The following is a 286,130-nucleotide window of genomic DNA, read 5'->3' as shown; positions in this document are numbered from 1 at the left end:
GTTAAAAAAAACATTCAAATATTTAACTGTTATTAAATGCCTAAAATCGAGAGCGGCTCCAACAAATGTGGAGGGCGGGGGGAACTACACAGCTTTGTGTTTTGAACAGTCCACCTCCGGGTGCTTCTAAGATGTTTAATTTGCTGCTGTTGTTCAATTATCCAGCCACTGGACTGTTTCATGCTTCAAAAGAACGTCTTCCTGGGATTCACATTTGCAGAGGTGGGGCCGGATTCCGCGCTGTTTCGCTGGCAATGACTAGAGTAATGCATTTGGCTTCAGCAGGGTTACTTTGGGTTGGAACCACTAGAGTAGAGAGCAGAATTTGGCCTATTTGGCCCGCAACTCTGATGGATCAGCGAAGCTTTAAATATTGAACATTTCCCGAGTAAGATGTTTGTCTCCCTTTTCCAGATGGGCGGGTGAATGCCAGCCAGCGTTTATTGTGCTCCTGAGACTCCAGCCCAGCTTCTGCCTCAGGGCGGAGGGGAAGAGGTGAGCAGCCCGCACTGACAGTTCACAACGGAGGCTGGAGAAAGAGACAAGCAAACCCTCCAGATTTCCCCGAACGGCTTCAGGTGGCCTCTGGATGAATTATTGCTGCAGGACGAGGCTGGTCCCTGATCACTGACGGGCTGCTGGCGGAACTAATGGGAAACAGGGAAATGAACGAAAAGGAGTGATCCAAATGAATGGCTTTTCTCAGAGACGCTTTTTACCACCTCTTCAAAAACTCTGGCCAGTGCTCTCTCAATCCCTCACTCCCCAGCCTTATAGCTCAGCCCTGATCCCTGAACATCCGCCCTGCATGCTGTTTTGCAGAGCGTTACAAAAAATATCAAGTGGTGCACAGAGCAATGAGGACCTGCTGTTAGGCCCGGAGAAAATGTTCTTGTTAAGCATGACACTGCTGTGACTGCAGGAGGAAACTCACACGGCTCTCTCCACACTGTCCACTTGCTACAGAAGAAGAGAGCGCAGGGGCTGGGATCCAGGCAGCAGGGGATATATGAGACCCTTCCCAAGACCGGTCAGGAAACATTAAGAACAATAGCAGCAGAAGAGGCTGAACCTCAGGTCGGTCCTGAATCTGCAGGGATTTACCCCTGGCAACGAGGACATAACCGTACTTTGCCCGTATATGGTGCCTTTCTGCCAGAAATCCTAAAGCACCTTAGGCTTGAGGGCCAATATCATTAGGCTCAGTTCACCGATGGGGAGACCGGAGCACAGTCCAGGTTAGGCCAAGATGTTTCACAAGTAGGAGCCTGAACTTCTAGGGCCATATTTAAGCTCCCAAATAAGTGACCTGATTTTGCCAAAGTGCTGAGTTCCCATTGACACCTGTATAACACCTGCGCAAGTGGGATCAGAATCAGGCCCATAGTCTGGATGCCTTCAGCAATCCCAACACAGATGTCCAGACTGGTCACGAAGGGCCAGGGAGAATTCCCCATTACCACCCCCAAAATGAGACCCCTGGGAGCTGCTGGGTGCTGAGCCCTTTGGAAAAATCTGGCCACAGTCATTCAACACCAGGCTGTAAATGAGACCAAGGGGCTGTTTCGAGGAGGCTGCTTGGAACCCCCCCGCCCCGCTTTAAATCCTGAGTTCTCTCCCACTAAGGCACGCAGATTTCAAGTACAACCTGGCCCATTCCGGGGCCGCTGTTGGCCGTATTTATCCTGAGAGCACTTGAATCCTGACACCAAGCCCATCAGCTGCAAGAGCAATAGGACGGGTTCAGCCATCACGGATCAATAATGTAGGACCGTCCCTCTGGCCTGCTGGCAAGGGGAGTCACAGTAAAGGAGCAGCCCTGGAGCTGACCAGGAGTATTCCCTCAGTATTCTTGCCAGCAAGTTAAAGAAGTATGGGCTGGATGAATGGACTATAAGGTGGATAGAAAGCTGGCTAGATTATCGGGCTCAACGGGTAGTGATCAATGGCTCCATGTCTAGTTGGCAGCCGGTATCAAGTGGAGTGCCCCAGGGGTCGGTCCTGGGGCTGGTTTTGTTCAATATCTTCATAAATGATCTGGAGGATGGTGTGGATTGCACCCTCAGCAAGTTTGCAGATGACACTAAACTGGGAGGAGTGGTAGGTATGCTGGAGGGTAGGGATAGGATACAGAGGGACCTAGACAAATTGGAGGATTGGGCCAAAAGAAATCTGATGAGGTTCAACAAGGACAAGTGCAGAGTCCTGCACTTAGGACGGAAGAATCAAATGCACCGCTACAGACTAAGGACTGAATGGCTCGGCAGCAGTTCTGCAGAAAAGGACCTAGGGGTTACAGTGGACAAGAAGTTGGATATGAGTCAACAGTGTGCCCTTGTTGCCAAGAAGGCCAATGGCATTTTGGGATGTATATGTAGGGGCATTGCCAGCAGATCGAGGGATGTGATCATTCCCCTCTATTCGACATTGGTGAGGACTCATCTGGAATACTGTGTCCAGTTTTGGGCCCCACACTACAAGAAGGATGTGGAAAAATTGGAAAGAGTCCAGTGGAGGGCAACAAAAATGATTAGGGGACTGGAACACATGACTTATGAGGAGAGGCTGAGGGAACTGGGATTGTTTAGTCTGCAGAAGAGAAGAATGAGGGGGGATTTGATAGCTGCTTTCAACTACCTGAAAGGGGGTTCCAAAGAGGATGGTTCTAGACTGTTCTCAATGGTAGCAGATGACAGAACGAGGAGTAATGGTCTCACGTTGCAGTGGGGGAGGTTTAGGTTGGATATTAGGAAAACCTTTTTCACGAGGAGGGTGGTGAAGCACTGGAATGCGTTACCTAGGGAGGTGGTAGAATCTCCTTCCTTAGAGGTTTTTAAGGTCAGGCTTGACAAAGCCCTGGCTGGGATGATTTAGTCGGGGATGGGTCCTGCTTTGAGCAGGGGGTGGGACTAGATGACCTCCTGAGGTCCCTTCCGACCCTGAGAGTCTATGATTCTATGATTATGCTGGGGTGGCTTGTGGTGACGGAGGGACTTCAGCCTAGCCGGAGAAGCCATTCCCGTGCTGCACACAGCGGCTTTTGGTGAAACGCAGAGAGGGCTTCAGCTCCAGCGCTTGCATTTACCTGCTTTTGAGGTGACCCATGAGAACAAATGCGCTTTATGGTTCTCGGCAGCGTCGCTGTAGCTGTGTGGGTCCCAGGATAGGAGCCAGACAAGGTGGGTGAGCTAATGCCTTGTTTATACTGGACTCTGGTTACCTTCCCCAGCCCTGGGGAAGAGCACTGTGCCACTCCGCCGCTTGTCCCGGCCACCAACAGACGTTGGTCCAATAACAGCTATTCCCTCACCCGCGTCGTCCCTCTCGCTCTGGTTCGCATCAGACCGTTCCTGGCTGAGCTTGACAAAGCCAGCGGAGAGACTGGGGTGTCTGGCTCCCACTTTGAATTCATGGGGGTTGGGCATTCCAAATGCCCCCCCGCCAGGGACCTTGATCCTGCCCCATACAAGTGCAAACACCTGGCGTTGAGCAGGGCAGGGCATGCGGGAAGGGAGCCCAACCTGTCGCTCATGGGAGCATGTTTGGGCAGCCACCAGGCTGCCCCAGACTAGCAGCAGGAAGGGAGCCTCGGAGCAAGCGGCTTTGTTAGCGTAAGAATCGCACCTGAGACCAAATGTCAGATGTCCCAGCTCTCTTCAGAGCAAGAGAGATCCAAGGGGCCGGAGACGTCCCACCACTCAGCAGAGAAGGCTGCACCCAGCACCTAGCCTCACTTGCACCCGCGGACAGTCTGTTCACCTCTACGCTGGAGCACAATAACTGTGAGTTCCCTTCTGAGCACCGCACGAGGACGTGCAGGAACACGTTCAGAACGAAACCAGGCAGGGTGCAGAGAAGGGCTGGATCTGTCTTGTTTTGTTACTCACCCCTGCCCCCACCAGGTGGAGAGATCAGAGCGACGGGAGCTGCAGGCAATGAGTCCACATGTCCAGGGAAACAGCCCACATCCAAAATGGGGGCAGGGAAGGGGAGTGACCAGGCAGCTGTCTCCACACATTAATCTGAGTTCATTTCCATCTTGGCTCCTAGCACCAGCCTTCTCACGTCCCCAGGCACTCTGGCTGCTGCAGGAAAGGTGGGGGGGCTGGATCAGTGGCTGGGTAGGGATGGGGCCGAGACAGGATCTCAGCCTGATCAGCGCAGGGAGAGACCCAAGAACCACCCTTCTACTTCATTCTGTTCCTTCCTGGTACAAAGGACAATGTCAAACCCACCTGGGAAGGAGAGGCGGGGAAGGGCTGGTCTGACGGCTCCTGAAACAGGGTCCCAGAGCTCAGCCCAGTCCTACCCCAGAGTGCTTGGGCCCAGCCCCATCTCAGACTGCCCCAGAGCTTCCATGGGATGCATATAACTGATGTGGAATAATGGTCACTGGCCCTTTAACGCTCAGTGGGGCAGGGGGAGTGCTGTCTCTCTCTGTATCACAGGAAGCCCTCCCAACCATTCCTTAGGCTCCATGAAGCTTGAAACCGCCTTGCTAAGGCCTCTTACCTCCCTCTACCATCTACCCTCGGCCAGCCCTCTCATCTCAGGGGTTTTGGAGCTCACTGGGAATGAGCTGCTGGGACAGACTGCCCAAGGTTCGGGGGTCACTGTGAACCAGCACTGCTGGGGGACATTACTGCAACCAGAGACTGCTGCAGAGCCATGCCTGGAAGAAGCAAACTCCCCGGACAAATCAAGATGCACCCAGGACAAATGGCTCTGCGGAGCTGTCTCGGTGAGCGCTTCCTCTACCCCATTAATCTTGGGACCTCATTTCCCCGTGGGAGTCACACAGACCAACCCTCCTATACACCTCTGTGCCAACGGCCCCCTGGCTGACATGCCTAGGCAGGGCAGACTAGGTGCTGATTGCTGCTGGAGGTTTATTTAGAGCTGCAATTACACCAGGACACCCTCACTTCCTCAGCCCCAACCATGCTCTGTGCTGAGAGCAAGGAAAGCGTCAGCCAGCACCGGACTCTTAACTGGTGTCAATATAGCTATGCAGAGTTACACCCGCTGAGGATCTGGCCCTAATTGCTTAGGAGACACTGCAGCTCTCGTCAGCAAAACACTTGCTATAAAGCAGATCTTTGGGTCTTTGGTTGATGGCCACATTTTTGCTGAGATAAGCAGCCATCCCACTTTCCCCGACTAGCAATATACCGGTTTTACTTCAGTCAATGTACAGGGGTGCAAGTGGGGCTCTGAATCAGGCCCTCGGTTGCTAAGAACGGTGAAGTCTGTGAGTGCAGCATTTTGCTCTGTTTGCTGCAGAGATGAATTCAGGCTGATTAAAGCCGCATTTTTAAACACAAGGTAAAAATCCTGCTGCTGCCCCATGAACATCATTCAGTGCAGAGACACGCCTGCCAGCCTGGGCTGCATTTCCCTGCATCGGTTCTATTCCCCAGCTCTCCCTTCTTGGGAACATTTGCAGGACAAAAGGATCTTGGCTTTCACAGAGTCAGCTTTGCTGTCTTCTTCTCCCTCTTTTTACTGTAGGATCTCCTAGCAGGGGCATCACAATTTCCACAGCAGCCACCTCACTGCCAGTGGCACAGAGATGGGGTTGTGATTTGGAAGGAGTAGCCAGACAGGACAGCTAGGCAGTTCAAGAGTGAGAGGTGGCCCAGTGGTTCCTGCTATAGCCTAGGACTCATGTTCAGGTCCCTGCTCTGCCTCTCCTATGTGACCTTGGGCAAGTCATTTAAGCCCAGATCCTCATAGCTATTTCGGGTCCTAACTTCCTAGCCTCCCTTTGAGGATCTGGGCCTCAGCCTCGCTGTTCCTCATCTGTAAAATGGGGGATGTAGCACGGCCCTAGCTCACAAGGGAGTGGTGAGGATAAAGCCACTGAAGACTGCGAGGTGCTCAAACACTGTGGGCCCTGTTATGCTCAAGATGGAGACGATCAGTGTCATCTCGAGGTTGTCACCAATAAGGATGGAAAGTTAATGGCTACTGGCTGTTTGGTGGCCCCAGTCCAGTTCCTAGCAGAGAAGCGTCCTGTACAACTGGCACTGGTTGTCCCCCTTGTTGGTGTTCCCAGCTGTGGGACTGGATGATAGAGACTGAGCGCCTCTCTGATCCCTAGAGATAGTCCCAGTGCCCAGACAGCATGCCTGTGCCATCCCTGCTCTGTAGATGTCTCTCCAGGTCAAGAGGTGGCTGGAGCATGTTCACACACTTCCTTAGATTCTCATCAGCCCCCGAACTGCTTTTACCTTCCGCTGGTTTTATCTTTCCATTCTGCTCAAACCACCTGGAGCGTTGCTAGCCCGTGCCGGGGGTCCACACCGCGGCATCTTCACTGCCGATCTTAGCCGGGCAAGCTCGATTAAAGCTAGCACAGGTACGCCTACCCGAGTTGCAGTCACACCTCCAATTGCAAGTGTAGACGTACCCTCAGAGGAGGAACCCAGCTCCAAAAAGGATCAGTGCCCCCTAGTAGTTAAACCCTTAGGAACAGGAGTCATTTGAGACTATCCCAGTCATTTTAACCCGAACCTACCGGATTCCGCCTTTTGTAAACCTGGAAGAAGAATTTCAAACATGCCCTGCTCCAGCTAAGAGGCCCAGAAACTTTTCTTGACTTCATGGATATTCTCTTTGGACCAAGGGTTCCACCTAGTGGTGAACTAGTTGTAACCACTCAGGTTTCTGTGGAGAGATGGTCCCTGCGCTTGTTACTCCAGAGGATGCTATTGGACATCAAATATACCAGCTGTGTCAGTGACTTTTCCTGCTCTCCCCAGTCGCAGGGACGCAGCTTGTTGGCTGTTTCCATTCCTGGTCAGCAGCACTGGTTCACTGTGTAATGGTGGCTTCAAGGGGCAGAAGTTAATAAACTGAGCAATTATTTTTAAAACGTTCCCCTGAATAGGTTAAGTGCAGCAGAAATTCAGAGATGTCCCAGGTCCTCCAGTACCAGCTTCCATTCTGCCCTAGCTTTGCTCGGAATAAACCCAGTTCAGGCCCAGCATAAGCAGACACCCCACTTCTTGGGCATCAGTAGGGTTGCATTCGGCTCCGTTGCCAAAGAACCACGAAACGATGAGGCGTGGAAGTTAAAACTAATTTATTTAAGAAAAAAATCCCGTCAAAAGGAAAAATATATTGATTACAAGCTCTGGAAGCTTTTGTCAGAGCAGCAACAAAGAGATCAGCTTTATACAACAGAGCAAAGGTGGCTAGCTAGACAGGCAGGGCTGGCCCCCAGGTCCCCAACCAAACGTCTTCCCGATCCCCGGCAGTGTGAAGGTGAGATAAGGAGCAATTCCCAGCTAAGTTCCATTCCCGTCAAGGAGATCAACTCACCCCCTCCCTCCACTGTCTGTTAAAGTGCTGCAGAGAAGCCAAGGCGGGAAGGGGACATTGGAAAAGAGTCTATGGCACGTACCCCAGCTGTGCCCAGACTCCCTGGTATAGGGATGCCACCCAATCTGTCGCTGGCTCAACCGAGCTCCATACTGAGCGAGGATCCCCAGTGCTCACTGTGCACCCTGGCTCCCTCCCATCAGTGAGAGTGAGGTGCATACGAGCTCTACAGGCAGGCGAGCCAGAAGGGCCCCTCTCTCAGGTGCCAGGCGGAGCAGAGAGAGACCCCTCCATGCCCAACAGCTCCTTACAAAACCATTGGGAACAGACACAAATATGGCAGGAGGTTTGGCTGCGCGGTGAGGTGGGGAGAGGAAGGAAGGTTTCTGGGTCCACTTGTAAAACATTAGGCCTCGAGCCCCAATTCTGGCTGGCCCCTGGGAAGGGAGCAACCAGCAACTCAGGCTAGCAAGCATCCAGCTCCGACTCTGAGTGGCTGAATATCTCCCAGTCACTGACCCTTCCCACGTTGTGGAGATGCCAGGGCTGCCTGGATTCTCCTCTCCCCTAAGCCATATCGGCCTCCCCCAAGTCCCCTGACACTCCCCAGCAGGCCCCGCCTTCCCCCACGGGAGCTCTTCCTTCTCAGCTGGGTGCACACCAGGTTTGCAGTGGACTCAGACTAGGCAGCAAGCAAGGAGAGTCCCTCCTGCCCCTTGCTCTGCTTCTCCTTGACCCACACCAGAGGACGAGGGACGGGAGGGAGCACCAGGGTCCATCAATAAACCCAGAGACATGAGCAAGTGGAAACACACTGTTTTCTGGGGCAAGACGAATAAGATCCAAAGAATACAGAGCATGGGAGTGCTGGAGAAATACAGAGTCCCTAGACCCCCCCCCCCCCACTCCCTTCCACCAGCCCTCCTGGCCCCTGATAGGCCACCATGTCATTCCTGTCCCAGGCCCCAGCATGCATGTGCATCTCCTCCCACCCTCAAAGCCCAGCATGCCCAGCACACACCATCTCCGTCCCGCGGATAACCAGCACTGGGGATAAAACCCTTCTTAGGCGCCCCCATTTCCCTCCTGGAGTCACATTCGGGGCAAAGCAAGAACCAAGACTTGCCTGAACCCAGAGCTGGGTGCAGTTTCAATCAGCGAATTCCTCTGGGTTTGGAGAAAGAAAGATCTTCTTATCCCCTAGCCAAGGCCTCAGTGTTGAAGTCTCCCTACACCACCCACCCCGAGGGACAACAGAGAGGCAGGGCACCCCTGCCCTACACCCTCAGGAGGCTGGAGGGATACCCCACTCCCAGGAGGCTGTGGGAAACAGCTCACCCTCGCAGACATCCCAGGAAAGCAGCAGGAGGTGGAGCAAAGAGAGGCTGGTCCCCCAGCAAGAGTCCGTTAAAACTACGGAAGTAAAGGAAGAGAAAGCATAAGAGGCTCTGAAGCCCGGTTCCAAACCCTGCAGAGCCAGCCTGTGCCAACCTCAGCCCCTGAGGGGTCCCGTCCTGCCCCTCCCAGCTGCTGCCCCTAACCTCCCACCCTCTCATAATATATTATCACTATGATGTGCAAGTAGGTTTGCTCAGATCCCCCCCACGCTCCCATCCCCACGTCTCAGCCCAAGCCCCGTCTGCACCTCGGACGTTCTTGCCCACCCCACAGCGCCGCTAAGAGCAAAGCATGATGGGTAGTTAGTAGACAGGTAAGACACCCCGCAGCCCCACCCCCTCCCCCGTGCACCACCCCCCGTCCGCACTGCAGGCTGGAAGGACAGTCCTGGAGAGCGTGGGTCACTCCTCGCCGCCCCGCCCCTCCTCGCGGTGGTGGTTGGAGACAGGAGCCTCTTCCGCCTCCTGCTGGTGGTGCGCGTAGTGATGGGGGCTGGGGCCCTCGGCGGGCAGGTTCTCCTCTGCGTTCAGGTAGACGTTGAACAGCGCCCCCTCGTGGCTCGGCTCCTTCCCGCAGGCCTGGCAGCTGCAGTGGAGGATCTTCTCCACCAGCTTGTCGACTCTGGGGATCTCGGCGTTGCCCGGGCACTCCAGCGTCACCTGGATCAGAGGAAGAGGAGGGGAGTGAGCGGGAAATGATCCCCCTCCCCTCCAAAACATACCCCCAGCCCACTGCAGGGCTAGGCGGGGCACGCAGCTCGGAGCCCACTCTGCCCCAGTCCAGCTGGAAGCTCTTATGGGCAGGTTCCGTCATTTCCTAGGAGTCTGCAAAACCCACTGGTCAGTGTCCCATGTTCAGAGAGTGCACGTCTGTTACAGCTCAGCAAGCCTCAAGCTGCAGAGCTGCAGTTTCCAACCTTTTGACACCTAAGATCACTTTTTGAACCAAAGGGCAACTCAGGATCTAACCCGCCCCTTCCCCAAAGCGCCGCCCTGCTCACTCCATCCCTCCCTCTCTCGCTCTTCCCTGCCCTCACTCATTTTCACCGGGCTGAGGCAGGGGGTTGGAGTTCGGGATGTGGTGAGGGGTGCAAGCTCTAGGAGGGAGTCAGGATGCAGGCGGGGGCTCCGGGCTAGGGCAGGGGGTTGGGGTGGACAAGGGGGTTCAGGGTGCTGGCTCTGGGAGGGGGTTCAGCGTGGGGCTTGGGATGCAGAAGGGGGTGTGGAGTGTTGGCTCTGGGAGGGGGCTCAAGGTGGGGCTTGGGGTGCAGGAGGGGGTATGGGACTGGCTCTGGGAGGGGGCTCAGGGTGGGGCTTGGGGTGCAGGAGGGGTTTGGGGTGCTGACTCTGGGAGGGGGCTCAGGGTGGGGCTTGGGGTGCAGGAGGGGGTGTGGGGTGCTAGCTCTGGGAGGGGGCTCAGGGTGGGGCTTGGGGTGCAGGAGGGGTTATGGGGTGCTGACTCTGGGAGGGGGCTCAGGGTGGGGCTTGGGGTGTAGAAGGGGGTGTGAGGTGCTGGCTCTGGGAGAAGGCTCAGGATGGGGCTTGGGGTGCAGGAGGGGGATAGGGTGCTGGCTCTGGGAGGAGTCTCAGGGTGGGGCTTGGGGTTCAGCCTCCCGCTGGGCAGCACTTACGTCCTGTGGCTCCCTGTCGTTGGTGGGTGCAGGAGGCTAAGGCAGGCTCCCTGCCTACCCCGACCCCACACCACTCCTGCACCCCTTCAGCCCCTGGGATAGGGAGGAGGGGGGAACGAGGCTCCATGCGCTGCCCCTCTCTGAAAGCACCGTCCCTGCAGCTCTCCCGGCCAATGGGAGCTGCGGGGGCGGTACTTGCAGGCAGGAGCAGTGCACAGAGGGAGACCCCTGCCCCCACGCCACCCCCCAGCCTGCGAGGCTGAAGTGGCTGCTTCCAGAACCGGTGTGGGGCCAGGGTAGGCAGGGAGTCTGCCTTAGCAGCAGCCACATTGTGCTGCCACCGGAGATCGTGATCGACTGGTTGGTGACCACTACTGTAAAGACTCTCAGCTCTGGAGGCCCCAGTTCAATCCCTGATGTTGGCCAAGGGGGAGGAATTGCATTTGTACAGCACCTGGCACAGCGAGTCCCCAGCCAGGCACCACTGCAATAGAAATATCAAATAATAAGAAACTTGGCCGGCCCTTGCAAATGCCCCCATTAGCTGGGCATCCAGAATCAGACGTGGCTTTGGAAAGTTTTGCCCTAATTCACCTGCCCCAAAGGCGCCCAGCGAGTCAACAGCAGAGCTCAGAACAGACCCTAGTTCTCCTGACTCCTAGGACCAGCTGGCTTTAGAGCCCCACGTATGCATTTAGTGATTCACATGCACTGGGGGCATCCCTGAACCAGCACCAAAGGCAGGGTCCCAGGCTCACTCGGATTAATGGGGCGATGCCTGGGGCGTGCGAGGGCACAGAGACGTTGCTGGCGAGGAGATTGGTGGGTGACTGGCAGATGAGATGTGGGAGACTGTTTCAGGCATGGAAGAAGGCACAAAGCCATGAGTGGGAGACGGAGACAAAGGGAGGGATCAGACGAGAGGGCATGTGGGCGTGACAGCAGAAATGAATAATGCATGGAGTCACGGGGCGGAGGGATGGCTCAGCAAGCGTTTATGTATTTATTATTATTCATAACAATAGACTTGCCTGGACTAGCACTTTCCATCTAAGGATCACAGGGCACTTGAGAGACGTCAACAAATCACCCCATGCCCATGGCACCAGTGGGGAAACTGAGGCACAGAGCAGGCAGGACTAAAATCCGGATCTCTCAATTCCCAGGCCTGCACCCAAACTGCAAAGCCAGCCATCCCCAGGTACTCAGAGGGCCTTAGAACAGGAGGTGTTACTCACGATTTCCCACATGGACTGCGCGGGCATGCAGGAGTCACAGTGCACCAGGGACTCCGTAGACTGAGGGAAGGTGTTGGGGACGCTGTAGCTGAAGCACTGTCCCAAGCAGGCCCTGTGAAGAAAAGGCAGGAGTAAAGCCCATGTAGCAGAGCATTAGATGGGACTGGGAGCTTGATGCAAACCAGGCACGAGACGCTCCCTGCCTAGGGCTCTGGTAGCAGGCAGTGCTTGCCGGAGGCGAGGGAGGTAGCAAGATCATGGTCTTCTACCGGGACAGGCTGGAGATAGGTGGCTAGAGAGCTGTCACAATGGGAAAAGAGCCAGGGCTTCTCTCTGCAGCCGCTCAGCCCCACAACCAGAGCTGCTCCAGCAGTGATGAAGCAGGTAGCGTCTCAATGCAGCACCCTTCTCCTCCGCCCTATGAAAAGCTCCCCGTATGCCCTACAGCGAGCCAGCATCCGATGGGCCAGAGAAGCAGAGGTGGGACTGAAGGACTTGGACGGAAGTGGTGGGGAGAGGAAGGAGGAGTCCTTGCCTTGGCTTTCCTATGCTGGGACACATACGGCCTGCATGTGTGACCCCTGGGCTCAAGGAGTGACTCAAAGCGTGACCCAGTTGAACAAGATAAAGCTGCATTGCCATAAACACTGTGCACACCCCACAGCCACTTGGGATGTTGGGGGGGGAGAACTCAGATTCTCATACATCAAGAGCCCAGCTTGCCACTTGGGAAAAACCAATTGCACTACAGGGTCTATGACACAGCTGAGCAGTTCCGAGTCCATCCAGTAGAGGGCAGTGGTGTGCACACATGAACGCCAGCTCGTTACGGTATCCTGCTGTCAGTGACCAGAGCAGAACCCAGGGGCTGTGGCATTGTTCCTGGACTCTTCCAGGAGAGGACATCATCAGGGTCACTGCAGCTTGAAGTCACTTGCAAGAGAGTCACACTGCGCTTTAAGTCTCTTAAGAGGGAAATGAGGGCTTGAGTGCACATTTCCGTCAGTGTCTCCCAGCTTGGAGAGTGGTAACAACCTGTTCTAGGAACCTCCTCCTAGTTCTGGCTCTGCCACCCAACCAATCGACTCCCTACTACAGCCCCGTGTTGCTAAATCCAGATGGTGCCAACTAGGGCTCTGGTCCTGAAATCGACTCAAAATCTTCTCCCTTAGCAGGGAGTCTGCATCAGGCAAAGTAACCTGAAGAGTAAAGGAAGCAAGTTGCATCTTGAGAAGCCCTGGGCTGCATTTCAGCCTGCTCCCCCCGTACCTGTTCTGGATGGACTTCGACTCACAGCCGCTGTGCCCCACTATCTGGGTGATGTTCTTCGCCTCACACCACGCACTCTTGTCTGGGAAAAGGGCCAGTTTGTTAATGGGAGGTGGCGCAGCCAGGATCACAGCTGGGAAGAGGGCAGCCACCAGGAACCGTAACATCATGGCCAGCTCCGCCGAAACCCTAGAACTAGAATCCAAAGAGCAAAGCTTGAGCAGGTGAGAAAGTGAGCTCCATCCCCTCCCTCAGATCTCAAAGCGCCTTAGGATCCTTCCTGCACTAAGCCCCACAAGCCCCCTGGGAGGAAGGAGCGAGGTAATACCCATTTGCCTAGGTTCCTGTGGGCCCTTCCTCAGACTGGGGACCAGACAGTGAGCACTCGCCCATCCCACCCAGATGTGCCCTATAAATCAGGCCCTATATGATGCTGTAAGTGCTGGAGTCTGGTCCATCCTTCCTCTGCAGTACTGGCCTCTCTGCGAGCCAGGCATTTATCCATCACAAGCCAGGTTAGAGGGACGGGAGCAAACGGCAGGGCAGAAGCTGGGGGTTGCTCCTGATGGGAGGAGGCCTGGGTGAATCATTTCCTTGGGCTTTATGGGGAACCAAACCCAGGTGCCGCAATGTGTGGTGGGGGATAGGATGGATCACAGCAATGGAAGCCGAGCACCACTCCCATCACCTACTGTCCTGAAAAGGCACTCGCCCCGCTCCAGCGCGGTCTGCTCCACAGATAGACCTGCTAGCGGAGAGGCCAAACCCCCTTCCAACAATCTCTCCCTCCCCCTGGCACCTGGTGCATCCTCACCGAGGGGCATGTGGTATCTGGCACAGCCCTAGCATCGTCCTGCTATGGAGACTGCAGCAGAGCCCGGCGCCCAGGGGGTTGGTGACGGCGCCCCCAGGGCCACGGACACAGTATAAAGTGTCATGTATGCCTCAGTATGACAACGGATCATTTCTCGAGCATGGCAGATAAGGCCCAGGGCTGCTCTGCCCTGAGGAACTTACAAGCCACACAGAAAATAGCAACAAGGGACCGAGATTTGCCCCATTATTTCCTGTTTCCTTGCTCCTGCATCCGCCCCCACCTTCCCCCGCCCCGAGCTTTTAATGCTCTCCATCATTATTCTCCTGCTGTGGGCACAGGGACTTGTTACGCACTGCGCAGCGTGGACCTGGGTGGCACGGAAGGGGTTGGGATGACAGGATGCCCCTTCTCTCAGCAGCTGGCAGTCTGGGAGGAGGCCAGAAACACCTTGGTAGACTCTGGCGAGCTGAGTAGGGAAGGCAGAGATTCAACCATCTCCTAGGGAAGGTTGGGGTTTGTATCTAGTGCATCACCTCTCTGCTGCATACACGCTCCACACATTGCCATGAGAACTGGCCGAGCAACCAGCGCCAGCAGGCACGGCCCCTCACGCAGTGGAGAGATCTGAGCACTTGCAGACCTGGCCCTGTTTGCACACCAGAGCCGCTGTCACCCCTAACCAGATGGAGCAGAAATGGGTGCAGGAGGGAGCTCAACACATCAGAGCTAAGACATCCTGCAGGAACAGAACCTCCCACCAAGTTTCTCCTGGGGGACTGGGGGAAGGGACTGAGGTCAGTTATCACCTGAACCCTACACTGAAGGCATTGGGCCAAACCACAGCTTTCTGGAAGGGCTTGAATTCACAGTCACTGGTCCCTGGTTACATGTGTTACCTTGCACCACGCGCTTTTATCCAGAAAAAGAAGTCACCTACACCCCAGAGGGAGCACAGCCCACTGGTGAGAGCAAACATCTTAGAGTTAGGAGACCACAGATCTGTTCCCAGCTCTGCCACCAACATGCTGTGGGGTAACCAATTCACTGGGCACTATGCCTCAGTTTACACACAGAGTAAAAGGGAGATAAGAACACCTCACCATAGTCTTTGGAGGGCTTATTCATTTGGGTTACAAAACTGCCTTGAAATCCAGGTGGAAGGAACCAGAGAAAAGCCCAGTAGGTACAGATGGGCCTGAACCATCAAGTCCAGATCCAAATGGGCCCACAGCTTTCAGGGCTGAGTCCGTCTCTTGGCAGCACTGACAGCAGCAGAGCTGGGGAGATGAGCGTCTCTCCTGTAAACCACTGAGCAGGGCGCCCTGTGCCCCGAGAACCCTTCACTTTTGGGTTGAGAAAGGGACCTGCAGGAGAGGCCTATTTCATTGCCTCATCCCACCATAACCCTCTGCCCGTTCAATCGCAGACTGACTCAGGGCCAGCAGCTGATGCCTACCTGTGCCAGCAGCGATCTTAATCCTTCCATCGCTGCTCACAATGTTCCCGAATAATAATAAGAAAAAGCATCACAGGAAGAGGTTGAGCTGCTGTCTGGGGCTTGGTCTAGAGTCTAAGCACTTGCATTACAAACCTCCCTCCCACCCCAGCCTTCTTCCTAGTTAATATTCATGACAACATCCCTTCGCCGCTCTCTGTGGTCTCCAGCTGCCGGGCAATATTAAATTATCCCGTGACTGTTTCACTCCCCTCCCTCTGGGGCTAGCCAGGCCACTTCTCTGACCCCTCCTGCAGCTCTCGGTTAGGGTAAGTGTGCAGTGCATCATTCTGTGTGTTTTATATTCAGGGCCAACGAGGAAATCACCCATGGTCATTCGTTGCCAGGGAGCAGAGAGCTCAGAAGTTAGAAGTGAAGAAACCGCTCTGACTTCTGGTGCTAAAAGCAGCCCTGCAGGAGGTTGGCAGCACCTAAGAAGCAGGCCAGAGCTTAGTGTAACTGTCCTTCAGAGCTGCGAATGCTTCTTATTACGGCCTAGGGCCACAAACACCAACAGCACAGGCCTCTGATAGCAGCAGCATCAGGACCAGGAATTCATCCTCTTTAGATCAGAAAGCACAGTGAATTATTGCCTAGGTGTAGCTGTGTGCCACTTACAGACAGCGGCCTTTCACTGAGGAGCAAAGGGATCTTTCGCTATCTAGAGCTGCCTTCCATATACAATCGGGTTTCCTTGCATGCAGGCTAAGAAACTCCAGGCGTTTCCATTCCCAGAGGTTCTTCCCAGTTGCCCCATCAGGGGAGCAGAGTTTGTCTCCTTCCCACTCCAGAGGGGTTGAAAGTTGTAAAATGTGTATTTAGACTGGAGAGGTGCAGGGAGAGAGAACTGTCCCCAGTTCCTGCTACCTCCATTAAAAGACAAACCACAGTCACCATTAACAAACCCTCTTTCCATGGCTTCTTCCATTAGCTCAGAATGAAGATGCAACCAGTTTACTCGACGGAAAGAACTAAAGGCACAAGCTAGGGACTCCGAAATCACACTCTTGAACCTCCTCCATATAAGCTCCAGGTTTCCTTAGCAGTCAGAGAACTAGACAGCTTCATTTCCAGACGTCTCCAGCAGGTGTCGCTGCAGGGCAACACCAGGTAGTGGGGTCAGGAAACCTCAGGCTGCATGCAAGGAAGCCAGGGAAATGCCCAATCTATATAATTTGCTTTTATGGACCCATTCAAATTTAGTGACAAGTGGGGTGAGGTTTTCGATTTGCATTAACCACAAGGACTGGGACTCAGTCTGTGGATTGGAGGATTTCTTGAGAGTGGAGGTATAAAATTACCCTGCTACGCTGATCAGCGTCAAATATTACTTGCCACCAGACATATGTTTCCTTCTAGGCCAGAAACACAGAATCTATGGAGAGAGAGGCCTGGACCAAAGTGCCAGCTATTAATACCCTGATCACTGGCGAAAAGCAGGCTCCATGGAAATAAGAGATTTTTTTTTCCTTCAGAGGGTTTGGATGGAGTTGTGGCTGGAGTCAGACATTTGGACTACTTAAAATACTAGTTAAAAGCATTTGATTTGTTATTTCCGTCTATTTATTTATCCAGTGCCTGATCCAAAACCCACATAGAAGCCAATGGAAAGAATCCCACTGATTTACATGGATCCAGCCCTAAAAGGTTTGCTGGAAGCATATTTGCTGGAAACACACAAAAAATTACAGCCCAGTGTCAGAGGAGGCTCTGGATAAGAGAGTCCCAACCCTCTGCCCCTCCTCTTGTCATTCAGATAATCTGTATGCAACTCTGCAGGGTGAAATGTACCAGATTAGAGAGTCCCCAGATGTTTTCTGTAAAATAGGATAGTCTTATTTAGCAGCTCCTGTGACTCACGGATTCATACATTCATATACTTCATGCATCCGATGAAGTGAGCTGTAGCTCATGAAAGCTTATGCTCAAATAAATTTTTTAGTCTCTAAGGTGCCAAAAGTACTCCTTTTCTTTTTGCAAATACAGACTAACATGACTGCTACTCTGAAACCATACATTTTAAGGGACCCTTAGATCATCTGATCTGGCCTCCTGTATAACATAAGCCGTAGGCTTTCACCCAGTTACTGCTGCACTGAGCCCAATAACTTGACTCAAGTTTATCTCCCAGAAAGGCACCCAGTCTTGATCCAAAGACATCAAGCGGTAGGCAGTCTGAATGCTGTCATCTCTCAGCTCCTCTGAAGGGGTGCTCAGCACCTAGGGCAACCAGCCCTTAGGCTGAAATTTATGAAGAGTTTCATTTATTTACTAGCCATGATGTAAGAAAAAATCATCTTTTTCTTATTGCGCTGATACGTGATGCTTACAAAGCTTGTCTCTACAAGCCTCACTCACACCAGTAGCCTTCATTGACATGCATTATTCCAGAGTTGTCAATGGAGCTCCTCACGTGAGTAAGAGTTTGCAGGCTCCAGGTGAGCTGCGTCGGGGATCTAGCCTTTTCAAAGCTTCCACTGAAATTTAAGAAGAGTTGGGTGGCTAAATCCCTTCACCGGCTCAACCTCGGGTTCTACATTTCTCCCAAACTGAATCGTGGGGGGCCGATCCTGCTCCCATTAAAGTCAATGGGAACTTTGCCAGCTCCTTGAAAGAGTGCACAATTAGGCCACAAATAATTGCGTTTAAAAAACAATGCGAATTGCACAGCAGCATCGTTAACCTTTAAGATATTTATCGGTTGTGGGGAGGAGTTCTACACAGGCTTACAGACCTGCCTGTGCAGATCTGATTGCAGAATCAGGGCTCCTGGAGACCCAAAGAGCAGCACGGAGTTCCCTGAGGGGGCGTTAATATTTCCTCTGGGGTTGGCGTGGCACTTGTTTAGATATTCCAAAGAGAAAAGCGATTCCTTCTTTCCACAGAAGGCTTCTCAGGCTTCTCTGCACCCAGAGGCCAGTCCCAGCCTGCCCTGTGGTGAGGCAGCGAGCTCTGTCAGCACTTGAGGCCTGGGGAAGGGCAGGGTTCCGTGAAATGATACTTCTGCTGTCCGTCATCACAGCTCCATCACCAGGGGTGCCCAGGATAATTCCACAGCACCTAGGCTCCGGCCTCACTCAGGGACTGTGTAAAAGACGAGCAGTACTCCTGCTGAGCCAGTGCACAGCCCCCCCCCCAGCCCACACTCAGGGAAGCACTTTAGCATGTGTTGAAGTCCGGTCCTTCCCTGTACAGGGAGGGATGCATTCTCCAGCCGGGGCCCCTAACAGCGCAGCAAACGGTCTCATTTGGAAAGGCCTACTCAGCCAGCAGGGGGATTCTCTACAGGAGATTTCCTTGCCCAGATCAAGGGCCCAATTCTGCATGGTGCAAAGCACCCTCAGATCCCATTGATTCACTGACGAGAGCATCAAACCCTTAGCCCTTTAACGGGCCATGTTCACATGGTGTTTTAATTTGCTAGGCATGCAGTTGAGGCCCCCGTCCCAAGCTTCTAGGGAGCACTGGGGCTGACTCAAATGGGTAGGAAAATATCCTACTTGCGGGAGTTAGGGACTAGAGCTGGGGCTGAAAACCAGCCCAACATGTAATTGTGGCATGTCTGCATCTGGTATAGCTCAAGCCAGTCATGCGAACAGAGCTGCCGCTAAACCTTCTCATCCGACGGCAGCCACCGGCTGGGAGACAAAAGCGCCGTGTTCCTTCTTACCCTGGGCCTGGAGGGGTGGAGAGGAAGGAAGATGAGGCACCACGGCAGGTTAACAATCTTCTTATTAAATAAAGACATTGACCGCATTCCTCCGTGACAAGCTAAATTACACGTTCCAGCCCCTGAAGAAACAAGCGTGTTCCTAGCAGCGCTGACCCCCGGTCTGCCAGAGAGCGAGACGGCGCACACAGGGATTCTTTCTCCTCTCCACACAGGGCCACATTTTTTCCTCCGAGGCAAACCTTTTTCAAGCAGAAAGTTCAGCTCGGTTCCAGCAAAGCTCTCAGGGATTATGAAGGTTCCCGCTCCTCCCTCACTTCAGGGCACCACAATCTCCACTTCCCCCATGGACCGTTCTCCGTCCTTTGCAGTCGTTACGGCAATGCAGACCCCCAAATCCAGCACATTTCTTTTCCTTTTGGGGCCAAACTCTGACCTCACTCATTCGGTTGCAAATGAGCGACTCCACCAAAATCCATAGGGGCAGGCCACTCCCTGCGGGATCAGATGCGAGCCCGTAATGGAGAAGAATGCCAAGGAGTGTCTTTCAAGCAGGCAGATGCTGTATTAAGCAATACATCTGGTATCCACTGTATTTTACCCCCAATCTACCAAACAGGACGGAAGCCAGGGTCAGTTAACCTGGCACCGTGTGCTGAAATCAGATAAAACCACATTTACTCAATTACAGCCCAACTCCCTAATCCTTTCCCAGAAAGTCACAGGGGAAAGAGCAATCCAACAAGCAGGCGTCTGATCCCAGCGCATCCTGGCCTAAAGAGTCCAGCAGCCGCTCGGCACAATCGCAGCTGCGTTCTCATGATGAAAGGACCAAAAGCAGCTTTCGCTCCTGATTGTCCCGTAACGACATTGCCACTTTTCGTCCAGCAGCCCAACCCCAACTGTCTGAACTGAGCACTTTGTATGGCTCAAGAGACCCTTTGTGTGAGGCTAGTTAGATCAATAAAACTTCCAGGGCCATTTCAATCAGCACAGAGTGAGAACGGCACCGATACAGAGACCAAAGGGGAGCACATCTGGGAAAGAACCAGGTGGCCAAAGGGAAGAATGGCACGACAGGCGAGTCACTGCTGTTATTATCCCATAGACTCATGGGGAATTTGAGTCCCAGCTGTAATGCGGTCGCACATGTGGGGTGTTCCTACCTCCAAATTCCCGATCAGAATTTACAGGGGTTAGGGAGAGTGTATCTCTGACCCTCCAGCCCTTCCTGCACCCATGCGGCTGAACCGAGATCACTCACACTTTCCAGCTGACAAAGATAGGATCAAACCACCTCAGAGATGAAGCACCTTAAAGATCAGCCCAAAGGCAAGGAGAGTGGCAAAGTTATATCCAAACAAATCTGAATGGAGGTAGGAGCTAGAAATAGAGCAAACTTTTCTTGGAATTTTTGTCTATTAACTTTCTGTCCTCATGTTTGCTTCCCTTTTGTGTCTGACAATGGCGAGTGTTTGTTCACCGGTGTTTCCCTTCCCCACAAGAAGATACAGAAGGTGAATCTGAAGCTTGCACATTTGAATTCTTCATGGCAAACAGAGATCATTTCAGTGAAGATTCCTAAACATGCATTTAATATATTTTATGGAGAATGACTCTGAGGCAATAAAACACTAGCTGATTACAGATGGGTTGAGGGTGAGTGAGTGGGAAATTTTCAGAGGTGATTTTGGATGCCAATCTTGAGCCCAATTACCAGAGTTGCTGAGCACCCATCACTCCAGTTGAAGTCAATGGGAAATGCAGGGACTTGGCATCTCTGAAAATCGGGCTCCAGGTGTCTCAAACTGGCATCCAAAACCAATGCACCTAAAGTCTACGGCCTTTTTTCAAAATGTTGGCTGGAGCACCTTTATAAGACAAAGACATTTTACTAGATCTCAGTGAACAATAGTATTACAGCAGCTTTCATTGGAGGAGCTCATAAGTTACACTGGTTAGCCCAGTCTCACAATCCCCATGAAATTCATTATACAGATGGGGAAACTGAGGCAGAAAGCCATACGGTCAACGTTTTTGGAAGTGTGCATGAACTGCTGGGCACATGCAAATGTGGAGATCTGTGCATGTACACTCTTGCACTAACACTTTTAAGGCCTAACAGATATACCCAAAAGCTGGGCCAATGGCAGAACTGGAAAAAGGACCCAGAATTCCTGACTCCTGGTTTCCTGCTCTAGCCACTAACTCATCCCTACCATCCTAAATTCAGCATTTAACATTCACATGGGGTGTGCAATATTCAACTGCTGGCAGTGAACCGAGGGCACCTCCTTCTGTATTTCAGGGATCACGTCGGGACTCAATTGCCCAAGTGCTCACCTTGGCATCTAAGAGCAGTTCTGAACGCTCAGGTTTGAAAACTGGCCTCTCAGTCAGTGGGTTAATGCAGTTTAGGTCCCATCTACAGACACATCCACATCAAGGGAGCATGTTACAGCACATTCGCCCTCTGAGCCAGCTGAAGCACGATCCCATTTTGCAGCATGCTGTAGATGGGACTCGGCATGCCTGCAGATGGGTGCTGAAGCCTTGGGCGTGCTCTGGAGAGCGGGTTGGGTACATGAGTCCACCGGGGCTAGACACTCGCATCACACCAGCATACCCAGAAAGCAAGAGCTGCATTACTCAGGCAAGTCTGCCTGGATAAGACAATCTGGGAGGATCCTAGTCTGGTCTGGGCCCAAAGCTCTGCATGGAGCTGAGAGAAGCAGGACCTGTCTTCTGCTCCCCAGGCTAGCATGAGCTGCACACGCTGCAGAGACAAAGCCCTGGGCGCAGGGAATGTTTCACATCCAAACCTCTCTGGCAGATATGGACACCATGTTATCCGGCTCCTGAGGGAGTCGCAGCCAGGTGGTAGCCATAACAATGTGGGACCACCCCACCCACAGCTCCATGCTGCTCCTCTGACCTCCCTGGCAGCACCCTCAGGAGCCAGGCTGGCAACTTCCAAGCACCCTGCCCCTTTGCAGAATTCCCCTCGCTGAAGGGTTATGGGCATGGAGCTCAAACTAACTATGCTTCAAGCACCAGTAACTTAAGCCCAGATACTCAGTGCCTCAGAGAGCATCTCCTCCCATCCCATCCTAAATCCCTGAGATCCCTGCAGGGCCCTCAAGAAAGCAGGGGGGCAGTGCCAAGGAGGCAATTCTCCCCTCCCCCAGCAGCATCCTCTCCACCCATGGAAGCATATGAGACAACGAGGGCCCTAACATCAGCTGAGGGGTGACTAGTGGAATGACCGCCGAGGCTGCATTCCCACCTCCCAGCCTGCAGCTGTTCCAAGCCATCTGGAAATCAAACACTTGTGGAAAATGAAAAGATCTTGTAAGATTTTACCCCCTTTTTCCAAAGGGAATTTTACACCAAAATATCAGACAACCTAGCAGGTGGGCGGAGGTACCATTTGCAGAACAGTTTACAATAAAAATCTATTTATATCTGTTTACCTTATTCAGACTCTTGTGATTTTGCCAAATATATAAAAACAGGGACACAGACAAGTTGTGAATAAGGCCACACACGGACACGGACACACACATGGCATCCTGGGGTTCTGGGTGCCTAACCAACACCCGGGCTTTATAAACATTACTTAATGAAGACTCTGTCCATGGGGAGATCCAATCATGCCAGGGGCTGAGTGCCCTCAGTTCCCGCTGCCTTCAGTGAGAGTCAAGTCTGCTCCGCAGCTCAGAGCACCATAAAGGACCCGGTCCCATGGCTGGCAACAGCTTAAATGTATTCTTTAGCAAGCACATGTTAAAATCTAAGGGGCCCGATCCTGCAAACCCTTAGTCACCCAAACATCTGCATTCACATTGATTTGAATGGGATTATTCTCATGAGTCCTTTTAACCAATCAGCCCAAGTCCTGAGCTGATTATCCCCGGTTATAGGAAGAACTTTCTAGCAAGGGCACTATTTTAAAAAAAATTCTGTTCTGTTCCCGCAATTGATTAGCCATTCCAGGTCACTGACCCACTATATTCTTCAGTCATTTTTATATATAAGAAAAGTTACCCACACTCTCCTCCTAGGGAGGGATCTTTCCAAGGAGCCTAGTACCAGATTTACAAGTGCTCAGGACCCAGCAGATTGCATTGAGTCCCCTTGTGACATTTATGGCCAGATTTGTGAAAGAGCTCCAAATCCAATACACTGAGCTGTTTGAAAATCTGATCACTTACTTCGGTACCTAAACAGAAGCAAGCTTCTTTGAAAATCTAGCCCGTTAACAACTGGAAGAAACACATATATGCTTCAGAAAGCTCAAGAGTATCGCTCCTCTTAAATAAGGAACTTTATTCAGGCAGAGCTTCTTGGTGATTACAGAGAGCTGGACTTTAAAAAATCCCAAGTCAAATAATATTCATTTACTTACCCAGACAAAACAAGGGGAAGTTTCACATCATTCTGAGCAAACAACATTTTTAAATGAAAGCTGACAAAACTGAAAAGTTTTCTAATACTTTAAACAAAAATTAAAACCAGTGGAATTTACTTGAAAATTTTCATTTTTTAATTTAAAAGAATCTGCTTTTCACTAAAACATAGTTAATTTTTTTCTTTTTGAACTCCGTCGCAGAAAAATGCAAACTACAAAAGTTTTTAAGAGACCAATTCTTTCCGATCCCACACTTGTTTTTGCAAGCCCCCAATTAACTTGATAAATGTCACAATGAAATAGACAGGGGAGGGGGTTATACATGAAATGTCTTGAAATAACTCGTAGGGGTAGCAAGACAGACAAGTGCTTAACCCAGCACAGAAATCCAATTTGAGCTGGGAGCTTTGGTCTTGCTCTACTGAGCTGCAGAAGATTGGAAGGAAATGCAAAAAAAATATCTAACTTGAGGAAGGTCTATTTCTTTTAAAAAAATGAACCCAAAAAAATAATCTTTGAAACAGGATGGGTGTTGTGTCGTTTCTCACTTTGGGGCTGGTTGGTTGCATCCTTTGGAACCCAGAAGAGTCTAAGTGTTATCCCTCTGCAAGTTTCCTTGACATATTCATTCCCACTCACATGAGCTTGGGAAGTTCATAGCAATAAAACAGATATGGAGGAAAATGGTGTATTCTAGGTAGAATTTGAAGAAAAGCTTAGCACTCACAATTTGGCCAGATTTTCAGAAGAGTTCAATACATTGAGTGGCTCTTTTGAAAACCTGGCCCTGCATTGCATCCGCTGAGCACTTGATAAACTAGCTTCATGCATCTGCAAAACCAGCTCCGAAGCCCACTGAAGTCATTGGAAAAACTTCCATTGACCTGGATAGGCTTTGGATCAGACTCCAATAGGCAGATGGTGGAAAAAGCACAAGTAACTGCTTACCAGAGTGTGAGGTGTGCCATATACAATTGGTGGTTAACACAAACCATTCATAATTCACCTTAATTTTTAATTTTCTTTCAAACTAAATATGATCAAAGTCAGTAAATTGTATCAACCTGTGACAGAAAAATATTTTCTTTTCTCCCCTCCCATCTCTGAGATTTTTTCTTCTCCTGACACCTGTTCCATTAAGAGAGCTCGGTTGTCCTACCTAACTATTGTGGTAATCTTGCTACCACTGACTTCAGTGGAAGTGAGGAGAGACCCTATGTTTGAAACATAGGAAATGTACTCGTTACTGCCTCAAACATCATGCTAGCAACAGCGGAGGTTGGGAGCCAGGTTTGGTAGCATCAGGGTGCACTAATGATGCGGGCAGGGATGCATGAAATGCATGCTACAGAGCCTTTATAGAGGGGTTTAGTCTGTAGCATGGTGCAAAACCCTAAACCTCTTTATGTAGCTTTATAGGTTTCTGCACTGGGAAGCAACAGGCATTTTTAAACACAGCTGCTAGCATCGTTTCAGCTGTAGCGTGGCAAAGGCCTAGCTCACACGTATAGACCCAAATCAGGGCTAACTTCCTCTTGTGTTTTTACCTTGATCAGAGGGACTCATTTTCCCAAGGAACAATTCAAACCCTCACTGCTGCAATGTGAAGAATGAAGCCGGCACTACATTTTGAGGTTGGCTGGGATTGTCAAAGGAGCACATGGGAATTAGATGCCCAAATCACAAAGCACTTTGCAAAGGAGGGTAAGTATTATTATCCACCATATTCCAGAGCTGCAACTCCACTGACCACTCCAAGCAAATTCCTTTCCCCCTGAATCCTTAATCCAGGGCTTGCTCACTAACAATACATCAATTACCCTATTGTGTCTCCACAAAGCACCTGGCTCAGCGGGAAGCTCACAGAGTTGCACCCTGTGGTAGCATTTCTCATCATGCCGTCCCTACTGAAGTTACAGCCCCCTCTCATCTGTGCCACGCTGACAGCCACTTTCAAGAGAGTTGAGAGTACAATCCAAACCACCTTCAGGAATGCTCTTGAAATTAAGTTGCTTTCACACTAGAGCTTGATTTATAACGGGACATCAGAGACATCCATCTAGCTAACAGTTGGGATTTTCACTCCTCACACAGCCCAGTTCTACTCTTGCTTACAACCTCGGAAATCTGGAGTGAGTTACTCCAGATTTGCACTGGTGTAACAGACTGGACTCTGGCACAGCGTATTCATGCTCAAAACAAGCACAACTGGAATTTGATCACACCCATTTTTTAAAATAAATAACTGCACTGGGATTTTTTTTTTAATTGAAAATAGACACAGTTGAAAGCCATTTTCAAGCCAGAGACAGACGTTGTCTCTGATGCAGAGTACAGATGCCTTTAGCTGGGTCAGTCATTTATTACAGCACTTATATAAAGGACTGATTCAACTCGACTCTGAACACCTGGTGCTCACTCATGGTGGGTTCTCTCAGGATCAGCTCCGAGCTGCAGGGAGGAGGAGACGGGGTTGACACAGGAAGGAATTTGGGGCTAAAGGTCTGGACCTTTCAAAGAAGCCTCAGGATCATTCATCCCTTCCCAACAACCAGGGTAATATCCTGACTCCACCAAAGTGAACAGCAAAACTCCCATTGACTTCAGTGGGGTCAAGATTTCACCCTCTGACTTTGTTTACTTGCCTTTTCAGCTGTGGGAAATGCCAGTGGCACTGAAACAGCAGCATTAGCGTTAGGTACAATGATCTGGTATTCATTGTAATATCACCAGTACTGATTATAAAAACCCCTTGGCATTAGTATCAAGGCCTGGGGATTTCTATAGGGTTCCCAGAGTCACTTAGCAGCCCCAGCATCTCAGCTCAAGCAGCATTTTCAAGCATTACCAAAAAGGCCTTGGAGCCTGACCCCAGAGCAAAACTCTCCCCACCTCCCTATCTGCCAGATTGGGCCTGTTGGCTTCAGTGAGATCAGGAGCAAACCAAAACATAAACCGTTTCCAAGCTGAGCAAGTCGTCTTACTGCCACAGCCATTGGAGTGGGAGGTTTCTCCTCACACGTGATGAGAAGACTAAAGACGCATGTTAGAACGCACCCCAATCAAGGGCCCAATCCCACAGTCTTTCCCAAGGCCAAATTCCAAATGACCTCAAGGGGAATTTTGCTCCAGCAAGATCAGGCCCATGGTCTGCAGCTGGTGTAAATCAGTGGAGCTCTTTTGAAGTCAATGGAGCTGATTTACACCACCAGAGGGTCTGTCCCAGACTAAATTCTAACACTAACAGCCAATCTCCCCTTAGCTGGTAAGGTAGAGAAACAAAAGTCTGAGGAAGATGGCAAACAGCAATTAGCAGCAGTGCTAATGGAAAGCCCAGAAAGACTAGCTCCTAGTCCCAGCTGCTGTGTGTAAATCCCACTAGACTCAACCCCCAGAAGAATAACTATCCTATATTCACTTGTTAGGTTAAGAGCCCAATCCTGCAGTGACTTCACTGGGAACTGGGAGTACTCAGAACCTCATGGGAGGTGCTCAACACCTTGCAGAATTGGACTCCTGGACCTTGGGGTTGAGAGACTTTAGGGGCCTGATGCTGCCCACACTGAAATCACTGGAAGCTCTGTAAACTGACTTCAAAAGGAGCAGGAATAGGGCCTAGTAATATGCAAGTTTCAGGGTCTGATTTAAAAGGACTATGGTTCTGGGCCCAATCCTGCATTCCTTACGCTCCCAAAACTTTCATCGACTTCAGTAGGGACTTTGGTTGCACACGGGATACAGAATTGGGCCCTCAAGAAGCATAACTAACCCACCCGAGCCCCCCGCAACACCACAAATGACCAAACTGGACTCCACGACACAAGGTGAAGCCCCGATCCTTGCCCTTCCTTGGGGGTATTTGCAAACATGAGAGTCTCTACATTTAAGCTGAATTCCATTTCCTGGCCTGAAGTTTTAAGATTTGGGGCAAACCTCTCGTCCAGATGGGAAACTGCACTGCAAAAAGGTTAGATTGCACGCAATTTATTTTGAGTTGGTCGGAAAATTCCATATAATACATAGCTCTTTGTCTAAATATATAGGGTGAAATGCTGGCCCCAGTGAAGTTTGTGGGAGCTTTGCAATTGACTTCAATGGGGCCAAGATTTCACGCATGGCATCTATATTGTAAAGATATACTGCGTGTGTAATGTTCTTTCACATGAAATAATTCCACTGAAGTCGATGAGAGTACTCATATAAGCAAAATTTACACATATGACCATGCATTTACAGGATCAGGATCTATATGTATGTAAGAGGATGATATTCTGGTAAGATAAATGCTAACAAACATGTTAAAGTGTAAGGAGTTGTCCAGGTCAACTTTTATATGACATGAAAATAGAGCACAGCAAATTCTGTCCTTGAAATATATCACTAATATCACAACTGAACTATCCTTATATATGGAAGATGTGGAAATTATGTCTGTAACAAATTAATAGCATTATAAATATTTACAATGCACCTATCAAATATGAAATTTATTTTTATTATTATTATTAAGCTATGATTACCATGCAAAATAGATATAGGTATAACATATACATTCATTTGTCAATGCTTGCATAATATTTCAATGGTTTAAAAAGAAATATTTACTGTATTTGTCAGGTGTGTGTATATATGTAAAAGCAGTACAATATACGTAATACATTTGTAATACAGAAATACGTTTGTAGGTAAGTTTACAATATGATCGTTTTCTTTCCAGTAGGAACATTTCCTTTCATTATTTTGCCCAAACTATTACATTTTTCTGATACTCCGGTTAATCAATGCACTTTAAGGATTTTGATTAAATATCCCTCCCCCACCCTTTCTTATCTGCATCCAAAAAATTCATGAAAATTGATCAGAAAATCTGCACACCAAAAATTTGCAAATGATACAAAATTAAATTGCTTCTAATGGGTGGGGGTTGTTATGTTTTTTCTTTACTTTCGGGGGGCAGGAAGGACTAGGGTGCAGGAAGGACTAGGGTGTTGGTGGAAATATTTTAATGATTTCAAAGCATATCTCCTGAAGTCTTCCTCATCTGTATCTGATTTCTGTTTGTGGCAATTTCTCATCCTTCAAGCCATGAATCAGTTTGGGGGGAAAAGGGGTGGGGAGAAGAAGCAAAAATCTGGTCTTGATAAATCAGGAAGAAAATGCAGCAGGTTTATTTTTTATTTAATTCAGAGAAGAAGAAAAGTTTTGCAATTGCAACAATGCCTAGCAGTTTGCAACTTTATGTGGATGAAAAGTGCTTTGGAGGGTGTGTGCGGGGGGTTACTTACCATGAAGTCGACTGAAGGAAAATCCCATAAGGTCCTTGGCTAGAAGCTCCAAGGGAAGCCAGCAGATCGATACAGATCACTCTCCGAGGACAGAAATTTCAGATTGCCCCAGCAAATCAGCTACTAAAAAGAACTGGGATCTTCCCTCAATCTCCTCAGAGGAGAAACAAAAAAACAAAAAAACAAGGAGCAAGCCAAACTCAACACCTCAGATCTGTATCCTCTCCAAATAGGGAAATGGGGGGGGGGAGAGAAAATATATCTGCCCCCTCTAGAAGTTTATAACATCCTCATCCCCAGCAGCAACAGCATCCTGGAGTGCAGGGAATCCAGAGGGACTGAGAAGGTCAAAATCCTCGCAAACCCAGAAGTGCAGAAACTTCCTCCGCCACAAGCCAACAGGTAGGAAAGGAGCAAAAATAATTATGAATAATAACAAGTGGCTGAGAGCCTGGGTGAGAGCCTCAGTCAGGCAACAGAATCCAAAAGGTGCAGAAGGTTCAAGCCCATCCAAACAGAATTTCACAATCAACTGGGGAGGGGCGAAGTTGGACAGGAGGAAAAAAACTTTCCAGAAAAAAAAATCAGAGGAGCCCCAGTTCACTCCAGTTCGCTAGCGTGAAAGGCAAGAGCTGGGCTGGAAAGGCTGCAGAAACCCCCAGCCAAAACCAAACCCCAGTCGAGAAAGGTAATGGGGCTTGGGAAGCTCAACCCGGTACTGGAAATATCCAGCCCCTCCAAGGCATCTGCTTCCAAAGATTCCCTGCCCACGGAGAAATGCCAGAGAGGCAAGGAAGCCCACAGCAAATGGCAAACTCCACTCTAGTGCAGAGAGCTCTCTGTCCCCTCCTGGCTAGGCTCAGAATGGAGACAGCAGCACTGCACAGGAAAATCACAATCAGTCTGTCTCTCTCTCTCACACAAGCAGAGCAATTCCAGGCTGCCTTCAGTAAGGAAAGGGGCTTGACTCTGAGAGGATCTGATTATATTGTACTAGACAGGAATGAGCAAGCAGGGACAGGAAAGATTTAAAGTGCCCTCAGCCCAATTTCTTAGAGGTTTACGCTTCTCTCTCTCCTCTGCAGCTCACCCTGGAGAGGGGCCAGCTGCAGCTAAGCTACAGGGCCAGAGATCATCTGAACACTCCAAAAAACACTGAGAGGGTGTGTTGTTGTTAGTGGTTTTAATTTGACCTCAGACTATTTGTTTTTAATTTGTAGAGATCCCCAGCCACCTCCTCTGTCGTCCCCCCTCCTTTTCCGAACATGCTCTTCCCTGACCTCCAACCAGAGATTACTAACTCCAATCCAGTCCTTTATTCGTGCTCCTCTCCCTAGCCACCACTCAGACTCGCTAGCTCCAGCAACAAGAAGAGACCCCTCTAAGGAGGAGGGTGGTGTAGATTATTGATGAGTCCAGTTTTTCAATGTGTCTGGGATGTTAGAGATCCAGTTGACTTGATCCAGTTGTTAATTAGTAAGGATTTAAAAATAAAAGTTTGGAAGGAGTATAAACTGCCCTACTTTGAGGCATAAACTGTCCTCTCTACTTGGTGGGGGTGAGGAAGAAGCTTCCCTTATAGAGGTAGGTCATTCTATAGCTGCCTATTCTACCTCCCTTGGAGGCATCTGGTTTTGACCACTGTCAGAGATAGGATATTGGACTAGATGGACTGCTGACCTGATCCACTTTGGCGATTCCTACGGTCCTAATTCTCTGGGAGCATCATCATAAGGGATCCCTGCCAGTGAGATCGTGAGAGCCTCCTCATGGACCTCTTTGAACTTGGCACCATTTTATGGTTTAGCTGATGAGATGGCCTTGGCTTCTTATGGTACAATCAAGAGTAGGCTCAGTTTAATACCTGTTATGTCCTTTCTCTGCGCACTGTTTCTTGCCAATGCAGGCCTGAGCTCCACCTAAAACTTAGGTCGACTTTGCTACATTGCTCACACCCTAAGACAGGGGTGGGCAATCTGTGGCTCCAGACCCACGTGCGGCTCTTCAGAAGTTAATGTGCGGCTCCTTGTCTAGGCTTCAACTCTGGGGCTGGAGCTACAGACGCCAACTTTCCAGGGTGCGGGGGGGGGGGGTCCTCAATGCTCAACCCCTGGCTCTGCCCCCCCCCCCCAGAGCCTCCGGCATGCCATGAAACAGCTGATCAGGAGGTGCTGGGAGCGGGGTGGGGGGGCTGATGGGCGGCTGCTGACATATTACTGTGGCTCTTTGGCACACATTGGTAAATTCTAGTTCCTTCGCAGGCTCAAGTTGGCCACCCCTGCCCTAAAAGATGTAGTTAAGCTGACCTAAGCCCCCATGTAGACACTGCTAGGTCGACAAAAGAATTCTTCTGGTGACTAGTTACTGCCTCTCGGGGGGGGGGGTGGATTTATTACAGTGATGGAGAAACCCCTCCCATGACCACAGCGGGTGTCTACACAGCAGTGTTACAGTGGCCTAGCTGCAGCTGTGCTGTTCTAGCACTTGTATAGACGGACCCTCAGTGATCTGAAAAGGTGTTTTCTCTGTCTAATGTGTATGATTCCCTTCGTTTAGGCAACACCCTCATGATTTAATGACAATACTCTTTCTTTGTGTGGCACCTTTCCCTGGGGGATCTGCAAATGCTTTGCACACATCAATTAGTGAAGTCTCACAAACTGGGGGCTCTTGTTATCATTATTCTTATCATTTATAGGGAGAAAAGGAGGTATACAGAGAACATAAGAACATAGGACTGGCCATACTGGGTCAGGCCAAAGGTCCATCCAGCCCAGTATCCTTTCTGCCAACAGCGGCCAATGCCAGGTGCCCCAGAGGGAGTGAACCTAACAGGTAACAATCAGATGATCTCTCTCCTGCCATCCATCTCCACCCTCTGACAAACAGAGGCTAGGGACACCATTCCTTACCCATCCTGGCTAATAGCCATTAATGGACTTAACCTCCATGAATTTATCCAGTTCTCTTTTAAACCCTGTTATAGTCCTAGCCTTCACAACCTCCTCAGGCAAGGAGTTCCACAGGTTGACTGTGCGCTGCATGAAGAAGAACGTCCTTTTGTTTTAAACCTGCTGCCCAATAATTTCATTTGGTGGCCCCCAATTCTTATATTATGGGAACAAGTAAATAACTTTTCCTTACTCCCTTTCTCCACACCACTCACGATTTTATAGACCTCTATCATATCCCCCCTGAGTCTCCTCTAAGTGACTTGCCTAAAATAACCCAGCAAGTAGGTAGCAGAGATGGTAATATAAGTCAGCCACTGCAACTATACCTGCTGGGAAATAACCTTAGGAAGCATCCTTTTGTTTTTGCCTACACACAGCTTTGATGGACTCGGTCTGACCATCAGTTTTCAATGTTAGTTTTAGATGTCAGTAAATTTTACTGAGACTTTGCAACCTATTTAGGGTTGCCAATTCCAGCTGGATGAAGTCCTGGAGGTTTCCTTGCATGACATAATCTTTGATTAAAGAATCCTCTTTAATTCCTGGAGACTCCAGGACAACCCTGGAGCGTTGGCAACCTAAACCTAGTAAGAGCAGTATTTCTATGGTCTTATTATTCTCTTATCTTTGTGCTTACACCATGCCCATCACTGTGGTACCTGATTTGTGGTAGGCATGTAGGATCACGGTTAGCTGTACAGGGGTATTAGGAACTCTCCATAGGAAAACTATGGTTGCGAGGAGGCCTGTTGCTGGCTTCCTGCCCATTCATGGTCTTCGCTTTGTTTTATCACTAACCCTGTAACCGGAGTTCAGACTTGAGGTGAACACAGGGGAAGGGGAGGCAGGAGTTCTGGATGCTGTTGCCAGCTCCGCTAGTGGTATCTACTTGCTTGGTTATTTTAGGCAAGTCACTTACGCTCCATATACACCTCCTCCAAATGCACCCAGACGACATGGAGTTGGTTTTGGTTTGCTCTGTTAGATTACAAAGCATTAGAATAGTTCACTCTGTTGTTTGCAGTGTTTGAAAAGCAGGGGATAGTACCCCGCTGGGACAAGAGTGCTAGCCGTTCAAATAAAGGTAATACGAAGAATCTCAAGAACAACAGATCAAGATACCAATAGTCAATGCTAGAAGAGATTGTCACAAAAATGCTGCTGATAAAAAGAACTGATTTAGTAGCCAAAGGGAATACAGTAAATTTGGGGAAAGCCATTCAGCACAGTGTATCAATGTACAATGTTGGCTAGATCCCAAATCGATAAGAATACTATAGCACTGATGTAAAATTATCCGAGGGAAAGATTATGAAGAGGCATTAATAGTTAGAACCTCAAATAGAAGGACTGTAGTAACTAGGGTCCCAATAGGGCACCATACTGTGACCCATGCAATTTAATCTTTTCATCATGAATTCTTATAGGGGAGATTTTCAAAAGCTCCCAAGTGCACTAAATCCTTTAGAGGCTTTTGAAAATCTCCTTCTAAATCAGCACTGACCAAACACGAACATGCCAGCATAACCAAATTCAGTGGGGTAGCAAATACACAAAACAATAGCCCTTACATTCCAAAATACTCTGAAAAGATTGAAACTGCAAGCAACATGATGAGATGTAATACCAATTCAAAGATACCAAAAAACTTTTATTAAAACAATTAAGGCTCCTAAAGACAAATAATACCCAAATCAGTCCCATGAAAACCAGAGTAAAGTCATCCAATTACAGGCCTCATCTCCTCACACGCACACTGTCACCCTCTCCCAAACACAACTCATCCACACTGCAAGCAAATCAACAGTTACCAACTGCTGTCACCACAGTGACACGCTGACAACCTTAACTCTGCTCCTCTGTGGACAGAGTCTGTATTTACTAGTCTGTGTGATTTTGGCCTGGGCATTATTTGTGCTTTGGAACTTCACATGTTTTTAAGGAGGTTTTTAATTTTTGTACTATGATACATGTGAACTATACTGTGTTGTTATTGGCAAGGTGTGTGGATGTGTTGTGTGGTTTGCAGAGTAATTGTAGCGGTTAGAAAAGGGAGAAATACAGCAAATTTGTAGATTTGTGCACAGCATACCACAGAAGATGGAGTTAAAGCTGTCTAGGTCGGAAAAAAACTACAAGAGGGTTTGCATGGGAGCACAAGATGGCTGCCTGCCTTAGCTCATGGAACATGCCTCGGTCACCGTTTTCCTTTCCTCTTGGCAGTTCAATACTGAAGCTGGAAACAGAAGATAGTCACATGGGGCCTGATCCAGCGCCTGTAAAAGGCAGCAGGATTCTGCCCTGATTTTAGTCAGACATTGGATCAGACCCATTGACTTGACTAGTATTAATGAATGTGCCTCCTTCAACTCGGCAGCCCTTCACTCACCACTTCCCCATTCCCCTTATGCTCATGTGGCCTAAATGTTCCATTGACAGACCATGCTGATTATTTTGAAAGCTGAGCAGCAAAATACACTGATTCCTAAGATCCAGCAGTTGATTCTCACACCCACACGTGAGGTCACATTCGTTAGGCCTCTTGTTTTTCCCCCATGGACACTCCTGGTTCATGCAGGATTGTTCAAATGTGTACATATCCCCGCACAGCATAGAATATTAGGGTTGGAAGAGACCCCCTAGTCCAATCCCCTGCTCAAAGCAGGACCAACACCAACTAAATAATCCGAGCCAGGGGTTTGTCAAGCCGGGCCTTAAAAACCTCTAAGGATGGAGATTCCACAGCGTCCCTAGGTAACCCATTCCAGTGCTTCACCACCCTCCTAGTGAAAAAGTTTTTCCTAATATCCAACCTAAACCTCCCCCATTGCAACTTGAGACCATTGCTCCTCGTTCTGTCATCCGCCACTACTGAGAACAGCTGAGCTCCATCCTCTTTGGAACCCCCCTTCAGGTAACTGAAGGCTGCTATCAAATCCCCCCTCACTCTTCTCTTCTGTAGACTAAATAACCCCAGTTCCCTCAGCCTCTCCTCATAAATCATGTGCCTAATCATTTTCGTTGCCCTCCGCTGGACTCTCTCCAATTTGTCCACATCCCTTCTGTAGTGGGGGGACCAAAACTGGACGCAGTACTCCAGGTGTGGCCTCACCAGTGCCAAATAGAGGGGAATAATCACTTCCCTCGATCTGCTGGCAATGCTCCTACTAATACAGCCCAATGTGCCATTGGCCTTCTTGGCAACAAGGGCACACTGCTGATTCATATCCAGCTTCTCATCCACTGTAATTCCCAGGTCCTTTTCTGCAGAACTGCTGCTTAGCCAGTCGATTCCTATCTAGTTAGTCCTTTGCACTGCTGCAGGGCCACTGCCTTGTAAAATGCATGCTTAGGCATTACAGCCGGGCAACGGAAACCTACCAGGAACACATGCTTATATTCTTCTGGAAGCTTCACTCTCTTACCCACTGCTGCTGTTCCAGGCCCGCGGACGTGCACCCACAGTGCCAGGGACTCCCAGCTTGTCAGGACAGGACTACGAGCTGTGGGTGTGAGAGTTAAAAGAGTTTATTAAAAGTTAAAAATAAAACTGTTTCTTTTATTTCTGTTTTAATGCCAATTCTATGGCTCCCTGCCCATGGTTGGGACTCTGGAAAACACCTGCTGGGAAAAGCAGCTGGGAACAGGGAGAATCCAGGGCAGCAGGGCATGGCAAGGAGAAGAAGAATTGTTCTCTTAGATGTCTCAGCAGCTGGGGTTGTGCTCTCTTTCTCCCTCCACTAACCCCCATGTTGCTCACTACCTCACAGACATGTTCTAAGGGGCACCTGACCTTCATGAGGTGGAGATACAAGATATTTGGCCAGTCCAAGAGAGGGCACAGAAGGAAGGATGGGCTTATGGTTAATCCACTGGTCTGGGATTCAGCCTATCTGGGCACAAATCCTGGCTCTGCTACAGACATCCTGCATGACCTTGGGCAAGTCACTTCATCTCACTGGGCCTCTATTCCCCATCTGTAAAATGAAGATAATAGCAGATTTCCTTTTTCACACCCGCTATCTGTTGAGAACGTAGGTTCTCTGGTACAGGGACTATTATCTGCTGAAGCAAGATGCAACTTCCTTTTGCAGCCAAAAACCCCCAACATCAGCAGCAAGAGGCTCCACGTACTGAAATACATAGCACATGTGCAGCCAGCCTTATCTTCCAGCAGCTGCTAGCTTCCTTCAGGAGTCAAATAGCTAGTAATTCTCTCCCAGTGGAGTGAGGAGCTCACTAAAATCAGTGGAGTTGCACCAACTTAGGTTCAGAATAAACCCCTGAGATCGCTCCAACATATTAGCACAGGACGCTTAATCTGAGACCTATGAGGGGAAAGGATTCACGGTGGAAGACGCAGGCAGCGATTTAATGGAGCAACAAAGGAGACAGATCACATGGTCCAGGATTTCCTATTCCGAGTTCAGGTGGATGAAAGGAGGGAGAAGAACGAGGGTATAAGGAGGGAGCCCTCACCATACCATGCTGGAGTGTGTGGCTATCGAGTCACATAGTCACACATCCAGGAGCTGAGAACTGTGTGTGTATCACACACTCTTATGGATCTTAGCACTAGTAAAACCCCTCTTACACTGTCATGTTCTAGCTGAGCCCCAAGCTATGTGGGTCAGGACGTGGTGTTACACAGCTCAGACCATTCTCTGTGCATTCAGAAGACTGGCTTGACAATGCACCTGGCCAGGGGCACCATCCCAGCCCACCTCCACACCCCCTGCCCCTTTTTACTAGCCATAAGGGTGAGCAACAGGGAGGTGATGGAGCGGCGTGAGCAGGCGGCCGGGGTTTTGAGGGAAGAGGTGGGATGGTGGAGGGGTCTTGGGGAGAAGGGGCGGTGTGGGGATAGGACCATGGTTCAGGTGCCCGTGGGCCCCCCCCTTTTAGGGTGCTTCGGCCACTCCTGCACCTGACTGAATGAGCTGTGCAGAGATTATATTGGGAAAGAGGATAGAGGGGAGGCCTCAGGCAATTGGGGCATTTGAGCTACTTGGCCTCATGCAGTGCTCAGCTTTCGGCCCCGAGGAAGAGCTCTGTGTAAGCTCGAAAGCTTGTCTCTTTTACCAACAGAAGCTGGTCTCATAAAAAATATTACCTCACCCATCTTGTGAGCTTTAGAACAGAGAGACACAAGCCTTTAGCTGAATCTTTGTTAACAGACAGACCTGACTTGGGGCCTGAGCTGTACAGGCCAACTTGGCCAATGGGGTGGCTCAGTATAAGTGGTATGGGTAGACCCAGCTGGCAAGGCCTGAGCTGACAAGGCAAACTGACTGTCAGGGCTCAAGCTGTAGGGAGGGACCTGGTTAGTATGGGGGCAGGGGCTGACTTAGGGGCACAGAGCCAGCTGGCAGGGCCTGAGTTCCATAAACAGACTGCCTGGCAGGGGTTATTGGGCCCAGCATATAGGGCAAACCTAGCCCGTGGGGCCTGAGCTTAGGGAGAGACCCACTTGGCAGGAGCAGGGATGCAGGACAGACCCAGCTGTAGGGACTGACCAATAGGGAGAGACCTGGCTGGTGAGGTGTAGTGTCTGACCTATACGGAGAGAGCCCTGTGGCAGGGCTGAACTTGGTTCTGATTAAAAGGATTTATCACAGAACTCATTAGAAAACATCTGGGCTTGGCAAATGATCTGGAATGTGCCTCAGCAGTGGGGAGCTCCTCTCTTCCTGAGTCTTGAGAATGTGAGCTCCCGCAGGGTAAGACTCGAGCCAGCTGTTTCCTCTAATCCCATCAGCCTTTCCTTCGACAGGGGTCCAAAAACTCAGAGAGAGAGAGAGAGAGAGAAAGCCCGGTTCCCACCCCTTAGTGGCTGGGATTAGTGGTTTCTCTGTGCTGCAGTGCTAATACATTTTGGGGCCCTGGGGCAGTACTTAAAAAAAAAAAAAAAGCTCCCCTCCCATCTCTGAGCAAGTCCAAGTGTGTTTAATCACTTCATTTTCCACCTTGCCCAATTGCTCTTGCCTCCAGGCATCCAGGGCCCCTTCCTCCCTCCCTTCTTCCTGCTGCTGGTAACTCAGGTCACACAGAATCTGTCTTCTATTAAATCCATGGCTGCAGGGACACTTTTGATCAGAGGGTCTGGGAATAGGGTGTTGGCATTAATTCACAGGTGCCCTCTTGCCTTGCCTTGGAGCTCAACTCTTTTTCGTCTACTTTAAAAATATGTTCTCTTTTACTCAGTTAGAAAAGGCTAAATCCCTTCTGATAATGATCTTACTTTTCCTACAGGGCTTTCCTCCCAAATCTCTCTCAAAACATTTTTTTATTACAGTAATTTTTTATATTACACAAATGCCTACAGGCCCCAGCCAGGATCAGGGCCCCCTCATGCTGGACACCATTCACACAGTAAGATGATGTTCTTGCACCAAAGAGCTTACAAAATATTTGCAGACTGTACAAACTAATATGTACCTAGACACAGGGAACACTTCGTCCACTACTAGAATGCAGCCAGCACTGGATTGACCCGGTGACTTGGCCCAAGGAATACCACATTATAGAGGAAGTTAAGAAGACTACTGTAAATTCACATGATTTTATGGTGAGTCACACAAAGTTGGGTGCTCTTCTTAAAAACCTATCTTCTGGAGTCCTGCTACTACATGAGAATCTCAGCTTTCATTTTTTTCTTTCAAAAAGTATGCTTCTAGCCATCATAGTTAGTGAGAAAAACCTGAAAAGGGTGACCTGTAAAGGCTCAAACAACAGAAAGCAAATTTAAACTTTTTAAAAAATAATAATAATAATGATTTTTAAGCCAATCTCATGAATTGTGACTTTTGAATTCTTAGGGTTGGCAATACTAGTGTAACCAATTGGAAAATTAATAGTTTTAGAGTAGCAGCCGTGTTTGTCTGTATCCGCAAAAAGAAAAGGAGGACTTGTGGCACCTGAGAGGCTAACAAATTTATTTGACCATAAGCTTTCATGTGCTAGAACTCACTTCATCAGATGCATGCAGTGGAAAATACAGTGGGGAGATTTATATACACAGAGAACATGAAACAAATCTCCCCACTGTATTTTCCACTGCATGCATCCGATGAAGTGAGCTGTAGCACACGAAAGCTTATGCTCAAATAAATTTGTTAGCCTCTAAGGTGCCACAAGTGATTTGGCCAGGAGACTTATCTTAATACCTCTTCATCTGCAAGAAGTGTCACTGGATGGGTAACAACCATGGGATTGTCTTCACTAGAAGATACATTGAGGTTTGGTACCTCCATGTAAATCTCCACCTTTTCTCTCATGTATACACAAGTTAACATTTCCGACCTCAAGACAGCTGGTCTACCTAGGATAGACCTGGACCAACTACATAGATGTAGAAGACATGAACTTGCACCAACACTAGAATAATGGTTGAGGCGTAAGTTAAGGTAGCTAACCCACATGTATTTCCCTAGCGTATATGCTCCCTGTGATGAGTCATGTCTCAAGCAGGTTTTGGTAAAACAGCTAACATCTTCAAAGGGGTGGGGCTTGAGAGACTACTTCCTGCCCCATGTTGCCTTGTTCTACCTCACTCTGAGCCCCTTCCACTTGTGGCTGTGTCTCAAACCTGTCCAAATGGAATTAAGGCAGTTCCCAGTCCAGACAAAACAAATCATTAAAAACCAGAGCCACTGCTGAAACAATTGCTGCAGGACAAGAATTAACATTCCAAATTATTTCATGGACTACTTTAAGAAAGCCTCTGTTACATATTATCATAGGTTCTTCCTGTGCTTATAGAAGTCACAGTGACCTTTTCTCTATCTGCCAGTCTACCTCTCCTTATGCCAAGTATGGCTATAAAATTCACATTTTAGCAGATAGTGAACGGGATCCTCCCCCAGCCCTCCTGACACTAACATGTTTCCCAGGATTTAGGAGTGTTATTCCTTCTGCCTGAAACAACAGCAAATTCCATATTCTGCACATGGTCTTATGTGGTGCAGGGAAAGGCACTGTGCAAACTTTCCCACACAGGCCTTGAAATTCACCTCCAGTCCTGACCTGCAAACCTACCTAACTCTGCCAGCCCTCACTCTCCAACTGCCCCTTGTTCACTGATGCATTTATTGACATAGGAAATACTCCATCTTGAGGCAGATTATCTAGGATACCACACGATCTTCAGAGAGAATTAAAAACTGGGCCTTATGCCCGGAAAACAAAACAAAAACACCATCAACATTCCCTCAAATTAAAACAGGCAAGAGAACATAGTACAAAAGGGAAGAACTGGTAACATTCATGAGGACAAAGCAATACGGATCTGAATAGAAATAGCTTACACTATGCCTCAAAGGGGGCCACAGACATATCCAGTGTGTGAGTCCCACAAATCGGATTCCTGAACTGAGAGGGCCCTGCCTCCCGTTCAGTTCAGATGAAACCATGGGATGGAGACCAAGGAAAATTCAGTCACCTCTAATGGCCTTGGGGGAAGATTGATGAGTGTTTAAGTCCAGAAGAGACCATTAGAATATTCAGTCATCTAGTCTGACCTCCTGAATATCACAGGACTTTAAATTTCACCCAGTTACCCCTGGATGGAGCCCAATAATTTGGCTCTAGTCCAATATTTAGCTAGCACATATCTTCCAGAAAGGTATGCAATCTTAATCGAAAGACATCAAGAGATGCAGAATCCATCACTGCCCTTGGTAGTTTGTTCCAAGTAGTTTGTGATTAACCATCAGTGTTAAAAATGTGCACCTAATTTCCAATTTGAACTTGTCTGGCTTCAGCTTCCAGCCATTGGTTCCTGTGATACCTTTCTCCACTAGGATCAAAAGCTTTTTAATACCCAGTGTTTTCTCCCCATGAAGGTACTTGTACACTGTAATCAAGCCACCTTGCAATCTTCTTTCTGAAGATAAACTGATGGAGCTCTTCACATTTTTCACTGTAAGCCCTCAAATATTTTTTTGTGGCTCTTCTCTACACCCTCTCCAATTTTTCCACATCTGTTTTCAAATGTGGACCCCAGAACCAGATGCAGTATTCCGGTCTCATCAATGCCATATACAGGAGGTAAAAATCACATCCCTACTCTTACTCGGTACGCCCCTGGTTATACATCCAAGAGACTGCAGTGGCCCTTTTTGCCACAGCATCACATGGGGAACTCATGTTAAAATTCTTTTCCTGTGGCCACAGCCAGTATTGCATCTCGGGGAGGAGGGCTTCAAAGACAAGAGGCTATTTTGCTAACCCATTGTGTCATTTAACTCACCTGCTTAGAGCATTCCATTTCTCCCTCCCCCATGCCCCAGGAGCTCCACCCTCTCCCACCCCCACACCATTCTTCCTTATTGCTCTGCGGCAACTTTGCCTTGCAGAAAAAGTGCGTGAATGGGGTAGGAAAGTGCAATATTCCTCACCTGCCATCAGGGGCTAAGTAGTTTCCCATCACAGGACTCGCACCTCCAGCTGGCTGAGGAAGCATGAGACCAGATAACAGACCCCCTGCGCGTAAGCACATTGCATTGCTTCTGTACCACTGGGTCACAAAATAGTATGGTTCTGCTGTTTAAGCAATACCCTCCAAACTTCTGCCCTCCCCCATCCCCAGTGACACGCGTCTTCCTGTGTAATTTGTAACGGACACCATTCTAATAAGCAGCATTAGTATCTGCACTCTATAAAAGTGACATGGGAGAGGAGACCAATATCCCTATTCCTGCTGGCAGGATAATGAATTATTACACCAATGCTCTTATTATCCAGGAGCTCTGGGTGTCAAGCATAGTGTTGGAAAATGGTTATAAAGTGTGACTCAAAAAATCACACATGGTACTTGCATAATAGTTTGTTCTTCTATAGCACCTTCCATCGGGAGAGCTCAAAGCACTTTATAAACATTAGGGTGAAATTCAACCCTGTGCAGATGGCTAACACTCAAAATAGGATTTAAGTGGTTCATAGACTTTATGCTGGCTCACTGCACAAAGCTGAATTTTACCCATGAATGAACTAGACCTCAATGCCATTGCAAGGTGGGTAGGTACCATTAGGCTCATTTTAAGGGGGAGGGAGAGAGAGATTAAGGGAGTCTGTATTGGAGCCAGGAATAGAGCACAGACCGCAAACATTTAGACACCACAGTGAGAGGTGCTCTACAGATGCCTGAACACAAAGTAACCCAGGTTTCCATAATAATCACCCATCAGTTTATGTTCCTGGGAGGTAGAACTGATAGTATCTCCATTTTACAGATAGGGAAATGAAGGCACAGAGCAATTAAGTGACTCATGCAAGGCCAAACAATGAGTCAGTGGGAGAGCTGGGATTAGGCTCAAGAGATAGGTGCCTGCTTTGGGTCACTAAGCGGTTTATCTCTAGTTCAAATCCAACCCTGAATTGGTCGTAGAGAAAATCTATGAAAAAAACAAAGTGGTGATTGTTTTTGCCCCAATTTTCTAACTTCCTTGAGTCAGCACCGACAATACTGTTAGTATCTGATGGCCGTTTGGTGGCTTCTCTGCAATAATGTGGTGGATTTGGTCTAGTTTCCCCGTGGACAGTCATCCACTTCCATGCTTGGCACCTCTTTTGGCAGATTCAACAGAAAGGGCAAAGACTGAAAGGGGTTTACAGATACTTAGCCGACGAATCTAAAGTCCCACTTATGCTCCAGAAAAATTGCATGGTGGGAGACCTGGTTACACACTGGACAGTGGTAGCAGTAACTGGGCCACCCGATTTACACTTTCACATGGTTGTACCTACAGATTAGGGAGGGTCTATGATCACGTATACCGCAATATTTTTTCTCATCAGGTGATCCTGAGTGTGTCCCTCATCATGGATGTCCCCTATCCTTGTTAAAACACAGTTCCATCCTGTAGAATAGATGGAACCTAATCGTCCAGCCTTGGACAGCAGCTTTGCTCTGGAATACATTTACAGACTGAACAAAGTTTTAGAGAATAATCTTTTGCAGGCAGCTCTACACAAAGATGGATTTGAGCCCCCTCAGCTTTGCTCAGATCTGCATCTGAATTGTGTGTTTGTCCCTTACCTCCATAATGAGCCAAAACAAGCCCTAGGATCCAAACATCACAGTTCAGGCTTTTCTCTAACTTTAAATTGATGGCTGTTATCCAAATGGGAGCACTCTAAAGCTATTGAATAAACAATCATTCCCCATTATGTGGAAGGGAAAAAGATTTACAAAATGGAATCTGAATTGGTTTGCGCATGACCATCTCTAGGAATTGGCAAGTACTCCTAGTCCTGATCTGAGAGCCTCTGCAACCAATTCTGCTGTTTGGAGAGATTTTAGGTGGAGTGCTATTATCTACCAACTTTCTCAGCATCTTTACAATCTACAGAAGAGGACACGGTTCGCTGCCATGAGGAACATACAGATCTAAATAGCTGCCTGTGTTGGGCTGTACACCGCTAGCCAGCAGTCATAGTAGAGACAACAGGAATCCACAGCTGAATTTCCATAAACTGTTTTCCCATTTAGTTTTGATCTGACTCAAGTTGCACATTTCACTGTGGGTGGCCCGAAGGCAGGGCTCTCAGAGTACTTGGATACAGTCAGCATTGCATTGTATTCTCCTGCCTGCTGGAACTTGAGTCCATTTGCCAAATTCAGTACCAGTCCCTTCATCAGTTTACAGGAAATAGGGGCAAGTTCATTTGTTTGTTTTATTTCCCTACCACCAGGTGGATCAAGCTACTGATCCAGAATAAGAGAAAGGATTGGATCCCATTTGAATTCTTGTTCTCTGGAGTGGGCAGGAACTCATGGACGGAAGTGTAGTAGTCACGGAGCGATAGGAGGAGGCCCTTGTGTTGATGGAGACCCATAGGACATTGTTTATAGCATTCAGGGCCAGTGATAAATAGTAATCCTCTCCTAGACTAGGTACCTGCATGCCAATTTTCTGCTAGGAACAGATTTACAGAGGCCCAATGGGGCAGAGGCAGGATGGGCTGGTAAGGATCCTGCTCCACTGCTGTGAAGAATATGAGAATTATGTTACATTTGTAAGAATATTAGGTAGCTGTAGGCTTCAGGGTAATGGTGTTGCTGGCTAAAGGGTAAATAAGGTTTAAAATCAATCTTTGCTTGCTTTGATCTGCAGGAACCAAAAGGCAACAGCTGCAGACAGCAGCTATGGCCAGAACTCAAGGAACAGTGGAGGTGATCATTTCTTTGAGGCTTACCTCCACTAGTCTGGACTTGGGGGGCAGAAGGAAGGAGAAGAAGAAGAAGAGTGATCCTAGCTTGCAACCTTGAAACTGCAGGGGCATTCGGGTAGGAATTCTCACACAGTTTGAAAACAGTTACAAGCTGCTTTTGAGGAAACAAGTCCGCAGGCTGCATCTTGATCTTCAAGAAGAGAAGGGGGCAACAGCTAGGAACACAAAGGCTAACTAGGTCATATGAACCAGCTTAAGGGAAATGCTAGGCTTAGGTAAGATAATAAGCATTGACACGTCTATTGTTTTAACCTTTTTCTCCCAGCATATATCTGTACAGACAAATATTTTGTTTTGAACAAGGTGGCTGGTGTCCCTGCTGTCATTAGAAGTCCAAAGTCAGTCAGACCAGCTAGAGGTAACACTGCTTGAAACAGGGAGTGCTGTAGCATGATGATGTAATTTAAAAGTGGGGTGAAATTGTGCGATTGCATTTCAGACCAGTGCAGGTGTGCCTAAATACAGGGGCAGGCCACAGTTAAAGCTTAACCCCTGAGCCATAACACCTGTATGGAGCCACTCTCCTAGATAAGCAAAGAAAATGCACACCTAAAGTCACAAATGACCTCTTGCTAGCCCAACTTAGAAGCAGTACTCCATTCTCATGCGCCAATTTTCTTGCAATCCTGTCCTCTCCTGGCTTCCATGACTCTGTCCTCTCCTGGTGGTATTCTCTCTCTAATCATGCCTTCAGTGAGTCCTTCAGAAAATCTTCCTCATCTTCTTCTCCTCCCTCCAGCTGGGGGTTCCACAATGCTCCGTCCACCATCCCCTTCTCTGCCCACACCTTATCTCTAGGTAAACACACAAATGCAATGGCCATCTATACCTGAGGCACACAGTGTTTCACAAACACAGCCTTCATGGGAGGGAGTAGTTATTCCTATTTGACAAGAGAAACAGAAACACAAAATGGTTAGAAGTCTTACTCCAAGGTCACACAGAGTCAGTGGGTGGAGAACCGAGACTAGCATATAGAAATCCTGATCCCCTCAACCCCTAAGACTAGTCAGTGTCAGTCAGCTATCTCCCTTTACTATGATAAATCGGGGAGCATGAGGTCTGCTGACTGAAAGGGCTGTAGCATAACTCCACTTTGATGACTCCCAAACTACAAAGAGTAAGCAGCCTTTCTGGAGAGTCTCTGACAATAAATCAAAATTGAAGGATGGTTAAAGCAACTAATTAAGTCCTGGGTTCAGTTCCCAGCTCTGTCACATTGTGTATGAGACTTTGGGCAAGATAATTTATAGTTTCCACCTCAGATCCCCATCCGTAAAGTGGGGCTAAGCGTACCACTCTCTGCTTTTATTAATATTAAAAACTCTCCTGCACACGGACTGTTTTTTACATCACCAAGCTCCCTGGGTCCCTAGGCACCACTGAAATACAAGGAAAAGACAGTATCTTGATCAACACACTAAGAACCAAGATCAACAATATCAAGCTGCATTTGTATTTTTTTCCCCTCCAGCAGTCTCTGCTTTTCTGGGACTTGTTTATTCATTTCAAAGCCTCGGACGACATCTAATCAAGCTGTTAAGGAGTCTCAGATTTGTGGCTGGTCTGGCACTTAGGGAGCTGTTAAGCAGTCAAAAACAGTTCTAGTCAGCAATTTAAAAGAAAAAGAAAAAAGATGGAAACATGGTTTCTTTATTCTTCACTTCCCACCCTCTATTTTCCTATTATGTTGAAATTGCACCAGGGATGACATAAGTAGTTCTCTTAGTGGAGAAGTTACTAAGTTCTCAGTGGGAATACCTGCCTGTTTTCGGCCTATATTGTGTGCACTCTGATAGTGATCCAAATTATGCTACAGAGTCTGAGGGGAAGCAATGATTTCAGCAGGCTTAAGGAAGGAGGAAAAATGTGATAGCTTCCAGATGAGCATATTATACTAAATTTAACATTCCTTTTGGTACTTAGAATTTCCACTTTTTCCCCTTCCATTTATGTAATTAGAAATCAAGCAGCAGGAAGCCATTCCTAGTCCAACCTCAGTTAGGAACATTACAGTCTTACTCCATAGAGTGAGACAGGAGACCTGCCCTCACATGGAGCCATTTTGCATAATTTATTTGGACAGGTTCAAGACCTATTTTTGAACCAATACAATTTAAATTAAGCCAAACAAAACCCAATTACGGGTTAGTTAAAAAAACAAAAACAAAAAACCAACAAACCCAGAACGGAGAGGTCTTGGAAAAAAAGAGAACATTCAATCTAAATTGCTAGCTATCCCTTTCCAGTCCTTACCTCTTTTTAAAAGTCACAGTTTCTTTCTGCAAATTGAAAGAGGTCAGCACTGCAGTACGTACAATGGTGAATTTTACAGTAATGCTTAAAAGGGCAATATTCTCCAGAGCACACAGACAATACATGCTGTTTTGTGAAAGGAAGTTAACTTCATGACCCTTGCAAAAGCAGGTCACCTAAACTAGTTCAATTTCTCTCTCAAGGCCAAGCCGCACAATCAGCTAGCGCTTTTCATACACAAGTGTTGGCAGAGAATATTTTTTTAGGGCACCACAGCTTTAAGATTCTTTTGTCGTTTACCCAGAGATGCTCTCCTCTCTGGCTAAACCCATTAGCTTCCCAGGCTATTAGCGCTGCAGCACACAGAGAACTTAAACAAAAAAACCTCTCCAAGCCACAGAGGAGCCGTGGCTCCAAAGTACACAGCTCAAATTAAAAATTGGGGCCAGATAAAATGATTCAAAATTGGAAAGAAAAAAGTTACTGTTTCCAATAAACTGTTTTAATGACTAATTAATGCTGCCCAACAAGGGAGAGGAGGTGGAAAAAACAAGGACATGCTCTAGCAATGGTGCTGGATGGTATCACGGTTTGGTAGAGTCCAATCCTGCTCTGGCACTGAAACCGTTTTATCCAATGAATCTGTTGCTCACTCTGGGTACAGCCTGGCATGTTTCTTTGGCAAGTGAGATTTGTACTCAAACCCCTCAAAGGGATGTGGGGGTGGATGATTACTGTAATGCCCATACCAACTCCAGTTACTGTTGCCCAGTAATATTAGGAAGGAGTTTCTCAAGCCTTTTCTGATCTCTAAGCACCTCCTTAAAGTCCACCCCCCTCCTTTTTTGGCGAGGATTTTAAAAGCATTGTGCAATTTTTATTTTCCAGTGTGTGTTCTTTTTGGAGAGAAAGTTATTCTTTCCTCTGCCTGGCTCACCATGGAGCAGAATAAATTTTCAAAAAGGAAATATAATCAACACAGGCCTTTAATGTTAGTGTTAAAGTTACCAGTGCAGGAACAAGCCAGGATTATAAAATAAGCCCTATATAAATTTTCCCTTTATCATACAGGATGCCTTGGTGGAGTGGACATACAACATGTGATAGATCACATACACTAAGAGAGGAGCAGGAAGCTCTCCAGTAACAATTATTCTCATCTTGTGCTACAAAAGGATAAAGTTTGCGGCAAATGCCTCAACAAGAAGAGGAGAATAGATCCGAGTTCAGTGAAAGCAAAAAAAAGTCCACAGGAGTAGAAGTTACCAGCTGGTACCTCTTGTGGGTGGAGACAATGCAAAAGAGACCCTTCCACCAGAGGTCAGCTAGGAGAGAGCAAACTGAGAACAAATAGCGTACTTTTTTTTTTTTTAAAGTGTTTAAGAAAAAAAGGGGGGGGGAGGGGGCATTTAAACAGTTATTTACCTTAAACTACATGTTAAGCTCCAGAGAGAAGCTGGCACAATTAATTGCCAAAGCATAAAGAGCTGTAAGTACCATCTTTGTCCCATTCCAGATATAAAACCTTAGACTTAATACAGAAAAGAAAGAGATTGGGGGCTGGGGATGTGAAGGTAAAGCTCTCAGTCAGATAGCACATGCATCTGTTTAATTAGGTCACTATGCAGGGAACAGTTTCAAAGCCTAGCTCACTTCAAGACTCTTTAAAGTTTCAAGAAGCAGCATCAGTTAGGTAAGCCAGTAAAACAGTCAGATTTGCACTCTCCTATGCTTGGAGAGGACAGAACTTAAGTCTTAACAGCAATTGTTGTAGGGACAGAACACTGGAATTTGTGTGCCTCCTAAAACCAGCCCAGGCAGCTGGGTGTCCAGCAAGTGATGTGAGGTGGGGATATTTCTGTGAACTGCATGTTTGGTGCAGGCTGCCTGTTAGAATGGGAAGGAACACACAACAGCTGCCATTTCACAAGGACTTGAACAGTGGCTTTAACCAGGTGGTCCCAGCTGCTACCATTACAATAGGAGTCCTCTCCTTCCACTCACACGCAAAGAAGCCAAAACACCAGGGGGGTCCACTTTTGTTTTATTTATTTTTCAGAAGAGTTCCTCCTGGCACTTTCTGGAGAGAAAATACAAAACAAGATGCAGAACTTTGTTCCATGTACATAAACAGCTTGTTGGAGTATAAAGAGCAACTGATAAGTGTTTCAGAAGAACGTTGGCTTACTCCAGGGGCACTTCAATATTCCTGAGGAATAACCATGATTTCTCCTTTCGTCCCACTGGGATGTTCTTAAGTCATTAGTCACTGTTCCTGTAAAGCAAGAAGACTCCCATAACATTTTGTATCCTATAGCACCTTCTACCTGAGAAGCTCAAAGCAAGCAGTTTAGCCTATAGCACCCACATGAGGCAGGTCAGAATTTTGATCCTTATTTGATAGATGGAAAAGCTGAAGCATGGAGAGGTTAAGCAACCACATTCACACAGGAAGTGTAGAAACAGAACCTAGATCACGCACTTCCTGGTCTCATGCTTTATGCCACAATTAGTAGAACTTCACTGAATACATTTGGGGATACTTTGGGGGGCAGTGTCTAGATTTAAGGGTAGTCTCCTGTGCAGGTGTTATTGCACTCCCCATTCACTTTGATAACCCACAGAATGGATTCAAATGTTGTATAAGAAAGTTAAAAATCAAGTTCTAACATCATTTTCTAGGAAAACAGATGAGTGTGATAATGCAACAATATTTTCCACACTGCTAACTACCAGAAGTGAAATAATTCCACTTTAATAACCCTGGAGCTTTTACTCATGACCAGACATTTTGGAGAGAATTAATGATATTAACCATTAGATAGCTTCATCTCTCCCTTCCCTCTCTCCAACATGTCAGACTCTTTGTGCCAGGGAAAGCCAGCAGAGACCGTGCTGGAAACTTTGTCCTCAGCTCTAGAGCCACGCAGGCAGCTGTGCTTCTTCTGTGCAGTGTCCCTCTGATGACCTCATTTTCAGAGAGACCACCCTTGTTACAGAGTTGAGATTATTCCTTAAGACAAATATAAACCCTTGCCAGGCTAGACTCAAGTCAGCCTTCTATTTCTCAATGTTCTCAGGCAGTTATTTTGCCATAACAAGCATCTTCCAAAGGACAGAGTGTTTCCTAGAGTTTCTGGATTGGGTGTTCACACACCCAGAGTCCAAACTGGAGAAATTTCATTCCAATTTATTTCTGACTGAAGTCCACAAAAATAAGACAACACCCCACAATGGTTTTATGTTAAACTCTCACACACTTCTGTGGCAAACACTCCTAGACGGATCTAGAACATTACGGGGTTACATTTGTTTCACTCATATAAGATGCCAGCTACTCCATGTTTTTATCCAATAGAAAAGTTTCTTTAATGTAAAGGGTTGGCACACAGTCAATGGCAGAGCACATTTCCAGTACAATATTCTGAACCAGGTGGATTTGCTAGGACTGTAAAAGCCTGTTGAAGGCTAATCATTCAATAAATCCAGGGATGATTCGACTTCATATTCTTGAGGTAAAAAACGGGCAGAAAAACCCTTCTTTATCCATCATGAAGGAGCAAAAAAAGGCATAGGACCATTCCAGGTGGTGCCAGAGAGAAGGCTTTGGATTCTTTGACCATGGGATGGTGTTCCATGAAGGAGGAGTGCTGGGCAGAGACGGGCTCCATCTTACGAAGAGAGGGAAGAGCATCTTTGCCAGCAGGCTGGCTAACCTATTGAGGAGGGCCAAAGCCCTGAGGTAAGTGGGAAAGCAGGATACCGTGAGGAAGCACAGGCAGGAATGTCTGTGAGGGGAGGGCTCCTGCCTCATATTGGGAATGAGGGGCAATCAACAGGTTATCTCAAGTGCTTATATACAAATGCACAAAGCCTTGGTAACAAGCAGGGAGAACTGGAGGTCCTGGTGATGTCAAAGAACTATGACGTGATTGGAATAACAGAGACTTGGTGGGATAACTCACATGACTGGAGTACTGTCATGGATGGTTATAAACTGTTCAGGAAGGACAGGCAGGGCAGAAAAGGTGGGGGAGTAGCTCTGTATGTAAGGGAGCAGTATGACTGCTCAGAGCTCCGGTACGAAACTGTAGAAAAACCTGAGTGTCTCTGGATTAAGTTTAGAAGTGTGAGCAACAAGAGTGATGTAGTGGTGGGAGTCTGCTATAGACCACAGGACCAGGGGGATGAGGTAGATGAGGCTTTCTTCCAGCAGCTCACGGAAGCTACTAGATCGCATGCCCTGATTCTCATGGGTGACTTTAATTTTCCTGATATCTGCTGGGAGAGCAATACAGCGGTGCATAGACAATCCAGGAAGTTTTTGGAAAGCGTAGGGGACAATTTCCTGGCGCAAGTGCTAGAGGAGCCAACTGGGGGGGCGCTTTTCTTGACCTGCTGCTCACAAACCGGGTAGAATTAGTGGGGGAAGCAAAAGTGGATGGGAATCTGGGAGGCAGTGACCATGAGTTGGTTGAGTTCAGGATCCTGACGCAGGGAAGAAAAGTAAGCAGCAGGATACGGACCCTGGACTTCAGGAAAGCAGACTTTGACTCCCTCAGGGAACGGATGGGCAGGATCCCCTGGGGGACTAACTTGAAGGGGAAAGGAGTCCAGGAGAGCTGGCTGTATTTTAAGGAATCCCTGTTGAGGTTACAGGGACAAACCATCCCGATGAGTCGAAAGAATAGTAAATATGGCAGGCGACCAGCTTGGCTTACTGGTGAAATCCTAGCGGATCTTAAACATAAAAAAGAAGCTTACAAGAAGTGGAAGGTTGGACATATGACCAGGGAAGAGTATAAAAATATTGCTCGGGCATGTAGGAATGATATCAGGAGGGCCAAATCACACCTGGAGCTGCAGCTAGCAAGAGATGTCAAGAGTAACAAGAAGGGTTTCTTCAGGTATGTTGGCAACAAGAAGAAAGCCAAGGAAAGTGTGGGCCCCTTACTGAATGAGGGAGGCAACCTAGTGACAGAGGATGTGGAAAAAGCTAATGTACTCAATGCTTTTTTTGCCTCTGTTTTCACTAACAAGGTCAGCTCCCAGACTGCTGCGCTGGGCATCACAAAATGGGGAAGAGATGGCCAGCCCTCTGTGGAGATAGAAGTGGTTAGGGACTATTTAGAAAAGCTGGACGTGCACAAGTCCATGGGGCCGGACGAGTTGCATCCGAGAGTGCTGAAGGAATTGGCGGCTGTGATTGCAGAGCCATTGGCCATTATCTTTGGAAACTCGTGGCGAACGGGGGAAGTCCCGGATGACTGGAAAAAGGCTAATGTAGTGCCAATCTTTAAAAAAGGGAAGGAGGAGGATCCAGGGAACTACAGGCCAGTCAGCCTCATCTCAGTCCCTGGAAAAATCATGGAGCAGGTCCTCAAAGAATCAATCCTGAAGCACTTGCATGAGAGGAAAGTGATCAGGAACAGCCAGCATGGATTCACCAAGGGAAGGTCATGCCTGACTAATCTAATTGCCTTTTATGATGAGATTACTGGTTCTGTGGATGAAGGGAAAGCAGTGGATGTATTGTTTCTTGACTTTAGCAAAGCTTTTGACACGGTCTCCCACAGTATTCTTGTCAGCAAGTTAAGGAAGTATGGGCTGGATGAATGCACTATAAGGTGGGTAGAAAGCTGGCTAGATTGTCGGGCTCAACGGGTAGTGATCAATGGCTCCATGTCTAGTTGGCAGCCGGTATCAAGTGGAGTGCCCCAGGGGTCGGTCCTGGGGCCGGTTTTATTCAATATCTTCATAAATGATCTGGAGGATGGTGTGGATTGCACTCTCAGCAAATTTGCGGATGATACTAAACTGGGAGGAGTGGTAGATACGCTGGAGGGGAGGGATAGGATACAGAAGGACCTAGACAAATTGGAGGATTGGGCCAAAAGGAATCTGATGAGGTTCAATAAGGATAAGTGCAGGGTCCTGCACTTAGGACGGAAGAACCCAATGCACAGCTACAGACTAGGGACCGAATGGCTAGGCAGCAGTTCTGCAGAAAAGGACCTAGGGGTGACAGTGGACAAGAAGCTGGATATGAGTCAGCAGTGTGCCCTTGTTGCCAAGAAGGCCAATGGCATTTTGGGATGTATAAGTAGGGGCATAGCGAGCAGATCGAGGGACGTGATCGTTCCCCTCTATTCGACATTGGTGAGGCCTCATCTGGAGTACTGTGTCCAGTTTTGGGCCCCACACTTCAAGAAGGATGTGGATAAATTGGAGAGAGTCCAGCGAAGGGCAACAAAAATGATTAGGGGACTGGAACACATGAGTTATGAGGAGAGGCTGAGGGAGCTGGGATTGTTTAGCCTGCAGAAGAGAAGAATGAGGGGGGATTTGATAGCTGCTTTCAACTACCTGAAAGGGGGTTCCAAAGAGGATGGCTCTAGACTGTTCTCAATGGTAGCAGATGACAGAACGAGGAGTAATGGTCTCAAGTTGCAGTGGGGGAGGTTTAGATTGGATATTAGGAAACACTTTTTCACTAAGAGGGTGGTGAAACACTGGAATGCGTTACCTAGGGAGGTGGTAGAATCTCCTTCCTTAGAGGTTTTTAAGGTCAGGCTTGACAAAGCCCTGGCTGGGATGATTTAACTGGGAATTGGTCCTGCTTCAAGCAGGGGGTTGGACTAGATGACCTTCAGGGGTCCCTTCCAACCCTGATATTCTATGATTCCCTCCCCCAGCCCCCTTTTGAAAGGTCACTTCTAAGTTTTCTGGCAGAAGGTTTTAAGTGAGCACTTTGATGTTTTATAATGTAACTTTACACATGCTCAGGAGCATGCCTCTGCTACTGTGTCATCTCAGTGCTTTCAATGATGCATCCCTTCACAATATTTTCTGTGCATTCCACAGAAATAATCCCTATTTTATGTTTAATTTTTATGTGAGGGAGTGGGGGATTTTTACCACCAATGCAAAGATCATTCTAAGGTGGTCACTTTGTGTGACCATAATCATGCCTAACATCATAAAACTAGATTAAATTGTACCAGCCGCTTGGCTAGTATCAGTATTCCCCCAAGCCACTTACAACACAACCCTCTTTAGAGAGGGTGGACCCAAAGTCACCTTTTTAAATTGTGCCATGTCTAGATTCTAATGATTCCAAATTCATATGATCAAACAGTCTATGGTTCATTAACATCCTTGAGGACAAAGGAGACTTTATTAGTTTGAGTCATGAAAACACTAAGGCCCTGATCCTTCAATCAGATCCACCAGTACAGAACCCTGTGCAGAGCCCCACTGAAGTCAAAAGAGCTACCTACAGGCAATTAAATCCTCCCCTCATAGTTCCGATTGCAAGACTGGGGCCATGTCGTTTATGGTAAGATTAATTTTCCCATATTTCTTACACACTTGTACATTGTGGAAAAACCACCTGCAGCATCTAAACTGATCCTGTGGAGATTCCAATGCCCTCAAAGAGAGATGGTATGTAGCATAAGTAAAAAAAAAAAAAAAAAAATACACTGAATATTTGAAAGGATCTGAAAAGTTTGACAAAAAAAGATGCCACACACAGGAGCTCTCCTCCAACTAGTGGCAACGTATTACTTCTACACTTGTTTTAGACAAGAATATTTAAGCACTGAATGATGCCTACACACATTTTACTCAAATACTTACTTTTACAAACTTGCCATGGAGAAGATATGGAGACTGGAAATCATGCTGACAATTAGAATAAGCCATTCCTAACCCCATCCCTGACCCAAATGCAATAGGCCATGTCTTTCCTGTGTGGAAGAGAAGCAGAGAAACAAGAGATATTGAACATAAAAATGAGAAACACTGCATTAATTTCAAGCTATAATGACAACTTCTTATCAAACATAATGGCAATAAGTGGTAGATTACTGGAAAACATGCAGTGTGCATTTTCAGGTTCTATGTATTCTGAAGTCTCCTAAAAAAAAAATCTTAGAAAGTTGCATTAGAGAGCAACAAATGTAATTTAGAGTCTAATGGGAATAAATCCATGGTACAGTATTTAAAGAAGTCACATTAAACTAGCAATTTCAATCTGTGGATCTCAGAAGTACTCTACAAGTATTGATAAGCCCACAGTGCCAGATCCTCAGCTGGTGTCAACTGGCATAGCTCCACTGACTTCAAAACAATTATGCCAATTTACACCAGCTGAGGATCTGGTCCATTATATCTTAGTGCCTTCCAGATCAAATCTGCTCATCTTAAAAATAAGAGGATTTTTCTTTCATGATGAGTTTGACCCAGAATCTTGAAAGTCTGTATGTGGTTGGGTTTTTTTCTTTTTTTTCCTTTTAAAAAACACATGCAAGCATCACCAGTAATAAAAGGATCCTGCAACTGGAATTCAGTTAGCAGAATAGAATCCAGCCTTGTATTGGCTCTGCAGCATTAACAGAAGTTGTAAAAGTTACTGTTAACTCTTTGGGGCAGACACGGTTGTAAGCATTTATACAGAGCCTAGCAGGGGCCAAAACTCTGACTGGGTCCTTTCACCTCTACCAGAATGACAAACAATACACACAAACAGCAGGTTTACTGAGTAGAAAAGCAGTTATTTTTCTGACAATAACTGCATTTTGAAGAATATTTCATAACTTAGATCATACCATTAAACAAAAACAAAATAAAAAAAAACACTGTTAACAGAGCAAACAGAACCTGCCAGTCTGCCACAGTTTGCATTTTGAAGTCATTCGGCTCTGTGCCTAGGAAGAATCTAGAGTCAGGAACAACATGTGCTCTGTTACCTGTGCTAGAGTTGAAGATTATTCTAGTATCAAGAAAGTAATTTAAAAAAAGTAAATGAAGAGAGCGGAGACTATCTAGAAAGTATTAAAACCCCCGCAGGACGGGTTAGGGCTGATGTCTAGACATGTGGCTAATTAGTATTTTGATGCAGGGTCTCTCATAATTCCAGAGCTTTGTAATCAGAAGCCTGACTCCATGCCCAGCCTGAGTTCGGAGATGTTTCATATATAGTGACCTTGTTTGACCACAGTTCGAAGTCTAGCTAATTTCACTTCAACTAATCTATTTGGACAAGTAATGGACACGTTGGAATAACATACTAATTAACATTTACACGCTTCAAAGAATTCTGTTTAAGAGGCGTACCCAAACAATCTAATATCATGACAACAAACAGCTGAGCACATAGGGATACTTACTTTTAAAGAAGATAACTGAGAAAACAATTCCTAATCCAAAACCAGCACCTGCAAAGAGAAAATTGCAATAAAAGGAGGAAGTCAGACAATATGTACAAATGGAAATCAATTCCATTCTTTTCATTAATTACTTGTTCTGGCTCAGGAATGCCATCCCAATCTTTTAGGTTTCTCCACACCTAAAGAACAGGTAGGTTATAGGCTTGGCAATATTTCTTTTTAAAAAATGCTTTAAAAGTTAGATTTAAGCAAATATAGACACATACCTAAGAAACCTACCATACAAATACAAGAGATCATCCCATGACATATCCCCCATTTCTTATTATTAGAGAGTGAATCCTGGTCCCAGCAAAATCTATGGAAATTTTGTCACTGACTTCAATTGAATCAGAATTTGCTTCATTGTCAGAAGAGAAAGCTCAAGGACACACAGTTACACCTTCACTGCAAAACCAAATTAGTTCCCTTTTAGGTTTGCAGATTAATATCTTATTGTACTGTAAGTACTTCTAACTACTTCAATGTGCGTCCTCAGGGCAATAAACTTATGATGCTTCCCACTATTCTATATCTTACAAAAGAAAGCTCTGGGCTGCTTTCTTTTACATCCACAGCATTCATTAGCCAGTGTAGTTAAACAGATTGGGAAGGAATACTTTTCACATCCTAGACAGATTTAAAATTTTTATTAAAGCTAATGTTTAAAATCAAATTTACACAAGTTAAGAGGGAAGGTACTGTACCTCTGGGGTCAGGCTTAAGTTATAAGTATTGGTTGCAAGGTTCACAACATACATACATACCACATAACCAGCAAAGACCCAGATTGGGGTGCAGGAGTTTTTAAAGTGTCAGTGAAAAAGTGGTCTTGCCACCCATAGAATGTATTTAGAGTCCAAGTCAGTGTTGTTGTAGCAAATAGGTACATGGGTGGGGTGCGTCCCCTTGGTTCATCAGGGGAGGAAGGGGGTTATTTTCCCTGACCAGTGGTCTCGTTTACTTGTCCTAGTACTGACGGTGGCCCATGATGTGCTCCGTGTAGATGTCTCTGGACCGCTTGATGTGCTCCGTGTAGATGTCTCTGGACTGCTTGATCGGACACCATGAGCTGTCTCATGAGAAAGGTGTAGCGCCGACCGACTCCACTCACTCTCAGCTCGTTGTGGGGGTCCCATGCGCCCAAGGCTCCCACAACCAGGGCGTGGATCTGGACTTACACTGATTGAGTTGTAACAGCTCAGAATTTCTCCATCACCACTTGGGAAATTATTTAGCGTGTTTCAGAAAAACGCTTCTGTAACTCAAAGAAAATTCTTTTCCCTGGAAGATGAATATTCCGAATTTCGTGAAGAGCTGGGGAAGTTGTCAGTAGATTTTTGTTATTTCAAGAACCATTAAACAAAATAGCTAAAAATTCTAGTTCAATGGGAAAGTTCTGCCTTCAATTACCTGGGCAAGGCCACTGACTTTAGAGGGGACTGCAAAGGTAGAATAGCAAAATTCAGCCACATATGCACTTATTTAGCCAATGAACAAAAGTTTCAAACACACTTAGAAGTAAAAAAGAAAGTGTCTGGGCTTGAATTAGTTTTTTTTTTTTTTTTTAAGCAAAAACCCCACCATTCTTAAAGTTATTAGATCTCATCATTTACTGTCTGCACCTAGAAGGATTATATTGTACTAAAGAATGGTTCCTACTACATGCATCACTGAATAAGGGCCACCTTATATTCTCACTGCAGGTTGGGACTTAAAACAGCTAAGCAAAATGGCCCCAGGACCTAGAGTGGACAACCCCCAAAAATTGCATACATCTACAGCCACTTCTGTGTGGGCTGAGTCCCCTTTTTAGTTTGTTCCACTCCCCAGGCCAACTTACACAGCCTGCAAAGAAAAAATAAGTAATGACAGCTCCCACTCTTTCATCATTCTTTGCTCCAATAAGCAGCTCTGCACTTCGCTGCCTTAGCGAATAATCTGTGAAGCATCACAAGTGCTTTTATTATAGAAAAACACTGCATTTTAGGAGGTGAGATAATGACTTGGTCTGAACAGAGACAACTGACCTTTGCTCTCAGAAAACCTAAGTTATCCTGTTAGAACGAGAGCTAGAAACAAGACTGGTTTCTGAAAGCTCTCTTCACTCTACTACAGCGTTTCAACAGAACCAATTATCGCAGAGGTAACTACTTTACCAAGGCATTATGGTTATTACAGGGCAGGATTTCAAAACATGCAACTTCAAGGGAAGAGGTTTGATGACAGCTTGCCAAGTGGTCCTGACATCAAACCCCCAGACATCTTCGCAATTGAACATTTCACAGAAGGACAGATTTTCATTCTCCTCAACCATGTGCAGTTTGCATAGCTTAAAAAAATAACCTGAACTCCTCAGAGCTCTTTAGACGCCTGGTCAGACTTTCATGCATTTTCTGAATTGGGGACACTATCAAACACAATACTTACTAGAATCTTGTGTAAACAACTCTAACCATTCAGACTGTATATAAAAACTCTGGTCAGTGATGTACAATCTGGGAGATAAATAGTGGGTCGCCATTAGCAATGGCTCAGTTATGCCTTTTCCCCAACTGGAGCTTCTCTTCAGTACCTTTGCAACAGCACAGCTGGTGTTGGCTCCAACAGACAGTAATTATCCTTAATAGCATAAACAATCTACGAGTATTCATCAAACGGACAAACTGTTTGGCTTCCTGATCCCGGGCGCCTTCTGACGATCCTTTCCTACCATATGGGGCTATGCTGTCTTTTTGTTTTGGTTTGATTGCTGGACTATAAAATCTGAATCTGAACTGAAAGCGATTACTTCAAGAAATTGGACAGACAGCACTAGGCGTTGTTTGAACTGTCCAGCTGAGAAGGGTGGTCATGCAGCGATACTGCTTTATACTTCCTGTCCAAGAGGAATTCTCTCTGCCAATCCAAACAGTTAGGTAATCAATGAGAAATTATTTGCAGAATGACAAATTCTACATCAGCCACACGCAATGCCCAAGTAGTTGCTAGTGTCACCACATTTCCATGCTGTCGGTCAAACCCATATTCCTCTTTGCCACAGCTGTGGCAAAGGGGTAAGTTTTGAAGGGTGTGACAAGAATTATATACTTGGCAGGCAGGGGAGAAATAAACCCAAAATAATATCAGACATGTCCCCTCACCTTTAGGAGTCTTCCATCTTTGTTGGAACCACTAAGATTCCCCTCAGTTTTTCCCCCACTCAATCACTGGCCTAAACAGAAACCCATCAATGCTGTTTCTTAGCTGGCTGGTAGGGAAACTATAGAATGAACATGCAAAGGCACTGCCTGTACAAGTAGAGAGCAATACAGGGCCAGGAACGGAACCCACATCTTTCCACACTACGCAGCCAGGCGAAGCCATGTTAGACATTTTAATACAGAAAGGAAAATATATTCTGCTAGGGACAGGAACATATTCCTACTGAGCTCACTGCTTTGGTGGGAGTGCAGCAGACTAAATAGGTGACCTGGGTTAGGAAGAAAGCTAGAAGCTCTCATTATCTGGGCTGCTGAAATTCAAACACGTCACAGTGGTGACAAGCCTGGGTTTCAGGGAAGGGACAGGAGATCTGGTTTAGGCCTGCCTCCTGTGGAACGACATGATGTTCATCTTTGAGGATGCTTACTCCATCCTATTTCATCTGGAAGATGAGTAAAATGGCAGATCCGTACTAGAAAATGGAGTAAGAGGTTTGGATTAGCTGGTAGATCTAGGGAGTGAGAGAGGTAGGTGAAGGCAGAAGTCTGTTACTGTTAATGCTTTTTATCATCTACAGGAGGAGGAAGTTTCACAAATATGAAGCTAAAGAGGGAGAATCTGAGTTTCGTTGATCACTGCTCCCAATCCAAAAGGCTGTCAAGCTTCACTCTGCTCCCTACTGGGGAATGGGCTAGAAACAATGCTGAACTCTCAACTGGTGGGAAATGTTGTGATCAGGAACAGTAAGAAGTGTTCAGATTTTCTCCCCACCCACAGAAACCACTATTTATGGTGAGTCTGCTTTTTCCTGGCTGGTTTTTGCCTGTAAATATTGGTTTTAAAACTTAAACAGAAGCCTAAGCTACATTTAAGTTTTTATCCTGCCGGGTTAAGAAACTGTTACTGTGGATAATTTGTCACTCATCATCATCCCACTAGGAAGTAGTTGTGGTTATGTGGTCATTTCCTATGCGTCTCCAAAAAAAGAGGAGGGGTGCCCTAAGTCATTCTTTCTTGGAAACAAAAGGAAAAAAAAGTGTGTTTCACTTTAATTCTATATAGAGTTACACTACAGAGAAACAATGGGAGAGCCTGCTGATGCATTTTACAGGTTCAAGTTCTCACATGCTCAATTTCCTTTTAAAAAAGCAACATGTTGCTTCAAAGAGCCTCCCACCTGATCAGCGACACTAACTCTACAGCTGTTTCCACTAAAGATGGGCACCTCTGGGCCAGGCTTTAACTTCATAACAATAAAACATGAAGGGTTTATCTTACAATAAAAACAAAACGAACATGGAAAAAGCTAAGGGCTTGATCTGTGCTGGGTTGCTTCTCTCACCTCCCCCACCCCCACCCCGCCACCTTCTTGCTCAACAGAGCCTCTTTGGAAGAAAAGGCCACCGGAAAGTGTAAAGAACATTTTTCATCTTCTCTGACAGCTTTAAATGTTTAACTAGAAAAACAGCCTCTTCAGCCCTTTGTCGTTTCAGTTTGAACCCATTTATAGTCAATACAGACAGCAAACATTAAGATTCTATGCATATCTTCTTATCCTATTCCTGCCTAACAGTAAAGGCTGTTTATGTACAAGCAGATACAGAACTGGAATTAGGCCTCTAAGCCTGGGCTCTGTGCCCTTTTTTTTTTTAAATACACTTTGGCTCATGTACTTTCAGAGAGAGAGATCATTATACCCAAAATCAATCTAATATACACAAGAGCATGTGCCTCATACCCAAGAGGATATCATAAGAGGATCGCAGATAAGCAAATCTTTGAGACAGACTTATGTCTCAATAGTACATCTGGGAAAAGATTCTTCTATAAAGTTTATCAATGCTCCCTTCAACGCACGTAGTTACCATGAGTTTTAATAGTATGCCCAAGCAACAGTGGGCTTAAGCAATTATAAAAACCTAACAGTCACACTTAGATACGGTTTTCTTCTTAAAAAGACAGTGAGACTGAAGGTGAAAGGTTTAAATATGCTCAGTGACAACTGCTGTTACTATGTCCCATAGAGGTTTTCCAGTTTCTTAATGCAATTTTCTTTTGTAGTTCATTAGACAACTACATACACAAAAATAGCAAACTGCATCTCCCTCCCTTCAGGTTTTGTTCTTTTACATAAAGAGCTACGGTATTAAACAAAATGCAGACTAAGCTGCTGGTAGATAGCTACTTAGTTGTAAGAAAGTAGTAACTAGTCTGTACAGGTTAAGCTTTCTGGAACTGAAGAGCTAGCGTCATCCTTTTGGGATCCAGACCTGGATAGGACTAGTTAGAAAAAGGACAATGATCTTTCATAAAGCCAACTTGACTGGAACAATGGCCACCATTAAAGTCTGGAAATTTCAGCAAACCATGAGTCAATTTCACTGTTGAAGTGGTGGTAGCAGCAGCTTTGGGGCAAAATGGCAGCTGTCAGCCTTCAATTAAAAAGCTATTGAAAAGGATTAAAAATTCAGTGTGATAAGTTCTGAGTAAATATCAATGCAGTAGCTAGGTAAGGTATTAGAACTTCTACTTTGTAACTTACAAAAACTGTATTTAACAACACTTTTTGCATAAATATTTACAAGCAATATTCTTTCATCAGAATTATGACAGGGTGCTCCCCATCGTCTTTCCTTCCTTATCATGCCCCAAATGAAGAAGTTAAGTTTGGCAAGACCTATATACAAATAACAGTTGTACAAAAATGCCTTTGTAGATTAGGACAGGGCAGTTCAGCAGGAATTACATTTCTAAGAACTAGTTTTCATTTATTAGAGGTGCTTAGGGTCCAACAAAGTCATTTAAGCAGACTCCAAACTATATTGCTCAATCTTTTTGAGGCAGGAATCAGATTTTCCCAAGTGCCAATGCTCAATGTCGTCTTAAACACAAAAAACAAACCACCAACCACTTTTCCTCTACTTTGTTGATGTTGTTCACACAGCAAACAGGGAAAACTGAAGGATAACACAGGGGAAAACAGTGAAACTGATTATATACACAGCGTCTTGTCAAATACACAAAGTACTCTAAAAATATACAGCAAAATGCATTTTTACTTGGTTGTTATACTGATTTGAAGTACTTGAAATAGGTTTAAAAATTCCAGATGTAGTTGTGATTAAGTCATCCCCTTAAGAGAAAAATCAACAAAAAATCCAAACATGGATTTCCAGGCACCCCCAATCCTACTGCTGTTTGTCTGGTATCCAAAGGCTGGCATTAGATATACAAAGGCTCTTCCAGCTTCTATTCAATACTTCCACAATGGAACAAAAAGATGCTACCCACACGCTTTCCAGACATCCTGGATAAAAACCTATACAATCGTATAGGCAGATAGCTCCAGCAGGAATTAGTTCATTTCACATCCAATGGTGAAAGGCTGGTGGGGCAGAGGGAGAACATCCCCCTGCTTCTGCTAAAGAGGGTGGGGGGAGGAAACAAGAGTGGAGGCCTATGTGTAACTCAGGCCAGCACAGCATCTTGTCAATACTACACCAAGGCTTTTGTCCAGATTAAACATGTATGGATAATTTAGAGGGAAAAATGTTACAGTGGTGTCTCACTCACTAAAGGAAATGCCATGGAAAGAAGCCTAAATCCTCCTCAAATCTCCAGTGAGGAATTTATCATTTACAAGGACAAGTGCCAGTAGTCCTTAAGTTGCTCAGGATTTCTTACAAAAATAAGTTTTATATATCAAGGAATTAAGAGCCAGGAAACATTCCCACCTACTGGCATCGTGTCGCAGGGATAAAATAAATGAGTGGATGGTTTAGGACACCAGTTGGCTGAAGTCCCTTTCCACTGGCTGATTGGACTTTTTGGCAACATCACAGCTATGTACCAACTCCCCAAGAATGCACAGCTGGGGCCTCATCACTGTACAAATATAGCGGACCAGGAAGTCAGTATATTTGGCTTAACTTCCATCATAGCAGACCTTCTCCTTCTGTCCAGGCTTTTGAACAGGCTACACAATCATAGGAATCCAGACTCAGAACTACCCCCCCAATTTCTCTTCTCTCCTCGAAAAAAAGAAAGTCCCACCCTGCAGCTGTGGAGGTTGAAGTGAAGGCCAAAAAGAACTTCAGTTCTCTTCCTGCACACAACTTCAGGTCGTTAGCGGACCAGATGGAGCTAGGAAGGAGGGAAGCATCTTCAGAGCTGCTTCCAGACACCTATAGTTGGCCAAACAACTGAACACAAGCTGATCGCCAATTCAGGCAGCTTTTCTCCTTCCCCAACTCCCTCCCCAGAATTGCACAAGTTAATGTGAGGAGCCAAGTTCTGAAAATACAACTTCAACTCCAACCTCCAATGGCTGAATGGAGATGGAAGAGAGTCCTGGCTCAGCATTGAGTCCTTGCCCTGGTGTAAAGCAGCATGAGAAGTAAGCCAGAAGATATTCCCCTAACTTCAAACTGCCAGGGAAGCTAAGTCCTCCATTAGCTGCAGCATGTGGAAGGAGAGACAGCACAAATAAAGACAGCAGCAGAGAGCAACACATAGGAGCAATGGAGAGTTCAAAGGAACAAAAAATTCCCCGCAAGATAGGACCCCAAAAAAAGATTACAAAGAAGGGAAAAAATAAAAGTCACTTAGTTTTAGGGTGGGACTTGTTTTTGAAGTTCAGCTACCACCTTTCAGATTGGGTCTAAAATGTGCCCCCCAACTAAAATCTGAATTTCCAGTTTGAAAGGGTAAACACCCCTTTAAGTAAAGTACTGAAATAAGCCATCTGTCTAAGAGACATATCTTTTCTAGGATCATTTTGTACCCCTAGGATCATTTTGTACCCATCCGTAATTTACTTAGTGCTTTTTCCTCAGAACTGGCTTCATGGGCACACATTCTATATTATACTGAGAAGTGATCTCCCCTCTTAAAGTTCTAACTTGTTCTCTCTCCTCTCCGTGAAACAGGCTTCCAAAACAAAAGGGACAAAAAAGGTGTCCCACTTAGAATCATAGAATATCAGGGTTGGAAGGGACCCCTGAAGGTCATCTAGTCCAACCCCCTGCTCAAAGCAGGACCAATTCCCAGTTAAATCATCCCAGCCAGGGCTTTGTCAAGCCTGACCTTAAAAACCTCTAAGGAAGGAGATTCTACCACCTCCCTAGGTAACGCATTCCAGTGTTTCACCACCCTCTTAGTGAAAAAGTGTTTCCTAATATCCAATCTAAACCTCCCCCACTGCAACTTGAGACCATTACTCCTCGTTCTGTCATCTGCTACCATTGAGAACAGTCTAGAGCCATCCTCTTTGGAACCCCCTTTCAGGTAGTTGAAAGCAGCTATCAAATCCCCCCTCATTCTTCTCTTCTGCAGGCTAAACAATCCCAGCTCCCTCAGCCTCTCCTCATAACTCATGTGTTCCAGTCCCCTAATCATTTTTGTTGCCCTTCGCTGGACTCTCTCCAATTTATCCACATCCTTCTTGAAGTGTGGGGCCCAAAACTGGACACAGTACTCCAGATGAGGCCTCACCAATGTCGAATAGAGGGGAACGATCACGTCCCTCGATCTGCTCGCTATGCCCCTACTTATACATCCCAAAATGCCATTGGCCTTCTTGGCAACAAGGGCACACTGCTGACTCATATCCAGCTTCTCGTCCACTGTCACCCCTAGGTCCTTTTCCGCAGAACTGCTGCCTAGCCATTCGGTCCCTAGTCTGTAGCGGTGCATTGGATTCTTCCGTCCTAAGTGCAGGACCCTGCACTTATCCTTATTGAACCTCATCAGATTCCTTTTGGCCCAATCTTCCAATTGGTCTAGGTCCTTCTGTATCCTATCCCTCCCCTCCAGCGTATCTACCACTCCTCCCAGTTTAGTATCATCCGCAAATTTGCTGAGAGTGCAATCCACACCATCCTCCAGATCATTTATGAAGATATTGAATAAAACCGGCCCCAGGACCGACCCTTGGGGCACTCCACTTGATACCGGCTGCCAACTAGACATGGAGCCATTGATCACTACCCGTTGAGCCCGACAATCTAGCCAGCTTTCTACCCACCTTATAGTGCTTCTCCTCAAACAAGTTATTTATGCTCTAACGGCTGCAAGTTTTGTACTTGAGTTACACCAGGATGTGGATTGCTTCTCTATTAGTGTACATGTCGATAAATGGAATCAGTATACCTTAGAAATGCCCCTGTTGTGACTTAGTGAGGATGTAAAAGCTGCCAAGTGAATTGTCAAGCTACACTGAAAATTGAGTTCAACCCAGATGGTTGGTTGGGGGGGGGGGGGGAGTCAGCACAGAAATATGGAGTGACTAAGATTTCACTAACTGTGTAGGTCACTTTTTACAAGATAAATTTGACCCTTTACACCCTAAGGACAATACCACATAGCAGTAGTTTATAGGTAAATGTCAAATATTTCTAGCCTCTAAACAAGAACATACCTAAAAAGGTTAAGGAGTACTTGTAGCACCTTAGAGACTAACAAATTTATTTGAGCACAAGCTTTTGTGGGCTACAGCTCACTTCATTGGATGCATTCAGTGCCACTGAAGTGAGCTGTAGCCCAAGAAAACTTATGCTTAAATAAATTTGTTAGTCTCTAAGGTGCCACAAGTACTCCTTAACCTTTTTGCGGATACAGACTAACACGGTTGCTATTCTGAAACCTAAAAAGGTTGTTACACACATGCAACTCTATTTAAGGCAATAAGGTTATAGGCGTGCCCATGTGTAACTAAGGACAGAGTTTTGTCCACGAAGGGTAACGAAAGCAGTATTTGATACTAGTCTTTATCTGTGCCTTTGCCAAGGACTCTGATGACTTACACATATGAGGAAACTAGAGACAGACATAAGGAAATATGCAGTACTCTAAAAAGTTTCTAATTAGCTGATTTTTTAAATTATTATTACATTGTCTAAATTTTGATTATGAAGACATTACAAAGGAAGCAGCTTAGTCAGCTTGTTGTATATCAGGACAGGAAAATCTGAGCTGGGGGAAAAACAGGAATTTTCTACATTTGAGTTTGATTATTTTTCCAGGGATTTTTGGTTTAGGGCCCAATCCTAATCCCACTGATGTTCCCATTGACTTTGATGGAAGACAGATTAGGCCCTTATTGTATATATATATATTCATATACTACACCTCTGTCAGAGCAGTATCCTGTGGATCAAGAGTGTGAAACCTGTCTCTGATCTTTCTATCCTGAAGGATATCAAGTTGCACTTCCTGTTGCTATTATTAAAATGGCAGCCCCGAGAGATTACACAACTGCCCCGCTCATATCAACAGGCAGTTTAAACGTTCAAGTACTTTCCAATGAGGTTTTGAAATTTGATTAAAGTAATTTTTCTGTAGTTATCCAAGGCAGTAGTAAAAATCATTGCTGATTTCCTTAAAATAAAATTTAAAAGGGGGGGGGGAGGAAAACATGTTAGAGTCCTTGCACAAGACAAGGCGGCAATACAAGAAATCCAGATACAGCTAAAGACAGTTTTTACAAGGCTTTTACTCCAAATGATAGCTAACATGCAAGATGACATTTGAAATCAAGCAGCAAAAAATAAATTAAAAAAAATTGAAAAGGCAAGTTAGCACTTTTTATTTAAAGAAGTTGCGCAAGCCCTTTACGTTTATACGGCACAATGGGAGACGCTGGCATGAAAACAGTGAGCTCTCAAACCTACAGTACACCATTCTGTATACAGCTAACAGATTCTCCATAGGACAGTGTTCTAACATTTATATTTCAGAAGGATCTTTAGTTTACCTTCCAAGTTTGCATTCAATTTCATAAACTAAAATTCTAGAGAATTATGCAACAATAATTATAAGGGCAGAGCTAACAGGTTTTCAAATCTACCAAAACTATATCCACTTGGCGAAACATGTTTCTGGACAGTATTTAGAAGAACCATTCAGTGGAATAAAAATTGAACAGGGTCTTTATCCTAAAGCCGTACTTTGTGTGCTTTAAAGCTGTAAACTATTACATATTACATATGTGCACTACATAAAAAGTTGTGTAACAAGTCCAGTTTTCAGAAAGGTCAATAAAGTTTTTACAAGTAAATACACAGAATCAACCCCATTCATGACCATAGGAAGGATTACCAATAATAGCTGACACTGCAATACAGACAATTAATCTTACTGAACATCATTCAGACTACAGAATAGGCTGACACTAGAACCAGTTTGAGATTTTACCCTCAATATACAAAAACAGACAAGATGATGCGAGCCAAGAGAAATCACATTTCAGCTGCTGCAGAAGCTAAAGTGCCTTTTTTCTCTCATAAAACATTATGAAATGAAGATTAGAGGCATTTCATGCTCAGATGTCGAAACAAACAGAGGATTAGAAGGAAATTAATATTACCACTATAGTCAGGGTGGGTTATTTATGAGTTTTTAGGCCACAGCTTGGTCATGTACAGGCATATGTTGAAATAGTACAATATCCTCCAAATAATGGATTTCAACAGAGTCATCTGAAATAGAAGCCAAGAAACCAGCAGCTTTCCCAGGGTTACTTCTTAGTGACAAATGGATTATAGCGTTTAAATCATTTACCTCACTTAATCATTTGAAAATCCTTTATACTACAGTTTCAAAGAGGGACCTTTGCTGTTTTAAATGTTCCTGAGAACATCAACAATAAGAAACAGTTGTTCAAACTAGTACCCTTTTGTCAAAGTGAAGAAAATCTGCCAATCTTTCAGCAATTATTGTCATTCAGAATAAATACACATTACCTAGAAGTCTTTGATATAGAGTTTAATCAACAGTACAAAAGAAGCAAAAGACACTGTATTTACCTCCCCATCCTTAGTCACAGTAATAGTTCATGACATAACTTGGATGAAAAAGTTCACATGTCCTTTTAAAAACCCCTGTAATATAGTTTCAAGCAAGAGCTTTTGCCATATGTGTTGACATTCTAACTGCATGACTAAATATTACCATTTATACATTCCACAATTCTCTAATTTCATATTGGAAGTAGCTATGGCATTTTCAGCCTATTAATTAATAAAAATTAATTGATTAAGTGATGTTTCTCATATAATCTTAAATGCATAAATTCAGGTTAACAATCATTTAGAACAGTTTTAAATGTCACTTAAAACTCCTTATATTTAAAGTAAAAGAATAAAGATCTAGTTCTCTTCTCACAATTCACTCAGTTTGGAAAATAAACGTTGACAATATAAAGAAATGAAACTGACAAATGTATTTCTTTTTGGTTTCATTTTGCAACTGTCATACATAAGTAACATACTGCAATGGTTTGAATTCAAACTACCTAAGTTCTTCTCCCTTTAAAGAGGCCAGACAATCTTGGTAAAGCCAGAAGTTAACATATTAGAAACAGCAGGTGCAATCCTGATCCACTGAAATCAGTGGCAAAGCTCCCATTTACTTCAATGGGCCAGGATTTCACCAAGCATGTTCTACTGACGTCTTCTTTGTTTTTAAGTATTTATGTTTCAAACACATCGCACACAAGTGCGCAACTGATTCAAGGCAACACAGATCATGTGGCACATCTTAATTTCACACACCATTAGAGTATTTCCCCATTCTGATGGGGAAAAGACGGAGCATTCTTATACCTTCCCTCAAGGCACATTTCTGTTGCTGAAAGTCAAGAGTAATGAAAGAATTTATTGGGATGACTAATGGGGTCAAAAGGGGGAATATAAAGACTTGCAAACTGGGAGGAAAAGCATTAGGAGGAAGAGACTGGAGCATGTGTGTATTAAAAATACTGGTGGCAGGAAAATATAGTGTCTAAACAAAAAACATAAGTGGGATCATGCAAACTTATTAAGATTCGTAACAGGTATTAGCATTCAAGTCTCTGAAGACAGTAGCAGTTCAGGTCAACCAGCTCAAATGCAGAGAGGCTGCCAAAGCAGCCAAGAGGAATCTCAATATGATAGTGCACAGGAGTCATGAAGTCAACAAAATGGCCTCCATTTTCAGTTTTGCTGATTTTATAAAGGCAGTTTGGTTTGGGAAAAAACTGACATTTTATATTTCTATGGTTACACCAGTATCAAAGTTGAGTTAAAAAAACAAGCAAATATGATGTTAGGCTTGTCAATGCACCTTGTATTGCAAGGAACTATTTGGTTAAATACTTTTTTCAACCACTGGCAATTTAATTTGAAAAATGAGTGAAAGCCCCGACATACATTTTCCTCTGATACAGTCAGTTCTGTCTAAAAGAAACCTGCTTCAGGGTTTTGAACTGATTTAATTAATTATACTGAACAGTCATGATATAGCTTTCAAAGTACCAAGCATGACTGGCAGGTTACATTTAAATTAGGTCCATTAAAATGTTAGACACTTGGATTTGAGGTCTATTTTCGCAGTACATCACTGAACACAGACAAAGGGCAACACTGTTTTTGGTTCATACCTTAGGTGAATTATTTGCTTATTGCAAGTTCTCTTCATTGTAACTTCTCAAATACTCCAACAGAGAAGGCTTTAAATGTATCAGTTATGAAGTCTCCCTCCTCTGCCTGCAAAAAGTTTACCGCTATTTTACTCTACGTAGAACCTGAAGGTGCTAGTGTCTTTCTGTGCATAATCCGGTTGCCCATAAATTCAACCACTTAAAATTTTAATTTGGCGTCTTCTTTAAAGTTGTGCTTTTGCATTTTAAAAGTAAGACCTGCAAAATCTTATTTCCCTCTTCTCCCCTCCATACACTAACACATTTGAAAGATATTTTTCTCTTGATAAGCAGGAAAATCCCTTCCCCCCATAATAAGTGTAGGCAAGCAGAATGTGTGCGTGGGCTGGTAAATATTCTTGACATTCTGCAGGCTGGGGTGAATTGATTTAGGCAACCCAGATTATAACACGGTTTGGCTTGCCACAGTAAATCAGACTTAACTTGAGCTGTAACTAGATTTAAAGGTGGGGGAGGGAGAGAAGTGTCCTAGTCTAGATCTCTACCTTGGCCTATCCCCAGTGTCTGTCAAAAATGTGTTGCAATCAATTTCAGTCACAATTGAGTTTAAATCACACTCAGTCATGGTTTTAAAGCCCTGTGCAGATATACCTAAAGTTTTACAACACTCTTTGCTCTTTCAAATAAACCATTGTCTAAACTGAAAATGAAAATATGTTCTAATGTGATGGAAAAAAAACAAAGTCTAAACAAGCAGAAATAACAGTAAATTATGAAATGCAGACAGAGTAGCAACCCAAAAGTCAAAAATAAAGTACTGAAGTACAAGAGGAAATGTATAAATATATATTTTGGACAGTTTACTTGGAATCATTCCAGGAAGTTAATCTCCAAGTAAAACAATACAGTATAATTACAAATAAGCTGTCTCAAAACAACTGTAGAGGAAAGCATGACAAACTACACAAGACAGAGGACTGGCTGTGCAAACCCCCAGCCATAAGTCAAAAGTTTACCTTTACTAATCAAGACACGTCAACATTTGCTGTTGGCTTCCTCCCCACTCCAACTTATGAAAATTGCATCCTATGTTCAGTACACCACTGTTCAAAGACTGACATTTGCGGCTTCCTGTGACAACAGAACCTGGAAAACTCTCCAACAACCAGGACTTCAGAAGATTCATTTTCTTTCATTTGAATTAGGTAAAATGGGAAAATTGTACAGAGCTACCCAAAATATTTGTTTTTCCCCTAACCATCACTTAGAAAAATATCTCTGGCAATAAAACAAAATATTTTTATAGATTCCACAATTAATGGACACTAACCTTATCCTGAGCATGCATTTCCAATCTAAATTTGGATCATCATATTAAATACTGTGAAATCTGAAGCCATTGGCTACCAAAAGGAAACTAGAGAAACTTTGGGTAGCCCACCATTAATTGATGGTATCCCATATATTTTATCAAAATTATCTGATCTTCAAATGAGAATTATTCATTTGATTTCTCGATTTTGTTTTTCTTAATTAAAAAAAGCTACTCACGCAGCATTTTTTAAATAAGTGAATTTAGTGAACAGAGAAGTACCAGGAGGGAAAAAGTTTACCAGCTGACAGCCCTGGAGGTTGAAATCTTCCATTGACAGAGTATGGGTAGCCACAATGCAATGTCAGTTAGTCCCCATGTCCATCCAGTCCTTGGTAGCTCTGCAGGGACTTCTAACAAGTATGTCACTTTTGGTGATAGTTTGTGAATTCAGCACCTGGGCATCAGGCACTGGACTAAGGCCACCAATTCATTTTACACTGAACATCCATCACTACTTTCAGTAGTTATCAATTAAGCATCAGTAAGCTAGATGGCTCATGTACTATGCCTATGCTTTCTCAGTGCATATTGCATCATTAATATTTAACATTACATTTTAATACTGTATTACTAACATAGCAACTTTAATGCAAAAAAAAAAAAAAAAAAAATCTCAGAGTGGTTTTAAGCACCTCAACCCCCTCATTCCCAGATGGGTGCAATGCATATTTTGGCACTATAAATGGGCAAAATTTTCCACCCTCAGCATCAAGGCTTTACATTTCATTTCTCCTCCACAAACTTTCAGATAAAATATCTTCCTATAATACTGTCAGTTTCTTTTGACCACCCATCCAAATGGCAGCAACAAGTATAATCATTAGTCGAGAAAAACATATCCTAAACTTACACATTTAGCTTTTGTTTTTCCTCTCTCTGGTCTCCTTGCCACACTAGAATTTTTTTTTTTAATTGGTTTTAAAGGACCTATTTATTTAATCTTGGGATTTGTTAAGTCATTCATTTTATGTACCCTGCCTAACAGTAAGCTACAAGCTGCTCCCCTACCCCTCAGATGGCAGCAATAGCTAAAGAGCAGAATGGAAGTGGAGACATTTCTGCTAAACAGACTCCAGCAGGCCCATTTTCCACAAGTTGAATTTTGATAACTAGAGTGAAGTTAATGTGATTTGTAAGAAAGCTACATAATGAAATGATTGTGAAGTAATCATTTTATTATATATTCAGTGTATAAATACTATACTGCTTATTGAAGATTATTCACTTTTTAAGACGTGACACATACTATTCTAGATATCAATTTTCATGAAAGATGTCCTCTTTAGGATTTTTACACTAAGTCTGCTACAATTCATAGCTCTGATGGACTAATGAGTTTGATATCAATTCTAGTCAAAGTTCTCTCAGTGATACCATGTAATTTTTCTACAGCTTACTGCAGATTTTATTTACATTACACACAAGATAAACATTTGTCAAACATTCTTTGGATTGCAGAAATACATTTAATCCCTGAAATAATGTATATCCAGTAAAAAACCAACACTGATTAAAATAAGTGAAAACCCTACCAAGACAAAGACTATTTGTTAATTTTATTCTCATACACAGATGAAGACCAAGAACGTATCAATCCTGAAATGTAATACTTCTAGCTCCCGTTAAATTTCCGGCAATAAGGTTTTGGCACCATGTCACAAACACATGCACCAAGGCACAATCTAACAGAGCCAAGATTACACTTAATTTGTTCAGACACAAAAAAAGCATCCTCCCATTTTATATTTTTTGGTCTATGCTGAGCACTCTTGTTACAACTACTTAGCTATCAAGATGTATTGACAGCAATTTGGACAATGGTTGAAACAAAAGACATAATAAGAGTCCCAGGAAATAAACTGCGGAATCAGCAACTGTCCAAAAAGCAGACAACACTGTATAAAAATAGGCTTCAAATATTTTATCATATACAGTATAAAGGCTAAATACTGATTATATCATAACAAAAAACCCTGCACATTAATCTGGTTTTTAACTATTATCTCAAGAGGCACCTTGGTCTACTGAACTTACTATAGGTCTGGAACTCCCCACTTATATTTCCAGAGCTGTCACTGCTTCGCTGTAGCACCTGGGGCAACATTTTCTGTGCAGTTCCCTTTCTGCCTCTAATCTATAAAATGAACATAATACTTACCCCCCTGAGAAGCTGTGTTTTAAGGGACAGGACCCAATCTTGCAAGATGCAGAGTACTCTCCACACACTACTTCTCTTGAAATTGTAGGCGCTTAGCAACTTGCAGAATCAGAGCTTAATGTGCTTACATGGCTTTGAAAATGCAAAGTGTTTAGCTTTACGCATGAGAGTAGTCACATCCACTGTAATGACAGCACTCACACATGCTTAAAGCTAACACCACATGTTTGGAGGATCAGGGCTTCAAAGACTCAACAATGATGAAGTGAGCTTATGCTCAAATAAATGTGTTAGTCTCTAAGGTGCCACAAGTACTCCTTTTCTTTTTAACAAACTAAGCGTTTATCAAGACAATTCCTGATTGGTTATCAAACTAATCAGATAATCCTTCTAAAAGGAGAAAGTTATAACTGAGGAGTCATGACCAGACAAAATTAATGAGGTAGGAAGAATGGGGGAACTGGGAAAAGGCTGTTTCACAGACCTTTTCAGGATTTTTTTTGCAGCACTCTGACAACAGTACTATTAAGTGCCACCAAAATGAGCAAAATAACTGCTTCCAAACAATAGAAAAGAGAGAGAGAGAGAGAGAGAAAGTAAATAAAAATTGGCTAAATAAAACTCCATAAGTCCCCAGTTCAGCAAGATTTATTTACACATGTACCTACCTAACTTTAAGCACCAGTTCTAGTCATGCCTGAAAGTATAGGCCCACCTGGTATAAAATCCGGTCCCTGATAAAGTCAAGGCAAAACTCCTGTTGCCTTTGGTGGGACCAGAATTTCACCTCAGCTGGAAAGTCAATGATGTGTGCATCCATGGTGGTGTTTGACTTAGGCTTTGTCTACACTACAGGGAAAAGTTGATCTAAGCTACGCAATTTGAGTTACGTGAATAGCATAATTCAAGTCGATGTAGCTTAGATCTACTTACCATGGGGCCCATACAACGCAGCGTCAACGGGAGACTCTATCCCATCGATTCCCCTTACTTTTCTCGATCTGGTGGACTACAGGAGTCGACAGGAGAGCGATCTGTGGTCAATTTAGTGGGTCAAAGACCTGCTAAATCGACCACCGATGCATCAATCGCTGCACATCAATCCCCATGTAAGTGCAGACAAGCCCTAAGGTAATGAGTACAAAACAGGTCATCTTGGAAACTTAACATTTTGAATCAGTAAGTTTTCGTATCAATTCAATCTCTTTCAAAATACTTATTCAAAATAGTATCTCAATTAAAAGTGGAATCAACATTTACTTTAAAATAATCTTCCTCACTTATTTATTGAAGACTCTCCTGTATTTATGATCTATCTGTTATAATAATCCAGCCCTCTCTGTCCGTAGGTTTACTTAGAAGTCTTCTCTCTGGATTCCATGAGACACAGATTTCTTCTCTACTAATCTTATATTGACAATTAGATTTAATCAAAAGATATATCCCTGTGAAGTAAATTCGTATGGGTCTTCACAAAATGATTGGCAGGAAGTGGAATATCTGTTGTATTGTATTCTTGTATTTATCACTAACTGTAGTCTCATGTGCAAAGGAATTATTATAGGAGCTAGTAGTGAGCTCTATTTAGGTTGCCTAATACCTTCCATTATAAAAGATTTTTTCAGTCTTTCTTTGAGGAAACTGAAACTATGCTGGGAACCTTGGAAATAGGCAGCCTCTCCAGGAGGTTGGGAGAGAACAGAACCAGGCTTCCCTACAACAGAACACATAGCTCCAGTGGCCCATCCCTCCCCTCTACCTCTAGGGCCACCAAATGCAGAAGTTCCCTATACCTCCTGAAAGCAGGGGGGGGGCGGTTGGGGGGCGGAGAGAGAGGGAAGAGCTGGATCAGGTTCCCCCTTGGTCACACTCTAGACCAGTGGTTCTCACCCTTTCCAGACTACTGTACCCCTTTCAAGAGTGTGATTTGTCTTGTATACCCCAAGTTTCACCTCACTTAAAAAGTGCTTGCTTACAAAATCAGACATAAAAATACAAAAAAAGTGTGACAGCACACTCTTACTGAAAAATTGCTTACTTTCTCATTTTTGCCATAAAATTATAAAATAAATCAACTGGAGTATAAATAGCGTACTTACATTTCAGTGTGATACTTGAGCCTGTTTTTCACTTATGAGCCTTATCTGAAGCCAAAGCCCTGCCACCCGGGGCTGAAGCATGTAACTTAGCTTTACAGGGCCCCAGGCAATTGCCCTCCTTGCCACCCCCCAAAGCCATTCCGTGACCCCCAGGTTGAGAAACACTCATCTAGACGAGTTGAGTACCCCATGGAAGATCTCTGAGTACCCACAGAGGTACATATACCCCTGGCTGAGAACCACTGCTCTAGACCCAGCACGTGGCCCCAGAGACCCATTTCCCTCACCTGGTATAACAGCCCTCTGCTGCAGCCAGTTAATGTAGTTAGTCCTGTAGTTCAAGCTATGCTGAAGGCTCACAGTTCAAACCCTACCCCTGATGCATGGGGAAAGGAGTGGTTGTTATAATTGCCCAGAAAATGTTTTTATTTTTTTTTCCCTTTCTATAAAAGAGAAAGTAGGAAATTACATGGGGGGAGGTGCGCAACACCCTACTGTTCTCAACTTTGCAACCTAAATAATACTTTAATGTATTTTTATATGTAATTATATTAACACCTCTAGAAGACGTATTAACAGTATCTGGACCAAAAAAGGCTTTTGAGTTGGAATCTAAAAACTGAAATAATTCACCATCTAGATGTAAAGTGCTACTAGTAGATATGAGATCCTAATTGAGGTATTTCATTACTTTGATTTCTTTGTTTCAGAATAATACTTGCGACTTTGTGTAGCAAGATCCAGACATTAGACAAAGCTATTCATAGAATGTACACTACAGAATATACAGTCCTGTACCATGTACATTGCTGGTTCAAAACTAACAGCATATAAGATAGTATCAAAACTTTTGTTTAAAAAAGTTACGTTTTATGTATGTGTTGACAGAAGTCTGTTAACAGATTTTTAAAACTGTTTCCCCATCCTGAGTGAAATGAGCAAACACAGGATTTATGGCAAAGCAGGGCCTCATGGAGCCTCAGTAGAATCAGCCTACTATTTGGGGGTCTTGTACTCAATAGGAATGGAGATCTTCATGTCTTTCACAGACAAGCCAATCTTAAAAAGGAAGTCACCAGGAGGTCAAAAGCCAGTATGAGTGAATCAACAGGGAAAGAGTATGAAATAAAGAGAGAGGCACAAGCAGGCATACAGCTGGCACAGAAAGAACCATTCTGCACTGGGGATCCACATGGAAAACCTTGCAGCTTTCAGGCACAGCTCTCTTGCTTGTCATCACAATCTCACCAAGGTCACCTTTCAAACTCACATTTTGCACTGGCGCTTGTGATACGGTGATAAAAGTATCAACTAAAGGAACACCTGGGAGGAAGGCGGTGCAGAAGAATACTGTGGCTACCTAGCCGTACTTCAGAAAATGAGCACCAGCCACTGGCAGCGCCCTGCACTGCTGCTGTTTCATGCCCTGCAGTTCTTACCCAGGCCCTAGGCTGCGTGTCACCATCCGAGCAGGAAACTGGGGCTCAATCTCCTGAAGTGACACAGATCCTAGATCTACCCGGCCTGTGTAAGTCACACTCCCTCCACGGACCCACCCAGGGTCCCGGGTCCCCCTCCCCACTCCACTGACCGCCCAGGGTCCGGCTCGGCCTCCACAAACCCACCCACCTCCCAGGTTCCGCCCCCCGGCCTAACTCAGGCCCCACGGCCGGGGTACCTGGGCCGCCGCCGCCTACCCCGTGACTGACCCAGCTGCCGTGCCCCCGCTTCTCCCCGGCGCCCCAACCCCCCCTTACCCAGCTTGACGACCGAGTCGGCCAGACACCGATCCCACTTCCTGCCCAACTCGCCCTCCGACGCCATCTTGTTCCCTCCCCCCCGCAGAAGCAGCGGCACTCGCGGGTCACACTCAACTCCCCTCCCCGCTTTGGGGCCCGGCTAGCATCGCGAGAGCTGCTACAGGTCGTTCCGCAAATCTCGCGAGCACATGGCGCTCTCGCCGGCCCCCGCTGGGGTTGCCAAGGTTACCGCTGCTAGGCAAGCCCTGGCTCCGATGTGGGATTGACCTTGGGACCAGGCCTGGGGTGGAGATGCTGTCCTTGCAGTCCCCGCGCCTTTCCCCAGCTCCCCATCCCATAATAAGGAGGAAACTGGTCTCCACGCCCCCACCCAGCCCATGGGGCCTGCTCTCTCCAGCTACCTCCACCCTAGGGGTGGAGGGTCCAGCCTGTCCCCTTTCCTCTGTAGGGTCAGATACGTCCTGAAGGACCCCCCACCCTGTTAGAGGGCTCAGTCTTTCCTACAAGACACCTGTCTCCTCATAGGGCCCAGTCTGTCCCTTGGGACTGCCTTCTCCTGGCAGGACCCGGTACCTCCTGCAGGACAATCACCCCCATGTGGCCTTCCCATCCCATGACACAGACATGCAGGTAAAGGCTGTTGCCTACCCCGGTCCCGCAGATTACATTGTGGGGGGGCCATCCTGGTTTGATCAGCATGGAGGAGATCTTGCATCCCACTCACAGGACCCAAAACGAGAGGTGGGGAGTGGGAGTGTCTGAGGATGGGGTAAACCCTGGGGGAGAGAATCTGTGATTCCTAAAACGAGGTCAAGCGCGGGGACATCATATGACAGTGCAGAATTGTTGGGGGTAAGGGGGAAAATGTCACTGGAGCTCTTCACTGACACAGGGTTGCCAACTTTCTGATTGCAGAAAACTGAACACCCCGGCCTACCCCTTCTCCGAGGGCCAATCCCCACTCACTCCATCCCCGTTCCCTCCGTCGCTTGCTCTCGCCCACCCTTGCTCACTCACTCATTTTCATTGGGCTGAAGCAGCAGGTTGGGGTGCAGGAAAGGATGAGGGCTCTGGCTGCGGGCTCCAAGGTGGGGCCAGAAATGTGGAGTTTGGAATGTGGGAGGGGGCTCCGGGCTGAGGCAGGGGGTTGGGGTGCAGGAGGGAGTGAGGGTTCCGGCTGGGGGTGCAGGTGTAACACATACACCTCCTGGGTGTGGTGTTCTGTCCCATCTATTGGCACTGAGACCACTTAGAGAGAGAGTTAAATGAGTCTGCTGTACAGCCTTAGCTAGCAGCCAGTTCAATTTTAGTTCATGCAGTAGAGGCTCATGCACTAAGCTCTAGAGTTCCCCAGTTCAATCCCGCTCGCTGACAACCAGGGTCTGTCGCTGTTACACAGGCTCCAGGGTGGGGCCAGAAATGAGGGGATTCTGGGCTGGAGCAGGAGGTTGTGGGGGTACAGGCTCCAGGCAGCTCTTACCTCAAGCAGCTCCTGGAAGCGGCCAGCATGTCCCTGTTGCCCCTCGGCAGAGGCATAGCCAGGCAGCTCTGCATGCTGCCCACGTCCACAGGCGCCACCCCCATAGCTCCCATTGGCTGTGGTTCCTGGCCAATAGGAGCTGTAGAGCCAGCACTTGGGCCGGAGGCAGTGCACAGAGCCTCCCTGGCTGTCCCTCTACCTAGGGGCTACAGGGACATGCTGGCCACGTCCGAGAGCAGCGCAGAGCCAAGGCAGGCAAGGAGCCTGTCTTAGCCCTGGGCCCCTGCCAACCAGACTTTTAATGGGCCAGTCAGCGGTGCTGATCAGAGCCACCAGGGTCCTTTTTTGAAGAGGTGTTCCGGTCAAAAACCGAATGCCTGGCAACCCTGCTGAACACAGCAGTCTGCCCCTATGAATCGCAGGATCTGGGGCATAAGCACAAAAGAAACTCATGCATAGTTACAGGTTTCAGAGTAGTAGCCGTGTTAGTCTGTAGTCGCAAAAAGAAAAGGAGTACTTGTGACACCTTAGAGACTAACCAATTTATTTGAGCATAAGCTTTCGTGAGTGAGCTGTAGCTCACGAAAGCTTATGCTCAAATAAATTGGTTAGTCTCTAAGGTGCCACAAGTACTCCTTTTCTTCATGCATAGTTGTTCCTATAGCAAGTTTTTAATGTGAACAGGGATTTTTTTCCAGAGAATTATCCTAGACAAGCCTTACTATAGTTTATAGTACAAATTTCAGGGGATAAAATCCCTTGTTCACACTCATTAAGGAAACTCTTAGCAGCAACTGTGTTTGTGACAAGTTCAAATCCTTTCACAGTCTACTGTAGCAGAGACACAGGACTTTTGACTAAAGACTGGTGATGTCACAGGGTGACCGGCTCCTTTAAGAGATAATGGGCCCAGCCAATCTGTGACTCACTTTCAGCTCTCCTCCCTAGGTAGGAAAAGCTACTAGGGTTAAATCCAGAGGTGAAAGTAAGCCGGTCCAGTCCAGTCCAGCGTACCAGCAAGAGCCAGTACGCCGTGCCGGACCGGACTGGCTTCCCCGGTGGTGATTTAAAAGGCCCAGTGCTCCTGCCACTGCGGGGAGCCCCAGCCCCTTTAAAGCGCCACTGGAGCTCTGGCAGCAGGGCTCGGGCGGGGGCTCCCCGCAGTGGCCGGAGCACCAGGCCCTTTAAATCCCCGCCTGAGCCCGGCTGCCGGTGCCCCGGGGCTCTGGCAGCCGGGCTCCAGCAGGGATTTAAAATGCCCGGAGCTCTGCGGCGGCTGGAGCCCCGGGCCCTTTAATTCAACCCTGAGCCCCGGGGCTCCCAGCCACCTCTGCAGCTGGTAGCTCCAGGGTGATTTAAAGACCCCAGGGCTCCCAGCCAGAGCCCCAGGACCTTTAAATCGCCTCTTCCGGTTGAGACCATGCCCCCACTCAGGACTCGGGCGTACTGGTAAGTCCTTTAAGTTACTTTCACCCTTGGTTAAATCAATAATAATCAGTAATAAAAGAAAAGCTTCCAGAGAGCCAAGGGAGGAGAGAAGGAGACGGGGAGGGGAGAATACCTGCTTGATGCTGTGGTGTTCTTCACACTCCCCATGATGACTGTGGGCCCCCTGAATTAAGTGAAAGAGGGGCTCTGTGAAGCAGGTCTGGAACATAGCTACTGTTGGGCTGGGGGAAGATGGTGTTAATCACAGAGCAGAGGGCTGTGGGATTCCTGAACCAAGGAGAAGGGTTTGGGACTGAGAAGCCAAACAACATAATCTGAAAAGAGTTAGGTCCTGATCCACAAAGATACTTTGGTGTGTAAATCTTGGGTTCAGGTACCTAAATCATAGTTTTAGGCTCCACTGTGATCCACAAAACTCCTACTGAAACCAGTAGGCACCTAAACTCATTTGGCACCTCAGTTTTCAGGGTAAAAGTTCGCTTGGCACGTAAGGGTATGTCTACACTACAAGTGCTACAGCAGCACAGCGGCAGCTACACCCCGCTAGTGCATTGCAGACAGTTGCTGCAGTGACAGAAAGGGTTTTTCCATTGCTGTAGTAAATCCACCCTTTTGAGAGGTGACAGCTTGGTTGATGGAAGAATTCTTCCATTGACCTAGTGGTGTTGGCTTATCTACGTCTCAGGTGTGAATTTTTCACGCCACTGAGTGGTGTAGGTAGGTCAACCTAAATTTTAGAAGCTGAAATTAAAGACTTATCTACACCTGAGTATGCACACTGCTGCCTCTAGCCAGGTGTCTGAACACCTATCACCTGCCTAAGACCCAGATCATTTCGCAAACAGGCATTTGTCTGTCATGCACAGAGCCTGATCTGGTATTTGGTCCACTCTGGAAAAATACTTAAATATTCATTGGACCAGAGAGAGAAAGGGAGAATGACTGAAGTCCAGTGGTTAGGGCCCCCCCCGCAAGAAGTGGGAGTCCCAGGGTCTAGTCCCCCTGGTCCAATCACTTTTTAATTATTTATCCACTGTGGAACAGTTTCAACAGGAGCGACTGAGGAAGCCCACATCAGATTATCCCATACCTCAGTGGTTAAAGTACTCTCGTGAAAGATGGAAAACCACTGTTGAAATCCTGACTCCACCTCTGACAGGGAGGGAGGAAGGAATTGAACCTGGGTCTCCCACATACCAGGTGCATGCTCTACTATCATGCATCCACAGGATTGGTGCTATGTCCTCAGCTTCGGAACAGTCTCTTGGAGGACCCCCTTCAATGTGCCAGAGCCCTCAAGAGTTCTCACCATTCCTTCAAGGTAGGCCACATGACCTCACTGCCTCCTAAGACTGCATCTCTGGGGTTTCATCACTCCTGCTTCATACCATGAGCTCTGTTCAGTGAATCCAACTGAGATAGACCCTTGGTAGAGACTTGTAAGACGTGTAAAAGGCACCCTAGAATAGAGAATTAAGGGGACACAGCTGTTCAACAGTGCAGATTGTATCCTGGGGAACGTCACAACACCTACCTACCTGACTCCATGAGACAGGTTCCCATTCATGGATCTCTAGGTGCCTCTGTGGAGCCCAGACTTAGGTGCTTATCTGGGTGGCATTATCACCTCCCCCCCCCCATCAGCATATCCCATTGGCTATCTTAGGAGGCTCCCCGCCTAGCATGCCGACTTTTGTGGCCTGCATTGTAAGACACCTGTCTTTCCCCATTCATTGTATAGTGAGCCTAGCTGCCTAACTCAGGCTTTGTGGATCACAGTGTTCTTCCTGTGACTTTCTAGGCACTGTAAAGTTAGGTGCCATGATACTGAGCGTTGCAACACTAAAGTCACTTAGTGGATCCAGGCCTTATCTTACTTGAATTATTCTGGTCTCTAAGTGAGTTATTGCAAAAACCACAAGGTTGCTGAGGGTGGAGCACCTGCAGGACCATGCTGTACTTAAAGGGGATGTCCTCTAGGACAGCACTCTGCTACAGGCTTCTTTTTCTGGGTCACCAAATCTAGTTTTTAGTCATCAAATTTTTTATTTCTGAACTGGATCCAGGAAGATGGACCTTCTAGAAATTAAATCAGATAAATAAAACAAAAGAACAAGGCCATGACTAGAACTCAAAAATATCCCTGCTGGGTTTGCCAAAATTTTCCAGAGGTTTCTGTTGTTGTTTTTGAAATTGTCCTTGTGCCATAAAAGTTTTTGATCTAAAACAAGAATGGAAGATTTCACTATATTTAGTTTATTCAACACCCTCTCTCCCAGAAATTGCTTAACCAGCCCTGTTAGCAGTGATGTTTATCTCATAAATATTATAAGCACATTTTTTGCCATTGAAATGCATTAGATTGCACCAAATAGCAGTCAGTTTAAAAAAACTTTTCCTGGAGGAGGGTATCCCAGTCCCCCTATAAGGGAATATTTTCTTCCCTTGCTGCAAATTTATTCAAAATCAAACAACATTGCCTTATCCTTATTATACAAAATAGCGGTGTGTACCAAGTTACTTGTGAAAATACCAGTAGGATCTGGCAGTTCTTTCCCCACCCAAATAAATAAGTGTTTTCTAAAACCACAGATCCAATGGTACATCCCAATGTGCCAACTCCACCCTCCATTGCTGAGCACCATCAGCTCTGGGAAGCATCACGAGAAGATGCCTGGCGCCTCCAAATGCCTTTTTTCCCCAAAAATCAAATTCCAGAAATCAATATTTTAAAATAACCACAAAATGCAGTCTTCTTCTTGGCAAAAATAAATGCTTGACACAGGCCAATGTGCAGTCTCACTTCACACTTACTCATTTTCAGATGTTGTAGGCTCACTGTAAAGCTCTGTTTCTTTGAGGGTGGAGGAACAGGGGTTGAGCATTTGGATTCTGAGTGAGGTGCACTTTATTAAGGCTCAGATTGCTGTATAATGGATCTCAATGTATATGACAGCCTTGTATCAGGAACCTGATGTACAAAACTTTTTTTTAGGACATGGTTCTAAATTGTTCAGTGTAATACTTTCCAACATCCAGCTTCCCTTTGAGAATTCCGTCTGCTTCTTTTGAATACTGGAGTTGCTGAGTGATCAGAGAGGGCACTGGAAAACATTATCCATTAACAATCTAGAATCCATTCCACCTCCTGGGAGAAATTAATGTAGACTGGAATATGTCCAAAGGCAGAGTTTTCTCTCCATTGCCACAGTTACTTGGCAATTAGATCCTTTCAATGCAATATTGACTGTTTATTATCATATGAATTTAGGGTGATGTTTAGAATATGCTGTTTGAAAAACATCTTTTTGCATTTCACAGTCTAATATGCACTGTGTCCTTTTCCCCACCTTTTAGCCTGTTTTGTGAGCAGAATACAGTATATATCTGTAAAAGAACAGAGGAGGTTTGAGAGCAGGCAAGTCAGAAATCCTTTCAAAATCCATGTTTGCCTTTAAGTTAGCACTTACCCCCAAAGGGCCAAATTCTGACAGAGTCAGGCATCAATTCAGAAATGTACTTAAGCATGTGCTTAACTTTAATCATGTGTTAAATCAATGGGACATCTCATATGCTTAAAGTTAGGCATGTGTTTAAGTACCTGCTGATTAGGTCCCTCAGTGCAGTGGTTCTCAACTAGGGGTCCAGGGCCCCCTGGGGGGCCTCAAGTACATTTCAGGGTGGCCTCCAAGCAGGGCCAGCAGCATTAGACTCGCTGAGGCCCAGGGCAGAAAGCCGAAGCCTCACCACGTGGGGCTGAAACCCAGGTCCCCGAGCCCCGTCTCCCAGGGCTGAAGCCTGAGCAATGTAACTTCATAGGGGGCCCCTGTGGCCTGGGGCCCAGGCAATTGCCCTGCTTGCTACCCCCTAACGCCGGCCCCAGCTTTTATATGCAGAAAACCAGTTATTGTGGCACAGGTGGGCCGTGGAGTTTTTATAGCTCGTTGGGGGGGCCTCAGAAAGAAAAAGGTGGAGAACCACTGCCTCAGTGCATAAGTGCCCACCCGACAACTCAAAGCCAGTGGGTACAATGTATCTACAGTGATTCTTCAATAAATAGAGCCCTGTGCGGAGACAAAATTTGTATCTGCATTTGACCCACGATCAACAAAAATGATCCATGGATATCCATATCTGCGGATTTGCAGGGCTCTATCTATAAGGCCATTCTGCTGACCCTCTATGACAAGAGTCATTCACAGTTGATATTGGGCAGGTCCAGTTTTGGGGACTTGGCCCCCCATACATTTACCTGCATATGTCCTTTATCTCAGTAATGGTCCCTTATGCACAGCCTCTCCCCACCCCCACCCCATTATTCCTGTAAGGGATGGGATGAGGAGTTATTAAAAGGACTATTCACAGCCAAAATATAGGTACTGTTTTATCAGCTCTTACTTGGGGGATTGTTACACCAGCATTTCCCTCACACTAGCCAGAATTTAGGATACATTCTCCCTCCTCTTAAAATACAGGTCTATGTTTTTAAACTATTTACACGGTCTCCTACTTTTGCTGCATTGGTGGTTTATTCCAATACTTTCTGGTTAAGAAATTCCAAGCAAATTTCCTTAATATCTGACTCTTCCATAGGATGAGTACATGGCCCCTTATTTTTGTATTTGGCACTGTTTCAGAGTCCTGTAGCATCTCTCCTATCTATTCCCTTTAGCATTGTATTGACCATTACCTACTCTGCTACAGATTTAATTTCTCTGATATTTCATGAATCCCCTCCTATGCACAGATTATTTTTTCCAAGAGCAGCAGTAATCTGCGTAGGACAGGAGTGTAGGAGGCATCTGCTTCACATGGTTCACACAGCCTCAGCACTAGACCCCATCCCACTGGGTCTCCATTCACAAAAAAGAACAATCTCTGCATGAGTTTAAGGAGAATCAGATTGGGGCAAAACAATTCTATTCCACGCTCCCCACCCTCGTTGAAATTTTTCACACATGCTTCATGTGCAGCCAGAAGCCAGTAAAATATTATTCAATTTTTGTCATTATCTTCATGGCAATGGGCAAGTAGATTTTATGCCTGGGCAAATACATTTTTCACAACAATTTTGCAAGGCTGATGTAATCTTCATCAGTAAGCTGTATTAATAGTTACAGTTCTCAGGTAAGGCTGAATGAAGTGGAACTTTGGAAAATGGAATAACTTCTACCACAGCTGGTTGCTCATTCTGTTTCAAGTTGTTTGTGCTATGATTGTGAAGTTTGCCCCCAAACACTCAGTTGGAAATTGCATGCATGTGGAAAGACTGATCTGAGTGTTTGCAAACTCATATGTTCAAAGATAGGTTTCAGAGTAACAGCCGTGTTAGTCTGTATTTGCAAAAAGAAAAGGAGTACTTGTGGCACCTTAGAGACTAACCAATTTATCTGAGCATAAACTTTCATGAGCTACAGCTCACTTGCTCAAATAAATTGGTTAGTCTCTAAGATGTTCAAAGATACCGCTTTTTCTCTCTCTCTGGTATCTAAGCACCAGTATGATGCTTCTGACTTTATTTGAGCTGTACTGTGCTGTGATAGCTTTTGTGGTTTGTTTTGTAGTAAAAAGAAGACCATATTGATAGAGCTTTCCTAACAAGACTGCAAATGGACACAAATTTTTCAGTTCTATAAATTAATCTTTTCCATTGTTCCACATCAGTGGCTAATTCCATACACATTCTGACCAGTGAACCATGACTCCGCTGTTAAAAAAGAATCTAGGCTCCTGTGATTCTGTTGACTACTATACTGGTAAGTTCCAAAGGAAGTACAATGTGTCAAGGAAAAAGTGAGGGAATGGAAAGTTTTGTTTCTATCTGGTGCATTTAATCAGCCTCTCCTTGATTCTTTTTTAATGACAAGGTATACTCAGTGAGCAAGTCTGAGAGAAGTTCTTCTGAGAACTAACCTCACTTTGGCTGTTTCTGAAATGCCTGGCCTCTTAAGCAAGCAAGTGATTTGTAAGTACAGACTAATATATTAGGTAGCCATCTAGGACAATACTTCTAAAAAGAGCCATTAGTCCCAAAATGCACTTCTCTGGCTGTAGTTTCTAATTGTGTGGCAGTCCACCACTGACTGGGTATCCCTGTTTCTCCTTAGTCATGATGGGGAGATCACAAATGTGCCTCAGAATCGTTCACCTATCTGCTCCAGCACTTCATGTGAAGCACCACTGCAGGATACCGTCCAGGGGCTTGGCTACTCTTGCGAGTTACAGGGCAATAAGGGAGCCCCAGCCACACTAGCTCACTCCCCGTCCACACTGGCAAGGCACGTAGAGCGTTCTGTCTCCGCAGCTATAGCTCTGCTGGTCTCCACCTCGGCACGTGGAATAACGTTTGCTGCACCACTACTGGAGCGCCACGGCACCAGGGTGGATGCCCTGGTCTGTTATTGCGCTGTGGTTGGCCTCCAGAAGTATCCCACAATGCCTGTGCTAGCCACTCTGGTCATCACTTTGAACTCTACTGCCCTGCCCTCAGGTGACCAACCATCAGACCCCTCACCCTTTAAATTCTCTGTGAATCTTGAAAATCCCCTTCCTGTTTGCTCAGCCAGGCGTGGAGTGCTCTCAGCAAATCTTTCCAGGTGACCACGCCTCCACGCACCAGGCGAGCCCCAGTATGGAGCAATAGCGAGGTGCTGGACCTCATCAGTGTTTGGGGGAGGAAGCTGTCCAGTCCCAGCTGCGCTCCAGCCACAGGAATTACGATATCTTCGGGCAGATATCAAGGGCCATGATGGAAAGGGGCCATGACCAGGATGCAGTGCAGTGCAGGGTTAAAGTGAAGGAGCTGCAGAATGCCTACTACAAAGCCCACGAGGAAAACAGCCGCTCCGGTGCTGCCCTTGCGACCTGCCATTTCTACAAAGAGCTGGATGCGATACTTGGGGGCGACCCCACCTCCATGCTGAATACCACCATGGACACTTCAGAGGCCAGTTCAACAAGGCAAGAGGAGGAGGAGCAGCAAAGCAGGAGCGAGGGTGCTCCGGCAGAGGAAGACACCCCGGAATCCCTAGATGCATGCAGCCAGGAGCTGTTCTCAAGCCAGGAGGAAGGTAGCCAGTTGTGGTGGCCGGTGCCTGGGGAAGGACAAACACCAGAGGAGGTTCCCAGTAAGTGGCTTTTATTTTGGGAAGGAAGTTATTCAGTGCGGGCTCTTGGGGCGAGGAGGGTTAGGGCTGCATGCATGCCTAGATGCGGAATAGGGCGTTGATGTGCTCTCTCACATAGCAGTAATTGGCCTCAGTGATCTCTTCAAAGGTCTCAGCCAGAACACTTGTGCAGGTTTTTCAGGAGAGCCACTGTTGTCCTCATCCCAGTAAGGCTAACTTGTCCACGCCTCTGTGCCGTGAGGGGCGGGGGGACCATTGCTGTACACAGACAAGCATGTGGACCAGGGCGGAAGCCGCATTGCAGTAGAAGACCCTCCTTTGCTTCCCTGGTCACCCTCAGCAGCGAGATATCTTCCAGGACAAACTCCTGCTGAAAATGTGGGGACAGTGTTCAGTATAGGGGCCCCCTGCTGCTGTTGGCTCTCCCAAAGGCTCAGAAACCCAGAGGACAGTACAGCTGTGAAACAATCAGTCACGCTTGACCCTGTGCTTACTCACCATTTTGGGGCTCCCATGGGTTATGTGCGCTCGCTTTGGGACAGGCAAATTATGCTATTGTGCAGACTGTGCTTGCCCTTGAGTACGGGGGAATCATTGCTCTGTCTGCTGTGAACAATGCTGCCTCTGTTAAGTGTTGCATTTTGCCTTTACAGATGCAACCTTGAGATCTCAGCCATCCATGTTGTCAACGGCTGAGAGGCTGCAAAGAATCAGGAAGAGGCCACGTAGAAGCCATGAAGTCATGCAGCATTCAACTAATGAAAATAAAAAAGAGCAGGAGTGGCGGGATAGTGAAAGGAGGGTCCGCCAGCAGAATGCGGCTCGCCAGCACCAAAGCACAGAGCGGCTGATAAGCATCATGGAGAGCCACGTGGACTTGATCCAGGCGCTCGTAGCCATGCAGGCGGAGCACTACCGCGCCCGCACTCCCCTGCAGCCCTTGAACCAAAACTCTTTCCCTTGTGCCACCATGTCACCTCCAAACCACTTTCCCCAACACCCAGGTTCTTACCGCCACCCGCTGCCTCCAACACCTGTAGCTTCACCACCCAGCCCTGAAAACTACGACCCTTACCCACTGCCCTCAACCCCCATCACCATGCAGTATAGCCATCCTGAAGTGCAGCATGCATTGCACAACACTCCAGACAGGACATACACAAATCTGTGATTATACCGTTCCCCACCCCACCCCCTTGCCCTTTGTGTTTCCCAAGCAATTGTGTTGTGTTTCTTTTCAATAAATTGATTTTTTGGCTTTGAAAACATTCTTTATTATTGCAGAATGTAAAAGAAACCTTAGCCCAGGAAAGCAACAGGCACTGCAAGTCAGTGTATCATATGTAGCAAACAGAGATTCCTACCGGACTTCACTCCCATGCAGGGCACCACACCAGATATTACTGTTGGCTTTCAGCCTCAAATTGCTCCCTCAAGGCATCCCTAATCCTTGCAGTCCTGTGCTGGGCCCCTGTAATAGCCCTGCTCTCTGGCTATTCAAATTCAGCCTCCAGGTGTTGAACCTCCGAGTTCCATGCCTGAGTGAATCTTTCACCATTCCCTTCTCAAATGTTATTGAGGGTACAGCACGCGGATATAACCGCGGGGATGCTGTTATCGGCCAGGTCCAGCTTCCCATACAGAGAGCGCCAGCGACCCTTTAAACGGCCAAAAGCACACTCCATAGTCATTCTGCACCGGTTCAGCCTGTTGTTGAACCACTCCTTGCTGCTGTCAAGGCTCCCTGTGTAGGATTTCATGAGCCATGGCATCCAAGGGTAAGCGGGATCTCCAAGGATCACAATGGGCACTTCGACTTCCCCTACGGTGACCTTCTGGTCTGGGAAAAAAGTCCCGGCTTGCAGCTTCCCAAACAGGCCGGTGTTACGAAAGACATGTGCGTCATACACCTTTCCGGGCCAGCCTGCATTAATGTCAATGAAACACCCACGGTGATCCACAAGCGCCTGGAGAACCATAGAGAAATAGCCCTTCCGATTAACGTACTCAGAGGCTAGGTGGGCTGGTGCCAGAATTGGAATATGCGTCCCATCTATTGCCCCTCCGCAGTTAGGGAAACCCATTTGTGCAAAGCCAGCCACAATGTCATGCTTGTTACCTGGAGTCACGGTTCTTCTGAGCAGGATGTGATTAATGGCCCTGCAAACTTGCATCAACATGATTCCAACACTCGACTTCCCCACTCCAAACTGGTTAGCGACCGATCGGTAGCTGTCTGGAGTTGCCAGCTTCCAGACTGCAACAGCCATCCGCTTCTCCACCATCAGGGCAGCTCTCAATCTCGTGTCCTTGCGCCACAGGGTGGGGGCGAGCTCCCCACACAGTCCCATGAAAGTGGCTTTTCTCATCCGAAAGTTCTGCAGCCACTGCTCGTCATCCCAGACTTGCATGACAATGTGATCCCACCACTCAGTGCTTGTTTCCCGAGCCCAAAAGCAGCATTCCACGGTGGCAAGCGTGTCTGTGAATGCCCCAAGCAAACTCGTGTGGTTTGCGTTACTCAAGTCGATATCGTCGGAATCCTCGCTGTCACTTTGGATCTTGAGGAATAACTTGACTGCCAAATGTGACATGCTGGGAAGACTCATCAGCATATTCCTCAGCAGTTTGGGCTCCATTCCTGCAGATGGAAAGGGAAGATAGAGTGCGCAGTACAAAAACCGTTGAAAGGTGGTGCCAAATTTGGATGGCAGCAAAGGGAATGCTGGGATGCGAACCGATGCATTATGGGGCGTTGGGACAGGACCCAGAATGCCCCGCACTCCCCGCCCCCTTCCCACAAGCCACAGCGCCAGACTGGGGAAGGTGCTCTGTGGGATAGCTGCCCACAATGCACTGCTCCCAATGCCGCTGCAAGTGCCGCAAATGCGGCCATGCCAGTATGCTTGCAGCTGTCAGGGTGGACAGACTGCAGCACTTTCCCTACAGTGCTGTACGAAGGCGGGTTTAACTCTCAGCGCTCTACATCTGCAAGTGTAGCCATGCCCCAGGGCACATTTGCAAAGGATTCCAAGGCATGTCTGGGAACAACAGGGGCTCCTAATATGTGACTGACCACTGCTGGGGTGAAATAAAGCAACTCTTTGACAGTGCACAGGAACACTACATAATGCCAAAAGGAAGATAAGTTGTGTGGTTAAGGCAATGGATTGGATCTCACGGTTCTATTCCTCCATCTCAGATTCTCTCTGTGTAACATTAGGAAAGTCACTGAGCCTGTTTCTCTATCTGTAAAATGGGGATTATGATATTTATTTTATTTCCACTCATTCCTTGTCTTATCTATTTAGATTGCAAGTTCTTCAGGGTAGAGACTATCTCTTGTCAGGGGTGGCCAACCTGTGGCTCCGGAGCCACGTGCGGCTCTTCAGACGTTAACATGCGGCTCCTTGTCTAGGCACCGACTCCCGGGCTGGAGCTACAGGCGCCAACTTTCCAATGTGCCGGGGATGCTCACTGCTCAACCTCTGGCTCAGCCCCAGGCCCTCCCGCCATTCCACCCCTTCCTTCCCCCATCCCCTGAGCCTGTTGTGCCCTCGCTCCTCCCTCTTCCCCCCCCTCCCCCAGAGCTTCCTGCATGCCACAAAACAGCTGATCAGGAGGTGCGGGGCAGGAGGGGGAGGTGCAGATTGGTGGGGCTGCCGGTGGGCGGGAGGTGCTGGAGCAGGGCAGGGGAGGAGGGGAGCTGATGGGGCGCCGCTGACATATTACTGTGGCTCTTTGGCGATGTACATTGGTAAATTCTGGCTCCTTCTCAGGCTCAGATTGGCCACCCCTGTCTTATGTGTTTGTACAGTGGAGCTCTGATCTCAATTGGGCCTCTAGGTACTACTGTAATAAATAAAAATCATAATGTTTATTATCTTCTCTTACTTTAACCACATTTAACATTTTTATTAATGACCTGGAGGAAAACATAAAATCACAGATCAAGTTTGCAGGTGTCACATAATTTTAAGGAGTGGAAAATAATGAAGAGGACAAGTTACTGATTCAGAGTGATCTGGATCGATTGGTAAACTGGGTGCAAGCAAACAATATGTATTTTAATGTATTTTATTATGGCTAATCATAAATATATACACCTAGGAACAAAGAATGTAGGCCATACTTACAGGATGGGGGATTCTATCCTGAGAACCAGTGACTCCGAAAAAAATTTTGGGGTCATGGTAGATAATCAGCTGAACTTGAGCTCCCAATGTGATGCTGTGGCCAAAAGAGCTAATGCAATCCTGGAATGCATAAATGGGGGAATTGCAAATAGGAACAGAGAGGTTACTTTACCTCTATATTTGGCATTGGTGCGACTGCTGCTAGAATACTCTATCTGTGGGGTTGAGTGTGGAATTCAAAACCATTGGGTAGCTTTGTGAGTATCTTTGAAACACCATTTTCACTCTTTATATTTCCAAGAAGCACTGATGTTCTCAGCCTCAAGCCAGCCAGTGTCACTGGTTTACAAATTCTGAGCAATCAAAACCACAGAACTGTCCCTTTACCATGGCTAGAAATGGAGGCTCTTTCAGCGGTAAATTGAATTTCAGAATACAGTGGGTTTATGAGAAGTCCTCATGAAAGCTCATATGCTTTTAAATTGCTACAAGCTTAAAACAAATAAATAGCTGATGTGGGAAGCTGAACCTCAAAAACCTAGTTTTATTTCTTTACATAGGAAGAAAAATGAAAATTCAATTAACTCAAAAAAGTTTTCTGTAGGACCTCTGTCACAAAGCCAATAAACTCTTCCATGCAGCTTCCCTGACCCATGCTAAGCACTGGAATAGAGACCACAGAAAGCATTTCACCATGCATTCCATACATGCAGGAGGATGAAATTAAAAGCATGTCATGTCAGACCACAAATGCTTTACAAAGTTCTGGCTTAATGTGAAAAGCACTTCATAATGCTAATAAAAAAGTATTTATCCTTTTGCTTCCTTAAATACAGTCAAGTTTACAGGGAAAGCACGTGGATTTTATAGTCGCTGGTTGCAAGATCAAAAGCCCCGTTATTAATTGCACATGAATCTGACCTTGCAGAACTATTAAGCTGTCAACTGACATCATTGTTTGTCTCCTTTGTTTATATTCCTCTAATTTTTAAGACACTCTGTGCCTGACCCTAAGCCCCTCGGAGCGCATTCAGTTTTTCTTGTGGTGGATGATCCTATATCATCATGTGAAGGAGATGTATGCAGTATACTAAACCTTGATCCAATGGAACTGAGCAAGGTGCTGTCTCTGGAGGTGGTGAAACAGCTAATCCACCATTGTTTTCCTCTCTCTTCAGTCCGGTGCTACCGATATCTCCCTCTTCCCCCAGCCCAAAGATTTCTGCTGCAACTGAACCTGGTGACAAAAGCCAGAGCTTGAATGTCTTGTTTTCTTGTGGTTGTAATCAATGTACAGCTGTGTTGAGACATCCATATGCCACTGGATCTTAATTAATCTTTAGCATCAACTTCTTACCTGTTGATGTTGAAATAAAATAATAATAATAAAAAATAATATCTTACATTCATGTAGCACCTTTTCCATTCAAAGATCTCAAAATATCTTTTAGATGTAAGTAGCATCTCCGCTTAGCAGATGCAGGAACTGAGTTACAGAGAGGTTGAGTTGGTTGCCCAAGCTCACACAGCAAGTAAGTAGCACGGCTGGAAACAGAATTCATCTCTCTGGGCTCTGAGCTTCTTCCCGCTAACTGAAGTCTTGCTGGTCAACTTGTCTCCCCGGTAGACTCCTGCAACTCTAAAGATCTGATTCTCTGTTGCTGTGCACACGGTGCAGGCATTTACACCAGTGCAAAGGGGATATCAGATGTTACCATTCCAATGTAGTAGCATAGAAGCCGACTTCATGGGTGCTCTGGGGCTGAAGCACCCATGAGGAAAAATTGGTGGGTGCAGTAGCTCCCTGCCGCAGCTCACCTCTGCCTCCGCTCTGCCTCCTCCCCTGAGTGCGCCGCGTCCCCGCTTCTCCCCCTAGTTGCCAGCGCTTGCCCCTACAAAACAGCTGTTTCACGGTGGCAAGCTCTGGGAGGGTTGTGGGAGGAGCAGGAATGTGGTGTGGTGCGGAAGAGGCGGGGCCAGGGCAGGGATTTGGGGAAGGAGTCCAAGAGGGGCAGGGAGGGGGCGGAGACTTTGGGGAAGGGGTTGGAATGGGGGCGGGGCAGAGGTGGAGTTGGGGCGGGGGAGGTTGAGCACCCACAGCACACAGTGTAAAAGTGCACAGCAATAGAAATCTGGTTCCTACCTATAACTCACTTTCCAATCTCACAAATCCCTGCTGCTAATAACATTTATCCATCTTGCCCTCTGTCCTCCTCATTTCCTCATCCTGCCTTATGGGTCCCAGAAAGATGGCTTCCTTAGCTGCCTGTTGAGGTGCATCCTTTACATGTGACCATAGCCTGAAGTCTCTTCTCTTGGGTAATGTTTAAACCTTGATTCCATCCTGTGCTTCCCTTTGCTTTCTTCAGTTTTCACTCTTTTTTAGTACAGCACCATGTCAGTGTCAGGAATTTCCCTGAACAGAGACTCCCATTTCCTTTCCTCTTTATTCCAGCTGTCTATCTGTTGCCTTTACATTAGTGTGCTACACAACAGAACTGGGAAAACTCATCACAGTCTTTGTTGTCAACAACACCACAGCATTCCCAACTGAATTTGTTTCTGTTAGTTAAGAGAAAACCAGTCACTGGTAAAGGTGATACTAATTACTGCCTCACACACATATATTGCCTTTCATCTCTATACTTTCAAAATCAATACACAAATTATATATTGATTATTATTATTACCAGGGAAACATAAATATGCATGGCTCTTTTCAGACAAATCAAAAATAATACAGAGACAAATGTAACAAGATCACTTCACCCAGCCCTGAAATGTATACACCTCTGAGGAAGAACACAAGAGCTGTTTTAACAGAGCAAAGGAATTACTTTGCAACAATGTAGGATAGAGGAAAAAATCCTGTAACCAACTGAAAACTGCAAAAGGAATTTAGGGAAGGACTGTGTAACTACCCAAGTGTGAATTGCCCCAAGACGTTAGGGTTAACTAGCATCACATACTCTCCGCAAATAAGTACTATGAGATGTTTAATGGCTCCAAGTGAGAAGTGCTCCCCCACTTTTTTCAGGTCTCATAATAAAGATGGCACTTTCAGTAACACAGTACCCCTTACATCAGGGGTTGGTAAACTATGGCCTGCGGGCCGTGTCTGGCCCATCAGACCTTTTAATGTGGCCCTTGAGCTCCCGCGAGGGAGCGGAGTCGGGGGCTTGCCCTGCTCCACTCTTGCTATGGCTCTGCAGGGCTCCCAGAAGCAGTGGCATGTCCCCCCTTCAGGCTCCTATGCATAGGGGCAACTAGGGGGCTCCGCATGCTGCCCCTACCCCATGCACCAGCTCTGCAGCTCCCATTGGCCAGGAACCACAGCAATGGGAGCTGCAGGGGCGGTGCCTGCAGACGGGGCTCTGTACAGAGCTGCCTGGCTGTGCCTCCAGTAGGAGCCGGAGGGGGGCCATGCCACTGCTTCCAGGAGCTGCTTGAGGTAAGCGCTGCCTGGAGCCTGCACCCCTGACCTCCTCCCGTGCCCCAATCCCCTTACCTCGGCCCTGATCCCCCTCCTGCCCTCCGAACTCCTCGGTCCCAGCCTGGAGCACCTTCCTGCACCCTGAACTCATTTCTGGCCCCACTCCAGAGCCTGCCCCCTCAGCCAGAACCCTCACTGCCTTCTGCACCCCAACCCCCAATGTCATGAGCATTCATGACCCGCCATGCAGTTTCCATACCGAGATGCGGCCCTCAGGCCAAAAAGTTTGCCTACCCCTGCCTTACTTGGATGCAATATGAACTCCTGAAATCACTATCACCACCTCCACCAATGCTTACACATTTTTGGAGGTCTCCCATTCACAAACTGATCCAGCCAAGCCTTACTTAACTGATAGGATCTCAGCAAATCACAGCAGAGGGTGGGATGGTGGCAACTATAGTTACATGCACAAAACTCTCTCCTTATTAAGCTATTGGGGGAAGGGGTAGCTCAGTAGTTTGAGCATTGGCCTGCTAAACCCAGGGTTGTGAGTTCAATCCTTGAGGGGGCCATTTGGGATCTGGGGCAAAAATTGGGGATTGGTCCTGCTCTGAGCAGAGGGTGGGACTAGATGACCTCCTGAGGTCCCTTCCAACCCTGGTATTCTATGAGTCTATGATATCACCCAGATTGCAAATTACAGTTTACCAGAAAGACTCTGGTCCCACATCTTAATAAACAAACACAAAAAGTCCTTCAAGCATGTCATGCCATAAACAAGCAGAGCAAGCAGCTGGTCCTCATTTAAAGAGATGTTCCATCAATTTGAGCAAGAATTTGCAGATTATCTTAATGCAAATATTTCTGGGAAAACAGAAAGCAGCTGTTTATTCTTCTTTATACCTTCTAGCAGGAAAATAAAGTCCAGGATGCTTGTATTTCTGCCACAAAGAAAAACATCCTCTTGGCCTCAAAGTTCACTTGGACTTTGGAAATTGTTTAAAATAAACCAGGCTGCAATTTCCCTCTCCTGCTGTATGTTCCTTCACTAAACAGCAAGGTGCAATTACAGCCTATAAGCAAGGAGGCTGGGCCTGGGCTCAACTAAATATACAGCTTGATAGTGCTGGCCTACCTATGGTGTTTTGAGGCAAAAGTCATAGGTTCAGTCATCATCTGGTGTAAATGGACATACTACTACTCTCCTCAATGAAGCTATATTTATTTACACTAGCTGAGGATCTGGTCCATGGAACATAGCGCTAGAAAAATGATATTAGGTCCATAACCCACCTACAAGATAGTGCAAGATTGTTCCCTACTGTACATGTGAAAATGTTTTGCCCTGTCTTGTTTTAAATGCCCCAAGTGATACCCCTTCTAGCATTTCCCCAATGATACAGCCTAATAACTCTCCACTTTCCAGGGGGCCCCTGTCACTGAGCTAAAAGGAACATTATTTTCAAATTAGCAGCACAGAAACACATGGGGTGAGGGGGAGACCAAAAGGGCACAAGTTGACTTAGAAAAAAGGTAGTATCAGATTGTCAGGCAAATTCAAAATGTGCGCAACTGCATATCTAACTTGCATGTGCAGTGACAGATGATATATGTGCAATTTGGGTAACTTTTCATGAAAAGTCACCTATTTATCACATTGTAGGTACTATTACCCAGTTCACCTAGTAGCTGTGGTAAGTGTGCACTAAAATTTGTCTGAAAACCTATCCATTTTCAAAACTGAAATTTGCAGCTGCTTAGTTTGTGCTATGTCACATTAAATACAAATGAACAACGGCAGAGCTCTTTCCCTTTGGAAAAATACTGTAACATATCTGATATATTTAATGACATTTAGGTTCAAGCAATGGACAATGGTGTTAACCTAGTAGAGTCAAATCAGAGCTGTTCCCTCATCATCTCCAGCCAGAAGGGTATACAGGCATGATATTATGTCCATGGAAAATTTGAAGTAATTCCCCAAAGAATGCAGAGTTTCTGTTACAATCTTAATGCAAGTGTTGCACTCCCACAACATATCAGAGAATTTCATACCAGCTCCAGTGACATTACATCAGAAGAGGAAGCATTCTGTGACTCCTCGTCAGCATTTCCAGTTTCCACAGCAAGCACCTCCAGGCTGAGAAAAGTAAATGGAGCGACAAAAGGGTTTTTGGTTTATGCTAGAGTCAAGTCTGCAATTCGGATGCCAAAAAGCACTAACAGAGGGTTCTCCGGAACCTGGCACTCCAACTCTTGTGAAACACGGGCCAAACACTTGTTCCAAAAAAGCTATACAGAAAAGTGCTGCCATGCAATGGGCCAGTTTCTCCCTTGGTGTTACTCTCCTGACATCAGTGGAGTTATATTTGCTGTACAGTTGAACTGGGGTTTGAGTTGCAGAAGTACTGAGCGCTCACAGCTACAACTGAAGTCAATAGAAGCTGTGCTTTGAACACAAGAACTTCTTTGTAATACTCAGTATTCTAAAAAATCACGACTTAAAGCACCTCAAACTGGGCACCCAAAAATAGTAAACACTTCTGACTTTTATATCTCTGTCTCAGTTTTCCATCTGTAAAATGGAAATAACACCACTCCTTCGCTTCACAGAAGTGTTGTGGAATTAAATTCATTAATGTTTTTGAAGTGCTCAGCTATATGGGGATATGCCCCACAGAAAAGCCCATGTGGAAATTAATATTTCTGTTTTCAGAGGAGGTTTTGAATAGTGTTAACTAAATAAAGCCTGGGGCCACACATTAAATCATAAGGCTAAAACAAAATACTGAATATCTGCTTACTCAATGACCACCATCCATCCCATGCATTGACTGAGCCAGAGGTCCTGTGGAAAAATAGTGTGTAATAATGTAATTAAAGACAGTATCATAATGCATATGCACAAAGGGACCAAATCCCAGCTGCATGAGCAACCTTTATTCTCCCACTTCCTCAGTTTTGAAGGCACATTGTTTTAACATTTTTTCAGCTTATATCTACACCTCGCCCTTACTGCTGGGAAAAGCCTTCCAAACCTGACCCCAAGTTTAAACACATGCAGTGACGTCGGTCTGAGCCTGCAGCCAGCCTGAAACAGCAGCTGCGAGAGAGGGGACTGGCCGCCTGTTTACGTCAAAGGAACAAGATTACTCTGAAGCCCAAGGGGTAACATTTTACACAGGTTTCAGAGTAGCAGCCGTGTTAGTCTGTATTCGCAAAAAGAAAAGGAGGACTTGTGGCACCTTAGAGACTAACCAATTTATTAGAGCATAAGCTTTCGTGAGCTACAGCTCACTTCCTCAGATGCATATCGTGGAAACTGCAGCAGGCTTTATATATACACAGAGAATATGAAACAATACCTATTCCCACCCCACTGTCCTGCTGGTAATAGCTTATCTAAAGTGATTTCCAGCACAAATCCAGGTTTTCTCACCCTCCACCCCCCCACACAAATTCACTCTCCTGCAGCAGGAGAGTGAATTTGTGTGGGGGGGTGGAGGGTGAGAAAACCTGGATTTGTGCTGGAAATCACTTTAGATAAGCTATTACCAGCAGGACAGTGGGGTGGGAATAGGTATTGTTTCATATTCTCTGTGTATATATAAAGCCTGCTGCAGTTTCCACGATATGCATCTGAGGAAGTGAGCTGTAGCTCACGAAAGCTTATGCTCTAATAAATTGGTTAGTCTCTAAGGTGCCACAAGTCCTCCTTTTCATTTTACACAGGGACACGCCCCACACCTTTCTGCCAGCACACCCCTTTGCCTGTGGGTTGGGTCTCAGCCTTGCTTCCCCATTGGCCTCTCCTCCTCCCTGCCCTGATTGGTCACTCCCTTTGCGCTCTCCTCCCTTCTGGCTCCCCCACTCTCCATGCAGTTGGTTGCTCCCTGCCGCCCCCTCTGTGTCCCCCCCACCCCTGAGCTCTCTCCTCTACGTTTGTTCCCCTCCCCACCTCAACCCCCCCCTCCCTCGGGTTTGCCTCTCCCTTCCCCCTCATTCTGTCTTGGTTGAGCTCTTCTTTCCCCCCAGGGGAGAGAATGGTCTCTCCCGCTCCTAGCTCCTCCCTTCCCCCTGCAGGGCCCGTGCTGCGCTCCATACTTGGCGATGGCCAGCGAACCGCGTTCTGATTGGTTACACGCGGCGATGGGCGGGGCCGAACGGTAGTGACCCGGATGTGCACTCCTAGGCAACGGGCACGGCGGAAGTGGCAGGGCCGCGGCCTGGCTCAGAGAGAGACCGGACGGGACCGGGAGCCGCTGCCGTTGCTAGAGCCCAGCCCAGCGGAGCCATCATGGTAAGAGCGGCTCGGAGCTGAGGGCCGCCGGAGCGGGGCTGCTCCCACGCTTGCCCTGGGGCCCAGCTCCCCGTGACCCCTTCCCCTGGGGACCCGGTGGCTGTCGCCCCTCGCTCGGTCCTGTCCCCTGGCGGAATCCCCCCCCCGTTTGTCGCATGGTCCCCCTCGCTCCAGTCACATCCTTCCCCCATGCAGCCTGGCCCGCAATGGGTGACCTGGGCGAGGAGGCCCCCTTCCTAAGGCGGGGCCCGTTGTGCTTCCTGCTCCCGGGCGGAGCGGGCATGGCTTCCCTGGGGCTCTGAGCAAGTTCTTGGCAGGTGGTGCTGGGAAGTGAGGGCGGATTTCGTGGGTGGAGAGTAGTGTGGGAAGGGCTGTGACCGGGTTGGGTGGTGGTTTGGGCAGGGTCTGGGAAGAGGTGGCTCCAGGGTCTACATGATGTTTGGGGCGGGGGGGGGGGGGAGATTAGGTAGGGTAGGGGTCCTCTGCTAGTGTGATTTGGCGTTGAGGGATAGATGCGTTAGCAGGTGCCTCGAGGGCTGCATGGTGTTGCACGGGGAGAGGCTTGGAGGAGGAAGAAAAGGCTCCACGAGCTGAATGGTGCTTGGGACTCTGCACTCGTGGTGGTGTGTGGTTCCTGACATAGTGACTTATTCTTCTCTTTAAATCTTGACCTCAGGAGGTTAGAAGGGTGATGTCAGCTACAATGGTGAGAATGAGAGTCTTGTTGATGTTTGTAATGGACAAGGTACTGAAGTTGTGAACTACTGCAAAGCTTAATTTCTGAATGCCAAGATTTCAGGAGTCAACAGGGCATGTGTTAAGATGTTTAGTTAGCTTGTTTTACAGTTCACTGTCCATTTCTGTTATCACATTATCAAATGAACATATACCGTTTAGTCCTTTACAGATTTTCAGGACTGGTACTCTAATCCTGTGTTTTAAATGGAAGTGTGATTTGTGTATTTTTACTGAAGAACAAATGTAACTCTGCAGCTATAGCTTTTAAAATTAGCTATTGTGATTATATAGTAGCAATCCTTAACAAAGATGCCGGGCTAAATTGTTACTGCTACTTACTTATAAAACACGAATTGTCATTATAAGGCTTGGGGTTCTCAGCAAAACATGCAGACTTCTTTATTAAAGTGGACTGAAAATGTAGTAAATAATTTTAATACCTGATATTAGGAAAACATCTTGAAGGATAAGCTGATCTTTCCTCCTAGGAAAGTCTGTACTTAGCTCTAAGAATGTGCAAAATTCAGCTCACGTGCAAGACCATATCATGACTGTGAATTTTATTTTCTTATATGGATACATAGGTTTGATCAGTCTTGTATAAGGAGATCTGAGGCCTGTTTAGTGAATGGAATAACCGGTTTCCTCTGAAACCTGTTTCCTCAATATCTTCCCATTATTTTAAACTTTTTGTTTAAAATGGACAGCAATTTTTACTCTTCATAGATTCCATTAGGTACTTCAGATATAAACAAGTACAAGACTGGCAACAGTGACCAAGGATCTGATGTAGTAGTCGGATTTGCCTGGACAGACTCTCATTTCTGTGTAGAGCCCCACTTAAGGTAATGCAGCTTCATGTGTGAAGGATGTCCCTGCATTCAGCAGATAGCAAGACTGAGGCCCCAGAGTGGTGGTAGAATAGTTTGAATCTTACAGTTGAAGGTGTAAAGGGAATTAATATAGCTGTATGAAGACTGGTTGAGAAGACACTACTGATATTGTAGAATAATACTTTGTTTTGGGGACTACACCTATGCAGTATCAGTATCTGAAACCTTCACGGATGCTTTTAAGAACTTTAAGGCACAGTCCTTTATTTTTCTTCAAATCAGCTGGTAATAAAGAGTTTGCACTTGCTGTACAATTTAAATGTTTATGTTGTGTATTACAGTAGTTTCTAGAGGGCCCCAACCAAGACTCAGACCCCATTGTAAGTCATCAGTGGATGGAATTCAGTCATGGCTTGCATAATTAAAAGCTTCCTTGCCAGACTACGTAAACTCCAATGGTAGCTTGTTCAAGATAGTTGATACATTTTTCTAATTGTGCTCACAAACATCCAGTTTTTTGTTATTGCTACCTCGTGCAAAGATGTGTAAACAAAATATGAGTAACCCCCCCTCCCCCAAATTAAATATCAATTTAAATTGTCTAATGAATCATTGCCTGCACTTCATTTGTTAAAATTTGTGAGGTAGCTAAAAAGCACTGAAGCATGGCTAGTGATGCATGGGTATAATGCTGATACCAGGGTAAGTGTTTTTGGTGCGCTATTTAAGCAGTTTAAAAGATTTTTCAGGGAAAGGGCTGTTGTGCAGGCACATTGGTGCTTGACAAATAAATAAGTCTCGTTTATGGAGCCGCTAGCAAACCAGTGTTATTAGATGGTTTAGTTTTTCTTTTCTCACTTAAGACACTGTTTCCCAAATTTTTGAAAGCTGTTTCCCAACCCCTGTAAGAAAATCAAACCAAATGCACCCCTCTTTCAACCCCATCCTGTTAAGGTTGAAGCCCTACTGTCGTAGGTTATGTCTTCCATGCCCACTGGTTAGTCCTTTGTACCCCGTCCTTTGGGAAATATTGACTTATGATTTGAACAGCACATGAGATCATAGAATATCAGGGTTGGAAGGGACCGCAGGAGGTCATCTAGTCCAACCCCCTGCTCAAAGCAGGACCAATCCCCAACTAAATCATCCCAGCCAGGGCTTTGTCAAGCCTGACCTTAAAAACCTCTAAGGAAGGAGATTCCACCACCTCCCTAGGTAACGCATTCCAGTGCTTCACCACCCTCCTCGTGAAAGTGTTTCCTAATATCCAACCTAATCTTAGTATTCAAATGAAGTGTGTAAATGAACTTATCTTAAACTTGTTGAAAACTTGCTTTTGATCAGATTGAGACATTCAGTTTGAAAATCAACTTTAGTGTTAAACCCAATGATATGTCCTCTTACACAATGCTGCCTTCTTTAGCTTGTTCTGCTGTACTGATCTGTAGAATAATTCATTCCCTAAACTAGGGTAATTCAGACATAACTTCCTCATATTTGGTATAGATGTCCTGTGGCATTACGCTATTCAGCATCCAGATGTAAAAGTAAATATACAGTGTAATATTGAGTTTAGGCTCTATTTTTAGAGCGTTTAATACTGTACTTGCACAGAGAAATGCCTCCTTTTGGAGGAGGGAGGCATTGCTGCCCTATTAAATTTCTACTTGTACTTTTGTCAACTATGCTCTCTGTCAGTCTGCTTTGCTCTGCAATGGACAGCTGGTGAGAGATGTGAGGACACAGAACTACTATAGTGACATCTGGATCTGTTACAAGATTTGACCGTGCAACATACCAGTCCAATTCAGGTTTGACTGGATAGATGCTTGCTTCTGAATATGGTCTGTGCATCTGCGTCTATATTCTCCTTTTACTCTAGCACTGTTCTGTGTACACAAACTGTAAAACAAAAATAACCCCCTACTCTCCCTTGAATTAGGTTCCATGGGGACCTGAATTTCTCTACCATAGTTACATATGATGATTAGATCATATACACTGATTTAAAAGTTATGTGAGTGGGGTTTGATGGTTTTTTTTAGATCTCACTTTCTAGAGAATCAGTACTTTTAGTGGACATCTACCATTGTATAGTATTTTTATAGCATTAATTGTGGGATGCTTAGGCAAAGGTCTTGTGGAGTTATGAAAGGTGTTTGTATTTACCTCCTGGTTAAGGTGGGCTTCAGACTTCTGTGCTAAGCTCTGTTTTCACCTCAATGATGCTTATTCAAATTAGGTTTCAGAGTAGCAGCTGTGTTAGTCTGTATCTGCAAAAAGAAAAGGAGGACTTATTGCACCTTAGAGACTAACAAATTTAGGTATACATCTATTTTTTTTTTTTCAGATAATTTGGAGCAATAGAATTAAAGATGTGTATATGCAACTTAAGCAAAAGTTGCCTGTCACTTCTCCTATCATCTCATGGTTTTGTGATGTGCGTGTATGTGCTCAACTGTGGTAGTTTATCAAACCCAAATATCATATTATACTTGCAGGAATGGGTAAGTTTTAAACCATGGAGCACTCTGATGGGAGAAATATTTAGGACTCCTCATCGACTGGAGTTAGACAGTAGACAAGCAAGTGTATTAGAAATCTTCTATGTTGAAAGAGGAGAACTGGAGGAGGAATGTGATGTGAAGACTCGAGGGGAACTTGGCCTCATCAAGTAGTGTGGTGAGGAGGAAGTGTCTAGGAGTGAAAAAGCGGCTTCCTTTTCCCATGTCTCCCTGCCAGGGATTCTGGGGAGTGAAAAACTCTGTATTGCTCCATTGTGCATAGGGTCCAGAAAGCACAAACATTTCTAGGCAAAAAGTTTAGTTATGATGAAGTTTGAGTGCACACAATTACACAAATGTTGCATAATTTTTAAAAACAAATGTTAAAAACCTAGAATTTTAATTTTATAAACATCTAAATGTTTGAAAACACAAATGCAGTTAATATACCCAAACAACCTAGCTTCTGCCCCAGTCATGTAGGCAGACTTTTCAAGTTTAACTCCAGCTCAGAGTTGACTGCCTGGAAATTCTCTTGGGAATCATTAAACTGAATCCCCTCTATAATTAAACTAAAAATGAAGAATCCGTACTACTGAACTTCCAAAGGTATGATGAAGTCTGAACTATACTTGGGTTCTCTTTTAATGTTGGTAACTGTGGCAGGTGAAATATAAATGGTAACAGTTAGTGCTGCTGCTTGTAATTTGGGTATTGTGTCAAATCTCAGTTGTAGACTTGGGTTGCTATTTCATTGAAATGTTTCAGAGCGGAGGCGTTCCAATGCTTGATGTAAGTATTTTTAAAGCCTTTCTTTAGATTTAGAGAGACTCTGGACCTGGCACAGCTCCCTGCTCAGCTTAGGCAATCTGGGGCCCTAGTCCAGTGAAGTGTGGGCACCGTGACTTTTGTGGGGGCATAAGAAATTTTGTTACAAACTTTTAAAAAAATTAATAATTGTAACTTAGTAAATATTCTTTACATTGAAAAGATTTATTGTATTTACATAACACTTCCAAATAACCATGTTACTAGACTGTTGCTAGTATAGTATTTTTGACTGTCAAAATTGTGGCCAGAACAAAAATTCATTTGGTGGTGTGCCCAATTCTCATATAAGGGTTCCTATGGCCATGCCCTGTTTCTGTGGCTCTAGCCAGCCATGGACCTGTCTCCAATTTGAACGAGTAGTGGCAAGTGCCACAAACATGATCTCACTTCTGGACTTGTGGAGGGGAGTGAGGGGCCTGCCACTATTCCTTTTTGGATCAGTTGGGGCCTCCCTCTTCATGTGCAGTCTGTACCAAAGGAATAAGGTCTCTGACTTCACCCATCCAAGCAGAAGATGCTATGTGGGCAACACTACTTCAGGAAGGGCCCTTCCAACTCAGATCTCTCGAGGGGTTGTGTCTGTGTGTCTTCACTGCAAAGTGGACTGGTTACCAGCTTGTGAGAAAGCAAACTACACCTCTTGCTATGCTTGCTAATCCTGGTTGAAAGCATCACTTACGTGAAAGACTTTTGTATGAGGACAAGAAGGGGTTGGGGCAACACCTGAGTAAGAGCCAAGGTTAACTCTGCAGTGCAAATATACCGTTAGTAATCCAGAGCCCACTATTAATTTTGTTCTTCTGTAAGAAGATGATCTTTTTGGTTGTTTAACTGGTACTTGGCCGTCTTTCCAGCTGACGGAGGTACTCAGTTTGAAACTGATATCCTGCTACCTGATTTCCCTGGTTATTTTTGTATTGGTGCATACTTGAATTAAAAGTGGCTTGTCGTTACTTCAGATGACTCGTGGCTGCAGTTTGCTACTCTCCTCTTGCTGTGTTTGTGGCACAGGCAATAAAAATATTATCTAGACTCTGGCTCTCAACCTTTCCAGACTACTGGATGATCCGAGGAATGGAAAACCTGTCTTATGAAAGGAGACTCAAAGAGCTTGGCTTGTTTAGCCTAACCAAAAGAAGTCTGAGAGGAGATACGATTGCTCTCTATAAATATATCAGAGGGATAAATACCACCGAAGGAGAAGAATTATTTAAGCTCCGTACCAATGTGGACACAAGAACAAATGGATATAAACTGGCCGTCGGGAAGCTTAGACTTGAAATTAGATGAAGGTTTCTAACCATCAGAGGAGTGAAGTTCTGAAACAGCCTTCCAAGGGAAGCAGTTTGAATTGCAAACCCAAGTTGACCTTTGTTTCTACAGCTTGCAATGGAAAACAGGTTCCAAATATGAAATGCAGATGAGATCATTGTCATTCTATTTCTTGTAAAAGCACTAGATTGACCCTATTCTGTCAGATCGCTTAGCACAGACTTTTGTAGCAATGGACGCTCTCTCATGGTTCATTAGTGTCAAATAACAAGGCCTAAAACTGAATGATTTTAATGAGAAGCTCCAAGCAGGTATAAAGTTGTGTGCTCTCTCTGGGTATGTCCGCCCTGCAGTCAGACTCCCCTGGCTGGCCTGTGGCAGCTGACTTGGGCTCTCACAGCTTGGGCTGCAGGTTGCAGTGTATACTTTTGGGCTCAGGCTGGAGCCTGGGCTTTAAGACTCTGAGTTTGGAGGGTCCCAGAGCTTGGGCTGCAGCCTGAGCCTGGAAGCCTATGCTGCAATTAAACAGCCCTATGTCCTGCAAGCCTCAGTTAGCTGGCATGGGCCAGCCTTGGGATTTTAATTGTGGTGTAGACGTACCCTAAAAGGTCTCATGTCTTCTCAAAGTGCTGTCACTCAGTGTCTAGAGGCACATGCCTTGTATTCAAGCTTCTTGCAAACTGAGTTGCAGAATTGTCCAAGTGTGAACTTACAAGTTTTTTATCTCTTGCATTGAGAGAAGAAAAAGCATAAGCTTTTTTTCATACACTTAAGCTTTAGGATCAATATCCTGCACTGTTGCAGTAAGATTAAGTTACCTAAAAATCCCAGAATACCTTTCATTTAGAAAGCATTTACTTCTAAAGGCTTTTTCTTCACTGCGAAAGGTGAAAGCCAACTCAAGTCAGAAACCATATCCAGAGAGACATCATCTTAAAACCTAATCAGCTTGAAATTTGTGAAAAGTACTTTTGGTGCTTTATGTGCACATGAATTCCCCTGACAATTCTTTTGGTTTTACAATCACTTTATGTAGAAGTTTCCCTCCCTTGCTGCTGTGTGAATGACCGTCCCCAAAACAGGAAATGAACTAAACAGGGTGGATGGTGAAGTGTTATTAAATGCACAGGGTACACTTCCTCTAATCTTGTTTGTAACACTAGCAGTTGACCAACTTTCACACAAGTGACTGAATACTTACCAAAATATCTTGCAGGATGACTGTTCAAAACCAGTGTAGTTAAGGGCAGTCCTTCTAGGTCAAGTCCTGGAGTTGTTTATAAGGGCATTGCAGAGATCAAACTGTACATCAAGTAGCTGTTTGAAAATTAGTTGAAAATCTGTTTAACTAGGAGGGATTAAGTCTTTAATTTAACTTGCCAAAAGATGAAATTATGCAAAAAAAACTTCTAGTGTTAAGCATATGGCAAAATAACGTCTGAAAAATAATTCATGAGTAAGGTTAAGATTTTGTCATGATTATTTTTAGTAAAAGTCACAGACAGGTTGCAGGCAATAAACAAAAATTGACAAAAGCCTGTGACCTGTCTAGGGGGCTGGCTGACAGCCTGGAACCCCCCACCACCCATGGGAGAGGGGCAGGCTGACAGCCCAGAGCTCCATGATGAAATCATATCCTTACTCATGAACAGTTTTGCAGAGTAAATGCTGGTCCTTCCAGTAGTGCACCTCAGATCTGTTCTTAATGATAGTTTTGAACAAGAACCTGTTTTGCTTTTAGAGTATGGGGTAGGAGAAAGCTTGTACTCTGTCTACAATAGCTGGGCCAAACTAGATAATATAAGCTAATGTCTTCAGAGCCGTGAATAAGTTTAAAGGTATTTTCAAGATTAGGAATATGATGCCTTTTTTGTTTTCAGTTTTTGTTTAAAACTTTGTGGGGACTTCAGTGTTTGTAACCCTTTTTAAAATTTTTGTAACAGGTGCAAAATAACTGCAGTTTTCTATGTAAGTGTTGAAGTAAATCACTCCTGTCTTGTAAACTTTCAAAAAACAAACCCCAAACCCTTATGTTCTGAAAGGTAGCTGGATGGCATGTTTCATTTTCAACCCATTTTAGCAAGAAAGTAGCTCACTGGTGGGGTGTCTTTTTGTTTTTTGTTTTGTCAAATGCTGATAGCATGGATAGTTATCTTTTTAAAGCTGATAACGTGTATGTGGGCATAGGATTGACAAACAGTATGAACACTAGTGCTGAAGCCATTCTGATACTTCTGAGCTGACGCCCTGCTCTGGAAGAGATAATGGCTTGGTAACCAGGACCAACTTGGTTATCAAGGTGCCAGATCTCCTTTCAGAGTGTAGCTGGAACCATGGGTGGCGCCCGGCACCGCCCCCCCCCCCCCCCCCCGAGTCCAGATTAGTTTCCCATTCTGAAAGGAGCGATGACGGTTACTGAGCTGCCACCTCTCTTTCTGGATGCTAGAGTTGGGAGTGCCAGAACTCCCAGGACCCAAAATTCAGATGAAAATCAGTAAAAACCAAATAATGGCTTTTATAAAATCTCAGAATTTTTTGGTAAAAACTTGAATAGTTAGAAGTATTGTAGAAGTCATAAATCTGATAAGTATTTTTTTACTAAGTCAAAACCAAGCAGTTGGAGAGATTACTTTCCTTTATCGGGAGATTGAAGGAAGTAGTGGGAGGAATCCATGTCTTTGCAATTTATTAAACTCTCCCATTACTTCTCAGGTCGGTTCTTACATTTCCATTGCTTTAAGTTCAGCCTGGTAAGATTTTTGTGACACCACTTTAATTTTAAAAGTTTTTGTGTATTTGTAGTCCACCACATCATTGGGTTTTCTAAACTGTTACAATGAGTGGCAGTAAACTGATATCTAGTGATGCTTTGTGAGCCAGGACTTCTTTAATAGGGGAGAAGAAAAGAGAAATTCAGTACAATGTACGACTAGAGAGCTATTTGTTAGAGTGCTTCTAATTTGGCAGATAACTTCTAGAGCTAATGGGGGAAAAACATTCTTATTAGCTCTCAGTTACTCTCACTCCTTGTTTGCAGTGTTCATGTAGCCATGTTGGTGGGAGACAAAGTGGGAGGAGCAATTTCTGTTGGTTAAGGAGACAAGTTTTTGAGCTACACAGAGCTCTTCACATAAGGTCTCAGCTGGAGCTCTAACAGTTAGAGATTAGCTTAAACCCTGAAACAAGAGGTTTAATATCGCTTCCAGAATTTAGCATTTGCTCTTATAACTCTGGGTGTCCAGCCATATAAATGTCCAGACTCTCTTTGAATTTTGAAGACAAGCTTACCAATGACTTCCTGTGGCAATGAGTTCCACAGTCTAATTACCCATAAGTGTCCTTATCTGTGCTGAATTTGCTACCTTTTAGTTTCATTGTCCCCTTGTTCCTGTGTTATGAGACAGGGAAAACAGATGCTCCTGTTCTCCCCCCCCCCCCCCCACATTCATTTTACATCTTTGTGTTTTGTTTTGTTTACTTTAGCAAGAACACTATCCCAATCTTTTCAGTCTCTTCATGTGAGGTTTTTTCCAGACCATTCTCTGAGCCCCATTTAGTTCTGCAATATCCCTTTTTAAGATGGAGTGACTAGTACTGTATGCTGTATTCCAGATGAGGTTACACTGTGGATTTATATAACGGCATTATAGTTTTCCATCTTCTTGATCCCATTCTTTCTGCATCCTTAACATGTTTGCTTTTTTGACTGAAGAGATATTCACTGAGCTGTCTATAATGACTCCCAAGTCACAAAGCGATCTCTTAACACACACCCCCCCAAAAGTACATATGTTGAAAGTTTGAAAATCACTGATCTAGATTACACCTTTTCACAACTGTCTTAGGATATTTCAGGTTTTGAGCTAATGCTCTTGCTGGTCAGCCATTCTGTACAAAGGCAATGACACAAATCTGATCCTGGGGGAGAGAGAGAGAGAAGGGCTAGGGCATGTCTATATTAGAAATGCTACAGCGCTTCAGTGTAGATGCTGTTTATGCTGATCGGAGTGGTTCTCCCATTGGCTTAGGTAATCCACCTCCCTGATAAGTGGTTGTGATGGGTTCCCCCCGGGGTGCCACCTGGAACTGGGCTACCACTGAACCCCCTGACCCACCAGCCTGGGCTCCCGCTCCCGCTGTATTGCTGTGACAAGCTGCAAAGCCCTCCAAGCTTGCACTTTCACCAGCATTCACAGAGGTAGGGACACAGAGGGCCCGCATGTAACTGCAACTGGGTAACTGCTAGCCTTCCAGCCTAGGACCCCAGGGCAGTACTATCCTGCCCTGATCAAATCTGGCCAGTATGTGGGTTTAACACTTGGTCTGCCTCTCCATCAATGTGAAGAGGACTGTGCACACTTGTGCTTACGAAGCTGAGATTTCCCCTCAGCTCATTAGTGCAGCAAGCCTGGGAGGGGGGAGAAGTGGAGCTGCAGCGAACTCGTGGGAGGAGGCAGAGCAGAGATGAGCTGGGGTGGGAGGGCCGCAGCAAGTGGCGGGGCGGGCACAGAAGAACCATTCCCCAACTCAGGTCACCTCCGTCTCCTCCCCTGAGCGTGCTGCCGCCACTCCACCATTATATCAGGGTAGAGGTGTACAAACAACCTGGGAAGCCCAAGTTGAGAAGTAAAGGTATTCATACACAGGCTAGAAATCCCTTTAGCCTGGGACTATCACTTCCACCAGTTAAGTCTTTGTTCCTCAGGTGTTTCCAGGTGTGTTGTTGCAGGGAGAGTGAGGTGACGACATGATGTCCTTTCCCATTTTATATCTTCTTCTCAGTTGCTGGAAAGCTCTCTTGCTTTGACCTGGGTCCAACAGTTCCCATTGTGTAGTGCTATCTCTGAGAAGTTTCTGTTGTACACAGTTCCTGGGGTAATCCTTGTGCTTGTGTGCATTTCCTCAATAAGCCATTCACGTTGTTTGGCCTTTTTACTGTTGTACCTGAAAGGCTGCTTGTGGGTGTTTTCAACCTCGCCACATGTTTCAGTAACACACACAGCCAAACTTCATAACTTCACATATGATGATAGCACATACAATCCAATGAGATCTAATGTCTAGCAGATCAAGACTTTTTAGAATACCTCTCAAGGCATACTTTCTACAAAACATATAGACTCATAGACTATCAGAGTTGGAAGGGACCTCAAGAGATCTAGTCCAACGCCCTGCTCAAAGCAGGACCAAGCCCCAGCTTTATTTTATTTTATTTTTTTTGCCCCAGATCCCTAAATGGCCCCCTCAAGGATTGAACTCACAACCCTGGGTTTAGCAGGCCAATGCTCAAACCACTGAGCTATCCCCCCCCCCAATATCCTAATGACATGACCACGTTGAATCGGGGGTGCCAGGGTGTCAGTGATAGCTAGGTAGACGGAAGAATTCTGTCAACATAGCTCTGACTACAGTGTGGGTTAGATTGGCTTAATTAAGTCATTCAGAAGTGTGAAAGGTCACAGGTTGAGTGACATAATGTAGCTGGGTTGATCTAACATTTAGTGTAGACCAGGCCTTAGAAAGAATGGAGAGAAATACAATAGAGAGGTGTAATATGAAAATACTATGTTAAGATACTGTTAGGCTTGCAAATTCAAACCCTCAAGTTAAGAAATGCAAAAATTAAGGTTGCCTGAATTTAACATGGGTGAACAAGGTCACCCGAATTTAATATGGGTGAAACATATTTTTCTCTAATAGCTGAACTACTCTGGCTATAACTTTCATAAAAAAATTTAGCCTGAGGCAGGCAACCACTATGCAAAACTTCAGCCCAACTGGTTAGTTTGGCAAAGTTTTTATAAGCAACTGAAAACAGGGTCTTATAATGGAAAAGTGTCAGGCAGCCTTAATACTGGTGGTGCTGACAGCTGTGGCTATAATACACTTAATGCATCTGACAAGTGTTAACAATTGTGGTTCCTAGAAGGCAACACTCTGAAAGATAGCTTTGTTCTCAGGAGACTTCCTAAAGCCCACTCTCTTGCAGCCTTTGGTTTCTTTTTATAGATGACAGCTGTTCCTTACCAAAATACTCCTAACTAAAACAACTTGTTCTTTTGATAGATACACACCTCATCAGATCTCTGCTAGCTCATATCAAAGCCTAACAAATATATGAAGCATTTGCAGGTGTTCTAAATACCGTTTTTCAAAAAGAATGGTCTCAAGATGGCATTCTGGTCTATCTTTGCCTTAAGTTCAGTGTGGCTAATATGTCAGATTTGCAGAACAGATATCCTTTAGCAGTTAGCAAAATGTTCCATGTTCTGTGTAGAAGATGACCATTTGTTCTCTAGTTGACTCGGAGAAACAGATTTAATTTCCAGGGTCTATTGTCCTGGACCACTGTGAAGGTCTAACGGATGCTGGTAGAGTGCTGCACAGTGGAGTAACGTTGAAGGTGTGCAAATGGAGTTCTGGCAAACATATCCAATATTTATATCGTGCTGCATTGGTTAAAATGTGTAGCCAGTTGATTGGTATTAATGTTCAAGAGACTAAATAACCAAGCTCACCCAAATTTTCTTTCCTGTACTGTTTTGTCTTCAGACAAGTTAATACAGTTAACCCATCCCAGGAAGCAGATTCTCACAGCATGTTCAGTTTTTATCTTACACGGAAGTTGTGCTCCCGGGGTTATACCCCTAAAACCACTTACATATGGGGTGCCTGTTTTCAAGTTAAGTATCACTTTTTACACCATGCAAGATTATTTCCCAGTTGCCTCATTTTTCTGGTACCTGATGTACACCTTCTATCTCTTGTTTTCAAACATGTTTACAAACTGGAAGGCACTTCACACACATAGCAGGGTAAAGCATTAATGAATTTTGTCTTACAGATTTCCTATCCACCTAGGCCAAATACTGAGTTGTACTGTCACAAAGTATTGTGGGATGCTTCGCATAAATGAGCAAGAGTAAGAATAATACAATTTAGCATGTTTACTCAATACTCCATTCATATCATGCACATAATACCTATGAATTCGGTGTGTGAGACCTAGATGCACTGGCTAACGGCAATACATTTTAATTGTTTGCAGTGTTGTTGTAACCATGTTGTCCCAGGATATTAGAAGTTGGTCCAGTGTAAGATACGACCTCACCCACCTTGTTTCTTAAATTTTCGTGGCAGTTTAGATGTGTTCCCTACCCAAAGAGCTTACATCTGATAATACATAGGGCAACAGTTAAGTGAGAGTGCGAAGGATTCCTAGAAGAAGTGGGTTTTAATCAGAGATTTGAAGGGATGAGGATGAGTGCTTGATGGACAAGAAATGAGCAATTGTTCAATGCACATGGGGCAGTATGAAAAGCAAAAAAGAGTGGTCAAGAGGATGAGGTATAGTGTCCTGTTTACCTTAAAATCCGCCCCCACCCCTACAGATCTACTCCTATAGAGTGAGATTAAGTCTGAAAATTTGTTGACTTAATCTCAAAAGTCAATGGGACCGCTTATATGAATACAGGTTTCAGAGTAGAAGCTGTGTTAGTCTGTATTCACAAAAAGAAAAGGAGTACTAGTGGCACCTTAGAGACTAACCAATTTATTTGAGCATAAGTTTCCGTGAGCTACAGCTCACTTCATCGGATGCATTCAGTGGAAAATACAGTGAGGAGATTTATATACACACAGAACAGGAAAAAATGGGTGTTATCATACATGCTGTAAGGAGAGAGATCACTTAAGATGAGCTATTACCAGCAGGAAAGCGGGGTGGGGGGGAGAAAATCAAGGTGGGCCATTTCCAGCACTTAACAGGAATGTCTGGGGGGGGGGGGGGGAGGGGATGATAAACACGGGGAAATAGTTTTACTTTGTGCAATGACCCATCCACTCCTAGTCTCTATTCAAGCCTAAGTTAATTGTATCCAGTTTGCAAATTAATTCCAATTTAGCAGTCTCTCGTTGGAGTCTGTTTTCTGAAGTCTTTTTGTTCTAATATTGCGACCTTTAGGTCTGAGGTCGAGTGACCAGAGAGATTGGAGTGTTCTCCGACTGGTTTTTGAATGTTATAATTCTTGACATCTGATTTGTGTCCATTTATTCTTTTATGTAGAGACTGTCTGGTTTGGCCAATGTACATGGCAGAGGGGCATTGCTGGCACATGATGGCATATATCACATTGGTAGATGTGCAGGTGAACGAGCCTCTGATAGTGTGGCTGATGTGATTAGGCCCTGTGATGGTGTCCCCTGAATAGATATGTGGACACAGTTGGCAACGGGCTTTGTTGCAAGGATAGGTTCCTGGGTTAGTGGTTCTGTTGTGTGGTTGCTGGTGAGTATTTGCTCAGGTTGGGGGGCTGTCGGTAGGCAAGGACTGGCCTGAATATAGTTGTTTATCTGGTTAAATGTTTGGATTAGGGCCTTAACTTTTTTTAGTCTTTAGCTATAGCACTCTTACAAAATTCATGACTTTGAACTAGTAGAAGCATCTAACAAAATGAGCACTTTGTTGCAACTTTAGATTAAAATGTATTAGTATAATTTTTCAAATTTAGTTTTAAAAAGCTTTGGCCTGATTTTAAATCAGTGCATTTAAAAAAACCCATAACTTAAATTGTGCTTTAAAATCAGTGATTCACATTGCTCCATCCTGGATGAAATCAACACTTAACCAGTTTATTAAAAGTTCTTAATTTACCTCTTTTTGAAAATTGCTGGAACTGTTTGAAAAGGTGTCAGGCTGAAGTGCAAGTACCTAAAAGAATAAAATGGGAAAAGTGGCAATGGAGGGAAGTCGGGGAGAGGACAGGTGGCCAGCCATTTCTCAATGTAATGCTTGTATGCAATCAATTAAATCTTAATGCTGTATTTATTGGGCAGTGATTACTTTTTGCAGAAACTTTCCTGTTTATAGGACTCTTCTTGGCACCAGATGACAGCAATTAAATTACATTGTCATGTTTAATGGCAAGTTTTATAAATAAACATCCCTTCTAGTATTCCAAAGATAAACATTGGTGCAGAAATCGTAGTGATTATGACAAGGTCAAGAAAAATAACTTTTTTTTCCAAAACATACTCCCAGTGCATGTGTGACTGCACTGTAGGAATTTAGCTTTGCTTTTCTCCTCTTTCTTTCTGTGTGCTCCTCAGCTCTGACTGGACAGGCAATTGAGAAACTCCTGTTGAACTTGTATAAATTTTAAAATATTGGCAGATTGAAGTATTCCCACTATGAAGTTCATTCCTTAAAGTAGTAGTAAAGAGGCACCAAACACATAATATACAGTAGATATTGACAGGTTTCAGAGTAGCAGCCATGTTAGTCTGTATCCGCAAAAAGAAAAGGAGTACTTGTGGCACCTTAGAGACTAACCAATTTTATTTGCGCATAAGCTTTTGTTAGCTACAGCTCACTTCATCAGATGCATGATGAAGCTCATGAAAGCTTATGCTCAAATAAATTGGTTAGTCTCTAAGGTGCCACAAGTACTCCTTTTCTTTTTAGTAGATGTTGAATACGTGCATCTCTAGGCCTGCTAATAATACTGCTTAAATAGGCAATGTGTCAAGTTAAATAAATCCCACTAAAACAACCACACACACAGATTTAACCCCTTGGTTCTTAACCCACCTCAAAAAAAGCCTTGGATTCTTCGTGTCCAGGGAATTCCAGAGTCAAATGCGCTCACTTTCTAATCTAGGGATTCAGTTTATCCCCAATGAGCTGCACTACAAGGAGAGTGGTATCTCCAGATATGTGACTCAAACCACTTATTAAACCAATACAAACAGCTTGAATTTCACCAGGAAATTAAGTGGAAGCTGATGCTGTTTCCAAGCTTGAGACTCCACCAACTGTCTTAGCTACATTTTACAAGTGGCTGCTGCATATAAAGTGCATTGCAGTAATCCAATCTGAAATTAACAAGGTCTGAATAACTGGCAGGAGCTACATGTCTTAAAGACTAATCCCTACCAAGCAAAGATGGAGATTTGCATACTGCACTTAGCCATGAAGAAACCATCAGGGATCCAGTAGACCCCCTAGATAGCAAACTCCAATGTACCACTGTGAGGGCAGGTGGTCAGCCATTTCTCAGTGTTAGTTGATTGTATACAAACGTTAATCTTAATGCTGTATTTATTGGGCAATGATTACTTTTTGCAATGATTACTTTTTCCTGTTTATAGGACTCTTCTTGGCACCAGATGACAGCAATTAAATCACAGCTCTTACTGAGCTTAAATGAAGGAGTGGTTATCTTTGGTTGCCGCATTAGACACTACCATCCTTACCTCTGTTTCACCTGGATTGAACTAGGTCAGATAGCACTGACATTCAACATGCTCAGCATTTCAGATTGACATCAGTACACTGATGGCAGTGAAATCTGAACCACTTCCTCTCCTCTTAACAGGAGGGTTGGCAGATTAGTTTCCCACAGGAGGGCCCTTGGAGCCAGCATGTAATTTACCAATCCTATTCCCTATAGCTCCTCTCAGAAGAATAGAGCTACTTGAGCACCTGGCTTCTCAATGTTAATATCAACCTATGTGTTGCATTGTATGGTCTGTGTGGAATCAAAAGCCCCGAACCTCCTAAAAATACCACGAACACTTGATCTTTGTTTAACACATTGTGCAAGTCTTGTTAGCCAATCTCTTCACCATATCTAGGCCTATATCCCAATGAAATGGCTGAAGGCAATCTCAGTGCTCCAAGTAATGTCAAACTACTTTTCCATAATCCTATCTTCCTTGAGCGATCGGAGCAGAACAATAATGGAGATGGCTTCTTTAGCAGAGGCCCTTCTAAAGAGAAACATTGACAATCTATCAATAATGGATTGTTTCTCCCAACAAGAGTATCGGCCAAGTGGGACACTCTCTGGACAGCAGTATGACTTGGACCCAGTGCCCCAAAGTATCTCCTTTTATTCTGGATTCCACTGAATCAAGGATAAAAATCATACAGCAGTTCCACACTTACTTGAAAACAAGTTTCTGCTTAAACTTGGAGTCCAACAATTTTTCTTTTTCATCTGAGATCCTTCAAGTGGACATCCAACACTTGCTCTTTCATCTAGGTTGAAGTCCCACCTACAATATCAATATAACAGCATATTGCTCTAAACACATACGTTGAGTATGATCCCAAGTGTCAGAGCTGATAATGAAAACCACCTGGGCTATTTTTCTCAAGTTGTACGACACGTAGATGAAAGAAGTCAAGGGCCAGCAGTCTGGTCTGGAGTACTTTCAACTTAGCTTGCCATTTTTCACCTTCCTATCTAATAAGCCTGAAAACAATCAGCAACCAAGAGTATCCTGAACCCTCATTACTTAATTGTACTGCCAATCCAGAATATACAAGAAAATGTAGCGAGGTGGACTGGTGAGAGGGGTTGGGAAATGGATAGCACACTTGTAAGTGGTCGTTAAAAATGACCCTTGATAGTATCTGGCAGAATACTTGAATGGATGCCATGGAGAAATTATATTAGAGGTAGGGAATAGACTACTGGGGATATGGTAAAGTTAATGGAATTTTTATGTAGTACTCTGATTGAGCACCTTCCCTCCCTACTTGCCTGAAAAGCTAACCTCCATGGCATCTTGTTGCCATAGAGGGAATGGAAGGAGGTGGAGGAATTGGGAGTTCTACAGTTTAACAGAAACCACTGAATATTACTTATTGTACAGAGATGGCAGTAAACATTCCTTTGGCTGAAATTCTCTTAACAGTAGTTCTTCTCCTATACGTCATTTTCAAAAGGGAGCAGCAAATGTCTTTTACCTGTGAGCCCTGAGAGTTGGCTAGGATTAAAAAGACAGGCTAGTTGAGAAGTAGAGTGTATCATTTAACTTAAAAACACAAAACCTTTGGTGTTGGCACAACAAAGCTGGAAAATAGTAATCCAGAGCTCAAATGGGGTGAACAGACTTGAAATCACTTGACTTGCAACCTAGAGAACAGGTCTGCAACTTTTAAAATAAATAAACCACCTGTTGGTTGAGTATTCCTGGTCCTTGAAGATAAGTAGAGTTTTCTAACACCTTGCCTTTTTCAGAAATGTTGCTTTGGAAACTGATTTAGAATCATAGAATCATAGAATATCAGGGTTGGAAGGGACCCCAGAAGGTCATCTAGTCCAACCCCCTGCTCAAAGCAGGACCAATTCCCAGTTAAATCATCCCAGCCAGGGCTTTGTCAAGCCTGACCTTAAAAACCTCTAAGGAAGGAGATTCTACCACCTCCCTAGGTAACGCATTCCAGTGTTTCACCACCCTCTTAGTGAAAAAGTTTTTCCTAATATCCAATCTAAACCTCCCCCACTGCAACTTGAGACCATTACTCCTCGTTCTGTCATCTGCTACCATTGAGAACAGTCTAGAGCCATCCTCTTTGGAACCCCCTTTCAGGTAGTTGAAAGCAGCTATCAAATCCCCCCTCATTCTTCTCTTCTGCAGGCTAAACAATCCCAGCTCCCTCAGCCTCTCCTCATAACTCATGTGTTCCAGTCCCCTAATCATTTTTGTTGCCCTTCGCTGGACTCTCTCCAATTTATCCACATCCTTCTTGAAGTGTGGGGCCCAAAACTGGACACAGTACTCCAGATGAGGCCTCACCAATGTCGAATAGAGGGGAACGATCACGTCCCTCGATCTGCTCGCTATGCCCCTACTTATACATCCCAAAATGCCATTGGCCTTCTTGGCAACAAGGGCACACTGCTGACTCATATCCAGCTTCTTGTCCACTGTCACCCCTAGGTCCTTTTCTGCAGAACTGCTGCCTAGCCATTCGGTCCCTAGTCTGTAGCTGTGCATTGGGTTCTTCCGTCCTAAGTGCAGGACCCTGCACTTATCCTTATTGAACCTCATCAGATTCCTTTTGGCCCAATCCTCCAATTTGTCTAGGTCCTTCTGTATCCTATCCCTCCCCTCCAGCGTATCTACCACTCCTCCCAGTTTAGTATCATCCGCAAATTTGCTGAGAGTGCAATCCACACCATCCTCCAGATCATTTATGAAGATATTGAATAAAACCGGCCCCAGGACCGACCCCTGGGGCACTCCACTTGATACCGGCTGCCAACTAGACATGGAGCCATTGATCACTACCCGTTGAGCCCGACAATTTAGCCAGCTTTCTACCCACCTTATAGTGCATTCATCCAGCCCATACTTCCTTAACTTGCTGACAAGAATACTATGGGATTTATCTACATTGGGGATTAAATGGTGTTGGCATTTAAAATTGCCTAGGCTGTGTTAGACAAGTCTATGTGGAGAGAACACAATAGTTCTTAAAATGATCTTCTGGGCTACTCTTAAAACCTAGTTTGGATAGATCTAGGCTCAGTCCACAATGGAGGATTAAAATGCCAGTATGCATTAGGGATGTAAAAGGTGAACCGGTAAGTATTAATCTTACTGGTTAACCCGCCTTAACCATTAACCATGCGCTGGATGGCTGGCCCCAGCAGCCCCACGCCAGCCAGTCCCTTAATGGGCTAACCATTTAAATGACATATTTTTAATAGTTTAAACAGTTAACTTTTTAAATGATATTTACATCCCTAGTATACACATACTATCATAGGGGGATTGGGGAAAGGAGCTTTGCAGCGTAAATGGAGCTGAAATGTGTTAGGAACTGGGCTAGTTCTGTACTCCACACGTATTGCAGTGTGTCACAGAAACATGGTTTGGTCCCAATCAAATTGTACTTGAATATGATGGGACTAGTGGCTTAACTAGACTGAAACATTATTATAGTTCTTTGTGAGGTATTTGTGGCACACATGTAAGAATATTCCTAGAAACTCTCTAGAATGAATCATTGCGTTTGAAGACTTAAATTTTCTCAATATGACTGTCAAAATGACAGTATTGCTGGATAAAGTGTGGTCACTTGGGGTGTCTCATGGACATGTATGACCAAACCAACTTTCTGCCTGGTGTCTCTGTGCAACCAGCAACTTCTATATTTAATTTTGAATGAGGTGCAATTTGTATCTTAGGTTCCTGTAAATATTTAAAATTTGGCTTCTAATAAAACCAAACCATTTTAAGGCCTTCTTGCTGTTAAGAACTTCATTAATCTTGCTTCTGTATTGCAATTATGAATACTTGCTTGGTATCTAGGCACCTTGAGCAAAATTGTGAATGGTGAATTGATATTCCAGTGAAACCAATTTACTGACCTACCAGGTGTATCCAGCTGGAGGGGGACTGTGCAGCCAAATAATTAACCAGTTTCATTACAGGATGCAGCTGAGTCTGAGTGAAATCCAAGCTATTTCTGTCACTTTCAGATCACCCAAAGATCTCCTAAAGCAGTATTGCTCTGCCCTGCCCCTCAGTTGCTGATATGCCTATACTAGGAGTGTCCTATCATAGGCTCTGTAGTCTAATTTAGAAAATTAGTGCAGTGTAAAAGGCCTGTTTACCGGAAGGGATTAAATTAGGGAAAGCCTACTACTTAGCACTGACATAGGTAGCCCAAATAATTGCTTCTCTGGTAGCTAGATTGGAGGCTTTTTACAATAGAGGACTGAAACTAACTCTAGTTTTATTTTTGTTTGAATAGACTAATTCTGTTCATGCTCAGCAATAATGTAGCCTAACTGGCAGGAGGCATGAAAGCAGAGTTAAGCGAACAACCAGTGCTGTGCAGCCTGTGGAGGTACTGTAGGTATCTTTTGCCTCCCCACAGGTGGCATGTCCGTGTCTACAGACCTTAAACCTTTCAGATTTCTCAGAAGCCCTTAGGTTCTTAAATAAAAGATTAGTCTGTCAAAGGGACAGAACTCAGTGCGTCTGTAAACCTACTTTCTGAATCTGAAGAGGCACAGACCAAAGCTCAACTAATCTGACTTGCAGTGGGCTGGTCTCCAAATCTTGTGAATGCACCTTTTGACTTTCTGTACATGCAGGTAATGGCATTTACTTGTGGAAGATATAGTAGAACCTCAGAGTTACAAACACCTGAGTTATGAACTGAGTGGTCAACCACACACCTCATTTGGAACCAGAAGTATGCAATCAGGCAGCAGCAGGAACCCCTCACCCCCCTTCCCCCCAAAAAGAGGGGGGGCAAATAAGTACAGAACTGTTAAACATAAACTACTAAAGAGGAAAGTTTAAAAAAAAAAAAGTTGACAAGGTAAATGAAACAAGCACAGAAAGAGTTCCTTTAAATTAAGATGGTTAAAAGCAGCATTGTTCTTCTGCATAATAAAGTTTCAAAGCTGTATTAAGCCAATGTCCAGTTTAAACTTTTGAAAGAACAGCCATAACATTTTGTTCGGAGTTACAAACACCTGAGGAATGGAAGTTGTTTGTAACTCTGAGGTTCTACTGTAGCCATTTGTGCAATTTTCCTTGAAAACATTTGAACAGTCTTTCATTTCTTCATGGAGCAAACTGAAGTCCTACATTCCATACTGAGTGACCACCTAAAAACTAAATCAGACAATTCATTAAGCTGATTTCTGAGAAGTGTTAACAGTTTTGCCATTGATGCTTTGAGGTCTGCAAGTGCATGTCTTGGCTCTACAAATACCCGCATTTGTCTCTGATTTAAAACTGTATGTAAATTATAATACAAATTAGGTATAGTGCTCATGCTTGGGAGGCTGCCAATGCACATCTTGCTGCAAAGCCTGAACAGCTGCATTAGAGCTGGAGTTTACTGATGCAGGGTTGTTTGTTCTTAAGTAACTCTTGCTGATTCTAGGATACTAGCAACTTACTGTATCCTTGCCAAATATTAACTGGTGTTGGTCAAATTGCTGTTGAGGGTAAAATCTCTTTGAAAAGAATCAGGGAAACCATAATGCTTTTTGTGCAATGTGATCTGTGCAATCTGTATCCTCACTTATGACTGCAGTGAGACTCCTTTTTCTGACCCTGTTTTTGTATACATGGGGTCCTAATGGTAGCATAAATACCAGTAAAGACAGGGTGAATGGTATTTCTGAAAATAGCAGTAGGATTTAGCAGGCATTACATTTTTGATAGTTACTTCATTGCAACTTCAATTAATGTGAGTCTTGGCAGAGGGCTTCTATTCTGGAAATAAGCAGGGTGACAGGGGAAGACTGAAAAGAATACCAGATACAGAAGGAAACTAAACAAACATTAACTACTTCTATAGACTTACCTTAAATTTATTATTGGCATTCTCTTCTGTAAGACAGCACTTAAAACAGATTCTCAGGAGAAGATCCTAGATAGCAAAACATCTTTACAGGAAACTTATTAAAGGAGCTTTAATCTAACCTAATGTTCTCAATAATGTCTTTGAGGTTCCTATGATTGCTAAATCCTTCAGTGATTTGAGTTGTAATAAAACTTCATTTAGAATTTTCCTCAGCACCCCCTCCTCCTCCACAGGAGTCATTACTTGACATGAGGCAGTCTTCTACTATTTGTACTTCATCCAGGAAATACTAAACTCATTAAGTCCTGCAACCTCAAAGAGCTTGACTCAATTTGCAGCCCCCACTGGGGGGGGAGGGCGAAGAGATAGTGACTAATCACCACTCAGTGAGTATTGAGTAGGAGTTTATGTACCTCCCTGTATCTAAAGATGAGGTCTCTAGATTTCTAGACAATCTTTAAGATGCGATTCCTGTTAATGTCTAACTTTATTTTCTCCTTAAGTGAAAATGGAAATCCAGGGAAGATGGACAGTATGGAAATAAGCTTATTTAGATTTCCTAAACTCTGCCCCTGGTCAAATATAGAATAATCAGATTGACACCACATATTGATAGTCCCCAGAGAACTCCTTTCTCCTCTTCATACAGAGGTTGTGAAGATTTTCCACTTTCATGGTGTCCATGAGCAGCCCTTGGAGTCTCACTTGCCAATTCACTAATGTAAAAAAGGATAATAAAAGCAACTTTCCTCACCATCTGAAGGGTACATGTGCCGTCACCACCACCATTTATAGCATCATTAAACACAGTTCGTGCACCTGTGTAGGCAGACATCACAGGCAGTCTGCTTGCTTCCCTGTGCACTTTAACTGGAGTGGAATTCTGAAACAAAGTGGTGGCTCTACAAAACCTGCCTAGTTCAATGCACCTCTTAATTCTGACAGACATAAGCAGGGTTTTTTAACAGCAGATCAGCAACATCTGCAAAATGGTACCAGAGCATTTTGATATCCATTTCAAAAGTGTCGTATTTTGAGGTTCAATCTTAGTGCTTTTTTGATATTATCTGTGGCCAAAATGTAATGGACAAGGCAAATTTTAAGAGGCGATATGACATGATGAAGACTTGGATCAGAAACCTTAATTAACATAAAACGAGGAGTACTTGTGGCACCTTAGAGACTAACAAATTTATTTGGGCATAAACTTTCGTGGGCTAAACATGAAACCTTTCTCTCCACCTGTACCCTTCATGTCCGTCTTGTTTGAAAAGCCTTTTTCTTCATACTTCAAAAGGATCAAAGATTTTTTGTGACCGAAATGCTATTTCTCCATAGGAATGTGCGTAAATGTAAGACACTTAGACAGCAGGATGTCAATATGTGTAACTGACTCAGAAACCTTTTGTTTCTAAAGTGGTGACATTAAGGAAGGCCAAGCCATTTTCTCTGTGCCGAAGAGGGGAAATGCCATGACAGCATAGAAAACACTGAAAGAAACAAAGAACGAGGAGTACTTGTGACACCTTAGTCTAAACAAATTTATTTGAGCATAAGCTTTCGTGGGCTAAAACCCACTTCATCGGGTGCATGCAGTGGAAAATACAGTAGGAAGATATAGATATATACACAGAGAACATGAAAAAATGGGTGTTGCCATACCAACTATAATGAGAGTAATCAGTTAAGGTGAGCTATTATCAGCAGGAGGGGGGGAAAAAACCTTTTGTAGTGATGGTCAGGATGGCCCATTTCCAACAGTTGACAAGAAGGTGTGAGTAACGGTGGGGGGGGGGGGGAATAAGCATGGGGAAATAGTTTTACTGTGTATAATGACCCATCCACTCCCAGTCTTTATTCAAGCCTAATTTAATGGTATCCAGTTTGCAAATTAATTCCAATTCAGCAGTCTCTCGTTGGAGTCTGTTTTTGAAGTTTGTTGTATTGCGACTTTTATGTCTAATCAAGTGACCAGGGAGATTGAAGTTTTCTCTGACTGGTTTTTGAATGTTATAATTCGTGACGTCTGATTTGTGTCCATTTATTCTTTTATGTAGAGACTGTCTAGTTTGGCCAGTGTACATGTCAGAGGGGCATTGCTGGCATATGATGGCATAAATCACACTGGTAGATGTACAGGTGAATGAGCCTCTGAAAGTGTGGCTGATGTGAGTGATGAAAAACATTTGTAACAAGCCTGTAATATTTACAAAGTCTGCTGGCAAAGCATCTAAACTTAAGAGGGAATGAGAATTAAATCAGGGGTCTGAACCTCAGTTTACCTTAGGGCCAGTGCCAGTCTTCAAGTCCTCCCAGCGGGCCAATGATGTCACTCATGCCACCTAGAACCCACTCCCCAAAACTTCCCCCCCCCCACCTGCCTAAGGCTCTGGGAGTGAGTTTGGGTGGGGTAGAGGATTGGGGTGCAGGCTCTGGGAGGGAGTTTGGGGGCAGGAGGGGGTGTGTGGGTGCAGGCTCTGGGAGGGGGTCAGGGGGCACAGTGCTTACCTGGGGCTCCAAGGTGGGGCAGGGTGGGGGCTTCCACCCCCCAGCTTCCCATTGGCCGCAGGGGTGCTTGGGGCGCGGGCAGAGCGTGGAGGCACAGTTCATCCCTGTCCTGGGGCCAGAGGGAGGGGCCAGCAGCCAGTGGAGCAAGCAGGCAGATGCCACTCAGCTCCGCTGCACTCCCTGGGCCATGGTAAATCACTTGGGGTGGGGGAGCGCCTGGGGGTGGCAGGTGGGGCCAAGGGAGAGACCTGGCCCCAAAACTGCTGGAGCCCCATGGGCCACATTGGGGAGGTTCGCGGGCTGCAGATGGCACAGGGGCCGCAAGTTTGAGACCCCTGTCTTAAATGGTGCATTTTTGGAGATAGATACAGGTGGACCCACTACAATAGTATTCCTTAACTGCCTTGCTGGGTTACTTTCACTCTTTAATCTGGAAAATCAGATCTGTCGACTGAATGCACTGTATTCTAATATTCTGCACTGGATAATTGATACCATTGTGCCTTTACCCATAACCATTTTTGCTAGTCTGCACATGTGCGTGCTGTCTCTCCCTTGAGAAGCCCTGCGCTAAATAAACAACTTGCGCGTGTCTGTTACAACACATCTTCATTACAATTCATTGCTATCAAACAGATGGGTCCATACCCTTAATCCACAAATTGCAGACAGTATGGACGTTACTTTACTCAATATACTTATTCCAAAATCCAGTCACATGGTAAAACGCTTACTTTAGGAGTCACTTCTTTAGTGATGTTATTTAGTGTGGCCTCTCCCTAGTTTTCTAGCTGCCTATTAAACAATTCCAGCTGGCAGAGCAGGAACAAGCACTTCTTTAAGCATTCCCACGATCCTTAAGTGAGGAGCATGACCTTGCAACCATGTGCCACTTTTCCTCCCTTGACATGAGAGAGTGGGAGGTAAAGACAATACTTGGTTAGAAGGATCCCCTGCCTGGGGTTGGCTGCTGGAGCTGGGCATTCATAGGCCATCTAAACAGTATCTTCCTCTAGGGATTGAGAGGTTAGGAGGGGAAAGCAAATTGATTTCTTTAAATGTGAAGAATGGAAGAGAACCAAACCAGACAACTCTCAACTTGTCAGCTATAGTAGATTCCACTGTTGAGTTGAGAAGTTGGACCCATTTGTTAAATGTCAATTTAAACTAGAGAAAAGGTGTCCTTTAGCTCAGGGGTTCCCAAACTGTGGGCCACATCCCAAAGGTGGGCTGTGACTGTCCTGGGTGGGCCACTATATGCAGAGTTGGGGGGGCATTGCTGCCCCCCTGCCCCCAAACCGTATACGTGGGCAGAGTGGCAGCCAGTGATGCGGGGGGGGCCCGCCCAGGACTGGAGGAACCTAGCATCCCTGGCGGGCAGCAGAGGGTGAATCACCTTCATCAGGCAGTAGGCGGAGGGAAAGGACAAGGGGCCAGCCCTGAGAGGTGGCAGCTCCCAGGGTCGCTGAAGAGTTCGTGGCTGTTCCTGCTCAAAGCAACTTCACTCTGCAATCTGGGGCTGTCAGGCCAGCTGGAGTATCAGCCCCATGGCCCAACCAGGCCTTGACATTGTTGTGATTGGGACCATCAAGGTAATGTCTGGGCTGGCCCGAGCACCTGTCTCTGCCCGGCAGTGGTGGTCCCCAAACCCTTCCTTTGTTCCTGGGCAGGGGGAGCTTGTGAGGTGTTCCAGGGTGGCTGAGTGGGTGACTGGGGGAGGGCTGCCACGTGATGAGCTCAAGGCATTCAGCGGATTGTCGAGGTTGAGGGTGTCAGTGGGGGCTAGCTGTGGCATCTGCTTGGCTGATTTGCTCTCTTGCTGGCCTTGGTCCCTGCTGAGGCAAGGGGCTGCACATGTCCTGTGGGGCCCCTCTCCATGATGGACTCATGTTAGTTGTGGGCCACAGCGTCTATTGCAACTATACAGGTGGGTTTCATGGAAAAAAAATTGGGAACCTCTTAGCAAGCTAGATGCTTAAGATCAGCAACTTGGTGAAAGAGTGTATTCCTCTTTCTGAATGGTAAAAGGAATGAAATGAATTCTAGGGCTGTAATGTCATAGCAAGACACCCATTTAACAGTATTTGGAATGGATGTCCCTTCCTATTGTGACAGGTTTCAGAGTGGTAGCCATGGGAGTGGATGGGTCATTACACAAAGGAAAAACTATTTCCCCATGCTAATTTTTCCCCTACTGTTACTCACACCTTCTTGTCAACTGTTTGAAATGGGCAACCCTGATTATCACTACAAAAATCTTTTTTTTCTCCTGCTGATAATAGCCCACCTTAATTGATTTGTCTCATTACAGTTGGTATATCAACACCCATTTTTTCAGGTTCTCTGTGTATGTATCTATATCTTCCTACTGTATTTTCCACTGCATGCATCTGATGGAGTGGGTTTTAGCCTATGAAAGCCCATGCCCAAATAAATTTGTTAGTCTGTAAGGTGCCACTTTCTATTGTATATCTTTTTAGGTTTTGTAATCTGTGTAACTGTAGAGAAGAGAATTTCATACCATTCTTCTCAAGACTTTCCTCTGTCTATGGCCTGGATATGCTTGCATAATGGAGATGTGAAAAGTATATTGTTTCAGTTTCTCTGATTCCTTGCTGGAAGGCACTGTTAGAGGTTTATCTACTTAGACAAATGAAGCTCTCGTGTAGTCTTGGGAAAAACATCTTGTACCTGTGGTGAAGCAGTGACATGTGTGATTGTTGGTTTTTCTTCCTCATATGTAAAGTGTGGATCTATAAACCATAAAGCCAAAAAACTTTTCCTGCAAAGCAGCAAGAAGACATACTGGACCGTTCAACCTTTTGTTTTTCTTCATTGAAAGATAGTGGGCTGCTCTAGATTACTGGGTTTTTCTTGCTATGTTTGCCATCTGAAGAGCAAGGGCTTGTTCCTTAATACTGAAGGGATGGGAAGTGATCACTGTCCATGTGCTTCCCTTCTGTGTGATGCGAGTTCCTTGTTCTGTGAACAAATCCTCTTGAAACAGACCAGCATAGTGACTGGAGTTCACAATAAATATCTGACTATGTCTATTACTTGCATAATTTACAAGCATACCTAGTATCAATAACATTTAATGTTCTAGCATTCCAGTCTAGTTACCATATTCTCATTATTCAAGGCGGAAATCAGGCTTTCTGTAGGAAGTCCATGTGTTCAACTCAAATCCCAGAGTTGCTACTTAAAACAAGTGATTTAACTGATGGCAGGGCCACATTTGCAATTTGTAGACCTAGAGCTGGATACTGTAACTTAAATAATGGCAGGTGAAATCTGCTCCATTTTCTCTGTAACACAGGTGGAAACTACATCTCCCAGTATGCAGTGTTTCATCGTGATTGACTTATAGACCCTACTATTTTGAAAGAACAAGTATGAAGTGGCCAAATAGATTCCCCTTGTGTATATTTTTCTCAATCCCATTTTGTTGCATTAGTGCAACCTGTTTATAAATGGTAATAAAGTATTATTCCATTAACAGAACACCCTTCTCTTCTCTTAGAGGGGAAACATTTAAAATGTAATCCCATATTCCTTTTAGTTATATCAGTTTGCTCTCAGTGAAGGTAGAGGTTGGGATTTCTAGAAGAGCCTAAGGGATTTAAATGCCTAAATCCCATTTATTTTAATTGTAATTGGATGCCTAACTCAAGATCCTCTGAAAATCCCAACAATAAGAAATAGGAGCATCCTGGGGTCTTTTGTGAGTTTCTGAATCCTTGTCTGGCAATCTGATTTGTCCAGTTAACCCCATAGCCAGCCTAGTTTAACTAGATTTGTAGTGCCCTAGCCTTGATTGTCTGAAGACTTAAGTTCATAATGAAAAGCAAATCTGTTTTATTAGTCTCCCACTTGTCAAGTAAGATGGCATAATTCCTCTAATTGGTTAGCTTGGAAACATTCCCTCTTCTCGCAAACTACTCGCCATTGGCTTTTAGTGGAACTTAGGCACACATCAATCGCTTTTGAAAATGGGACTTAGATTTTTAGGGTAAAATTTTCAAAAGCACTAACACTGATATGGTGAAATGCTCTTTGGAAGCTGAATTTGTACCTCACAGAGCAATCTCTAATCAGCTTTAACTTCAGCTAAAGAACAGTCATATGCAGCAGGATTGTTGGAGGTTTATAAAAACAGCATAAAATAGCTAGCGCTTCTTTTGATAGTGAACGCTATGGATAGAGGGGTGGATTTTTTTATTTTTATTTATTTGCAGAGCATAGTAACTGTCTGCTAAATTTGGAGCTCCGTTCCTTCCTAATTGCTAGGGTGCTGCTGTAGCAGAAAGGAAACGCTTCCTGGTTCCCTCCTAAGGTATTGCGGGTCCTCTAGTACTGTTAACTCAGTTACTTAAATAGTCAAGACACTCTTGGAGAATGGGAACTCTGTGGGTTTGGGGACAGCAATAGAGAGAGAAAACTAAGAGCAATGTAAGGTGAGGCTGGAAATGCTTGATAAAAATGAAAACCAGCCTATTCTACAGTTCAGTGGAATTATGACCTGCTGAACCAAAATATGAGCAAAAGTGGTGTTGAGATTACCTCTGATGCCACTGGATATAGCTTGTACAGTGCTGCATCTTCTACTGATGCGTGCCTACTAGTAAGAAGTATATGTTTGAGGATATGGCAGGAACAGGGTACAGCTGGTGAACCTACTGTTGCAGAAATGTTCTGAAATAAAGGGCACACTTGAGTGTGGCTGCAGATAAACTTTATTCATCACAAATTAATATCTATGGCATTAGTTAAATAGAGGAATTGGATAAATTGGAAGGGTCATTTTAATGATGTGGTATTTCGTCGCTTTTGCATTGCAATGGAAAAGGATGACTCTAACCGCTAAAAAGCATTAGAAGTTTCTGGTTTCTTGTAATGAATTGTGCCTCCGCTTACTGTACTGTGAAGTGTTTCCTCTCTGCCCCCCCCCCCCCCCCCTTGGAGATTAATCCTGAAAACACATACACTAAAGAGTAAACACGGCAGAGACCTCTGATTTCTGCAACTCTTGTATCTCCGTATCCAATCCTAAACCCTATGCATGGCTTGCATTTGTCTGGCACAAGTGATGAAATGCTGATTCTACTTAAGGCCTAAATTAGGACATGGTTTGTTTTTCTATGTAACTGATGTGTAAAGTGCCAATAAATACAACTAGGTAATATGGAGAAAAATCACTGTAGAAGACAGGGATGTTTTGAGAACAAGAGGGGTGTTTTTGTGCTGCTGTCTGACAAAGAATGCCTGGTTGCATCTAGTCTCATTCTACCTTTTGGATAAGGAGCAGCCTATGTATTTCTTGCTGTATTTCTTATTTAGATATTTTGTGCGTCCACAGTTTAAATAGTGTATACTATGGTGTTACCCGATAAACCACACAAAGCCGTGTTGGAACACACAATGGCTAACCAATCTACTGAAGGAGATCCACAACTCTGTCAGGGTTTTCTCTCAGGCCAGTTAAATTGCAGACTCCATAAAAAGGATGCATGTGTATCTGGACTGATGAACACCTATATTTTCATTAGTAAAGGAGGGTAATGAAGGGTTCTAACAGGGCTTTAATCTATTACCTCAAGATGCAGAGGTGTCATAGTATGTTGGCTTAATCTGTGTAATGTCTTCTGTATTGTCATGCACAGGGGTCAAGGCAAGGCCAACTATTTCCACAGATATCTATATCTATGATCTGGGCAAATTTTAGGCTGTTTGGCCTATTTTGACTTAGAATAATATCAAGCAGGCCTTCTTACCTTTTCTGCTTCACCTTCTTGGTCAGTTTCGGTACATTAGTGTCTTCTAAAAAAAATGAAAAGAACTGGTGTACTAGATTTATTGATGGAGCCCTGATAAGTGTCTACTGCACTTGGATAGGAAGCAGTTAGTGAATGGTAGTCAGCTGTGGTTAGCGTGGAACTTGAACTTGTCCCTGATAAGCATTTTAAGCCCTAACCTAATGTGGTGGCTGAAGTCTTGTTAGCTTGCAGTAGCATTAGCTGCCACTTGGAGGAAACCCATGATTCTAAAGATCTGAACAGGAAGACTCAAAAGTAGGCTCCTTTGCATCTGCTTTTTTTAATGCCATATTTAGTAATGCAGAAGTAAGTCCTTGTACTGTAGGAAACTCATGCAGTATAATATGAATGAAGTTAGTTGTCTGGTATCACCAGAGGTTACTAAATTCTATTTTAAATATATATACATAGTTAAAAGGTGACACACTCTTTGCAACTGGAGCCAAATCCTCTAGCCATATGTAGAACAGTATTGTGATGGAAAGCAACTGAAGCGCTTCTCTTTTTTTTGTTTAGCTGTGATACATTGTCTGCATTCATAGACTGAACACACACTACTTTTCTGCACTAGTTGCAAGTGACCAATTTTTCTTCTTTCCCCAGAGTGACCAGCAGCTGGATTGTGCCTTGGATTTAATGAGGCGTCTGCCTCCCCAGCAGATAGAGAAAAACCTCAGTGACCTGATTGATTTGGTAAGTGGCATTAATGGGCTAAAACAATACTGAGCATCCATAGGTGGGGCAGGAGAGAGATGGTTTATTATGTGACCATTCAGAGGTGTGGTGGCTTTGTTTGTAGTTCCGTCTCTGAAATCAACTGAACAGATAGCTTTGACAGTGCATCAGAGGTAGGTCCCTGACCTTGTTGGGAAAGCCACTTCTCTCTCTCAGGTCACTTGGCTTTCCTTAATTTCTTATCGGAAGTGGGTGTTCCTCCTTGATGGGTTTTTTTTTAAAAAAATCATTAGAGAACCTTCTGAAAAGGCCACTAATGTATGCATGCATGTTTTAAGTCTGGGCGAGTAGGCATTAGTAACACTCGGAATGTAGGGTCATCCCAATTTTAAAGACCATACTCAACAATGTAACTTCTTCGCTGTAGTTCATCAAAACTTTGTATGATGCACTTCCCATCACTACTTACCAGGATATTTGTATAATGGATGCTACTTCTCAGACTGCCTTTGTGCTAGTCCCAAATCCATTTTGGGCTGCCACAATTTGCAGTCTGACACAAGTGCCTCTTCTGAAGTTAAAGCAACGATTCTCAAACTTTTGTACTGGTGACCCCTTTCACACAGGAAGCCTCTGTGTGTGACTCTCTCTCTCTCTCTTCCCCCCTGCCCCCCATTAAAAATACAGTTTTTATATTAAACACTATTATAAATGCTGGAGGCGAAGTGGAGTTTGGGGGTGGAGGCTGACTGCTCTTGCCCCCCGTGTAATAATCTCATGCCCCCCTGAGGGGTGTCAACCCCCAGTTTGAGAACCCCTGCGTTAGAGTGATGTCAGATATTCAAATGCCGATGAATTAATTGGATTCCTGTAGGCTGGGTATTCAGCATATGTTGCTATGAGGACCCCATTTTTAAACTTGAGAAGAGCAGCCCACTCTAGGTGGTCTATTTCTGCTGCTGACAAATGCATGCTCAAATGGCTTGAGGATGAATGTGAATACTTAGTGGGACTATTCTTCTGACAAACTTGGATGGGTGTTGGGAAGCTTAACTTTTTTCTCTAGAAAGACCTTTGGTCTACATATGTGTTAGAACTGTAAGTTATTGATGTGCTGGTATGGTGCACGCTCCAAGGGAATTGCTATAATGCTAGTATATGAAGACTCGGAAACCTGGGATTTCTGAAGAGTATCAGATACTTCAAAGAGAAAATGACTCCACACTATGCGGTCTGCAGTCCAGTGAACGTTTTTAAACTAGTTTAAACTTTGTGTAAGTGGTCAGATTTCCCTTCTTCCCCCAAAGTATGTTTCGCTTTCCTGGTGAATTACAGTGGGTGGAAACAAATCCCTTGTGAGGGGAGAAAAAAGCATAGTTAGATCTCTGCCAGACTGTACAGTTACTTGTCCGGTCACTTTCTCTTAGCATGAAGTATTAAATCTCCCTTAAAACTCTGGATTTGTGCCACATACACAATCTCATTTATGGAGAAACACAGCAGATGCAGATTACCAGAATATGGATATATTGCACACACCCTATTTTACTATGATAGCTGGCAAAACTGATTCTGTTCTCTTGAAATACGTACAACGATCCAAAGAGGCTTCCTTTGAGTTTGATATTTTGACCTAGGCTTGCTTGTACTGCAAGCTTTGTGGGGGGCAGGGTTGTGTAACTCAAAGAGCATCTTGCAGACCAGGGCTTTGTTAGTGTAATATAACATTAAATTTAAAAGAGGGGGAGGCTTAACATAATCCATGGGCAAGAAGAGTCCAGTCTTAGTACGTGTTGACACTGGCACACCCTAAGCCCTGCACTAGGGAGTTCACTTCTCGAAGCTAACATTTCTGCAGGTAGTCACGACTTGACTTAATATTTAGAGCAAGAAACACTAGTTTAAGTGTCCGAGCTGCTTTTCGTGTTTTATATACAGAATAGTTGCTGCTTAGGTAATGGGTTCAATTGACTTTGTCTGGAGGGCTGCTCTTATGTAGCTGGACAGGTCTGCTATAAAGTATTACCAGGACTGGCCCCCAGGCCCTTCTGGATAAGGTAGTATGTCACAGGAACTGTTCAGATTTGTAGTGTCTAAGCAAGTCTTGCAAATCAGTGCAGTTGTATGTGTTTGGGAACTAGGGGTGGTGCAGAAAGGGAAAAGACCTTGCAACTTGACCAGGATTTTGGTATTTGATCTAGTATGTTCTCAGCATATTCCTCCTTCAGCAACTGGAGGTGCCCTCCAGAAATAGAAACTGCAAAAGGGGCTGCAAGCTGTTGAAATGTGTATGCTGATCTGGGTCAGACCGACAACTAGATTGCATGTGCAGGTTATGTGAAAAGGTTCAAGGAAACTGCTGCTAATACCATGCTGTGACTTAAGTTGGTTCTCTAGTGTTGCACTGGCTTAATGAATTTATGGAGGCAGGAAGAGAAGATAAAGAAAACAGAACTATCCTAAAGGAAATAGCCACCACACACTTTGGAGGCATCTCATTCGAACATGGTTTAATCTGAAATGTTATAATACTTCTATTGCTGACTGGGAGTCATTCATTCAACTTCAAAGAAAAATGTAAGATACCAAACTGGTAATAAATCTAACATGTAGCCATTATCCCATTATTAACCTTTTATTACAGTGACTATCAGGCCCCATCAAGATCACCCCTGTTGTCCTAGGTGTTGTACAAACTTACAGGAGACAGTCTGCACCAAAGGGCTTAGTGTAATTTAAAACAAGTGGGTGATCAGAGGGGGCTGGGGATGAAGGCAGAGGTTTATAATGTTCGGAACATCTGGTCATAGACAAGCTGTGTGCAGAACTAGCAGATTCAAGGCTATTTTTAAATATTAAATCTGTCCGAACTGATCACCATCTTAGCCATTATCAGTTGGCAATTTTCTACCATGAAGCCAATAGTAGGTTTTAATGTGGAGAAGTGTTCACTCTAAGGAGCTAAATGGAAGAAGGCTCTTGTGAGAGAAACAACTCAGCAGATGAAGGCTGACCCAGGAGATAGGAGAGCAGATAGGAAAAGGTCGGAGTGCAATGTGAAAAGTTCAGTGGGGCTCATCTAATGTAAATTGCTAGGAATAGCTGTAGTGGAGGCTGCAGAAGTTGGAGGAAAGTTGTGTGTTTGTGGCCTAGACGAGATCACACAATGGATGTGAAAGTAAAGGACAGATCTCAAAACGATGGAAGAAGAAATGGCAATATTTGGATAGGACCTAGATGTGTACTGCCAGACTGTGGCACTGAGCTATTGAGAGGTGATATTGGGAGGGTGGTAAGGGAGTGGGGAGGAAGAGAGAAGACTTTTTGGAAGGGAAGTTTGGTAGCTCAGTTTTGGTCAAGTTGATGGCAAAGGTCCTTGAGCCAGCTGTCAAAGAGACATGGAACAGGATGGACGGAAACAGCTCAAGAATAGAAGTGCTGACTTGAGTCATTGGGATTAAAATTGTGGACACAGTCATTTAGTGATGGAGACATCATGGCCTGATCTCTGTAGGATCCTTACCAAAAGTGGAAAAGCAGAGGAGGACCCATCAAATGAGAACAGAAGGATTGAAGATCGGAGGTAGGAGACCCAGAAGGTGGTGTCCAGATGTGGCTGGCAGCACTTCAAGATTTTAAGAGGAGACGGTATATTAATTGGTATCAAAGTATAGGGAGATGCAGGAGGAGGCCCTTGCTGTGAGGGAGTCTTGTCTGCCTGCTGCAGATCACCTCCCTGACTCCACCAGCCTGTGACAATGCAAGCATGCAGGCCTCACTCTGTATAAGTTAGCGATAGGCACACAGCAACCCACAAGTCTTCCAAGTGTCCCTCTGGAATACCTAGTCCCTGTTTCGCTGAACTATGTTCTTTTACTCCCAAAGGAATAGTACACACAAGTTATACAATATTCAATTCAGGATCACCACTCGGCATAACGTATGAATCTAAATATATTTATTGTTTTAAAAAAAAAAACAACCCACATATTCTACTGATAGTAAGTAAGAATATTGGAAACAAATGGTTACACATAAAACAATCATAATATGCTTTGTAGAACCTAAACTTAACTCAAGACATTCCCCTGTTTCCTACAGGATAGTTTACCCCAAATACTTTTTCAGCACTTTCAGCCAGCATGGCTGAGATTCCCCCTTTCCTAAGATCAAGCCTGCTGGCAGCTTGTTCTCACAGAGTGAAGGATGCCAAAGCATCTCTCTACACCCCTTATGTATGATAACAGACTTCTGATCTTCACCTGAAAACAGCTGCCCCCTCTTTACCTCCTCCTTTTAAATTTCCTTCTGAAGTCTCCAAAAGCTCTTCATTAGCATTAGACTCCATATGCTAACACTTCCGTTGTAAGATACACAATGGTCCACCAGGAAGCTAAACATCTCCCACATCCTGTCTGGAGAAGTTTGTCTTGGGAAACGCTACCTGTGAGTGACCTGCCTTTAACTACAGGGCTTAGGCAACATAACTTTCAACATATAGAACTGCTTACATATTTTCCATGCATCTTGCAATGATTATGGTGACCACTGTGACACGTGCTTTCAGTAGAGACCTTACATGACCCCCTTTAGTGAATCCAGGGGATCCCTGTACCACTATGATCCTCTGTTCCTTCTGCCAGTTGGCATTAAAAGCTTCCTGGGACAAAAGTAAAGATCCTTAAAGTCAAATTAAGTTCTTAAGCAGCATTTTTCTTTCTTTGCCTATCTATAAGTTTGTTGTTCATGGAAATATTTTGTCGTTTTATGTGTGTACAGTGAAATTAATGTTAACCAGTACGTACAGATAAAAATCTAAACCTTCCAAGCGTTGCTATAAGATTTTAAGAGCAGTTTCAGCAGAGAAGATTCTTGTGACCTCCAAGATGCTGCTTTCCAGAAGTTTCTTAAAGTTAAAGCTGAAATGCCGAGTCAAAACTTGAAGCACTGTCTAAGTAATTCTTGCTCTTGCTGCTGCTGCCTCAGACTCCGTATGTTGAATCTAAAGTATAATTGTGTGCTTAGTCTCATTTTAATCTCCCAATGAGCAACAGGTCACTAATAGCTGGTAAAATCAGGAAAAAATAGACTCTGCCTTCACTTAGGGTTTCCTGAACCTGTGGAATTCACAGGCACATGAATTCACTCATATAGCATGGCTGGCTTTAAGAAAAGCTGGGTAAATTTCCTGATGGTGGTTAAATAAGCTAAGGTCAAGGTAATCCACATTGCGTGCCAGGATGTAAGCTATTCATTGCAAGGGTCAGGAAGGAATTTTTTCCCGGCCCACTCGCAGGTAAAGCCCTTTGTAACTGGCTAGACTTTTATAACCTGGGTTTTTGGTAATCTCCTGAAGTCGCTTGTCCCTGCTGGAGCCAAAGGTAGGATACAGACTTATTGGTCTCCATGATCTGACTACGGCAAATCTTGCTTCTTGTGAAGCTTTGAAGAATAAACAATTATTAAAACTTGAGCCAGTACAAAAAATATCCAGAACAAGTTGTCTAGGAAACTTCATGGGAAGTCTTGATTTAAATAATTGGTTTGAATCTTCTAATAGCGCTGAAAATTGTTGGTTACTTCTAAATGTTTGAATTACTTTTTGGAAGGTGCTTATTAGTGCTCTGCATGCTTTCCATCAGCAACACTCTCTATAGGCTTCTTGTTCATATTGAAAGGGTAATATGAAACAGACCAGTTTGGACCATTCCCGTTAGAATACAAGCCCATATGATATGGTATTTCCCCCACTAGTGACAGTGCAGTCTCTGCTGGAGACTGAACATGAAGCTGTCTCTGAGATTCATTAGAACACCTCCTCGTCTGCACTGTCAGATTGCCATAGGGTAAGGGTACACAACCCTTGCAACACGGTGTCTCATGGTCACCACTCCAAGAGCCAGAGGTCTGCACTGAAAGTGGATAAAAATCAGTTACTCCTTTTAAAAATAATTCTGTTAATACCTATTTTCTTAAAAAAATAAAAAAAAAATAAAAAAAAATCCTCACATTTTATTTGAAAGTATACTTAAGACGTTAGTTTATTATGATGTACTAATTTAAATAGGCTGCATCATTGTGCCTTCAAATTTCAGTGGGTTAAAAGATGCTGTTTAACTAGATACCGAATCGAAGGAAAACATCTTTAACTTTTGAGATCTGTTCAAGTTCTATAATTCAGTAAATGACATTGTGACATTTAATATCTATTTTCATTCTTTACAGTGGAGTGAGTGCTGGTATTTACATTTTTCCAAATGTAAGCACTTTCAGCTTTTCTTCAGAAAAGATTTTGCCTTAAATACTGTTCTTCAGTTTAGTTAGTAGGTGCAGAGAGTATTTTCTCGACGACTAGTTGGTTCAAATTTCAGAAATTGAATAGGAATTGGAAAAGCAGGAAAGCTTGTTTTTCCTCTTCCTATCTATCAATAAAAAACAGGTGGGAGAGGATAAGTGCCTTTGAAGCCAGGTTGAAGTCAAGGGAGGTGGAAGTCAAGGGACTGAAACAATCAATTCACTAACTACAGTTAGTGCGTTCTTTAATCATTTTTAAATGCAAAACCCATCTTGATGTTTTTAATGTGTCCAACATATTTAAGGTAATTTTGTTTATTAATTAAACAAAGTGCTATTTGTGCATTTAATTGAATTCCAGTTTCCACCTAAATGCAGCCTGCCACAAATCACAGTGTAAAAACAAAAACGTTCCTCCCTCCTGAGTTTTCTAACATAAAAAAAAAAAAAATGTAAAAACGGAGTATCTGAATAAATATATGTTGGCCTTTATAACTGCTTAAATATAGATAGTGTTGCCTTACCATTATGTTTGGTACTTTTTGCTAGCCAGGAGGCAATATTTAGTTGCCAATCAACATGCTTTAATGTTTGTACCAACCAATTTGAATCTTTCTTTAGGAAAATAGATTGAGTACAAATGCAAAACCAGATTAAAATTGATTTTAAATCAAGGTTTCCTGCTTGCTGATTTTAAACCAGATTTTAATCCCCCCACACCTCCGCCTGCACTTAATTTTGATTTATTTCCATATATTTACATTAATTTTGTCCATTTGTACTCCCATGATGTACTTAATCCCATACTTCTGGGGAGAAGCACATTTTGGTATTAACAGTGCTACACATTCCAAAATCTTGAGTCGGGACCCCCCCAAATTGAGACTGTTAGTCTCAACTAATGTTGGAGGGTTTGTTTTTTTTTTTTTGGCTGCTTTGTTTTGATCCTTTAGAGTTCATGTCTTCAACTCTTTCACTGTAACATTGTAGGGATAGGAACTTCATTTTGTTTTAAATGAAAGCTCAGATTCTCAATCCCATGACTCCAGGAGCTGGAGCTTTAAAAAAATTAAACTTGTGATAACATGTCAGCAGCGGCATCTCTTGCCATGTAATCTTATAGCTGTCTCCTTCTGTTTCTATCACTTTTCCCATGTTCCCTGCTAAAACCACTTCTGTCCTTCCTGTTCCTACCCAAACTTTTTTTCCGGTCTGTCTTCAGCTCTTTGCCAGTTAATCAAGAGGTACCTTCCCCTTCCCAGGCTACTCACAACCTGCTTCCTTTCCCTCTTCAAGGTCCTGACAATAATGCAGCTGTGCTCCCTTTTAGCTCAGCTGGTATTTACTACTTAGTTCTGTTAGCAACTCTTAGACACCTGCCTGAACAGACAAGTCACTTCCAGTGATTAACAATGGTTATGACCAACATTTCTTTCTTCTACCTTCTACCTTCTGAATTCTGGCGGTGACTAAGAATTGTGGATAAATATATTTGCCATGGACTATGTGCTTGTATTAGGGTGACCAGACAGCAAGTGTGAAAAATCGGGATGGGGTGGGGGGTAATAGGAGCCTATATAAGAAAAAGACCCCAAAATCAGGACTGTCCCTATAAAATTGGGACATCTAGTCACCCTAGCTTGTATTAATTGTGGATTTTTTTTAAATTGAAAGAGTGCAAACACAAAACATTTACTGTGTTTATGAAATTGATACTGCATTTTGAAAAAGCTTGCTCACAACCCACCTTCTCCTGTGATGCATATGGAAAATTTTCAAAAGGGCCTAAATGATTTTTATCCTCCCATTTCCCAAAGCATTCTGAAAAATTTACCCATGATCCTGTGTGCCATCTTTCAGTTGGGTTTTGTACAGATCACGGTCATAACCAACATATTGCTGACAACATTACAAGATTAAACAGGGAAGATGGTCTGGGTCTTACATGCATGCAAAAGTTTCAATAACTAATGTGGCAAAAACTGACATCTGTAGGTTTATGCTTTGTCAAATTGTTCAGAAGTACACCAGTATTAAATTCCCTCATTTAAAATTCTTCTCTCTGTCAAGGTGGTATCCGTTTGCTGCTCATTAAGTATATTAATAAAAATTCAACAACTCATTGCCAACATGAACTTGTGCAGCCCCTTAAAACTAACTGTATATTACTGCCATCAAGTGTTGTTGACTGGGGAAAAGGGTCAGACTTGAACATGAAATAATAAGGTAGGAAGAAGACTGAAACTTTTTTGGGTCACTGGCCCTCATCAGACCAAACACTTTTCATTCATTAGCACAACTGTTTGTGGTTTACCCTTTTGCCACATCTGTTGTTGCTTTCTCCCACTGCAGAGCCTGCAATTAGAGTTCATTAGAGACCTTGTCAATCATGAGACTCCAGAAGTCCCGCCTGAAAGAACCTGTGCATGGTGCTGGTAATGTGCCTTGGCATGGAACGCTCTGCTTCGAATTTAATTAGTAATTATTTGTAAACAGACTACTCACAGGCTGTCGGAATGCACAAGATAACTTTAAAATCACTTCGAAAAAAGACTTTAGGGTAGGAAGCTGCTACTTTTTAAGGATCATTAGCTTAAACTAGAACAGTGTTTTTAAGCAGGAAGTTAGTGTAACTGAAGCCTTGAAATGGGTACCTGACAGCAGTCCATGGGGTATGTTGGTGTTTAATAGAAGGTACTGTATTTGTCCATTAAACTGTTCAGTGTTCACTTAAACTGAATTGCCATGATGATGGACCAAGTGGAATGACCCAAAAACATGGATACAAGTCTTGTAACAGTACCTGCTATGTATTTACTTTAACTCATAGCCTATATTGCCTCAATTATTTATTCCCTTAGGTTGGTGTTTTCATTGTTTGAGAAAATAACTTGTGCTGTCAACAATTCTCCACCTTTTTAATAATAATTTTAAAAAAAACCTTCAAGCATGCATCTACTTTCTTCTCTCACACCAAATTGGCAGGCAGATTTCTCTAGAAAAGGAAGGTAGTGAATGAAACCCCTTCTGGATGATAGTTGATTCGTAGTAGGAGTATGGTGGATCAAATTATTTCACCTAGAACAGGGTGTCAGATTTGGGTGGGGAAGGGGAAAGAAGCTGGTGGTCTTCATGTTAGGTACAGTTTTAGAGTAGCTGGATGGTTATCTTAACATGCTCAGAGTAATAGCTAAAAATATGACAAGGAAGCCTTATGAGGACTGTCTAAAAGTTGATGATGCCTATTGAAATGAAAAGGAGTAGTTTGTCACCCTATGAAACATTTTCTGAATCTGTGCGCTTGTGGCAGGAGAACATTCCACGGATGCAAACTTGTTTTAAAGTTTCTATCCTTGCAGGCTGACTATCTGCAGAAGCTTAGTTTCTGCAGACCACTCATCAGAAGAGTGCTGACGTGGTATACTACTTAGTACAGAGTTAATGTAGTCTTCCCATAAGGAGGGCAACATGATAAAATGAAAAATGAGGATCAAGAAGCAGCTCAAATCCTTCATGTGTGGTTCTAAGATATTTAAAAGATGAAGTGCACCCTGGAATAGTTGAAGCAATTCCAGTGTTTTACAATGAATGCATGGCTACTTCCATTCTTCAGATATTGGGAGAACGTGCTCTTGAGGACCCACGTGATAACTGCAGTGTAAAAAGGGGAATCGGATGGAAATGAGGTGCCCCTCTTTAGTCTGGGAGGATTGTTTTTTGACTCTGGTACTTCAGCTCTGCAGATGTTCCAGTCTCTACCAGTTTAAAAGACCTCAGAAATGGTTATTAATGTGGATTTCCCCCTTAGCACTGTTACTAGGTTTTCCCCTTTTGTTTTAGCGGGGTGACTGACTAGACTATCTTCCTGACAAAGCAAGTCCCCAAAAGAGCATTAACCTTCACTACTCAGCATGCTGTCTAATCAGGCTTTCCACTAGTGCCCCTGTGCCTGAAGGATTTTCCTACTGAATACTTAATCTGGATGTTAACCTGGCTGAGTTCTTTAATCTAAATTGTACATGTATAGACTGAGAGAATTTAGATCTAGGGGGAAAAAGGATAATACTTGCCCTGTAAAATAGAGGATTTTAATTAAAAGCAATACACTTCTTGGCTGCAGTGGACATGCAGATTGGCCAAGGGAAGTAGTTGTGCTTACAGCCACAACTTTTTCATCAATCTTCAAGGTATGATTACTTTATCAGTGATCTACCAAAATGAAAAAAATGGTGCTTAAGTCCTTCTTTGCTTTGGTTTATAAGAAGGCTTTGAAAGCTGTTTAGACTTTTACAGTAGAAAATAGGTTTTTTTCCCCCTGCTGTAGAAGAACCTTTTAAAATGATGATGAAGGAAATGACCAGGGTGGATTTAAAAATCAGTGTGTTTCTTTTTAAAAATAAAATCCAATTTTTTAATTTAAATCCGATTTTAATAGGTTTCCCCCTCAAAAAGCATTTTATCTAAAGACTGTTTTTTAATTAAGATACATTATAGCTCAAAGATTAGATTATAAATTCTAATTCTATAGTATGAGACAATATATTCATGTAATGTTTAAGAAACATTTTGTAAAGGAGTTCCAATAGTTCATGGATTGGAGACCTAATATTATGGGGTTCCAAGGGCTTTTGTATATATTATTTAGGTTAATTTTATCTACCCAATGGGACTCGGTGCTCAGTCTAGAAGATACCATCAGAGATTTGAAACCATCATTAGTTTTGCAATTCTCAAACTGCAGATTTGTCTCTCTATAGATAACATGCCTGTTAACAGCAAAAATGGTTTAAAATAAATAATACAGATGTAAGAGGTGAGAAATCACAGACCTCAACCCTATTGTCCCTCTGCAAATTTGTGTACACAGTCAATCTCTTACCTCTCTAAAAGTGCAAAGTTTCAAAAAGTTCAATGAATAGAAGATTGTTGGGGGAGAAATACTTCTGGGCAAGGAGAAGAAGTCTAGAGATAAATGTGAGAAGGGAGGGACAGGCAGTGTAAACAAAAGTGAAACAGTTTTTGAGCAGCATATTCCAGAAGTCTTGAGGTCTTTCTGAGTGTAGCCTTCATTGATTTGAGATCTACCATACCATTCTCTCATTAGAAAGGGAAACCTTTAATGGCAGCATGCTGTAAAAGAGACCCAGTTTGGGAATAAGAGCCATTCAAGAAATGTTTGCTGCTGATGTTTTAAAGACAGTCTCACCTGTGAACTGGTGGAAGTCATTTAAGCACTTGGATTCAGAGACTGGAAGTGATGATCTCACTTTTAACAGCAATAGCTTCTTCTGCCAGTGTAGAAAGAATATTTTCTTCCTTTGGACTACTTCATTACAAATTGATAAATTTGTTTGGGACCTGAAAAAGCAGGAAAGCTTGTTTTTCTCTTCCAGATTATGAACAAACAGGAAAATGAAGGTGAAGACGACTGAGTTAGCTGCAGAAGCCAATACTTTAAGTTTCTCATGTTGACCTGGCTGATGCAGTCAATTTTAATTTTTGTTTTGCTTTTTTTAAATATTTCATTAACTATTTTAGTTGAAAACAATTTTAACTAACCAACCTGATTTTAAAAAACTTGAATGTTTAACTAAATTAAATTCTTATGCATGTTTTGTTAAAATATTGTTTGCTGTTGAAGAAAAAAACCTAGACTACATAACGTTGTTGTTGTTTGTTTTTAGTTAAATAAACAATTTAAATGGCTGGCTGATTGTGATCTCCTCTTAATACAGCATGACAAGAAAATCCTCCAAATATTAATGGTTTAACCTGTTGAATTGGAGATAGTTCACCTCCCAATGACTTCATAAATTTGTGCTTCAATTACCTTTGGTAAATGAAATAACCAATCATTCATTTTCTGATATAGCTGTAAAACTAATGTGAAAAGTTTTTTTTCAAAAATCTAGAGTGTACCTTCTAGAAATGAAACCTACATCTATCTCTGAGTTGTGAAGAATATGTATTAAGATTATAACAACCAACAAGAATGCACTCTTATGTAGAAATCAGTGATTGAATAGAGTCTTCCTGACTAGTGATTTAAATCAAATCCACCCTGGAAATGACCTCAACAATGAAAGTTGAGCCTCTGAAGGCTTGTCTAAGTGGCGGTGGGGAGCAGTATACCAGTATATACCACTACAATTATATCTCTCTGGACTCTCCAAGTGTACATGGGGAGTTACAGGAATATGGTTATGCTGCTAAAGTCCCCATTCAGACAAGCCTTCAGATGAGTATGAAAGTTTAGTCAATTTAAAACTGTTTTTAAACACCTATAACATCAATTCTTTTCCTTTTTAGAGAAGGAGGATCTTTGTTCATCTTCCATCCTTTCAATTAAGGTATTGAAAATAACAATAAAGATGCTCTGAAATTTTAGTGGATCAGTTTGTGGAAGTGCAAGACCAGAGTTGATATTTCTAATATTTCAAGGTGGAAAACAAGCAAACTTAACAATTTTGGGTCTTTAATGTATAAAGTAAAAAGGTACAAGCTCAACTTTTTTTTTTTAATTACACAAACTAGCTTACTATAAAGGAGGAAGGGTTACAGTCTTTGCCTTGATTGGAGGTAATTGAGGTACCTGCATGGTGGAACACCATTTGAACAGATGCATCAGAGACGTGTTTGAGTAGATGGTCCTGCTTGGTTTTAACCAGTCACCTTATAAAGTTAAAGGCTTGATATCAAGTAGAGGGCATTACCCAACCTCTACATATAGCCTGAAGTACTGTGCATGCTTTCTCTTATCCTTAAACATAAGCCCTGGTATGCTGTTGCTGCCTCTCAGCCATTCATGTTCTAACCTGCAGTGCAGCAACAAATGCAACTATACATGCTTACCTCATATTAGAATAGGGCAGTGGTGGGCACCAGGATGCATTGATGTTAAGGTACTTTTTAAAAATACACTGAGCCTCGGGGCTGGTCTACACTAGAATTGGTACCTCAGCACATCTGTGGCACTAGTGCATCTGGTGAAGATACTCGATGCCGACGATGGGGGAGCGCTCTCCCATCAGCATAATTACTCCACCTCTGCGAGAGGCAGAAGCTACATAGAGCCGGTGTGGACAGTGCTTAGGTTGTTGTAACTTGCGTCACTCCCGGGGGTGTCTCTTTCAGACCCCTGAGTGATGCAATTTAGATCAACTTAAGCAGTAGTATAAACCTGCCTATATGGCCTGTGGCTCTGTTCTGATTCTTCAGAGATGGCTGGGGAAGCCAAATGGATTTTTGACAATAGTGTCCACAGAAACTAGAGCATATTTAAACCACTTATTCAAGCGTTCCCTCACCCCAGAAAGGAAGGGGCGATTAGACTGCTCCATAGGCTCTGCATGCAGTTCCCTAAATTAAAGGGCCCCTGAAAAGTGTTCAGTGCTTCCATCACAAATCTTTTTGTTCTTTTCCAGGGGTTTACCACTTAGCAAGTCTTCTAATAGACTGAAAGCCGTCTCTGTCTGTACAGAGTATCGGGTAGTGTCCAAGGAAGTGGTTTGTAGTCAGAACACTGACAAATATTTGGGCTTGTATTCAACTTCAGTGTGAGCCTTCCTCCAACTGTGAGTGATTCTTTCAGTTTCCAGATTGATTTGTATTTGGCAAGGACAAATAATTGTCGTATTTATGTTGGAATTCTCTGCATCACACATGAAGGTTTTATGGATGCCGAAAGTCTCAATAAAACATATTTTGGATAGAGATTGAGATTTTTCATTTATGCTACAAGATGGATAAGAATTTGAAAAATCGCCTGGACAGAGCCCTACTTATTAAACAAGTCTATGGACAGTTGGTAAATGTTAATGGTTGTAGGGCAAATTGATCTTAACGCGCTAAATTAGTACATACAATCCAGGCTTCAGTTACTTTGAATTAAAATATTTTTCTTTTTGTCTATGGGTGACTTGCTTAGAATAATTTACTTTAAGTGGATATTTCTTCTATATATATACAAAATTAAGTTCTGACATTATTCTGTGAAACTTCTTCTGCAGTGTACAATTTGAAGTATATTTAATGGCAGTATTGTGGGGTTGTAACCCCAGAGCCTGTCTTACACACACAGATGTAAAAATTAATATTGTAATTCCTCTTAAAGTAATACTTTTTAAGAACCGTTAAATAGAATAGAATTCTCCAAAATTGCATTTTGTGAGATGACTAGTCTGTGTTGAGCCCTAAAACTAAAAGCTTGTCTGTGCAAGAAGCTTTGCAGCTTTCAGTGTCATCATAGCTAAAGTGGCAAACCGCCTAATAGGGATGGCAGTGGAGGTGCTTTGACTGGTGTAGCTTATTTTGGTTCCCATGCCAGTGTAAACACACTTACACCAGTGTAACTACACCTATTCTAGGGCTCTTACTAGCATAATTGTCAGCAAAAAACATACAAACAAACACCATACCTTTTCCTGATACTGTTCTGCTGGTAAAATTTAAGTATAGACCAACCCTAACTCTCTTGGAAAGATGGTTTTCCAAAAAATTCTTCCAGCTGTTAATAATCCAGACAGAGGAAAACGTACTGCTAGCCATTACATTGGTTCACTCGGAAACAACTTAAGTTAAACTCCAATTTAATGTGTACCTAGTCATGAGTATTATTTGGCTCAACACCACTTACCTGGGATGCTCTTGAATCAGCTTATCAAAACTTAATTGAACTTCAAAATGCCTCTCTACCGTAAAGGGGTTTTTAAGATCCACTTAATAGGTAAACTGAGTCACAAATTAAAATGAGAGACAGTGCACCAAGATAGTAGCTGGAAAGACAGTCTTGTGCTTTAGCCTCTATACTCTCTCCTGTCTCTGGCATATCTTTTTAAAGATGTTCAGCCCTGATCTGCTAAATAACTGAAAACAAAACAGTCACTGTGCACACCACCAGTTCCTTTGTCTTCATAAAGATAGTCAAAGGTACAATGCTCAATCTTCACAAGTACACTTTTTATTTTATTTTGACTTTTTGGCCAGCTGCACAGAAATAAACATCAATTCTAGGAGGAGTATGAGTCGTTCTCCACTTCATATTACAGCAGAAGAGTGAGGAGTTTTAATTTTGGGTAGGACTTGCATAAACCAGGAAAGCAAATTAAAAGGTACTAATTATGATCCAAAAGAAAAATGCAGAAAAAGGAACAAGCACTTACACTAAAATATTTTTTCATGAGCATTAAGTTAGACTTGCCAACAGTATGTATCAAAAAGTGTAGAATATCAATCAGTGACTTAGTTGGATGTCTCTGGGCTAAAGATTTGGAAATGGATGTAATTTCTACTCTCTCCCATATTTTCATCCCAGGAAAGCTGTTTTTTTAAAAAAAGTCTCTTTTAAAAGAGAAGCGGTAGTATTCCTGGAGATAACCCAGGGTTGTAAGGCATCTCCCTGCCATCAGCCCTGAGTGAGATGAAGCCTTGTCTGGGCCTACTGTGGATCAGTTCCCTAAATCCACCAGCCTCTAGCAACACAAGCACTGCCTTCCAGGCCTCTGCAGGCCCTGTTCTTTCTTTTCAGGTAATTTAAAAAACAAACAAACAAAAAAAACTTTTATTGGAGGTGAAGGAGGAAGCTCTGGTCCGTCAGCCAATTCCCAGCTGCTGAGTGGAGGGGAGTGGATCCGTACACTATAAATACAGCAATAGGTGCAGGGAGCAGGTCTGGCCAGGGTGCAGCTCAATTGCTTCCCCACTGGAGCCCAGACACGCCGCGTGAGGGATGGATTTGTATTTCAGCTCACAAAGCACACTCCAAGCCCCGAGCACTCCAAGTGTCCCCTTGCGGTGTCCAGCCATTGTTTCACTGGATGTTCACAGAATTCTGATGCGCTACTCCCAAAGGAATAGTACATGCTAATTTACCGGTTACACTGCAGGATTACTACTCTGCTCAACACACAGCATGTAAAGAAATGTCTTGTTTTTACCATAAACATATCTAACAGATTTGAGAAGAAGCAGGTAGAATTAATGGAAACAATTGGTTATATGCAAAATAAAATCGTAACATGCTTTCTAGACCTTAAACTTAAGTAACAAGACATTTCCCTATTTCATGAAGGTTAGCTCTCCAAAAACTTCTCTCCCAGTGTCAAACAGCCAAACTGGCTTAGATCCTCCATTCATAAGACAAGCCAGGTGGCAGCTTGTCCTATTGGTGAAGGATGCAGAATCTGTCCCTGTCCCTACAGTTAGGGTTTTTTTTTTTTTTTTTTACTTTATTCACTTACAAACAGTACCCTCTTGTTTTTTCTTCCAGTAAATTTCCCTCCTTGAAGACTTCACAATCCCTTCATTAGCATCCAGCTCAGACTGTAAATAGGCATTCATTCTGAAATATACAACTCAGTCTATATGTAGCAAGACGGGTAGGCAACCATCTCCTGGCTGAAATAAACATGTTTATCACCTTCTGGTCACTATCCCTAACCCAGACCTTAAGGACATACATGTCAGTATATAAATGATTCCTTATGTATTACACATACATATACTTCATGATTCTGATGCTCAGTGTGACACAACCTTTCAGTAGAGAATTCACATGATGCCTGTTGGTGAACTAGTATGGAGAGACCAGACCCAGTGGATCCCTATAAGCCTTGTGCACCCCTGTGGTCTCTGCTAATTAGCACCCAGACGGCCCAGCTCATAGAAGCCCAATACATTAAATCACTCTTCTTTTTATGTATAAAAAGTCTCTAACTGATCGATAAAAACATAACCATTAAATTTGCAAGTTCAGATATTTGGAAGATCACACCAATGTTGATATAGAACCAGCTTGATGATGCAGCTAAAAAAAAGTGCACTCAGACAAATGAAGCACCTCATCGCTGCTTGTGCTTTTGATGCTTTTTTTTAGTGGTATAAAAAAACATAAATCACCTATAGAGGACTCCTGTTTCCTAGGCTGCACAGGTTGCAAAGAATATGAGGCCATAGGTGAAGCCTTTTGAGACTCATTTTAGAAGCTTGGAGTCCTGAAGACTAGATAACATGAAACATAATTCAGACAAGCGAGTGAATAGATGGTTACCTGACTGTCTGGAGAGGGCAGAATGTTAAACATTCTGAGACACCTGATGAACCCTTTGAAAAACAGAACTGCATTGCTGACCGAGTGGATTCAAAAGTGAGATCTCTAATGTGGTGCTCCTTCAGAAACTGTTGGCTAGTATGATCAGCAGTGGGCAGTCAACAGCTAGATGTTTAAGTATTTGCTGAGGTTCTAAACTGAGTGTTTTTGCCTAAAATAAGGGGCTTAGGCACACTGAATAAAATTCTCAGTGACAGCCAGTTTTCCTTTCAAGTGGCTGTAAATGGAAATTCATCTAGTTAGGAAAGATTACCTTGATGGTAATTCAATCCTGATTTAATATATGTAAATGGTTAAAGGGACACTTCTTAAATTATATTGTAACTTTTTGTTTGCTAACAATCTTAAGTTGTCATTTTAATCTAATTTTCTTCATTTCATTTTCTGTTCTCTGTATTAAGCTTGGATAAAAATTAAATCACTTTCTCTTAGTACTGCAGTGCTTGGGTTGCAAATACTTGGAGGAATATTTATTTATTTATTTTTAAATAACCTTCTGTGGAACTTTAAAGAAATCCATACCTTTTATTGAGTTCCCTTTTTGAAAACTGGAATAGCTGGGGAATAGGTACATCGCTATAATGCACTTCATATTAGTGTTCAGAGTAGCAGCCATGTTAGTCTGTATTCGCAAAAAGAAAAGGAGTACTTGTGGCACCTTAGAGACTAACCAATTTATTTGAGCATAAGCTTTCGATGCATCCGATGAAGTGAGCTGTAGCTCACGAAAGCTTATGCTCAAATAAATTGGTTAGTCTCTAAGGTGCCACAAGTACTCATTTTCTTTTTTCTTATTAGTGTGCTTCTCTAAATTATAGTTGTTTTTGTTACTGGTGACATCTGCTGGATTCGTGACGCAAGTAGTTAAGACCTCCTGGGATTCATAGATTCTGAGGCCAGAAGGGATACACCATTGTGGTGATCTAGTCTGACCTCCTGTCTACAGTAGGCCATAGAATTTCCCTGAAATAATTTCTAGAGCATAACTTTTTAGAAAAACATCCAATCTTGATTTAAAAATGGTCAGCAATGGACAATCGACCATGATCGTTGGCAAGATGTTCCAAGTAATTACGCTCACTGTTAAAAATTCACGCCTTATTTTCGCTCCTAATTTGTCTACCTTCAACTGCCAGCCATTGGGTAGATAGTGTTACACCTTTGTCTGCTATATTGAAGAGCCCATTATTAAATATTTGTTTCCCATGAAGATACTTATAGCTTGTAATAGTCACCCCTTACCCTTGTCTTTGTCAGACTCAAGCTAAATACACAGAGTTCCTTATCACTATAAGGCATGCTATTAAATCCTTCTTAGGGCCCTACCAAATTCCCCGTCATGAAAAACACATCACAGACCGTGAAATCTGTTCTTTTGTGTGCTTTTACCCTATGCTATACAGATTTCACAGGGGAAGAACAGCATTTCTCAAATTAGGGGTCCTGACCCAAAATATAGAGGTAAAATACCCTCTACTTTTACTTGAGGTTCCCTTATTTGTTCATCCAAGGCATTGCATTAGCCCTTTTGGCCTCGGCAAGTGAATAGGTGGTTACCTGAATATCTGGAGAGGGCGGAATGTTAAACATTCTGTGACACCTGATGAGCCCTTTGAAAAACAGAACTGCATTGCTGATGGCAGAGTGGATTCAAAAGTGAGATCTCACTTCCAGTGCCTCAGCCTCTCATTGGAAGCTCTTGTTCAGCTGATCATCCACCATGACCCGCAAAACTTGGTGTCACTTGCTTCCCAGGATAGTCTCCCATTGTATCCATATGGCCTACATATTTTCTTCCTATATGTGTATATTTACTTTTAGCTACATTAAAACACATTGTTTGCTTGTGCCCTGCTTACTAAGTGACCCAGGTTACTATACCAGTGGCCTGTCCTCCATCCTTATTTACTCCTCACCCAATTTTTGTGTCCTCTGCGAACTTTCAGTGACTTTTTTTCCCCTGCTCATTAACAGAAATTTTAAATAGCATAGGGCAAGAGTAGATTCCTGTGGGATTGCAGCAGAAACACTCATTCAGTGATTCCCTGCTTACTTACATTTTGGAACCTATCAGTTAGCTGGCTTTTAATGTATTTAACGTTTGCTATGTTAATTTTATCTTTCTAGTTTTTAATCAAAATGCCATGTGGCACCAAGTCAAATGCCTTACAGAAGACAACATTAGATCAATACTATTGCCCTTATCAACCAAATTTGTAATGTAATAAAAATCAAGCTGTTACACTGTGATTGCTCGTCGGATGTGTAACTGGTATAAAGGCCTTCACCTGTAGGCTATTGGTCAAAATCTAGGGCCGGTTGGGGCCTGCCAGATGGCAACTTTCAGCTATTCAGTGGGTTACGTGGAATGAGGTGGTGCTTCAACAACTATCACTATGTTGCCAGTCACAGGAAAAAGGCCAAGGATTTTATGGGTATGAAGAGTAACCTACCATAACGCGTTAAATGTGGACCCTAGAGATTAGAATTGAGGTCTATTTTCAGTGCTCTGCAAATAACCTAAGTGTCACACTGCCTATGATGTACCTCTTATGCACTGAGCAACTTTTAATCAGGTCTGCGGAGTTGTCAGACTAGCACCTTTCTGTGGTAGTAAATTCATTTTTATATATATAGCAGTTTTAAATTTAACATAGACCCTTCCAACCCACCTCATATGTATAAAGGTGTGCTGTTGCAAATATAATTTACATCTGAGTCTTGAGCCTCAAAGTCCATTTGAGTCTCACTTAATAAACAAAGCTTGTGTCGAATTTGTGAGCATGGACATATGATGGATCAAGTTAAGGTTGAGCAGCATATGTGGATTTGGGGGAGTGACTTTAGTGGTGGTTTGTAAGCACAATATGAGTGGAGCCAGGCTTCCTTTTTAAGTTTCCGCAACATCCGTTAAGCTATGTCTGTGTTCTGCTGGAACAGGAAATTCTAAGGCTGCAGAATGACTCAGTAGAATTATAATGAAATTTTATTAGATGCTGGCCCAAAATGGAAGGAATGCAGTCTGAACTGGGTGGCATGCCAAAATGATCACTGTTATGAAAGTGCTGGCTAAGTGTTGGCTGTTTTTTGTATTCAAGTGGTTTTCTGATTGACGTTGACAATCTTTTTTTCACTTCCATACAGTGACATAAGTCTTATAAGAATTCAAATAAAAATAACAGCCTTAAAGACTTAAATATAATTAAAATGTTTTGTTTTTAAATTTGGGGATGTTTGCTTTTTATTTAAAAAGCTGCATGCATCTTACGTCTCTGCAGACACCTGTATGTTGTAGAGTCTAATGCAAAGGGCAGACAGGTCCAAGTGCATAGTCTACTGTTTTTCTGAAACTCGGTCAAGCTGGAGCTATGCGTACTTTAATGAGCCTTCCTTTCCAGCTCTCGTCCTTGGGCAAAATTCATCGGACCTTAAACATCACCAAATTTTGTACATACTTTCCAAAATGAGGTTACTGGAGGGCTGGTGCACATTGTAATTTGTTCTTTAAGTATGGACAGGCATGCTATTTATATGCAAATTAACATCGCATAGCATTAGGACAAAATTAAGCTCTAGTAGCAACCTAGCCCCACCGAGATTGCAAACTTAATATTTCAGATGAATATCTGTGTTGCTGAATACATCCTTAGTACATAAGGGGGAGAATTCTACTGTCATGCACATCCAACTCCACTAGAAATTGCCTGGGTATATCACAGGACAAACTTGGGGCCTATATATATAATGTCAGAGTTTAACTCTTGTATTCCATCAATACACAAGCATGCTCGCGCTCTCTCTCTCTCTCCTTTTGTTTTTGTTTTTAAAGTTAGATCGTATCTAGATATAAAATCTGCTCTTGACCTTTTAATTCTTGATTATGCAGGTGATTCTGTTGGTCAAGCAGTGTATCAGAAAGAACAATTATTAGGCTGACTGGCTGCTATAGAAGGTATACAATTTCAGCCTGGACACAGGTGATCACTTGTACTGCTGATATGAAAATGGTTAACTTAATTAAAACTCTGTCCAAATACCTGGCTCACTAACTCAATGAAGAATACTGTTACACAGAAGACAATAGAATCCTTGTTCAACCAACATGCACTATAATGTGGTGGTCTCATTTTCATTCAGTTTCTTTCCTTTATACTACTCATTCATTGTATATCTACTTTAAAAAAAAAAAAAAAAGTACCACCACTTCATTCCATGGTACATGCTTGTGAATAGCCATGCCATTTAAGCCCCATTTGAACAACTGAATTTGGGCCCTGGAGACTTGCCTTTTCGTGTTTTTTTTTAAATTTACTTTGGGGGTGGTCTCATACACCAACATGTGAAGGAGCAGTCATACCTATTTGAATGCCTATCTGCAGAAGTGAAGACATCTTGGGAGCCTCAAACAGTGCAGAGGAAGCCAAACTTAAATTTTAATTGTGATCATTGGGCCCAGGGTAGGAAGATAGGATTACATACTCAACTCAGTCCTTGGCAGAACTTCTTTGGTTATAAATGGGGAAGTTTGCAAAAGATAAAGGGTACAGTATGACCTGTATGTAGAAACTAAATTTAGTTTGTCTCCCTTCAGCGTCACTAATTGTGGAAAATAAGATCACCTTTTGGTATCAGCCACTATTTTTGCCTTTTGATTCTCTGCCTTTCCCCTTTCTCTTGGTCTTTACCTCTTCCTTGTGAGCGTCCCACTTTCTTCTCCATCTCCTTCCTTGTAACAACAATACCAGTTCCCTCCGCTTGAGTTTTGATCCCACCTACTTTCCCCGACCGTCTGCTGAAATGATACTTAGTATCATCGGGTTTTCCAGTTAATAACCCAGTAAAATGAATAAAGGGTATAGGTAAGGGGGTTCTCATAGCACAGAACCAGTGATTCAGGTTGTCTGTAAATTCCTGATGACAGACTGGTTAACCTTCCAGTGCAAGTTGTTTCTTTGCAATCATGAGGCTTGGAAACTTTCTATTTAACTGAAAACTTATTCCACGCAATCTCAATATGCACTGTCATATAAGTGCATGGCGCGGGCCGGGCTGGGTATTTGACAGTCTTAAAGTGGGAGCGGAGGAGGAAGAGATTTAATGAAAGGTGCTTTTTTTGGTATAAAATACTAACCCAAAGATTAAATTATTGCTGTATTTATTTAGTGTCTGTCCTTGGTGTGTTACATTTAGCATCTTATATTGTTAAAGGTACTGCTAGTCTGAACTCTGCAGAAGACTCACGCCTATTGGAATACTCCATTCCTAGTACACGTGTTGCTGAAGCATTTAAAGCTACAAATAACTTGTACAGACAGCTTTGAAACACCACTTTCACAATATAAGCAGCTCCACAACATGGACTGTGAAGGCCAATGTGTTAAGTATGCCTGGAACCCTTTCTGAGAAAAATAGCGTAGCAGTTGTTACATAGTTGATGTAATAAATACTTTAAAACGCCCCGTTGGGTGTCTGGGCCACACTTAAGAGTCTTGTTAATTGAACAAGAATAATACATTGCCCTTGTGTAACCCCTTCAGCGAGGTATCTCAGATCTTTTATAAACATCACTGCATTAAATCTCTCAACTTTCTTCTGGAGTAGAAAAGTGTCATTTTATTCCTAGGGAAATTGAGGCATAAATTTCCCTGCCTAAGTCACTTTGGAAGTCTGTGCCAGAAAAAGGGACAGAATCCAGTAAGTGCATCATTGCAATTGATTACCCATTACAGCTTGCAGAATAATTCCTACCACAGTACATCTAAGGAAGATGAAAAGATTGCAATTCTTATCAACACTTAAGCTATTGTGATTATCTGTAGATGACATACGCTTGAGTCAGACAATGCAACCTCACGGAAGTCCAGAAATGGTTTGATTTCAACCAGAAAGATGGGAAATGCTGACTAAAAATTGAGCCTGCCTGTCCAGTTGTGCAGGTAGTATTGCAAATAATCTCCAAGTGTGGATGACGCTGCCCATGTAGCTCTTAAGGGAAATACTGTCCGTAACACTTGACTACTGAATTTTTCTGCCTTTTTCAGGATTTAAATTAGCTTCTTAATACTGCTTTTAAGACTTTTGTGAGATGTGAATTTATTATAAACTTTTTTTAATCGCCCTCAAAGGGCTTTAGGCACTAAAGTAAACCTCACAGCACGATTGTGAGGTCATCATTATCCTATTTGACAGGTGGGTAAACTGGGGGACTTAAAGGAATGCCATCTTTAATCAAAAAGAACAGGAGGACTTGTGGTACCTTAGAGACTAACCAATTTATTTGAGCAAAAGCTTTCGTGAGCGACAGCTCACTTCATCGGATGCATGCTGTGGTGAGCTGTAGCTCACGAAAGCTTATACTCAAATAAATTGGTTAGTCTCTAAGGTGCCACAAGTCTTCCTTTTCTTTTTGCGGATACAGACTAACACGGCTGCTACTCTGAAACCCATCTTTAATCAGTTTCTTTGGAGTTAAGTCGTTGATTGTCCTGCAATTGTCCCTGAAAGCGCTGCGTTGTATTTTTTTTTTTTTTTTTTAAATAGTTAATAGTTGCCATAGTATCTGAGCGCCAACTGAGTGCTTTAGGTGATATGACTAATATCTGTCATGTGGTGGTTTGTTCTTTCGTCTTCTCTTTGAAGGGAGAAGGGTGTACAGTGGAGCATCTTGTTTTGGTGGGGGTTTTATTTGTATACTAATTGCTATGTATCTATTAGAGAAAGCAATGTCAAAGGAATGCACCTTGCACTTCGGAGTGAAGGTGGTGTGGTTTGTGATGGCCCATAATTTCTGGGGAAGTTCTTTTCCCTTCTCGGTCTGGTCCCAGAGAAAGTTCTGTCTCCTGTACAGATGAGCTCTAGATGCTTATTGTGGGGTAGTGGTCACCAACCCATTGATTGTGATCAACTGGTCGATCCTGGGGACTCTCTCCTGGTTGATCGCAATCTTCGGGGGTGTAGCGTGGCTGCTGCTAAGGCAGGCTCCTTGCCTGCCATGGCCCCACACCGCTCCCGGAAGCGGCCAGCACGCCCCTAGGGAAGGGGTCTCTGCGTGCTGCTCCTGCCTGCAAGCACTGTCCCCACAGCTCCCATTGGGAATGGGGAACTGTGGCCAAAGGGAGCTTTGGGGGCAGTGCCTGCAGAGAGGGGCAGTGCGCAGAGCCACATGCGCCCCACACGCCTCCCAGGGGCCGCAGAGTTGGTTGGCCTCTTCCCGGAGTGGCGTAGGGCTGGGGCAGGCAGGAAGCCTGCCTTAGCCTTGCTGTGCCACTGACCGGGAGCTGCCCATGGTAAGTGCCGCCCAGTAGGAGGCTGCACCCCAAGTCCCTGCCCACAGCCTCCTCCCAGAGCCAGCACCCAATGGGCAAGTGACCGCAGTAAGTGCTGCCTGGTGGGAGGCCGCACTCCAAGCCCCCTCCTGCACCCTGAATTGCCTCCTGCACCCCAAGCCCCTGCCCTGAGCCCCCTCCCAGAGCCAGCACCCCATACCCCCTCCTGCATCCCCAGCCCGGAGCCCCTTCCTGCGCCCCACCAGCCTTACACAGCTTGTAACTGTCACCCCCTTCTGCACCCCTGCCCCAGGCTCAGCTGGGAGCCTCCTCCTACACTGTGAACTCCTTGGTCCCAGCCCAGAGCCCGCCCGCCCTCCCTCACGAACCCCAGCCCCTTGCCCCAGCCTGGTGAAAGTTGCGGGGGGGAAGAGAGCAGGGGATGGAGTGGGCAGGGCCTTGGGGAAGAGGTGGGGTAGATCCTTGGTTGCCCTCACGTTTAAAAAGTGATCTTGAGCTTAAAAAGGTTGGGGACCGCTATCGTAGAGCGTTCCGTTGAGCCAGAGGAGAAAAGTTTTTGACCATTGTATTGATCCCAGAGCTCTAGGCAGCCTTTTCGTTAAGGTTGTGCCCTTATGTGGATACAGTCTCACTGCTGTATTTGTGTTCTTGTTTTCTGGCAGAGGTAAGCCAGGTTGCCTAAACCATCTCATGAATACAGCGAAATTGCCATCACATCTTCTCTTATGCTGATTTTGCAAGGGGAATCCAGGTGGCTACGTAGCAACTTTTTTGCAGTGGAATTGACTCAATCTGCTGTGTCCTTTTTAAAACAAAGTTCAGTTTTGCCTGATGAAGAATAGTAAAGAGACCTCTGCTGGTCTTCTACTGCACTTGCATTGTAGGGCTTTTTCCAAACAAAAGTGATAGGAACAGAAGTGGATTGGAATTGGAGTCTGGGAAGAGCGCCACTCTTCTCCCAATCATGTTTTCATCGTTATTACTCATCTAAATGGGCAACAAAATGAACAGCGTGTTTCTAGATTCTCATCTCTCTGGGATGGGCACTTGGCCATAAAGCAGATCAGAAGATGGAATGTATTCAGCTGGCCAGTTTTAGGAGGTAGAGGGAGTATAGTTCCTGAAGACAAAGGCATTTTGGATCGTATTGTACATGTGTCTGAAATTGCTGCGTATTTTGCTGAAGAGTTCATCTCAAGTTGCTCTCTGCCTGAATAACGATTGTAAAACTAATAGCTAATGGAAAAGAGGAGGAAGAGACAAAGTAGAACCAGATGGGCGAATGTACACAAATACATCATTTCACGTAGTTTGTGGTATGACACTTCTGATTTGTATCTCCTTTGTATGATCAACTCAGAGTACTGGATTTGTCCAATTTTGGAAAAAGGAAAGTTTCTTCTAGAAAATGCTCACTACTTTTTTACTTCTGTGTTTAAACACACGCTCTTTAACTTGCAATTTTGAGCCCCTTGTCCCCTAGAAGTAGCTGAGTCTCCTAGCTTGAACCTTTGTATATCCCATATCGCAGAACTTGACCAAGGCACATGACTGCTGGGATTAAATACTCTGCCTGCTTATGGGGAGAGGTGATACAGTCCCATTGAGAGCATGGCAATTTCATAACCTCTAGGTAATTTGTACATGGTGCCCAGTAGAGCTTGTTGGATTTACTTCGTCCCCTGAATTTCTACAGGAAATTTATTTAAAAAGAAAAATGGAATCCATTTTGTGTTTAACTTGGCAAGCTACATAGATAAATCACCTAACTAAGGCCCCTACACCAAGCGGGCTTACAGCTGATCTTCTGTCTCCTACAGTAGCGAGCAGCTGCTGACACTCAGATCTAAAATTTAAGGAAATATCCTATAAGCCATTTAAATTCATTGGGAAACATTCTCTAATATAATGCTGCTATTTGAACCCTTGACTCAAATATCAAAAGCTAATAGGCAATAATATAGCTAAATAGCTCCCACAACTTCCATACGTTAGCTATGTCAAACCACAGATCCTTCGCAGTAGGAAAACAGGTGTTTGCTACAGCTGGGATTTTCAAAGCAGCTAGGTTCCCAACTCCCTTGGTTTCCTTTAAAAATCCCAGCCTACTTCTTTTAGGTGCATCTTTCAAAACTTTTTGAATCCTATGGGTAGCAGTTTGAAAGACACTTAGGTCAGCTAACTTTTAATGAAGTTTGAGCTAACTGTAAAATTCTAATACCTCTACAAATGGAAAAGCCAAGATGATTTCACATTATACGGGCAATATAGCATGATACTGCTAGAGCAAGTCATTCTTCTGTTACTTTATTTGCTTGCACTGCTGTTCTGTTATTCTTAAGGGCATGGGAAGCGTGTACTAACCCAACATGAATGTCATTATTTTCCTGTCAGTGCAGCAGCCGCAATGACACTTCCATTTACCATTTCATTGTCTATAGATGTCAACATAAGGTATTTTAAGACTTGCTGATGTCTTCCCTTCTAATGATTATAATACAGTACTATCAGAGCATACTAAAACATTGCAATCTTGGTTTAAAACCACTTCATGAATTTAATGTAGGTGCACCTAACTCCCCTCTCCACATATTGATACATGTTTTATATGACAGCCAAGACGGGTCTGATTTTTAACCTGTATAATCTCCTGTTGCTAATGTGCCTGTCAGCTTTTTTTTTTTTTTTTTTAAAGCCATTTGTTTGATCAATGTTTTAAATTTATCCTGTCTGGGATACTATCAGAAGATTACATGTAATTATCAGTTTACATAGTGATTTCATGCCAGCATGAAATTGCATATTTATATTTTAGCATTAATGTTCATTTAAGTGTGTACATAAGGGAGAAGAAATAATAGCAGAATCTTAAAACAAACACGCACCTCAGATCTCTCCAAACAACCAAAATCTTGTCTATTTTAATTATATGTGTGACACCAAACAGTATTTACATCTAAATGTTATCTTTTTGTCTGTCTTTTAAATTCTAGAACTCCCTCTTTTCCCCCCTGGTGAAATGAAAAATACACCAGTTGTGTTTAATAGTGGCTCTAGGAAGTGTTTTGATAGTTAGCCACCAGACTGAATATGGCACACTCTAGCGTGACAAATAGCTATTCTAAACTGTGTACAGGGGAGATGGAGTTGGTGTACTGAGGAAACTACTCGAGTGGGCAGATGCTATTCTAAATTTGGAAAAGCCTGCAGCAGAGGGAAGGTTGATATTGCTTGTGTGGCTCATGTCAGCTTTTGTGCTAGAGACCAGGGGAGAGAACTTGCTCGCTTACTTGTGCTGAGGCTTACACCAGCTTTGTGCTGCAAAATGTCATTACATCTTCCCTGCAGTATGTCAAAAATTCTTTGCCATGTTCTATTTAGATGTTGATTTGTTCATTTCTCCAGATAAAGCACAGGGTGGCAGCTGGGATTATGGATCCATTTAAAAGCTACCTGTGTAGCAGATATATTTTGATATTTTTTTATTAGCCAGCATACTAATGTTTGGCAGGCTGCCTGGAAAATATGCTAAACTCAACCCAGAGCAGGAGCCTCTGAAAAATAAGTCCTAGTGCATGGACAGCTTATTCTCTTAGCAGCTCTCTGGTTTCCACTCCATTATAAATATTTACCTTTATTCATCAGTTCTCAACAATCTCTTCACTGGTCTTTGTTGGCAAGAAACTAACACTGAGAATGTATGTATTTAAATTTAGTAGACCATACTAGTGGCTGGATAATGAAGTCTGAAATTATTTGAGGGGGGGGGGGGCAGAAAAGGGAGAAATAGGGTAGAAAAAATCATAAGTGCAACTTCTTGGGGGCAAGTTCAGAATAAATAGATTTTAGAAAACAATTTAGGCTTTTTTTTTAAACAGTGTGGAGGTGGGATATTAAGTGGTAAAGTTTAAAAGTTTGTCCACAAATCACACAACCTGTATTTAGTAGAGAAACCGACCCCTTTTAATCTTAATGTTTGCCCCCCTCATCTTCTTTTATTATTAGGTCCCAAGCCTCTGTGAAGATCTCCTGTCTTCTGTTGACCAGCCGTTGAAGATTGCTCGAGATAAAGTGGTGGGAAAGGACTATCTATTGTGTGACTACAACAGAGATGGAGACTCGTATAGGTGAGCTCATATCCCAGGAATGCAGCTGATCTCACGGAAGGATCGCAGTGCAAATCATTACTAAAAGACAGCATCACTTTCCCTTCCTCCTCTTGTTTTTGAGCAAAGCTGAGCTGAGATTGACCTCAACTTGCTAATGAAGAGCTTGATTCTGCCACCTTTGTTAGACAATACCTTACTATATAAGTAGTCCCAATAGAACCAGTGGAACCATGTAAGGTGTTGTCCAACACGAGTAAGAGTGTCAGAATCAATCCCTAACATCTCCTGCCCCTCTACTCAGCACTAGAAGACCACTGAGTTAATCTTCCAAGAACCTGGCAATATTGCCATTAGTCTGATATCTTTTGTGGGGGAGTGGGAGAGCCACTACATACTGTGTGGTAGGAATGAGACCCATTTTAGCACAGATGATGCACTAGGTTGGTTGCTTCTGAGTCACTGGAATCTATACTGTGGCCTTAGTTGATTCACTGAAGTTCGTGGGGCTGGTCACATGTTCAAGAATCTTGCTGAATTGGGATGGATGCGAAGGGGATTCCTCTGGGCTCTGTACTTTTTTATCATCCAGTTCTGTTTTAGAGGATTAACACCAGAGCTGGCCATCTAAGGGGACTCTACTTATGCTGTCTGTAGGTGATACATTGTGGTCTCCAGGATGGAAAATCTCTGGAGTAGAGGACCGTGGGAGAAATTGATGATGGCACTCAAAACAAAATAGTCTATTCTTACAGCTCTAGGTGAGCCTCCATCCTAGAAAGGAAACTTTGAATGGCATTTTCAAAGGGGACAAATGTTATTTGGGCACCTAACATTAATAGCTCACTTTGAAAATCCCACCCTAAGTTTTCAGTAGAGGAATACTGCTAAAAATATCTATTCCCCATAGCTAATGTGCATTGTGGACTAACTACTTAGATATTCCGTAATATGCAGAGGAGAGATTTGTGCAGAATGATTGTGCAGAAAACTCTCTTGTTTAGGAGGGTTTGTGATTATGACTTATACCCAGATCTGTGTACCCATACTGATCCAGGTTCTCCCCTCATTCATTTTGGGTTTTATTTTAATCTTTTTACAATTGTTCTTTAAATTTTGGTTTTAATGCTTTCAGATGAAGATCCTCTGCTCTAAATTTCAACCAGGAGTAAATGGTGCCAGCAGTACAAACCGGTGACTGGAGGGTCACAATGGAAATATTTGCAGAGCCTTAAATTGAAATTGTTTCCTTTCATCCAATACCTACTTCCTTCTAATGGTTGTAATAATAGTGGCATAGTCCCAAAGATTTTATTAAGAGACTCAACCTGTGCTCCAGAAAGTTTTGTGAATGTTAAATTGCCTACTGTTTACTCTTCTCTTACATGGGAGTACTAAACTACTACGTAATGGCCATAATTAATCTTTCTGTCCCAGGTTAGCAAAACAAAGCCCTTTTACCTCTGTCACTGAGTATGTATATATTCTGGGTTGTGATGAGAAAGGGTTCCATTCCAAGGTTCTGGCTTCCATTGTTACTTTAAAGTAACAGCTCACATTCTTTAGTGGTGACAACTGAAAATGTTTCGCAGTAGTTCAGGCATGCCTTGCTTAAAAAGTAACACGAAGAGGTGGCTTCCACTTACTTGCTTAGAATGGTCCAAGAATTCCATTCCAAGATGAACTTTCAGAAAACAGCCTTTTTTGGGGGGGAGCGGGGCGGGGATTGACTTTTCCCAAGAATGGACAGTGTATCTAGTGGTAGTAAGAGACTTGGAATCACAGGTTTTCTTCCAGTTTTGAGATTGACCTACTTTGAACAAATTAATTTTTGTGTCTGTTTATCCATTTATATGGAATTATAATCAGAGCCGTCCCTGGGGTACGGCGAATCGGGTCGACTGCTCCAGGCCCTGCTCTTTGGGGGGCCCGGCCAGCCAGTGTGATTGGCCGGTGCGGTTGGTCCTGGAAGTGATGGGTGGGTCCTGAAAGTGATGGATTTGTCACTTCTACCCCAGGCCCCCCTACGGAGGTCCCTGATTATAATACTAGGTCTTTCATAAGCACTTCAAGATCCATGTAAAGATGTGACATATATGCAAAGTATTATCCTAACTACAGATGATGGATGTGGAGAATATATTGAGGCCCTTTTATTTTGGGGGTTGAGGGGTGGAAGGGAGGTTGGGAAATTGCAGATTAGATGCGAAGTTGTGTAAGTAGCCTTGTCTGAATTGCAGAGGTTGCATAAATTGTAGTGAATTGTTTAGATGTTCTCTATGACAGGAAGCCAAGAAAGAAAGAACCTTCTAAGATGAAGTGTTCATTGGAGTTCCATGAGATATTGCTGCAACAGAGATGATATGCTCAGGCCAACAAAGAGGGTCTGGAAACTTTTGAAAAACTCCAGGATGTTAATTGGTTTCTGTATCCAAGTTGGTCAGTACCCAAAGTATGTTTGCATTTCCTTTGCCCAACTGGTACCCTAAGGAAGCTGGCTGAGGTCAGTATGGGCAGGGGGAGAACTAAAAGCCATGAGAGGAGGTTAGAGAAGCATTTCATTTCTAGATTGCTGACTGGAAGTGGTTACGTTCTGATGTTTGGCCTAAGTAAAGCAAGCTTGTAGTCTCTCCTCACTTCCAGAAGGAGACATTCCTATCCATTCAGGGCAACTGCACCTGTATTCCCCCTTTGTGGTTCACCAAGGACACCCACGGTAGACTCACAAATCCTTAACTGTCTCCTCTCTTGGCAGAGCCCTGTGTGTGTCTTCCTCCTGACCAGAGCTTTTCCAGGCTGTGTTTTATTCCCAGTAACTCAGGCTACCCAAACAGGCCAGTATCTGCACTTTGCTTTCTCTTAGAAGGCTATAAAACAACATGATTGCCAGTCATCATAAGTTACCACATAACCATAAACAAGCACGTTTCTTCTTAAGGTAAAGGCATTACAGAGAAATCCTATAAAAACAATAAGTTCCTATACACATGCCAAAAACTTACAAGAGGTCATCAGTCAGTCTTATGGGGCCTCAGTAGGCCAGAGTCTGTCCAACCATTCCCAGGAAGGATTGCTCATGCCCCCGCACTCATCCTTGGACAGAAGGTTCTGTCCATTTGCTGGATCAGAAAGAAGGCCCTGAGTCAGTTTAAACTTCAGCTATTTATCCAAAAGTCCTTTCTTTGTCTGTTGGTCTCTGGAGAATCCAGTTTGAACTAATGTATGTGAGCCAGTGGTGGTATATCTGTGGAGGTGTTAAAACCTAAGTGAATTTGCTTAATCACCTCCCACTGTTCTTTGCATCTGGAGGAGCTGTGGTCAACCTCCCCATGGAATTACATGCAATCTCTGGCCCACAGTGGTGTATAAAAATAGTACAGTAAAATCTCGCAAAGATGTTGCAGGAAATTGCTATATCTGTCATATGCCACACTGGCATCTTCTCTGGCAGCCTCAAAATAAAAGGGGATTAGATCATGGAGACTGCACTTCCCTATTCCCTCCAAGAGGTCCTTCCTCATCAGAGTTGATGCATGTTAGCAGGGCATATGGAAAGCTGGCAATGCTTGTTGTGCTGCATCTGTGCCATGGGTAGAGAACTTCAGTCTTCAAGATGCAGCCAAGCATCTTTCACTATCCCTAAAATTAAATGGGCACTGTTCACTTGAAAATGACACTTGTGTGACAATATTGTACCTGCTCCAATTACTTGAAAGACCTGAGATTTTGGTAACTGAAAGGCACTAGAGAAAAACATTTTTCTCCCCGTTATTTTGTGTGTGTTTAATTTGTGCATTTGGCAGTCCTTTCTACAAGGTCAACTTCATTATTTTCTCTGTATAATTACTCAGATTATCTCCCTTGCTGAAAAGATCCCTTTATAAATAACTAAAGTGGAGTAGAAAAAGAATTACAGTTTTTCTAAATGGATTTTTAGAAAAAACTTGAGACTTTAAAAAGTAATTTTAACTAATCGATATTCCATGTGACTAAAATTTTAATTAAATATGAAGAGGGAAATTAAAGTATCTTCTCCTTTTGGTGGTGATAGGGTTAGTGATTGGCTTTTTGTTTTGCTTATCCTATTGTGCTTCTGCTCTGGTAGCAGCTGCACATTCATATAGGCTTGTAGGCACTGATTTGCATTCTCCTGCAATGACAAAGGTGTCTGGGGGATATCAACTGGCACTGGAATCCAGAGCGTGAAGGCAGAGCTTTTTTGATATAAAACTTCAAGGTCTCTGACTTTCTCCACACACTTCCATCCTAAGTATGTTTGATCGTTTGCTTAAATGGAATCCTTATGGGGAGGCTGGTGCCAACAGCACAGTTTGAAACCTGTTAGCTGAAACAAAAAGCATTCTCTCTCAAGGAAATTAAAAGCCTGATTTTTGAAATCTAAGTGCTTTTGTCCATCTGTCTTTCTTCAAATAGTCTCCATTTAAGCTTTTAAATGTGTTCTGAGTGCTCTTCCACCAAAAACATTTTGGGTAGGGTTATGAATTTTTTTAGATAAAATTACTGCTGGCTCCAGCTGTAATAGGTTGAAAATGCCACGATCTACTAGCCAGAAAAAATGTAAGTTATAGGCTTCTCTTAAAAATTCCATTCCTGCAGTCTGCAAAAGAGATCTAATACTTGCAATTAAATCATACCCACCTGAAGGAAAATTGGAACACTTGCACAGAGATTGCCTGCTTCAGAGGCAAAATGAAGAGAATGTTGAAAGGCAGAAAATTAATTTTGTCCTGTCTTTTTAAATTTAAATGAAGCAGAGATACATGCTGCTTTTTCTTGCTCATATTTATTTGTGAAGTGTGTAAGTCCTAGGATATCTTTATGTAGTCATTTTATTTTTTTCATCTGGGAAGGTGAGTGAAATGAATAACTACCACTGCTACTTAGTGATGGTTACTGTTTTGCACGGGGCTCTGGTCACACACACATCCTCATTGGGCTGTGTGGCACAGGGGTCTGAAAAGGTGAAGCCTCTTTTGAAGAGTGGGGCCTTAATATTTATGAAGAATAAACAGAATATTTAGGAATCGGGAAGGAAGGGTTAATGGCCATGAAATAGCTAATCCATTATGTACAAGATTTCATGTTACAGGCTAACATCTGGAGAAAGAAGGCACAATTGATCTATAATAGATTGGGGTGCTTCTCCGTTCTAGGGCTGTATTTTATGATCAAGTATAAAGGTGAATGCAGGACAGTCTTCATTCTGTGGAATGTGTTGGTCTGGTTTAGTCCTTAGGCTGAGAGTCTAAGTGAACAATGTTACATAGAAATTCCAGGTGCCAAAAACTGGTTTTGCATCACAGATCTACAAATGTAGGATAAACACTTTTTTGCTGTCAGTGAAAATGTTATCAGTTTCACACTCACTAGTATCTTTGGTGTTACCCAACAAACAGCTGGGATGAAATGCATTGGGGAGTTTGCCATTCCTACAAAACAATCTTCAACCTTGACCCAGAAATGTGGATTACAATGGGCTATTCTGACCCAGTGATGCTAGGTGAGTTACAATTTGGACAGTTAGTTCTGATCAGATTTTGTTTGCAGGGAAATAGTCTATGGGCAAATTAATACTGCAGCATAGGAATCTATTGAATATAGACCTTTTGGATGATAGCAAGTCAGCCTCTAATATTTCTGTGCTGGTGCCTTTTCTTCCTGTTTGTTCCTATTTTTACAGTCTCTCTCGTGTCCATAAGCTTATGTAACATTTGGAAATAAAATGCTTTAGGACTTCTTGTTTATTGGCACTGCTTCTGTTTCTTGGATGAGATGAAAGCGCAGGCACTGGCCTTAGTCAAATTTTTAATTAGGAGTGTAGATAAAATTGTGTCTTATATATTGAAGGGGATAAAGAAGTTGAAACATCCATTCAGAGTTACAATTCCTTTATGGGCAAAGGTTTTGAAACATTTTCTTTTATTGGATGACATTGAACAAATCTTGTAGTAGGCGTGGGAGTAAACAATTCTTTAAATTTAGGACCTTTCTGACCCTCAGCTCTGCAAGAGAAGAGTTAAGTTCAGATTATTTTTAGCAATATTGGGTAACTCGTGTTTTAGGCAGGTTAAATAACTCTAACTGGAGGAATTGTATCTTGTTTAATCATTTGCCATGCTAATGCTTGTAGGTAGAGCCGAAGTGTTACTATTCCCATATCACAACATAATTAGGTTCAAAGGGAGCAGGTAACAAAAGCCCACCTGTAAGTATGAAAAAGGTGACCTTAAAAGAGAGTTAGATGTTTGGAAGGATGGAGAGAAACATGGAAAATTACTAACGGATCATAGGAGCAGCAAGGGGGGAATCTGCTCAACATTGTAGATATCTATGCTCAAGTACCAGGTGTATGGGGAATAAGCAGAAAGAACTGGAAGTATTAGTACATAATATCATGACTTAATTGGCATGGCAGAGACTTGGTGGGATAAGTCTCATGGCTGGAATATTGGTATAAAGGAGCATAGCTTGTTCAGGAAGGACAGGCAGGGTAAAAGGAGAGGAGGTGTTTGTACCTCAAAAGTATACATTTGTTCTGAGGTTGAGAAGGAGATGGGAGGCAGACAAGTTGAGTCTCTAAGTAAGGATAATGGGGGTAAGAAATAGGGATGATATCTATAGTAGACTGCTACCATCACCACCAAATTGGAAGTAGAGTTGGATGAGGCATTTCTAGAATAAATAACAGAAATATCCAAAACACAAGACCTGGTAGTAAAGGGGGACTTTACTTTACTTTTTTCTAACAGCTGTCTGGCTAGTTAATAATATGTCAAAACATAAAATTTCCAATAAGTTCTTGGAATGTATTAGGGACAACTTTTTTGGAATAGGTAACCAGGGGGACAGCCATTTTAGACTTGACTCTGACCAACAGGAAGGGCCTGGGAAGTAATTGTCCCACCCTACTCAGTATGGGTGAGGCCTCAACTGGAGTACTGTGTCCAGTTCTGACCACCAAACTTTAAGAAAAATGTAGACAAATTGGAGAGAATCCAGGGGAGAGCAACAAAATGATAAAAGGTTTAGAAAACCTGACCTATAAGGAAAGATTTAAAAAACTAGGCATGTTTAGTCTTGAGAAAAGACTACTGAGCAGGGGGATCTGATAAGTCTTTAAGTATGTTAAGGGCTGTTATAGAGGATGGTGATCAGATGTTCTCCATGTCCGATGAAGATGGGGCAAGAAACAGTGAGCTTAATCTGCAGCAAGGGAGCTCTTGGATTAAGGAAAGACTTTCTAACTTTAAGGATAGTTAAACTCTGGAATAGGCTTCCAAGGGAGGGTGTGGATGGAGGTTGTCAGTGGATGTTTTAAAAAACAGGTTGGACAAACACTTGCCAAGGATGTTTTAGGTTTACTTGGTTCTGACGCGCCACAGAGTGCTAGACTTGATGGCTTCTCAAGGTCCCTTCCAGCCCTAAATTTCTATGATTCTATGCTGCATAGCTTCTATTTGGACGAGCAAGACCCCTTACTTCCTTGGATAATTATAACTTAGTAAGGTTAATCCTATGTTGTTTCTTTCGCCACAAAAATTGTTTGATAACTTGATCCAGGAATTTTTATAATGGGGAAGGTTTGTAAGTAGCAGTCTTGCTGATAAGTTCATTTTAACTAAATGAACACTGCCCCATAATGAAGGCTGGAGACGCTGGTTGTTTATCAGGTCAGTCTGAATTTTGTTGAGTAGTGGTGGAGTGTTTAAAGATATTGTTTAGATTTACTGATATTACTCCTCGACATAAAAACTCTATAGGTGCCCATCATAACTGAAAATATTTTATTAGTGTCTGATTTTGTAAGGGTGCAGTTTTCAGTTAATTTTAAGACCACCCAGCTTCCCAAAAGAAAGGAGTTAGATCTCTTTTCCAGGGTGGAGAGGTTGAGTATGTTAGCAAGTTGTCCAGCAAAAGTAAAACTTCATGTTTCCAATTTTGACTCCTGCAATAGATTAGGTGATGGAAATGGGGATAGCCATGGGTTCAGAGGCCAATGTTTATAATAGGGGATAGGCAGCCTTGTGTGTTTCCTCGTGCCAGCTTAAAGGGCTCTGAATATATTAGACAATGTGGTTGCAGTTGGCATTTGATTGATTCATGCACAAAATTTGGATCCCAAACTGAGCACTTCTAAGATTACAACGAAAAAGACCAAGAAAATGCTGTCATGTGCCATCTGAAGCAAGAGTTGGAATGGGTGCATCACTTTTGGCATTGTATATTGTTGCTATATTAAAACTAGATTAATCAGTATGTTTAATAAATGTTGGGAAAAGAGAAGTCAAAATGCTGGGAGACACCATAGTAAGAACGTTCTGTATGTGAATGAAGGAGATGGTAAGGTAAGTGCATAGTTCCAGGTTTTGTTGCCTGAAGAGTAGATGGTTGGGTTTTTGTTTGGAATAACTGTACATTTTGTGTAAATAGTTGGTGTGGTAAGAAAACTTCCTATAAAAACTGAAGGAGTAGCCATATGAACCTGCTTGGATAGGTTAATTGCATATTAGATTTTGTTCAGAGCACTGCTGTCTTTTACACTTGGATACTTTCTGCTGATTTGAGGAATGTTTCACTTCAGTTGGAACTTTTGGATGTCAGAACTATGCTTCTCTTCAGAAGTATATAGCAGACAAACTCAGAAATGCTATCTTGTTTAGTAGTTTTACCCAGTATATTTGAGTTTTTAGCAGTTTCTTAAGAATGCCCACCTACTTCTTTGGATGCCTTTGATAATCCTTTATAAATAAAGACCCATCAGTTATCCCAGATCAAATCAAATAACCCAGTGATAACCCAAGAAAAATTGATCAACCTCCCCACAAAGTCACCAACCTTCACTAACCTTCCTTGACTGAGTCTATAAATTTGTTAGGTTTCAGATTATAAGTCAGACAGCATTTTACCATGTTCACTTCTGCAGTAGCTGCTTTCTACATGTTCCTAGGGCTCTGAGGACCTAATTCTCACAGCTGGTCCTAGTAAAACATTTGTCCACCTCACAGGTGATCGCCTGACCTCTTTTCACCCAATAAACAATTGTTTGGAAACTGGAATATTTGATCCAGTCTGTTATGAAGGGCAAAACAACTGTTGATGGGAAAAGGTGTTCAGTGTCCATGTTAAGTAATGCATAATTGATTGTTGGAGAGGAGGGGGCTGCAGGGACATGTCTCGTCAACACTGGTTTCCTGATCACTGGTTCCCTTTCACCTGGGGGAGTAGCAAAATGTCATCTGGAACTGCAGAAAGACAACTTACTTTTCAGGACTTAGGTGCTTTGAAAAAAAGATGGGTGGGGGCAGCGTTTAGGAACAGAGGCTGCAACTATGAACAAACAGCATATATATATTATATGAATGCTGCAGACTGTATGGGATACTTGCAGGTTGCACTGGGTGCAGGTTCTATTTTATTCATTCCTCCAGAGGGTGCATGATAGAGGCTGATGTCCTGATTGAAACTCTCTGATGCTGTCTGGTTTGAGATTTTAGATCTATATTTGTACTGTCTTACGTGTGCGTTTGTTTCACTTATGAATGCCACAAGGCCTGTGCTTTTGGGGGTGGGGAATGCTTGTTTTGTGTATTTAATCTTTCTGACTTGACAGAATTATCTGGTAAACAAGTAATACAGTCTTGTAACATTCACTAAAGCAGCTAAGTTTTCTTTTTTTTTAAATGGGAAATTGCTGCCTGAAAAGTCTTTCTGTGGCTGGATGTGACACAATGACTTGACTCTTCCTAGTGTCTCACCTGTTGAGCCAAATCCAGCAGAGAGGAGTAGGAGGGGAGTGAAATGTGGTGGAAGCAGAGGCCAGAGGGGAACAGACTATTCTTTGTGCTTTGCGTTAAACAGATGTCAAGCTAGACACCTCTTAGAGAAATTAATAACAAATGGCAGTTACTGAAGGAAAAGGCCCTTGCATATGGACTACAATAAATCTGATGTGTGTTAGCAGGCTGGAGCATTTTTAAAAAGCACCTTTGCAAAGGCTAGGGATACCTTTTTAAACTAGCAATGGTTATACGCAGCTTGATTGTTCACAGGGGAAATGCAAAGGAGAATGTGGGCTTATAAAATGGGAATTCTAAAATTCTCAGAGGCAGGCACAAGGCTCCATCAACCCTTTAATACCAAGCATTTCACTGAGAGCACGCAATCTCTGCCACCTGCAGAAATTCATTAAAAAACCTGCAGTTTTACAAATCCTGTTAATTCTTGCTTAACGTTTAAATGTTTTCCTGATGGTTGCACAAAAATAGTAGTGTGTTTTATAAAACCAGTTAGTGGAAGAGAACGTGAATCTTATTTGTAGGCTATAATATTGACTCAAATCCTGACAAATCTCATGGTGTTCAAAAACTCCCAAATAAACACACAACACTTCCAAAGAGCCACTACTGAAAATTACTCAGACTTGAAAAAACACACCAAGCCCCAAACATGACTGCACATATACTGGTAACAAAAGACAAGAGGTGATCCATAGGAAAAGTTAGAAGCTATTTAGAAGATTTAGGAATCTGGGTCCCCTTTCTATCAGTGTTCAGAAATGGCTGTTTATGATCCAGTTCTGACAGATTAATGGTTCTTGTTGCAAGTTCAAACATCTGTGGTTTGAGCCTACACTTCTCAAAGCCTTTCAGAGTTGACTTAATTATCTAAGTTTCTTTTTTTTTCTTCCCCTCTTTGCCTCCCCACAGATCACCATGGAGTAACAAATACGATCCTCCTCTAGAAGACGGTGCCATGCCATCCGCTCGCCTGCGCAAGCTGGAGGTGGAAGCCAACAATGCCTTTGACCAGTACAGAGACTTGTAGGTCAATTCTACCATGTAGAAACCTCTGCTTTCTTTGCTTCCATCATTTACATATCTTGAATCTAGGAAATACGTTCACTAGCAGCCTTTGAGAGTGTGTATTGAAGGTAGAAGGGCACACAAAGGCTTATTGACTGTCGATATATTTTATCCATTTGTAACATTAGTAGAGTAAGGAGTGATCAAACATTTCAACTATTACTGAAGCCAAGCTCTGAAGGGGATACCGGGGCAGAATTCTTTCCTGGCACACCTGCATTTCTTTTTCTAACTGCAGTCCTACCCTGGAATGACCTGTGTTCTTATTTGTCTTGATCAGGTTCAGTCTTAAGCCATCTGCTCTTCCTCTTTCTCCCAGCCCTCCAAAACTGAGTCCTCTGGAAAAAAAACCAATCCCAACAGCAGAGAGTAAATTTTAAAGAGACTTGAAGTGACTTGTACATCCATTTGTAAAACAATATTTGCAGGCATACTGAAATATATTCAGTTGTGTGGGTTTTTTTTTTTAAACTTTGCTGTTTGTGCAAGGATCATTCAGAAAGACTTGTATCCAAACGGTCAGGTGCTCCTTTTTCGCATCAGTAGAGACAGAATTCCATTAAAAACTTTGAAACAAAGTAGAATACCCTGTTTTCTGGACTCCAGCAGGCTAGACTGGCTAATTCTCCATTACTTTCCATTCCACGTGCCTGGAAAGTGGGAATTACCAGATCATATGTAGAAAAACTATTGTCGGGGGACAGTTTAGCAGTAGTAAATTGACAGTCTCTCTAAGGTTTTAGTGGCAACATTTCTAAATCGCTTTTCTTACTGAATAACTTTTTTGAAAGCTGAGGCTGGACTGGGTTTTAACTCCCCTTTCATCATAGGGCCTGATTTATTATCAGATTTAGCAAGGGGTTTGTATAGTCCATGGTCTCTTAGTCACTGCTGGGATGTAAATAGTAATTCTATTAATTTCACCGTGCACGCATAGATAGTAGACTGAAATATAAATGCTATATTATTGGAGATTTCTAACTACTATAAAAAGTATGTGAGCAAATGTCAATGACTTATGGACGTGTTACCAGAAGCCAGTGATAAAAACACAGCCTTAGTTACTTACCATGGTTAATATTTAGACTATTCAGGCACTAACAAATACAGGCAAAAAGTAAAGATTTTTAGTTCTTGACCACTTCCTTTCTTTTGTTCATCTGACCTGCTATCAATGTTTCTCTGGCAAAATATTGAATCTTGGTGCTTTTAAAAAAGGGTAGCCTTCTGTAGAATACCACTGAGATTCTCAAATCTGTGTTTTGACTTCATGTTCTGTAACACTTTTATATTACACACACACATATCAAAAGAATGTTATAGTTACAAAGTTAAGCACTCAAAAGTTAGGAAATGCCAGAATTAAGGTTGACCGTGCAACTTAAATTCAGTCCACTTGTGCGTTATGATACAATCTTTAATTACGTGATCACAAACTATTTTCCTCTCCCCGTGTCCTTGTCTGATCTCTGTTGCCCCTTCCCCACATTGGCCAGTTTCCCCTCACTCTTTGCCCAGCCAGTCCTAGTCTACATCCCTGTCTCCTAAACTCCTGGTCCTAGTCTACTCCCTCTATTGCTGCCCCACCCTGCTCAAATTCTTGTCCCCTCTGCATTCCAGTCTGCCTGGGTGGCAGTAGGGGAAGCATTGAGAGCACGCTCATTGCTCTCATTTCTATTACCCCAGCACCACAGCGATCCTCAGTAGTTGAGAGCAACAGTTGCAGCAAAAGTCCGGCTCTCAGCCCCTCCAGCGAGCTTGGAGGATATCTTCAGAGAATTTAGCTGCCAAACTTCTTAACAAGTCTTTGCTGAGCATGTGCAAACTGAAAATTTTCTGAGGCTTATCATCTGTGCAAGTTGGGGCCTTTTTCTAGAGGGATAACAAAGGGCACATCCCTGACATACAGGCAAACCCCTTCCAAATTTCAAGTTCCTGCTCTAAAGTATTGTAGTGCTAGTTTCTCAAACATAATGGTTGCAAAAAAATTTTTTTAATGTGGGTAAAGCCATGTATTTTTCCCTAATTTTGTTCTTGGAAATGGCTAAACCATTTTTTTCTGAAACTTAAAATAAACACTATCTGCTTGAGACAAACCACTTTGCATGTGAAACTTCAGCCAGAAAGGTTAGTTTGGTAAGTTATTAGCAAGTGAAAGTAGGGTCTTATAATGGGAAGTATTGGGAAGCCTTAACTAGAGATGTTGCTATCTGTGCTTCCTGTAATGCACTATGTAGGCCATGACTGTACTCAGTTAAAATGAAAGATCATAAAGTCTGCACTTATTATGCTGTATCTGTGTATACAGTGCTATTTAGGTAAGTGTGACCTATCAAACTCTTTATTCATCAAGAGGACTCTGAGAGCATAACCATGAAGAACACTACAGTAATTTGTGATACCAAAGTCTTTGAATTAATTGTCCATTGGAACGACATTGCACGGAAAATGTATCTCTGCCCCCTGTAGTTTAAGTCTGAAGGGAGGAGAATGTTTTTAGTTACTTTAAACATAGATTATCAAGTCTGAACAGCTCTCATTATTGGATGCTTGGGATTATCCCCACTGATTCAACCAATCATTTTAGTTAGCTAGTTCCATTGCATATTGCAGTGCTGCAGGTTAAATGCAATGATACTCAATCATAGTCACTCTCGGGAAATAACACGATGTAACACAGCTGTTACAGTTTGACTAGCTAGTATTGGATTTAAGTACACATCACGAAGTGTCATGCCCATCATTCATATGGGGAAACTGAGGCCAATCATGCTCTTTTACAGGGAGTATTCAGTATGCGCATGAAATTGGAAATAACTAACCACATTTCTCTTCATGTATATTTAATTAAAAAAAAACAGCTTCAAGAATTTTACTGCTTGAGTTGAAGGTACTTCAGCCATGCATCCCAGCAGCCAAGATTAAAACTGTAACTGCATCCATAGTTTTATTACTACACTTAACTTGATATGAAAGCAAGTTGTGACTTAACATTGTTGAAAATAGATGCTGTTAATTACTTACTAAAATATTTAAGGACTCTAGTAATCCACTGATCATGTTTTTCCAGCAAAGAGAAGTCTCTAGTCGCTGACCAGATCCTAAAAAGATGAAAATGAATTGGTCTGTGGAACTAAGGTGGTCCTAATTGTACCCTTGTCTCATCAGATGGATTTACTACCTTTCAAAACAAGTTTAATCTGCAGGAAGCAACACACAACACAGATTTCTTTAATATTTAGGTGAACCGTCCTGCAACAGGTTTGGAGTGTGGTACAACATAATCTACAGAAGTAAAAAAATTGATGAAAGGAAATTGCATTCAAAGTTAATCTTTCAGTTTGGCAGGCCAACTTTTAGAGAGGCTTCGTTATTAGAGGGGATGTGTGAGGCATTCCTTACGCAGACTTCTTTCTTATGTCATCAGTCAGAAACGACTGAGACACTACACACTGACATGCAGAGCAGTCAGAGTAAATAAGAGTGGCTGTGAAGGCAGGACTCTTTTTGGAACTTTATGATCATCTCAGAAGTGCACTGATGGAAGAAAAGTATGGCTTCTATTTTCCTGAATTATGCAAAAATTCCTTTATGCCTAGGGAGAATTTTCAAACAGGGACCGGGAAACGTGACCATTGTAAATGTTCATTATGCCTGAAATTGGAATTGTTTTTTTTAGCTGAAGCAGGCATGGAGAGATGTCAACAGCATAGGTAGTTTGTTACAGTAGTCCTTGAGTCTGAATTTTCCTTAAACACACAGCTGGGTTTGGCTGTTAGCAATCCACGATTGCTCTGACTTTAAAAAATGCATAACTAAAAATTAATATTTCTGATCAGCGTTCACAGATCCTGCTGGCCACCAAACAGGTCCTGCCAACATGTTCCTAGTCATGGCAGATTGACTGGAGCTTTTTAAAAAACAGCCTCTTGTCTGTCTTCAGTTGCATATGACTTTAGCAGCTGATGTGAACAATACATACTACTGGAAAACTCGGGATTTCAAGCTTTCAGATAGAATAAATACTGCTTCTGACTCCAGCAGTTACCACTGTAACAGCTGCTGAAATCATGGGAATTTAAGTGTGGGGAGAGCTGAAAGGGGAAAGCAATATGATAGGACGCGGTGATGCAGTTCTGATGGTCTGGTATAGTTGGGGAAAAAAATGCTGCACACGTATGAGAAAACCAGAAGTAGCTCTGATTCTTGAAGTACCTGACTGAAGGTGTCACTGGTCCCTCTGGTTTGGCAGTGCTTTTTTGTGGCATTGGTCAAGTCCTGAATGGTGCAGCAGTTCCAATACACTGGGCGAGTGTGATTATACATTCCCAGTAAAAGGCAGACCCCTCCCAACGCTGTAAAATGTCTCAAACCAGGTTTGGAATTATTGTGTGTTAATCTAGAAACCTGAATAGGTTGCTGACTGTCTTAGTGCTGTCTTATATTGAAGTGACACAGCCTCTCTTGCGTGTGGGGAAAAAAAAAGGGGGGGGGAAATTCATGTTCTAAAGGAACCACACCTTAGTAATACTTTTCAAGTTGCAGGAAATATACAAAAATGCTTTGAATGATGCTCTAGAAACTCATTTTCACCACTTCAGAATGTCTGTTACATTGAACAGACAGGTTCTCTGTTCAAGTGATACAACTTTTAGCCACGCTTTGTGTGGCAAACTTAAAAACAAAAAACAAAAACCACACTTGTGAAGGTATCTTGCGTTGCTTGCACTGTTATGCTTGTCTTCTGCATTGCAGATGATGAGAAGGGAACCCCAGAACTTCCTTGATGACAGCAATGCCTCTGGGATTGTTAGAGCAGATGCTGAGTGTATTGCAACAGTCATTCAACAGGCAAGGGTAAACATCTCCCTCTTCCTCCAGTTTAGAGGATATTTTATATGCAGTACTTGAAAGTGCAGCCTGAAACAGTTGTGCTGTTATGTTTATGCCAGAGGGGTAACAGACATGTTACCAACAGCTAATATAAAATTTAAACATCAAGTATAATTTCTGAACTTAAAAAAAAAAAAAAATTGAGAGAAGAATTTTAATGAGAACTCCAGGCTCTAGTATATATTTCCCCAGGCAGTTAAGGTCTTCCATAGTGAGGGTTCATCTTGGGGTTTGCACAAGCACTTTGGGACTTCGTTGCTTTATCTTAACTCCAGCACTTTCCTTTGATGATTAGTTTTAGGTACCTCTTGCTCACAGTTCTCAAGGTAACGTAAGTTGTTTGGTCATTTGTCATAGCCCTCAATGACAGTAAGATGCTGCAATGCACTTGTTCATCATGGCAACATAGATCAATTGTGTAGATGACTTAAAACAGCAAAACTACTTATATTGCAAATCCCACCAGAGATGCTGCTAGCATACCAGGAAGCACAGATTAGAAGACTCTTGTAGAGCTCTCTCTCTGATGTTGAATGATAATTTAAAATTGGGAACCATATTGTCTTCTCCTAGTGCTTTCTGAATTTGAATTCTGGGTTAGATCTGTCATCTTCGAATAATCTGAGTTTTGAAGTTGTATCATTAGTAAGCAGTTGTCTGGAATTATTGCTGTCAGACAATGTAGTAGGCTTGACTGCACGCCAGTCAGTCTGGGAGATTGCAGGCAAGAATAATAGGTTGGATGAAAGCAAAGCTCTTCTTGACCAGGCCCAAAGTAATGCTAAGACCTCGGTTCTCAGAGTTCGTTCCATATGGCATATGCTTTATTTCCTGGTTTTAAAAGATTTCGGACAGATTGTTCCAATGTCATTTCTCAGGGTGGAAGAGAAATATATGCATCTCTTGAAGAATTGAGTGCTTTTGTGAGCAGGTTCTTTTTCAAATACAGGCAATAGGATGTAGAGTTCAGACTCTCCCCTTTCCTGAGGTTTGGTTTTTATTAATTTAAATTAACAATAATACTGCATGAAGTTCAGCTCAGACTTTGTTTAAAGAATTGGCTGCTCTTAAGGTTCTCGGCAGACTGCTCAGCCTACACCTTAGATCCTCTAGAATACTGTTCTAACCCTTTATATGCAGGTGCGGAACAAGTCACCTACATGAATGAACCATCAGAACCGATGTAGCAAGTGGTGATACTATTTGGGAAGTGCTTCAGGAAAACAGTGTTAGGGCTTTATATAAATAATCTGTTAGATAATCTGTTCTTATTTGTTCACTAATGTCAGAGTCTTAAATTTTGGTCTTCCATAGACTAATTATTGGCAATTCATTTGATGTCAGCAGTTTAATCTGAAAACATGTTGGATAAAGCTTGTATTACAAAATCATATAGAATTGCTTAGAATAGTAGAATCTTGAGCATTAAGATACTACGAGGTTGCAGAATATTCAGTCTATGTAGCCACTGCAGAATTGTTCATTACCATGTATACCTGGTGCCCTGTCCAATCTTTTTTAAATAATTCCATGGATTGCCCCATATCCCTTGTTGTGAAACAGTCTCCCAGTTTTTCTGTCAGTAAGCCTTCTTATTCCTGTTTAATCCTTCATAACTGCATATCATTACTTCATTCAGCCGTGCTAAACTCCTCTCTCCTTGCCAGTTATGACCTTACCCCGTTCCATTTGATTTTAATTTAAATTCTCACAGGACTCTTCAGACAGTTGTTGGTGCATGTTAATTTCACAAATCTATAAAATCCGGGAGAAACCAAGGGGGGAAAAGAGAACACTTTGCCAGGCAGGTAGGGTTGGGTTAACACTTGTGGAAACCAGAAGTGAATTCAACTTGAGTCTGAAGAAGTAAACTTGGTATTAATTCAATCCCTAGCAGATACATACCATACAATTAATAATCTTAAAACCATATATTTCACAGAAACGCAGATCTTTTGCTGAAATGGTAACTTTAGTTTTGATCTCTTGCTGCCAGATTTAACACTTATACTGCCTAAAGCTAATGCCCTAATATCCTTTTGTTCATTAGTTTATTACTCCCATATGCAGTCTAGCATCTCACCCAATTCGGTTAAATCCTTGACTCTCCACTTCCCAAACTGAGAAGAATATTCCTTCAAACATGTGGTTGTAATTTATTGCCTTTAACGGGCATATGTGTAATTGATTGAAATCAAAGCATAATGAGGACCAGTGAGTCTGGATACATGTACTGTAACTATTTTACATTCCACGTTCCTTTGTTTAGGGTTGGAGATAATCAATGCTTTAAGTAATCTAATCATCCCTTATTGTTAGGAAGAAGAGGCTTCTGAAGTGAATTAAAATAACTTCCCTGTGGAAAGATGCCTCTTGTCTGGCTTTTTTTAGAAAATGATTTCAGGAAGATGAGTCTTGGCAGCCTTTGGCTAGTTCAGTAACATGGGAGAAGTTTAAACGTTGACGTTCCATTTTAGGGAACCTCTTTGGTCGGTCTTGGGTTAAATAGGATCTATTAAGTCCTTGTTTGTGACAACTTGAAGATCACAAAGTGTTCTCATAGTCTTAATCATCTCATTTCTGAAAATGCACTGGCTGAGTAACACTTCATAGCGCCCGCTATCCTGTTGAATTGCAGGCTTGGTTAGTGTCCAAAATGGAGTAACTTATTCAAGCATTCAGTTTGTATTAACTGTGCTGCTGCCGATACTGCTGCCATAGAGATCTTAGATCATGGATTTACAGAGGCGCCCTCAGTATAGTAGACGTGGCCCAAGTGAAGTGCCCACTACTCTTGTCCTTCCAGCTTGAGGAAGAAGTGTTACAACCAAGTTCCCCTATACATATGATTTTACATAGATATAAAACTCCTAGTAGGTGGATTGAGGTGATTGTTGGTCAGAAACAGCAATGAAATTCCATTGACCTAGGTAAGCTGATATCGTACCGTTCTTTTTAGAGTCAACAGTGCAGCCTCTTTTTGCCTGTCGTTTTAATCACTTTGTATTGTACAGACTTCATTTGCTGAAGTCAAATAATAGTTCTCCTTGTTGTTTGACCGTGTGCATCAGCTCCTCTCTCTAAATCTCTACACTGGCTTTATACAAGTTTCTTGTAAACATCCTCAAAACTCTTCCCATTGCTTCTCATACACATTTATGTTATCCCGCTTTTCTACACCCACTTTGTTCTATTGATGATGCCAGCCCTAAGTTCCCTCTAAGCTGCACGGCTGCATAGCTGCGCAGCAGGCTATGAAGGGCTGCGCAGGCAGGGAGAGGCGCCTTTGTCCCTGTCAAAGCCCCAGGGCAGCCTGCACCCCAAATCCCTCATCCCTGGCTCCACCCCAGAGCCCTCAGCCAGAGGCCTCACCCTCCCTCACCTCTACCCGAGCCCCCTCCCGCACCCCAAACTCCTCATCCCCAGCCCCCCCACCCTTTGCCCCAGCCCTGAGCCCCCTCCCACATTCCGAACCCCTTGGTCACACACCACCTCCATATTGGTGCACATAATAAAATTGATTCTGCACATGGATATAAAAAATTAGAGGGAATATTGCCAGCCCTTGTGAACCTACTTGGTCAGCTTTTCACACATACATGGCTGTGCCTTTTTCCATGTTACCCCTATATGAGCTCATTTGCAGTGCTGCTACTAAGTTAGTGCCTCCTAAAGGCACTGCTCTGTTGTAAAGCCTATTGGGAAACTTGTTGAATGAAAATACTTAATGCATTCTGGGTGCTACCAGAAAGAAATACTAATATGCCACCACTTGCAACATTTTTACATGTGTGCTTAACCAGCTGAGTTTCCTGTATGAGGAGCAATCCTGATTCCACTAAGGAAATAGAGTATACCATGTGTTGGAGACATAATTAGTATTTAGTTTTTACATCAACCACCAGTACCGTGCACTGGAGGTGGGGGGGTACAATCACTGAAGCTCAGATTTCTCCAGCCTGCAGTGTAATTTTCAGCTCTTGAAGTGATTAGGCAGCTGTGAGCTCTTTATGTAAGAGTTCTGTCTGTGTTTAGATGTAAACCTAGTTTTCCCAAACTAAAAACCATGGAAAGCTTTGAAGTAACTTTATTACCATTAGCTCACTGTTCCTCATTAATGCTTACTAGCCCTTTGTGATGGCTTTCTCTTCAGGCATGATAGTTACTGTGGCTTTCACAGTGAGGGCTCTGCAGATTGAATCCAGATGTGTTTGTTATGCATCCCAGCACTAAGGAAACCTGAGATTTTCTATCCCACTGCTGGCTGGGGCTTTGCACAATAGGGTGTGACATCAGGATTATGTCACCCATGAGTCTTGCCTCTGGGTCCGACTGATAAGTACAAGATGACATCTCGTAAGACCAGCTTAAATCACCAAAATGCTAGTCACTTTAATGTTCAGATGCTTACAGAATTAAAAACAGGACAGTTATGCCAGCAAACTCTTCAGAGAGCATGCAGTTAGGGCCGAATCAGGGTCCCTTCCTTAACTTGCTTTTAGCCAGCTCAAAGCCTAATAAGAGACAGCTTTGCACTAGTCTGTGTAATTATGCAGGCTGGGATGAGTTTTTAAAAGGGGTGAGAGAGGAAAGCAAGATGAGCATACTGGGAAACATCATTCAGTTGCTGTTGACCTGATTCTTTTGCAGTGCTTCATTTTTGGTGCATCTATATGCAGAATTTCTTCTAAAGCACCTTTGAGCATTCTGACCATGCTCATCAGAGTTGTTCTCTCCCTTGGGTTCCCTTGCTGCACTATCCTTAGTGTCTTAAAATCTGAACACAAGAATTGGAGAAGTCCTGTTAGGTCATCCCTGCTGATGCAGCATTGGCCTCAGAGCACATGTTGCTAGCGTAGGTTTCAGTGTCCCAAGCAATGAAAGTTCTGCTACTTCCTTAAGAAACCATTTTATAGTGTCCTTCTTCACTATCAGGAAGTCTTTTGTAATATTCACACTAAATTTTCTATTTAACTTTCTCCAGTTCTTACTGGCTACCTCATTATCACACTGAAATCCTTTCTCTGGTATTTCAATCTTCAGTTATTTATGGGTTATTTTATATCCTCTTCCCCTCATGCCCCACCAGTCACCCTCTTAATCAAGATGTGTGCATTTACTTTTGATTTTTTTTCCCCTAAGCAAATGTATGCTTCCAGCCTCTCATCACTGTTAGAATTCAGAGAAAGAACCCATCAGTTTCTCTAACAATAGGCTTATTTCTGGTTGGTGTTCTGAGCTCCTCTCTCTTCAGCAGAATCTGTGTACATATTAATGTGCTAATCATTAATAAGACACTAACACTACCTAAGAAGTGACCTAATACCAGTCTGTGCATATGCCATTAGATACTTTCTTAAATCACGGTTATCTGTATTGTATGTGCTCTTTGCCAATTCTTGAGCCACATGTTCCTGTCCAAACCAATCTGAAATGATTTTTGAAGTAAGAATTTATAGCGCAAAATCAAATGTTTTACTGAACTCCACCTGAAATGGCACTTACTTTTTCTAATTTTGTGATAGTTACAAAAATTTTGATTCCTTAAGACAAACTTAATTTGCAAAAGACCATGCTGCCTGTTGAACATTACAGCTTTACCGTCTGTGTGGCTGGGATTTTAAAAAGAGCCTCAGGGAGTTGGATGCCTGATGTCCATCAGAATTCCAGACTCCCCTAGGCTCTTTTGAAAACCCAAGCTTAGATGTTTAGTGACTCTCACCCCTTAATACTGCTAGGTCCCTGTTCTTGAGCCACTTTAGAGTGCTTATCGCCATACATTTGTAGGTGCAGCTGGTCGTTTGATAATTCCAAAGCTCTTGACACCCCCTTCAAGACAATGTTTGGCCAGACAGATGCATCAGAACAAGATAGTGAGACTGATTAATGATAAACTTTCTGGCTCATATAGCTGTTTGTCTTATTGCTGAACATCTGCATCTGGGTTAGAGAATATACATGTATGCTCAGAATAGAGCAGTTTATTCTTAAAAGTACAAGGGGAGATTTTCAAAGGCACAGATTACGGTTCCTAACTCCATTTGAAAGTCAAGGTACACTGAGCTACAGGTCTGTACACAGTAAAAAGGAACTAGATCTGAAACTGGCCTTTGGACTATCTGATGGTTATGATCCAGACTGGGGAGCCTGGAGAGTGGTGGAGGCAGGAACCTAGAAAGTGGTGGAGGATACTTTCAGTTTAGGTTGAGTACTACACTGCCATTTGCACCTCTGAAAGCTCTCCCACAGCGTTTTAAAAGTATGCTGTGTTTTTAATGAATAAGTTGGTATCAGACTGTGAAGTAGGGTTTCCAGGTGCCTGGTTTTCAACCAGAAAGTCTGGTCAAAAAGGGGACCCCTAGCATGACCTGACACCAAAAGTTCAGTTACTCCGGGGGGGGGGGGGGAGGGAGGAGCCAGGGGCAGGGGGAGGAAGTGGCACAAAGCCATCAACCCATGTCAGCCCCTACTCAGCTAGGGCGGTCTCCTATCTGCATCTCGTGGGCAGGCAGGCTTGGTGTCAGGCTGCAGCTTTGGAGCAGAGGGAGCGGGGGTGGGAGGGTGAGCGATGGGGGAAGGGCGTGGGGGAGAGGGGAGTTTGGTTTTTAGCAATTAGAAAGTTGGCAACCCTACTTAAAAGGCTAACTCATCAGTGAATAATAGTCCTTCTTGTAACCTGACTGGCTAGAGTAAACTTGATGTATGAATTAATATGCCATACAATATCTGTGCCAAGCATGATTTCAGTACATTTAATGCCTCATGCACAAGAAATAGTTTATTTTAGGCCTCCCATCTTTTCTGCCAAATATATTTTAATATTCAGTTTTATGCTTCAAATAAAAATAACATGTTCCCAAGTGGTAAGTTGAAATACAGAGATTGTTCTGTGTAGATCAGTAAAGGTGAATGACTGGTGAATTTAAGGAGGCTTAACTCTAGGTTTATTGCATCTTTCCTTAAAGCAGCAGGGTGACTTGTCCTGCACTTCCTAGATTCACACCCAAATAGCAGGTGGAGTAGCCAGTAGTGCTTCAGAGTTCTCCAGCCTAGTTTGTAAAGGTGTAAATCGTTTGAGAGCCTTCAAGATCTAATTCCTATCAACGTATTGCAGACCTGTTACTCAGCGTATCTTGCTGTAGTTTGTCACAAGACTGCTATCTGAAGCTGTTTACCCCTGTACTGTATTTGTGATAATTTCCCAGAAGAAAGGGAAGGAAGGCACTTACCTGTATTTAGATTTTGGGACCTACACACAGAGCTGTAATTAGGCATTTTAGTGCCTAAGGCGAACAAGCATGTTTGTGTTCCCGAACTGTTTTTCCATCCTCCCAGCTTTGCACCCAGACAGCTGCCCCACTCACCCCGTCCTGATTATGGCACTGCCTCCACTAGGACCCTTTCTGTAACTATGTACGTCTAAAGAAAAGGAGTACTTGTGGCACCTTAGAGACTAACCAGTTTATTAGAGCATAAGCTTTCGTGAGCTACAGCTCACTTCATGTGGCACCTTAAAGACTAACGAATTTATTAGAGCATAAGCTTTCGTGAGCTACAGCTCACTTCATCGGATTCATCCAATGAAGTGAGCTGTAGCTCACGAAAGCTTATGCTCTAATAAATTGGTTAGTCTCTAAGGTGCCACAAGTCCTCCTTTTCTTTTTGCGGATACAGACTAACATGGCTGCGACTCTGAAACCTATCATTATGTACGTCTAGGTGCTGAACTACTTGTTTAAATGAGTCTAGGACTCCTTTGTGTACCTCTGCAGTTTGCCTCTTAAGAGACTGACATTCTAGTTTATTTTGGAACAGCATGTGTGAGCAATTGTAGTTTGCATAATGTAAAACTTGTCTGCGACTTCATTAAATATGCAGCGGGCTCTCTACAGAATGGCCTGCTGTTGGTCACACTGAGTATAGGTGAAAGGCTTGCAAGCAGGTCTCTGCCACCTGTGGTTTAATGAGCTTTTTCTGTAACTGGAGATAGACCATGGTGTTACAAGGTGACTTAGTCTTTTGTGTTGGAGGCTAATGGTAGTTTGCTGGTGACTTCTCAAAGAGGTTTTGGTCATGACATTTCAATCACTAAGTACAGTTGAATGTTTGGGAAAATTCCACTACATGCATCCGACGAAGTGGGTATTCACGAAAGCTTATGCTCTGATACGTCTGTTAGTTTATAAGGTGCCCCAGGACTCTTTGCCTCTTTTAAATGGGGAATGTCACTTTTGACAATGGTAGTGTATTGAAAGCCACAAACGTCAGGATTCTAAGCCACTTCTGACTTTTAGCTGCTCCATTGTTTTGAACACTGTTGTCCTAACATGCAGCGTTATTAGTCTTCATAGCTCTCCTTGCAGTTTGTCATCCAGCCGCAGTCCAGATGTGCAGTTAAGTGTAACTGGCATTGAAGTTACACATACCTAATTTTATTGGTATGCTTGCTCATAGGACTGTTGCACCTGTGTGTGCTGGAAATAATTTCTGTAAAATACCTGTACAGAATCCGCAGGCATATTTTGGGACGTGTTCATTAAACTGGACTGAGGACACACACATCTTATTTTTTCTTGTATTCAGGGAACGTCCTTAAAGAACTTCATATGGCCACGTTCCTGATTGTGTGTGAGATGAGGGGAAAGGAATAAAAGAATTTTGAATCGTCTCTAATTGAGCCAGTAAAAAGCATTATATCCTGCTCATTTTTCCCATCTCAAACTGTCCTGTGCATTCTCATGCCTTTTGTTTTATTGTTGAACAGTATTCTGTATTTTCTTGCTGCCGTAAATCTGGGATCGTGAGAAGGTCAACGGTGAAATTACCTGATGACAAAACTGAGCTCTTTCTGTAGCCTTAAAATCTTTTTCCATCCATGAGCTAGTAATATGTAGTCAGTTTGAATAATGGACTTGCTGAAACTGGCCATTTTCTTTATACTTAAAAAGCAAAAATGCAAGTGAACATTTGGTTTTGGGTGGGGGAGGTACATGATGAAAATTGTGCTGTCATGTGTCCTACCAGCCAGTTAAACTTCTGCCTTCAAATAGGCTCCTCCCTGTGGTATTCAGTCACCCATTAGAACTGCCAGAAAACAGCAGCCCTTTTGGTGGTGATTTTAATGCTTGTAGATGAATGCTCAAAAGCATTTTTGGGAGACAATAGGACTCTTTCCTCTATCTATATCAAGAGACTTAGACTCACTTCTAGGTGCTGACCAGCTGTTCCTGTTACACTCTGCAATTGCAAGAAGCATCTATATAAATATCTAGAAAAAATCAAAGTGAACAGTGTCACTTTACCAAATCCAGTCTAAAGCACCACTTAACATTTTAAAATGGTTTTCATAAACAAATGGTATTGGTACTTGGCATTGGGTTTTGTGGCTTAATGTTGTGCTGCAAAAGTCGTGAGCCAGATACAAAAACCCACCCGCTGTCTTTGGCACTAGATTACCCACTGGAAAATGCCCAAGTGTTTTTATGGATGTGACTTGGTTCTAGTGAAATTGAGAGCTATAGCTTGTTTTCATTGCAGTGTGATGGAAACTCACTTTACCAGTGCCTAGTCCAAAATTCATACCAAGTGTTGTGAAAGAGCTTTCCAATGCCACCAAACAACATCATTAATAATCTGGTCTTTAATGGTAAAAGAAAGTGATCAATCTGTCCCCTTTTTTTTTAGGGTGTGTTATTGGGGAGAAGGGAAACTTCCTCCCCAACCTAACTCTCTTGAAGTTATAGCTTTGTTCTGCCAAGCTTTTACTCTCTAGAGTTCCTTAAACAAGTTTCCATCCTATGTGTCCACCCACACAAACTTCAAACACTTCATAAAGCTTTGGATTTCTCAACTTAAATATTTTTTTATTCTCACATTCATAAAGTAGGTCATTTTAAAAAAAAAAAGTAATTTTTTTTTTAAGTGTGACATTTTTTGTGTAAAAAGACTTTTTTTCCAGGAATTCTGTGGTTGAAGAGTAATGGACATAAAATCTGTGTACCTGACCACGACATTCAAACTATAAAGGGGTTCCAATGAAAAATGGCATGCTACTCTGAACTTTAGATGGCGAGAGTTATTGATATATTGGATCTAGTGCCTTTTCAGTAACTCCAGGGATCTACCTCTTGTGCACAGTAAATATTTCCTGAAACAAAACTTTAAGTCTCTGAAACAGTTTCAGCATTCTTTATTGAAGGTTGGTTACCCCTTAAAGCCTCCATAATATAGGAGTGTGTCAACCAGCAGTGCGGCCTTCTGATTTCTAATAAAGGCGATGGCTGGCTAGTACAACCAACATGCTTTTTTTTTTTTAAGTAGTCTCTTACTGCAAAATCTTGCCCCCTCCTCCAAGCCAAAGAATAATCCGGAGATATCCAGTCCTTAAACTGAAGAAGTCTTGAGTTCCTAGCTATTCTTATTAGCTTTGGAAAAATGTATTCACATTTGGGAAGCCTTGCAAAGCACCAGAAGTTGCACGGAAACATAGGAATTGCCATATTGAATCGGACCTGTAGTTCATCTAATCAGTATCCTCTCTCTGACAGTGAGTAGCAACCAGATGCTTCTGAGGAAGATGTACAATAATCTGCCCAACACTGCAGTTACAGGTACAACAATCTAGAAAGCTCAGAGGGGCATACATCAAGAGTAGTGATTCATGTAGACTGTCACCTCAAAGAAGAAGGTTCTAGCAGTTCTAGGAGCCCCTTGGTAGATTCCAGTTCTTCACTGTGTTTAGTTCCCTTGACCTGGTCCTGCTTTCCGGTTCACTCATGCATTTCCTTTCTTCGTTATAGAAGGCATCAGTTTATGTCATACAGCAGAATTTTCCAAGTCAGTTGCCTACCTTTCTGCTTAGTTTTTTATTAAGTTCCTCTGTCTTATCTGTGGCTGACAAAGCTTTCTTGGATTTAGTCCAGTCTTTGTGCAGCAAATCCATGCTTACAAATATAGATTTCAAATCCTGCCAGTCTCTGTCCAATTTTCTGTTACGTAGTAGCCAATTAACCTGTAGCATCATCTTTATTTTTCCTGGAGAAAGTAAGCTTAAAGAAATGTTCTCTAAGCATGTTGTTCTGGGTTTCTGTATTTATCAGACATGTCCCACATCAGTATGGGTTATAAAAACGGATTAGGGAGGAATAGAACCTGAAACCTAAAATTTAGTCTCCATGTGACTTGGGCTGAAATCTAGAGCTTCTGATCAGTGATATACACTTTCTTCTCAGGAAAACCAGTGAATTTTTGGAATAATCAAATATTGGTGAAGCACACAGCTAACATTTATCCGTTAAACACGACTGCATTCAATTGATTGCATTATCGTTTGGGTCTCAAGATACTGAAGCTGGCTGTGGCAAAGTTAACTTTATTGAAATAGCATGTTAGTATTTAAAACAATATTAATACTATATTTGATTCATTAAATATACAAAGACTAGTTAAAGTGTTTCCATGTGTGTGCTGTTAGTTCTGGCGGGAGGTTCTTCAGATGGTTTTATGTGGTTTCAAACAACATTTTAGCACATTCTTAAAATACCCACAAAAGCCTTTATGTAAAATCTCATAAATGTGAGCCACATAAAAATTATTTTTTCCTGTTTCATGTCATTGAGATCAAAGTACAGTAGGTAAGAATAAATTTCCAAAAAACCTTGTTGTAGTCCTTCTCTTAATTAATGTTTCGGGCTCATAGCAAGCTCATAAAATGTATAATGGGGAAACTGTCTGTATACCCTTAAGTAATCTCACTGACTGTCAGTTCACCCTCAATGATTTTTAGCACACTTGCTATGGAGGCAGATGTAGGTTCTATTCTCTAGCCTTTCAGCCTTTCTGCTCTCTTCTCCAAGGACGCATCGGTCAGGCTGGAACTTCAGGTTTCTGAGGAACTGCAAGGCACACTGATCAATGCAGAAGTTACAATCCATTCCCAGATGCTTCAGGAGAGTGTGAGGGTTTTTTTTGTAACCCAACAGAATTCTGGCTTCGCATGTCTGCTCAGTTGAAAGGTGTTCCCTTTTTAATAGGGGTAATGTCTCTGGATAACAATACTTCATAAGACAGTACTATATGCTTCTTTGTTACTAAATGCCAAATCTGAGCTTGCTGATCCATAGTGAAGGTCCCTCACTGGACACTAACTGCTGTGGTATTGAATTAACTGTTTATACCTGTCTCCCAGTCTTCAGCATTCTTTGGTATGATGGTAGATATGTGCCATAAGGAAGAATTTGGGCAGCACAGGGGTCTCTTTGTGTGTGTGTGTGGGTTTTTTTAAGCTTTGATTTGTGTCCTACAGATGCAGAGAGAATATTTGAGCAGAGTAGGCCATATTCCTTTACAATAATCTTTCTATCTGTTCACACTATTCTGTGGGCACTGGGTGGGGAGGACACATTTTACTTCTGGAACTGTCTGTAATATATCCGGAGATCTAAAATGAACAGCACATGGAATCAAACTTTGAATGCAGTTAATAAAAAGATTTTTGTCATGTTAATAATGGAGTGGGGTTTTCCTTTCTTGCTGAAGGGAAACATGAAATCACTTGTAAATTTAAATGAACATGCTCCTCAAAAGGCAGTTAAAGTTAGGGCTGCAAAACTGTTTAACCTGGATGACTTTTTCCTTCCCTTGGCTATGAGCCTCTATTCCAATGTGGGGGCTACCGCTCAAGCAGCCTTCTCAGATGCTTGCATGATCTGCTCTTGCATTCCTCAAAACATGGATTCTCTGATATTGTGTACACCCATAAATGTACATGGTGAGCATATGAATAAAGAGCACTCATAAAATGAACTAGATGTCAATAGCTATATGAGCACTTGTCTCTTGGCTTTTTCAGCTTCCTATACTTGCACCAGACTGAGTGAACAGCAGACAGTGCATTAGAACCACACTATTATGAACAGTCAGCTTGGTAGTATACACATTAGGTCCTGTCATGACTAATAGCTAGCAGTATGAGAGACTAGTTAAACAGTAAAGCAGAAACAAAAGCCAAATTAAAATCATGCTATTAAATGGTGTGACAAATCTTAAGCCTTATGATATGAGTGTTGAACTCTTATAGCTGTGTGAGTCATGGAAAAACCTATAAGTACAAAGTTAAGAGAAGCAGGGACTGAAATTCTTTGCGTAGTAGTTAAATTACTAAAATCTCAGTTTTCTGCATGCTGTGGGAGAATATTCATGCTTTACATCTCTTGCATAAGGAGAGCTTGAGATTCACTGTTGACACTTGCTAAGTTGGGTTGAAGGAATTGTAGTAATTGTGCTAAAATGCTATAGGATTACAGTCTAGCAGTCTGCTAAAAGCAAAAAGTAAACCGTATGCTCCCCAATCCCTACTATATCTGTTTACTTTACAGTAGATGTTTCATCCACCACATGTATAATGTGGTACAAAAGGTGTAAAGCAGTTAGATCAGCAGGAGAGCAGGTGTGGGGTTTTACAGAGTTCATAGTTCTCACAGTTTTGCAAGAATGTACTTTTTGGCCACTAAAAAAAAGGAATTCAATGTTTCTGGGTTTATTCCCTGGTTTATACCTGCTCCCAAGCAGGATGCCAGGTGGATTAATATTTAAACCTAGCCAGTGGCCCTCAGTACCTTCTCGGACAACATGAAAAGTGCCTGCCTGGAGTGGTATACATACTGCTATATTACATGTCCACCAATGGAACAGTTAGCTTCAGAGGGTCATGTAAGGAACCTTGGCTTTCTGAAAAGGTCTCTGATATATTAGCGAGAAAGGCAGAAGCACACAAGCAAGATGTCCAAGTACATGGCTGAAAGACATTTTCTGGGCCACGACAAAACGTGACCGTGGGATCTACATCAACTCTCTGGGAGATAGAAGAGGCCAGCTTGAAGTACGACAATCTGCATCAGCCTGTGGAGCCATAAACAGCCTTCTAACATTCCCATCACGAAATCAGATGGCTCTCCCTTTTCATCAGTGGACAAGGTCCAGACAGAAGGAAAACAACGCCACATTATGAAAATGTGCTGAACCAGGCATTTCCGATGACTGACTGTCTGGAGCTATGAGACCTGGCAAAGCACGTGGCTGCTGATCCATGGACAAACACTGATCCTTCATCACTCAAAATGTAAAACACCCATCCAAAAGTTATGGCATGGGTGTGCTGCGGGACCTGATGGTATTCCACCTGAGCTGCTCCAAGGTGACTTGGAACCCCGGTGATCATTGGCCTACATCAGCCGTTAAGTGTGGGCATCAGACAAAGTACCAGCCTCCTGCATGAAATCCATGTCTGTGTTGCTGTATGGGTCAGAAACCTCTTACAAGGAGACTTGGAGTGGCTAGACACATTCTATATGCGTGGTCAGTCCCAAATCCTGTACATAAACTGGTTTGACTTTGTGTAAAATGTCATCTCCTAGAGATCTGGCCTTCCTTCAATCACTTATCATATTCAAAAGCAGAGGTGCATTCTTTTCAGCCATGTTGCTGGGATGGACAAAAACATTCCAGCACACCATACACTCACTGTCCATGGACACTAGGCACAGCCTGCAGGGCCGCCCCAGAGATTTGTGTATTCAGAGGATTGAGCCAGATCTGGAAACTTCACTACACCATGCCTGGTGTGGCACCATCAATGGTGGTCACTCTGGCTGGCCCAACAGTCCTCTGTAGACTGTTTGACTGGCCCTTCGTTTCTAAAAACTTTGGTTTCAGTCTAACTCTGATGGCAATAAATCAAAATTGTCAGCTTTCTTTACACAAACTTCAGACTGTAGCATAAAGCCACCTGTTGGTTCCCTTTTGTCTTAATTAGCAGACTTTACTATAAAGAACTCCCAAACACACTCAGTAGTGAGAAGGAAAAACTACACTATAAAATACAGCCCTTACTTTCAGCTGATTTGTAGCTTGCTCTGTAACAGCTGTTGCAGTTAATTGGAATCGGAGGAGTTGTTTGCTCAAGTTGGATAGACATCCATAAATAGCTATTTCTCACTAACCAATGTAAGCTTTTTATTTTCCTTAAGAGAAAAGTACCATCATTTTTATTAAAATGAATGCTGTAAAATTATGTAAACTGAAGTTCTTGGGTATCTATTAGGCTCTCAACAGCAGTTTAAAAAAAACGTTCTGGAATCTGGGATCTTGCTTATCTGGGATCTTTATTGGCTCTCTTCCTGCAGGTATTTTGAAGGTGGAGTCTCCTCGGTCTACCTCTGGGATCTGGATCATGGCTTTGCTGGTGTGATCCTTATTAAGAAAGCTGGAGACGGATCAAAGAAGATTAAGGGATGCTGGGATTCCATTCATGTGGTGGAAGTTCAGGTACATCCTGTGAGGCAGCTGATATTCCTAAATGAAAACAAAAGCCAGTTAATTCCAGACAATAAAGGCATACAGGTGCTCAGCTGAACAATGCAGTGTTGTGCTGGGGCTGTGTAAACCTTTCCTCTGTTAATTTTTGAAGTCCCGTAAGCAATTTGGATGAAGATAAGTCAGGGCTGTAATCAAAAGGATCCCAGAAAGACTGAAAATATGCTGTTTTCTGTGCATGTAACCATGCACTATTTTAATGTAAAGGTCTGCAGATAAACATCACTAATTAAGTAATAAAAATGGGGCATTAGGGAGTAAATTGCTTGAACTAGATTTGCCTTTAGGAAAGTAAGTGTGTGTGTGTGTGAGAGAGAGCATTTTTAAAATATAAAACATTGGCTTCAGTCTGGCCATTCAGCTATGCTTTGCAATCCTGTGGCTGCTATGTGACTCCCCCATGCTTTGCCATCTTTTAGGTTTTATGTTTTAAGTTGTCTCTCCATCTTCTTTCTCTCCTCTTCCCCTTCAGGAAAAGTCCAGTGGTCGCACTGCCCATTACAAGTTGACCTCCACGGTGATGTTATGGCTGCAAACTAACAAAACTGGTTCCGGTACCATGAACCTCGGAGGAAGCCTTACCAGACAGGTACTACAATATACGAGCATTAGAGGACATGTCTACGAAGGGATAAAAGACCCACAGCTGACTCAGGCTCATGGGGCTTGGGTTGAAGGGCTAGAAATCGCTGTTAGACTGTCAAACTCGGGCTGGAGCCTGAGCTCTGGGATTCTTCACCCTCACAGGGTCCCCAGCCCAAGCCCAGTTGTCTGTACAGCTATCTTCCTTCAGCCCTGGAACCCGAGCCTGGTGAGCAGAGTCAACTGACCCAGGCCAGCTACAGGTTTGCTTTTCTTCTTTTTTGTAATCCCTCTGTAGATGTACCCAGAGCCTTACAAACTCAAGGCATGTCCTTTGTTGTTTGTATTGCAATAGCATCCAAAACCCCCCATCAGGATTAGAGGCCCCATTGTACTAGGTGCTGTATACGCTGGGGTTCCCTGCAATCACAATTCATTAAGACAAGTACACTTTTCAATGGTTATCCTGTTACCATATGAAGTTTCTCTTGGTGGTAGTAATGTTGTTAACAAAAAGAATAAATTCAGTAGGAATTTGGGTTTCCTTGTCAGTCTTTTAATGCTGTGTTTGAAGTGGGCTTGCTGAATTTTCACAGCTTCTACTTTTACATGCTTTCCTGATTAATATCCTTTAAGTTAGATCTTACATAATTACAGATGGACTTGTTCATTTTGCTCCTGCCTGCCCTTACAAGATCAGGCTGAATTATAAAAATGTCTCTATCTAAAGCCAACCTGGCCTATGAGATTAATCCTGTATTCTGTAGGATTATTTCATTTGTTGATTATAATAACTTTCTTTGCATTTTTCCTAAGACTTCAAACATACAGTACTTATAGAAGTGTTTGGCTGCTACTGTACCTGACTGTTGTAAAACAAATCCTATTGATCCTTCCCTTTAATTCTTGGTTCTTCACACCAGCATTTTAATTGCATTGCCTTTGCAGAAAAAGATCAACCTTTTGAAAGCAGGGTGTCCAATTTGTCTAAATAGTCATAAGTGTTGCTGTCAAAGGCACATTTTATGGGCAGTAGCGGTTAATGGAAATACTGGTGGTGGCCAGCAATTCAGCTCCACAATGAGAATCTCCAAAACACACAGTGCCTGTGATAAGGCAGACAATGCATACTCTGAAATGAATAGAACAGTTCATATTGCTTTGTCTGTGCCAGGTGTGAAGGGGGAAAGGGACATGTATCCACATTGCAGAACTGAAGCACTGTGTTGCTATTGGAAGCACCAAAAATTTGCCATAGACCTGCATGAATTTTCTATGTTGATGTTACAGAAGAAACTGATGGGAAAGCAAAAATATGCATCTGGAGACAGTTGTGCATTACGTACTGTTTAAAATCTTTATAGTAATTATGCCTTGATTATGCTCACTGGGACAAATAATTATCGCTAGGCCTTCCTAATACTTTCAATCTTAGCTGTGAAATGGAGACCAAGGATTTGGCCGTGGCCGTGGCCTTGCACTGCATGACAGCTCGTGCCAAGGAAAACAATAGCCTGTTGAGAGTGATTGTCCTCAGTACACCTTGGCCTGCACTACTAGGCTTTGTTTGGTTTGACTTTCACTCTCTGAGCTTTAATGAGGAAATTCATGCTTCTGTCGTCATTTTAACAGCAGACCATGTAATTCATATGTGATGCATTAAAGCAGAGGCCTGCGTCCAATGTAAGTAACTATAAAAAAGCCACTAGGGAAATGATGCACTACCTCTATACAAACAATGGAAAACTCTGAAACTCAAGTTAGCTTCAGGTCTCAGACTTTTTGCTCTGAAAATGCCATAGTAGGTTTATTTATGTAAAATAGCTTTGTCAGAATCCAGTGCAAATGAATAATCAGCAAATATTTAGGCTCTTCTGAAGAGCTAGCATGCTGTGTGTGCAGGAGTTCTGAGGTAGTTGTATGTCTGTCTAGGGTATCGTGCGTAAGCAGTTTGCTTTAAGGTGGCTGGAGTTGTCAGCTAGAGTACTTTTCTCTTCATGCTTTAAACCCTGTGTATCCCATCACCTAAAGGGGTATCTTATGCCTAGGAACAGCACTATATATTTTCCTTGGTAGGCTTTTTGCAGTCTACCATAAAGTTCAACATGTAAAATCATGTTTTTAATTTAATCAGGTCCTTAATTGGATCTTTTCACTGACATTTTCAAGACACTATATTTTAGGCTCACCAGTATAGTTTTGAAATAACTTTGGCTATTTAATTGTTTTGGTTAACTCTCCATTTAAATTAGTACTGTATTGACCAACTTGAGGCCTGAAACAAGAATAGCAGATGTGTCCTTGTTTCACTGCAACCTTTTAAGTGTTCACTAGCTCCAGAATACTCTGTCTTGTGATTTGATGGCAGAGAAGTTTTTGATGCCTCAAAAGGGAATTCTACCGAGAGTCATAGCTTGAAACCAATTTGGTCTCCTTGTCACAAATTGTGTACTTTCCACCAATGACTAACTCGGTGGAGGAAGCGGGTGCAAAGGAACAGCTAATGTAATGCATCCAAATTTACCCGCTCTGGCAGCTACAAATAGCTGGGCAGGTCTCACATTGAAATGTTATGGTGCTGTGCTATGGGAACCATGTGCAGTTTGGAATGGAAACGCTTGCTCCTCACTAATTCCCATTCCTGTTGTCTGTACTGTGCCTGAGGTTACTCTTGATGTGGCCAATTCATCATTACTGTTACATGCCTGGACAATGGGGTCAGGGAGTTTTCTTTCTCCATTCTCACGTGTACCTCTCTTCTGCAGTCATTTCCCATTGGCGGAGTACTGTTGCCCAGCAAAAGAACCATATAAGTCCTGTACCGGATTTCTTCCTTGCTTTTTTTTTTTTTTTTTTTTTTTTGGCCTTCATCTGGACTCTTTTGTGTTTTCTTTAGAAGAGTGGTTCTCTGCGTTTCTGCTATAGAATCCTGTTGCTGTCCAAACTGCTTATCTATGTGAAGGGTCACAGTTAGGTTATTCCTGAAAAATGTATACAGCAGACCCTCGCTAGAGCGCGCATTGCTATAGCGCGGATTCGCATATAGCACCGTCGCGGTGATGGATCCCAAATTTAAGTATTTAAATTGGGATCCATGGTAACGCAGCCCCTGCTATAACGCGGTCCCGTGCATGGATCCTGAGCCTTGCGTTCTAGTGAGGGTCTGGTGTATTCTAGTTTGAGAATAACTGTTTATTTTCCAAATCAGACACGCCCTCTGATTCGTTGCAGAACTAGACTTCTGTTGGACTGAAAGGAGAAAAGATAGACTTTTATCACCAGAGTCCTCCCCCAAAAGGCATGAAGTGTCAGCATGAAAACTTTATTTTTGCAGTTGCCTAAACCAGGATGCAGTCCCAGGCACTGTATGTTCTGAAGACAAGCTTGGACGCAGTTCAAGAGAACTCCAAATTGAGGCAGTGCAGGCCAGGATGGAGGAAGTAACTTCCAGCTTCACATCCAACATTGGCAGGCTTCAGTAAATATGAGGGCTGAGGTTGCAACTCAGGAAGGGACAGAGTGAATCGGTCACTTATATGCAGTCTGCATTGACTGGGAACAACCGAAGGAAGTAGTGCACAGCTGAAAGTGAAACAGGCCATCTTTAACTTACAGATAAAGGTCCAGCTCCTACAGGGAACAGAAAAAATACCAGTTGTATTCAGGTCAAATGCTGTCCTCCAGTGGATACAAGTAAACCCCAGACATGTTCAAGTCTGAATCTGGGCAGATGCTGTGTGTTGTATCAGTTTCTGACAGACATGATGGCTTTGCCTTTTTTTACACATTGGAAATGCTTGAGTAGTGTGACGGGCAATGTTTTTTTTGGGGTGGGGGGAACTGAGGTGTGATTTCAGCAGTCTGCACTTTTATTCAAGATAAGAGCAGCCTGCTCAATCCTGCTCCAGTTTAAGTAAAATAGATGTAGCCTTCAGGCTCCTGGCAAATAGTCAAAATAGCCTTTGGTTGGGCAAAGCTTTGATGCTCCCAGTTTAGAGGTAAGACTAACAGGTGCCTTTTGGAGACTTTTATTATGCACAAAGAACCTGTGTGTTTTTTGTTAAGTGAGGTTGTACGTCGCAAGGAAGTGCTAGTTTGCTGAGAAGGAAGCTGGCTCACAAGCTATAGTTTATCCACATCTGGAGGTGTGGGAAGGGAAGAATATAAATCTGGGGGGGAAACTTAGCCTGGGATTTCAGATTAAAGCACTGCAGATGTGTGTGTTGATATTCAGATTTGAAATACATAAATAGTGAAGGTGGAACACTTGCACTGCTGGATGAAGGCTGGTCTGTTGCAAGCTGAGCTTTCCCTGTGTTCAGGAAGAAGTACTCTGTGATATATCGCTGTGCAGTAAAACACCAGTACAGACATTCTGCCATTTATCATAATAGGAAAATCCTCCCAAGCTTGGGCTTTGCAATTAGGCAAGCCATATATTTTAATCAAATAGAGCTTTCATGTAAAGGCCTATCCCACTGATTTCCAGATGTTGTAGAACTAAGTGAGAAGTAGGGGAATATATTTCCACCAGAGGGCTCTTAAAACTTGTGGTAGTCACAAACTTTGTGCTCCCCCTTAGCAGATGCCCGGTTTCCTAAATGTGCTGTCTCTGGGGCAGGGAATCGAACTGGTAATTACTTTGGTTCAGTTCAGGTTTGAGTTCAGTTGCATTCTGTGTATTTGGGTTTAATTTCAATTCAAGCCACCCAAAAAACCAATTCAGTTACCGGTTTGAACTGGTTCAAATCATATTTCAGTCTTATTGGAAGTAAATTTAAAAAAGAGAGAGAGTTGAAACTTACAGTTGAAATTATTTTGATTTTTGGCCATTTGTTTGTTTTTATCTTTAACTTTACATGAGTTTTCCTAATATTTTTCTGTTGTCAAATAAACATGATTATTTTCCGATTAGGTATTTATTTGAGTGAACTAAACCTCTTCCAGTATTTGCTCTTTCATATTGGACGTTTGCAGTGAATGGATAAATGTGAGTTTGGGGAATGGGCCATGCCTCAAGTGGAGCATCTGGAGGGAGAAACTGCTGGGGATGGGTGGGAGGAGGGCCTGTCCTAAGGGGGAGAAGGGTTGGGGAGCCATTACCTTGGGCTTGGAGTGGTATTCTGGGACCAGGGAGCATTCTCTCCCCCGGGGGGAGCCTCAGGGGGTTCTTCTATCCAGCAATAAAAGACCTAAAGCACAAAGTTTCAGAGCCCAGGTCAGCTGGCTCAGGCTTGCGAGGCTAAAAATAGCCATGTAGACATGCAGGCTCCACTGGAACATCCCACCACCTCTGGTTTCAGAGCCCAGGCTCCAGCCTGGACCCAAAGTCTACATTTTTAGCTCTGCAGGCCGAGCCCCCTGAGCCAACTGACTTGGGCTCTGGGACCTGCTGTGGGTTTTTCATTGCTGTGTGGATATACCCAGAGATGACGGTTCAACCTCTGTGCCCTCTGGCTGCCTCATGTGGTGTGCAGGCAGCTCCTAAGCTTACCCTCTCCCTATCCATGGGCTGGCCTCCTTCTCTTCTTCTTTGAGTGCTTGTTCATGTTGGTTCCAATCAGGTGTGCGCACATGCACGGGAGCCGGAAGATTTTTCCCATAGCAGCATCCATCGGGTCAGTCCGGGCATCCGCTGGAGTCGTGCCTTCGTGGGGCTCAATATAAAGCCCTGCCGACCCGCCACCCCCTCCGTTCCTCTTTACGCTGACGGTAGGCTGGAACTTCCCGGAGCCCTTGCTTTAGCAAGCGCATTCAACTCCAGCTGTTTGTACATAGTTAGCTTCTCTTAGTATTTAGTAGTTAGTAATTAGAGTTGTTGGGGGTTTCTTTCCCCCCCTTCCGACTCCCCAGAGCCATGGTATGCCTCGGTCCCTGGGGTTTAACAACGATGTGATCTACATGAAGCGCATGCCAAAAAGTGATCCACACTCCTCGTAAGTAGAGGCAGCAGCGACTTAAAGTGACGCTCATGGAGGCAGCTCTATGCCCCCATTCGTACCCAGGTTGAGGGGATCTGGCTCCTAGCACTTGCTCGTCGACGCGAAGTGCCCCGGCGCTGTCACCAAGTTCAGTGCCGAGACAGGACTCGTCCTCGGACGCTCAGCACCGGCGCAGCACCTTCCAAGGCCTAGCACAGAGCAGGCACCGCTCTCACTCGCCATTGCCTCGGAAGAAAAAGAAGCTGGGCAGTCGGTCACCCCTGGCTAAATCTAAGGAAGTGAGACCCCAGGCAGGCCACAGCTCGAGATCCCCCGTTAAGGTCACGTTGACTCCTGCCCAGGCGAAGCAGTTGGGTCCCGGGCCCCCACGTTCACCGGTCCCTCCGGGCCAGCAGCTGCCACTTCTTTCGATGCTGGAAGCTTTTGAAGCTGCTCGGGATCTGCTGTACCTTATGGCGCCCCCTAAGAGGGAGGAACCTCCGGTGCTGGCGGTCCCACCCCAGCCGCTGTCAGAGGGGAAGCCGGCAGTGATGTCCAGGCATTCGCCCTCTCCACGTCTTTCGGCACCGGCCCACTCGGACAGAGAGCTTAGTTGCTCCCCAAACTCTTGACACTCGATGCACCGAAGCTCAGCTCCTCCGTGGTCTTCAGTCTTGGAGACCTCGGAGTCAGAGTCTGACTCCTACTGCTCTTGAAGGAGTAGGAGCCGATGATCGAGGTCAAGGTGTGAGCTCCAGGCGTGGCCACCTCGGTGGCAGAATCCACTACAGTGGCCATTCTGGACCCCATGGGCCTTTCATGAAAGCGAGGGAGGGATCCCAGGGGACTGCTCTGCAGCATCTTCGGTGACCTCAGCCACATTAGTACCGCCATCAACCACGCAGCCAGCCTCGGCGCCTACCCGCACGCCAGCGCCATCGGCTGCGGCACCATTGTCAGCACAGGCCTCAGCACCAATGACTCTCTGTTGATCTCAGCACTGACAGCAGTCTCAGTCATGATGGACAATACAACAGCAATGCTCTACTTAAACAAACGGGGGTGTAGACTTCTCTCCCCTGTGCCAGGAAGCCCTCATGCTGTGGGACTTCTGTGGAGAGCATTCTGTACACCTGCAAGCGTCAGGGTACAGAACGAGCTGGTGGACCACCTCAGCAGGTCGTTTCACAGCCACAAGTGGTATCTTCTCCCGGATGTGGTGGTTTCAATCGTCCAGAGGTGGGGCTTTCCCCAGATGGACCTGTTCACCACATGACACAACAGAAAGTGCTAGCAGTTCTGCTCCTTCCACAATCACAGCCCAGGCTCCAGCGTAGATGTGTTCCTCCTCCCATGGGGAGGTTGTCTTCTATATGCCTTTCCGCCCATACTGCTCGTTCACAAGGTACTTCTCAAGATCCGGAGAGAACAGTCATATTGATAGTAGCAGCCTGGCCCCATCAGCACTGGTTCACATCTCTCCTAGACATGGAAGTCCCAATTACCCTGCCGCTCTTCCCGGACCTTCTGGCACAAGATCATGGTCATCTTGAACATCCGAACAGGGAGTTGCTTCACTTCATGGCATGGAAGCTCCATGGCTGAACCCGATGGCGCTTTCCTGTTCAGACCAGGTTAGACAGGTTCTCCTTGGCAGAAGAAAACCCTCTACGAGAGCCATATACCTTGCCAAGTGGAAGAGATTTTCAGTCTGGTTGGCGCAGCGCCATTTGTCCCCAACGCTAGCCTCTGCCATTTATTCTGAACTATCTCCTCCACCTGAAGCAGCATGGGCTTTCGTTGTCCTCAATAAGAGTACACTTAGTCGCCATTTCGGCCTTCCACCCGGGCGCGGAGGGCCGCTCTGTGTTTGCTAACTCTATGGTCAGCTGTTTCTTAAAAGGGCTCGACAGGCTATACCCTCACATCCATCAGCCTGTTCCTGCTTGGGACCTCAACCTGGTCCTTTCTAGGCTCATGGGACCCCCCTTTTGAGCTATTAGCGACATGATCCCTGCTCTACCTCTCTTACAAGGTAGCATTCTGCAAACCTCTCAGCCAGGAGGGTGTCTGAGCTCAGGGCCCTAACATCAGACCCTCCCTATACTGTGTTCTATAAGGACAAAGTTCAGCTCAGACATCAACCTGCTTTCCTCCCAAAGGTCGTGTTGCAGTTTCACATCAACCAGGACATCTTTCTCCCAGTCTTCTATTCTAAACCGCATTCCAGCAGCAGGAAGCAGAGGCTCCACTCTCTGGATGTCCACAGGGCACTAGCCTTTTACATCGAGAGAACGAAACCATTCAGAAAATCAGTCCAGTTATTCATGTCATTGGTGGACAGAATGAAAGGTCTCCCTGTGTTGTCACACCGTATCTCGTCATGGATAGTGTCCTGTATTTGTGAGTGCTACAACGTGGCAGGTGTTCCTGCACTTCCAATCACTGCACACTCCACCATGGCGCAGGCTTCATCAACAGCTTTCCTGGCTAAGGAAATCTGCAAGGCGGTGACGTGGTCCTCCATCCATACTTTCGCCCCGCACTATGCGATTACCCAGCAGGCCAGAGATGATGCAGCCTTCGGACGAGCAGTGCTCCAATCAGTGGAAGACTCTGACCCCACCTCCTGAGCTTGGGCTTGAGAGTCACCTGATTGGAATAGACACGAACAAGCACTTGAAGAAAAAACGGTTACTCGCCTTCTCATAACTTGTTCTTCGAGATGTGTTGTTCATGTCCATTCCAATACCCACCCTCCTTCCCCTCTGTAGGAGTAGACGGCAAGAAGGAACTGAAGTGGTGGCGGGTCGGCAGGGATCTATATTGAGCACCATGAAGGCGCGACTCCGGGGGGCGTCCGGACCGACCCGACGGATGCTGCTAGGGGAAAAATCTTCTGGCTGCCGTGCACATGCGCGCACGCACAGCTGATTGGAAAGGACGTGAACACCACATAACAGTTATGAGAAGGCGAATACCTTTTTTTTCATTCTACAGAGGCAGGCCTTGCTGATAGCAATCACATGCCTATGTGATCTTATTTTCATTATAAAACAACAGTAGTGTGTGGGATTTTTTGGTTTTTTTTTGTTTTAAATATTCAGCTTAAAAAATGCTGAACCTTTATTCTAACCAGTAATACCCTTTTTTTTCCTGTTCTGTTCCAGTTCAGGCTCAGTATGTAGTACAAAATGTATGGTTCAAGTTCAGATCCAGTTCAAGTAAAAATATTAGTTTGAACTAAGAAAAGGAGTACTTTCTTTTTGCGAATACAGACTAACACGGCTGGTACTCTGAAACTAGTTTGAACTAATTGTCCCTGCTCTGGGGTTGGCCTGTTTGCTACATGCGTAACATTTTTGGGTACAATAGAATGGATGAGATTCACTGGTAATTGCACAAGGAATTCCTTCTGCTTCTTCATGTGAACTTGTCAGACTTTCCAGTTGTCCAGTCACATAATAGCTGGTTTTACAATGGGAGCGGGAGGGAGGGAAGAGCATGCATAGACCAGCAGGGTGCAGAACTGGTTTACCATCACAAGATGGGTAGTTTAAGGCTTTGAATATACAATTCGGGGAAAGAGGAAGGGCATACTTAGGCTTGAGTAGGTGCATTTGAAGGCCGTGCACAAACAGAAATCTTCAGTGGAGTTCTGCAAAACTGGCAGTATTGAGATATGTGGAGTTTACACCCTCAATTTTACTTGGAGGCATCTGCTTTGAATTTAGAATGAAACTTAGTGGAAACTGCCAAGTTTTGCCTCACTTGGTGTCCAAACATTTTGACATTTTTCCCACCTCAATCCCATGCTCAGCCTGCTGGCCTTGGCTTGTGGACCTTTGGGCAAAACTGGTCATTTTAAATTCCCTTAGAGAAGTTTGCATTGCTCCATTCCACAACAGCTGTATACATTGATTGGGGTTCTTCAGGGTGACATGGATGAATTTTCTTCTTATCTTTTCTACTATTCTCAGGGACACTCATGATGGACCAAAATACTTATCCAACTTACATTTCTCTTTCATCTTGTCTTGTTTTCTTGCAAATAACCTTGCAAAAAGTCCAGACAGCAGCACAGAGCTGCTGTATTCTGCATGTGAGACATCCCAAGTCTTCAACTAGCTATCCAGAGCTTAATATACCCAGAAGAGCGAACTTCCCTCAGAGCTGGACTTGCAGCAGATGGCTCGGGAAATGAGGCAAGGAAGCCAGCTCGTGTGCATCTCAGATGGGAGAGGAGTGACTGAGACATGTAGATGGGACTTGGCTCATTCTGGAGTGTTAGCTTTTTTTGACTGAGCTCATTGGCAGATGGGGAGTGACAGTGGGAAGATGAGCTGCTTGTTAACATCAACTTACAGAATGGAATTTCCCCTCCAAAGTAAATTAACCCCCTTTTATAGCAGCTGCAGGCTTTCTGCTTGAAATCTTACGTTAACAGCCCACTGAAGGAGCCTTTAAAAGAAGAAAAAGCTGCTGTTTGTATAACATGGCTGCGGACTGACTCCGAACTCCCTTAAAACAGTCTCTCATAACATCTGGGCTTCTACAGCACATAAAAATGTTTTCCTTCTGGCAGCAGATTTTATGGAGACGTAATAAAATACGTTTTACAAAAATAATTCTATTTTCAGATTGTGTTTTGCCAGTGAGCGGGGCCTGACCAGGTGTGGAGGAGATTCAGTGGGGAGCCTGTGGAAGTAAAGCAACCATTGCCAATGCCCCAGTGTCCCACATTTGGTCAATATACTGATGGCCCCCCAACCTCACCATAATGTGTGCTTGTTATAGCTCAGATTTATGTTCATCCTCTCCGCGGTCAGATTCTTTTTCTAGGCAACATGTCTCCGTTGTATGTAAACAATCTGACTAAGGGGAAAATTAAACTTTCTTCTTCCCCCTCTCTCCCATCACCTCCCAGGTTATTTTTTGTCTTCAAGGCTCCAACTTAATTAAATGCGCCTCCAGGCTTGATAGACACTTAACTTAAAAGGAGAAACCTGTAGCTGCACTAGATTTCCAGACTAGACCTCGAGGGAGGGACAGGAACAGATGGATAAGAGAATTCAGTGGATTACTGAAACTCTCTGAAGAATCCCCTGTCTACAACATCTTTTTCCCTTCTTCATTTTTATGCCTTCTCAGCACATCTGTATCGGTTGCCTGTCCTAGGATTGATATTCACTGGTTGGCAGCATATCTACATTTAGCAAGAAGAATTTTCACCTAAGGCAGCAGAGGAGCCAATCTCTTCACTAGCACCACAGGTTTACAGATTACACGGGGCTGGCTGCGGTCTCCAGATGAATGCTGCCTTAGGTTGCTCTAAGTAGAGGCAGAATTTGTAAAGGGAACATGGTATTCTAGTGTCAGCTCTAACTTACTCTCAGTGGGGAAAGGGGTTCTAAGTCTCAGTTGGCTCATTGGCTGTCCCCTGTTCAGACTTCCCTAAGCAAGTGTTCTGCAGTGCATAACTGGGGATTTTACTCATTAAAACAATAGCATCAATAGTGGGGCTAAGCTTTGTCTTGGTTGCAGAAACTTCATGTTAAAAGTTTGGCGTTTTAATTATATGTGCCTTGCAAAGTAGAACCCTCTGTGCCAAGTACTTAGTGTCTAGAACACCTTCGCTCTCGCTAATAAGAGATGAATTTTGGTGGAACTTCCTATTTCTGTGTGCCTGCAGTTTGGTAGCAGCTGAAGGTGGGCAGTAACCGGGCAGTAACCTAAATTATCACTAACGTTAGCAGGCTGCTGTGGTCTTGCCTTCCCAAACCACAGCAGCTTGGGACATCCACTGTCTTGCTCCCACTTCCGTTGGAAGATAAATAATTTCCAAAGTGCAGATAACTGGGAAGATCTGAAAATACCGAATTTGCTCCCATATGCGATTACAAATAGTGCTAAGATGAAGAATAAAAAACAGCTGTTTTACAGGGACAGACCCCAGATTTTAGACTGACAGCTCCATGCAATGTGCACCTCATCAATAGCTCCAGTGGCTATGAATCCAGACAGCTTGTGTGTCCCCCTTCTTTCTGTCCCCATCAAAGAATAATTGCATGCATTGTGTATCTACTGCAGCCACATAATGGACAGTGCATGGACAACTCTGCAGTATACACGTATCCCCTTTAGAGATGATAGGCGAGTGCTGGTGCAAACAGAAAGGGTCTCTCATGGTACTGTGGGGTTACTGCAGGTGAAATGGGATTACTGAGAAATGTTTGAAGGACGCACCAACATGACTCTGTCTCCAGTCTGAGGACGACTTGCCCTTCATGCGAGATGGTTGCTTGAGTTAGCTGGTGTACTGCTCACTAATGAGATTTGTACTTTTGGGGTTTCCCATTTGGCTAACAAACCATATGCATTTTATATCTGACCTTATTCTGAAAAAGGCTGCGTTTACTCTACAACACTGGCATTTACCCACGTTCTCCCATCCCTGCTGTTAGTATGTGGAATTATCATGTATCCCTTCCCACCTTGTTTCTCCATTACAACTGATTCTATTTCTTTTCTCTCCAGATGGAGAAAGATGAAACTGTGAGTGATTCCTCTCCACACATAGCCAATATTGGACGCTTGGTAGAGGTAAGTACACTGGGACCATCGTAGCTCTAGTAACTTACGTTGTACCGAGGCTATATTTCCCAGCCATCTTTGCTGTCTAATGAGTTAAGACCCTTTGTGTGCTTCACAATAGTTCTTAGCTGTGAAAAGTCCTTCCTGCACAATTCTAGTCACTCCTTCCTTACCTCTCTCCCCCACTCAATACAGTAATAACCTTCCTGGAAATGAAATGGCCGTGTCCTTAGTATTAGTAAACACTTTCCCACCCGGAGTCACTTACAGAGTCATTGTTTTTGACAGAATTACTGAAAGCCATGCCATAGTATACAGAGCTGCCCTTTCAGCTGACATGTCAGCGTGTAGGAAGTGCTCATTAAGTGCTCTGCAGTTGCTTTTCACAGAACTTGACTTCATTGCAATTGTCAGTCTTATCCTCGGTGTACTAAGAGTCAAGGCTAAGATTGCATTAGTTGCTGGAAAAGGGGTGTGGAGCAACACTTGGTTGGCTGCTGTTTTAGCACACCGTATTTTTGAAAGCAGCTCTTATCCTCATCGATTTCAGACTTCATAGTCACTGTGGAAGGAGGGGAGAAAATTCGTAGTTAAATGAGTGTGTGCACATAATACTGTTGCTAGAGACCACCAGACACTCAAAGCATCCAGGATAAAACACACTTGCTTTTGTTCCTTTTGTCAGAGGAGGGGTGGCCAGTGATTCAGGCGAGACTGAAGTTGCTGGGGGAGAAAGTATCACTTCCAAACATATTGCAGTTGTGCCATTAGCCACCAACTCAGAGAATTCAACTTCGTTCTATGGAACCCGTAACTTCTTGGGTTCCTTAAATGGCTGACTCAGAACCTGGGAGTTCGTTCTGTTAGGGATTGGAACTAAGAGGGGGCGAATGGGCTGTCCTGTTTGCAGTGGGATACGAGTTGGATCCCTGAACAGAAACTGCCCTCTTGTGGTTCTGGACAGGTATTTAGTGTATATAGCCTTCCACAGTAACCAGGAGCAAAGTGAATCCTCAGACACTAATGTGAGCTGAATCTGCAGCTGTTAGGAGAAGTGGGGCACACAGTCTGACATGAAAACTTAAATAACAGGATACAGTGGGCCAAATCATGCTGTGGAAAGCATTGCATCTCAATACAGTCAACTGAGCCGGTGAAGGGGTACTCACAAGAGACTGTAGTAACTTTTAATAACCATAGAAACAACTGCAATGATTAATAGGCTGGCTTCTCCCTTTCTTCTAGGACATGGAAAACAAAATCAGAAGTACGCTGAATGAGATTTATTTTGGAAAAACAAAGGACATCGTTAATGGGCTGAGGTAATGGACCATCCACAGCTGGCTCTTAGAACTCACTTAGCCCCTCTCCCTCTCCCAGCAGCACCTGCAGTATTGTCCCACAGTCAAACAGTGACTGGCATTCCATTGCTAGAACTTCCCCTTTCCATATCTCCAATTAGTCACCTCACTGGGTTTTGGAAACATTCACCAGTAGTGGTGTATTTAGAGAACATTTCTCTTACACCTTTCAACTACAGGAATTTGCAGCACTTTAACCCCTTGTTCCCTGTTCAAGAAGAGCATAGCACAATAAGGTACTGTAGCTTGATGAGATTATTTTTTAATGGGCAGCTTAATTATTCAGACTGAAGGTTTTGTGTGCTGGGTAATTAAATTTTGACTCATAGACCTAAACTTATTCTTACAAATAATTCTCAAATGCCAAACAATCATAAGGAACTGGCGATTCTATGAAAACAGAGTTTATAGTTTTTTTTTAAAATGCACCACTTCTTTTCTTCCCCACTCCCTCAGGCTGGAATGTAGCTTACCAGAGCAGACCAAGTGAATGAGCCGAGCCTGCTGTGTATTTCTGCAGGGAAGTTGTGTGAGGCTTTGGACCTTGATCATGTCCAATCAGGAACTTTGCATAGCAAGTTCTGGGTTGGTGTGTTTTAACTCTTGGGGGGGAAAGTGCAGAACTGAGAGGTGTTTGATGCTAAGTAAACTCTTCCACCCTGTAAATTGGACTCCCCAGCATAGTTCAATAATGCAGAAAACACAATAGACAAATATGCAGATTCTGCAGTTTCCATGTATACTGATGTATGAAAGCATCAGCAGGTCTGCCCTGCAATGGTAGAATTATGGTGCTACTTCTGCTGCCTTCCTAATGGCCGTTTGGCTGGAGTGGGTCCTAGTACTTGACAGACCTATTTAATGAAGTGCTAGTTGAAAATTGTCCCTCATTTTCATTGTGGTATGTGGGGAATTGGCCAGGCAGCTGCCATTAACATCACATGGAAATATGTAACTGATTATTTTTTTCCTGTGTGAACCTTGCTGAAAATCCCTGTAGTTGAATCTATGCAATATATTCTCCAATACCTCAGTCTAAAAGAGCTACTATTTTGTGCGTTAATGAGGTAATCTGTTATCACCCAGAGTATCTGGGTCTGGCTTTTCCATCTCACCTTTTCTGTTTCCTCTGACTCGTGTATTTACACTTGTTCTTCCTGAACTCGTTCCTAGTGGCTTCCAGGATGCCAGCTGTCTGTTACTGGGTTCTTCTGACTGTTCTTTTCCCTATTCTACTTCACTCATTTCTGAACTACTCTCTGTAGATCTATTGATGCTATCCCCGACAACCAAAAGTATAAGCAGTTGCAGAGGGAGCTTTCTCAAGTGTTGACCCAGCGTCAGATCTACATCCAGCCTGATAACTAAACCAATCCAGGTACCCCTGCCTGTGAGGTGTGACAATCAGCATTAAACTAGGACTCACCCTGCCAAGAACAGGCTGTCTTACCTATGCATGACAACTGAAACCAGAACTAACCCATCACTCCTGCAAACTGATGACCAACTTTTAATTTATTTCACCTGCATAGAACCAATGAATGCCTTGATCTTTATTCCCACTGTAGGGAGTTCTGTGCACTGAAACGTGGGGGGATTTGCCAGTTTTGTTTTGCACTCTGTCTTGGGGGGCAATTATACAGTAGATGGCCACGTACCCAAAGTGGTGGTAGCTCATAGTCACTGTTTTGACCCAAAACCCTAGGGCTCCATTACAATTGCACCGTCACTTTTTTTTTTTTTCCAGCAGCTATACAGATCTTATAGACTACTCATTCCTTGTAATTTTACAGTACTCCTTTCCCTCTGAATAGAAGGAAGGTTTTGGAAGTAAATAGCTGTCCTTTCCATTGTAAATGATGAAATACAAAGGGCCCTTTGGTCTTGGTACTTCCAAGGCCAATAGCAACCAATGCTGATTTCCCCCTTCCCTCCAAATCCTCTTTTTGCCTTGTATATCTGAGTCTTTCTTGGAGCTTGAAAATGCAGCTCCACTCACGCTACTGAAATGTTTCTAGCCTCCATTTCCCTGTGCTGTGCACAGCCAGTTATAAAGGGGTTTGCTCATATACTGTAGGTTGCTCTTGGAGCTTTGATTGCTTAGGATGCATGGCAGTGACTAACCCTGGGCCAGTTTAACCTTCCACTCCAATTCCTAATGAGTTACAGATGCCTTCTTAAACATGCTAAGCTGACGGAGGGGAAAATGAGCACTGTTTGTTGATGATGGCTCAGAACCATTACTTTAACCTGTGACAAATGCAAATATAAAATGTATATATTTATGTTAAATCAACTGAATTCTCCAGAGACGAGAGGATGGAAATACTTTCTAAGAACATTAGAAAAATAACTCTGATACAAAAAATGGACTTGCTGTTCAGAAACGAGCACCCAGGAATAACGTAGCCCTGACCATAGGAGAGAATGTAAAATATAGAATATATGGAGAGGAGTCTACTAAATTGGATGCTAATAGCTTCCCTGAGGTGTTAGCATCTCTTTAAAAGGCCAATGCCATTGTTCTGTTATCTGATCAGTTATAAAATCCCTTTTTTAACTAGGGATCTTTATTGTACCTTGCTGTAACAGCTGAAAGATTCTTTAGCCGTGTCCATGAAAGTATTAATAAGCAAAATCAAGGTGATTCTTTAAATGTGTGGCTTTTTTCTAAAACCATTTACTAAGAAAGCCAGGGTCTATTTTGTCTGCAATACCATTATCACATCTATTCTACTTCACTTGCTTTGGTTGCAGTTGATGACTGTAGATAAAGAATAAACTGGAGATGCAAATAAATGCCTGAACAGAAATCTCTGGACATTCTGTACCCCTAGTAAAGAACTGGGATAAAGGAATAGTATGTGTAAAGCAGAATTGTCTCATCATATGACTTTCTCAAGAACTGCCAGCAGATATCGGAAATATCTCATCTGTTATAGATCTATAGCTTCAGCTCAAAAATAAAGATTTTTAAAAGTTAAACTGCTCTAATATCAGTGGCTCTCAACCTCTCCCATACAGCGACCCCTTGAGATCTGCTCACCATCCTCTTGGAGTTTGCAATCCCATGTTGACAATTGCTCTAGTGGTCTGCTTTGTTGCAGTTGCTAACTCCTTAAGAAGGAAAATACTCTCCCCCGATCCCCAGAGCAGCAGCAGAGATGCCACTGAACACTTCCTGCTTAGGGTACCAGTGACAGCATAAGCCCCAAGAGTTCCTTGTTGGAATTTTTTTTATATGATGCGATCTGCTAGAAGCCCATGATGGGGTTTGTAGCTAGTGGGCCTCCATTCCATAATGAAAGAGTACTTTCCTTCCAACAGCTACATCGTAGCTCATAGGAAAATACAAAGACTAGCTTCTTAAAAATCTCTAGCTTTCTAATGTACATTTTTATCTGTTTAAACTTAAACCAATAGCTGCCCGAATGCCTAGGTGAACCTAATGCTTTGTGTCTCGAAGCACATGGACAGACAGGAGAGATTCATTATCTTGGTAATTTATTCCATAAAGCAGCTTTCACAAGCCAGAGTTAAAACAACTCTCATTTGGACTCTGCCCTAAGAAGAGAGAAACTTCTTAGTCTTTCTGTAAAGCAGCTTCTGCTCTTCCCATGAGTAAATGCATTGGAAGGGATGGTATGACGCATGGCTGCCACATACTGAGATATTCATTACCTGGACTATTTGTTAGGTCCTGCAAACAGGTCCATTGCAGAGTTGCCACAGAATAACTGCTGGATTATCTACCTTAACGTCATGATCACTTTGAGATTGATCCCCTCTAACACACAGTCTGAGGGACAACTAGATGTTCCCAAGATCTAATGTAAAGGATTGGGATTCTCCCCCCAAGAATTGGAGGTAGTGGAACTTCAGAGGAAGTATATCTGTGGTGACTCCCTGTTAGAGTGAATTTTGCTATACTTGCGGAAAAGTGTTCACTTTACCTTTTGTCCTCCGTATTTGCAACAGGCAAATAGAGGTTGTTTCCTCTAAGCCTGCTATTGCCTCAAATCCCAGAAGAATACCTGTTAAAAATCACTGCTTTCAAATGTCCCACTTTAATTTGTTTCCTTCCTCCCAACAGGTCTGTGCAGACTTTTGCAGACAAATCAAAACAAGATGCTCTTAAAAATGACCTGGTGGAGGCTTTGAAGAAAAAGCAGCAAAGTTAAAATACTCTTCATGCTAACAAGACATGCCATGCACTCATTAGATTCCTTTCTTAGAAAATTCATTTTCTCCCCAGACCCCCCTTTTTGGTTACATCACAATTTGCATCCACTACTATCCATATGCCGCCATCTCCCCATGAATAAAGCTGTACAAACTTTTTCAGTCTCTGAAGCTTACTTTGCACCACATTTTACTATCGAGACCTTAGAATATATTTCTGTAGAAATCATGCGTTTTTCCCCCTCTTCTCCCATTTATATGCATAAACACCATTCATTCTGTTTCTTTTCCTCCCCTCCCCCCCGCCTTTTGTTACATTGGTGTAAAAAATGTAAAACAAAATTTATTAAATACTGTGGTGTGTGAAAGAGGAAAAACTGGAAAAACGTATTCCACGTATGTGTGGGGACTGGGCATGGGGGACGGCTGGTGGGAGGGAGGGAAGAGAGGGTGTTCCTCAGTGTTGTACTATACTGACTAAACCAGACTTGCAAGGAAGCATTGATTTGGGGACCCACTGAAAGTTCTGCTCTTCTATAGCCTGTTCCAAGGCACCTTTCTGTCAATTTTTATGGAATGCAAAAGGGGTTTTTGTTTTGATTTTTGTTTTTTGTAAAGCTTAAATTGAATCTACATCTTATACTTGAGCCTCCATACTAAAAACAAAAAAACCCACAAAATAAAAATTATAAAATCCTGGGAAGCAATGTGCATCCAGTGTCCTTTTTATTTCTTCTTCCTTCCTGTCTCATTGCTTAGCGTTTATGCTCATGATGCACTCTTTTATGGGAGTAGGGAGCAGCTGCCCTGTCTATATACAGACGTTTGTAATTTAAACTACTATACAGTATGGCCACAGAAAGCAAGTGAGTTCTTCTTGTCTCACACCAAGATCAGCTGAAACTTATTTGGTTGAAGGGAGACTATTTGATTTACTTTGCTAGTCACAGAAGGGGTGCATCTCGCCAGCTTTATGTGGCTGTGTTTTTCATTAGCTTGCCATACTTTCAAGATGTTGGCATGAGGATGTTGGCACCCTGCTGCATTCTGGGATTGGAGCTTCAGGCATATAGCAAATGTGGAACAGATGTATTCTGAGAATAATTAGAATATCTGGCATCATTGCGTATGTTGAACATAGTTGAGGTAAAACCTGTTTGTTAAAGCACTCGGGGAGAAGAGAGGCTTTGCCAAGTGTTGGTTATGTTAAATGTGGCCAATTCTAAGCAATGGCACTAGTGAAAAGCTGTTCGGCCACTTCATTTCCACCTAGACACCTTTTTAACTTACGTAAGTGAATTTAGTGCTTGTGGAAGGAGCAAGACATGTAGCTCTGTGGTCAGAAATCTACTTATTCACACCAAGAATGTCTTTTAAGTGGCAGTTGGAAGGCCTTTCTCTTGGAAGAACCATGTCCATAAGACCATCAGCTTCCATGTCCCTTCAGTCCATGGCCTGTCTCCTGAGAGAACCAGCAGGGGTGCATAGTGGACAGACAGCCTCACACTACACCACAAAACGACTGAGCCCACCATGTCTCATCTCTGGTTTTTGACAGTATTTACTTGCTACTGGGTTGAAGGAGGGACATGAAAGGCCAGGATGTAAGATGGCGGGTGGTTTGGTAGGAATAGGAAAGTGCATCTCACCCTCAGGGTCAGGTCAGGCTTTGACTAACTGTCATTTGGGAAATCTAATCCAGGGGGCTGCTCATGGAAGAAAGTAAAAGGCTTTAATTTTTTGTAAAGAGTGACATTTGTCCCATGGTTCAGTCTTCCCCCAGCAAGCAGCACTCCTAGGAAGATGGGGGCGTAACTCCCCTTCATAACTCAACTCCTCATAGCTATCAACAGAAGCTGGGAGTGGATAAGAAGAGGTGGATCACTTTGATTGCCTGTTCTGTTCATTCCCTCTGAAGCATCTTGCATTGACCACTGTTGGAAGGCAGGATAGTGGGCTCGATGGACCCTTGGTCTGACCCAGTATGGCTGTTCTTATGTTAACATACTTACTTCGAGTAGCTTAAGTTAATGCTGTAAGGGAGTTGCCAATGTTTCCCTTTATTAAGTTGATTATGAACATCTTAGAAATTTGTTCAACTGGCTGCCAAGGAAGTGAGAGAAATGTTAGGAGACTTCATCTGACTCACCCCAGAACTGAGAACAATCTGGCCTGACCTGCATATACTTTCTTTATCCTCAGCTGGCAACAGCTTTCACTGGTGACCCATGATGCTGGGTAACATCTGCCAATCCCTTGCCGTATCATCTGTTCACCCTTGCTCTGGGCTAGATTAGCTAACCTATCTCCTTTACCTTCCTTTCTTCCTGCAGTGCCAGTATTATACTGGAGAGCACCTTTTACTTTAATACTGACCTCAGTCCAAATTTGCAGTTGCACTGTATGGTTTGAGGAAGAATGGTTTTGTGCTTGACCTTGGATTAGGACAGCTGGATTCAGTTGTCAGCTCTGCCATGGATTCCATGTGTGATCTTGGGCAAGTCACTTGATCTTTGCCTCTTGTTCCCCACCTGTAAAGCAAGGATACTTCTCTACCTCACCTGGGATGGTGTAAGGAGAAACTCATTTATGTGTGGGAGGTGCTCAGATACACCAGTAGTGGGAGAGATTTGAAGTCATTACAAGTAGCCAATAATCTGTCCAACTCTTTCCTTTGCTCATTAATTTACAGAGATGACCTATTATTGGGAAACTGTCTTCTCACAGTCTTTTTGGTTCAGAGGAATATCACAGAACTGAAGCATCTGGCTAGCCGTAGTCAGTCTTCAGTTTAAGCTTTAGCCCAACTATGGTGAAGTGGTAGAGGTTAGTCAAGCTTTCCCATCAGTCTGAGTTGCAAATGGGGCCTGATATGGGTTTTAGTAAGTCTATGGAGACACATTTTAAGCAGCTTTGAACATACTATCTGGTCTTGTGCTTACTTTTTGTTTATAGTGGGTGTTGATTAATTCCCATAAAATACAATGAGAGGGAGAAGGGAGCAAATGCCTGATGAGCTGTCAGCATCTGGCCTACAGAATTATCCTCTGGATGACCCTCTGTGAATGTGAAATGAAAATGTAGGCATAAATATTGATAGAGTAAAAAAAGTACTTCCAATTATGCTGTTCCAATGTGACCTATTTAACATTCAGACATCTGCATGTGATTAAAGCCCCATGCCTGAGTTTTTACCCATGGGACCTCTGGTGTCTCTAATTCAGGTCATGTGAAAGGACTGGAGCTAAGGAGTAAATGTACATCCTCCCTCCTTAAAAGTCTGCAACCTCAAGGGTAACATTTGAGTTTGTGGTGTTGCCATTTGGTTCTGTAATGTGGAACTTCTGAAGTTAGAGCAAAATTTGTAATAACTCCTGAAGTTTGAAAATAGTATGTCAACTTAGGCTGGGGAGCAGCATGTTCCTCCCTGCTGTTTCTAATTCTACCTGTTACCTGTTCTAAAGCTTCTTTCTCACAAGCTCCTCCTACCCATTTAACTACAGGTGAGACTAATATTATACGTTAGAGGGATTATACTGCTAGCAATACGAGCCTGGTCTACACCTAGACTTAAGTAACAGAACTATGCTAGTGAGGGATATAACTTTTAAAATCAGCCATTAGTGATACATCACCTACTGTGAATGTAGTTAGTGGTATAGCTTATTCCCCTACAGGAAAATAATCTGTAGCCTTATAAGCACTTTTTGTACTGCCATCAGTGTATCCACACTAGGGTGGTTGCACTGCTTTAACTATACCTGTGTAGTTAGTCTACAATAGTAGGATTTATGTAAGGCATTGTCTACATACAGTCAAATGAGAGATTCATGCTACCTATCCAGAAGCAGCATTGTCTGATGGGGAATGTGGTGGACTCGAGACCTAAGTTCCATTCCTAACTCTGTCTCTGACTTGTGTAACCATGAGGGAAGTCACTTCTCTGTTCCACTCCCACCTTTTGGCTAGGTAAGGCTCTTACATAGTATCTAAGACAATGGGATCCTAATCTCCATTTGTCCTTAGATACAATTTTCTAGTTCTCAAAGTACACCAGGAACAGCTCTGGCTTCCGAAGTACCATCAGCTAGGCCCAAGACAGGTGTCCCTCTAATACCTTGTCAACATAACTCTTCCCTGCTGCTGCCCAAGGTATCTCCCTCTTGCTGACTAATATAGTTAGCAAGTGATAGGGTCTAGCTCTGATAAGACTTTCAGCCTCTGACTGGAGAAAATGTGTGGCTCTAAATAAGAGGTTCTCATGCATCTTTAAAACATGGACCACACTTTAATCAAGTATACTACATCCCACCTCCCTGCCTATTTGCAAGTGCTTACCTGGAAAAGTAATTTAGCATCATGTAGCCGGACCAGAGGAATGGTGAGCCCCTCATCAACACCTGTAAGTGGCCAGAGCCCATAGTTCTAAAACCTCATTTAATGTAAAGCCAGATCCTGCAGTGATGAGCACTGCTATAGCTGTGTGTAAAGGGCCCTGATTTAGCAAAATATTTTTGAACATGCTTAAAGTTAAGTATATTGAAGCACTCTGCTGAATTGAGGCTTCAGTCCAGAAATCTGAGTCAAACTTTGCTAATCACCGTTTGAAACTGTTACTTTGTTTCCATTTTCCTGAAAGAAAAGATTTGCCAACAATAGATAGCTGTCTAGGTATGACAGCACAAGCAGCTCTAACCCAGAGCTGGTGGTTTTTTTTATATATATATATATATATATATATATATATATATATATATATATATATATATATATATATATATATATATAATGTGTGTATGTCTATGCTTCAAATATTGCTATGGCAGGGAATTTAGTTATGAAGCATTGTTGCCTAACCTGGTTACAAATAGGGGTCCAGCTCCTTAACTGCAGTGAATTGGCATTGCTCCCTTGAATTTCAATATGCTGTTTTACACCTGCTAATCTGTTTTGTAGTTCCTGTTAGAACTAAAACATGGACTTCAATGGAAGAGTTTCTTAAACTGGCAGGATTTTTAGAGGAAGTGAGCATGGGAAAGTTCAGGAGCTATTCCTGACAGTCAATCTAAGTCCATCCTCTTGTAAAAGGCACAAAAGAAGAGGGAATTATGAAACTCATGAATTAGTAATTATTAGGGTGAAAATCTTAATCTTTCTCCTCAGGAAAGTTAGTGGGAGAACTCCTGGAAAAATCAGTTTGGTAGAAGCCAGTACAGAATCAAGCAGTGGAGAGTGTAATTAACTAATCTCTCAAAAATATTCCCACTAGGGCAATTTCCTTAAATTGGGCCTTTGTAAGACATGTAATTTCTTTCTATCAGAGCCCTGGCCAAAGTTCAATAATCATGCCATACAATTAAGTTGTCCTCCTGGCCTCTTCCTTATTTTAAGATCAGCAGTGAAACAATGCAGAAGGGATTAGTATGTAGGTACAGGCTGTGTTCTTTCCCTAGATTAGAGAGAACTCTTTTGTGAGCTGCTCCACCTCATGTGAGGGGAAGGTTTGTAGCAGCTGTGGAATCCTGATTACCGAGAGCTACCTGGTGACTAGATGAGGGAGGTTGTGTGGGGTTATACAGCCCCCTCATGGCTGAACCAGTGCTCCTGATTATGCAGAGCAATGCCACCAACTACAAAGCTAGATGGGGGAAAGCTTCACATATCCTGCCCCTAAGCACCTGTTCATTTAAAAAAAAAAAAGCTTTCCTCCCTTTAGTAGCAAAGGACTAATAATTTAGTGCTACTGTGAGCCAGGTATATTAATTCCTTGGTATACTTTATAATGAAAAGTACAGGACTGTGAACCAGGCTTTTAAGTCAAGGATGATGAAAACAACCTGAAGTCTTGTGTTCACCTGCTTGCCAGAGCCTGTGCTTGAGCTGTACTGCGAACAGAATTGCTACAGGCTGACTTCCTGCTCTAGGAACTGTACCTACTGTGCACCATCCAGCTGTTTAAAAAAAACCGTTCCCTTTCCCCCCCTCTTCCTACAAAAGTTATGAGTTGAAGATTAATCCCCTCACCACCTCTGGAAGGGAAGCTTTAAAGGCAGGTGCTCCCTTTCCTCTTCTTCCTTCAAAAAAAAATATATATAGTGTACATATTGTGCACATCCCCTGGGCCAGCTGCATCTGGATAACAGTGTCGCTGGCTTCTTGAACGATGAATGCAAGCACATGCTTATTGTGTAGCACTAGTGAACAGCCTCTCTCCTTCTCTGCTTTACAACAGATACGGACAATATAAGCTGTGACCGGTCAGCCTCTTACCTCCTGCCACTGGGCCAGTACTGACTGCCCCTCAAGGCCAAGTGTGCATCAGCAGCCACCAACTGGCCCATTGTTGCACCCATGTGGGGTGCAGTGCCCTAGGCTTGTTTGAAGTAATAGGGATCTAAGGTACATCTACACTGCAGCTGGAGCGTACCTCCTAGTCTGGGTAAACAGATACATGCTAACCGTGGTCAAGCTAGCACACCAGAGAGAACATGGACATTGGGGCAAGGGCTAGCCCCCCAAGCTTGGACCCACAGTGCAGAGGAGGCAGCTCATAGCACAATGTCCCCCCTGCTTTTTTTTTAAATTAAAACCTTGCTGAAGGGGCAGCGGTGCCACTCGAGCAAGGCTGGGAGACACTCCCACCTCTAATGCAAGTAGCCACAACAGCTCTGTTTGACTCGGTAGAAGACGCTTCTGCACTGTATTGTGATATGGAATTGGGGTTCAAGCTCTTCAGCTCACGAGCCCAGACCAGCTACTTTGACACAGATGTAGTGCCAGGTTGGGATGTTCTGCCTGGATTTTGCCCACTCCTGCCTGTAGTAAAGCTCTTATCTCTAAGCCATAGAAAAGTCCAGGATAAGTAAATACTTTTCACATTTTACAAATGTGTAAGCCTAAGACCCAAAGAAGGTAATTTGCAAGGTCATAGTAAGAGCTAGGAATAGAATACAAGAGGCCTAGCTCCCACCCTCTTGTGCTTGCCCTACCTCTGCCAGTCAGTACTGCCAGGTTAATAGTGGCTATAGATTCCCCCATTCACACACTGCTGTGCTGTACTGGTTCTGTCAGCTAGTTGACCTGTTTCTTCTGAAGGCTCTGTTGTAGAACACTTGTTTCTGCAGCCCGGGAAGGGCCCCGCTACTACTGAGCTGGTGTCAGACTCCACTGCAAAGTGAGTGCTTCATTTAGCTTTTATGGAATTACAACAGCTTTTTACCTCCCCTCTCCAAATCAGTTTTTCCATGGGAGAGGAGTGCTCTTTGCAACTCAGGAACTGTAAAACCCAGTGAAGGATTATTACAGCAGCACTGCCCGTGTCTGGCCTCATACCCAGAATAGTTGCAAGTTCTATCACTAACAATTCTACTTTCAAGGGATTGTGAAATGAAAAGGGGTGGTTAGTGTCTGGTTTAAACCAAAGTATGAGGTTAAGTCTCTCTCTGTCACCGAACACCCTAGAATGGGGGAAGACTAGCTTCCTCCCAGAGATCAAGTTTGAGAATCACCTCTGACTTAGTCATTACCTAGAGAGCTGCCACAGCCTCCTCAGCTACATGATGGCTCAGGGGGAATGTAGTCTAGGCCAGGAGCTTTCACAACATGTTTTTGGGTGGCCTCACAGTATGGTCACTAACTCTTGCTAGTGGCTGCGCTGACCATTTTTCCTAAAATAACTAACTTTAGGAAAAACAAAATGTACCAACTTGTCCATCGTTATAATTTATTTATGCAATGGGTTTTCAGACTCAGTAATAAGTGTACAATTGTCTATTCTTTACTGGACCTAAACAAAATAGAAAGACATAAGGCACTTTGTTGGCTTTTTAAAAAAAGATTTTCTAGCCATAAGTCTGCTGCTGTGAAAAGTGATATTTGTTAATATCACTTTTCACAGCAGACTTATTCAGCCCCAGCAAGCCCTGGGACAAATTAAGCCCTGGATGGGGGGGGAGATGGGCAGGGAGGCAGCGGGGCCTGGGGTTGGAGCCTGGAATCAGAGCCTGCCACTGCATGGAGTCTGAAGCTTGCCCCCCTACGTCCCTGGGAAAGTGGGGAATTGACCAGCTGCCTGCCCCTCTAGTGTTTTTCCTTCAAAGGGGGCAGGACCCAACCCCTCCTGGCAGCCCTGGGAAACAAGCCACAGTTTTGCCCCCTTCTCCCCTACACCAATCACAGTGCAGGAGGCTGTGGCCACAAGAAAAGCCTCTGGTGGCCACACGTGAGAAATGCTGGTCTAGGCCCATCCTGCATCTGCTGTCTGGAGCAGTTATCTCCCAGCAACCTCAGCGGACAGCTAATACTTAAAACATGGGTAAGGTGGGGCTGTGAGTGTGGATATACTGCCCATCTTACATGGCAGACAGCTATGGTAGTCTCTGCCAGCATATCTGCTTTAGAAATTAAGGAAAAAGCTTACCTCTAGGGAAAGAATGGATGTGAAAAACTCTCAGCGAGGACCAAATGAAAGTTCACAAGGAGAAAGTGAATGGCCACGGGTAGGGGGTAGTCACCCCACAAGCCATTTTAAAGACTAATTGTACAAGTGGAAGAGAATGGAGACAAGCCAAAACTGAAGTGTCCTTTGGAATCAAAATAAAAACTAAGGGAGGCATGTTAGACAAAGATTTATTTTTCTAGAAAGTTGGCTGCCAAAATATTTCAATAAAATTACACACACACGTATTAAAACTCCTCTCTCCAACCCCATCACTGGCCTCACTCCCTGCCTTAACTGCCAGAAGAAGAATGTGCAACATTATTCAGATAGGCAAAGGGAGCCACTGAGCCACTGTGCATAAACCCTTAAAGGTGAAGTTAAATGGCAGCCACTCTCAGCATCTGTGTTCATTTGCTTAAAACAGGAAGGTAGACAGCCTCATCTTTCCTCCATCCCCTAGAGATTTTTCATTCTTGCTAGTAATGTCTGATGCAGAGCTGGCTCAGGGCAGCCTTCTGGAAGGGAGGGAGGAAAGTGGAATCAAATTCAGCTAGTTTTTAAAAGTGACTATGATCCAGGTACAGAAATGTCACAATATTTAATCCCTTTTGAGTCATCACTACAAGCAGGTGATATCTACCAGGAAAGTCCTCTGACAGATGGCCAAGCACTTTCTGCAGGAAGCATCACACCGCACACTGGCTGACATCTTCTTCTGTTAACAGGAGTCACCCAAAAACAGGTCTAGGAACCAGATGGCAACTCGCTATGGCTTAGTTTGAAGCCAGAGTTCTCACCAGTATCCATTCTTGCTTGGGGACAGTTCCTTTGTCAGCTGTCAAGGGGTTCATCTTGCTTGCCAAGCAGGGCCTCTCTCTCAGAAGTGCGAGGTCTTCCCTTCCGATAGGCAAGGAATTGGAAGGAGATCTGAGGAGGTGTTAAGCCTTATTTCTGTTACATAAGGTCTAGATAGGAGAAATTAGGAAGCTCTGTCTAGGGAGGAAGCCTTTAGTTCTGGGGGGAACTAGAGGTTGGTTGGTTCTTTCTATGCCAAGAGGTGCATGGTTACCATTGTAAGATGGGGATAATCATGGTTATCTCCTTTGTAAAGCACTCTGAGATCTACAAATAAGGACTATTTCATTGTATTAGGGTAGTGACCAGAGGTCCCAAAGAGGATCAGGGACCCTTCATGCTAGGAACTATAATAAGCATGTATTGTTCCAACATTATTGTAAGAGATCACTGTAACACGGAGGGGAAAGACTTCAGCTGCAAAGCATGGGTTGGCTGTGTAATAGCATCAACAAAAATTTGCCTCTGAACAGCCCTGCCCACTCACCATCCCAGAAGAGACCAGCTTTTTAATGGTTATTTGTGCAGAGCATTAGAAATAACGAGCTGGCAACACCACAGAAACTTGGGGCAGGGAGCATTACCAGAAGAGGATACAATCACATCAAGAGACAGGACCCCCAGGCTGCCAATCAGCCAGGGGAGGTGATGAATGATGTAGTTGCCTTCGTCTTGCCCTCGGTCTGGGTTCTTCAGAAGCACACTTATTCCATACAGCGAGTTCCCCAGCATCACCAAAGCAAAAAGACAGTATGAGACACCTTTGGTAGATTTCCTCTTGAACTGGAAGAGGAAGCCATATTAGAAGGGGCTGGAGAATAAAAAGACTTCCTTGATAGCGGAAATACTCTAGATATACCAGGCATGGATTCCCAGGTGATATGCAAAGGGAGGAGGATCTAGATGATGACTAAGCTTATTGAGTGCTGGTATCCACTCTTTGAAGGACAAGCTTCTTAGACAGTGTTGGCATGCTTAGGGTCACTTGATCATGCTCTGCTGTGACCATAGTAGATACTCCAAGAAGAGCAGAGAAAATTAAAAATGGGAATTGTATCCTAGAGAATTGGCCAGCATCTGTATCCCTTGTTCATCTCGCTCTTTTCCCCCCTCCCACTCCCCAAAGATATCCACCATAACAGAATCCTAAATGATGGGGTGGGCTCAATAGCAATAGTCTTTCAGCTCCAGTTGTAAAATATTAAGCAAAATTAGCGTCCCACCTTTACAATGGGGAGAAACAGCTGCTGCATGGAAGTCAAGAGGTTAAATCAATCAGGACCCAGTGTGAAAATACAGAGAGATGGCCCTTGGGAAGGTTCTGGAAACACAGCTGGTTATTGGCCTGGAGCCCTCTGCCTCTTGCATCAGCAGCCCTTAGGGATAAAGGAAACTCCTCTACTCCCAGCTCTGGAATCTCAGCAGAAAGGGAACTCCTTTCACCTTCCCCAAGGAAAGATAACCCCAGCAGCGGGTTGGATCCCATCCCCACCTCCAGTGGGTCACTTACATTAGTGTAGATCTGGGGCACTCGGGAGAAGAGATATAACAAGGAGGCGATCGAGCCAACAGTGAAGCCAATGATTTCCTTCTTGGTGAAAGGCTGCAGGGCAAGACATAAAACACCAAACTGTTATGCATTGTACAAGGCACATGCAGAACTGTATCCTTGGATTTACAGGCATCTGGTGGCAGAGGTGAGGTCACATGACCGGGTTTAGCCGATCGCCATATTTGGGTTCGGGAAGGAATTTTCCTCCAGGGCCGATTGGCAGAGGCCCTGGAGGTTTTTCACCTTCCTCTGCAGCGTGGGGCACGGGTCACTTGCTGGAGGATTCTCTGCATCTTGAAATCTTTAAGCCACAAGTTGAGGACTTCAGTAGCTCAGGCATAGTTTAGGGGTTTGTTACAGGAGTGGGTGGGTGAGATTCTGTGGCCTGCGTTGCGCAGGTGGTCAGACTAGATGATCATAATTGTCCCTTCTGACCTTAAAGTCCATGACTGACCAAACCCAGGTATGCACTGTTGTCTTTCCACCTGGTCAATAGTTCTTTTGAGTTGCCTGGCTAGCTATTGGCTGAAACTGTCACATGACAAGATTGCCAGCTCTCCCTCTCTGTGGGACATTCCCATTTCAAACTGATTATTCATCTTTCCCACAAATCCTCAGCCTCCTCCCTGCCCCCATATATCAAGAGGGGCTCACCTCGCATCCAGCCACATCCACTGTGGCAGACAGAAGAGTTCTCCCTTTAAATGTCACCGTTTCAACTGTGGAGCCAGCTCTGCCCAGCAAGGATGTGGCTGACACCGTTCCCAAAAAAACGAAGGCAAAGGCTGCATTAATAGGAGCAGAGACTGGGAAGAGAAAGCAGAGGTGAGTTACAAAGTGCCACCAACGAGACGGAGTGAGTGGGTCCATGCACTACACGAAGCAACCTGGATTCCAGTTAAATCTGCATCCCATCACCTCCAGAAAAACCAGGGCCAGTGTCATCCTACAGAAGAGGGAGGCATCAGTTCCGCAGTGGCAGGTTCAGATTTCTCTTGAAGGCAGGCCTTCCATAACCAAGTTCCATTCCTCACATGGTGGTACTGGGGAAGGGCTATGCAATGCATGCGGCAGTCATTTAAACACATCACAGGTTAGCAGCACCTGCCTTCAGTGCAGATATTTGATTACTCAAAAGTTAAAGAGTAAAGGTCCCTCCTTTTGCCATTACAAGACCTCCTAGTGAAGAAAGGAAAAACTGTAGAATAAAAGGAAGTCTAAAAATCTACATTCAGTTTCATTGTGGGTAGGTCTGCACTGAAGCCGGAAGGCGTAGCTTCCGGCTTGACGAGAGAGACCCTCACACTAGCTTGATTGAGCCAGCATGCTAGAAACTAAAGTGCAGTCGTGGCTGCAGAACAGGCTGGCCACCCCAACTATGATCCTGTCTGAAACCCTAGGCAAACAGTGCATAGCCCCTCCTGCACTTGGAGTGTGGAGTATGCCAATGTGGATACTCTGTCTAAGCAGGAAGTCACGCCTCCAGCTCCACTCTAGGCACACTCTGTTTCAAGCCTGTGGTCGTATAGTTAGTACCAAGTAACTTCAGAGAGATTAAAAAACCACATTTGCTATCTCATGATAAGGCCAATTCATCCACTATGAAAAAGGAAATCATTCTGAGCTTAACATTCTTAAAAGGAACACTGCCAAGGCTAAAAAAAATCCTTTAAGGTTTTTCTGTCTTAATAATACTCAACAGCACATACTTAAGGCCCCGATTCTGGTGTAATTCATTTTGTGCCGTAGCCTCTCTGATTTTTCTCCCTACATGCTTGTGCTATTTTTTTGTACTCATCTTTAGCAATTTGTCTATGTTTCCACTTTTTGTGGATTCCTTTTATATATTCAGGTTACTAAAAATGTCCCGATGGAGCCATATTGCTTCTCTTTTCCAGTGCCCCCTCCTATCTAAGGGGGGGGGGGAATCTTCTTGAACTTTGAAGTGACATTTCTGTTACTGCCCTTTTCAACAGTTTCAGGCCCGGACTGCATACCTGGTAAGGAAAAGCATCTACCAAACCCTATATCTATTCTTAACTCTGCCACAGATTCCCTGTGACACCTCAGGCAAGCCATGTCATCTCTCCAACCTCCCTCTCACCGCCCCCCAATCTGTAAAATGGAGATAATAGCACTCACTCCCTTCCTCCTGCCCTTCATCCATTTGTCGATTTAGACTGTGAATTCTTTGGAGGCCAAGGTTATTTCTTGTTATGTGCATGTGCTTTCTCTCTAGGCATTACTGCAATAACAGCTAAGCTGCAAATCACCAGGCTGGTTTTAACCCCTCACCCTTTTAAAGATATTTCTTAGTTTGTTTCCTCCTCTTAGTGTTTCTTCTATGGCTTAATTAATTTTCATACCGTAGTAAATGACAACGCTAGAACATAGCTGGGAAAGAGGCACTATATAGGTCTAACTCTACTATAAACCAGTCCTATGGAGGAGTTCTACTTAGGCTCAAACACAGAATATTTATCAAAACACAGGGTAGCGTCTGGGGATTAGCAGAGGACCCAAAGCACAGCTGACTGCCATTAATACTGCAGGAAATGCTCTAGGTCAGTGGTTCTCAAGTCAGGGACAGGGGCCCCCTGCGGGGGCTGCCAGCACATTTCAGGGGGTCTGCCAAGCAGGGCCAGCATTTGACTCGCTGGGTCCCAGGGCAGAAAGCTGAAGCTCCGCTGCGTGGGGCTAAAGCCTGGGGCCCTGCCACCCATGACGGAAGCCGAAGCCAGAGCAACGTAGCTTTGCTGGGGCCCCTGTGGAATGGGGCCACGGGTAGTTGCCCAGCTTGGTACCCCTGGCTTTCATATGCAGAAAAACAGTTGAGACACAGGTGGGCCGTGGAGTTTTTATAGCATGTTGGGGGCAGCGGTGGGCGGTGCCTCAGAAAGAAAAGGGTTGAGAACCTCTGCCCTAGACCAGGGGTTCTCAACCTATTTACCACTGTGGGTCGCATAGGCAGCTCTCTGTATGTTACGTGGGCTGCATCCACACACATTTTATGATATTATACATACACAACCTGTATGGCCCTGATGGTGTCACATGGGCCACAGCTGTGTGCTGATTGGGCTGAAGTGGCCTGCGGGCAGCAGCTTGAGAACCACTGCCCTAGGCCAGTATAGCTTTGGTTTACGCTTAGAGGCAGATTACAGAAGCTCCAGGATGCCAAGAGATCAGACTCTTTGCCAGGAGAAGCAGCAGCTCAGAAATAGCTGGAGCTCCTGCTCCGCAGCTATTTCCATGTTTATAGACTAAGTTGCAAGCCTTGAACCCAGTAAGTGATTTCACTTGCTAGTCTAGTTGCCAGTCATTTTTTACTAGTTTACAGCTAACTGGTATTTACAGTATTTCTCTCTCAATGCATTAGTGTTTAGGGGATTTTAAGCTGGCTCTAGCCTGGAGCCCTTTGGGAATTTTTTGGCTTCTTAATCTCACGAGAGAAATCAGATGCTCGCCCCTGTGTGAAAGAGGGCCCTCCTATTGCTAACAGTTCTAATAGTGTAAATTCATGGTACTGCTACCCTGAGGTGTCCTTTGGTCACCATATCCCTGCTGTGCTCTCCTGGCTGAACAGGAAAAATGTTTAAACCCAGCAGGCTGCTGCTTGAGCTCCTCCCAGAGCCATCAACATTAGTGCCACTGCAGGAGGAAGCAGCTTTCAAAGTTGCATTTGCAAAATGTAAGTGTTGCCGGATTGCATTAGTAACTATCAACTCACAGCCTCTGCTCTGGTTCTTGACTTTGTAGTAGAGGTAGAGAGACAACATGACCAAGTCTGCCAGCACGTAGTAAATGGCAGTGTAAACCTGCAGGAGGAAACACAGGTCAGTCAGTCATATGGCAGAACTGCCTTCCTCAGCTCATCCACAGATGGACTCCCAGACTCTGCTCAGCCTAGCAGCTTTCCTCAGTCTGATTATAGAGGATCAGCTAATGGCAGCTACAAGGCCCAGCCAGGAAACTCTCCCTTGGTCCAGCCAGAGGCATTGCACACTGGCTCTTATGATCTCCACAGGCCACATCCAGAATGAGGGACACTACAATGTAGTAGTTATAATCCCCATCTCTTACACAGTGCTTGTCATCAGTAGAGCTCAAAGCATTTTATAAAGGAGGTCAGTATCACTATCCCTATCTGTAAAATGGGGATAATGTAGAACTCTGGGGCTCCACTTTCACCACCCTGATCTAGCAGGAGAAAAGATGCTCTGCCCTGGATTTTCACCAACTAGCCTTCCCTCCTGTAAGAAAATGAATCAGAGAGAGACAGACTATGCATGACATTGGAACATCTCTTGGTCTTACAGAGTGAAACCTCCTTCCCTCAGGCCACAACCATGACCTAGACAACCTCCAGAAACTCAGGGGCTTCTCTTTAGTTCAGTGCATCCTTCAGAAAATCCACAGGGCAAGAGACGTTTCTTGCCCATGTGCTCAAGAAATTAATTTGCAAGTAAGTCAGCTGATCTTAGCTGCCTGTAATGCTGGATAGAGCAAGACGCTGGCAGAGCCTAGACCCAGAGTCTCAGACCACACACCAGCCTCTATCCTGGGTCATATCTCCTCTGTCAATCAGAAGGTGATCTTTACTGATCAGACAGTGAGAAGGGTCTGAAGCAAAAGCCCTGAGCCAGACACGCCTGCATATTGGAGAGTTTTGGCTCCAGATCCCAACTGCATGGCTCAGGCCCATCTCTAGTTATTGTAACAATCTTGCCCTATAAAAAAAGAACAGCAAGCACAATCATGGTCATTCTTTTAATAAGTGTCCTAACTCCACTCACTCCCCCACCACACACGTGCACACGCGCAGCACTGGCTAGGGAGTCCCTGTCATACCAATGAGCTCGGTTTTCTCCTCCCTACCACCCACACAGAGAATCTGGACACTACTCCTTGCCAGCCAAAACGCAAATCACACAGAAAAGCCTAAATCATTACCTGTAGTGGCAACTGATTGGCCAGGAAAGAGCCTATTAGATTTAAGGAATCTCCTCCTAGCCATCCCAGCAGGAAGTATATGGAGAGAGCCTGGTCCATATTACCTGTTTTACAGGCCTGGTAATATTGTCTGTGGAGGTGGAGAGAGAGAGAGAGAAAGTCAGCTCTACACAATCAATTCACCAGTACCCCAGTGGAGCAGAGGCCAGAGGTTCCTCGAATGTTGGACCCCCTGATGATCTGGATGCTATGTTAGTTTTTAAACTCCACAGAGGAGTACAAACCGGTACCAGGCTAAGGGCTTATCTACACAGGGAAATTTACCAGCAAAACTATTGCAGTCTAGCTTTACGGTACAGTTCTGCTGGTAAATTTCCTCATGTAGACAAGCCCGAAGGCACTGACTCACCTGTGGTTTTAGCAGGAAGATCTGCAAGGAGCGCTTTCAGTGGGTTCCCTCCCCTCACTGCCCCAGCCCACATACATCAAGAATGCACAACCTTGAAACCCCACATCATTGGCGTTACTAGTATGGCTATTTTTTCCCCTCTTGTGCCCTTAATCTGGACCTTGTTGAGGCTGTGGAAAGCTGGCTCTGCTGATCTACCAGCCAATGAGTGCTGCTCTAACCCCAGAGGGCACAACTATTAATGAGGGCTGACACAGGAAGGGAAGGAGGGTATGGAGATCAACTGGCTTAATCCAAAAGTTCACTCTCTCCACTCCACAAGTTAAACACCATCACCTTTGTGCTGTGGGAAATCCAGAGCAGAACCACTTCAGTCACATAGCCCATGACTGCTGCCTGCCACCCTGCTGTCTGGCAGACAGCAACGGCATGGCTGTCAGAACTCCGGATTATCAAGGGTGGTGCAAGTCACACCGGAGGAGGATTGGCAGGGTTGTGTGGGAAGATGCTTACACACCACCTGCCTGCACTGTGCATAATGTTATCCACCTCTCACTTTCACGAGGGAAATGTTAGGTCTGGTGGTTAGAACAATAGCCTGAGAGCTAGGACTCTGCTTCTCTTCTTCGTTTTGCAACCAGTTCGTTGTATGATCTTAAACAAGTCTTGGTGTCTCAGTTTACAAGCCAGGCATAACCAATGCTGCTTTGGGTCTGATCAAATTTCGAAGCCAGCATGTAGAGAAGGGACACAGGCTACACCTCTATGGCCACTCCCCCTTTCTGAGGCAGCATGGAGAACGGGTTTACCGTACTTTGCAGTAGGGGGAAGTACAAGGTGCCACAGCTTCCCATCATAGGCAACCTTCTCAAAAAGCAGGTTGCCCTGCATTTGCCTATTGTGAGATGAAGAACTATTGTTCACTGCCAGCAAAAAGCCTGCTCAGTCTGACTCACAGTATCTGGAGCTTCACCGCAAAGGCTAAGACTGCATCAGATGATGATCCCCATCCCCAATCTCCAGCAGTAGCCGCAGGTGATCTGCAATTCAAACCACCTGCTGGAACTCTCCTGGGCTGGCCCTGGGGATACACTGGTTCCTATTAAGCTGCCCCACAGCACATGGGGATTCTGATAGAAGCCTTTCCTAAGGAGGAGGAGCCCGTCAATCCACATCAGACTAGAGCATGGTTCCTGCTCACTCTTCTCTGGGTAACTTATCAGCTCAGTAAGTCTGGCTGACACAATCTGCTGATCCAGCCAAATCCGGGTAGGTTCAAGAGTTCGTTTCGCAATGGAAACTGGAAGTCATTCAAGGCAGACATCCCAGAGCGTGGCTGCAAGAGGGGTGGAAGGGAAAGAAACCCCAATGTGCAAAAGGCAGGTTTTCAGGCCCACCGTAGAAGACTGCCTGTCCCCATCTCCCCCTTAAATCTATCCAGACAGAAATATTAAAGTCAGATAACAGGCACTACAGTGCAAGTTGCAGCAAGAACTTTCCCCTCCACTAGGCAGCCCCAGGTGTTAAGCAGCCCTGGTAGTTTTTTCGCCATGTGATTTCCAGTGCAGCATTGTTCACCCTTCAGCTGGGTTGATGGGCTGTTCACCTCTAACAAGAGATTCCTGCCCCTGTTCCCCAAACAGGCTCTCAATGGGCTAAACCCCCATTTATTGTAAAATGGGATCCACAAACCAATGCCCTGAGCTCTTCAGCGTCTAGTTTAGACAGCTCCTTGGTTTGTTTCGAAGCGGTATGGATGATTAGGATAGAGGCATCCTGGTTTCTGTCTCCCACCACCTCAAAACAGGTGGTCACCCTCTATTTGTGCTAAGCGTTTTAGAGATGGAAAATGCTAGATCACTTTACTGTAAATCAAGTTGTGTTGTGCGCGTATCCCTGCTTAGCACAGTATTTTATTCTGATTGAAGAGTTATTTATTTGAAGTAATATGCTAGGCACTTGCCAGACATGACCAAGAGCTAAGTTCCTGATAAGCTGCCAGCCGTGGGGCCACACAGCAGCCTATTTAGCGCCGCACAGGCACTCAGGCCCCTCCGCTGGCCCCAACTCAGCCCCGGACCTGCTGCGGCCAGGGGATGGGTGACCCAGCCCCGGCCAGGACCTGTCGCAGCTGCGGTGCCCCTTCCCCAACTCAGTCCTGGACCTGCTGCGGCCGGGGGATGGGTGACCCAGCCCCGGCCAGGACCTGACGCAGCTGCGGTGCCCCTTCCCCAACTCAGCCCTGGACCTGCTGCAGCCGGGGGAGGGCCCGAACCCAGCCCCGGCCAGGACCTGACGCAGCTGCGGTGCCCCTTCCCCAACTCAGCCCTGGACCTGCTGCAGCCGGGGGAGGGCCCGAACCCAGCCCCGGCCCAGACCTGTCACAGCCAGGGGCGGGCCGCCTATCCCACAGCCCTAGCTCAAGAGGTACTGCTTTGGGGAGAGGCGCCTCTCCACCCCCTGCCCAGGTGCTGCTGCAGGGAGAGTGAGCTGGGGGGGGGAGGTCCCGGAGCACCCTCTTGCACCCCAAACCCCTCATCCCTGGCTCCACCCCAGAGCCTGCACCCCCAGCCGGAACCCTCACCCCCTGCACCCCAATGCTCTGCCCCAGCCCTGATCCCCAGCCCCACCCCACAGCCTGCACCCCCAGCCAGAACCCTCCTGCCTACACTCCAACCCTCTGCCCCAGCCCTGAGCCCCTCATCCCTTGCCCCACCCCAGAGCCTGCACCCCCAGCTGGAGTTCTCACACCTCTGCACCCCAACCCTCTGCCCCAGCCCTGAGCCCCCCCTCACACTCCAAACCTCTCAGCCCCACCCCATGAATTTTGTTATGTGCACCAATATGAAGGTGATGTGTCATTCCACACATGTGTTTTTAAGGTCAGGCTTGACAAAGCCCTGGCTGGGATGATTTAGTTGGGGACTGGTCCTGCTTTGAGCAGGGGGTTGGACTAGATGACCTCCTGAGGTCCCTATCCAACTCTGTGATTTTGTGATTCTATGTGCAGAAAAAATTAGAGGGAACACTGACCAAGAGTGCTCCCTGCTCCGAATCTGCTCACTATCAGAGGAAAGACAGAGGCTGGGGAAAAGGAAATAAGCAATTTATATAGAGGTGAACTTGATTAACTATATGCAGTCTGACCAAAGCAGATCTTTAATAGGGATTTAGATGTTGGCATGGCAGAGCCTAGATCAGATCCCTTGCATGTCTTCCAATATCTTCGATGTCACTGTCCAAACAACTCACTTCTTTGCACCATGCTTTCTCTGTTGGTCTGGAGCAGACACCAATGCGCCTGGGAGGGTTATGCCCTGTTCACTCCTGGCTCAGTTCATGCTTTGAGAAGCATCTATCCCTTCCTGGATATGTTTCCGAGTCTCCACACTTCATTCCACTGGGTAATGGCAATGGAAAGACGGTGGGCTAATTTGCCCTACGCCATGTCCAACTGCTGCTGCCTCCCTAGGCAGCTTTTGTTCTGAATAAGATGTTAGTTAGGTGTCCTGCTTACAGAGGACTGATTGGCACCCACCCACTTGGTTAGGTTTTGCAGCCCAAGAACAGGCCTTGGGCAGGGAGAGTACAGCTTTAAAATGATTTGGGAGGTGAATGGATTCCCCTGAGGGCAGTTGTTAGCCAAGGATGCTGGCATCACCTCAAGATCTGACCTGACCTCCAAGTCCCCGAAAGAGTGACAGCTGATCTGAGATGGGGCCGCACCAGTGCTATAGGGGCCAGGAACAAACTGGTCTCTCTAAAGACAGGGGACCTACAATGGGAGAAGAGGGGATGAAGTCTACATGCTAGGACAGAGTGATCAGATACCATTGTGCCAGCTCTTCTCCAAGGTGCTGATGGCATTTCCTTCTCAAAAGCTGGAAAACAGGATGGGAGAGGAAGCTTAGGAGGTGAAAATGGATGGGGTGGGGGGTGGCGTTGATAGTCCCTAATGGATTAACTGGCAACAGTAGCATCTCACCCATTATGGGATTTGGGTTTTGTAAAACGGTTCATTGTCCGGGTGCCTAGCACACATGGGGAGATATTTGCCTGGATCTTCAAAGTGTAAGTGCAGGCTAGCTCTGCCCTACCTAGTATCTGCCAGAGACTCTTCATAGAAAGTCTAGAACAGAGGCAAAAAACCCCACATGTGAAAGCAGTGAGAAGAGTTGCTTCTGCAGGTGGGCAGAGAACTTGCCACTGAAAAACAAGAACTAAACTATTGGGGGAGGCAGAGCCATCAATGCCTTCCTGGAGATCCTGCCTTATGAGGGCAGAATATGAGAGACTGCTTTCCATTAGTCACTAGCTATTATTTAGCTTAGTCAGTCACTACCCACCCTGGTCTAACTGGGCTAAGCAGGTAGCTGGAAGCTGATGGCCAGATAGACTGGGTTTAACCAGTCAGCAAGGTAGTGACACATGCCTTCCAGTTACAGCAAACACCCAGCCTTGACCCACTTCCAAATCTCCCCACTAACAGTTGTGCCTTTTATAGGGGTGTCTAGGACAGCAAGAGTGAAACAGACATGCTCATCAATTGTATGCAGATGGATTGCATTCCTAAACTCAAGAATGAGTCACTTCCTGGTTTAGGAACAGTCACAGCGGGTTAGCCCTAATATGGCAGTCCAGCCATACCCACATCTTCCCATTCCATGTGGGCTGCGGACAAAACTCATCTTCCAAGAGACTGTTGAGCTCAGCCTCTCCAGACTGCTTTCCTCAGAGGTTTTTCTGCACATGTGATCTGCACATCAGTCTGATGGGTGAGGGGGGGCAAAAAAGAGACAAACACTGCTGATCTGCTAACTTGCTCACCACAATTTATGCATAAGCAGAAGTTCCAGTAGAGTAACTGCCTCTCTAATTGTGAGACAACCTCACTGTATATTTAGAAATGGAAAAAGCTCTCAGAGCATCTGCATTTTCCTTGTGCCATCCCATCTCCAGTCTGTCCTTTTAACAGCTTTGATCCTGAAGGAGCCCAAAGTGTTATGCAAACTAATACACATAAAGGAATCACTTCAACCACTGAGATGCACCTACCTTGTGGACGGAACGCTACAGCTGGTTAACAGCATATAGCGGCATTAGCAACGAACTATGCCTTGTTTTGTGTGGATGACAAAGTTGAAGTTGTAAATTGAACTACTATTCCTTCTCCACTAGCCCTCTCCCCATTTTAAACTCAGCCCTTAGACCAGTCAAGTGGCTGTGCTCAAGATCTCCAATGAGGGCTCCTGGCTTTATGTTTTGGAAGCCATCACAAATGGAGAAGGACAAAACTGCAGCCAGATCTAAAATCCCCTCCACTGGGCATCCAGGACACGCACCTGGTCTGGCAGCATAAGAGTTTTACTTACGGGAAGGAAGCCGCTGCAAAGCAGAAGATGGAAACCAGACCCAACACAATACTGGCGAAGTCCCGGATATCCTGGGCACACTCACTGAACACATCCCACACCCATTGGGAGCCATTGGGACAGTCTGAGAAATTCCCTCCTAGGGAACCTTGCCAAAGCTGTGAGTCCATAGCACCGTTAGCAAGGGGCCAGCCTGCCCTTGAGGAAGGAGGCTGCAGTGGTCAGACAGCAGGAGGGATATCTTTATCCAGAGCCAGACACTGAACCTGTTGGAATAAATGGGGAGAAGGAAAGAGCCTTTATTAACAACAACAAGGGACCAGATGGCTCCTTTGAACGCTAGTTTGTTGGTTTAAAGCTGGCTCATCTTGCAATTAAACAGTCACTATCTCATGGGCCTTTAGTGGCCTAGTGGAGAGGTAGTCACAGACTGAATTCCTTTATCAGCAGGCCAGTCTCCAGAACTGTCAACCCAGCACTAAGTTCACTATAAACAAACGTAAGGTCTACGTGGCATGTCTTTCCAGCAGCCCACAGGATTATGACACACATCCCCTTGCTCAGCTTGTGCTTCTCACCAAAGCAAATGCTCAAGAGTGGGTCTTTAAAACAGATTTTTAGGAGAGTCAGGTGACTGTAGGAAGTAGATCATCTGGCCCTGGTCACCTGTGTTCATCAGTAATGACTGAATAAGAGATGCAGTAAGACAGCAAGGGGGCCCCTTTGCAGCTACAGAATATTTATTTCTCCCTCCTACTCCCTAGGACCCCATTTATTTTCCTTCCAAAGGAAGAGTCAGTGCAGAGAAAAGAAAAAGCAAAGGGCTGGGTTTGTTTTTTTTTAAAAAAACTGAACCAGACACCTGCTAATCTGTCAGGCTGGCCTGGTTGACTGGCTGTGCAGAAACTCATGCTAGAGAGTCTCATTATCAAATCAGAACACCTGAATTGCCTTCTCTTCATTGAAGGCAATTCAGCACTCAGGGTGGAGAGGGGTAGCACATGGAGTCACCTCCGCTTAGGAGTAGCTGGGACAGGTTGCTGCTTGCAGGGAGCCGCCTGAGCGCCCTCCTCCCAGATCTGGCACCTTGCACCCCCTCCCGCTGCTTCAAGTCCCCTCCCGCACCCAAACTCCCTCCCAGAGCCCCTGCTCCACATCTCCTCCCGCGTCCCAACCCCCTGTTGGCCCCACGCCAAGTGGGCTATGAACTGGAATTTCAATAAAGATCAGAAATGCTGGTTTATAGAGCTTTCCAGTTGGGGAAGTGCTGGATAAAACAGCTTTTACTGTATTTTGTTATCACATACTCTGTGGAGAACTGGTCCCTATTGTGCATCGATCACACAGAAATTGCTCCTGCACTGCCAAAAGCAACAGGGGGAGGTGAAAATTTCACAGTTAGGAATTCTGAGACATTTCCGTTGGAACTCTTTTCTTCCACTAACTCCCCAGCATATCTTCATTAATGTAGGCTAGCTACATGCACTAACTCAGATCTCCACTGACTAGTGGGGATAGTGTGTTCTGACAATGAAAAGAGGTAGGCTTATTCTCTCCCTCCAGATTTTATGTTGGAAGCAGGACTCTCCCCTTCCTTTTCTGAGAAATGATTGTAGATTGAAATGTTTTCAGTATTTTGAGAGCAATCTACTGCCAGGCAAGCTACTGAGATGCACCCAAAGCTTTAGCTACACATTACCCAAGGAGGACAGAGACAATGACTTCTCCAGCCAAAATACCTTTGTGAAAGGATCTTTGTTCAGAGTTTAGAGATTTAACTCCAGACATGAGATCAGGTGAAGCTGGTGCCAATACATTTGAGCATTGTCAACTCTATTCAGCTGCAGATGCTGGTCAGAAAAGTTTCCATTTCTTATTACCACTATGCCCAAGCCAAGCAGGGCTCTGTTACAAACCCCTAAAGTTGTTCCTTGAAGTACAGCAGCTGAAACTTGCACTTTGGCTACCCTTTGTAAGCCTGAATGACTAACCACAAGGTCTCAATTTCATACACAGCTGAGGTACCTCCTCAGTTCATTTAGCATGGTGTTTGTAATGCTTTACAAACACACTCACAGAAGACTTAAATTACACCCCATGAGCGGAAGGTGCATAGCAGCTGATCATTATGTGCCAACAGCGACCCACTTAATAATGATCCCTTAACTCTTCTTCCATCAGAAGAGCTCAAAGCACTTTACAAAAATAAATTAAATCTCAAAAATACCTGTGAGATTGCTATTCCCGTTTTACAGATGAGAAAACTGAAACCAAGTCTCAGGGGCTTGTTCAAAGCCAATCAGTCACAGAAGCCAGATCTCTTAAGTCCCAGGCCTATACCTGATCTATCAAGCAAAGATTCAGTTGTAAGAGAGGAAAACATAGTAACTGCAAAGGGGAGGTACCAACTGGTACTGACAGAAGTCTATGATGCCGACATTGCCACAGTTTAATCACAGCTCCGTGGGGTCTAATGAGACTTGGCTCTCCTCTACACTGCAAGGGCGGCCTTTGCACTGTCATAATACTTCCCCTCCCAAGCTACAAGCATACCTGAAAATTCAACAGCATCATGTCTGATGATTCAGAACTGCCCAATAAACTCCCAAACCACAAGCACCTCACAGTGACAGGAAAAAGTAACCTTAAAGCAAAATGAAACATAGCAATTGATTGTATTTCTAGGTTAATCTTTCGTTAAATAAAATTCTGGTGTAGATGAAGGGGCGGGGAGGGGCAAAGAGAGGTTATTAAATACTAGTAAATTGGGAAAGGAGGTTCAAGTCATTCTGGTCTTCCCATAATGGTGGAAATCTCTTATCCTGTTCCTTCTGAGCTGTCTTCTCCCATCTACAATTGTGCCAAGTGCTTCCAGGAACACTAGGTATTTCCTAGTAAAGCAGGTCCAGGGCAGAAATACTAGTGCAAGATTCTGCAGGTAGGCAAAATGCGCACTCCATATTGGCATTTTGCACAAAGGGACAGAGGGCTCATCACCCATCCTGGAATGTGGGTGACCATACTATACTATAGTTCATCCCATTTCCCAGCCACCACAGGCCCACAAATGTCAGTTTAGGGGCCTATGAGAAACATCATTATGTTGGGATATTAGTTGATAGCAGTTGAAGTCCTGTTAGATCAGGGGTTCTCAAACTGGGGGTCGGGATCCCTCAAGGGGTCACGAGGTTATTACATGGGGGGTCATGAGCTGTCAGCCTCCACCCCAAGCCCCGCTTTGCCTCCAGCATTTAGAATGGTGTTAAATATATTTAAAAAGTGTTTTTAATGTATGGGGGGGGGTCACACTCAGAGGCTTGCTGTGTGAAAGGGGTCACCAGTACAAAAATCTGAGAACCCTTGTGTTCGATCATCAGTTCTCTCAGCCACAGATCGTTCCCCATCACGGGTGGGAAGGGCACGCTTTTCCTGTGTTAAGAGTAGTTTCTATTTATTTGGTTTTCCAGGACTTTCCATTGAATTAAACACTTCAGGATCAGCTTTCTGAGCTAGAGTCCAGTCCGGACTGTTCAGCACTGTAGCTAAGGGTACATTTGTAAACAACCCACAATGCTAATGCAGTTGGCTATCCCATGACGTCCAGGGGTTAAAGTAAGGAGGAGCAGGGTGGGAGATAGGCTTAAAAAGTACAGTCTCTCCCTGGCTTGGGATAGCAGTGGACCCTTGCAGCTGCTTCTCCTTCTTTCTGCCTAGTGTGGGGAAAGCTCTCCCCCACTCAACCCTTCAATCTACTTCAGTCTCTCCTGTGCCCGGGCATTGCAAGGTGCCAGTCCCAACTACGACCATGGGACAGGGGAAGAGACCATCCAGCGAACCCTGCAAAGGGGGTGGAGAGAGACAAGGGGGCTCTTCACTGGGAAACAGGGGAGAGTTCTCTTGAGTTTCCTCCTTTGAGCCCTACGCAATAGGCAGCCCAGCATCAGGAGACCTGGTTCTTGTCCCTGCGCACGGTCACTGACGGACCTTGAGCCAACCATGTCCCGTGCCTCAGTTTCCCCCCCAATCTGGGGATAATGACGCTGCTCCCCCCCCCCCCGCCCCACTCGCTCTCTGACGCAGCCGGAGGCAAAGGCGGGCAGGGTTAGGACCGGAACTTGTGCTCGTTGGGGTGGGGGCGCCGGGCGGAGAAGAAAGGGGGAGACGCGAACGCCAGCTTCCCCGGGGCGGCGGGGCCGGGGCGCCGGGGCCGGGCCGAGGGCCGGGGCCACAAGGCGTCAGGGGCCGCGCAGCGTCTCCCAGACACCCCCCCCCCCCAGGCCTCCGCCCGCCCGCCGCGCCCCCAGCCCAGCCGCTCGCCGGGGCCCCTCTCACCGCTCCGGCTCCGGCTCCGGGCTTCTCGGCGGCTTCCCCGGCGGGGTTGGGCAGGCGGAGCGAGAGACGCCGTGGCCCGCGGCCGCCCACCCCGAGCTCTTTGTCAGGCGCGGTCATGTGACCCGCCGGCTTCCCTGCCCGCCCGCCCAGAGCCGCCCGCCGGGCAGGGTCCCCGGGGCACACGGGTCCCGTGCGGGGGCAGTAATCGGGGCACACATACCCCCCCTCCCAGGGCAATGCCCCCCCGTGTGCAGTTACCCCCCCGGGGCAATAACCCGCACCCCCAGGGCACATAGATCCCCTCCAGGGGCAATAGCCCCCCCTCTGTGCAGTTACCCCCCCGGGGCAATAACCTGCACCCCCAGGGCACATAGATCCCCTCCAGGGAAAATAACCCACACCCCAGGGCACATAGATCCCCTCCTTGGACAATAGCCCCCACCAGACAGGCCACATTTAGTCCCCTGGAGCAATAGCCCCCTCATGTGCAATTACCCCCATCCAGGGGCAATAACCCACATGCCCAGGGCACATAGATCCCCTCCCGGGGCAATACCCCCCCCAGGTGCAGTTACACCCCCAGAGGCAATAACCCCACACATATACCTGCTCCTAGGGCAATAGTGCCACCATTGCCAGCACACAATTCACCCATGGGTGTAATAAACTCCCTGTCCCCAGGCCTAGGCCCACAAACCTTCCTAGGGACAGTAATGGCCCAGGAAGAAAAATCCAGGGACTCGTTCCTTTCCCGTCCCCACATGCTATTTACGGAAAGACTAGTTCTCTTCCCCCTCTCTGCCCCCCCCCCCAGTATCCTAAAAGGAGTCTCTTTGGGGCTAAAAGGATTTGAACTACACACAATGGGGGCCTTGTCTGCGTGCGTGGAGGTTTTTCCTTAATTCTTCCCCATGTTCTATAGCACCAGTGCAGCTCAACCAACAATAGGAGCAGTGAGAGCACTAGGCCCTTACGCTTTTGACCATGTGCCATCTAGACCTGCTCTGATCAGGGGGACCAAACCTATTAACTAGCCATAAATATGAAATGTGACAGGGGTGGAGGCCATCAAACAGGTCCAGGGACAACACCCTGGCAAGAAGCCCTGCTCAACCACCTCTAAGTGCTGGGAGGGGAAGGGTGCTTGGTTTATTACCAGGGTGCTGTCCCTGGACCCAGTTGGGGCTCTCTTTGTTGTATCAGCCACTGGCTTACAGGTGTCTGATAAATGTGAAGCTCCATCCCCTGGCAGCTGACAGAGAAAAAGCTTTTTGGTTTCCTCATCCCAGCCCCCAACTCCAGGGCCTGTAAAAACACACCTTTTTGCAGAGAAGACATAGTCTTCGTTAGTGTTTGGGGCTAAAGACCCCATTGGGGTGCCTGGGGCAGGTCACACCTCTCTCCTTTGTTTCAGGCTGCCTGCAGACTCAGGCAACCATCACAGCATCAGTTCACACTCACTTTACATTGGGGACGTTTCCTTTGCAACCACCAGGGACAGAGAGGGAGCTATTGGGCACACAAGACAGAAGCCATTGACTAGGGGAACGTATCGGTTCACAGTGAGCCGGCCCCGCTCCTTTCTAGTGAACAACGCGCTGTCACTCGGGTGGGAATTTGGAGACGGTCCCTAGCGCCCGCTGGCGCCGTGAGTCCTTTCCTCTCGTTCCCTAGGGCGGGCTCAGGGGCGCATGCGCAGCAGAATGCGCTTCGCGCTGCGGCGGTTTGAGGTCGCGGTGAGGCCGCTCCGCCGCGTTCGCTCCGCCATGGCCCAGTCGGTGCAGTCCCCGGGCGGCCCGGCCCGGCGCCCGGCCTCGGTGCTGGGCACCATGGAGTTCGGGCGCCGCACGGACCAGGAGGCGAGCGGGGCGCTGCTGCGGGCCTTCCTGGAGCGGGGGCACCGGGAGCTGGACACGGCCCATATGTACGGGGGGGGCGCGTCCGAGCGCATCTTGGGGGCGCTGCTGGCGGGCGGCGACGGGCCCGCAGGTACGGGGGAGGGGGCCGGGGGGGAGCTGGAGAGGCGGGCGGGCGGGGCATGGCACGGGGGAGGGGGCCGGGGGGGAGCTGGAGAGGCGGGCGGGGCATGGCACGGGGGAGGGGGGAGCTGGAGAGGCGGGCGGGGCATGGCATGGGAGGTAAGAGGGGCTGGGCACGGGGGTGCGTGGGGAGGACGTCAGAGGGTGGGGCGGGGCTGGAGAGGTGGGCATAGAGGGTGGGGTAAGAGGGTCTGGGGAGCTGGGCATGGGGGGTAACAAATGGGGGGTGCTGGAGAGTTGGGCTTGGGGAAGGGGCTAGGAGAGGGTGGGGGGGCTGGAGAGGTGGGCTTGGGGGGGTGGGACGGGGAAGGGGCTAGGAGAGGGCGGGGGGGCTGGAGAGGTGGGCATGGGGGGTGGGACATGAGGATGGGGTAAGAGGGTGGGGGGTGGTGTAAGAGGGTCTGGGGAGTAGGGCATGGTGTGTGTGTGGAGACGTGGGCATGGGGGGGTATTTGGGGGAGCAGGAGCTGCCCCTGCTGAATACCTCCCCCCATGGGCAGTCAGTGGAGCAGGGAGCCTGGATTCCCCACATTCCAGGGGAAGCTGGTGGAGTCCCATCTCCTTTACCTGGGCTGCTCCCCAGGGGGGAGCAGTCTAGGGTCTCCCCCTCCCACATGCTGAGGGGAGAAGGGACACTGCTGGGGTCGCAAATGTGGGGTGTTGGGTAGAGAGATCGGCTTCCAGGAGCCTACGGGTATGTGTGTGTGTGTGTGGTAACAGTCAGGGTATTAAGTATCAGAGGGGTAGCCGTGTTAAGCTGTATCCACAAAAAACAATGAGGAGTCTGGTGGCACCTTAAAGAGTAACAGATTTATTTCGGTATAAGCTTTTGTGGGTAAAAAACCCCACTTCTTCAGATGCAAGGACTGAAAATTCCAGATACAGGCAGAAATATATATTGGCACATGAAGAGAAGGGAGTATTGGGTTCTCCACTCGTAAGGTAACTCCCTTCTCTTCATGTGCCAATACATATTTCTGCCTGTATCTGGAATTTTTACTCCATGCATCTGAAGAAGTGGGTTTTTTTACCCACAAAAGCTTATATCCAAATAAATCTGTTAGTCCTTAAGGTGCCACCGGATTCCTCGTTGTTTTAGAGCATTGGGAACTGCCAAACACCTAGGCCTGTCTCTGTGGACACACTGTCTCCCTCCTTCATCCCACTCCTTGGCCTCTCCACCAGAGGGCACAGCACTGACTGGCGTTTATGCGGCTGCACACCCAGGAGAACCCCAAAGCACTCAACATTGTCAGGTTCCCCAGACTGGAGCCAGGTGTCACTCCTCTGGTCGCTTGTTCGATTGCCCTTTCCCTTATCTTTAGGCTTTATTTTGCCCTTTGCACTCATGAGTCTCGTGGCCAGTGTGCTCTGCGTGAGGTGGTGACAGAGTTCACTTTGAAGGTCCTGTAAAAACTGTGTTTCTCCAAACAACTGCTCATCTGTGTTACTGGAACACTTTAATGTTTGCAGGGAAAAATCCCTTTAAAATCTAATCACCACTGATGCTGTTTACTTGATGCATTTGGCTTGGACAAGATTTAGGTGCCTAACTGCGCAGCCATATTTGGGTACAGAATAGTGGTCATTATACAATATCTGTATTCTAGTAGTATGCAAGGGCTACATTTAGGATCATTGTACTAGTTGCTGTACACATGAAGACATAGTCCCTACTCTGGAGAGTGTACAGTCTAAACTACAGATTAATTTTGTGCTCCATTGTGGGGAAGCAGGGATCCATTGAACTGACTCTGAAATAAATGAGTTATGCCCTATACATCAAGTGAACTGGGGTAAGGGGAAAACAACAGTTACAGCCACTGTGACCACCCAGCCCTTCGAAGACGACTAATGAGAGAATTTGTGTAGATAGCTGGATTGGGCCTCTAGGATTTTACCTGTTCCCGTTTTTGGATATTTAGATAAGCATTAGCAATTCTGTAACCCTATTAATTTGGCTTTCCCTTTGTGTACCGCAATTTGCAGATGTTACCAGTCTTGCCTGGGGCGTCTGTAAGCTTGTACCATGTTATGCATTAATTTTAAGTGGTTTGTGCCCACTCCTTATCCCTATCCTTCCTTCACCCTGGTTACTAAAGATGTAATACAGAATTGGTTATTTTCAATCTGGTTCTGTCTCTGTCTTAGTGAAGATGGCAACCAAAGCCAATCCATGGGAGGGGAAGACTCTGAAGCCTGAGAGTGTCAGGTCTCAGCTGGAGACATCCCTTGAGAGGTTACAGATGAAGAGCGTAGACTTGTTCTATCTCCATGCCCCTGACCACAACACCCCTGTGGAACAGACACTACATGCCTGCAATGAGCTATACAAGGAGGTAAAGGCAGAGGCCTAAACCTGTGACTTTGTCCACTTGGTTTTTGTTTTGTTTTATCTAGGTTTATTTGTGTGTTCTCCTGCTTTCCATTGCAGGGGGTGGTGTGAGTACAGTGGTGAGGGGGCAGAGTTCCACAAGGCAGGGAGAAGAAAAATCAATGGCTCGTGTAAGGTATAAACAGCTGGTACCATATAGTATCTCCAGGTGAATCATTTAGTACCATAAATAAGATCTCATAAGTTCTAACAAGCTTTAGGATTTCTGATCTTTGCCTCCTGCAAATTGGTCCTGTGCTATGTTTGGCATTAACAGGTAGGGAAATGAGTTTTAAAAGGATGTAAATCCAGGCCTTCTAATTAAAACAAAACAAAGGAAACATTTTTATTCCTATTGAGTCTCGTAAGTCATCCCCATTTGGAGAAGGGGTGATCAAAAAAGGAAAACTAATTTGGGGACTAAAATCAGTTGACAGTCTGTTTCACTATGTTAATCTTAAACTGTGTGTGTAAATACATGCTGCAAGAGACTGGGATTAAATACTCTCTGTTTTCCTCTACAGGGAAAGTTTAAGGAGCTTGGTCTGTCAAACTATGCAGCTTGGGAGGTGGCAAAAATCTATACCATCTGCAAGTACAACAACTGGGTGCTTCCAACTGTGTATCAGGTGAGAGTTGCAGATTTAATATGGTCTACCTGATACTGCACAGACTCCTGCAGCTCTAGTCCCTTTTTACCCAACCTGGAGCTAGAGGCACCTGTCCCAGTGCTGTTCAGGTGGGGACTACTCCTTCTCCAGGATGATTTCATGAAGCGTCACCCACTGAGGGCAGCTACTGGGAAAATTGGAGCTGTAGAGTCTTACTGGGTGTTTTGGAAAGCCTAAGCAAGTCAAAAGTCACAAACTTTTATTCTTGTTGCAAGAGTGCTGAGAACCTGTCGCTGTATTGTGGTAGGTTCTAGGAGCCCATGTCTCAGGCTGGGACCCTGTTGTGCAAGTTGCTCTACAAACATTGAACAAAAAGATGTTTCATTTAGCCGGGTAAGACCTTTTTGGACAAGTGCAATTAGAAAGCAAAGTGAGGTAGCTACTCAGACGCAGTTAAGAGAATACATGTCTGTCATTTGTTCCAGCAATTTCCTGGATGTGAAACTGATAGTAATGTTTATCAGTTCCATACAATGATCCAGGAAATCCATTCTTCAGCAGGCACCAATCTAGTGTGACCTGGGGACTCTCTGTTCTGACTCCTTCCATAGGACACAAAATGTATCCATGGAGGAGGAGGAAGAGGGCTATTCCAGCTCCACTGGAATTTTGCACTATTGATTTGAATGCAATGCAAAGACATTATGGAGCTAAATGGGAGTCAATCTGTGCATATGCAATGATGGTTAAATAACTGCTGCAAAGGAACTTGCTGCTGGGACGCACATTTCTTCAGGATGTTTGGAAGGGGTTAACATGGGCAGATGCCTGTCTATACAAAAGGCACAGTCCTGCTAATGCCATGAGCACTGATCCAGAGCACTTGGTTTTATCTCTGAATAGTTGTAGACAAGGCAAGGTGAAAGAAAAAGCAGAACCACATTTTTCTGAATGTTAGTTAATTTGCCCTGCGGACATGTGGCTGTGAAATTGTCAGTACTAAATCAGGTCCAGTTGGTTGTGGGAAGTTAAAATCTGTGTGCAGCTTTGAGGCTGCAGTTCACTCAGGCGCCCATGGTGATCAGGGGCAGGGCAGTGATGGGCATGTCAGGAGTATAGGTAAATGGTGCCAACAGTGTTCCACTAGGGATGGACTGAGCCACTTCATATAGGTGGCCAAATAGCCATCAGACGGCAACACATGTGGATCATTATTAGCCTTCTGGATTCTCACCATCAAATAGGGAGCCCTTCCTCTTGTATTAGCACCCCATAAGCTAGCCAGGCCCTACTCTGAAGTTCTAAGTGCTCTTATTTGTTATAGGGCATGTACAATGCAACCACTCGCCAAGTGGAAACCGAGCTGTTGCCGTGCCTTAGACACTGTGGAATGCGGTTCTATGCCTACAATCCTTTGGCTGGTACGAGCTGGGCAAGGGTGAGGAGGAAGGGTCTGCTAAATGGGGTGGGTGGCAGGAGGGAATTAAACCAAACCAAACAAAAATAGGCTGGATATTGGCCTGCCCGCCTCTGAATAGGGCTCCCTCCACTTCAGCCAAACTGCCACCACTAACAGTGGGCTTAGAAGTGAATAGCAATGGTGGTGATGGGGTGACTGGGTGGCTCAGGGGACGGGACAGATAATGAGCTATAGAGCCCTCCACCTGTAAGTCTCCATTGAATGAGCTGATCCCCATCCTTTCCTAGTTTACCTGTATGTCTGTATGCCACCTTACAAACAGGCCCTTTGTCAGCAGAGATGAAGGATTGAATTGGGCCATGAAAGCTGATCCTTTGCAGGCCAAGGCAGAGGCTACCCATGCTGTATTCATCTGTTTTCAGGTCTGCCAAGCTGGCACCTTTTCCCAACACTAGATTCATAAGAGATATTTACACAAAGTAAAACAACAGCTGTAATGACTCAAGTGTCTTGATGCCAAGAAGCCCATCTTGCCTTACCAGGGCTCTTACTAGGGCAGAGGGCCCCTTCACCATAAAGGGCTTGTTCTGTTGGTCAGAGCTGAATAGGTGGAGTTTTTACACCCTACATTTCAGTTCTTCTTGCCCTGTCCCATCCTGGGGTTTATGCCTGGGCTGCAGGAGAGGCCCTGTGTACAGAGCTGCAGGAGGTCATGGGGTATACAAGGCTACAGTACTTTTTGCAGGCTGTAAAATTCCATCCACCACAAAATCCTGGCCACTAACAATAGCATGTCATTGAACCCCTGCAGGAGGGCTGCTGACAGGGAAGTACAAATATGACGATAAAGACACAGGCCAACCGACTGGCAGGTTTTTTGGAAATGATTGGGCACAGACCTACAGGGACAGGTAAGTTTCCAGATGGTAGAATGGCAGAGAGATGGACCTTTCCTGAGGATAGAACAGTGGTTCTCAACCAGGGGCCCGGGGGCCGCGAGCTGGTTTCAGGGGATCCGCCAAGCAGGGCAGGCATTAGACTTGCTGGGGCCCAGGGCAGAAATATGAAGCCCCACCGTATGGGGCTGAAGCCCGGGGCCCCGCTCCCTGCCATCCGGGGCTGATGCTGAAGCCTGAGCTACTAACCTTTGCAGGGCTCCCTGTGGCGTGGGGCCCCCTGCAGTTGCCCTGATTGCTACTGCCTAATGCTGGCCCTGGCTTTTACATGTAGAAAACCAGTTGCTGTGGCACAGGTGGGCTGTGGAGTTTTTATAGCTCGTTGGGGGAGCCTCGGAAAGAAAAAGGATTGAGAATCCCTGGGCTAGAATGTTACCTTTGATTCAGCCTAGATGAATCACCAAGTGAAGATGCAGGAGAAAATACAAATGACTGAAGTCTGTTCAGTGATGATGCTCGCAGGCAGGTGATCTCCCTCAGTTACTCTTTGGCGGTCCCCTGCAGCACTCGGGTGGTGGGAATTTGTTAAATAGAGGGATGGTTTAATGATCGTAAAGAGAACAAGTGTGGTGTCTTTATTACAGCAGGGGTGCTTTCTATACTGTAGTTCAGGGGTTCTCAACCTTTTTCTTTCTGAGCCCCCCTCCCCACACACACACTATAAAAACTCCATGGCTCACCTGTGCCACATTAACTGGTTTTTTTGCATATAAAAGCCAGGGCTGGTGTTAGGGGTAGCAAACAGGGCAGCTGCCTCGGGCCCATGCCACAGGAGCCCCCGTGAAGCCACATTGCTCAGGCTTCGGCTTCAGCCCCGGATGGCAGGGTTAGGGCCCTGGGCTTCAGCCCCATGCAACGGGACTTTGGCTTTCTGCCGAGGGCCCCAGTGACTCTAATGCTGGCCCTACTTTGCGGACCCCCTGAAACTTGCTCACAGCCCCGAGGGGGCCCCAGACCCCTAGTTGACAACTACTAATCTAGTTCCAGCTTTGCCACCAACTTGTTCTGTGCCCTTGCAAAAATCACTTAAATAGCTGTTTCCCTGTTTGTGAGATGCGGGATATTGACCTCCCATACAGGAGGCTGAAGCTGAATGTTTGCAAAGTGCTTTCAGCTCTTGATGAAAGGCCTACAAGAACAACAAAAAGTAGTCAGGTTTTTCTAGCTAGCCATCTAACATCTAGTGCATCCTTAGTACACTAATGGTCTGGTATCTGGAAAGGATGCAGGGGCATGAGCCGGCTGCTGTGAACTTGTTAGCTAGTATAATAGATTGTGTAGATACAGCAATCTAAAACAAAAATTTAAATTCCACACCAATGAAATAAGTTACTGAGTCTGAAGCCTCAAGAGGCAACATTATGCTTGTTAAACAGTGACTGCAGCATCTCTGATCTCTAGGGAGGTTGCCTTTTGGATCACCCAAAAACCATTTGGGCAGCATAGGCCATAAGGGCTGCACTGGGTACATGCACTAGTCTTTGACCTTAATGCCCCTTTGTTCTCTTGCCTGCAGTATGGATCCATGTTTGTCATAAGAGGAAGCCAGAGATAGCTGAGTCAGTAAAATTAATGCTCCATTAATGTCTCCTTTGCTGTAGATACTGGAAGGAGCACCATTTCCAAGCCATTGCCCAGGTAGAGAAAGCATTAGGGGAGGCTTATGGCTCTAACCCCCCCAGCCTAACTTCAGCTGCTTTACGCTGGATGTACAACCACTCCAAACTTCAGGTAATTGCTTGACTTTAACATAAACAGTTGGTATGTACAACAGAACTCTAACGCTGCAACTGGATTTCTTTGGTTTTTCCAGTTGCAGTACATCAACAGTGAAATCTGTCGTTTAATCCACTCAGACCCTACTGCTCTGTTCTTTTTGAAACATTTCTCTGGTCTTCCAATGCCAGGCTGCTGCACACAGCGGACTATAGAAGTGAATCAGCTCTACACTTCCTTCTGTATTTTGTCTCCATGGCCTGAAGGAAAGTGGAAGATGTTAAAGGCTAGTCGCTCTAGTTTTGACTTTTCTCAGCCAGCCACTTCCTCATGAGGTGATAAACTGGCTTTTCATATGGCTGGGAAATTAATGGTTATGTTCTCTTCCCATCCCTCTGGCCACCCACAGAGCATGAATCGGCAGCCTTTGAGGGACTGGCGAGACTTGGAGGCAGGGACAGCACACTGAGTTCTGGCCTTGTTAACAGGACTGCAGTTACGACATATTTCCCCAAATATCCAGTAGTTGCCAAAGAGCAACATTCAGCTGAAAAACTAACAGAGCTGAAGTCTGATGTTTGTTACAAGATGGGAGACAAGTTGCTTTTCCTATAAGGTAAACTCCTCCCTTTCCACTGCAGGGTGCCCTTGGAGATGCAGTGATCATTGGGATGTCCAACATGGATCAGCTGCAGCAGAACCTCACGTGCAGTGAAGAGGGCCCTCTGCTCCCAGTTGTGGTGGAAGCATTTGATAGAGCCTGGCACCTAGTAACACATGACTGTCCCAACTACTTCCGCTAGAAAATGGGGGTAGCAAATTTAGTGTGGGGATGGTAACCAAGTATTCTGGCATCTGAGACCTCCTAACTCCTCCCAAAGCGTTTCAGAGGAAACTTCACCCTTGGATCAGGGGTTCCACGTAGTGAACGTATTGGTGCCACATTGGGGTTGCCTTACACTAGAGTTGAAGCTCTTCGTACAGTCACAAGCCTCACTGTTTCTGTGCTGATTGAATGGCAGCTGCACATGGTGTTCAAGCCATAACGTGTCTTGTTTTTCCTTAAACAAAACTAAAAGCCATAATTGCCATGAGAATGTCCCGTAATAGGGCAGCTCCTATTTTCACCCGAGCGCACACAATAGTGTTGTGATTCAGTGATGTAATTCGTATAAGGAACGGGCCCTGTGATATGGCCAGTTGAAGTCTCCAACTACGACTGTGGATGTTTGTCTTCAATCATCTGTCAGAATAAAGCATTTTCTAGCTCAGGCCATGCCTGTTTAATTGAATTTTGGGTTTCGTTTTGAATTTCTGCGGCAAGCTGTTTCACTAACAGCCAATCACAGTAGCAGTTACAAGGGCAGTTGTGCTTAAAGCAATGGAGTTCCTTTTCGGAAGGGTGCAGGTTCCAATTTTGCTTGTGCTGTTCACTCATGAAGGGACTTTAGCCCAGTTACTTGTTCTGTTTCCAAGGCAACAGCTGTGTAAATAAGCCTCTCTGAAGAGGAGAGAGGAACTTCAAAGTGCAAACTAGGCCACCTGAAACTGTCTTAAGCCATCAGAATTTCAGCCCAGGTGCAGGCTTCCTAACACATGTTAAATAGTAGAACTGCAGAAATAACTTTAATGTAGTTTGTTGGCTCAGGAAGGGGAACTATCCTGCCCATTAAGTAACTGTTTAAATAGCACTTTGTTTACGCTAGTCTAGCTAGGTAACTTCCTCAATTCTAAAAAAGGAAAGGTGTACTTGTGGCACCTTAGAGACTAACAAATTTATTAGTGCGTAAGTTTGCATCCAGTGAAGTGAGCTGTAGCTCACAAAAGCTTATGCTCTAATAAATTTATTAATCTCTTAAGGTGCCACACGTACTCCTTTTCTTTTTACGGATACAGACTAACACACTGCTTCTCTAAATTCCTCAATTCTGTTGACAACCCACTCAAACTGTGGACAGCATACACAGGACCAGTCCTAGGGTTGCCAATTTTGGTTGGTTATTCCTGGAGGTTTCATCACACAACAATCTTTAATTAAAAATTAATCTTTAATTCCTGGAGGCTCCAGAACAATCCTGGAGGGCTGGCAACCCTAGTCCTACCTCTGGTGGAATTTTCCATAGGCAGCGTGTAACCTAAAGTTGTGGTTCAATCTAGATCAGTGACTGCCAACTGGTAGATTGTGATCATGGAGCCTTTGACAGTTGATCTTAGTCTAGAGTTGCCAACCCTTCTGCAGCCAAACCGGGAGATTGGTCACTAACAGTCCTAGCAGGCAGCTCTTGGGGGAGTCTCTGTATGCTGCCCTTGTCTGCTGGCACCACCCTCTACAGCTTGCATTGGCTGGGAATGGGGAACAGCAGCCAATGGAGTGGCGGGGGTGGTGCCTGCAGACAAGGGTAGTGTGCTGAGCTGCCTCTCCTCCTGCACCCAGGAGCTGCTGCTGGACATGTTGGCCAAATTCCTCCTGCACTCCAACCCCCTGCCCCAGGCCCGAGCCCCCCACCCAAACTCCCTCCTAGAGCCTGCAGCCCCTCTTGCACCTGAAACTCCCTCCCTCAGAGCCTGCACCCCAACCCCCACCACAGGCTCAGCCCAGAGTTCCTTCCCCACAGAACTCCTTAGCCCAAGCCCTGAGTCTGTCCAGTGAAAGTAAGGTGGGGGGGGGAAGGAGGGAGGGGGGATGGAATGAGCGGGGCAAGGCTGTTTGGGTTTGTGGTTACTGTTCCTTCTTTATTTTCTTTGAGGTAGCTCCTGGGTTGCACTTAAATTCAAAAAGTGGTACTGTGCTTAAAAAGGTTGGAGACCACTGATCTAGACACTTGCAAGTACCATAGGCACTAATTATAACTGGTCATGTGACTACTTTACCACCACAGTGCCCCCTTCTGTCTTGGTCATGTAGTTGCAACCTCAGTTCTGCTTCCTAAAGTCTTAACTACAGGATTTTGCCTGCTTCTACAGATTGAGTATTGTACACATATACTCCTCACGTCCACAGCAGCTCTACTTCAGAGGTTAGTTACACCAACATTTAAAGTATAACCTTTAGGACTCTCCCCTTTTTAAAAAAAAAAAAAATTACTCATTCCCATAAAGCCTTGGAAGTGCTGGGCCAAGAATCAGTTACAGGAAAATCACAGGTATTCTATACTAGAAGTTGGAGTGAAGATAATTCTTCTATTTCAGTGGTTTTCAACCTGTAGTCCACACATCCCCTGGGGTCTGAAGACTATGTCTAGGGGGTCTACCAAAGGTTGGCATTACTGTAGAACAGTGGTTTTCAACCTGTGGTCTGCAGACTGTTTAAGATTTTCAAAGGGGTCTGCACCTCCACTTGAAATTTTTTAGGGGCCTGCAAATGAAAAAAGGTTAAACTGCTGCTCTGTTACCATTCTACACCGAGAAATAGGGAAGCTGCAGTAGTTCTGGTGATGCACTGTTCTTAAACAGGCTCAGTGAAGACAGAAGGAACTTACTAAAAGATGGCACAGGAAACTAGCTTAGTCACTACACTTCATCCTTTGGCTTCAGTGGTAATTTAGTCAGTATCTGCCCTCAAAGGAATAGTCTAGATTGTTCTCTTAACTTTTGAATTAAGACAAAACCCAACCTTCTAGGGATCCTAGGAAATATGAATTAGCACCTTCTCCTTTGGAGACTAGTTGCATTTAAATAGTTGCTCTCTATATAACTGTCATTTGTAATGCAAAGTGAGCAGTTCAAAAGCAATTTTCTGTAGGGGGAAGGATTATGGGGCGGTGAAGTATATTTGCTGAGTTCAAGTCTGAACAATAAACACAGAGTGGAAAGGGTTTTACTTCTTACGTGAAACTTGAGCATCCCTGAACGAGGAGAAAATGTACAGAACCTGAGAACAGGCTCAAAGAGGCTGCACAGGCAGGGATCCAAAATTTCTACTTAATTTTATATATAAACCATTTGCATCATCTTTGATAAATAGCAAGTCTGTGGGTTGATCAACTTTGTCCTGCTGCAACTGAGGGAGAGTACCCATGGGCTTCAGTGGACTATTCTTGAAATAGAACAAACTGTCTCTAATGTCCTATAGCAGGTCTTTCAGTTAGTTGCCATTTTCTTCGTCGTCGTCATCCTCCTCCTCCATCTCTGAGGTTTCTTCTGTCTCCTTCACCAACTGCTGGAAGTCTCCTGTCTCAGAATGCCACATGCACTTGATGGTCACTTTAAATTCTGCCATCTCATAGCCAAAGAGTTTCTGAAAGGGAGACAGGAACTTGTCACTCATACTGCTAGCCTCCTTGTGGCAAGGCTAGCTCTCACATTAACTAACACCTTTAAACTGCATTATGACAAAACAGGGGATGTAAGCAAGAATCAAAGGGTGCATTTTAATATAAGGATAAGTTGTTCAACTTGAGCTAGACCAAAAGCATGAAGCTATTTTAATGCAGACTTTTCCCTTCAAGCTCGATTAGATGGATCCCTTCCTCAGTCCATGCCACTCGGAGGCAGTTATGATTTTACTGCTGGTTTCAAAATGCACAGTATAAAACTAGAATGCAAAGGTAGGATTCAAATCTCAACATGCAAGCCATTTAATTCTTTTAGCAATACCTGATCTATCATCCAGGTCATTTCTCTGTGTGTTCTTATAATTAAGCAATACCTGTCTCAGCACAGGGTATTTCTCAAGTTATCAGCTGGGCTCCTTCGTTTGCACCTTGGACTATTCTTCCAGCTGGTCATTAATCCCCAGTCAAGCATTATTGACTAGCAGCCAAAACAGCTCTTAAGGATGCATACAACCCTAATGAACAGCAGCTATTCATTATGGTTAATATCCAGAACTGGAGTAACTTGATTTGAGCACAAATGGTTTCACACACTGAATTAAATTTACTGGCCACACTGATCTGTAATTTCAGGAAAGATCCACAGGACTTGTTACTGGGTGGAAATAGTGGCTGCCCCTGAACTATAGCTAGCTAACTGTGCTGCTAATATGTTACTCACCAAGACACGAGCCTGTTCAGGGGTCAGAACATCCCCTTCCTTGCAGACTTCATAATCCGAAAGCAGTGTCACCACTCCTGCAGGCACAGGGAGGAAGAAGGGGATCCAGTCAGGGGGATGAATACCACATGAGGTTAGAGAAGAAATGGAGCAGCTGTGGTAATCAGAGCTCCCAGCCTGGTTCTCTATTGCTGGCAGCATAGAGTAATGAAGCTTCAATCCAGCAGCACAATAAATTGTTTTGATTTTTACATAGGCTGACCGTTCTTTGAGGAAATGTAATATAATGGAAGGCATGTATCAGTCATTGAAATTGATATGCAGTGTAAACCCACTTCAGCAACTAATTTCTTACAGGTGTTTGCTTCATGCCTGTCCTCTCCCAAATGCTGAGTTCCCCTGGCTCCCCCATTTTTATGCAATTACTAATTCAGGCTGATTCCTTCCTCCCAATTCCTTTGACGGAAATAACAGGAGACTTCACATGACCGCCTGTGGCTTTGTCAAGGCATATAATGAAGTAAATAAATCACATCCTCCATGAAAAATCATTGTGATCTGCAGGTCAAGCCCAGTTGACTGATATGAAAAACCAAGGCATACAGGAGATGGGGCTTTCATCAGGTGCTTGGCTTATCCTGACCAGCTCTTAGAAACAAGAATTTTATGATATAGAACAAACAAACAATTCCAGTGTCAACCATAGGAGGAAAAAGGGGTTTTTAATATTAGATGTTCCCTGCTGAACATATGCTCTGACTTCTGCTTCCATCATCGAACACTCACCCTGCCCGGCCTTCCTGCATATATGCTGACCAAGATGCTACCAACATTTATTGAATAAAAGCCAGTAAATCTGGAATAATTTTAGTGGCGGAGAGGGAATGATGATCATATGCGCCAGGCAGCTCACATACCTTTCTTCAAAGCCGTTGGCAATCCCAGCTGCCGTAATTGAGGCTCCATGGAGTGGGGAAACTGCTCCAGGGGCCCCGTGTCCAGGCTCACTGTAAATGTTGCCTTGTTACCTGCACGGGCAAAGTCCACCTCTTTGAACTGAGAGAACCATCTGGAGGGGAGGAAACAAGAGTATTACTTATTAAAGAAACCTCCAGCTGTGGAATAAACCTCATTTGGGATGGGTCAGCCTTGGAATTCATCTATCCTATCCCAAGAGGGGCGGACATTGTGAAATCAGCATCTATGGGTTTGGTACTACCCATCACTACAGTATCCAAACACCTTCCATGTAAAACAGATCAGCAGTAATAAAGTCCAGAGTATTTTTTTTTTTTTTTTGCAGGGGGTATGTGTCTTGGGGAGGGTGGGAGAGATGGAGGAAAAGAGAGTGACTGAATGTGAATGTTCTGTTGATGGTGGAAAAGCTTTAGAAGGCAGCAGGGTTGCAGTTTTTCCTGCTTTCTCATTAAAGAAATACATCCTTTTCAAGCTAGGTTTACAATTACCTCTCCCCCGCCGAGCAAAATTCCTCTAGTTCGCCTGGGTCCACATGACGGATGACAGGCCAACTTACCAAGAGATGTTCTACTACTTCCACACTCACTCTCTCCTGCACAGGCCAGCGAGACCAGAACGTGATTTGTACTTGTGTACAGTGTCCATGTGTGTAGGTAACTCTTGGGGACTCTGGAAAGCTTTGTAGCTGCTCGACCATACACTAACTTTACAGGTAAGTGCAAGTTATGTTAGAGCAAGAGATTCAGGAAAGGAAAAGTCCAGTCAGATGTGTTTGTGGGGTGGTGGTCAGAGATTGCTCACTGTGTGGCGTTAGATTTTACTGTTATGGAGATTACCCAGTTTAAATGGACAAGCGTAGTTCAACATCTCCAAGAAAGCAGCCACGTGAGTCAGAGCGTAGCACCTCCCATTCCCTTTTCAATCACGGCATAACCTGTTATACCTTCCCCCTGCCTTTTCCACTGTGAGCCTTTCCCATCGCAGCTCCAAAGGGAGGCATGCATAAAAGCACTTTAAGCTGAACATTGTCATGGGATCAGCATCAAGGAAAGCGAGAGAATTGCTTCCAGTAGCGGCTTCTGTTTCAGTGAGGGAGAAGAGGCTCAGTCTGAACTTTAGTTCTTTCTCAATCGAGATGCAACACTGGTGGCAAGGGTGCCATTAGCCCGAAGCCCCTTTGTTACCCCCCCAGATACTTACTCGTTCACTTCTTCTTTGGTGCGATTGGTGAACAGGAGACCAACTTCACCTCTTAGGTGTTTGCTGACCTGAAAAATAAGCAGCATGTGGAATTCAGCAGCGCACTTATCTTGGACTGTGCTAAAGCCCCCTAATACCACGGAATTTACTCAGGAAGCCCAGATAATTCAGAGGACCCAACCCTTAGATTTGCAGATATTGATTCATCAGCCCCAACGTGTCTTGCAGCCCTTTGGTGCTGTGAGGAAGACTAAATTAAGGACAGGATGTAGATGGCAAATCTATTTCAGGAGACTTTTCCTCCTAGCGTGAAACCTGTTCTGTGGCTGATGGAAGCACTGGCTTGGCAGGACATTCCAGATGTAAATTCTGGAGAAAGGAGATTAGATTGTGGGAGGAGGGAAAGAGTATGAATCAGTGGGGCCTAAGAAAGAATTTAGCTCAAGATTCTCAGATGTTTGATCAAGAAAAAGCAGAGAAATCCCATTTGAAAAGTCACTATGATCTAGTCATAGAATTACTGAAGAAAAATTAGTTAAACAGAGAATTTTTGGACTCCTGTGAGGGCTCTTAGCATTGGAGTTTAGTTTTTCAAACTGTATTTCAAAAAGAATTCCATAGGGCTGAGGCTCCAAATTATTTTTAAAGCTTGGATGGATGAATTCAGACTATTCAGACACTAGCTGCCGTCCTACTTCAGTGAGAGGCAAAAAAGATGTGAAGACACATCTACTGGTGGAGGACCTTCAAGCTCTCCCAATAATTCTGCCTCCACTGAAAGAAGATTAAGCAGTCATAGAATTACTGAAGAAAAATTAGTTAAACAGAGATTCGGCTAAATCACACCTGGAGTTACCGCTAGTGAGAGATGTCAAGAGTAACAAGAAGGGTTTCTTCAGGTATGTTGGCAACAAGAAGAAAGCCAAGGCAAGTGTGGGCCCCTTACTGAATGAGGGAGGCAACCTAGTGACAGAGGATGTGGAAAAAGCTAATGTACTCAATGCTTTTTTTGCCTCTGTCTTCACAAACAAGGTTAGCTCCCAGACTACTGCACTGGGCAGCACAGCATGGGGAGGAGGTGGCCAGCACTCTGTGAAGAAAGAAGTGGTTCGGGACTATTTAGAAAAGCTGGGCATGCACAAGTCCATGGGGCTGGATGCGCTGCATCTGAGAGTGCTAAAGGAATTGGCGGATGTGATTGCAGAGCCATTGGCCATTATCTTTGAAAACTCATGGCGATCGGGGGAAGTCCCAGAAGACTGGAAAAAGGCTAATGTAGTGCCAATCTTTAAAAAAGGGAAGAAGGAGGATCCTGGGAACTACAGGCCAGTCAGCCTCACCTCAGTCCCCAGAAAAATCATGGAGCATGTCCTCAAGGAATCAATTCTGAAGCACTTAGAGGAGAGGAAAGTGATCAGGAACAGTCAGCATGGATTCACCAAGGGAAAGTCATGCCTGACTAATCTAATTGCCTTCTATGATGAGATAACTGGTTCTGTGGATGAAGGGAAAGCAGTGGACGTGTTATTCCTTGACTTTAGCAAAGCTTTTGACACGGTCTCCCACAGTATTCTTGTCAGCAAGTTAAAGAAGTATGGGCTGGATGGATGCACTACAAGGTAGGTAGAAAGTTGGCTAGATTGTCAGGCTCAACGGGTAGTGATCAATGGCTCCATGTCTAGTTGGCAGTCTGAATCTAGCGGAATGCCCCAAGGGTCAGTCCTGGGGCCGGTTTTGTTCAATATCTTCATTAATGATCTGGAGGATGGTGTGGATTGCACCCTCAGCAAGTTTGCGGATGACACTAAACTGGGAGGAGTGGTAGATTCACTGGAGGGTAGGGATAGGATACAGAGGGACCTAGACAAATTGGATGATTGGGCCAAAAGAAATCTGATGAGGTTCAACAAGGACAAGTGCAGAGTCCTGCACTTAGGACGGAAGAATCCAATGCACCGCTACAGACTAGGGACCGAATGGCTAGGCAGCAGTTCTGCAGAGAAGGACCTAGGAGTTATAGTGGACGAGAAGCTGGGTATGAGTCAGCAGTGTGCCCTTGTTGCCAAGAAGGCCAATGGCATTTTGGGATGTATAAGTAGGGGCATAGCGAGCAGATCGAGGGACGTGATCGTCCCCCTCTATTCGACATTGGTGAGGCCTCATCTGGAGTACTGTGTCCAGTTTTGGGCCCCACACTACAAGAAGGATGTGGAGAAATTGGAGAGAGTCCAGCGGAGGGCAACAAAAATGATTAGGGGTCTGGAACACATGACTTATGAGGAGAGGCTGAGGGAATTGGGATTGTTTAGTTTACGGAAGAGAAGAATGAGGGGGGATTTGATAGCTGCTTTTAATTACCTGAAAGGTGGATCCAAAGAGGATGGATTAGACTATTCTCAGTGATAGCAGATGACAGGACAAGAAGTAATGGTCTCAAGTTGCAGTGGGGGAGATTTAGGTTGGATATTAGGAAAAACTTTTTCACTAGGAGGGTGGTGAAACACTGGAATGCGTTACCTAGGGAGGTGGTGGAATCCCCTTCCTTAGAAGTTTTTAAGGTCAGGCTTGACAAAGCCCTGACTGGGATGATTTAGTTGGGGATTGGTCCTGCTCTGGGCAGGGGGTTAGACTAGAGGGTCCCTTCCAACTCTGATATTCTATGATTCTATGAATTTTTGGACTCCTGTGAGGGCTCTTAGCATTGGAGTTTAGTTTTTCAAACTGTAGCAAGAATGCCATAGGGCTGAGGCTCCAAATTATTTGTAAAGCTTGGATGGATGAATTCAGACTATTCAGACACTGGCTGCAGTCCTACTTCAGTGAGAGACTAAAAAGATGTGAAGACACATCTACTGGTGGAGGTCCTTCGAGCTCTCCCAACAATTCTGCCTCCACTGAAAGAAGATTAAGCAGTATTGGCTGAGAGATGCCACTTGTACCTGCAACCCAGATCTTCAGGATTGAGTTGCTATAGTACTAACAAGGAGTGTCCTCAATTAGGTATCTTGTGAGCAAGGCACCATTTTACCCCTCACCCCCAAACATACTGGAAGGAGGAGAGGTAAATGCGGCAACATCCTCATGCACCCTTCCTTTGATGAACTGATAAAAAGGACAAATTTCTTACTATAGTGGAAGAACCTATGGTGAACAAAGCTACACTGACGTGAAGCTAACCATCACCAGAGTTAAAAGGCTGCTCACACTGGCAACGGGACTGTTGTCAAAGGCAACTTGCCTAAAGATCTACATATCAGTGAAGGACTGGCATTTATCATCATTGTGGTAGTGCTCAGGCATGGACCAGGACCTCTTCGTGCTAGGCGCTGTACAAACACAGAGCAGAAAGATGGTCCCTGCCCCCAAAGAGCTGACAATCTAAGTATCTGAACCCCATTTACTGCCGATGGAAGAGTATTGATCCATTCTGGCTCTCCAAAGCAATTCTTTATTTTCTCTTGAGATTTACAGAAAATAAGGCTCACTTCCAAAACATGCAAAAGCTATGGAAATCAGAACATACCTGGTGTAAGTTCTCCTTGTACTCATCAGCTGGCCCCCGTCCCAATGCCACCATCATAACTTTGTTTTTCCCAAAGAAAATCCTATTGGAAAAAAAGGAAAAGAATCCATCATGATGGGCTCAATACATCTGCAGAGTTTGAATCAGGGATGAAGACGGGTCCTCAATCTGGGAGTCGCAGCCTCTCCCTTTTTAAGGGCCGGGGAAGGGGATCCTGAAACTTCTCTCTTGTAACCTAAGAATTAGGAAAGGTACTGTTTCTGCCCCAAACAGGAGAGGGAAGGCAAGTGATAGTAATTGCATCACTTTAGCTCTACGTGCCAGTGCCTGAAAGATGCAGCTGCCATCAAACGCTGACGTTTTTGAAATCCTAGGGTTAACCCCAGCACTGCAGCCAAGAGCCCCAAGCTACTTCCTGAAAACTATCATCTTGAGGGGCGGAAGAGAAGAAAATTCATAGAGCTCTTTTAGCAGCTTACCTCCCCCTCCCACAGAAGTAAGTACAGTAATCTGTCTAAGATATGTATACACCTATAACACAATATTCATGATCACTAGCCATGAGGGGAAGCAATCTCGGAGACTACTGCTCACCTGCTGTGCTTCCAGGCACTTCTGATATCCTTCAGCTTGTTGTTTCTCATATTGACAACAGAGAAGATGAAGAGGTGTTTGTAGGTGTCCACACATTTCCGCAACTATAGGAGAACATGATATTGAGCAGTTATAGCAAACATCGGAGAAATCCCCATTGCATACCAATGCATTTCTGCAACAGCTTAAACACAGAAGATGGGGTGGGAGGATTGTTCAAAAATTCTATTCATGGCAACATCTCTAGTTCTCCAGCAATATCGGGCACTCCATGGAACTAACAACTATGATTTTGATGCGAGATTCTCCATTTGAACTAATCAACTGTAAAACTCAATTTTTTTTACATTAAAATAAAACTGTGTATTATAAAACAAACACAGGATTTGTTAAACTCTCTCTCTCTCTCTAACGCTTAGCCAGTCGGCCATAGAGATCGTTCACCATTTGGTCCGTTCCTGCGCAACCGCAAAGGCTTGACGGTCTGAGAGTCCAACATCAGAACAGACTTGATGAACCCATGTAATAGGGGGTCTACCTCTGGGCTGCCTCCACCCCCCAGTTGGTGGAATTTTATCCCGGATGTTACAAACCACCCGGAGAATGTAGTTCGCTGGAATGTCTTGTGGCATCCTTGCGACATGGCCAAGAAGCGTAAGGAGCTGCCTGCGGACAATGGCCCCAGTAGTCTGTAGACCCAAACGACCATAAACATCTGCATAACAGATGAAGTCATTCCACTTTATGCCCAATATACGATGTTGACATTTTGTGTGGAAAGCCTCCAGCTTTGTCCAGTCTGCGCGGCATAGTGTCCAGGTTGCACAGCCGTACAACAGTATGGGAAGGATACAGCTCAAATAAATCCTCAGCTTGGTTGTCGTACTATGATGATGTTGATTCCATATCCGTTGTAAATGGCCCATGGCAGATGCTGCGATGCCAATCTGATAGAGAACCTCTGCGTGAGAATTGGAGGAGCTGGTAAGTATAGAATCCAGATCGTAAAAGCTGGAAACTGATTTGACAGTTTCATTGTTCAAGGAGGCTGGAGTCGCAGGTGGACCTGGTCCTAGATTTTGCAGTTTTGTGTTTGACCATGAAACATGGAGACCATCTTAGCTAACTCGTCCTCCATCTGCTGGAGTGCCTCATGAAACCTGTTGAGGCTCTGTATTAAAAGAACAACGTCATCAGCGTAGTCAAGATCTCTGAGTGAGAGATCGCCGATTTCAATGCCTATGGACCTGATGGAATGCTGCATTATGAAATCCATTGCCCGACAAAAGAGTGCAGGGGCCAGAACGCAACCCTGCCTAACACCAGATACTGATTTAAAAGGTACTGACATCCGGTTCCCCAGACGAACATGGGCAGGGGTTTCATTATGAAACTCTCCAATTAAGTCCAGCAGAGTGGTAGGGACACCTATGCCCTTTAAGGCCTTCCATAACGCGACATGGTCTACTGAATCAAATGCAGCCTTAAGATCAACATATGCTACGTGCAGGTGCTTCCTGAACTCGCGGTGTATCTCTGACAATAAGCAAACAGCCAAAATGGTGTCTCATGTGGACCTGTTCCTTGTAAAGCCTGACTGTTGGGGACGACGCTTCCGATGTAGCAAAGGCGTGCCAGCAAAACACGTACAAACACCTTCCCTGGAATGGAGAGCAAGGTGATCAGCCTGTAGCTTTTACATTCACTGCGTGGTCCCTTGCCCTTATAGAGTGAGATCACAGTACCGTCCTTGCAGGCATTTGGCAGGGTTTCAGTTCTCCACACCAGACGAAAGATAGCCAGAAGTGATTTTGCTACAGGATCAATAGCACATTTTAGCAGCTCTGAGGGGATGCCATCAGCACCGGTTGTGCGTCCATTTTTCAGTTTAGAGACGGCACACTTCACTTCATCCAATATTGGAACATCAGTACAAATGTCTGGATCTGGAACCGCAGTGACTGCCAGATCATCCAGCTCTGAACAAGAGGCAGCTGGAGGATGGTTCAGGACACTGTGATAACGTTCCATCCAGCATGAGAGAATGTCATCATCCGATTTACATGGATGGCCTTGGCTGTCATTCAGGATGCTGTTTGTAGTTACTACCTCGACCGCTAAACTGCATTACACAATTCAGCCATTAAGCCCACTGTCCTGCCCCTGGTAGAAGCCAATACCTGAAAAGATCAAGAAGCCTCAGTAATGTAGTTGGTTAACTGTATGACCCAGTACACAGACAGCATGATGAATTCTTTTATGACCCTTGTGGCACACAGCTTAAATCCTGAGGTAGTTTTACTGTATGCATTGTAACTTTTTTTTGTAAGAATCTTAACAGATTAATAATGAATTCATCTGACACCAGTTTCTCAAACTGCTTCTTTTCTATATTTCTGGGGTCTAGTCAAATTGCCTGTGTGCCACAGTTTCCCCACATCTAGAAAGCATGTAGTGCGACTTACTGTACTTTACACAGAGTAAGATCCTAACAGAAGGAGATTCTACAGAAGGGAAAGAACATATCTATGTTTTTCTCTGATACAGAATGGAAAACTAAATGCAGCACCTTACGACGTATGTTCTTACTTACCTCTTCTATTAAGCCCTGTTTGACTTCTAAACCTTTCTTCGTGGTTTTTGTTAGGGAAACTGAAAGGAAGAAGAAGAGCTTCAGCATCATTGATAACTTGGGCACTGCTTATGGAAAGTACAATTAAAAAGCACAGAAATGTGGCTGCCAAATACACTCTGGACATCAGCTTTAATGAACTCAAAGACTTTTGACTCACTCCTAGAAGACCAGGTGCAACCTTCTAGCACTGATGCTTTGCTGGGAGTCCCTGCATGGTTGTAGGATCAGAGTTTCCTTTACTGATTAAAACCATGAGCTACAAACCATCATTGAAATAAAACATTTCAGGGTTTCATATTGCACTGACATACAACAGCACACCGCCAGATATTTGCATCATCCCTGGTAGGAGACAAGGAACTCATGAATAGAAAGGAAACATCTTTACTGAGGCTGCCGAATGGGTTCTATAATTCCCAAACCAACTAACGCAACCTATTCTGCCTAATGTCAGCACACAATTTCCCCCACCCCCAGCCTTAGTGGTACGTAGACCTCAGTAACAATGTGGAGTCCAGTGGCCCCTTAAAGGCTAAAGGATTTATTTGGGCATAAGCTTTTGTGGGTAAAAAACCCACCTCTTCAGATGCATGGAGTGAAATATATATATATATATATATACACACACACACAGACTGGCACATGAAGAGAAGGGAGTTACCTTACAAGTGGAGAACTAGTGTTGACAAGGCCAATTCAGTCAGGGTGGATGTGGTCCACTCCCAATAATGATGATGAGGTGTCAATACCGAGAGAGGGAAAATTCCTTTTGTAGTGAAGGTAACTCCCTTCTCTTTATGTGCCAGTATATACATTTATGCCTGTATCTATAACTTTCACTCCATGCATCTGAATAAGTGGGTTTTTTTACCCACGAAAGCTTATGCCCAAATAAATCTGTTAGTCCTCAAGGTGCCACCGGACTCCTTGTTGTTTTTTGTGGATACAGACTAATATGGTTACCCCTCTGATACTCAAGCCTCAGTAGCCAGATTAACAACATTACCCAAACGAGACACAGTAGTCTGAATCCGTTGTTGTGGTGGGGGGTGTGTGTGTGTATGTATATATATATATATATATATATATATATAAATAAGATATTCTCACAGCAAACTGACTGACCAAGTATTCTACGATAGGTTTAATCACAAAGTAAAAGCAGCCTGAGTGGTTAATAATTAAATCACAGTGTTTTTACATCACGCGCTGCCCAGAGCCGCAGGACACACCGTCCAGAGCCCCTGGGGGCTCCCACGCCGCAGCCGGGTACCGGGGCGTTGCGGCAGCCAGGTACCCGCTGAGGGCGGGGCAGGCCCCGCCGGGGGCTCCACCTCAGCGGGTCAGGGAAGCTGCTACCGAAAGGCGAGCGGCCCCGCCCGACCCCGGAGCCTCCCGCCGGCACAGGGGCCAGGGGCCCGGCGCCGGGCGGGCAGCGAGCCGGGCAGCGCAGAGGGGCCCCGGCAGTCAGCCGGGGAGGGGGGGAGGGGTCACTCACTCTTCTTGTCCCGCTTGGACTTAGGCATGGCTCGCACGTTGCTGCCCCGGCTGAGCGCTCCAAGGACCCCGTGCGCCGCGAGGGCTGCCGGGATAGGAAGCCCCTGGAGGTGCCCGAGGAGGTGCCTGACTAGAGCTGCCCTCGCTGGGGTACTCCCTTCCGCCACAGCCGGCCCAGCGCGCCCCTTTCCCCGCGGAGGCTTCCCCCTGCGCCGCCATTAGTGCCAACACCAAGAGCAGACCGGGTGCGGGTGTTTTTCCTCATTAAGGCGCCAAACACGGCAGCCCCTGTGGGCGAGGCCCCGCCTGGCGGGGCCGCTCGGTGGAGCCGGCGCGCTGCCTGTCGGGATAGGGCTCGGACTCGGAGCAGCTTCCGGGCTCGGACCATGACGGCCGGTGCCTGGCCGTGGCTGCTGCTCCTGGCCCCGCTGGCGGCCGCGGTCTACGAGGATCAAGTGGGCAAGTTCGACTGGTGGGTGCTGGGGCCACATCCGGGTATTTAATTCCCCCCCCCTCGTGTCCCCTGGGCTGGGCACCCCCTCCCGCTGCCCCCTGCGGAGAGGGCTGGGCACCCCCTCCCGCCGTCCCTTGCGGTGGGGGGGCTGGGCATCTCCCCTCTCCCCGCCGTTCTCTCGGGCAAGGGGCGCTGTGTCCGGGTATCTCCCGCCCATCCTTGGGGTGAGCCGGGGAAGAAGCGAATCCTGAGCGTCGCCCCATCGGAGCCCGAGTCCGACCCCGCTGCCAGACTGGGTGTGAAGCGGGCAGAACGGCTGCAGCTGAGCTGAGCTTTGCGAGGTGAGCAGGAGCCTGCTGGCAGCTGAGCTCTGCCCTGGCCCCGAGCTGGCTTGCCTGTCACCGTCACGGGTGCTGGTCTCTCTGGGGGAAAACGTGTCCCCCAATCTTGCCATGGCCGCGTGAGAGCCCCAGCTTCAGAAACATCTGTAGGGAACAGGCCCGCACTGGCCATCGGAAAGGTGCATTAGCTGATCAGGTATTTGTCCTGCTGTCTAGGATTTAGAGCCCTTTGCCTCACGAAGCTGCTCCCTGTTTCCCTTTTCTCAAAGGGATAGCTGAGGATGTCGATTTCTGCTTCCCATCTCACTGGGGAGGAAGAAAATGACCTTTGCACAGCAGTGGCTTTCAACCTAAAGACATAGGAATTGCCATATTGGCTCACACCCAAGGTCCATCTAGTTCAAAGTCTTGTCTCTGACAGTGGCTAGTTTTGTAGGAATGAGTAAGAACCGTGCAGCAGGCAGACATGAACCTTGAGGCTTAACATCCCTTCCAGAATGATACAAAACTACTCAAGATACTTAAATCCCAAGCAGACTGTGGAGAGCTACAAAAGGATCTCTGAAAACTAGGTGACCGGGCAACAAAATAGCAGATGAAATTCAATGTTGATAAATGCAAAGTAATGCACCTTGGAAAGCATAATCCCAACTATACATATAAAATGATGGGGTCTAAATTAGCTGTTACCACTCAAGAAAGAGATCTTGGAGTCATTGTGGATAGTTTTCTGAAAACAACCACTCAGTGTGCAGCGGCAGTCAAAAAAAAGCTAACAATGTTGGGAATCATTAAGAAAGGAGTAGATAATAAGACCAAAAATATCATATTGCCTCTGTATAAATCCATGGTACATCTTGAATACTGCGTGCAGATGTGGTCGCCCCATCTCAAAAAAGATATATTGGAATTGAAAAAGGTTCAGAAAAGGGCAACAAAAATGATTAGGGGTATGGAACGGCTGCCGTATGAGGAGAGATTAATAAGACTGGAACTTTTCAACTTGGAAAAGAGACAGCTATGGGGGGATATGATACAAAATTATGACAGGTGTGGAGAAAATAAATAAGGAAGTGTTATTTACTCCTCACAACACAAGAACTAGAGGTCACCAAATGAAATTAATAGGCAGAAGGTTTAAAACAAACAAAAGGAAGTATTTTTTCACACAACACACAGTCAACCTGTGGAACTCCTTGCCAGAGGATGTTGTGAAGGCCAAGACTATAACAGGGTTAAAAAAAGAACTAGATAAGTTCATGGAGGATAGGTCCATCAATGGCTATTAGCCAGGATAGACAGGGATGGTGTCCTTAGCCTCTGTTTGCCAGCAGCTCAGAATGGGCAACAGGGGATTGATCACTTGATGATTACCTGTTTCGTTCATTCCCTCTGGGGCACCTGGCATTGACTACTGTCGGAAGATAGGATACTGGACTAGATGGACCTTTGGTCTGACCCAGTATGGCCTTTCTTCTGTGCTTAATGTTTGTTTTTATTAATTATGACTGCTCTGGATATTCTTGATATCCATATTAATACCCAGTGCTGTTTTGGATACTGTAAAGATGGGTTCTTGCAGGTTGTCAGAGACTGACATTTATTTCCAGTCTCTTTCAAAGTGCTCATTTCACATCCATGGTGTCCTAACACACAATCTTTAACATAATAGGAAAAACATTCTCCAGCAAAGTTATCCAATTCTGATGTGACCTACTGAGTAAAGCAATGGATGGGGATTCAGGAGAGCTGGGTTCTAATTCTGGCTCTGTCACTGGCCTGCTGAGTGACCTTGTGTAAATTATGTAATCTATCACGTGCCTCAGTTTCCCCATCTGTAAAGTGGGGGCTAAGAATGCTTATGTCCTTCGGGCTTTGAGGTCTACTGATGCAAAGTGCTGTGTAAGAGCTAGGTATTATTAATAAACTTTTATTACATGTCTCTTCTCAGTTGCATGTTTGTTGGGTCAGATGGTAGAAATCCATTGATGCTACCCAAGATGCAGAGAGCTCAGGGAAGAATTTAATATGGCCCCAAAAGAGCTGTGAAGACCAGAGACTTCCTCTTTGCAAGGGGCCATCTTAATAGAAGCAGCACATGGCAGCTCTTTTCATGGATAAGAATACATTGTTTGCTTTGGTAGTATTTAGTGAAGATGCAAGAATGAGAGTGGTTATACTGCAGTGCAACAGAGTCTTAGACACTTTGTTTTCTTTGTGTGAATTTCCTAGAAGCAGATTTGACACTGAGCTCCAAAATATCACAAAATTCCTTTCTTGCTCATTCAGACTCAATTTCTCTTTTCATTTACAGTGATTTCCCCCCACCCCCGCAAGAAGGATTATAGTAGTGTTTTGGTTTTCCTCTGTCAGTCCTTAATAGTTGCAGCCAGTGCCACCATATAGTTTGTGTTCTGGCCACCTGTGTTAATTTTAATCATCCTTTCCCTATTTTTCAGTAGGTTAAGTGGAAAGTGTTCTTTTTTCACACCTTCTTTGATTTTTCTGTTCCTTAGGAGGCAGCAGTATGTGGGAAAACTCAAGTTTTCTTCCTTGGAAGCTTCACAGGGCTCCAAGAAGCTTATTGTGGCTACTGAGAAGAATGTGATGGCTGCTTTGAATTCCAGGAGCGGAGACATCTGTGAGTGAACTGTTGTTTTATGACTCGGGATTTGCTATTTGTGTGGGAACCAAAATTAAGCCCTGGCATACATTAAAAGTTACTCCTGCTCACACCAAAGCTAACTTTTGGCACGTAGTCCATTTTAAGGGTTGTGGGATGGTTAACTAGACATGATTTTCCCTGGAGACGGGGAATTTTTAAAAATATACTTATCCATTTTATTTAATTTTTTTTTTCAGGCTTAGTGGCTTCATTTCCGACTTTCAAGTATCAACTTGTTAGGTGCTGGCATGACTAGTCTGTGTACTAGCTTACATCTAGAGCTGTTCTTGACCAGTACAGTGGGACCAAGAACTGAATGGGGCATGAAGACTGAATTCCTGTCTCATCCCAGAGGTGGTCCTTTTGGATAAGAGTTGAGGCACATTGGAAGGGCCGTTTTGAGGAAACTTGCATTGGCAATATCTATACTGTACTTGGCCTGTGGTTAGATAGAGGATGTCAGTCTGTGACAATGCCAGTTGATACCTTTCTTCAGCATGAAATACCCCAGGGGGAAAAAAATCTCATTCCCACTTGACTCCTTGTTCCTTTCAGTGTGGCGTCACGTGGACAAGGGGACCCCCGAAGGAGCAGTAGATGCCATGCTGATCCACGGACAGGGTAAGCAAAGCATTTAGCCTTCCCTGTGTGATGAGTGTTCATTCCCATTACGGGCCTCCAGCCAAGCGTGGACAGAGGGCTAAATTTGCTAGAGCTAATAGTCATGGTGAGCCTGTAGTGGATACAGGTGCAGTGTTAAAGATTGTGTGGTTTACTCCTTGGCCTGTCCTCTTTTAGACACTTGAGGATAATTTCCTGCTTATCTGCTCTGTTTAATTTACCACTTGGTGCTATCAGGATCACGGCTACACACAATACTTCTGTGACTGTGCATGACATTAGAAATCCTGGACTCCTAGTGCTAAGAGTATAAGTGAACCTGAAATCCTCTGCACATTATACAAATAAAATGACCTTCCTGACTATGGAACAGATCGGGTGTCTTCTGTGCAGTGGTTGATATCTAATGTTCTATTCATACCAGTGGAAGAGCAAGTAACCTGGAGGATGAGCAGGGAATTGAATAAAGAAGCCAATGTAAAAATATTTGATTTGTTGTTCTCTCCTCCCGGCCAGATGCCATCACTCTGTCTAATGGTGGGCGAATTTTGCGTTCCTGGGAGACAAATATTGGAGGGCTGAACTGGGAGACATCATTGGACACTGGCAGGTGGGAAATGTTCAGTGGACTGTCATTCTATACCCTTTGGAGAGGGGAATTTGCCTTCCTTGTGTGTAGTTGTGTTTTAGGGACAATGTCAATTAGCTATGAGAGTCATAAAGTAACCGTTGTGGGAATATTGTCCAGGTGCTGAATTTTGCAGTCATTTATCAGAAGCAGGACTAATGCTATATCCTGTGGTAACCATGCAAAATTCTCACCTGTTTGGAGTGAATAGGGGGTTACATGGTGTATCTGGGCTGATAAATTTTCATGACTATTTTGCAATGCTGAAGTGGGGGTGGAGGGGATTGTACATCGTCTACATTTATTGAAGGAGGAAGATTAAAATCCTTTAATTATACATAAGCTTTCCCTGTCAGTGTGCAACATTCTGGACCTGGAGTGGCCACTTTGGCCTGATGGGATGGTTGGTCTTCAGTCCCATCCTTGCCCTCTCTGCAATGCCAACTATTATGGTGGTTTGGTCGCACAATATTAACTATATCTAGGTAAGAGTAGCTATTTTTAAGAAAAATGTGGGTGTTGTGCCCGCTACCAGGGTGGAGGAGAGCAGGGCTGTCGTCTATAATTCTAGTGTTGCTATGACTCCACAAGCTGGGTAAAGTCTCTAAGTATGATCGTCTCACCCTCTGTCTCTGACCTGTGCTTAGTTTCCAGATGGCTAGTTTGGTGGGGTTCCAGGACACAGTGAAATATTTGGCTGTCCTGAAGAAGGCTGCCCTTTCTCTTCATTACCTCTCCAACGGCCACCAGAAATGGGTGGAGCATTTACCAGAAAGGTACAGATCCAAAACAAGGATAGATCACTGACTCACAAACTTGTCTTAAGGGGGAGAGGACCCCATTGTTCCCTTTTGCTTCTGAAAATGTTCTGCTTAGTATCACATGGGGGGATTGCATCCATTCCCTGCACATATGAGAATATAGACTCCTCGGGAGCGGGGACCTTGCACTGTACAGTATGAAGAGAAAATATGAGCACTATTTGGGTAATTGCGGGGAGGGAGGGAAGAGGGTCTTCCTGTGCATAAAGACAGGAGCACATCCATTTCTATTTACTGATTTTAGTGCAGGCAATTTACAGACAACTGACAGCATTGTGATTTATGCACTGTATGGTACTAACATGGACTTGCGATAAAGTGACCATATGGTATCTTGGGGCTCGTCTACACTTCAAAGTCAATTCAGATTAAGATAGGGTGTGAATTTAAAGAGCAGTAGCTATTCCTGAGTGAGTCCATGTGTAGACAAACTTTTAGATTAGTGGGACAAAATAGATCAGGAGATGACATCTCTTATGGAGAAAAAGCAGTCTAAGAATAAACTAAGCATATTACCCCGAACAAACCAGTTTGTGCCAGTAGCAGCTTCCAGTCAGAAAACAGGGGCCCACCCCGGTGGGGGAGTCCCCTTGTAATATACAAGAATGTTCTTAAAGGGGCTGATGTGATTGACTTCTGAAGGAAGATTAAAACTACTAAATAGTTACAACTAGGCTAAGCAGTGATCGCTAAATGAGACCTGACCATGTTCCAGGGACTGAGGCCAGTGGGAGAGGGAGGATGAAACTAGGTTACCTGAAGGAAGGAGGTGGAGTTGATAGGGGAAAAACTTTCTAATGGTGAATCTGTTTAGCTTGTGAAATAGCCTCCCAAGGGAAGTGGAGGAAGTCCTGTTGCCCGAGACACCTACTATCCTACACTGGCCTGAGAAGGCTAAGGGAAGGATGGACAAAGTGACCCAATAAGTCGTCTTCATCAATACTGTCTCTGGGTTTTCAATGTGTTTAACTGCAGGAGGTGATGGCTGAAGGGGAGGAGTCCCTAAAACGTTTATTTGTGTTGATGGGCAAAAATTCTCCTGTTGGCCAATGCACCTAGTTTAGCTGGTCTTTCCTTGTGAGACCTGTGATGACATCGAATAGGCTCCTAGAGCAGGGGACTTTACAGGTAGCTCTGGGCAACTGTTGGAGAAGGTGATTCATTGCTGCTTCTCCTCTTTCAGTGAGAGTACCCAGTACCAGCTGGTGTATTCATATGGAACCGGGGTGGTACGTGCACTTGGAGTTGCTCCTCGAAGCCATTTGAACATTGTAACCTTCAGCGTAGAAGATGGCGAAATTACAAAACAGGTAGAACTGATACATTGATGCATGGTGTCAGCTCGTCACCAGGCTGGCTCTGGTGTGGATCCAATTTAATGAAAGCTCCCATCTGGGTCAATTGAATGTGATGTCTAGGGAAGTTAATTGCATTGCTGGCACATAGGTCAAAATGTCATCCTGTCTCCATGGGATGTCTCATGGGCCTGGAAGGAGACTTCTGCAAGCCCTGTGTCTGGGAGATGCAGTTGTGAACATAGTAAAGTTGAGATCAACCTGGGTAATCTCAAGATGGATGGCAGTTTACCCAGGGTTACAAAATCCTGGCTTTATGGGGATCCCATAGAGAAGATCCACTGTTTATTGATAAATGGGATTCTCCTGCTTTTCACACAGGCCTTTGTTAGTGTGACTAAGTTTAGAAGTGAAATGTAACATTAAGCCTTTGATATCACACACTGGCTGGCAAGAAACAGGCCCCTTGCAAATGGACACAATCAAGGCTCTTTCTGGAATTTCTTTGTGGGGTTTTCCAACTGCTGCCTCTCTCCCTTTATTGCCCTGCAGCTAAGAGTGTCAGCCCCCTGGATGAAGAGCCTAAGTGGTGCCTGTTGTGTGGTGGGCGAAGCAGTGCTGGTGTGTGCAGACTCTGACACACACTCGCTCTATGCTTTATCCCTGGAGACTGAGCAAGAGATGAAGCAGATCTCACTGCAGGTGAGCAATCCTGACATAGTGTTGCATGTAAGTGGACATGAGATTTGCTGAACCAGTCCCAGGGGAGGGGTATTGGGGTCACTAGTTAAGTGCTGTGCGTGGGGGAAGCATAATCCACATCAGACTAATTTGGAGGAGGGAAGGGGAGATCACATTGCTTCCATGTAATGGTTGCTTTATGGGGTGATGATTTCAGCTCTTTAAATCTTGTTTTTTGTTGTATCGTGGGAAGTATTCCATCCTGCATGGATTGCTGGCAGCCTAATAGTCACCCCAGACCTCTGCACTATGGCTTCATGTTCAATCAGATACGGACTAACCCTTCATAAAGGTTGTATTGTTAGTGAGGAAGGGGATGTGTTTGATCGAATTGTGTAATAAGTTTCCATCTTGCCATGTTTGCTTGTTCCTCTTCTCAGGCCCTTGACCTAGAATTTGCTGACAGTTTCCAGCCCAGGATTTTGCCCACTCAGCCCAATCCTGCCAGTGCTTCACGGGCTCAGTTCTTCCTGCAGCTGGCTCCAAGTCACTTCACACTGCTGCAGTACAGAAACGGGCTGCTAAGCCTCGTCCGGGACTTCCAGCAGGTAAACGAAACGAACACAGCTGCAGATCCCTGAATAGAAGAGATGAACTACAGCAGAAATTCAGTGGATTGACGTCGGCTGGCTCCATCCACCAGTAAAACCAGAACCTTCATAAAGCATGCACTAAGCATTACGAACAAGCTGCTGAAGGTCAAGTTTCAATCGTACTTTCTATAGCATTGGTTGAACCTATGTACGGTAGCAGTTAAACTATTTGACATCAGTTCAGGAGGATCCAGTTTCTGACAATTGTCACCAAGGTGTGAGTTTACTAATATGGGGTCTGTGCTGAGTAAAGAGGTGGTTTGCTGCTAGAAAGCACCTAAGTGGCCAGTGGTTCTCGTACATTTAATACTGCTGGTGGTAGTTCTAGTGGACCAGAAGTACATGAAATGGCCATTCCAGATTCAGTGCAGTATTGTCTACAAGAGACTGGCTAACTGGGGATGGGCTCAGTGATCTTAGTAGGTTTCTATTAAGTAGAGATGGAAAAGACAACCTTTTCCCGATTAGGTTCTTTTCTTCCTTTCTTTGACTTTGGTGGTAGCTTTCCATCTCTTGTGCGTCTGAGTTTCATCTTTCATATTTAATGGTTTGACTGTTATGGGTGGGAACCCTGTTAATCCTCAACTCCGAAGACTCAGGCCGAGCATTCGAGTGTGAAAATCACGACTGCAGGTGAGACGCCTCCGTGGCAGTGCCTGGAATTTTGACAGGCTTCTGATGGGTCAATGATAAAATGCTAAAGGTTACTGGTTCCCAGCATGAACCTTCTCTTCAGTGGTTGTACCAGAGGTTGCTTCACTGCCTTGTAGCGAAACTTACTAGAGTCCTTCGATCTGTCAGATTTGCTTGGTATGCTGAAAATGAATTGACCTGTTGGAAATCGGCTGAAGAAAGGGCTATTGTTCTAAACCAAATGAGAATTCAGTCCTCTGCACAAATGTGTTCTGATTTCCCCTCTGTTTTTCAGGCAGCTTTGGTGAACTTTGCAACAACTGGGGAGAAGACTGTGGCTGCTGTCCTGACCTGCAGGAATGAAGTGGTTAGTTAGTTGCACAATGGAAATTTCAGATTTGCTTCTAGTTCTAAAAATTTGTGCGGCTTTTTTAGTTAGTTAGTTTTGTATTGCTTTTTTACTGTTATAAAGGTTTTGAGGGGCCACCGAAGAGCAGTGTTTTACCACTGTCAGACTGAATGTACCACCTTGACTTAAACACCTTAGGGCACAAGAGGCCCAGGCTGGTAATTCTGATTCAGTCTCCATTGAAGTCAATAGTAAAACTTCTGTTGACTTCAGTGGGGCCAAGGTTTCATCTGTTGTGACTATCAACATGCAAGCTTCTGGAGAGCTGCTGAGTGCCGAGCAAACTCAGAATGGAGCATGGTGCAATGAATATACAGAGCGAGATGACTCTTAAGGATTGTCTACACTATGCGACAAAGCACATTAGAGGTAGAGTGCTCCAACGTGCTACACTCTAGCTACCCTGTGTAGACCCTGCTGGCATGATCTAAACAGTACGTAAGTTTGGGTTAACGTAGTCACTATGTTAATGCGAACTAAGTACTTTTTAGTTTGTACCAGCAGGGTCTACGTGGGCAGTTGGAACACAGCACATTAGAGTGCTCTGCAAATCACATCCCTCTAATGCGCTTTACCACGCTGTGTAGACAAGCCCTTAGCAAAATAAATACCTTAGTGTTGGGAAGGAAAGTCTGCTGACTAGCTGATATGGTGATGGGTGACTAGACACTATCATTTTAAAAGACAAAATCCTACCTTTTGCACTGTTTTAATAACCAAATGCCCTCACCCATTTTTCACTAAAACCAGAGATTATTAAAAATGGAAGAATTAAAACAAAATCCATTTTCTTTTTATAACCGATGCTATTTATTCTTCATTTTTCAATCTGAGGGGAATGGAAGATCCTAGTCAGTTACAACTCTGTTTAGTCAATTTCCCGTTCACTTTCATTTTCAGGGTCTCCTGTGTTGAGCACTAGGGGAAGAGATAAAGTGGGGGGGAAAAACACTCCTCAGACTCTGCTGACAGCCTTAGGGTAGCTGGATATTCCTGCCAAAAAGCATGAATTAAACAATATTGGTTATTGGCTTCAGAGCTAATACCCTGCTGTAATGAATGTGGTCATTTCAGCCTCTCTGAGCTAGTGAACAGGCTGCCTGTCTGCAGATACAGGTAACCAGCATGACTTCAGGTCTCATTTGGAAGGTTATCGTCACAACCCAAAGGGCTAGAAACATTAAGAAAACTTCTATTCTGAAGAAACTGATAGTGCTCCATAATACAGCTTTCCTCCATGTATTCACCATCTCCTCCATCCCTACCCCCCATCCCTTTAGCATGGTGCAAAATTTGTGTTGCAAATGCTGCAGGGGAATTTTTAAAAAATCTTTTGGGATAGAGAGGGAAAAAAATTATGACATATTTTAAATGGTCTTAGGTTTTGTGTAAGGTATTTTCACACAACCTACATTTTGGGCCCCGTTTGTCTTGACAGTTTCCATATACAGTAGAACTTCAGAGTTACAAACACTAGACTTATGAACTGACCAGTTTGCTACACACCTCATTTGGAACCAGAAGTATGCAATCAGGCAGCAGCAGAAACAAACAAACAAAAAAGCAAATACAGTACAGTATTATGTTAAATGTAAATTACTAAAACAAAGAGAAATTTTTAAAAATTGAGAAGGTAAGGAAACTGTGTGCTTGTTACATTTAAATTAAGATGGTTAAAAGCAGCATTTTTCTTTTGCATAGTAAAGTTTTTCCAAGTTATATTAAGTCAATGTTCAGCAGTAAACTTTAGAAAGAACAACCATAACTTTTTGTCCAGAGTTACGTACAACCTCCATTCCCCAGGTGTTTGTAACTCTTAGGTTCTACTGTAACAGTGACCTAAAGTCTTGTGAGAGGAGGTACCCAGTTAACCACTTCATTTTTCAATACCACTTATCATTTGCCCAAGTTTGCAGCTGCTGAGCAGGGAGGCAGAACTTGTTCCTGTTAGACACTTAATGTTCTTATGTTTTCCATGCCTTTGTCATGCTCACCAGTTCTCTTTCTGTTCCTATGTTCTTTGCAGAAATCTAGAACTCCTGATCAGGCAGACAGCACTTTTGGACATTCCCATAGACAGGTATGGAAAGGAGCTTGTTGTCAGGAATTGTAGGCAGTCTTTGCAATTAACAGGCTGTTCCTGTCTCTTGGGTTTGGAAGGCTGAATGGCGGAGGGGGACAGACTGTTACTCTGGAGAATCATATTTTTGCATCAGCTCCATGAAACTTTATCCAAAAGCATCTTAAAACTATTCATTTCCTGAAACTGTATGGAACTAGATGAACATGCTACCCTCTCACAGCATTAAATGAAAGATCTCTTGCTTTGTAGTCACCCATTTCCCCACCTCAAAATGGAAAATGCTTTTTGAACATCAAAGTTTATTTCAGAAACAGTGCCTCTGTGTAGTTAGGAGAGAGCGCTGCCTGGTATTTGAAGCAGGGCATTGGGAGCCAGGACTCCTGATTTCTATTCCCAGATCTACCACTGACTTGCTGTGTGATCTTGTAAAAGCTGTGTAGTCTCTTTGTGCCTCAGTTTATCCTGCAGTTTAATGTGTGCTATACCATCTACCCTGCAGGGGTGCTGACCCTCAAATAATTGTTTGTAAAGTGCTTTGAGATCTTCAGAAGAAAGGCATCATAGACCCCTGCTGTGTTCTGTCCAAATGGGCTCAGAATTACAGTAGTTACTCCTCAGGAAAACAAATGGAAGCACGTGCAGATGCAAATGTCACCTAGAATTTGTTTTCTGTCCCAAACTGGTGTGCTGTTTGTGTGCTGTTAAGCAGCTGCTGTGTTGTGCTCCAGAAATGCCTGCATTTCAGTGGTGGGTGAATTGATCCTTGTAAAGAGTTTATTGTATACAGCACTTTGGAATCATTTGTGATAAAAAGCGCAGTTTAAGTAGATTACATGTGTTTAAGTCAGCTTGTCTTTTATAATGCTCTAGGAATACTTAGCCTGCTCCAACAACACCTACAATATTAATCTGTATTTGGTTGAAACTGGGCAAAGACTGCTGGATACCACGATTACCTTCAGCTTAGAGCAGAGTGGCACCAGGCCTGAGCAGGTATGTTAGGAGCCTCTCTCCTGTTGTTGAACGTGGTCAGAGATGTGTGCATGGAGTTTCTCTTTACATCAGACTTGTCTGTATTTTGAGGCTTATCAAACTTTTTGCTGCAGCCAAACAGACAAATCCCTGATTTAAGGTAGTATGATCCATTGGGTAGGATACTAGTTTGGGAGTCAAGGAGATCTGGCCCCTACGTGCCTCTACCACAAACTGTTGTTTGACCGTGGCCAAGTCATTTCACCTTTCTGCATCTGTTTCCCCAGCTGTAAAAGGGGGTTAGTGAAATTTACCCACCTTTGTAAAACACAAGATCTATAGCTGAAAAGTGCTGCATATTATGACCGCCTTTCCTGACTGGCAGAGCCGGTCAGAGCTCCTTGGGTGATCAGAAGGGATTGCTGGTAGTGAGAAGTGACTGCAAGACCACCAATGTACCCAGGATGTTTTTGATCCAGATATGGTGGCATTGCTTATCCCTGGGTTTATAGAGCCTGGTTATAAGGGCGGGGCAATGGTGGATTGGACGGGACCTCATATATCAGGGGAGGGTTGACACCGTAGAATAATATTGCCAAGCACAAAATAGCTGCTGCAATTGCCAGTGTGGTCTTGGCACTGCTGATGTCTAACGCGGTGCTTTAAAATACTTGAAGTATGAGAGTTGCTGTATGAAACCAGACTCTAGTTTGCCTTTAGATTTGTGAGAAGTGTACCCGAAGGTAGCGCCTCATCTATTTGTTGCTTTAGAATAGTGGTGCTCAACCTATTTACCATTGTGGGCCACCTAGGCAGCTCTCTATGTGTTATGTGGGCCACATCCACACAATATATACACTACCTGTATGGCTCTGAGGATGTCACATGAGCTGCAGCTGTGTGCTGATTGTGCTGCAAGTGGCCTGCGTGTTGAGAACCACTGCTTTAGGACCTTAAATGTAACAGTGATCTTGAATCCTTTCCACTTCTCCCCTTTGGATTGCATCTTGCTTGTCTCGGGCAGGAGGTTATAATCATGATCATCTCCTCTTTCCTTGTCTCCCTTTTCCAGCTTTATATCCAGGTCTTTTTGAAGAAAGATGACTCTGTGGGTTACCGAGCACTGGTGCAAACGGAAGATCACATGCTCATGTTCCTCCAGCAGCCAGGTAAGTTGGAACCAGATTGGCTGGTTACCCCTGTCCTATAGTGTATCCTCTCTTGGCACTTGCAATAGTGCAAGTTCAGTGGCCATTGTCTAGTCAAGCAGATTATTTCCTGAGCTAAATCCCATAGAGGAGTGAGAAAACTAGGAATATCCCTCACCCCCACAACTTGAATTTTCCTTCACTACCAGAGCTGAGAATCTGATCCTGCAATGTGCTTTGTTGAAGCAACAGCCTGTTGGCTTTAGTGAGGCTCTGCAGGGTTTCAGGGTTCTGCCCACACAGAACTTATTGCAGAACAGGGACCTGTAGCAGCTATTCCTCGATGCCTTTTTGAAAAGAAGGGAAATTCCTCAGACAAAGTATGGTGTTAAACTTTAGGGTGGAGTTAAGAGTCCATTTCTGTTGCTTGGGTCTTTGAGGCCTTGCAAGAATGTTAGAGGTTGAACTTCGTGGGTTTGGTTTTTTTAAAACTTTTTTTTTTTGATTACTCCAACCCTTTTGCAAGCCCTTCAGTGCTCAAGTCATGGGTGTGTACTTTCAACAGTGTCTCTAGTGTAATGAAGTGAGTGGGGGGTTGTTAGTGATTAAATACCAGTGTGTTCGTTATTGTAGTAGACAGTAAATATCCAAAGTGCTTCAGAAATGTGGCATTTTGCGATTTATTAAGCAGCTGTTTACGTTTGTGAAGACCAGACAGAAGATCCTTCAGTCCCAAGTGTTAGGGGTATAGCTGTCAATCCATTTCAAGGGACTGGATTTGTAAGATCTTCCTGTCTCCTGATTGCTCTCAGGAACAAACATAGCACAGATCAGGAAATGCACTTGCTCTTTTCTTTGAATCAACCTATGTTGCCTTTTCTTTGTATCTCTCTAGGAAAAGTTCTATGGAGCAGGGAGGAGTCATTGGCGGAAGTGGTAAGCTTGGAGATGGTGGATCTACCTCTGACGGGTGCCCAGGCTGAGTTGGAAGGGGAATTTGGAAAGAAAGCAGGTAATAGCCAGGGTCCCACTCAGTGTTCCCTCTAATTTTTCCCACACGTGTGTGGAATGAATTTTGTTATGTGCACCAGTGTGGAGGTTGGTGGAGGGGAGGCCAGCCTACCTACTGGCGCCTCTACCTTAGCAACAACCTTTCATCGCCCAACGAGACCCAATCACAAAGCCTTCTCTCCGGGGCCAGGGCGCGGGGGCCAGCGCAGACTACAAGTCCTAGCACACATTATGTCCTGGAGTGGGCCTGCCGGACCAGCAGGAGTCTGTGCTCCTTCACGGCTCTAAACCAATCAGAGCCTTCTCCACCATGAGGCATGAGAATACGAACCGAACAGCGCCTGAGTTGGTGTGAGGATTTGGACCAATTAGCGCCTGCCGCAGCTGGGCTGGGTTCAGGCCGCCCCTCCCCCGACCATGGCAGGTCCAGGGCTGGGGCTGGGAGAGGGGCACCCCTCTCCTGGCTGTGGCAGGTCCTGGCTGGGCGGGTTCCCTGAGTGTCTGTGTGGTGCTAAATGGGCTGCTGTGCAACCACGCAGCTTACAGGGAACTTAAGACCCACTATGTATAGATTCATAGATATTAAGGTCAGAAGGGACCATTATGATCATCTGGTGTGACCTCCTGCACAATGCAGGCCATAGAACCTCACTCACCCACTCCTGCGGTAAACCTCTCACCTATGTTTGAGCTATTGAAGTCCTTAAATCATGGTTTAAAGACTTCAAGGTGCAGAGAATCCTCCAGCAACTGACCTGTGCCCCATGCTGCAGAGGAAGGCGAAAAACCCCCAGGGCCTCTTCCAATCTGCCCTGGAGGAAAATTCCTTCCCGACCCCAAATATGGCGATCAGTTGAACCCTGATCATATGGGCAAGATTCACCAGCCAGATACCCAGGAAAGAATTCTCTGTAGTAACTCAGATCCCACCCCATCTAACATCCCATCACAGGCCATTGGGCCTGTTTACCATGAATATTTAAAGATCAGTTAATTGCCCAAATCATGTTATCCCATCATACCATCTCCTCCATAAACTTAATCTTTAATCTTGTTTAATCTTGAAGCCAGATAGAGTTGAATTTGAACTAAAACGAGATCACACATAAAAGCTCTACTAATAGATTTTCCATATCCCTCTGGGTCTAGCAGACATAGAGTGATAGGGAAATTACAATAACCAGCTTGCCCGCTCTTACCAAAACGCTTCTGTTTGATTATCCTGTATTATCTTACCCTGAAGACTGAAATATAATTGCCTTTATTGTCTTTCTTGCCATCCGGATCCAGCCATTCAAGGTAACCCAAAGAATCACATGCAGTTCCTTTCCTCTCTTTGCTGGTGGATCTTTGTCCTCCCTGTTTGGTTTCTTTCTCAGAGAAGAGATAGATTAAGCATAGGACATGGCTCCTAACTGGAAGCCAATTCAGACTTCAGTTGCCAAGATTTGGGTGCTTCTCCATAAAGATGGCTCCTGTTATGCGAGAAGTGAAAGCAGGAGCCGTAAGATCAAGTACACTAAGAGTACTTGCGGGAGTGATAGGGAAGAGACTCTGCACATGGTAGTGTTGCGGCTTGCAGGAAAGCTTGATCTGAGGCAAGTGGAGTGCCTGCTAAAGTGGGATATGGCAGCGTGTATTTAGGGGCTTGGTAGGCAAAGGAGCTTCTATGATGGTAATGGGATATAATATGATCCAGGTGTCGTGGAAGGTGAGGCAGAATTTTCTTAATTAATATATACGAGTATGGCAGCACATGAGTTTTATAGACTGAGGCACTAGTCTTATTTGCTGGGCTGTGTGTATGTTTCCCCTGCTGTGGACCATTGCTTGTTGTGCTAACTGTTGTCACTGACTTGCTTGCAGACGGCTTGCTGGGGATGTTTCTGAAGCGCCTCTCCTCCCAGCTCATCCTGCTGCAGGCCTGGACTGCACATCTCTGGAAGATGTTCTATGATGCCAGGAAGCCGCGGAGCCAGATTAAGAATGAGATCAATATTGACAACTTGGCGAGAGATGAGTTCAACCTGCAGAAAATGATGGTGATGGTCACTGCTGCAGGAAAGGTGAGGAGGGCAGGGACTGGAAGCCATTCCTGGCAATGGAGCATACTATCCTGGCAATGGTGAGGGGGGATTTGTGGTGGGAAAGGTGTCAGGAGACCAGCAGAGTGTCTTGTAGTAGAGGAGAGAACCCAAAGCAGAATGGAACATCTAGATGTGAAAGACACGTTGTTACATATGTTGGTTTTTTTTTGTTTTTTTTTGTCTCTTTGCTTCAGCTCTTTGGTATTGAAAGCAGCTCTGGCACCATCCTGTGGAAGCAATACCTACAGAATATGAGGCCAGGCTCCTCCTTTAAACTGATGGTCCAGAGAACAACGGCCCACTTCCCCCACCCCCCACAATGTACGCTGCTTGTTAAGGACAAGGTGAGTCCTTTATACGCGCACACACACGCCCACTCCCCCCTCCTCGGGTGGGTTTTACCTCCCCATAGTGAAAAATCCACAGTGTTAAAAATATCAGATTTGTGTTTTGTAAATGCTTTAAACGACGACAAAAAAAATAAATAATTTCACTCAATTGCTTTGTCCACTACATGAAGCAGAAAGTCAGCAAACCGTGTATGCTAGTTAAATAAGGTTTTCCCTCTGCTGGTCACACGACAGTATATACTCCACAGAAAATAGAAACACTCTTGCTTATTTCGGTGACATTCTGGGCAGGCCACAGTAGGGTCTCGTTCGAATTGTATATATCATACGTGAACGCTGTGGGATCAGCAGAGACGAGGTGATTTGAGCGCACAGTATGTTCATCTGTAGGGTAAGGAGCTCAGTGAAGGGAGAAAGGAGGCGTAGAGAGTTACATCCAAATATAAACCACGCCAGCAGGCAACTTCATAAGCTAGAACAACAACCACCCTTCTCTGTGTTTGCCCTAACTAGTTTCCCATCCTGTTGTCTGTTTCAGGAGACCAAAATGAGCTCTCTCTATGTCTTTAACCCCATCTTTGGGAAGTGGAGTCAGGTGGCTCCCCCTGTTCTGAAGCGTCCAATTCTTCAGTCTTTGCTTCTGCCCATCATGGATCAAGATTATGCCAAAGTGTTACTTCTGATCGATGATGAATACAAGGTAATCTTGCTCCTAGGGCAAAACGATCTCCATCTGCAGGATAAATATCTCCCCTGTCAAGGCAAGAAATAAGAACGTTGTCAATTAAGTCTCATTCCCTTTGTGGGCTGACTTCAAGGGACTTCATCAAGATAAAACACATATTTAAAGCCGTATCTTTATCTTTGTCACTAATAACCCCATTAGAGTAACACAGAAACTTTAAAATCTAACTTGCTCCTTGTTGTTCTTGAGCTTTGTTTACCTCTTCCATTTCATTCAGCTTGTACCATGAAACCAGTCGTTGTCTTCACACTTGACTCTAGACAGTGTAACTCTCCTGGCTCTTGTGCATTAGGTGGCATAGTGCCATTTGTTTTATTTGGTTGTTTAATACTGCAGGGGAGAGCGACATCCCAAAACTGATGACTTTCATTGCAATTGAAAGAGAGTCACGAGAACCTATTTAGTCACATTAGGATTTGAAACCCCCATGGTTTTTAAAACAAACTCTAAATTTTCAATCTGCACTAAAATGATTCTACCCCTCTTTTTGGCCTCCTGGTGCAGAGGTAAAATATAGCAAGGCTCTGGCTTACAGATCAGAAAGCTGTGTTTCAAACACAGGCCACAGCCCCCTCCCCAGTGCAGATTCCCTACAGACCTTGTTATGTGGATGGTAAATGGCTTATATTCTTGCCAGGCAAAAATATAAGCCATTTATTGAACAGGGAAGGGTAGTGTTAGCTTCCCTATTACCCAGGGTGCCTCTGCCCTTGTTTAGCCAAATTCATCCTTAATTCAAGCCATTTACATCAGTGGTAAATTGGGCCCAGTAAGCTTAACTAGACTAGCTTACTTATATATGTGAGACTAAAAATTGATGATAACTAATGTCTTTGTTTAAACTCTTCTTTATCTTCCCAGGTTACAGCTTTCCCAGCAACTAAAAACATCCTCCGCCAGTTAGAGGAAATAGTCCACTCCATCTTTTTTTATATAGTGGATGCTGAACAGGGCAAACTCTCTGGTTTCCGGCTGCTAAAGGTACAGAAGATTCTCTGTGCTATGTAAGAAGTGACATGTTTATCCCACAGAGTGGATGTATGGTGGATCTTTGCTGTCATTGTATGGGATTTTGGTTTGATGTATAAGAAGTAGAGCTGGGTATGGACTTCTGACACTTCTCAAAAGCTTCCTGAAATCTTTGTAAACTCTCAGTTGTAAACAGTTTTACTGAAGAATCCAGACTTGTCTCCATCCTGCAGTTTGGTGGGATTCCACAAGAGGGAGCAGTTCTCCCATATTTCCCTGTTAAGATGCACTTCGGAGCTGAGGCGAGATGAGAGCACAGTAGTTCAAGTAATCTTTCCCACCCAGCTCCCCAAGGCTGTTGCCTATTCTGAGAACTAGTTTGGCTGCCCTAAACAATGGGCAGAGAAAGCATGTGCTCTTCCTCTAGTAAAAAGGGTTGACACCTGTTCTGGTGATCTTCTAAATCAGCGGGTCTCAACTGGGGGTCCATGGCTCCCTGGGGCTCCATGAGCCCTTTCAGGCACCACTGAAACCCTGAGCTCTGGGGCCCCCTCACAGGGCTGAAGCCGGGAGCAGCCTGGGGCTGAAGCCCTGGTGCTCCCCACTCCTAACCCCCATGCGGGGCTGAAGCCCCACCCTTGGTGCCCCCCCGCATGGCTGAAACCTGGAGCTCCCCTCCCCCACCCTGAAGTCAGAGCAGCGGGGAGCTGAAACCCCGAGCTCCTCCCCACCCTCCCCCTCCCCCGCTGAAGCAGGAGCAGTAGGGCTGAAGCCCCGACATGGGCAGAATCCCTGAGCCCACAGGCAGAGTTGAGGGGGCATGAGGGTGTTGCCCCCCCACCAAACTGCAGTGCCTTACCCAGAGTGGGGCAGTCATGGGGGCAGCTCCACCTCCCCATACCTCCTCCTCTCCCTCAGGCCCCCTCAGCCCCCACCCTCTGGCCAGATCCTAGGCAGGAAGCTGGAGCCAGGCAGTGTGGGGCAGCTGCTCCTCTGGTTGGTGGTGCCATGGAGTGGGTGGCTGTCGCATTCCCCCGTCTGCTGCTGGTGCCCAGGGTTGCGGCTGTTCCTCAGCTCCCAGCCCCCTTTGACTGCTCATGCAGCTGGTCAGAACTGCCCAGGCAGGGACCTGGCTCCAGGGCTGGCAGAGCCCCACCAGCACACCACCCCAGACAGGTGAGTGGCCGGCTGAGGTGAGTCCAGGGGTGAAGGTGGCGCTTCCTCCCTGGACCCTGCTGTGCAGAGCTGGCCTGAGCCCTGCTGGCCCTTGCTCCCCCCCCCCCCCCAGATGTCAAACTACACGTATGCCCAAGGGTCCCACCCCTGGCCTGGAGCCCTGAGTCATCTCCCCACACTGGGCCCTGGCGTTTTTATAGCATGTTGAGGGGGGGCGTCAGAAAAAAAAAAGGTTGAGAACTGCTGCTCTAAAGTACACTCTCTGCTAGCTGCAAATGACATGGCTCTAACTCCATCTGTGTCTTTTACGTGGGAGGGTTGTGATCACCCACAGATCTGTACTAGACCAGTGGTGTTTAATATATTAATTAACCATCTATAAAAGGGAACGAACAGTGAGGTCTCAAAACGTGTAGGAGGCATTTAACTGTTTGCATTAGTTGAGACTAGAGAAGACTGAATAACACCAGAGGTACCTGACAAAGCTAAGCAAATCAGTGGCATGATGGCAGGTGAAACTCAGTGTCCACAAATGCCAAGTAAAGTACATTGGAAGTAATAAGTTGAACTGCTCGTACACAGTGTGGGGGGCGACATTAACTGTAGCCACTAGGAAAAAGAATTTGGCTGCCACTGTGAATAGTTCAAGGCACAGTGGTGAACAAAAAGGCAAACAACGTGAGGATGAACAAATAATGGGACAGAACGTGTTATGCAAATAAATCACTGATATGCCTTCACCTGGAATGCTGTGTTCCCTTCTCATCACCCAGTCTAAAGAAAGATCTAGCAGAAACAGAGAGGGCCGAGAGATGGGTGACAAAAATAACTAGAGGTGGGGAAAGGCTGTCAGGATTGGGGACAACAAAAGCATGTAAAAGAATGAAGGGTGTACAGAAGATAAATAGGGAACCTTCCTATTTGTCCTTTCTAATACAAGAATGAGGGGACATCTAATGAAGTTTATAAATTTGTTGCAATTAACTGATAAATAGAAGTTAGTATTTGAGACAATTAACCTACGGAACTCCATGCCACATGATATCATTGAAGCCAAGAGCTTAGGAGGATTCCAAAAAGGATTAAACATGTATCTGGATAATTTATGAGACAGAATTTTATTTATATCATTACATACAAAAAAAAAAAAAAAACACTGCAAGAACATTAAGGTTGCAAAATCAAGTGCTAAAAAGTTGGGAAAGACAGAATTAAGGCTGCCTTTAATTCAGCACCCTTATGATAGTCTTTAATTACATGATCACATTTCAGTATCTTCTTTGAAAACAGAGGCAGAATGCCAGACTGGATGGAGCACTGATCTGATTCACTGCAGGAACTCTCCTTCTAGGGGGGAATCTCCCTATGTCCTATAAATGGAGATGGTGTCTTTCAGAGGCTCAGGAAACCTTATTTTGCATCTTGTCTCCACTGTAGGATCTGACAACAGAGGAGAGCTGGCAGATGACCATCCCAACGGAAGTGCAGCGAATAGTGATTGTGAAGGGGAAGAGATCAAATGAGCATGTACACTCCCAAGGCCGTGTGATGGGTGATCGCAGCGTCCTCTATAAGGTACTGCAGACATTGTTAGCTGAGCTTTGGTGGCTGTGAGCTATATGCTAAGGTTTCTATGGAATGTGGCATGGAAGCATCAGGGAGCATGATACCCACCTCCTGGGCTTGTAGACACTAAGCATGTTTTAAAAGCTACACTTAACCTGGTTGGAAAGATGTTTTTGCCAGCTATGCTGTCGTCTTGAGCTGTCTGGTAATTCTCTTTATGGAGCAGCCCATATATTAGCAACAAAGGTAGCAAGTCTAATTTGCTATTTATTATTTTCCTGATCCTTTTTTTTAGACCAATGCTGAGGTCGAGAGAGAGAAGGGGAGAAGGGGTGGGAAAAAATAATGAGACTTAATGTCCATCCTGGGATGCATCCGCACTTGTCCAGGCCTTTTACCAGACTGGTAAAGGGAGGTCAGAAGGAACTAACTCTGGATTTGCTATGGTCCTGTTCTCCCTCTCATGCTTCCCAACGTCGTCATCCTCCTCCATCAAACAATTCTAGCTGGGCAGTGGTGTTGTGAGCTTCCAGCCGAGAGATTGGTTTGGAAGTGGATTGGAGATTAATGACTCTAGGTAAACAGAGAACAAGTGAGTTACAGAACCACTGAGCATGGTCTCCAGGAAGATATTGCTGGCTGCTGCATTCTTGCAGACCTGCTTCCCAGGTTGGAGGGGCTGACTGTCTGGTTGGGTGATATGGCAAGCGAAGTATTGCATATCAAGGCACTTGCCTTGGGGGAAGATTTTAAAACAAGTGTCTGATAGAACTTTAGTTCTTTTCTCTCCTGATTGGGGAGCACAGCTTTGTAATTCAGAGCCCATTTCTAGCACTGCTGGTCCTGAGTCCTGACCCGAGATGGGACAACTGGTGCCAGGTTTCTGCATACCCACCAGTGTCTCTAAACTTTACTGGAAGACAGGAGAAGCTGAATTTGGGCAGAGGAAATTTTTCCTCTCTAAAAGTTTTCAGGCAGCTATTAAAGACTATGGCTGTATCATGACAGCTGCGGCTGATTATAAATCTGTCCTGATGATTTGTGCTGCTAACAGACATCTTGTTGCCACCATCTTTGGCTACATAGGTCTGGGAAAATCTGCATAGATTGCCGCTGGCACAATGGTTATTAACTAGAGGTTTCCTCACATCTCTTTCCCTGTCCTTGTTATAGTCTTTGAACCCTAACCTGCTGGCAGTGGTAACAGAGAGCACAGATACGCACCATGAACGCACCTTCATTGGAATCTATCTGATTGATGGAGTCACAGGCCGGATCATCCACTCTTCTGTGCAGAAGAAAGCAAAGGGACCTGTCCACATTGTCCATTCAGAGAACTGGGTTGTGGTAAGGAAAAGTTATTGCTTGTAATCCTTTACCAAATACCTATGCTGCCCAGGGAATGCTCCCCGACTCCCCGCCAATGACTGTCCAGCCACCCTCTGTGTGAATTGACTTGTGCTGGAGCATTCTGCTCTGCCCTCCTGAACAGTGTCTTCCCCTCTTGTCTCAGTACCAGTACTGGAATACTAAGGCGCGCCGGAATGAGTTCACTGTGCTGGAGCTGTACGAAGGGACGGAGCAGTATAATGCCACAGCCTTCAGTTCTCTTGACCGCCCGCTGTTGCCTCAGGTCCTCCAGCAGTCTTATATCTTTCCATCTGCCATCAGTGCCATGGAGGCCACTATCACTGAACGTGGCATCACCAGCCGTCACTTGCTCAGTAAGAATTGGGTTAGGGCAGGGTGGAGGGATTGGATTACATGTGTGTCAAATTTTGTATTCAAGATAAGGTCACTACAGTATCTAGGGCAATCATCGGCCATGACGGTCCCAGGGGCTGCGTTAGAGGAAAGTATATTTTTAAAGCTAGCCTATGATTTGAAGAAATACTGCAGCTACAGCCCTTCTTCCTTTGACTTAAACCCTGGTGTATGCTACTCTTCTGTGTGCATTCAGACATTGCTGCTGTCTGCGTGGGCTGTGCCTTCGCCTTTCCCTCATGAGCTGCCTTTAGAGCAACAGCAGTATTCAGCCTAGCCCTCTGCTTGCTTCCACACACCCTCCCTCATCACCGAGTAGTGGACTCGGCAAGCTCTCTCTGGCATGCATCAGGAGGACGATTGGATTAGCCATCAGAGAGCAGACATAAATGGTCACTGCTAAGAGAGAGTTCTTTGGTTTTTTTTAATGTGCAGTTGGGCTTCCCTCTGGCTCAGTTCTCTCCCTTCCAAAGGCTCTGCTGGATCCTCGACGCCCAGAGATCCCTACAGAACAAAGCAGGTAAGCAAAATGCCATGGCAGTAATCCCCGTTCCCAGGCACCTGCCAGAAGGGGGAGGTTGAGTGTTTTAATGCTTTAGTCTGGAGTACATTAATTTATCAGTTCTCTCTGGCCAGATTCAGAGTTATTCTTACTCTAAATTTAGAGAGGCTGTTGTCTTTATTGGCAATTGGACTGCTTTACTGCCAGTCCAGGTGTGAATAAATTAGTCTGGAACACAGTAGTCCAGAAGGCTATCAAAAAGCACCTGTTAGCATCATACTAGTGACTAGTATTCTACGTAATTATCTATTTTTTTTAGAGTGATACTTTAACTGATTTATTCCTATGGCCTTGAACCTGGTTGGTTGGTGTCATAGACTTTAGAAGGAGGTGGACACTACCCTAATTACAGCATGTCTTGGGCTACCAGTTTGTCTCCCTCTTCCTAATAGCCTTTACCAAGCACCATGGGTGAATGACTAAATTATCTGTATAAAGATTCTAATGTTGTATCACCAGACTTGAGTTCCAGATAGCAGGCTGCTTAGGGATTTAGCCATTATGCTGTGTTTGGTTGGGTTTTGATATCTCTCAAATGTCTTTCAGGGAAGAAAATTTGATTCCCTATTCCCCAGATGTCCAGATCCATGCTGAGAGGTTCATCAACTACAATCAAACCATATCCCGAATGAGAGGGATTTACACCGCCCCCTCTGGCTTAGAGTCCACATGTCTGGTGAGTCTAGATTAGGGGTTTTTTTGTAAAGCATGATGCGGGATACAACAGTATGCCATCACACACCCTTTCAGGGAAGGTATGCAACTTCAAGCCTTGTTATAAGTCATTGCTTAATGATTTCCTGAACTGAGCTTTGCTTGATCAGAACCATAGGGATGGGCCTATTATTAAGGCTAAGATTTTGTCATGGATATTTTTATTAAAAGTCAGGGACAGGTCACGGGCAATAAAGATAAATTCACGGAAGCCTGTGACCTGTCCCTGACTTTTACTAAAAATATCCATGATAAAATAGGAAATGGCTGAGCAGCTTGCAGGGTGGCTGGGAGCTCTGGGGGCCCCCACCACCCGTAGGGGCTCAGAGCTCTAGAGTCCGCCTGCCCCTCCCGGCGGCTGTGGAGCTGCGGAGGACCCCTGCTGCCCCTTTGCAGCAGCTGGGGAGCTGTGGGGGTCCACCTCCTCAGGTGGCGGGGGTACCTCACAGCTCCCTGCTGCTGTGGGAGGCAGCAGGACCCTGCAGCTCCCAGCCACCGGGGCTGAAGTCACGGAGGTCTCTGGAAGTCAGATTCCATGACAAAATCGTAGCCTTATCTATTATTAATGTATCTGGATTTCTGCTTGAAGCTGCTGTAACAACTGGTGGTCTCACTTCTTTAGGTTGTTGCGTACGGCCTGGACATCTTCCAAACCAGAGTCTACCCATCCAAGCAGTTTGATGTTCTGAAAGATGACTATGACTATGTGCTGATAAGTAGTGTCCTTTTTGGACTGGTTTTTGCCACTATGATTACAAAGAGACTTGCTCAGGTGAAGCTGCTGAACCGTGCATGGCGTTAAGCGCGTGGGTGAAGGGAACACTGAGGGCACCGGTGAGGCTGGAGAACAGGCTGGCTGGGATTCTGAGTAGCTGATCATCTGCTGGAGTGCACACAACTGGGTTTAATTATATGTTATAAATTGTACTGTTGTGACGGAGGCCAGTCTTTTTATCACATTTCTCCTGGAGACATTGAAGGGAGGAGCTGCTGGTGGAAGAAAAATATGCCTCCCCTGGGAAGAATTCCACCCGCTGGCAAGGAATTAATGAGACTACAAAGGAACATTCATCTGTCCAGGACTTCACTGAATCAGTGTGAAAAAACCTTCTACAGCTTTTTTTTTTTCCTTCAACGCGCTAAGATGATATCACTTTCCATGAAAAACCTTCCCCTCCTTTAGCTAAGATTGATATCAAAATACTAAGAATGTATATCTTCCCCACTTCTGAGGGTGCACTTTGAGACCAGTTGATGGCTTACCTCTTCCCTACCTCAACCATTACTAAAATCTTGGAGGAGAACTCTAGATTCACCACTGCTCTGATTGGAAAGCTAGATTTTGTAAATGTGAGCTACTGTACATAGGGCATGGGAAGAGGGCATGTTCATAAGATAACCAAGAGACTATAAAGAAAATGATGCATGCAAACTGATTGATCAAACCTTTTAAGGAAATTATAACAATGGGGAAGGAGTTCAGGGAAAGATGCTTACTAAAGTCTTCATATTCTTTATTTATTGTGACTGCACTGTATGTTCCTTTTCTGCTTTTTAATCTTTCAAATGGTTGCACAACACAGACCTCATTGATTGGCTATTTCTGGGAAAGTTTTTCTCTGGTTAAAAAAAAGTAAATATTTTTGAAGGGTTTAGCAAAGCAGAGAGATGCCAGTTGCTGTGAAGTTGCATCTAAAAACATCCCACCTTCTATGCTATTTTGCCAAACAGCTAGGTTGATAACGTGAAACTAAGTTTAAAAATATTGTGATTTAGGAGTAAAGAAGCCTGCAATTTGTTTTCCCTCCATGTATCAAGGATGTTCATTCTTGGTGTGTATTAATATTCAGTATCTAATTTTAAATTGGATTAAGTTTTTACAATGATCTGTAACTCATTGGGACATTAAGTGCTAACATTGGTTCTGAACCTCCTATGTACTGAAATGGTTGCAATTTGGCACATGAAGCAAAGGGCTTTGTTGGAAGCCTTATTGATTTATGTTTAGCTGAGATGTGATCAGATAACCAGATGCTGTAACAAACTAGATCTTGTTTTTAACTGTGAAACTGGTCCACAGTTGTTTTGTGTGGAAGAGTTGGGGCAGAAAGGATGAGGAATATAAGGTCATTTCTGCGTAGTGGAGAGCAGGTCATCTAAATAAAAGTTATTTGATCAGTATCTATAAGCATGTCTGAATTTTCTGTTAGATCTTTTCGATTAGTATCTGTAGTTTACTTGTAAGTTAAGTATTTCTCCTTTTCTCCACTCAAAAAATGCAAAGACACTTGTTAAATCACTTAAGTGTAAACAAGAGGTAGTGGTGATGGGTTCTATCCCACTGCACATAATGTCAGTGTCTACCAGATAAGTCTGGACATAAGTAGTGGGACGTACCTCTCTTTTGAGCATTGCATAAAGAGCAAAAATGAAAATAAAAAAAAAATACAAATGAGTTTGATAGTCTAACTTCTTTTAAAAACTTGCAACTAATTAATATTCCAGATCTCTCACTTTCTCATCTGAGAATCTCATTACTTTAAGGATTAATAAATTAGAGGTCACAATACACCCACAAGAAAGCTAATTAGCCTTACCAATTTTAAAGAACGGAGAATTGAGGTTCAGAGACTGAATAGCCTGAGGCACCTTGCATGTCACTAGCTGTCTGAGAGTAGAACCCAGCAGTCCTGACTCAGTGGTACCTGCTTGAACCAGTAGGAGTACTCTTGCCCCATGAAAACAATATAAAAATAAATTGAGTCTTTGTGGCACCTTAGAGACTAACAAATTTATTTGAGCATAAGCTTTCGTGACCTGTACCATGAAAGCTTATGCTCAAATAAATGTTAGTCTCTAAGGTGCCACAAGTACTCCTTTTCTTTTTGCCAATACAGACTAAGACGGCTGCTACTGTGAAACCTGTCATAAAAATAAACGTGCTTAGTGCTGAAAAGAATGCCAAAGAAACCATAATGCCTGCGACAAAGAAGTTTACGCTCTAGGAGACAAAAGAAAACTAGGAGTTGTGTGAGGACACAGCTCATCACATATCCTCTGAATACAAACGAAAGGATGTTTGACGTTATGGTTCAGATCACTTGTTTGTATTACTATAATGCCTGGGAATACCAACCAAGCCCCGTTGTGTGAGGCCCTGTTCAGAGAAGCGTTAATGAAGACAATCCCTACCCCAGAGAGCAGGGCTAGGGGGTGAGGGGCCTTAAAGGCCAAGACAAGGAGCTAGTGTGTATTTACCTTTTACTCCCCTTTTGTTCGGTTTCTTTCTAATTGCTCAGAAAAGAGTT

The 286,130-nt window shown here is 44.5% G+C and overlaps 9 protein-coding genes across 12 annotated transcripts; 4 read left to right on the top strand and 5 right to left on the bottom strand.

The window, feature by feature from the left end:
- Positions 1-9,073: 9,073 nt before the first annotated feature.
- LOC311533003 (neuroblastoma suppressor of tumorigenicity 1-like) lies at positions 9,074-34,943 on the bottom strand. 3 transcript variants are annotated; one of them, XM_084652030.1, is made up of 4 exons: positions 34,919-34,943; positions 12,862-13,056; positions 11,593-11,704; positions 9,074-9,383 (listed from the first exon to the last, which is right to left on the bottom strand). In XM_084652030.1, exons 2-4 carry the CDS (start codon positions 13,029-13,031, stop codon positions 9,126-9,128), a joined length of 540 nt encoding a protein of 179 aa, XP_084508156.1. In that variant the 5' UTR covers positions 13,032-13,056; positions 34,919-34,943; the 3' UTR covers positions 9,074-9,125. The 3 variants fall into 3 exon arrangements, with proteins under 3 accessions (XP_084508156.1, XP_084508154.1, XP_084508155.1); XM_084652028.1 differs by lacking the exon at positions 34,919-34,943 and adding an exon at positions 28,540-29,533; XM_084652029.1 differs by lacking the exon at positions 34,919-34,943 and adding an exon at positions 15,135-15,184.
- Positions 34,944-48,010: 13,067 nt separating this feature from the next.
- On the bottom strand, positions 48,011-76,357 carry MICOS10 (mitochondrial contact site and cristae organizing system subunit 10). The gene is made up of 4 exons (XM_084651795.1): positions 76,206-76,357; positions 55,157-55,204; positions 53,625-53,734; positions 48,011-48,258 (listed from the first exon to the last, which is right to left on the bottom strand). The coding sequence occupies exons 1-4, from the start codon at positions 76,270-76,272 to the stop codon at positions 48,250-48,252; spliced, it is 234 nt and encodes a 77-aa protein (XP_084507921.1). The 5' UTR covers positions 76,273-76,357; the 3' UTR covers positions 48,011-48,249.
- A 9,345-nt stretch (positions 76,358-85,702) lies between these two features.
- LOC311532926 (uncharacterized protein) lies at positions 85,703-87,447 on the top strand. Its single transcript, XM_084651927.1, has 2 exons — positions 85,703-86,264; positions 86,918-87,447. The coding sequence occupies exons 1-2, from the start codon at positions 85,883-85,885 to the stop codon at positions 87,433-87,435; spliced, it is 900 nt and encodes a 299-aa protein (XP_084508053.1). The 5' UTR covers positions 85,703-85,882; the 3' UTR covers positions 87,436-87,447.
- A 114-nt stretch (positions 87,448-87,561) lies between these two features.
- LOC311533000 (uncharacterized protein) lies at positions 87,562-120,601 on the bottom strand. The gene is made up of 4 exons (XM_084652024.1): positions 120,444-120,601; positions 115,263-115,372; positions 91,497-91,637; positions 87,562-88,905 (listed from the first exon to the last, which is right to left on the bottom strand). The coding sequence occupies exons 1-4, from the start codon at positions 120,461-120,463 to the stop codon at positions 87,830-87,832; spliced, it is 1,347 nt and encodes a 448-aa protein (XP_084508150.1). The 5' UTR covers positions 120,464-120,601; the 3' UTR covers positions 87,562-87,829.
- Positions 97,990-208,181, top strand: CAPZB (capping actin protein of muscle Z-line subunit beta). The gene is made up of 9 exons (XM_084652027.1): positions 97,990-98,136; positions 129,371-129,460; positions 158,135-158,256; positions 168,963-169,076; positions 189,194-189,335; positions 189,856-189,972; positions 202,424-202,489; positions 203,726-203,802; positions 207,935-208,181. The coding sequence occupies exons 1-9, from the start codon at positions 98,134-98,136 to the stop codon at positions 208,020-208,022; spliced, it is 819 nt and encodes a 272-aa protein (XP_084508153.1). The 5' UTR covers positions 97,990-98,133; the 3' UTR covers positions 208,023-208,181.
- An 8,454-nt stretch (positions 208,182-216,635) lies between these two features.
- Positions 216,636-234,053, bottom strand: SLC66A1 (solute carrier family 66 member 1). 2 transcript variants are annotated; one of them, XM_084652025.1, is made up of 9 exons: positions 233,937-234,043; positions 232,158-232,248; positions 229,605-229,870; positions 223,824-223,953; positions 222,601-222,688; positions 219,525-219,676; positions 218,829-218,921; positions 217,916-218,101; positions 216,636-217,390 (listed from the first exon to the last, which is right to left on the bottom strand). In XM_084652025.1, the coding sequence occupies exons 3-9, from the start codon at positions 229,772-229,774 to the stop codon at positions 217,295-217,297; spliced, it is 915 nt and encodes a 304-aa protein (XP_084508151.1). In that variant the 5' UTR covers positions 229,775-229,870; positions 232,158-232,248; positions 233,937-234,043; the 3' UTR covers positions 216,636-217,294. The 2 variants fall into 2 exon arrangements, with proteins under 2 accessions (XP_084508151.1, XP_084508152.1); XM_084652026.1 differs by lacking the exon at positions 232,158-232,248 and having other exon boundaries at positions 233,937-234,053.
- Positions 234,054-235,612: 1,559 nt separating this feature from the next.
- Positions 235,613-244,344, top strand: LOC311532894 (aflatoxin B1 aldehyde reductase member 4-like). Its single transcript, XM_084651848.1, has 7 exons — positions 235,613-235,925; positions 238,127-238,314; positions 238,874-238,978; positions 240,285-240,381; positions 241,192-241,291; positions 242,938-243,067; positions 243,694-244,344. The coding sequence occupies exons 1-7, from the start codon at positions 235,628-235,630 to the stop codon at positions 243,853-243,855; spliced, it is 1,080 nt and encodes a 359-aa protein (XP_084507974.1). The 5' UTR covers positions 235,613-235,627; the 3' UTR covers positions 243,856-244,344.
- Positions 244,345-246,853: 2,509 nt separating this feature from the next.
- On the bottom strand, positions 246,854-258,600 carry MRTO4 (MRT4 homolog, ribosome maturation factor). The gene is made up of 8 exons (XM_084651764.1): positions 258,476-258,600; positions 256,936-256,994; positions 254,343-254,446; positions 253,749-253,830; positions 250,226-250,293; positions 248,965-249,116; positions 248,048-248,124; positions 246,854-247,289 (listed from the first exon to the last, which is right to left on the bottom strand). The coding sequence occupies exons 1-8, from the start codon at positions 258,501-258,503 to the stop codon at positions 247,137-247,139; spliced, it is 723 nt and encodes a 240-aa protein (XP_084507890.1). The 5' UTR covers positions 258,504-258,600; the 3' UTR covers positions 246,854-247,136.
- A 189-nt stretch (positions 258,601-258,789) lies between these two features.
- On the top strand, positions 258,790-285,003 carry EMC1 (ER membrane protein complex subunit 1). Its single transcript, XM_084651762.1, has 23 exons — positions 258,790-258,946; positions 261,786-261,910; positions 262,490-262,555; positions 263,072-263,165; positions 263,831-263,959; positions 265,188-265,314; positions 265,852-266,001; positions 266,421-266,588; positions 267,562-267,633; positions 269,702-269,755; positions 270,629-270,751; positions 271,803-271,899; positions 272,774-272,890; positions 274,756-274,955; positions 275,171-275,320; positions 275,865-276,026; positions 276,933-277,052; positions 279,654-279,791; positions 280,956-281,129; positions 281,296-281,506; positions 281,982-282,066; positions 282,655-282,784; positions 283,445-285,003. Exons 1-23 carry the CDS (start codon positions 258,861-258,863, stop codon positions 283,622-283,624), a joined length of 2,958 nt encoding a protein of 985 aa, XP_084507888.1. The 5' UTR covers positions 258,790-258,860; the 3' UTR covers positions 283,625-285,003.
- Positions 285,004-286,130: the final 1,127 nt, after the last annotated feature.

The sequence above is a fragment of the Lepidochelys olivacea genome (genome assembly GCF_965140295.1).
Source record: "Lepidochelys olivacea isolate rLepOli2 genome assembly, chromosome: 18".
Lineage (NCBI taxonomy): Eukaryota > Metazoa > Chordata > Testudines > Cheloniidae > Lepidochelys > Lepidochelys olivacea.
Note: the sequence above shows the minus strand (reverse complement) of the source record. Positions and strands in the feature narration are given on the sequence as shown.

What these genes read in the sequence shown, in the direction of transcription:
- LOC311533003 (XM_084652030.1), bottom strand. Translation starts at nt 13,031, where the DNA reads ATGATGTTACGGTTCCTGGTGGCTGCCCTCTTCCCAGCTGTGATCCTG. An exon ending in TCGAAGTCCATCCAGAACAG is followed by an intron (nt 11,705 to 12,861) that starts GTACGGGGGGAG and finishes TTTTCTTCACAG; the next exon opens with GGCCTGCTTGGGACAGTGCT. An exon ending in CGCAGTCCATGTGGGAAATC is followed by an intron (nt 9,384 to 11,592) that starts GTGAGTAACACC and finishes CCTCTGATCCAG; the next exon opens with GTGACGCTGGAGTGCCCGGG.
- MICOS10 (XM_084651795.1), bottom strand. Translation starts at nt 76,272, where the DNA reads ATGGCGTCGGAGGGCGAGTTGGGCAGGAAGTGGGATCGGTGTCTGGCC. An exon ending in CGACTCGGTCGTCAAGCTGG is followed by an intron (nt 55,205 to 76,205) that starts GTAAGGGGGGGT and finishes TTCTCTTTGCAG; the next exon opens with GTGCTGGTTTTGGATTAGGA. An exon ending in CTCAGTTATCTTCTTTAAAA is followed by an intron (nt 53,735 to 55,156) that starts GTAAGTATCCCT and finishes TCTTCCACACAG; the next exon opens with GAAAGACATGGCCTATTGCA.
- LOC311532926 (XM_084651927.1), top strand. Translation starts at nt 85,883, where the DNA reads ATGATGGAAAGGGGCCATGACCAGGATGCAGTGCAGTGCAGGGTTAAA. An exon ending in AACACCAGAGGAGGTTCCCA is followed by an intron (nt 86,265 to 86,917) that starts GTAAGTGGCTTT and finishes TTGCCTTTACAG; the next exon opens with ATGCAACCTTGAGATCTCAG.
- CAPZB (XM_084652027.1), top strand. An exon ending in TCAGTGACCTGATTGATTTG is followed by an intron (nt 129,461 to 158,134) that starts GTAAGTGGCATT and finishes TTTTATTATTAG; the next exon opens with GTCCCAAGCCTCTGTGAAGA. An exon ending in GACATCGTTAATGGGCTGAG is followed by an intron (nt 203,803 to 207,934) that starts GTAATGGACCAT and finishes TCCTCCCAACAG; the next exon opens with GTCTGTGCAGACTTTTGCAG.
- LOC311533000 (XM_084652024.1), bottom strand. Translation starts at nt 120,463, where the DNA reads ATGCCAATAATAAATTTAAG. An exon ending in AAGCAGAAACTTGTTTTCAA is followed by an intron (nt 91,638 to 115,262) that starts GTAAGTGTGGAA and finishes TTTTGTCACCAG; the next exon opens with GTTCAGTTGCAGCAGAAATC. An exon ending in CTCAGTTCCATTGGATCAAG is followed by an intron (nt 88,906 to 91,496) that starts GTTTAGTATACT and finishes TTCCATCTGCAG; the next exon opens with GAATGGAGCCCAAACTGCTG.
- SLC66A1 (XM_084652026.1), bottom strand. Translation starts at nt 229,774, where the DNA reads ATGGACTCACAGCTTTGGCAAGGTTCCCTAGGAGGGAATTTCTCAGAC. An exon ending in TTTGCAGCGGCTTCCTTCCC is followed by an intron (nt 223,954 to 229,604) that starts GTAAGTAAAACT and finishes CCACCTCCACAG; the next exon opens with ACAATATTACCAGGCCTGTA. An exon ending in CCAATCAGTTGCCACTACAG is followed by an intron (nt 222,689 to 223,823) that starts GTAATGATTTAG and finishes TTCCTCCTGCAG; the next exon opens with GTTTACACTGCCATTTACTA.
- LOC311532894 (XM_084651848.1), top strand. Translation starts at nt 235,628, where the DNA reads ATGCGCAGCAGAATGCGCTTCGCGCTGCGGCGGTTTGAGGTCGCGGTG. An exon ending in GGGCGGCGACGGGCCCGCAG is followed by an intron (nt 235,926 to 238,126) that starts GTACGGGGGAGG and finishes TCTCTGTCTTAG; the next exon opens with TGAAGATGGCAACCAAAGCC. An exon ending in GCACAGACCTACAGGGACAG is followed by an intron (nt 241,292 to 242,937) that starts GTAAGTTTCCAG and finishes CCTTTGCTGTAG; the next exon opens with ATACTGGAAGGAGCACCATT.
- MRTO4 (XM_084651764.1), bottom strand. Translation starts at nt 258,503, where the DNA reads ATGCCTAAGTCCAAGCGGGACAAGAAGA. An exon ending in AACAGGGCTTAATAGAAGAG is followed by an intron (nt 254,447 to 256,935) that starts GTAAGTAAGAAC and finishes GTTCTCCTATAG; the next exon opens with TTGCGGAAATGTGTGGACAC. An exon ending in ACCAAAGAAGAAGTGAACGA is followed by an intron (nt 249,117 to 250,225) that starts GTAAGTATCTGG and finishes CCTCCCCTCCAG; the next exon opens with ATGGTTCTCTCAGTTCAAAG.
- EMC1 (XM_084651762.1), top strand. Translation starts at nt 258,861, where the DNA reads ATGACGGCCGGTGCCTGGCCGTGGCTGCTGCTCCTGGCCCCGCTGGCG. An exon ending in GTGGAGCATTTACCAGAAAG is followed by an intron (nt 263,960 to 265,187) that starts GTACAGATCCAA and finishes CTCCTCTTTCAG; the next exon opens with TGAGAGTACCCAGTACCAGC. An exon ending in ATCGCAGCGTCCTCTATAAG is followed by an intron (nt 279,792 to 280,955) that starts GTACTGCAGACA and finishes TCCTTGTTATAG; the next exon opens with TCTTTGAACCCTAACCTGCT.